The sequence below is a fragment of the Pseudopipra pipra genome, chromosome 4 (assembly GCF_036250125.1).
Source record: "Pseudopipra pipra isolate bDixPip1 chromosome 4, bDixPip1.hap1, whole genome shotgun sequence".
NCBI lineage: Eukaryota > Metazoa > Chordata > Aves > Passeriformes > Pipridae > Pseudopipra > Pseudopipra pipra.
This window is the reverse complement of record NC_087552.1, coordinates 45,320,252-45,563,969: the sequence shown is the minus strand read 5'-3', so window position 1 is coordinate 45,563,969 and position 243,718 is coordinate 45,320,252. Positions and strand designations below refer to the sequence as shown.

At 39.0% G+C, this 243,718-nt stretch overlaps 5 protein-coding genes and 1 long non-coding RNA gene across 45 annotated transcripts; 3 read left to right on the top strand and 3 right to left on the bottom strand.

Annotated features, from left to right (window-relative positions):
• Positions 1 to 1,231: 1,231 nt before the first annotated feature.
• On the top strand, positions 1,232 to 21,897 carry PDGFRL (platelet derived growth factor receptor like). The gene is made up of 6 exons (XM_064652771.1): positions 1,232 to 1,363; positions 7,201 to 7,489; positions 14,836 to 14,987; positions 16,292 to 16,585; positions 16,869 to 17,008; positions 21,234 to 21,897. The coding sequence occupies exons 1-6, from the start codon at positions 1,294 to 1,296 to the stop codon at positions 21,420 to 21,422; spliced, it is 1,134 nt and encodes a 377-aa protein (XP_064508841.1). The 5' UTR covers positions 1,232 to 1,293; the 3' UTR covers positions 21,423 to 21,897.
• On the bottom strand, positions 7,270 to 8,195 carry LOC135413278 (uncharacterized). The gene is made up of 2 exons (XR_010430160.1): positions 7,981 to 8,195; positions 7,270 to 7,391 (listed from the first exon to the last, which is right to left on the bottom strand). It is a non-coding gene; the product is annotated as an uncharacterized LOC135413278 (long non-coding RNA).
• A 4,964-nt stretch (positions 21,898 to 26,861) lies between the features above and the next one.
• MTUS1 (microtubule associated scaffold protein 1) lies at positions 26,862 to 158,020 on the bottom strand. 12 transcript variants are annotated; one of them, XM_064652751.1, is made up of 17 exons: positions 157,066 to 157,178; positions 155,762 to 155,827; positions 121,175 to 123,337; positions 118,734 to 118,929; positions 99,656 to 99,823; positions 95,848 to 95,979; positions 93,732 to 93,821; positions 92,595 to 92,642; positions 55,716 to 55,933; positions 42,753 to 42,819; positions 34,118 to 34,332; positions 33,493 to 33,598; positions 32,442 to 32,515; positions 32,242 to 32,337; positions 29,663 to 29,779; positions 28,352 to 28,449; positions 26,862 to 27,542 (listed from the first exon to the last, which is right to left on the bottom strand). In XM_064652751.1, exons 3-17 carry the CDS (start codon positions 123,146 to 123,148, stop codon positions 27,326 to 27,328), a joined length of 3,816 nt encoding a protein of 1,271 aa, XP_064508821.1. In that variant the 5' UTR covers positions 123,149 to 123,337; positions 155,762 to 155,827; positions 157,066 to 157,178; the 3' UTR covers positions 26,862 to 27,325. The 12 variants fall into 12 exon arrangements, with proteins under 12 accessions (XP_064508821.1, XP_064508826.1, XP_064508822.1 ...); XM_064652756.1 differs by lacking the exons at positions 155,762 to 155,827; positions 157,066 to 157,178 and adding an exon at positions 158,002 to 158,020; XM_064652752.1 differs by lacking the exons at positions 155,762 to 155,827; positions 157,066 to 157,178 and adding an exon at positions 157,388 to 157,677.
• Positions 114,932 to 120,588, top strand: LOC135413277 (zinc finger protein 660-like). Its single transcript, XM_064652772.1, has 2 exons — positions 114,932 to 115,183; positions 115,666 to 120,588. The coding sequence occupies exon 2, from the start codon at positions 115,693 to 115,695 to the stop codon at positions 116,884 to 116,886; it is 1,194 nt and encodes a 397-aa protein (XP_064508842.1). The 5' UTR covers positions 114,932 to 115,183; positions 115,666 to 115,692; the 3' UTR covers positions 116,887 to 120,588.
• A 3,284-nt stretch (positions 158,021 to 161,304) lies between the features above and the next one.
• FGL1 (fibrinogen like 1) lies at positions 161,305 to 202,448 on the bottom strand. 5 transcript variants are annotated; one of them, XM_064652749.1, is made up of 11 exons: positions 202,011 to 202,448; positions 201,038 to 201,089; positions 192,857 to 192,996; positions 188,751 to 188,824; positions 184,148 to 184,328; positions 181,561 to 181,720; positions 180,039 to 180,136; positions 179,048 to 179,136; positions 178,300 to 178,487; positions 174,392 to 174,515; positions 161,305 to 167,143 (listed from the first exon to the last, which is right to left on the bottom strand). In XM_064652749.1, the coding sequence occupies exons 4-11, from the start codon at positions 188,814 to 188,816 to the stop codon at positions 167,123 to 167,125; spliced, it is 927 nt and encodes a 308-aa protein (XP_064508819.1). In that variant the 5' UTR covers positions 188,817 to 188,824; positions 192,857 to 192,996; positions 201,038 to 201,089; positions 202,011 to 202,448; the 3' UTR covers positions 161,305 to 167,122. The 5 variants fall into 5 exon arrangements, with proteins under 5 accessions (XP_064508819.1, XP_064508818.1, XP_064508815.1 ...); XM_064652748.1 differs by lacking the exon at positions 161,305 to 167,143 and adding an exon at positions 191,173 to 191,314 and having other exon boundaries at positions 171,663 to 174,515; XM_064652745.1 differs by lacking the exon at positions 161,305 to 167,143 and having other exon boundaries at positions 171,663 to 174,515.
• Positions 202,378 to 243,365, top strand: PCM1 (pericentriolar material 1). Of its 25 annotated transcripts, none has more exons than XM_064652724.1 (43): positions 202,711 to 202,848; positions 204,383 to 204,492; positions 205,354 to 205,461; positions 206,354 to 206,486; positions 207,048 to 207,293; positions 208,325 to 208,597; positions 209,143 to 209,313; positions 209,489 to 209,605; positions 210,857 to 211,045; positions 212,960 to 213,137; positions 215,419 to 215,528; positions 215,958 to 216,174; positions 217,395 to 217,593; positions 217,877 to 218,053; positions 218,775 to 218,932; positions 219,146 to 219,360; positions 220,920 to 221,071; positions 221,153 to 221,282; positions 221,965 to 222,093; positions 222,531 to 222,721; positions 223,265 to 223,462; positions 224,380 to 224,602; positions 224,729 to 224,874; positions 225,839 to 226,029; positions 227,156 to 227,339; positions 227,677 to 228,035; positions 228,575 to 228,733; positions 229,549 to 229,605; positions 230,786 to 230,958; positions 231,043 to 231,171; positions 231,759 to 231,879; positions 232,192 to 232,329; positions 232,581 to 232,714; positions 233,780 to 233,914; positions 234,454 to 234,651; positions 236,927 to 236,986; positions 238,162 to 238,300; positions 238,964 to 239,112; positions 240,034 to 240,109; positions 241,109 to 241,359; positions 241,538 to 241,630; positions 241,748 to 241,871; positions 243,037 to 243,365. In XM_064652724.1, the coding sequence occupies exons 4-43, from the start codon at positions 206,391 to 206,393 to the stop codon at positions 243,060 to 243,062; spliced, it is 6,411 nt and encodes a 2,136-aa protein (XP_064508794.1). In that variant the 5' UTR covers positions 202,711 to 202,848; positions 204,383 to 204,492; positions 205,354 to 205,461; positions 206,354 to 206,390; the 3' UTR covers positions 243,063 to 243,365. The 25 variants fall into 25 exon arrangements, with proteins under 25 accessions (XP_064508793.1, XP_064508791.1, XP_064508792.1 ...); XM_064652725.1 differs by having other exon boundaries at positions 217,877 to 218,056; positions 227,680 to 228,035; XM_064652726.1 differs by having other exon boundaries at positions 217,877 to 218,056; positions 232,587 to 232,714.
• The last annotated feature ends 353 nt before the right edge of the window (positions 243,366 to 243,718 follow it).

Genomic DNA, 243,718 nt, shown 5'->3' with positions numbered 1-243,718 from the left:
GGGAAAGACTTTTAAAATATCCTGTAGCAAAAAAACCCAAGTATGTTTCTTAATTTGCTACAGATAATGGACAACAAGTCTAGGATATACCGATAATAAAATGAAAAAGAAATAATGAAATTTCATCATCTTACTCCACACCTGGGCCCTACTGGATTTTTCACACTAACCAACTACCCCAGGTGAAGTCTTGGAGCAGGCTCAGGCAAGCAGGTATCCAAACTCTGCGTGTCTGTGTATTTATGAGAGTAGGGCAGCATATCCTTTCTAATTTGTGCGTGTGTGTGTGGATGTAGATGAATCCTCTGCTTCCTTCAAGGTCTGTAGCTGTTCTACTCTCACATCTGCTATGGCCATGGAGCTGTGGCCAGGGACACGATTCCCTGTTTAGTTTTATTCACACTGAACTGTGGTCTTGTCTACTACAGTTCAGACTTGTGATCTCTGACAGCCATTGTTTTCCCCCCCTTCCAGTCCAGTGTCTTCACCTTGCTTTGTATCTACCTTTGTGGCCCCTCCAGTCATATTTTCTGCTCCCTTCTCCTCCAAGGAAACCCTCAAATTTCAAAAAACGGTTTTTGACAGCCCGGCGTGAGCATAAACATACACGCTGCAAATGTCAAGCTTATCACGTTCATCTCTAAGCAGTGAAGAGATGCGTACACCTTCTCAGTGTGCTTCACACAGGCGTCCATGAAAATTGTCACGGACTATGGAGCCCCAAATGGGAACATAGATACTTCCTCTGTTTTCCACTGTGAGGCAGCTTTTCCTGAGCTACTGGGAGTCTCTTTGCTGTGGCTGGTATGAGTGCAATCGTTTGACTTTAAAACGTACTCTTGCTGTCTTAGCCAGCGCTGTTCTGTGCCCGACGTGCACCTGCAGGGTCACCTGTGGCACCACCTGCACAGCCCTCGCTGCCCCGCTCCCCTCTGCCGAGCCAGCTGCGGGCCCGAAGGCAGCCAAGAGCTTTGCACCCGTGCAGAGCCACGCGTGGCGAAGCGCGGCTGTCACCGCCGAGCCGCTGCGAGCGGTGACGCTCTACAGGTGCCCCCGAGGTCGAGCGTGTCTAGGGTGCAGCTCTGCTCAGAACACGGGGTTCTCAGCGAAAAAGACCGGGTGCTCGCGGCATCGGGCCCCCGGGCAGCACAGCGCCGACGGCCCTTCCAGCAGCGGGACCCGCGGGAGCGCCGGCCCCTCCCGGCCCCTCCCGGCTCCTCCCCGCCGAGACGCCCGGGGCCCGGCCCCGCGGCCGCGCCCGCCCCTCAGCGCAGCGCCCCGGCCGCTCCCGCCATGCGGGTCTGGGTGCTCCTCAGCCTGCCGCTGCTGCTGCTGCTGCTGCTGCAGGAAGCGCTGCCACACGGTGAGCCCCCGCCCCGCCGCGTCCCCACACCTTGCGAGTCGCCTCGGACTCTCCTTTTTCCTGTCGTCCCCCCGCGCCGACAGTCCCCGGGACAAGACCGGGAGCCATCTCAGGGGCGGTGGCGGACAGTGTTCCGCCCGGGCTTTCTGCCCAAAGTGTGGGTTTGGAGAGAGGCGTTTGCGGCAGCCCCGGCTGTCCCCGCCGCCCGCTCCCTCCGGGTCCGCGTTTAAATCGCGCTTCGGTCCCGTGCGGCGCCGGGGAGGGACACCCTGGGCGAGGGACGGTGCTGGACGTCCCTCCAGCACTGATTTGAAAAACAAACACAAAAGGTTTCGTGCGCGGTTGTTCGTTTGTAGAGAGCACCGAACTTTTCTCATAATCCCGTTTCAGGTTGTGATGAAGTCTTGATGGGGAGAGGCAAGTGCTTGACTGGGAAGGGACATTCACAACGAGTGCTTGACTTAGGTAGACGTTAACTAGACAAAAGAGATGCTGTTTCTTTCTCGAAAAATGTGAATAAACTTCTTAATACTTATCCAGAAGAAACAATAGCAGAAAAATTCCATTGTTTTCTACCGCGGAAGGGCTTGGGATCACGGGCTGCCGTAGCCCGTGGAAGGGTTTGTAGAGAAATGGGAGGCAGGCTCTGAGGTGCGCGGGGAAAGACAGAGAAGCAGTTACCACAAGTTGTTCAGGAGGTCATATGGAAAAAAAGAACATAAGAACATAAAAAATCCTCCACCCTGGGAGCTGTTAAGCACTGAAAGGGGAGATGTAAAGTCTCCAGCATTTGGGAAAGTTGCAGCTCAACTGGACAAGGCTCGGAGCAGCTGAACAGAGATGGGAGGGGACCTGCAGAGAGCCCTTTCCACCCCAGTTTTTCTCATGACTACGTGCTAAGGAATTGCACTCTGGACCAGAGTGCTGTGGGAGTGAATTTCTGCTGAAAGATCTGGTCTAGGGGTGTGCACCACCGCATCAAAAAAAGTGTTTTCTGTTTGAGAAATAGACAATAAAAATGCAGAATAAGAACGGACTTGAACCTGGGTAAAAGATTTCCCAAGTCTATGTTTTCCTCAGTTTATACTGAGGTTTGACTGGGTGCTTCACTCAGTCAGAAAGCACATGTAATCACAGTTTTTTGTCTAAAGGTAGAGGTAGAAATACTAATCTAGACATTGTAACTTCAGAATAACTGTTCTGTTACATTAGTTGTGATCACAAATACACTTTCTTCCCTCTTATCTTAGTCTTGGTGTTTAGGAATTAGACTTTATGGTAACTTTATACTTGATTTTGGAAGAATTCATCAGTCTTAATGAGAGGTTTTTTGATTTCTGATGGTGCCAAGGCGTAGCACGGGACCTGCCTTGTGGAATAGGTATGTCTAGTGGACAATGAACACAATCTCTTTGTACTTGTGGGAGACCTTGCTCACTCTCTGTCTCTGAAGTTCTCTAGGTGGACACTTGAAGATCAGGGGCCAGTGCAATGTGCGTGTGGATATAGGTGATGTCTCAAATGAAAAATGGATGTTCTTTAGGATTATATAACTAACACCCATTTTGGAATTGTTATGTGTAACATTTGTGAGAACAAGGGGCAGACAAACATTAAAGGATAGAATGGGACAATGCTGTGAACCAGGAGCAAAAGTGCCGCATGGTGTATTTCTGTGAGTTACCAGTGCTTAGTCTCCTGCTCTGGCGTGATGAGTTAGTAGGGACCCTGAATGTACTGTTGCAGAGGAAATTAGTACAGTGCCTCTTAGAACTGACAGGAGCCAATCAGAGGTAGAAACGAGGCATTTTCTCAATATTTTTCTAAGTCTTAATTTCATTATATTTTTTAGTAAGAAATGTTGTTGCTGGATTAAAATGGTGAGGGCTCTGTGCATCAATCTAGTGAAATGGTAAAACATCCCAAAATGGCATGTTCATGTACTTGCATAAATGGGATAGTTGAGTTTGTTCCCTTTCTTGGGAAAATCTTGCAGATTGGGCAAGAAAATGGAGGAATCTTGGTAGTGGTTTCTGCGTTCTTGGAGGGATTTGATTGTGTGTCCTCGCTATCTTAGGTGATACTATAGCAGTTAATTCAGTTACTTGGCATACAGATACTTAATTGAGTGATGACAGAAGGCAGGATTGTGAGGTGCAGAAGTGGTGGTGTCAGTAGATATCTGGGCAGGCTTATAAGGGAGTTTTGTGGAGGAGCCTTGCCACAGTTTGCTTGGAAACTTACCTCTGTGGGAGGTGCAGCAGAGAATTAGGTTTTCCGTGTAGAAAGATAAAAGCTCCTCTGATGGTGTTTCCTGAAACGCCCCTGCAGGGCATTTCTTGCAGGGAAATACAAGGTCAGACAGACAAGGATCTCACTGTGCAGCTGGGAGTGTGGTATGGGAGGAAAGTATTCAGACTCGCTGGTAACTACAGAAGCACGGAACAGAGGAAGCTTGTGTGGAGAGAAAAAACTTCATCAAAACAAATCAAAACCAGGCTTCTGGCACTTAAAATTGAAAAGCTTTTGTAGGGGAGTCTTTAGCAGTTTCTTAAAGGCGGAGTATCAGATGTGGCACAGCACACAGTGTGGGATGAAGCATTTCCTTGGGGTGAGATTGCAAGATCCATGTGCCTTTGAAATAGTGTCAGGACTGAGGTTGGCAGAAAGTAGTGGAAATGGCAAAGAGTAGTTTGAACAAATAGTCCTATATCAATAGGGTTTGATGGGGAAAACAAAAGGAAAAAAGATGGCTGAACCAGAGCTTGTGTTCTTCTACAGACAAAACTGGAAAGTTCAACAAGGAGCTGGAATGTCCAGTTTGAAATGGGAATGCTCATCCAAAAGGTTTATCAGGCCTGTTGGTGGGACCTTCCAGTACTAGGGCACAATGCTGTCACAGAATTCCACTAAGATGGAATAACTCAACCCAAAGGAGAAGTGTTGAAGAAATATTTAGTGTTAAGTCTGATTTCTGGAGGGTTTTGTGAGTAAAAGTCATCTGGACTGAAATACTGTTCTGTGGAGAACAAACAACCTGATAACAGAGCACCCAATGTGTAATGATGCCTCTGCTAAGGAAAATCAGAGGGTCAGCAAGGACTGGATAGAAAAGCAAAAGGAAGAATTACTTTTCCTAATGTAGTTTGGATCACACACGTCGGGGTGTGATGCACAGTGCAATTGTTTAGATGCCACAAATGATGATGACTTAGAGCTGCTACTTGAAGAGGCCCTGAGAAAAGCAGCAATTCTTGAGTTGATCCGGAGTAGTATTCAGGCAATTGGATTCAGATGTTACTGTAGAGCAGCCAGACTGTAGTTTTAATATTCTTGCAGGAATAATAAAAGCCAAAGAAATGACTGATGCATTTAATTTTGGAAGGGGGAATTACATAAGACAAGAAGGCTCCTGAACTCACATATGGGTTAGATATAAAACCCAGAATAAAGCAGACAAAAAGAGTTTGAGAAACAGCTTACAAAAGGGATAAACCCAGCCATAAATCCTTTTCTTCTTCTGAGGTACTGGGGTGGGGTATAGAGAGGTGGCCACAGAATTTGTAGGGCTGGTAGGAATGGGGAATAAGAAAGAACACCTGTAGAAAGTAAAACTTAATTATTTGTGTGCACCGATTTTCACTATGGAGGTGCTTAGGAAGGTTTCAATGGAAAATGGTGACATGATAAGCATAGCAGAAACTTTCAGTGCAGTATCCTACCAAGCACTGTAATTGCAGACTCTGAGACAGAATCCTTCTCTATGGTGAGAATCATTAGAGATGTCTCATTAATATGCCAAAAGAATCAGCTTTAGAGAAAATCAGCAACATAAACAGTGTTTGCTATGATTTTATGATATACTCAATTTTGAAAGACTGGGCAGTGAAAATTGTACTTGAAATTTTGTGTTGATAGATGCTAAGTAACACAAATGATTCTAACGTCATATACACATTGATGGGTTCCTACTTAGGTATTTCTAACAAATAATTCCTACTTAGGACAGTGTAACTGAAGTTACACTTGATTATTCTAGAGAAAGTCAGCTCCTAGTATTGCTCATCTTGAAAATTAATGAGCTGTTTATACAGTAAGGAAGACACCATTAGTATGTACAACTGTGGTTTGACTGTGTCTTGAACCTGATGTACTGTCTGCTTTTGTGTTCTTTCTGTTATGCAAACGTGGTGTAACTGAACTGTTGTGAGATGCATATCCTTTACAAGGAATAGTTAAATAGAGTAGGACATATAAGTCTGGAAAGGATATGTTTCAAAAACACTCAAGTTTTGTAAAAGTGCAAGTGCCTCAGAGAATGTTGTTGGAGAAACAATGGATATTTATTCATTTAATACGAAAACTAGGAGGCATCTAATATTTATGTTTAGTTCGTGATTTTGAAAATTGACCAGACAAATCAATGAAGGAAAACATCCAAGGACAATAAAATACAAAAATACAAAATAATAATAACAGCCAAGGGCAATAAAATGATGACTACCGTGTTTCACAGACCCCTTGACCTAAAGGGTTCTTGGAAGCTTGGGAGACTAGTATCGAAGGAGCAGAGATCTGACACTAGGTGGTGTCAGTGCAAATAATTTTGGCCTGACCCACTGCAGCCTTTCTCATGTAATGCAGGAAAGAAGTGCAGGAATGTCCTGGACTTTAAATTTGTGCTCGCAAGGCTCCGTGCCATTTGAAAGAGACATGTTGTATATCAGCCTGGATTTAGAAGGCTGAAGCAGTGCAAGGTGTCCAACTGGGGTTTGAGGAATGTCACGGGAGCCAACAGTGGCAGGAGTCTGGAAGTCCTGCTGCTCATACTGGCAGCCAGTACCATTTTTAATTTGTGCTGAGTATATACTGCAGGGCTGTTTTTAATTCCAGAGGGAGCTTGTTAATTGATTTGTACAATAAAATACCTGAGCATTTCCATGTGGAAAACAAGAATTAGCTGTCAGGTGCAGTTAGTGGAGTTTCTGGTGTCTGGGGACACCAGAGTTTTAGGCTCGTCTCGCCAAAGGGCTGTGCTTTCTGATGTCACTTAAAGTGGGGATAACTTGGTTTTTATTGAATTATTTATTTATTTTTAAATTTGAGACACCTCACTTTTTCTTTGTTTCCTTTGTTTCTAAAGGCAGCTGGGCATCCCTGTTGTATCTTGGAGGTAATGAAATCTCTTACTGTTTGTACCTAAGTTCTATTTTCAGCTGCACTGTCAAAATAAATGGCTGTTACGGAGAAGTGATGACTTAAATACTACCTTCAAGTGACTCTAGTGTCATTTGCATTTCACAGTACTTACTGTAAAAGAAAAAAACTGCATCACTAACAGTATTTTATAAATTGTCACAAAGTTCCATCCTTGCCAGTTTTTCTTCATGTGTCCCTATGGTAGCATGGTGTGTCAAAAGGGAATGCAGAATTGACGGGTGTGTGACATGAAAGACAGAGAGCTTGTGTAGCCTTGGGTACAGCATGGCAGTGCCATGGGGTAGAAATGACAAAAGTAAATGGAGATAGAAATGCTATATTTCTTTCCCTTACCACTTGTGAAGTTTTCATACCTTACATATTTGTCTGTTTATGTAACTATAGGTATAGACTTTCCACATGTTGTTGAAAGCTCTTTTTTTTCCCCAGGAAAATGGGTCATGGCAGAGACTTCAAAAACTTATGGAAATAAACTCTTACTGAGTTTTATGAATCTTTTCTAGGAAGAACAAAACTTCAGTTATTCTCTGTGATAATGAGGAAGATCTTTTTTTGCAAAAAGACTATATAACTTTTTTCTAATCGGTAACATTGTCTTCTTTTCTTTATTTTACAAGTTATTGGACAGCCTGGGAAGAGTAAGCGTCCAAAAGAACACGGGGAAAACAAGGTTTTTAACAAAAAAGTAAAACCCAAAACTCCCAAAATGAAGGAGAGAGAATCTGCTGACTCCTCTTTGAAGTCCCAGTCCATACTGACACAGGTGATGGATAAAGGTCGTATCCAGAAACTGGCTGCCACTTTAAGCCTGTCTGCAGGACAAAGCATGGAACTGCGATGTAAGGGGAGTAATGTTACTTGGAACTACCCTTCATATTTAGACACCTTTAAAGACTCCAGACTCAGGTAAGCTGTTTTCCTTTTTTAGGATGAAAAAAAAAACATCCAGAACTTTTCTTTTCCCTACGAGTTTCAGCACCATCGGGGGTTTTGTTTGTTTACATTTTTACAATTAAGATGTTCTGTCTAATGGTTTTTAATGTCAACGAAAAAGGATGAGCAACTTTTAGTTGTCACTAATTACTGCCCTGTGATTTGCACTGTGGAGTAGTCTTGCAGCACATTAACTGTATTTCCTTCAGATGAGTCTAAAATAAAGACGGTGTTCAGCAGGACACGGGGACAGCAGGGAACCAAGTTAGGGTTGATCTGAAGTAAAACTCTCAAAATGTGTGAGTGTGAATATCAGGTGCTCACTACCAGCCTACTCTGTTGCTCTGCAGAGACTTGCTCCTGGTAGGCTGTAATGGTTGCTAGTGTGGATACCACCTGAGGCACTAAGATTAATTTCCTAAAGAGACTCAAACCCACCCTCCCTTAACTAGCAAAAAATACACCAGCTTCCATGCTAAGAAGAAAGCGAGAAGTAGTCGTTACTTCTTAAGTCAAAATTGCCTTTGTGTGGAAAAGGAAATTGCAGGGTTTGTGGTGTGAAGTTTAATGCTGAATATAGTCACCTTGAGTTTAGTAAAGCTTTGTATTTCATCTAGTGACATCATAATGAAAACCACATAAGTAGTTGTTACCACAGGAAGAGGAACTTAGGACTCTTCCTTTCTCTGCCCCGCCAGCTGAGTGTCCTGTTGCTCTAAACATCTTTTCTAAAACCCCATATATTTGTGTGCCTTCCCAGTTTTTGAGGATAGTACTCATAGCTAAATGTAGATTAAATGTAATAATTTTGTTCTGTATTTGAGAGAAGAGGAGCATATAAGGAGCTTAAGGATGTCTTCCACAGGCATTTTTTTGCCTTGAGTTCTGTTTGTTTTCACTGGCTGTTTTATGGAGATTTACATGAGGAGACAGTGAAGCACTGTGAATGATACCCTAAGAAAGAGCTGCAAGGAGCTTTTTTTGGATTATTCGGTGAGAGACACAGTTATGAGCAAAGGTATCAGCTGCTATTGTCCTTTTATTCCTTAATTAAGTACAAGTGTGTATGTTCTCTGTAAATAACTCAGGTTATCTAAATCTCAGTGATGCATTTCTTATTTACTGATGTGATGCTACCTTTAAATCATTCCCAGTTAATTAATTTTTCAGATATATTCTTCTCCTTTCCACTTCTCTTTTTGAAGTGAAGTGCTGAAGAGTTATACGCTGTGGTCTCTAGGATATCCTCCTGAAATTCATGAAGCAGTTCTTCTCTGTGCATTTATTTGCTTGTCCCTTGCTGTAGAGCTCAAGAACTACCCTGGCTGAGTGCAAGGCTTCTGTCACAGCAGCAAGCCTGTTCTTGCTGCGAGGTTATCACAGCAATACCTCTCAAAGGATCTTGTGGCCAATTTAAACTACTACTGCTTATTCTTTGGCAAGAAATGCTGTTCTGTCTGGATTTATTTCAGTAGGTGGTGTTTATCAGCTGCAGTACAGACCTGGCCTCCCAGCAAGCCAGAGCTGTATGTGCAAATCAACAGGGAGCGTGTGTGTACTTGGTGGCTGTTGTTCCCAAGTGTATCTCACGTTTTGTGCACTTGCAAATAAGTTGGGGGCATGGTTTGGTTCTGTAGACCTCCAGGTCATGTTATCTGGGTATCAGCATCTGGCATTGAAGAAGGCAGGGCACATATTCAGATTATTTGGAGAGGAATCTGAATGCTTCTTCATTATTTATTTGACTGTCTGTTCCTCTCCTGCAAAATTAAGTGTTTCAATTGATGCACATGGAAGAAAGTGCAAGAATTTAAGATAACTTAGGGAAAAACAAAGATACATATTTCCTGATTGTGCAATTTTCTGTTTTTCAATTTGAAGTAGTTTGTGATTCTGTTGCCTCAGCAATTTATCTTTCTGCTCTCACTCAGGTTTACAGTATTTGTAAGATTTTAGCCATACAACAAAAGTTAATAACGTCACACAAAATAAATGCTATAAAATATTTTGGCTGGATGGATATGACTTGGTTAAGTATTTCTTTTCTTTTAGGGTTATTTAAGGCATATATTTAAGGATCTGTATTGAAAAATGATGATCACTGCTTTAAAAATTATTTTGAATTTCAAGTTGTTGAAGCAGGAAGGCTGTGTTAGACTGAATCAACAATTTTGAACGCAAGTGGAAGATCCTAAAATTAACTAGAGAAATTGAAAACATGGATTAGTAGCAGATTTAAGAGTCACAGAATAGTAATAATTTATGGAGACATTGACTACATAATGCTATGCAGTTATATTTGCCATCACAATTTTATCAGGACTTTGGTAATTGTCTCAAGTTCTTTGTTGTGGTGCTCATAGATGCATATGAAACAAAGTCTGCTTTGTAGAATGTGAAATTTGAAATTTATGTTCTGTGGTTTTAGAAAGCATTGATTTAACTGGAAATACCATAGGGGTACCTGTTATTTAGTTAGCTCAGTTGGCAGTGTTTTTAAGTTAGCTGGCAGTAGAAAAGCTTAACAATTACTATCATCTTTGAAAGGGAGTTTAGATCTTCCTCATGGCATATGCAAGACCACGCACTAACCACCAACTGCAATAGGTAAATTTTAAAATGTTATTAATATATTACCTCCATTATTTTAAAACAAAATTATGAATGTAGGACAAAGGGGGGAAATCAGAAAAATAATTATCAAATAACCTACAGCAAAAATTGGTTAATCATCTAGATAGGTATATGTCCAGTATCTTCTAACATTTTTTGAGTACTTAAATACTAAGTATAAGGTAATCCCTTTGTTACCAGTTAGTGAGTGAGGTGTGGGATGAAGCCCAAGCTAATTAACTGGGCTGGGCTTTTTTACCTTGGATTACCATGCAGATCTTGCTAGAGATGGGGCACCGGTGCAAACCAGAATTGATGGTGGCAGCAAGGCAAAGTGATAGGGTTATGAGGAGGTAATGGAAAATGAAGAAAGAGCAGCTTGGCATGCCGGATGAAAAATGAGGAAGAGTGACAATGGTGATGAGATCCATGCAATTGCTGGGGACTAATGACTACAATTCTTTCATTCATTTGTACATCCCTATAGCAACAGATACTCTGGCACCCAGTTCCTGTTTTCTCTTTAAATAGTAGGACAGATGTACAAATTCAACTGATCTGGTATTTTGGTTTGCAACTAGTTAAATTTACCATCCATGTAATATATTTCCTATAGGTGGTTGCAGAAATAAGTAGATATAAAAGCCAAATGTTTTGCCTCCATCCCATGCTTACCACATTTTTAACTCACCCATATAGTAAGGAGAATACAGCAACCTGGAAGGCAATATACCTTTTCTAAGAAGGAAGATTATAATGAAAGAAGCCATTTCTGTAGTATTAGTGGCTATGCTTTCTTTGAATTTGTCTTTGCAGCTATACTTTACAAGTAAAATATTTTTGCTTACTAGAGTGTCTCAGTTTTTAATAGGTCTAGAGCTGTTAACAGATGCTAAAATTACCATATCCAAGGGAGGGAAAGATGCAGAGTGAAAGGAGGAGGAGGACTCTTTGGCTGTTTCTTGTTGAGATAGAGTAGAAATTCTGCCTTTCCACTATTCTAATTGGAGTAAATAACAGTACACACTGAAATGATTTACTTAGCTTTAGAGACTGTAGCACGCAATACTTTCTCTGGGGAGAAAGCTAGAATCGTGCAAACATGGTGCTTAGGTTAAGGATACACACTAGCTTGCTTCACGACCACCTTACATTATCTGTAATGCTCTCTTGCTTTATATAGCATCAATACACTTTTTGTCTGAAAATCTTGTGTACTGGCTGAACTGGCCAAAAATATTGGTGGTGTTAATGGTCAAAGGTAGCTCATACACCTCCAGAATGGAAGGGCTGGAATGCTGTTTTGTAAGACTGTACATAACAAATTAATGACTGTAGGCTCACCCAGAAACCGGATCTACAATGCATGAAAATGATGAAAGAAAAAATAAGGGCAAGCACATTTTCCTTTTCCTATGCTTTATAGCAAAAAGGCAGTCTAACTTTACATAATCTCTGCTCTGCCTGACCTGGAGCATGGGTCTCTCACTTGGTGAAGACCAGCTGTATTTATCAGAGAACTTAATCTGATAAGTAAAGTCCCACGAAATGGAACTGCTCTAATGGGGGAAGCTGGGGCAAAGAGCTGGACATACATCACATGTACATTTGTGTAAGCAGAGTGTGTCTGGACAGGAGAGCTCTCAAAAATACTGAGGAGACTGAATGTTGTAGAGGACAAAGTTACACTGCTTTCAGTGAATGCAGGCTCCTGCTGGCCTAGTGGGACGTCGGCTGTGCTCGTGTGTATAACTGAATTTCATTTTGCCGCTTGTGCTTTGAAGTCTGAAAGCTAGGGTTGGGGTTTTTGTGTAAAACAGTAAGATGTTATGTTCTTCTCCTAGTGAGCGTGTGTTTGAGATAAGCTCTCTTTTGTCAGTATGAATGCAGCTGCTTTAGAGGAGTTTGTTAGATGTTGTTTGAGTGATGCTGTGTATACTGTCTTTTTATATCTTTTTTTTAGCTTCTAAACGTGGCATAGTTTTCTGGCAAAGATGTTCTGAGCTTCAGATAACTAAAGCTAATAAGATGAATTTATAGAATAAGATTTTGGACTAGTTTTCTGCTTTCTTTAAGCAATATTGGAATGTTTGTATATACAACATTTTTACTTTGTGATATCTACAGCACAGCAAAGTTTTGGCTTTTGAGTCAGATTTCCTTGCATCTAAAATACTAATGAAATAAAAGTTATTCTGGAAATATTGGTCAGCTGCAGGATTTACCATTTGTAATTTACTTTATATGGCCTGTTTTGTCTGCTTAATATGGTCGTGTCACAAGTTTCAACACTTCCACTCTCAGTTGCCAGGTTTCGTTAGTGCATGTTTGTGGATGACTACCTTGCTAGGCTATTTCCATTGATTACTGGATAGCTCGTTTTCACCTAAGTAGAACACAGTGTACAATAATTAATTAACTCTGACCTTATTTTTCTGTCTGTTGGGATTTTGAGCTATAGTTCAGGATCTGCATTAACAAAAGGAGGCAAAAATGTTCTGGCATAAAGGTTTCTCTGTAATGTTGACATTTAGTACTCCACACTTGCAAAACATTTTATGCTGATGTAGTCATATAGCCTATGAAATGTGAACTGTGAAACTAAATAATAATAACACAGACTAGGACATGTTTTGGATTTCTCTCTTCTTCCTGTTGGGTATGATATACAGCAGGATCTCTTGCAGAAATAGGAATCTCTCAAAACTTATCCATAAACTCCAGATAATTTATAATGTAAGTAGTGTATGTATTAAAAATGAAAATGCTACTGCACCATAATTACATGATTACATAATTACATGATTCCAAGCAGTGAAATCAGGCAAGGCCATGTAGGACAAGCACATGACCCTGTAGGAAACATGATTTGTCTGGTTCTTTAGGCAGGCTTCAAAAATGCCCTGTGGTGGATCTGTGTAGTAATAGGGTCTGAAGCCTTTAATGGAAAAGATAATTCTCAGCTCTGTTTGGGATGTGTATTTAGTCTGCTTTTAATTTCTAAGCTTCTGGCCTGACTGGAGGCTGAATGTTGGGTTGCATGAACCATTGCCTATGATTGCTGATAGTTGTGCAAACTGCTAGCAGAACACCTGAGGAGTCAGAAATTTCAGGAAGCACACATAGCTGGAAGTGGTAGCCTCCCTGTTTAAGCAGTTATTCTGCCTGCAGTGGAGAGTTAACCAAAACAGAGCATTTAGAGAAAACAGTACAGTCAGGCAAGTCTACAGTGCTGCTGTTACTCAGTGATGAGGGGTTTTAGAGGATAAGAATTTCTTCAAAGCATGCTTATCCCAAAAAGAAATGATTCTGTCTTACAGAATAACTGTCACATTAATAAGAAGAAATAAGAGGATAATAAATATTAACAGAATCCACAGTTGAATGAATATGAGAGCTGTTCAGATTTCATGCAAGCTGTGTATTTGTCTAAATCCAATTTGAAACAATAAAAAGAAGTTATGAAATGCCTAAAATTGGAAAAATCACTCCTGACTTGCTTAGAAAAGAAATGACCTTGTGACTTGATGTCTTGCAAAGGAAATAGGGAGCCTTTCATGTTCTGGATGTACTACCTTGAAAGGCAGGTGACTGAAGAGAATGTTTTTTAAGGGTCAGAGCAGCAGTGGAATGCATCAGTACTGCCACATGGCTATGCTGACAGGGTTTCTTGAGGACTGGTTCTGTTGGGACATTGCTTTTGCTATCCATCAAAAGTCAACACAGCAGACTGCCAACTATAACACCATCTGTCTGCAAGAAAGAGCCAGGAAAGCAAACCTTGAAATATAAAAAAAGAACAAGATGAGGCTGTAGCTGCTGTATTTCATAGATAGGACCTTTAACCCTTAGAAACATTGGCAGTATCTTCATATATATCTACTACATATTTATAAATAGTTGTACATTTAAAAATGCCAGTCTATTGAGAGATATACCTGGAAAATTCAAGAGAAAGAGAAAAAAGCAAATGAAGTCTGAAATAATCAGACAGACTGAATTTTGTGGGCACTGCCAGAACCCATCCAGCACTTCTCAGGGTTGTGCTCTGAAATAGCTGAGGGGTGATGATGAAACTCCAGTGAGAGGATGCCAGTGAGGTGGCTTAGGGAAGAGGAGTAGGTGGTGCAAAATGACTTACTTGCAGTACAGTCCAAGGTGAGATAGAAGCTCTTAAATGATGATGTTTGTAAGTGGAAACTTGGACCAGTATGTTAAAGATTGGTAAAGCATTCAGCCTGAAAGCAGGCATAAATCATTAAACAAACTCTTATTAAAGTACTTGCTGTTTATTTCTCATGAATTATCTTTGTTAGATGTATTGAAGCAGTGCTACCATTAATGGTATTAAAAAAGCACTGAGATGCATGCAGGTTGACTTTTAGCATGAAAAAAAGGGCTATATGTGGACAAACAGACATAAAACATACAGTCACAGCCCATTTAAAAAATGGGGACTGAAAAGAATCCAAAAGTTAACTTACAAGACAAAAACATTTGCGAGCTCTCGTGTGTAGTTAAAATCATTAAAACTACTCATGTAAACAGGTCTTGGCTGGAGCAAAAGGGGAAGCTGCAACAGAGCTTTGAAAGGTAGGTCAGTTGCAGAGTAGGAATATAAAATCAAAAGTAGAACTGAGCTGACAGAAATGTATAAGGAGATATATCTGTGCTTGTCTGTGCCTTTTGTTTTTATTTCTCTGCAGTATAAAGCAGCTTGAAAGGTATGGTCAGCTGATCCTTGCAAACTCCACTGCAGCAGACACAGGTGAATACAGCTGCTGGCTTCAGCTGTGCAATGGTAACAAATGTAGGAAGGATGAGACTAAAACAGGCTCAACGTACATCTTTTTCACAGGTAATTAACTCCTGGGGGATTATTAGTGAAAGTATATTTGCTAGTAAGACAGAAATAAAGCTACATCAGCGATTTCACTGTCAAGATTTTTCTTCCGCTATTTTCATCTTTTTTTAGTGGATGTTAAGGAAGACAGCAAGAATATACTTGCTTAGTATGATTTATTGGGTCCATTTTCCCTGTGGATTATGCAAAACATATACCCAAAGTAATGCATAATGCAATGCAAAGCAAACACCTTTGAAAATAGTAACAGACTTTCAGAGGAGCTTCTATCAAATGAATATAAAAATGTTTAACTTTTGAAAATGGGTCTCAATAAAGAAAATAAATCTGTGCAGAAGATTCATTTTGTCATGGCATTCAGATGACTCCTGCCTCACCACTTTTTTCCAGTTACCTGCACTGGCTTTAAAGTCTTGATCTCACTGACCTTGGTAAGGCCACAACTTCTCCCAGGAGTCTATATAGCACATTGAGAGACAAAACACTAAGTATGTGTGTTGTCCCACAGAGCTTGTGCACAGTTTACTGCTACTTGATACAACAGAGCTGAAATCAAATTGTGAATTTGATCTTCTTATGGAAATCATTTGGGATGTAAAACAACCTTCAATCCCAAGTAGAACCAAAGTATTGTTGGCTAGAAAACATTTTAGTTCAAAATGTTAAGATAGGATTGTTTGCCATACATTTTGGAGCTAAATTAGACCATGAGACTGTGCAGAATTATCAGAACTGCTTAATGTTTTTGGGATACATTCCTTTAGAAATTTTGGAATAAACTTTTCAGTCAAGTTATTATATAAATGCTCATGCTAGAAAGAAATGTCATCTTTATATTTCTAAGAAGCATGCAAATTATGGAAATACTCCTTAACTGTCATTCTAAAAGCACTGAATATTTCATCTACTTAGAGCAATAAATCAAACAGTTTGCCTAAAAGCATACATATAAAAAGTCTGTAGCTCCAAAGAGTATCTTTTCCTAGTAGTCCTTATCTTGCCAGGGGTGATGGGATCCAGATAAGTATTTGCAAACTTATTAAAAGGAATTCCAAAGCTTTTCTTAAGATTAAAAAAGTCTGAAGATATAGTAAAGAATACCTTGTTTTTCTTTTTGGTTTAATGTTTTTAATGCAAGCTGTGATTTTTCCTTTTGTGGGTGCATATTAAAAATTAAACCAAAAAGATTTGCTTTAAATGTTGCTCATAGCTATTTTCTCTTGTTGCGTGTACTTTGTTTTCTTTCTGTTAAACCAAGAGGTAAATATTTTTTTAACTATATCAACTCTTCTGCACAGACAAAGAGGAACTTTTTGTACCTACTCCCAGTTATTTTGAGATTGTCTACTTGAACCCAGATAAACCTGCAGTCATCCCATGCCGTGTTACTACTCCTTCAGCAAAAGTAACTCTACACAGGGAATTTCCAGCAGAAGAAATTGAAACAGATGGAACTGATCTTATTTATGATGCAAAAAAGGGTTTTGTCTACCAGCACCCTACTTCTGATCATAAGGGCGTTGTCTACTGCAAAGCAGAGTCACAGGGAGCACCTCAGATTTCCATCAAATATCACCTGCTGTATGTGGAAGGTAAAGTGCAGTTTTCTATATGCTTAAACTAACTCTTTTGCTGACATGGCTAAGAAAACAATAAAAAAGGTAAAATAAGTAATGGTATCAGATTTTTAACATCTTGAACAAAAGTGTATATGTGATAAAACATTGTAGGTTTAAATTCCAGCAATTTCCCAGTGTAGTTGCAGGTATAAAACACCTGTTGCATTAAGCAGAGTCAAAAATTGACTCTCAGTTTTGCCAGTGTATTTAACTTTAGAAGCCAATTTTCTTTTTCCAAGCACTGTCTTTCTCTCAGTTCCCAAGGGCCCACCCTCAGCCACACTTGCGGTGTCATCCGATAGAGCTGAACTCGGTGACAGTGTTCAGGTGATCTGCACAGTCCTCGGGGAGCCAGATGTAGATGTGAACTTCAGGTGGCAGTACCCAGGGCGAGAGGTAAGAGATGTATGCCCCGCTTGAAATGGTTTGTTCGTCATAAAGGCAAGACTTTGCATGCAGTCAGCATCTAGGTTTGGAGTAAAAATTCTTTCAGGTTGTGGTGTCTGCCTCTTGCATAAAAGCTGAGGTGTGCTTGGCAGGAGGAGGCAGCATATCCCTTTTGAACTTCAGCCCGTCTTTCCCTGCGAATCTAGGAGCAGCACCGGGATGAAGCTGGAGAGCGTGTTAGCAAAAATCGAGCTCAGCAAAGCTCACTCCTCCCTCAGGTTTCCATTCCAGAGACACATGGCCTCTGGCAGCATTTCCAAAGAAAGCCTCAGACAGGGTCGAAGGCAGCTAGCATCAGGAGGCTGTTCTAGGGCAAGCCACAAAGCCTCACTGATGCCTCTGCATTTGATATCCCTTCCTTCTCTGTGGCTGGGGCACATGAATCATTCCAGCACAGAATTTTTAAGCTTAATTGTTGCCCGCATCCAGAAGCAGAATCTGCTTCTGCCCAGCCTCATCTGAAAGAATCCACTGGAAACACAGAGTGAATCTGACGTCTCTTTTCTTGCAATAAGATGTATCTGACTAGCAACACTGATGGTCCACTTTCTTCTCCCTCTAACCACCCCAGCCAGTAGGGGCTTGATTCTTAATCGGCCTCATCCCTCCTGCTGTTTATCCTAAGCAGGCTAGGAGCAAAGAAAGGACTGCTGGAAGATGGAACCCTTCGCCATGGGAAAGGGATCCTCTATGACCGAAGGGTTGGCATTGTGTTCCATTTGCCAGCCCTCTTGGTTCTGGGTTGTTAGAGGACAATGCAGAGCTTGATAATAAGGTACTTTGTCTCTCGATGCAGCATAGAAGTAAGTATTTTAACAGCAAAGGCAATGGTTTAAGTGACTGATTGGAGTTCAGTGTTTACTAGGCTTGAGGAAATTCAAATCTAAGACTCCAGAAGTTTGCAGTAGCCATTAAGATAGAGGCTGTAGTGCTCTACTGTCATGGTAAGGTGTGTGCCTCTGCAGGGGGAAAACCAGAGAGCAAGTGAGCACGAAAGGGATTTGAACTGCTGGTGAGGGCACTGGGCATGTAGAACCAGGTCCTTGCTTAGATGTTAATTTGTTCTTTCACTTTCCCTGCTCCCCCTCCACCCATCTTTCCCCCCCCAACCCCAACCCCATGATGTTTGTCCTACATTTTCCTGCCAAGACTGTTGAAGTCTGAGAGTTTGTGAGCAATTATCAACTTCTCCTTCCTGCCCTGTCCAAGCTGTAGGTGATCTAAAGAGTAAATACTGGATAGAGCATTGGAAGAGTTTGGCAGAATTCCTGTTTCTGGTGTCCATTTGAATTTGGGAAGGAAAGGAGCAGATGTCAAAATGAGCAGAGAAACTTGCAGCTGTCTGTGAAGTAAAAAGCAAAATGTTAAGGAAAACAGAAGTGCTTCAAAGTTTGGGGAACTGCAGAGCAATGGTGTTTTTTTAGTTAAAGGCCCGATGTCTTTGGTTAAAGGCCCAATGCATTACTTTGAGGGGGATGCACCAACAAATGGCAGTGTTCTCTATCCTTCAAGGTGGTGCTTTAACTCTGACAGTTGTGTAATGATTGACTCTGTTGGGTGGGGAAGAGAAGAAGTGCCTGTGCTTGGTCACATTATCTTTGTTGATTGATATGGTTTTCCATTTTTTTTGTCTTGTGGGGTCTTTTTTGTTTTTTTGTATTCAGCTTCCCTTGATATCTGTTTAATGAACTGTAGTAACTGTCTATACAAATCCCATCATTTTTGTCTTTTGTAACTAACTGTAATTACAAAGAACAATTGAAAGAATTAGAATCCTAGACTCAGCCTGGCCTTCCAAAACTCCTTATCTCCTTAGTGTCCACCCCTTGCTACTTCTGCATCTTTTACAGCCCGATTGCTGCCCCAAGTGTGGTTGCTGGCTGTTCTTGGCCCAGGTGCTTCCAGTGGTCTTACAGCTCCTGATGCACACTGGCATGTGCACTACACCTTTATGCCTCTGTAGCGCTGATGGAATATAAACAGCTAAACACATGCAGATAAACTCCCTTGTTTGCTGTGGATACTGCAGCTGCACTGCAGGGCACATGCACTATCAGCAGAGGACTACACCCTCTCACTGCACCTACCTACTGGGGTGAGAGAGAGACTTTGGCCTGTATCTGCCCTGGAAAGGGCTGATATGCTTATTATCCACTGGAGTAAACAGTCTCAGCTCCAGCTGTGCCTGGGGACAGGGAGGGAAGAGTTGTGTTGGATGTCTGCCCCAGCAAAGTGATCAAGTAAATGTCAGAGTAGAAGCACTGTATGCTTGTTTGGAGAGAAAGTATTCACATTCTGCAAAGAAAAAAGGTGAGGGTGGAGGGAGAAGATAGAGGATCATCAGTGATGCTGGCCAGATAGACCTTCTTTTATGCAAGAAAAAGGACTGACAAGGTTATAAGATTAACTGGATGATTTTTCATTCATGCTGCTGCTCTCAGCGCAGGAAGTTCAGTGATAGTTTTGTTCACCACCACTACCCCACTCAGCAGCTGGGCTGTCACCTACTGCTTGATTCCTGAGCAGAAGCAGCACTTTAATCCATGCTTGTTCCTAGGTACATTGGATTAGGGAGACCATCATTTCATCTCCGTATTCACTAACCTCTCCCTCTCTTTTTCCCCCCACTCAGTTATTTTTTGTTCTTATTTTTCCCTTAGGTTTTCCACCCTCTGACAATTGCATTTGCTCATTCACCTGCTGTAAATGCATACAGATCCACTCCTTAATCTGATTCCATGAAACAGGCTTCAAAGCAGAAGGCAATTAGTATGAGAAAAACTGGGCTAGCAGGAGCCCAACCAGGCAAACAGCATCCACTTTACATGGCCTTTACCTTCACTTTCAGTAGGGTCAAGGAAGTTCTACTTAGTATATTTAGAAGAACTAATTTAGGCTTGAATTAAGTGTGCAGTAGTACGGGATTGTAGGTAGCACTTGATTTTCAGGCTGGGAACTGGAAGCAGTGCTCTGCTAAGTGGCTTGATTACTTTTAAAGGGTTAAGAATTTCTATGTGAGATTTACAGCTACCAAGATTTTTTTTTTTTTAAAGCTGGCACTTCTAGGCATTGCCTGACTCCACTGTGACTCATCCCTAAGCTTCAAAAAGACTGGCAGCTGCCTTTGTATGGTCATTTTGCAAGCATGAGATTGTAGCTTTGGCTCTAGATACATGGATAACTTACCTTTTTGCTACTATTAGCTTGAGCCTTGTAGCATTCATATTGGCAAATGGTTAATCCCTCTATTTTACGAAGCAAGAGGAGATGGTTTCCAAGCAGAAACCTCTCTCTTAGTTTATCCCAGTTACTGATATAGCAGAAGCCAGTGTACTTAAAGCTGTTGACGAGCAGCTGATGGACTTTGGAAGGAAAGAGACTGCTATAGTCTATCTTTGGGCCAGTTTCTCTTATCCAGTCCTTTGTGACCTTCTGAGGTGCCACGGAGTGTGACCTCATAAAGAGTCCATCAGAGAATTGTCTTATAAAAGGGAGGGGAAAAAACCTGTTATAACAAAAAAGTAAAAAAGCATCTTTCTATCCAAACATTGATTTTTGTGTTTTGGCTTTGAAGTTACATACACATTTGGAAACCAGAATGTAAGGATTAATTTAGAAGTATTTGGGAATGTTACTATTTTTATTGTATGTTATCTAATACAGGGTTTCTAAAACTAGAGGAGGAATTAGTTTCCAACATGTGCCTGGTCAACTAACTTATGCCACTGCTGCCTTCTTTTTGAGACATTGAAAGTGTGAAAATGAGCTCACACATCCATCCTGACACATCCCCCAAGCTACCTGATCAGGTACCCAAATGCAGCCTTAGTAAATGGCCTAAAACTGAGCTTACTCAGAGGCTCCAGGAAGAGCTTTGTCAGCCCATCACTGATCTAAAGATAAACAGTACTTGTGCTTAGAGTGGAAGAGCCATTGTATTACCTTTATTTGGCATAACTTATTGGTACATCAGTATTTAATGCAGGAGTGTTGCTGCAACTGCCAGACCTTCAGTTTCCTCACTTAGGGCTGACTTAGTAATAGGCTTTTACTATCCAACCTCTTGCGTCAGGGTTTGATGGGGTGGTGTTGCTAAGTACACTTTGGAGAATCACATGTTTTGTGTGGGTGGGTTGTTGTTTTTTTTTTTTTCTTTTTTTTCTCTTTTAAACAGTCTGAGAGTCCTGTGATTATCCAAAACTTCTGGAGACTGATAAACAGAGGAGCTGGACATACTACAAGAATCTCAAAGAGTGTTCTTCTTGTTGAGAATTTTGAAGCCAAAGATGCTGGAAACTACATCTGTATAGCTCAGAACCTACAAGGAGAAACAACAGTAGCTACTAAAGTTGAACTAAATTGATAGGAAAGACTTCTGGACCTGGACTGAACTGTATATTATTTGACACTATAGCCATTAATTTTCTTTATGAATGTTTAAATGAAGCTTCTCTCTCACTGTTTCTTTTTATATGTCAATGCATTCCATATTCACTAGCTTGACAGGCCACAACAGAGTTCACTATGCCCAGCAGTAGTTAGTTGTGAGTTAATGAAACTACTATGAAGCATTGAAGTTTAAGCCTGAACACGCATAGGGCGTGTTGTATTTAGGAATGGGTGCTCTTGGGCTTTCCTTTATATATGGGCTTTTCCCTCAGACTCTTGCATAAGGTCAGCCTGCTGTGTGGTGCGTGCAATTTTAATAATGAGAGTACTGTACATGTTTAAAACAACAACAAAAAACAAGCAAAAAAACCCTTTGATACAAAATTAACCAATAGCAGATGTTTATTTTGCAAGAAAAATTAAATTTCTGAACATTATAAAAACATAAATATGTGTGTGTGTGCTCATTTCATATATGTGTAAAGACATAAACGCACAAAAATTTCACTCCTGTTAAATATCCTCTAGCACCTAGATCAGTATCTCAAGAGACCTGTAAGCAGTCAGGTGTGCTGTATTTTCCTTATGTTTTTGCATTCTTACAACCTTAAAATACGTAGCTTACTTAGTAGTTCACTCCTGAACAGATGTACAGCATTATGCTTAGTAACTTATGTAGCAAATTATGGTTGCTAAAGGTAAAACTTGCATTTATACATATATATTATCATTTGCAGAAGAAAAAAAAGCAAATGTAACATTAGAATAATATTCAATTATACAGCAGAATTTCTTCTTAGGTTCATAAGTTCAACTTGATTGCATTGATTTACTTAGGAGAAAAGGAAAGATGTTTCATTTACACAGAATTATCCCTGGATAAATAAGCCACTGGATTTAGTAACTAATGCAAGGAAAGAGACATGCCAGAGGAAGAGTTATGATCTTGGTAACAACATTTTTGGATATTTTGGCAATGCTTTTTCTTCCTAGCCTCGAGCACCAAATTCATGTAAGCTAGAACTTCCAATACAAATCTACTTCTCAGTAGTGGAATTGAATGACAAGAAAAATTTGATGCATTTTACTTATAAGGCATGTGACAAACAGGTTATTCTGAGCATATGAGGAACCAAACCAGGAACTGGCCCCTTGCTCACACACTTCAGTCTGTCTCAGCATGCATTTGACTGGAATTCCTAAAGCTTTCTTCTGTGAAGGCCTGAGGTGACACTGTGCTCCAGCTAATTCAGACCCTTGAGCAAATGCATACAGCACTGTTTTGAGCAGTGACAGATGTAAGAGCTAATGTAAAAATGGCAGCTTCCCAGTAAAGTCAGAAGCTTGAATAGTGTAGCTAATGAAAACGTTAAACAAGCTTGCTGAACGCTTTTCCTCAGCATGCAGGAACCTAAATCAATGTAACTGATAAATACCCGCAGTAAAGACTGAAGTGGTTCTGTGCAGGTCTCATGTTAACAGGCTTCATGGACAACACTCCCCAGGTGCTTATAGTATCTTTGGCCTCTGGAATCAAGGTATCTACAAAAAAAATCTTAAACATGGTATGCTGCAGGACCAACCTTGAAGGTGTAAGAGGCAGATTCTTGTTAATCTGTTAAAATGTATCAAGAATATTACAGTGTTACCCAAATGACTAAACAAGTTATACAATGTCATACCTGAAAAAGGTCCTTGTACCATTTTTTAGGGGAAAAATTGGTTTTGTATCTTTTTTTTTTTTTAATCTGACCAAATTAAGAATCCCTTATCTTCTGGAGGAGTCTGTGCAGTGTATTAATTCCTTTTTAGCACTTCCATTTATAAGAACAATGCATTTCCCTTTGAAATTTAGGAAGCTGGCACAACTCCTAAATTGAACTACAACTGTAGTTCAAAGTGCATTTGAGCCTTTAATTCGACAATTGATTTGCTTCAGAATATGTAGCAAGTGGGAGATCGTGCCACCTGCCCAGACTTGTTCATAGCACAGCGGTTCATGTGGTGGCATCACTTCATTGAACACATTGTGGCAGGAGAGGAAGAGATGGCTTAAATCACATTGCTTGAGTAGTCCCCTCAGGTGCAGTTCTCGTGACTGAGAACAACTACAGAAGCAGTGCCTTTAAGGAAGAATAGTCACAAGTGTCATGTCCTGTCCATCATCCCCTGTCCTTCCCCCCAAGCACTGAAATAATTCTTATTTAAAACTATGAGAATTATTTTACTATATATTTTACTAAAAACCTCCTGGGCAGGGCTGATGCAGTTACACATTTCCACCTAAATGAACAGTGACCCAGGGTAAGAGAATGAAGCTTAGGAAATGAAATGTAAATGACTTGTCAAGGTTACATGCCTAAAGCTGCCAGTACTGTTCTTTCCATGTCCATACCTGTGTCCCTGCTCTTCTGAGGCATGGCAGCAGCAATGGACAGAGGGTATTTGTTTCTTAAACATTCAGTGATTATCCTGACTTTCTAATGACCTTTTTAACTCCAGCTCAGCCCTAAATGATTTCCTGGCTGTTGGGCAACTACAGTTTTAAATATAGTGGTTACTTACTATCTAGAAGGAATTTCCTGCATGAATTGCATGATACCAGTTTACATGCAAGTGTCTTCGGTGTTTGTAATGAGAAACATCTTCATTTAGCTTAAGGAGATGATTCACCTCAAATTTTACAGCAAATACAGTGCAACTCATACAACGACCTTTAGAGAAAAGTATTGAAGGGTGAATTGAAGGTGAACCATATTATGAACAGTTTGAATAGCAAGAAACTACTTGGTACAGATACAAATGTCACTGTAACTTCCTTTGAAGCTTATCATTAGAGTTAGAACTACTAGTTAAAGTTCAGTATCTGAAGAAAATCACTTGTTTAATTGCTTGACCTTTGGTCTATGACTGTGGTGAGCAGGCTTCTAACTTTATGCTAAAGAAAAAAACCCCAAAAATATGTAAAAGTTACTGCACTGAACAAAGCTTTTGCTAACACATGGTACCCAAGGTAAAGCTTGAAATACTGATACTCAAACAGAAAAACATTAAAACAGTATTTACAGATTAATAGAATTATTTAATTCTTTGAGACCAAAAGGACAAACACTGAACAGGTGTTATTTGTAGTCTGATTTCTATATACAAGCAGTCTTGATTTCTTCATAAAAGCATTAAAGATTTTACTTGCAAGCAATTTAGAGATGAGGAGTCTCCTGTGTACTGTGGGAAATTATCAACAAATGAACAGTCTTTGTATTATTTACTATACCATACTTACTTTTCTGTACCAGTAGCCTGGAAGAGCTTTCCCTGCTCTGTTACATGAAGGGCTATGCTATATCTGACCTTCAAACACTTGTATGCAATCTTCCTGCATGTTTTATTTGAGGCATTACTTTGCAACTAATGTAATAAAGTTCTTACCAGTGGCTGGACAACTGTTCTTGTGACATGACCTCTTAGACTGCTAAACTGTAACTGTGGCTTTTCTCACACACAAAACTTCCTGAATAAGGTGAGCATTTTAATGAGTTCTGTAGGATGCCTTTACCAGACATATGCACTTTGAGTACCTAATCTACATTTTTTTTTTGTTAATGGCCAACTCAAACTGAATTGCTAATAATCACAAGCAAGCTCTGTGTAACTTCTACTTACATTAGAGTAGCAAGGGTAACATTTTCAAAGGGCTAGCTGAACATTAATTTGTGCAGTGAAGCTTCACTATTGCTGGTCTGCTGTGCTGAGCAGGCACTAAGAGTTTTTAGTAGCTAGAGGAATGTTCCTCCTTAGATTAAAGATTATTTGACTAATACAAGCAGAAGAAAAATCCTTAAATTGGTACAAAAATTTATTGTAAAGCATTCAGCTCAAATACATGCAATCAAATCTCTGACCATAGAAAATAAGAATGTTCCAAGAGATACTTTAAGCCAAGTTGTAGCCAACACAGGATCTTCGTAGTTAAATTTGAAAAACATATTAAGTACTGAAACCACCAGTAAGTGGTATGTACAGTGCCCTAAAAAGGATTCAAAGAAAGCATAATATTCTATAGAAATGGCACCCTTAACTTGTATGTTATGAAAGATTAAGTAAATTTAATGATGAAACAGTCAATCACAAGTTTATTACAAATTTACTTACTGTATGAGCACTGTTAAGAGTCTTGTTTCTATGTCTGTATTCCTCAGTACTAGCCAAGGTTTTGCAAGTCAGGTAAAATGAAGTGGTTCTCCAGTTGAGTTCCCTGAATGTTCTCCTTCCCCCCTGACTCCTGTCCTCAAACTACTAAAAAACACAGAGAAACTCAGCAGATACTGGTAACTGTCATGGCAAATTGTATGTCCGGCTAACAGCATTTGCTAACAAGTACTGTAACAGTGGTCCTGGCCCTACTGTAAAACCCAAGCTACTGTAAACATCGATAGGGTTTTGTAATACCAATTTGAAGTTGAATCTGTGTTTAGCAGGTAAAAAGCAGATATCTTAAACAGGTCTGATCAAGGGTGGAGCAAGGCTAAATGAATACCTTGTTGAAGCTAAAGCTCATCATGTGACATTTCCAGAAACACTGACACCCTTGTCCTCCAGTTCCAGCAGCCAGGACAATTTTTCCCCCATACTCTACAGAATCTCTAGTACAGGATCTTTCACCAAATACTAGCAAAAGACCAATATCCTGCAGTCTAAAAGGGAAGGTATGGCAGAATTAGCAAGACGAAATACACAGATACCACCTTTTCCCTCCTCCTCAGGTGAATTTAGCCAACCCTGAGGAATGTTCATACAAATCCTAATGCTTAAAAAGGCAAAGTAAGTGTGTCACCAGCTACATTGAAATTCACCAATTTCTTAAGATTCATCTCGAGAACTGAGTTAAGAATGCACCTAGTGACAATTATTGCATTTTTTGCTTTGGCTTTCCAATCTACATCTAGTGTATCCTCAGAAATGGACTTGATGCTTTGGGAAATTAGCAATTCCTTTTCAACTGGTAAGATGCTAAAGTCTAGACTTCTAAACCTGCAGCTCAAATAAGAACTTCTGACCTCGAGGGCTACTGTGGTTCTGACTACAACCCTGTTGACTTGAAAGCCAAAATCCACTGTATCCTGCAAAAAATGTCTCCTCATAAATGGCAGAGAAAAAAACCAAGAACCCATGCAAAATATGGCTGCAATTCAGTTTGTTTTTAAAATTAATTCAAAGTTGCATACTTAGGTTGGCCAAGACACTAATGAGTCAGTTGACAAAGCTTTTCATGCCATTTTTTTACCAAACTGAAGCCAGAGAGCTGAAGGAAACTAACCTACAGTACGAGTGGCTGTTTCTCCTCATTGCTGGGCAAGGCTACTCTGCTAAAAGCATGCATACTGTCAACAGTATCAAGGAAGTAAATGAAGTATAGTCTTCAGCTTTTATCCTTTATTACGTACACAGCAAAGAAGGCAGCATTAGACACACGCACAGTGTGTTACATCCATTCCATCCACAGCACACACGCGCGCACACACACAGCCTTAAAAAAGTGTCGGTGATAAGGAACATATTATAAAGGTTGTGATCTTTATCTCTAAGCCCCTGAGCTTCTTCTTAGAGTTAGGTGAAAAGGCAACAAACAAGTCTTTCCTTGCTCTTTAAGTGCTTTGTGCAACAATGTCCATAGAGGTCATAAACAAGTCTTTTTGGGAGGAGTGAATGTCTTACTCCCATATTCACAGTCTCTTCTCGCCATTTTTGCACTGAATAGTTTCCAGTTATGTTTAGATGTCATAGTCGGCTAATATAGCTCTTGCTCCTGTGATTAAAATTAAGATTGGTTCTGCAGATCAGAAACGAAATGCAATCTCCTCTTTCTCTCAAGAGATGTCATCTTGGTGACACAGCAGGACTAGAGAAGTTACCAGAATTTCGTGGGGACTGAAGAGGCACAGATGAAGAACTCGGAGACAGTTTTCTTGGGCTGCATAGGTCACCATTGTGCAACTTCCACAGAAGTTCTTCATTTTCCATTGACAGGCGTTTGTTTACTTTTGATTCTTTCTCTAGTGACTCCTGTAAAACAGCTTGTTCTGTAGAAAGTTGCCTGCAAACAGAAGATTTACATAAGAACACATAACCCAAGCTGAAAGCTACAGTATTGAACTTAATTGTAAAGAAAGGTTTGAAAGTGCATAAACCCCTGCTTGGCTCACAACTAAATTCCATTCTTAAAGGGAGGATAGCATGTTCTCATCCTTGCTGGATTTAAACTGGTAGCTTGTAAAAAGCAGAAGAAACTCTCAATAAGAAACATCCCTAAAGGGTGGAAAAAATTTCTGAAGAGTTAAGACTTGTCCTACTTAAAATAATAGATGTTTTTAAATGGCTGTGCTGGAACCTTTGGATCTTGTAGCAGGCTCAGCTCTACATAGAAGATGCGAACTGGAAGAGTCTGACCATCGATTTAAGCAAAAGCTGAAGTTAGGAGAAACTCAGACCTGCTTTGTTCATGTTAAATAATACTGTTATTGCTAAATAAAACACATTTTGGATAAATGTAACACATATTTGTTAAATATAACACACTGATCTAAACTGGGGACAAATCACTCACTGAAGTGGTTAAAACACAAGTTTAGCTCACTTAAGAGAGACAATCTTTGCAGAAGGGTATTTCCAAGTTGCTTTTTCTTCCCTGAAATGTTTGTTTTGAGCACTGAAGAACATACTGGGCCTTTACCCCCTTACAGTCTGTTCCTGCTTGTTCTTCTACAAAGGAATGCACATTTGTAGAGAGACAAGTGAGGAAGAAAGGGATGTGTTCTTTTACACAGTACTACAAAACTGTATTCACTAATATTTATACAGAAATTTATTTCTCATCACATCTAAAAGTCCACAGATATTTTTCACCTTGAAAGCTCCATGTGTTTGTCCATCCGAGCTTTTAATTCTTCGTTTTCTTGCTGAACCTTCTTTAATTTATCCATTAAAATTGTGTTGTTCTCCACCTTAGAAAGAAGGTCACAGTTTAAAATAAAACCTATACATTCGCTCATCAAAATACTGAGCTATCACAGACGTTCGTAATCTGGAGTTTGTAGACCTTGTTAACAGTAGATATAAAAACCTGAAGTAACGTCAGACTGACCTGCTGCCATGGTTTAATGTTCTGTAACGTCAAATAGATCCTACTTACCTTATCCTTGTGTAATACTGGCACTTGGCCACTTGTGCTGGTTAGATGCCAGCAAAGAGGACTGCATAAGGGATCTAACCAGCACATTCTAGTAACTTCTGCCAGTGACAGCCAGCAGTTTTAGAAGCTGTTGCAGACAGAAGACTGTCTAGAAATAACACAGTAACATGCCAAATTTAGGAGCTCCCCTGTGTAAACAGCTTTCTCTGTTGCTCTCCTGATTCCACTGCATTTTAAGGAAAAACTGAATAAATGATTGGATAATCCAAGGGCTTCTACACTATGACCAACATCTCTCAGGAAAGATGAAGGTTTGCTAGTAATTTACTAGTAACTGTAGACCAGGGTAACATATGCTGCTGTACAACACTGAGCAACTGACTTGAATGTATTCCTTTGTATCCAAACCTCTTTCTATACTTCCTCATTAAAGTCTTGCTTAAGCAAGTATTACAACAGTGTTCGAAGGCCCCACCCAGAAGAAGGACCCCATCCTGACACAAATAACAGCATGCTGAGTAATTACAAGTTCTGCCCCCAAAATTGTCTTTTCATGTGGAATTACACACCGGTCAGGAGCAAGTCCACACAGCTAAAGTAGCACCTTAAAGATAACAGCTAAAATGAATGACCTAAGCTAATCAACATTTATTCCATTTCATATTTGATCCCTTCTTATTAAATTAGGATAATTTCCTTGTTAATGTTTTCCTGGCAGTGCAATCTATCTTCCATACCACTCAAGCAAATGTAGCAGGTAAGGATTTTTTTCTCCAGGGACGAGGGAGAAGAGAGGGAAGTAAAAAAGAGAACATGGTCATTTACAGCATCGAGGCATTCTTTCCCCCTCTTTACATTACAGCCCTGAGTGCTGTACCTACAACGTGAGCATGTCCCATCATGATTTCATGTTTCCTGTTAAACAAAAAATATTAATTCTTGTTGAGTCTGACCAGTCCGAGGTCATTATCAGAACACAACTCAGAGACATGACCCCAATCTGCCAGACTCCTAGAAACACTCACCAGTTTTTCCATCTTCATTAGCTTTATATCCTGCTGATGGAGTTTCTCATTCTTGATCTCCAGCACTGCTTTCAAACTTTCCAGCTCCTGTTCCAGGTACATAATCTGTGGGTTTTTCTGAAAGATTTCCAGAGAGTTTGCTTAGTGCCCTGAATTTCAGGAACAATTTAGTTGTTTCTCTGCTATTCAGAAAAAGCAAGAAAATAATTATGGTAACAACTGTTTCTTGTTCTAAGTGAAATCAAGTCAAACAGTTTAGAATAAATAACAAGATCTGATACGACCTTCTTCTCTGACTTTGTTTGTCCTTTGGTGTAGGTGGACAGTTGCAGTTTTCCTCAGAAACTGTTCAGAAAACACTTCATCATACACAAACATGAAAAACCCTTGTGACTCAAGGCACTAACGCTGTCACAGCAAAACTTGTTTCACAGGAGTGCCCAAAGGCTCCCTTTAAGGTTAGGAGTTCCAAAATTTATTTCATATTACTCATAACCCATCCCAAGAGATAATTAAAGTAAACATTTGAAGAGTCTTCAGACACTAGAATAGTTCAAAAAAGCACCTGAAGTTTAACCTCAGAACCTGACTGATCTTCCCTGGTTTGAGTCCGAAGGTTTATAAGCAGAAATTCAAAGTTTTCAGTTTTACATTATTGCTAAAGCCTGGCAATGCAATTGCACACACAAATCTTGCACTGCTGTACATCCATGACTTATCTACAATACAGCAAGTTAGGACTTCCTTTTTTATTCTTCCTTTTGTTGTTTTCTGAGAGGTGGAGGGGAGAGGAGGGAGACAGGGCAAGGTCATATGTGGTTTCCTGAAGGACCTATATTCCAGAGTAAGGAACCATTCAAACACTGCAGAATAAAACACATTGTCTACTTTTCAACGGCAAAGTCACAGGCAAAAATAAGGAGAAGTAAAGCAAATCTCAGTCCATTTCCAGGTAGTCCAAGTGGAACACAAGCCAAATCAATGTTTAAGTGCATTGTGTATCTAAGCAAAACTTGTTTTAGTGTATTTGGGTAAGAACACAGGTGCAGTGCACTGAGTAATAGCTTCACTGCTGCGCCAGAAACCTCATACTGGAGGGCAATGCCTGCAGTTTTATGGGGCACAGTCCCACAAGGACAGGGACAGTACATATTGCAGGTAACAGGGGCTCCATCACCTATGCAGTTCATTCTCCTGCCTGTTTTTAAGGACTATTGCACCAGTGATTCTTGTTTAACCCCTTTTGAACAGAAGTCCATGTGAGGGGTGGAGCATGCTGTGCTGCCTCAGTGAAGGCAGCAGACAATTCCTTCCTCCCTCTTGTGACTTTACATGGAAGCCAGGAGCTAGGGAGAAAAGCAATCCTGAGAAGTTTAAATGCAGCTTACAGTATGTTCGATATTCAATTCATTGTCTTTCCCTCCTCTAGCCCAGTGGTCTTAAAATGTCTTTTTGAAGTTTAATCTGAGCACCCACATGAGTTACTCATAGCAGAACACACAGCCAAATAAAAAGACTGAAAGGTCTACATAAGTTTTTAGAAAAAAGCTGGGAATATCAAGTGATGCTATCTAAAGGATACCAGAGAGTTGTAAACACATCTCTGTCTTCAAAGGGTTATTGGAAATTCTGATAGTGCAGAATTTTTGCTTAGTACAGAAGAGTATGCTGAGTCAAACTGGTACTTCTCCACAGAGAAGTCTCAAGCTTATGATGCATCAGGACGCAAAGTGCATTTGCAGCTATGTAAAGGCACTTGACTATTGCTCCTTTAACATAAACAAGATCTGAGCATGCCTGTGGAATACAGTTCAAAATCCCACCATCACAGCAACATACTGTGGTTGCATATTCTTCTTGCAGCAGCTCTGTCCTGCCACTAGAATAAGCAGTAAGAAGAAAAAACCCAAACAAATTAAATTCCAGTGAAAACTAGGGCAACTTCTACTGGAGGCATCCTAGGTGAGTTTTTAGGCATGGAATTTCTCTTTATGGAATAACAATACTACTGGTATTCCAGCTATTTCTGGGTAACCAGAAAGATAAGCATGTTTGTATCTAACCCTCCCAGTGCGCGAAAAACCTAAGAGCACATTTCTATCCCAGGAGCATCAATGATAACAGCAGTCTTGAGAGGAAAGGCAGGAAAAAAGTTTATCTGAAGGATAAATCAGCAACAACTACAAATCAATGTCTGAATAAATGTGTTAAAGACTCAAGTACAAGAAGAGAGTTTTGTAGTAGTGATGCAAGCCCACACTGATCATAGCACTGTTAGAACAGTTATCAACTGTCCAGAAAAAAGCTGTGGTACAACTTCTGCATACACATAGGTCTTCAATTTAGCTTAGGGTATTATTTACACCCCTGACTTAGATACTCAACAGCTTTGTAGATTTATAGTGGTAAAGTTCATAGACAGCATCACAGTGCTTGCAAAAAACTGGCAGATGAGCCACTTACATAAAATATTACTAAGTATGGGAGTCCTATCAGGCTTGATTGCAAACCTTTCATATTATGGAATAACCCCAGGCAAGATCTGCTCATCCACATTACTTTTGAAGATCAAGACTTACAACATTGGTTTTTTCTTTGGCTATTTGTTTTTGTTCTTCTAATTTCAGCTTCTCACTCAGAGAGTCGTTTTCACTTTTTAGTTCATCGATTTTTTTCTGAAATGAAAATACACGGTACAGTTAGGCCAAGAATTGACTGCAAATCTCCAAACTGCCTTTCAAGTTTTAGACTGTTGCAATGACCCCAGCCTTTAACAAACCTCCAGCAATTCCTGCTTCTCTTTAAAAGAATCTTCAAGTGACTTCCTTTCAGATTCATGGGTGCTCTTGAGCTCTGAAACAAATTATTTTTGCAGATTTTTAATATAAGAAGTGAAAATTCTTTTGGAAAGAAACAGCCTGTAAAGCCAGCCTATACACATATGCACAGATGCAGACTCAATGACAATACAGAAAGAACATTTATCATTAAATGATGCAAAGCATGTATGAAGTATCAGATTTACTGCCACTTCAGATTTGTGGATTGTCCCCTTGTATATCCATTTCATTAGCTGAGAGCACGTCAGTTTTTTGAAAGCATTCATCTGTGTGCAGCAAATGGATTTAGCCACATCTGAAAAAAGCTGAGTTTCTAGAAGGAAACACAGCAAAAACTGAAATTGTGTTCCTCTACAAGATTCTAGAAAAAATTTTCTTGCCTCCTTCAGAGATGCTATGCAGAGGAGTTTGCTCTTTGACAGCAGTGGAAGCATCACCAGTTTTGAAGACACAGAAGTGTCACTGGAAATTTGGCTGTCAAGTGGAGTTGGAAGGAGGATGGAAATCATCATCACTTAAATTAATGAGATACAATGTCATTTAAACCTAAGCACACTCACCACCCCCTCCCTGAAGAACCACTTTTGCCCCAGTGGTACTGTACCCAGTGTATAATGTCCATGTCATTCTGGAAAGCATACAACCTACTTATCCTCAGTTTCAATTCTGAGGTGCTCCTTATTGAACTAGGGAGTAGGAGGAATTACCAGTCACTGGAGACATTGAGGGCAATTCAGACATTTTCTACTGAAAGAAAAAGTCACTTCCTTTCAAATGGTTTTAAAAGTTTCATTCAACTACAATGGGATCATGGTTATTGCTGTATGTAAAATGAGGCTTGTTAGTTCCAAAGGAAGGAATTCAGCCAATGTTTTTAAAGACAGCTGGTCACTAAGAACAATGAAGTGGATATATTGATCAGAAAGCCTAAATATTTTTGTTTGTGACTAGCAATACTATAGCATGTGTATTTGAATACAAAATACTTGCCTGAAAAAGAGGATTCATACTCCTTTTTCAGCTCCTCTACTTTTTCTGAGTGTCTGTTTTCGAGTTCCAGCTTAAAGCTTTCATGTGTGGTATTTAAGTTGTCCACCTGCAATATGACAACATGATTTTTCTCCCCTTACGTGTAGCAACCCTTGTTTAAAGCATTGTTTCGATGTCTTTATGTAGTACATTGAGTACATTTTAAATGGTTTAGTAGGATTTAACAGGAGAAGCTAAGCCATGTGCAACACTCAGTAAATGAAAATGATGCGTTACAATTTACCACTACCAACAGGATGATGTGTGCATCTGTCACACACATGGAGTTGTTGCAAAGCAAGGTCAGAGGGCAGGTGTGTTTCTATAAATCTTAAAACTCAAGTTGCCTCAAATATCCAGTGGAGCTCTAGAAGTTACTGAAGCTGGCAGAACACAAGGAATCTCTACCACGTTTAAACATAAGCTTAAGATCTGTACAGCTTAATGCAGTAGTATTTTTATAGCTGCAGTGGAGTTTCACATTAAATAAAGAAGCTCTGTTATTAGAAAACCCAAGATTCTCTGAAGACTCATTTGTAGCAGAAATCAATTGCTAGAGAACTTTTCTACTTTGAATATTACAAACCTGCTCCTGGAGTTGTGCTTTGTACTTCTCAGCTTCCTCAATGCAGATACTTTGGAGTTTCTCACATTCTGCAGTGTAAAACTGTTTAAGCCTCTCCTCCAGCTCAGCTAAGTCATCATGATGTTGCTGGTTTAACTTTTGCAAAAACCCTTCATAAGCAACTTGCAGTTCATTCCTGTCTCTCTCCAATTTCTCACAAGCTGCAGAAGTGGTTACTGAAGATGTCAAAAGAAAAAAAGAGAAAAAAAAAAGTAACTGGATCAAGTTCAATACTAATGTCACATCTTCATTTAGAGGTATTAAAGACAGTGAACACACTGCACAACAACATGGATATACAAAGACAAATATGATTTATCCATGAGATGTGTGCCACCTCCAAGGACACATGAAAAGATCTTTGCAAAAATATTAAATTCAGTATTTCTTATGCTGCGAATTAATTCAATCTAGTTAAGCCACAAACCCACACAGAAAGCACAAGTGTGACAGTTTGTCATGTCATAGAAGAATGAATGTCTCAAGAGACAGACTGAAGTGCTCCAATAAAAAAATTAATTGCATTTGCTACTTCACCTAATTTGATCCCATTTCAGTAGCTTATTTGTCAGAGTACTTTATGTTTTTATATATAAACCACTTAGCTAAATTTGAAAGTCTTAATATCCTGAAAACTACACATTCAATGTTACTCACACTCAGATATACAGCAGAGAAGCAATTCTGGCCTGACATGCACAGCCCGATACAGAACTGCCAATCTGAAAGGTACTGCTAATGTTTGTATGTCTGAGATATTTAAATATGCAAGATACAGAACAGTTTTAGCCAAAAAGTATAGAGTATTAAGCAAAGAGAAATGCTGTGTAATTCTCTTTACATCTGTATTAACACAGGTTATGCTATGAAGACTGCCTAGGCTTGTCTCCCCATATTTGCAGCTGGTTAAAAGGCGAACCAGAAGTTAGTAACTTCTATTTTTTGAGTTTGAAATTTAGCATTCCCATCTCCAGCCAGACAGGCCCGAATAGGAGGAGTCACTTTCCTACTGTTAATGTGACTGCAGCAAACGCCTTTCGCAGTTCCAGCTGCACCCAAAGCCTGGAAGCAAGGTGAAACAGGATCTCTAACACAAGAGTGTAGTCACTGACCTTGAGCAAAACTGCTTCTATATGGACTCCAGTACTTTGGTTTAAAATAAATTAGTCAGATGAGTGACTGCTCAAGAGAAAAATCAACTAAAATCTTAATGTGATCCTCAAAGACAGGAGACGTCATGCATGCATGCACTTCTCAGCAGTTTGGCACACTGCCCAAACAATGTAAACATAAACGCTGTAAAAGCACAGGAAGATTTAAGGATTTTTGTACAGGCAGTACAGGGCATTTTCATCACAGCTGTGTTTGAGTCTTAAATAAATCAATTACAGCATCTACAAGGACTGATTCCCAAAGCAGTAGTGGGCTCAGCTCGAGGGAAACCAGCCTGCCCCAGCAGAGCGCCTTCAGTTACACATCTGATTCCTTCTTTGCTACAGCTCATTAAAAGCACGTGAGTAACTCAGTAAATGACACCTGCACTCTCTTTTAAGGAAACTGTAAAGAGTCTTGGCCCTGCTACCATCACTTGGAACCTGCAGTTGAACTAGAAAGCATTAAGAGAGTGAGCTGTATTGCGTGGAAACTGATGTGCACGTGATTTAGGCTTGAAAGCAGGCTTAACAGTGCTGGGTCTGTGTGAAAGATCTGCTGATCTGGACAGATTTAAGCCAAGCTCTTCATTCTGGCAATAATGCAACAGAGGCTGAGCTGAAACCTACCACAACATTCCCTGCAACCCAAGCAGATTTCACAGTTTTTGATACTTTCTATACCACCACCAAGAAAAATTTTTACTTTCCTATCTTTATTCCTTCCACAAACTTCTCTTACAACTGCTCCCTTTGGGAAAAAAAAAAAAAAAAAGGAAAAATTAGCATTTACACTTCTATAACATTGCCTTGGCATAAAGTTATTGAATATATATGCACTGCATCGTCATGTTTTTGGGGAAGAGAAAACATTACTGTTAGGGGACATCACTTTATAATGCAAAGAACCAGGCAGCAAGCCAAACTGAGACACTATAGAGCCAACCACATGCACGTGGATCTGACCTTCTAAAGCAAGAGTAAGGGCATAGCTGAGAGGCAAGCAACTTGCATGCCTCAGTTAAGGTAACTGTAGCAAAATGCTTCACATGATCCACTTCATTTAAAAGCAACAGAGGAAAGAGCAAGCATTAAATTCTTTATTTGCAAGGTCAGAGCTATTAATTTGCCTCCATTTAGCTAAAAGAATGTGCTGCCTCTTGTTGCCTTATCTTTAAATGTCAGCACATGGAGCTTCAGATGATGCAAAGCACTTCAGGAAAAAAGCAAATAGCAAACCACACCTTTGTCAAAGAAAATAGATGCATCAGTTCCCCTTCAGGCAGTTTGCAATTCAGATTTATGAGAAGACTAATGTTACAAAGGCAAACAAAAACTTTTAAAACTTACATTGGCAGTTAAATGTTGTTACCTTAAAGGTAATGTCTGGCCTCCACAAAGCTGGAGGCTGCAATGCTTCCTTGCGGATAGCAAGCCTGATGTGAATCTCTGCCAACCAAATAAGGAGCAGAACTACTAAACAACCAGTGAGCTCCCAGTATCATGGTGGTGGCAAGAAACGGAGCATGTGAAGCATGAAGTTTCAGCAAGAGCACCAACTAGCAAATTGTTAATTTGAAATTATGAGAAGTCCCATAAACCAAATTTGTCTCAATACTTGAGACTGAAATGTCTGCAGCAAATATTTTGCACAGCCCTATCCATCTCCAGAATGAATCATGTATTTTATGACTGTGTTCTGCCTTCTTTTACGAAAGTTACCTTTTTCATGATTTGTCCCTAATTGCTTAGTTTGGCCATCTATCCACTGGAAGGAGATATTGCACAAGTCCTGACTAATCAAACTCGACGGCTACTCAACTTAAGAATCTTCTCATTGAACTGATGCTTAATTTTAAACAAAAATTTGTAACTGGAACCATGTGCTTTTCCAGTAGCGCACACACACACAAATCTCCATTTCAACTTCTCAGCCACTTCAGAGACACCTGAAGGGCATACTTCAGCACTTTTGTATACTACTACTGTGCTTCCTTTCCCTTCTTAAAAGTGCTTTCCTCTGCAATTCCACATCTTCATTATGCCACACATCAGACCACCAACCTTGAGCAAAAAAAGTCAACAGGGAACAAGTGGTTCAACAGCATTTCAGATAAAAATCGAGCCACAGAGATGAAAAGATGCACTATCCATTTGTTCATGGTCTGTTCAATCTTACCTGTAACACTAAACCATTTTAAGCTTTAAGGATAGAGCATATGGAATGCTGTACTTGGCAGCCAGAAGCAATATTTACTTCTTTATTCAAATAGCGGAGCCATAAATATCCCCCCCCCCCTACCCCCCCCCCCGGTTGTTTCAGCCTCTCCTCCCAACTATACAACAGTCTCTCTCTGTATTATTACAACATGGAGCAAGATTATTCTGGTTTTTTTAGGCTTCTTAAAACTGTTTGTTAGAAATTAAGAGCCTGGTTCTTTTGGGCAGAACCACGACTTTGGGAATCACAGGAAGTTTCTGAGATTTGGTAAGAGCATATCTTCAGAGCAGAAATGCTGGTTTTGACACACTCATCTGTAGTAGTTAACAGTGGCCACTTGCATCTTGGGTATTTCATTGTGAAGCTTTTTACATGCCAAAATCATAAAACAAATGCCTGCAAGAGAGAACCATGGAGAACCAGGCACATGGCAACACCCTGCAATAGTGCAAACGGCAGCAGATCCAAACCACATCAACACTAGCTCCAGCTAAAGGAGAGGACTACAAAAGTTGCCTTCATATCCCCAAAAAATGTATTTCATGTTTCCACTAGAAGTAGCCAGGAGGTAAAACCTTACAATTCTGCAGTATCTCCTGTCAATTTTTTTCTCTAATTATAAACCATTCATCATGCAATTCAGTCCTTATGGCTAAACTGCTTAGATAAAAAGTTTTTCACCTTACAATCCCCCTAAAAGTCACCAAACCTATTGCTAAGAGGATAAAATATACTGGATTTTTTTTGAACCCTGTATTAAATTGTTTGTAACAAATAGTTATCTTCATAAAATTGTCCAAGTCACTCACTGGCCTAGTTATGATTTATGAAAAGGCAGTAGACTGACTGCAATTTTGAAACTGAGTTCACTAGGACAGTAAGCTGGCAGCATTTTAATAGATGAGAGGATGTGAAAAGGGGGGCAATTACCACAAAAAAACCCAAGTATTTAGCATTACGTGACATTACCCTGCACTAACACTTCATTGCTCGAATGTTGTATTTCAGACTGCAAGATTATGTTCACTTGACCATAAAGTCTACTGTAGTCACAGAGGCTCATTTTCTTCTCCATACAATATATATTTTTAAATATATCTAATAACTAATTTGTGCTTTTGGCAGATTCTCAATATTGAAAATTCTACCCAAACAAGCTTTCAAGTTTCTGACCAAGTTTCTCTTGGTGTTACTTCTATAATGAGGCTAACAATACAGGACGTTAAGCCACATTTTGTATTTTTATTCTTGGACAACTTGAGATGAGGCAAGTAGACCAAAAAAGCCTGCTGTAAGCTACATTTAAGTAGGTATGATTGAATAAATATGTGAAGCATTCACTTATCAGGAAGTAAGTTCCCACCCCCAATGCTGCAAACGCTACAAGTGTCAGCAAGCAAGTGTATGACGTGTGGCAAGTTAGGCCCAGCCTCAAATAATTGAAAGAATTATTTATTAAGTATTTTTAAGAATCACCTTACCCTGAAAAACAAATCACATTCACTCCACCTGTCTGTAAAACACAATAGTCTCTTCTATCTGAACCTCCAAAGCATTCTGAAGATAATTTATTATTAACAAAAAGAGAGTATGAAGGTATTTTGAAAAAAATAGTTTATCAATTTCAATGCAGCAACTGGAAGGGAGAGAGAGGGGATCAGCATCTGTCTGGCTGTACAGGGTACACTCGGGCTGCTCCAGGCCACAGAGAAAGGCTCACGAATGGCGATTTTCAAAGGGCCAAGACGGGCACAGGCTGAGTCAGCTTTGCACCTGCTGTTTTGTAGCAGGACTGAGCTGGATCACATCCAGCATGGTTGCAAAGAGGCTCTGAAACAATTTGGAGAGCAATTAATTTAGAGGAGTAGTTTCGTACCTCTCAAGAAATATGCGGCTCTTGCAATTTCTACTTACGTAATTAAACAAGGAACTAGAAATAATTTATACACTTAGCTTGCTTCTTCAGAAGGGAAACAGGTGACAAGCAGTACATCCCTATCTGCTCCAGGCTCCCAGAACTAAGGCATTTACATTCAAATCATGAAGTTTAGTCTTTGTAGCTGGAGATTTTAAGGAAACCCAAGTTCAGAACCCAATTGTTAATGAATTTGAACTGCCTTTGGAAAAGCCCATCCCAAATACTTATCATTGCTAATCCTTGCATGCATTTCCAGCCAGTGAGAGCAGAGAGCAGTGTCTGGTAACTATCTGCCCTACGGTCAGCATAGCCACATTGTCACTGCCAAAGGCCCATTCTGGGATGGTAATGCATATTCAAGTCATTAAACAAAGGTATTTTGGTAGAAAGGGTCGTATGGAATAACCCAGCAAAACAGACCATCTGACAGCAAGCCAAATTGGTTTTACAAGGTAAATCCAGGAGCTTGGGAGTGCGCACAATTAAACTTCAAAGCAAGAAACTGATGAATCCAAACTGTGCAGGGTACAAGCTGCAGGGGCCTTCATGTTCCTCTTACACTTGGCAACATGCAGGGCATAGAGTACACTGAGCTGGGCACACCAGGTTCCTCTTCTGAGACTGTCCCCCAGGTGCAAACCAACGAGCATTAAAACCATGGAGCTGGGACTCCAGGGAACATGTCCACATCGCCAAATAAGATTAAAACTGCACTGTCTGAGACGACCTATGCCTAGATCCTACTGTGAATCAAAATTCACAGTACTTAGGTCAAAACAGCCTATGGAAATGTTAAGTTCAGCTATAGCCATTTAACGGTGTCAATAGAAAGCTGATTAGCAGGTGTGTATTTAAGCTGATTATTTTCAGCTAAAGCTACTGTTACAAGAATACCTTTCTCACACCTTGTCAACAAATGAATAATTTAACTTAAAAAAATCCACAAACTCCAAACTTAGTTATTTTTAAAGCTACATAAAATTGAAGACCTATGTAGTTTTTCATTTCTGTAATTAAATCCACTCCCTTTACATGCTGAGGAGAGCAGTACAGACAGGCTAGACGTGTGACATGGTTAAGACAAAGAAGCCGCATGAAGATAAATGCTTCACTGAAACCATGGTCTGGAAACCTTACAAAGGGAAGCGAGCCCGAGGCTGCCATTCAGATGTTCCTGCAGAACTGATCCAGGAAATTCAGCTCTCCGTGAGGGGACCAGCTGACGATTTCATCCAGCAGCATCCCCGTCTGAGACCTCTGTGCACTTGGGTGTCACAGATCCATCAGGCACAGTTATATTTGAAGTTCTTTTCTAGTTATCAACCTACTGAATGGCATATTCATTCTTGCAAAGGGAGTCCCATGAATGAGTTCAGCAGGCTGTTAATCAAAGCAGAAAGGTACCTCAACTTCCCCCAAAGCCCCCCAAAATGGTAATGGGTAAAAGCAGCTTTTGGTCCATCCATTTAAGCTAAATTTTCCCTTTCCAGGTAAGTGATAAACATAGTACCTAGATTGATAAAGGAAAAATAATATTGAAGATGCAAGCCTATGGAAGAGATTTTCTTGCTCCAATAGCAATCCTTCTGAAGTCATTTTCACAATGAGGTAAAGAAATGGGTTTTCTCAGAAAGTCATGCTAAGTACATTAAAAAAACCCACCTGGTTTATAATGTTTATAACACAACTTTGTAGTGATGTAAGAAGCCCATTTCCACACTAAAACTCTAGTTCTGTTGTCAGTTTAGGGTAGCAGAAGTGCTGGCTGCAGCTGATGGGGGACACCACCCTTCACCCTCCTGCTCCTTCCCCTTTCTCTGCTCCAGCATCTGTGCTCCTTCAGGCACATGCTGAGCCAGGCCAGGCAGCTTTGGCAAAATAGCACTTCAAGCCACTGATCTCAGCTGGCTTAGGTCCCCAGGCAGCTAGCTCATTGCATGGCTGGGCACACAGCTGCCCAGGGAGAGAGATGCAAAGGCAGAGGAAGGCCAGGCTCTTTCAAAGCCAGCCCCTACAGAGACCTGCCGGAACAACAGCAAAACTGCAGTCCAGGTGCTTCATATCAGCAGGAAGGTTAAAAAAAGCTGCAGCTTGACAGATGCCAGACAGCACCAAGCTCTAGAAAAGCCTCAGCTTTTTAGTACTAAGGTTCTGAGAAAGGAAACACTACATATTTCTGCAGTGTCTTTGGTACTCTCACCTACCTACTTAGACTACAAATCTTTCTCTGCTTGTGATACTGCCTCAGTTCACACACTTGTAGCTTTATGCAACAACAAATAAAGCTCTTAGAAAACTGCATTTTAAATAACCCTCTAAACTGGATGACAGGAACAGTGGCAAGTGGAGAAGCTGTGCTCTGTTGCTTCAGCTGGGGAGACAGGGCAACCCCTCCCTCCCCACTGCACTTCCAACTCTGAGCACTTGCCAGGGAACCTCTGCCTTACCAATCAGTGCTAAAAATTAAATCTGAACATTAAACGCACCACCCGCATCTAACGAGACCTACACTCACACTTGTTTGGCTGAGACAATGCTCGACTTTCAACGCATGTGAAAAGAAGTGTTTCCAACTTCTCCATCAATGTCGTATCTGAAACTGCTCCACATGTATTACTTCTGGTTTCAAAGCTTTTTTTTTTATTATTTTTTAAAGAGGCTTCATGATAAGAGAAGTGTGTTTTTACAGAACACTCTTTTTACTTTCAAGTGCTATCATTTTCAATCCAATTACTTTTTACACTTCACAAAATGATCTGGTTTTGAGTTAAATGCAGTTAAATCAAGCTTCAAAGTTGGCTAAACCAGCCCCTGCACATTATAGCTCAATTTCATATTACAGCTGTCCACCAGGATGAGTTCAAAGACTTAATCTCATCAGCCTGAAAGCATTTCCTTAATTTTACACTCATCCACCTACAAGTCACTACAGCAAAAATGCAGATTTTGCACAGTATATTTTACAGGTTTATGAATGTTTTCCCAGCAAATCTCTAGAAGACAGCACACAAACAAGTTAGGGATCAAACAGAAGTATACATGCTGTCAGCCATCCTCCCATTTTTAAAAAGCGAGTGCTTGGGTCATCAGATGCATGTTTTGCAAGGAGGCCCCGCTAGGCGCAGTCAGATCAGTGCCAGGAATTCAGTGAACCTGGGGTCACGCTGTCAGGGCTCCACAGCGCTTAAAGCTTCTGAGTGGAATTCAGTCAGGGAATTAAATGACTGTCATTACAATACCAGGGCATCTGTCTTTCTGTTTTGCTTCATTTTTGTTCTAATGAAGAATACAAAAATAAATTCTTACCTAGTTCTCCTCGAAGGTTAACTAGTTCTTGAGATAACTCTTTACGCTGTTTCAGTGCTTCCTCCCTCTGCAGAGAAAAATAAACAAACAAGTGCAAACATTTGGTTACCAGTAATCTGAGTGGGGCACCTTCCAACAATTAACTTACATGTGTTCTGCAGGAAAACAAGAGGCAGGAACAAGAAGCCAAGATATGAATCACGATAACAGTTCATCTGTTACAATATATACAGATGTTCTTCTGTTGTTAAGGAAGTTATACTTTAAAACAAAGAAAAGCTTTTTCCAGGATAACATTGCAATTAAAATCCTACTTTGCAGCAACTAATTACATATTTTATGGTGGGTGTAGCAACACAAGCCTCCAGAACAAATCAACTGATAGCTGTCAAGGGCACAGAAGTATAGTGTATATGTGAAAGAGGCATGCATTAAATATTTATCTTAAGCTTACTCAAACACAAAACCAAAAACTTTGCTAAACACTCAGTCTTCCATGAAGGAAAGGCACAGCCCTGTTCAAAGTTGAATACAGCCCACCCTTCTGCTCACAGTTCTTAATGTTAAGATAGATAGTGTTTTTTACACAGAGAGAATCATAAGGAATCTGTGAACAGATCATAACAAAGCAGAAGCAGCCATCTCCCTGCTTTTCCCGGGAGCTGTGCCTTGGCCAGGGAAGGTGGCCGGTCAGGCCCCTGTGCCCCTCGACCTGCAGCCCAGGGAGCGGCACAGGCACAGCCACGGCAGGGCTGCTCCAAGGCTCGGCACCGCCACCCCACACCCATGGCCACGGCGTGGGGGTGACAAGGTCCACGCGTCCTCCTGGCAGGATGCTTCACCTTGCTCCCTGCCGTCGGCAAAGCTGTGAAACAAACACTCATTACCCTTGCTGCAGCACACTGAGAATAGAGGCACAGCCTGCTGCTAGAGCAGCCCATCTTCCCGCGCCGGCAGCCCCCCGCTCGGCCCCCCGGCCCTCATCGGCGACGGCGGGCGGCGGCACCGCCGAGCCGGGCAGGTCTGGCCGAGCCGCAGGCTGGACCTTGCCTCCGCAGGTTATCCTGCTGCCGCGCCGGGCGCTCCCGACAGCGGCAGATACTGCAGCTTCTGCAATTGGCACAGGCAGCCAGCGATTACTTAAAGCCACAGCCCTTCTTTTATGAAAGGCGAGCCCCAGACATTATTAGACCGATCGATCTCCGCTTGCTCCAGCGGCAGCCGCGATCACAGAGAGAAAGAACACTGTCCTTCTCCGCAGGCGTTTCGAGCTTGCTATACGCTGCATTCACACCTAATTTGCTGATGCACAAATAAGCCACAGGAGGCCTGAGCTGAACGGGAGACCCACAGATACAGTGACTTTGCTGCTGTCAATGCCCACGCTTATGTTCATAGGCCCTGTGCGTGCAAAGAGCTTGAAACTCATTTTATATGCTTTTCTTTTAGCTAGGATACATTAGGGGAAAGAAAAAAAGGAAAAAAAAAAGGCAAAAAAAGAGGGGGGGGCAACACCCCCCCCCAAAACACTGGTCCAAAAATCACACAGACTTGTCCACAATTGACCACACCAGAGGAGCTCACAGACTGGTAGGGCCACACCTGCACCCGGTTTTCCCCAGGGAAAACCTCATCTTTACAACAGATTCCCTGTTTCCTCTTGGTCACTCTTGCTGCAGCCTGACCACAGGCTACTGTCTTAAGAGCACCCTGTTCTGGAGGCAGGGAATACTCACTGCATGCCTGCAGAACAAATAAAGCAGCAGAATACACCATTCTTAAGAAAAACTACAAAGAATGAGCACCCAGAAACCAGTTATGTATTAAGGTCTGACACAAGACTAATCGAAATGAGTAATTTTTATGCTACACACTCTCATTTGCTGCAAGTTTTATTATTAATTATATTATTATTCTGCAGCTGTAAAGGCTGGTTAGAACAACCAGCCAGCCCTTTACTAGAAATATTTATATTTTTGATCTTGAATGGGAAAGATTCCCTTTCAATTACTCAGTTTAAGCAGTCTTAACAGTTATTTGGACACTGACACATTAGTAGGGCTATTAAGTAGCTGTGCTGTAATTTCATATTAAGCACTTAGAGGCTTTTTACAGTGGCAGTGGGCTACAATTGAAAACCACGCCTAGCTCTCGATGGTAAATCTCAGGATACCAGAGAGCTCAGTTATTGAAAGGACTCACCCTGGTCTTCCCTGCTTCTCTGCTCAAAAAGGAGAGATGAGTCATCTCACTCCAGCTTAACACCTGTGTTCCCACTACGGACACAGCATCTGATGATGAAAACGTGAATGCTGCATCCTTACATGCTGGGACACCACCATGTAGTGGATCTATAATCAAGTTAACTACCAAAGCACTTATTTTCATGCTGATGGGATTTTCCAAAGCTTTTGCAGTAACTCAGTCCATTACTGAAGTATGTACAAACACACATAGGCGGTTTTTTTTTCCTATAGTGCCCCCTTGGTTTACATATTCATTCTTTCTTCTAATTCTCAGTCATCGTCCTTGAACCTGCTTTCTTCCTGCCCACACTGTTAGTAAAACATATCACATCTTCCCTAATGACTGGACCATGCTGCAGACCCTTTGGAAATGCTAACATTCTTGTTTAGTGTTTCCAAAGGGTCTTCTTCATGGTCCACACATTTTGAATTTGCTTTTAGTTAAAGAAATTTGATGAGAAAAGGGCATGTGAGATCAGAATATACTAAGGACTAACAAGAGGTTGAGACTAAAAACTCAATGTAAAATACACTAACATTGCTTTAGTAGATTTTTTTTTAATGTTTCTTGCTGCTCTTAAGCAAGCCTGTGTTGCTTTTTACTGGTAGTGTTTAACCTGTTGCCTCAATCTTTAGCTTTCCCATTCATAGTTTTGTAAATCCAAGAAATCCAGAGAGACTTGTATCATCACCTCCTGTTAAAGAATACATTCAGAAAAAGCTAGCCATAGAACTGCCAGCCTAAAATAAGAAGAATAAGTTGCTAAGGGGTTAAGCAGCCCCATGAAGTAGTCAGACTGACTAGCAGTTAATCTAGCACACTTTTATCTAAGTTCTGAGAGAACTGAAGCTCCAGGTATGAGGGGGTTTCCCTAAGAAAACATGAAAGTTTCCCAAACCTGAAATCTTAGTGCAGTAAAATACCAAAAGCACTTGAATAGTCCAGTAAGGGCCTGTCTTCAGAATTTAATTTAAAGAAAAGCGTGCATGTGCTTTGAGCTGGAATATCCAGTAACCTTCTAGTTTATGTTCAGTAAGATTCTAGTTGAAAAATCAATACTGGAAATCAAAAGAGCAGAACCAAGTGGAAGCATACGGGATCAAGCAATTTTGGCATTGTTATCCAGATAAATCTGGCAATAGGGATCATTCTCAATTAGTTGTCCGAGACTCAAGAAGGGTCTTCATACTCATTTACAATTGTTTCCAGTACAATTTATGAATTTATGCCAAGATCAGGTAGATTACTGGGTACCTATTTTTCTTATTTAAAAAGAATCTGTTATAGGTTGAGCTCTAACCAAAATGTTCTCCCTGCTATAACATGGAAGCTATAGGAAGGAACAAGACCAGAGCTTGGGTTTGCCACAGGCAATATCAGGCAATGCATCTCTGCTATTGGACGCTACAAAAGAGCTCTCAGTATATAAAGAAGACTTGGACATTTCTTGTTACATGAAAGATTAGCCAGTTAAAAATCCTTCACATGTTTTGAAAATTTGACAAGCAATGTGTGCCCCATAGCAAGGACACTTGTGAGGGTGTGATATGCTCTGTTACAACATTTTTGAAAAAGATGAGGTCCAAGGTAGGATGTTAAAGAACATGGCAGTTTCAAGATGACAAAAATTACCAATTCAGGAACGGAATAAATTACGAAATTTGTCATTCATGTTTGTTTTGTTGGCAGTTATGCAGCCCAATTACAGGCTTAAGAGCATTTTTCCTGGCAACCAGCTGTTTTTGCTACAGCTTGAGATTCAAACAGACCAGCCTAGGGTCATTTTAGATACAAACAAGGGTGAGGACACATCATTGTCTGAACAGTTTCCATCATTCTGCTTTAAAAGCAGGAAGCTCTACAAAAGCTCATATTCCAGAATGAACAAAAGAGATATTTGTACCAAGCACCCAGCTTTCCTGGTTATGAACCTATAAAAAAATCTTCACAGAAGACAGAGAAAACATACCTCCAAGATGTCACGTTCTGAGCAGTTCTCAAGCTGGAAAAAGTGGGCATTCCTCAACCATCCCACAGTTCCATGGCAGAGGAGCACACAGTTTTACAGCAAACAGGCAACTTTATTTCCTTGAGAGGATGTGCAACTAGTCAGACTACTGATTTCAGGTTTCCCTGCACACTCCTACTGTTGGGCAGGTGGAGTGGCACTGGTGTGGAAGCCCCATGCTCTGCCTGCAAATCAAGGCTTTGAGAGCCACAGATAGGCTGTGCCTGGCCAGAAAGTCCTAATTACCTTTTGCAAGTTTTTCCTCCATGTTAAGAACTGCAAGTCCTCCAACAGTTACTCAATATAAAAGAGTAAACCATGGCAGAAAATGGATTTTGAGTATGTGTGTCCAAATAAGCTAACACCGCCCATCTGGTAGTAATTATCCACACATCACAGTTCCCATTTTAAACAAGCACACTCCTTTGGGAAATGAAATATGTACTGTTTTGGAGCTGTAGTAAAGAAGGAAAAATTCAAAAAACCAACACTGAAAAGTTCACATTTGTATACCAAAATATAAGGAGTTGTTTTCTTTTTAAATTTCAAGCAGCTATGTCACACTGGTATCTATGTGATAAACTACCTGCCACAGTTGCCTAGTCCACCCCATTAACAGATTCAGAAGCAGCATTGTGGACTGCTGCAACCAAAAACTGCAGCGCACTAGTACATTGCAGAGGAAGAGACACAACTCACTTCTAGCCTGTGAAACATCTCAGGGAATCAGATCGTGTTGTGGACTTTTCCCATGACACAAACATATAGTAACTACACTGAAATGCGCATTTCTTAATGCTGGGATGCAACGTGATGCCTGCCCAGAGAAGGCAGAGAAAGGCTCTGGTCCCAAGCAGTCTGCAGCACACGGACAGGTAGCCACAAGGCCCAGGCAAAGGGCCGCAACTGTACCTGTCACTGGCATAACTGGCAGGTGGAAACATCTCTGACTGCGAAAGCTGTAGATCAGCCTTCTAATTTTCATCAGCAATACAAAACTTTGCAAACAAGTAATTTCAAGACTCAAAACTTACAGGAGTAGAAAATTAAGTGTTAAATATAAAAGCACTGTGATTTTTTTTAAAGGTATTTTATTAGAACAGACTAAATAAAATTTGTTCGGAGCGTATAGAACAAATCAGTGCAAAGAATGGAAGCACTTATGTGTGTTTTATTATCATATATAGGGCCAAATTAATTTTATTTTGGGAAAAGAAAGCCTGGTTTTTGCAAGCCATTTGCTGTCAAACTAAACCACAAGCACTTACTCTTAAACTTAAGAGAGAAATGCTGAGCATCTTAAAAACATAATAAATTAGTTTTAATGAATTATAAAATTGCAGGCACTTTTGTAACATGTATGTTTAGACCTTACAAGAGATGAGCTTAGGTTGAAAAAGAGATCATAATTTATATATTATTAATACTGGTACAGTCTCAGCTGTCAACAGGATGTCTTCCTCATCCAAGAAGATACTCCTCTTGGGGACAAAGCATTAGATATTAGAATCTACTCCATCTTTGTGCAGCACCAGTCATGAAAAGATGGTGATCATCATTGGCCATAGTGCAGAAATTGAGTCATACCTTTGCATAAACTCCAGTCACTCATGTGTCATCAGCTACAGCCTGGAGGTAATTGTCAAGGGGTAACAAAAGGGCCATTCATATCCGCTTTGCAGTATGACATTTGCCTTGATGATTTTGGTCCTTATACCACAGAATTTCTACCAGTCCCTGTTCCTTCTTTCCTGGCAAAACCCAATCCTCTAAATAAATCTTCTGATTAGAAATCAGCAATTTTAGAAATTAGTTTCTTTTAAACTCACCTCCTCCCTACCTCACCTAAATCCCCCTTGAGAAGTCATTTCTCCTGCATCACTCGGTGCAAAAGCAAGCTAAAGAAATGAGCCAAGAAAGTAGCACAATAAACAGGATTTACACTCTGCTCCATGTGTATTTTTGAAGGCAGCAGCAGACTATTACTGTGATAAAATGAAAACGTCATTAACCATCTCCAGTCAATAAATATACAGTGAAAGGACTACTTCTAATTTACTCTTGGCTTTGTTTGTGTTATGCACCGCCTTCTTACTAAGTGAAATAAGCGATCAGTTTTCACCTTGACTTACTACTTCAAACAGAATTAAGACTCAGAAACAACACTTATGTGATTAGCTGATAGAGACTCACTGTAATTTCTAATATTTTACGTCTTTTATTTGCTAGGTACCTTTATGGAGAATCAGATGTTTTTTTCCCCGATGTTTAGTGTGTGAAACACTAAAGCACAGAACCAGTCAAACAGGATTCCTATGAGTCACTATGTATTTAAAATGGATTTACTTGTGGGCTCTTCATGCTTTTACAGGCATTACGTGGAATTATTAGGCTCATAGGGATCTTTGTTTTCCCATTTAGAAGTGATGTCCACCTTCACAGAATAGCCTTGCAGAGTTAGGTCCTGATGTACTAATACAGGCTATTTAACGTCTCTGTAACTGCCTGGTTTCTACTTTACAGGGCTTCTGAACTCTAATATTAGTTCTCACTTGTCACATAGAATGACTCCTTCCTTCCCTGTAAAACTCATGATCTCGTAAAAATTAAGTTTACCTTATCTAAGCAACTACTTACTTCTTAGTATTTTCTAAAGTTTTCTGTCTCAGTCCAGCTCATCTGAGTTGGACAGTCTCCATCAGATACCATGCAACTTTGGCAAGTTATACTGTCACAGCTGAAGTTCTCATGTCTATAAAACTGTAATTACCACTATAAAGTTATTAGAAATGTTATGAGAACCAATGCTTGAACATAATATTACACTATTTTCTTCATGTCATTCCATTTTTAAGGCTGTTTATAATTTCACTTGAAACGGTAGTACAGATCAAAAGAGGGAAACAAGATGGAAAGATGTTATTTTCTTTCTTCCAGTAACTGCTCCCTTATATTTTGTAATAGCACCTCTAGTTTGCTACTGTCATTAATTCTGCATCTTCTTGAACAAAATATCATTAGAAAAAATAACAAGGTAGTCATGAAAATCAGCTGCTTTGTTGAAAGCAACACTGATGGCAACGCCAAGTTTGTTTCGGTCAAAGGTGCCTTTTCCCAAGACACCTTTTGCTATGAGTAACTATAGGACAGGACTCCCAATTCTCTCCAGCAGTAGTCCATTCTGAACACCCAGGTGTACCAAATAAATTGCTTAACTGAGGCGTCCTCTAAAAAGTTGTCTCCATCAAAGCCTAGTTTCACAGTAATTAATGGATTAAAATGTTTTTCTGGATGTTAGAGCACACAAATCTTCAGTCTGTTGCCAAAAATATTCTTGTTCATTCACACCACCTTATAGGAGCCTTGAGAATCATCTCAAGCTTCCTTGCTTTCCAACAGCTACCTGTCAGATGCAAGCTGCCAGAGCCTAGGTTTGCTCTACAGGGGGAAGCTACTGTATTATTACTCAAATACTCTCCGTCACTGAACAGAAAATACTTGCATTCCTCAAATTCAAGATATTATATTTTGACTTCTATGTGATTTTTCTTTTTCAATATAAAGAAACATAAAAATTATCTGAATTAAATATCCTTATTATCTCTTGGAAAAAGTTATGTCCATATTTTGGGAAGCCAAATTTAAAGAGCAGAAATACACTTGGGATGAAAATTCTAATGAAAACTGGTCAAGTTTGATGTTAGGTTCTAGAAAATCAAAAGTATAGACTGAACTTAAAGACAGCAAATCTAAACAACAGGTCTCCCAATATATTTTGCACTTACAGGTCAAAAGATACAATTGTTCAAAAACTCTTCCTTTTACTATAAATGGTTTGGGGTTTAGTGATGCAATGTGTACTTCTGCTCCTTAAGCAGGATATGCATTTTTCATTTGATAAATATAAACATTTTCTGCTGAACAACCACAAAGGCCAGAACAAGTATTTCTGATACATGTGTTCATGTATTCCAAAATGGAAATAAAACTCTTTTAAAGTGCTAAGAAGTTCCCAAGGAAACTAGTATCTCGACTCTTACAGTCATGCACTTGTCAGGAAATGCCAGTTACAACAGGTCATATACTAATAATTAATTTCTATTTCCTGCTAGAAATACAGAAGCCTGTTTCAGCCACACAATTTCTAGCACATGCTCATGTTGTTTCCTGTGTCACACTCACAATTAGTGTTATCCACATATTGTAGTCAAGGCTTTATAGCCTCTCAAAATGCCTTTTCCTTTATGAAGGAAACTTCTTGAAGATGACATCACAGACATTCCCAAGTTTCAACTGTAAATACCAGTCTTCCCATAACCATACCAAGAGAAGCTGAACAGTGAAACTAGTTTTCTGTTCATCTCTGTAGTATCCTGTGGCACAAACACAAATTTGAAGCTCATTTCTATAGCAGAATCTGAAATGCTTAGAATCGTTTATTAAACTAGAAGAATAAAAATGGGTGTTTATAATAAACATTTTACCATCTAAAATTTTTAAACAGCTTGAGTAGCTCTGAATGTGGCAGTTTAGACACTAAAATGAGAGGATAAAAGGGAAGTATCTGTCAATTCATGCTTTTAACAGTTACAAAGCCATTCAAGTAATTCTAATTGTACATTACCTTTTCACTTGAAGGCTGAATCTCTCAAACAGACAAATTTAAAACCATATTTAAAACCAAGCTACTACCACGCTGCTAAAACAAACACCCTCCACCCCCAAAGATGTAAGAGTCTATACACAGCAGTGAGTTGGAAGTTCAAACACCCCTGCTGCAGGACTCACACAGCCTTGTGGGGGGCAGCCCTGAGGCAGGGAGAGGGGCTGAGCACCCCTCAGGAGGCAAGAAGTAGAGGCTCAGGTAGGAGCTGCCACAGCCTCAGCCTCATTAGCTGGTGATCTTTTTTTTTAACTTCCCAAGGGAGCATTTGGCTCCTAGCCACAGCTGCAGACCTCTCAGGTACACGTTCCCATCCCACCCCAGCACTGGTGGGTCTTCACTCCCACTCCTTCCTGCAGTGAACCACATACGGGACATACCCATAACACTTTGGACATGGACAGACCTATAAAACTAGACCCATAATAATTTCTTTTCCCCCTTCCCAAACTAGATGCCTGAACTGGCTTCCCAAAGAAGGCTGTGCATACACAAGGATAAGGGAAGAGATGGCAGAGCTGCAGGCATCCCCAGCCTGACTTACCACAGACATGCTAACCATATATTTAAAGCCTCGGGGAACGCATCTGTTACTGAAGGGACAAGAAATAAATTCAAAATTATTAAGCAAAATAAATACTTGGGGAAGTTAAAAGATCAACTCAAATGCAGTGGTGCAAATTTCAGAGCTCAGTGCAGTTAAATGTTAACAGAAAACAGCTTTCTTGGCACTTCATGGACTTATTGTAAATGGCCAATTTCACCATTTCCTCTGTACTGCCACTTTTCCTTTCTCGTTTGAATTTAAAAAACAGGAAGATAGTCATGAAGTCACAGGAATTGCCAGTGGACCAGGGGAAGAGCAGTAGTCTAGAAAGACTAAACTCGCTTTTTTTATGATTAGCCCACAGTTTGACACGTGTTTCTGTCACTGCCAGCACACACAGAGCTGTCCAACAATGGAAAAACTCGGTGTTCTCATCAGCCACACTGTTCATTGCCATCAAGCATTCTGGATGCCAAGAGAGTTTCCATCTAGCATTAACCCAGTGCAACAACAGCTCCTCTGAGGCAGAAATCAGCTTTTTATGATTTTTTTTCAGAAGAGTCTTGGTGAAGGTACTTAAGCAGAGAAACCCACCCCCTCCCCAAAGAAACACTTGACAGCTCAGGTGTGAAGGTTTTATCAGAGGCAGCTGTTACTATTGACAGCTACAAGGTAACCCTTGCAACAAACAGGTTTGAGCTCAGGCAGTGTTTTGCCAGAGATTCCTGCTTAGCTAGAAACACCACAGCAGCATTGCTCAATCCCATTTAACCATTTGATAGTACCCTCTCAACTTCACTCCAGACGGGCTGGCTGCATTTCTGAGAGAAGTCATTGAAAGCAAGTCTTGATTTCATTCACAGCTATATTCCACTTCAAATGAGCTCATAAGAAGCAACTTGAAACTTTTGTGCAGAAATGGCATTAGGAACTCTTGAAAAAAAACCAAAAAAACAAACACAAAAGTAAACCAAACACATCTAGCAGCTGAATCAACTTCCAGGAACTTCAGCCTTGGAGGGAAAGCAGGGGAGGCCAGAGCAGATTTTGCCAAGAGGCTTGGGCTGGGCTGCTCAGCCTCAAAGTACTCCAATTGCTCACTCCAGCTCTTTCTCTGTTTGGCCAGTCCAGTCCTTGACCCCATCTCACCCTTGCACCAGCTCTGACCACACATTAGGACAGTCCACATCACAACCTGGCAAAGAAATGCTTTCTTTGGCTGGTTTAGCTTTCTGCAAACTGAACTGGTCTTTTGTAGGGACTGACCAGCACCATAGAAGTCAAGAGCAAGTCCTTCCTCTGGTTCCAGAGCTGTTTCTTAGGTTTACACTGCATTATGTCACTTCACTTCTTCCCACTTGCTGTAGTGGGAAGAAAGGAAGCACAGCTTTGTTCCTCATGTAATCAGCTAAGCATGATTTTTATTTTTTTTGAAAACCAGAAAAGCTGAAGCTTTTTTTAGGTTGGCTCTGCAGTAGTTAACCTATGAGACCCTGCCTCATGAACTCAAACCTAACTTCAGGTTTCTCCCTGAGTTTATCCAAAGAGTTTGAAAGCTACATCAAAGGGGTCCTTCAAGAGATAGGACCTTCAGAAGAATAATCATATGGCCAACTGAGATTAAGTTAGCTGTACCAGACTCCACATCTCACTCTAAAGGAAAAAATCCAAACCAACAAACAAAACCAAAACAACTCTTCACAGTGTTCCCTAAAACCTAGAAATCTTTCAGCTAACTAACAGATTCTGAGTATTCCTTATACCACCACGGCAGAAGTGTCCTTCTCATCCCTATATTATGTACACAAGAATAAAACAGTGACTCTTCAGCAAGTATTGTCTTATCCCGGGAAAGGAGAGAGCAATCTCAATACCAATTACTGGTATATGTCAGATTAATTTCATGTGCTCAGACTTAACTGTCCAAGATACTTAATTTTATACAATTTGACAGAAATAATTTTTCTTTCCATCTGCAAAAGACTAACAAAGAGGAATAAGGAGCAAATTTACTAGTCTCCTCCATGCAGTTCTCTCTTCCCTCCATCTTCAACACCACATTTTCTTTAATTAAAAACCCCATTATTCTTTAAAAAAAAAAAAAAAAAACCTAAAAAAAAAAATCACATTTAGGCTAAGCAACCTGTAAAATAGCCTGGAAGAAACAGATTTGTATGACAGGCTTCTTCTCACTAAACATAACATGTATAAAGTATTGGTGAACTTTAAAATGTTGCAATACAAAATATTTGAGAGAAGAAACTAGGCCAAGACATTTAATTATAAAAGTTACCAAAAAAATCAGTGTGCTTATTATTCAGTAATTAGAAGATTGCACAGAAGTTTAGCAGTGACAATTTCACATATAAATTTCACAATATTGTGTTAGATGACAGGCATCCAAAAATCATGTACCAAATTGCTTTGAAGATCTTAAACTAGTTCCTTAGCAGAGAAAGGTCTTCCAATCAAGAGTTTTAAAAAACCAGCCAAACCAATCCCAGAAAACTGGCTAAGAGCCACTGCTTTTAGAGCTGAACCAGACTTGGAGTTAAATGCAGCACTTTTAGATTAAGTGAAAGCAAGCAGCTATTATCCCACAAGAAGAGAATGTTACGTTTCTGGCAGCATCCTAAGACAACCTAGTGCTCTTTTGCATCCCAGACTGGAAAATCACTTCATATTGGAACAGCTGAAATGAAACTGACACCAATCTTGGAACATTAGTTATAAATACAGGAGAAACTGCTATTAAAGCCTGCATTAGCTGTGCAGTGTAAATTCATAATGTTATCATTTCCTTAACTTCAGATTTTTCTTTTCTCAAAAGTTTTCAAACCAGACCAACAGCTTCTCTTGTAGTATCAAAGTGATTACGTTATTAAGTATTTCAAACAGACTAGAACAAATAAAAATTAAACCACATCAGATTATTCCACTCTGTAATTCTAGGTGCATTTCTGTATTTTTTTAATGAAGTACTGAAAATTTTAAGACACCACTAACAATGCAGGATTAATTTTAAGACACCACCAACAATGCAGGATAATTTTAAGATACCACCAACAATAAACAAAACCATAACAACTCAGACTTCATTCTGAGTAGCTCAAAAACGTATCTACCCCTTATATACTCTTCCATCCAATGTCAGATAATAAAGCAAGGTCATGCAGATAACATGTTGAAACTAATCTTTCCTACAAGGGCAGAACTTGAAGTACATATTTGGAAAGCTACTCAATCCTGAAGGACTCTTTGACTACAAACTTCTCTTCTAAAAAGCATGTGAAGCTGCAGAGAGGCCATAAAGCCCAGTGTCAGGATTTTCATTTTTTTCTATCCAACTGATGCCAGGAGCATCACCTCCAGAAGAAAACAGAAACCACTGGAATGGAAGCACAGATTTTAGGTATTGGTATATTAATATTTTCTGAAGCCCTTGTTGAGAAGAGTTCAAAAAATTAAAGCCAAAATTGATGAGTTGTGAGTTTTTACCTCAGACTGCAGGTGCTGGATGACAACAGTTAATGCTTCAAACTTCTGGTTACTGGATGCCAGGAATTTTTTCAGCTGCAGGATGATTCCACTTTGGGTTTCACATTTTGTTTTGTACTGTGTCAACTCTGCTGCTTTTGTGCCAGGTGAACGTGCATCTGTGGAGCCTTGAGTCTGTATGCACGAGCTCTTGGGACTCCGCTGCTTGCCCTTGTCAACTAAAACAACAACAACAACTAATTAATATGCATTTTATGTTGAAATCTCACCAAAACTTAAAAAGGACAGGTGCAAAAGGAAGTAGTTATAAATTCTTACAAACACTTTCTGAAATACTAACTAGGAGAAAGGGTTATTTCAGTAGCACTGCAGAGCAGGCACTATCATCTGCCAGGTTAATTTCTAGCACCATAACCTTGGATACACTGTTTTGCACTTTTTCTTCACCTTCATGTACTCTGTGGTATACTTTTCAACATGCTCTTTTCACTGTGCTTTGAACAAATATTTTTAGAAAATGCAAGATCTCTGTCATCCTACCTATCCAGTAACTTACTTCTAACATAAGAATTGTCCACTTTCATTTGCAACACAGATTTCATATTTCCTGCACTTTAAAATACTGCTGAATACAAAATCATTTTTTCTACATTTGTTATTTTTTTTCTTTTAAAATTTTATTTGTAAAAACTCCCCTCTCTGCAGTTCAGATCTGAGCTTATTAACTAGAGGTCTTGCAGCATTTCTTAGTGCCAGCAATTTCAGTCACAAGGATAAGACTTTAAAAAGGCTCTAAAATGTAATATATTTCAATATATATTCACAGTCCAGAAATTACATTGTTGATTTAATATTCGTAGTTATGTGGCAACCTCAATCCTTTCACAGTACACAATCATCTCATGTCAGAGGAAGCCACATTACATAATCCAGCACTTGACTCGTAAACGCTGTGTAGGTTATAGGTTTCTCTGCTGCCTTCAGACTGGAAAGGGAGTACAGTACTGCTGTGCAGATAGGGCCAGTCTTCCCCGTTTGATCACAAAGGGAATGAACAAACACTTTTGAAATAAAAGGGTGATGCAATAGATAAATATCCCTTGGCAATTTAATGAAGACATCTAAGCAGATTACTTTGTATAGTTTCAACTTAACAAGATTTCTTCACGATAAAGTGAAAAAACCTGAGAGGTGAGATCTGGAGAAAAAAAAAGTAGGAACATGCAGAAAAATGGGACAAACAACCAACTAGAGGCAGTCCTTTCTACAGCCCAATCACCTGGTTTGAAGGTTGTCAAGTGACTTTAGAATAGTCCCAGCAGTGTAAGGTTCAATTTCACAACTGGAGACAGTGTTAATGACAAAAGCTTTGATTCTCAGTTAATGTGAGCCTGACTGCCACATCAACTATTGCATTAATACATCAATCTCCCACAGCCTCCATTTCTTTTCAAAGCCTTTGAAAACAAGATTCCTGTTCAAAATACTAATGTTCTCTGTGTCTTTCTTACTGAGATGGGTATAAAGTGCCTCCCAAGTCTGTTAATTCTCCAAATAAATCCTCTCTGGGCAAGATTTTCTGCTAGTCAGAGAATTGACAGCATATTGCTTTATCATATTCAAATGCCCTTGGTATTCTTGGAGACTTCCCTACACTTCTGCTCAGAGATGCAGACTGTTGAAGGGTATATTTTCAATTAGAAACATATCATCTTGCAGTTTAATAGTAGAGCTGTTAAAAGGTGCATCAACATAACCTAAATCAAAATACAAATTTGTACAACAAATGCTAAAGCTTGGCTGCCAGTTCTAGTTATCTTCTTTTTACCACCATTTTAACTAATGTGACCACTTCTTTTCTCACAGTTCAGATATAACAATGCCCTTTGAGTAGATACCTTTACATGAATGACAGTTCACATTTGAGAGCAACCATATCAGATTTCCAGCAATCTTATGGACAGTACTGCATGTAGGAAAATACTGGTTACCTTCTGAAGCTCCTTGAAAAATCACGAGACAATAATCAAGGAGAGAGGGGAAAAAATTAAAAGGAGCAGGGACTAGACAATAAACACATACAGTCAGCTCTTCCCTTCCCTACCAGCTTACATACTCCTACTCTCTCATATATTCCAGCTCCCCTCCTGAATGCTCCACTTATGATAGAGAACCAGAGCATTCATCTTGATTTAAGAGTATTGGGTAAATTCACTGATACACTGAATTTAGTGAATGTCAAAATTTAATTAAATATTTTAAATGAGTTTTACATCAATTTTTAGGACCCTGACAGAGCTGCATTAAACCTGAACAAATGTTTGCAGATAATTTTTACTCTGAGAAAAAATTACATCACACAGTTACCTAATGAAGATATTTCATTTAAATACAGTGATACACCAGCTAACCACAAATGACAAAAGACTCCAGATATGCCCTGGATCCAGAGTTCAGCCACCCTTTATCACTGTGCCAGTTTCATACCACTGCTTTTATCGTGCTGCCCAGACCAACAAGTATTTTCCTAGAAGCTCATTCAAGCATCCAAGCAAGCCAGTCCTTGATACTATTCTAAAAAAAAGCTGAACAAAAAAACATGCATGAAATGAAATTCAGTGACATTCCTGCTGGCAATTTTATCATAGATGTGTGCTACACACAGCCACTTCAAATGCTGAAAAGCATAACCCCCCTTTAGCATGAACTGCCTTTACAGATTAACACTACCGACACTCCAATGCTTATTTATGGCCTACATACCTCTGGGCAATGACAGATCGTTTCCAGATTTGTATAGAAAGCATGCCGTGGTGTCAAAACAAAAGCCATGCTTTCATCAAAACAAAAGCATCTGATTATTGATACCACCACATCAACGACAGTACTGATTACCAGCCCAAGTCCTTCTCACTTTGGCCTCTTTACCTGCCACCTTTATACAGTCAGACTTGTAAAACAGAACAAATTCCATCCATAAATTAGGTTCTGGACACCTCTCCAACAATCTCAAAACCACTGTATCCAATCTAGTTGAAAAGCTCTATTTCTGAAGACTAGAAATCAGATTCGCAAGTACTGCATATAGCGCAGTAATCGAACAGAATTGCCATCTAAGGTCCTACCCTTCTTCATACCAGGAAAGAAGAAAAAATTTAAAAGTGATTTTGCAAAGACTAGGCCGTTTGATCACTGAACCATTCACAGAAGATTTGATCTAGACCTTGGAAAAGGTCCACAAATCCTCTCACTCCCTCTACAGTCACTACATGGATGGCACAGCAGCCAAGTCTAACTCACTGGGGAGTTAAATTAAACCCATTCCAAGCTTTTCCATAAAGTAAACTGTTTCCCATACACAGCTTCTGTGGTTAATAGCCATATATAATGGCAAGAAATACTCAACTGTCAGTACACAGGGTATGTTCCATAAAGTTACATTTAAGTGCTGGGGCTCTGTCCTGTACTTGACATAGTATTTGTCTGGCTGGCTACCTCAGGTACCGCTGGTTTCCTGAGCCTCCCTATCTTGTGCACTCTTGCTGGATTACCAGATGAAAAATCTACCACGTGCTTTTTTGGTTTGCAGAACCAAATCAAAGCCTTCCTTTGCTTATCATGTACTAGGAAGGTCTAGGTACTAAATGTCTACACTAACTAGAAATCATTTTAAGCAAGACATTCAATTTCTAAAAAAATTACATTTCTTAAAAGCATTCCAAATAGCCTAAACAAGCTTCTGGACAAGCACTAGTGGAAACAACCTCACTTCTCTTTCCACACTTGCGGTCATAATTGTCTTACCCCCAAGCACCTTCTTTTCACATTCCTCATCCAAACTGTTAGCTTCCACAGGATTTTCAAAACCAATGTGCCTCTGGTGTAAGCATTTTTCAAAGAAAAATCCTTGCTCAACATTTTCTCTTGTGGGAAGGTGCAGGCTGGTAAAAACTTTCTGCCTCTCCTCCATTTTCTGGAAAGCCTTGTCTACACACGTTAAATTGGTGCTCACTTCTTTGATCAGTAAGACCAGATCAGCCTGAGTATTTAACCGAGCTTCCATTTCTTCTCTTACTCGCTGAATTTCCTCAAGCACAGTTCTTATATCCAAGTGACTGGACTTCATCTCTGCTTTGAGATCTTCCTTCACCTGTTGCTGGCTCCTTTGCAATGCTAACACTGTTCTGATTTCCTTCTGAGATGTTTCCACATCGTGCTTTAATTCCTTCTGCCCAGCCTGCATCGCTTCCTGGCTAGCTTTCACTTCTGCCAACAGAGCAGCAATGCATTCCATCTCGATCCCCAGGAGTCGCAGGACCTCTTCCACTGTCACAGCTTCCAAGTGGTCAGGGACATTTGTGAGCTGGTAGCTGATTTCCCCTGATAGCAAGAGAGCTAGCACATAGCCTTGGTACAGTATCCTACTGCAATCTACAGCGTGCTGCAGTGAAGGTACTAGGTAAAAAGTCTCATACAAGTGAGCCAAAGGCACTAAATAAAAGCCTTCAGCAAGCACGGCTGTAGTCAGAGCTCCTTCTCAGGACTCAGCCAGAGCACTAATCAGTTTAATTGGCAGATTATGCCACACCTGAATTTTTTAAAATCTTTTGCTGACATCATTGTATGTGGGACGTCACCCCAAAAGCCACTCCCAAAAGTCATTTCATCTCTGCATCAATCAAAGTACGCCTGGGCATCAGTAACCAGGTTTGTTGCAATGCAGCCAAACACTCTGCAAGAACACACTGGCCCTTCCTTTCCGACACAAAGGCTCAAAGAGAGCCCGAATTGCCTGCAGGAGCTGAAAGCCAAGCAGTTCAACAGTACATACTTATTTCAATTATACATTCAACAAGGTGATTATGCACCTGTCCTTCTGCTAATGTTTGCAGCGAGTGTTCAGAGTACATCTGTGGACACGTTTGACATTGCTGCACTTCCACTGAGTGCCCTCCTTATTCACACAGCTAGCAATACTCTCTTAGCAATCTCTGGAAGAACTCAGATCCTGAGGAAGTTCAAAAACAATAAAGAGCTACCAGAGCAATATGGGAAAACTGACTAACAAGATATTTTTGGCAGGTTAAGGAGGCCAAGCCTTTTAGCTACCAGGTCTGAGTGTTAACTCTTCTCTGTAAAAGCTAAGAGTTGTTACTTTTAAGCACAGAACTCTTAATAGGTCTAGGCTCCATGTAAAAACAGGCAGATTAATACACCAGGGTGTTAGCTGTTTTGTTACACAGCAATTTAATTACCCAGTTACTGGACTGAGTTCAGAAAAAATGACCACGTAGGTCTTGGTCTACAGAAGGCATCAGTCTTTGCTTTCAAAGAGGTGAGCAAGTATTCGGCACAACACCCAGCAGAACGGGAGTCAGAGCAGCACACAACCTGGAACTCAGGAGAACTTCTACACCACTCTTTGGCCCTGTCATGATTCCAGAATGCTTTCAGAGACAGTGATGATCCCACAGATGCCCCAGAGCAGAGACCTATCCATCAAAAACTGCAATAACCCCAACAGCATTGTTTTGGGTTGGGAAGCATCACTAAGAATGCCAATAGCCCATGCGTGTACAGATGCAGGATTTCCAAATCACCACAGTGCTGCCGGCCACAAAGCCAATCTGGGGAGTCTTGCCTTCAGTGAAAGTTTACCTGCTCACTTGCCAGTTTGCCTCCCATGCTAGTCCAGGCATACTCATGGGACCAGAGATGCACCCTCCACATAGAGCACCTCACAGCTTACAGGTATTCACTGAGTGTTTTGCTATCACAGTGGTTATCACAGCCCCTGGTGGACACAATGTTGATGATGGAGCTTTTTTCTGACTCTCTGTATCATGTGCCAGAAAGCCAGACATGGGCTTTCTGATGGGATTTCCCAGTACAGCTACAGATCACAGGTGTAGTTTCTTCCCCTCTCCGCTCCCTTCCACCATTCCTTGCTGGATTGCTATCCTGAGAGCTCCCAAGAATTATTATTCACACGGTCACCGCTAAAGACTAGTACACAAGCTGCAGAAGCCCAATCTGAAGTCTGAATCCAGATATCATCTTTGACCTACTTTAGGCAAGTAACATGGATCCTGTGCTAATACGAAGAGAAATAGCTCCAAGGGCCATCCTGCCTAAGGTTTGATCTTCTGGTGATTTTAAAGGTATAATTCCATGAAGAGCACACACAGTGATTTCAGCAAAGTTTAAAAAAAACCACAAAAAAACCCAAAAAACCAACCAACCAACCAAAAAAATCTTTTGGGAAGAGAGTCTACAACTGATACCCCTGGTCCCTTTGTAGAGGAACAGGCTCCTCCAGACAACAACCCGGAGCAGAATCCTAACTGGGACAACAATGAGTGCTTGAGGGAAGCCTTTGTCCATAAGCTACATTGAAAGCCTGCCTGACGAAGCTTAGGTGACTAATTAGGTGCTGCAATTGTCATTCCTGTCCAGCATCACCAGATCCAAAAGCTGCACCCTTCTTTCTACATGTGTGTGCACCCACTCCAATTGCAAAGTGTTCTCTGCTAGAATGCAATATACTGAAGAAAAGGTGTCCTTGGAAACTGGTCTCTTACTTTATATGAATACATTAATTCTACCCAGAATGTAATCTATGTGTTTAGTATGTTCCTCACTTAAACTAAGAGGTCTGATTGATCCTAAGGAATCAGGCGATTTGAGCAAAACAAAAAAGGTATTATTTAAATAAAATCTGGGATATGTTTGGGGTTTTTTGGGGGGGCTATTTTGTTTTTAAGGTATTTCTTTCACATTACAGAAATCTTTTACACTATTACCTAGCAGCAAATATCCCTATTTTTATAGCTCTAGTATTATAGGAATAAAATCCATGAATTTAAAACATCTGAAAAAAGCATGACACATAGTTTTGATGTCAGGACAAAAATTCACTAAATCACAGTAAACAGTTACACCTTACAGTGTTAAGTAACACAGCACATTTGAAATATTAAACAAAAGAATTTACACAAATCTTACAGTGAATCATAGAAAAAAATCCATTATTTTGACCTTCAAAGTGGTTTCATGTTCTGTGAGGCTGACCAGTTAGTATAACTAGGACTGAGGTCAGACTTAAAACAGCAACCAGGATAGTTTCATTTCCCAAACATGAAAGAGGAAGCATCTAGTTGCATCTATATATTGACTTGTCCCTTTTTCAAAAATTCTGGTTTACAACCAATTATAATTGGTAACTGAACATATTCCCCCAATGAAAGAAAAAAAATGGAACAAAACAAAAACCAAACCAAAATAAACACCCTCCACCCCCCAAAAAAACCCCCAAACAACCACCCCACAAACAAAAACATCCCACCCTTGGATTTCTTGTCACTCAGCTTTCCAAGAGTTTGAGAACTAAGGAGAAAGACCAAATTAACAATGAAAACAGAGAATAAAAACTAGAGAGGGCTACAGAACAGAATACCTGTTACATATAGTAGGAGAGAACACTTGGACAAGATTATATCCCTGCAAAGTATATATATATATATATATATATATATATATATATATATATACACACACTTAAATTTTGAAATCAGCCAACTTACAACTAAAATATTGCAATAAAGGTAAGGAAATGCTGCTAATACATCCCACATCACATACTGAACTAAGTTATGGAAAGCATTACAAAACATCTATCCTGTATGGTATTAACAGTCATGAGACATTTATAGCTAATTATGTTCAGCGGAGTTTTGTTGGATCAAATTTCTCCAAATACACCAATAAGCACTAAAGTAAACTTGAAGGTCCACCTGCTTATTAAAGCCTGAAGAACACAGACCTACACTGCTGACCTCTGATCTAGATGCTTTATTGTTTCCTCCTCTTCTAATTGAGCTAGTCCTATTGATGCAGTACTGCATGACCTGTGGGTATGATTCTGAAGTTTCTCCTTCAGGAGTCACCAAATCTCAGTCTCACATCTGAACCAGCCCATAAGCGAGTGCGTAACTTCACTTTGTATGTTAATCTTTACACAGCTAGTTCTGAACCCACAAAAAACCTCTACAACTCTCCTGCCATCCTCCCCCGCTGCCTTCCCCCCTGCTGCAATGCATGTGAGATATTCAAGCAATGCAACAGAAAGACTGATCAACCATTTGATCTCACGGCTGTCATTTTAAAGTTTGCCTTTGTGACAAATTGCCAAAGTTATGGCAATTAGGAGAGGGCAACTTAAGAATCCATACAAATAAGGAAGCTGTTGGGTTTAATCTGCAATGGTACATAAATTATCATTGAGAGGACCTGGAAATTCAGCTAGCTGTAAATTACCATCCTAAATTCTTTCAAAACTCCTGCTCTGGGCTATAAATGCAGGTCAGGCAAATACAGAGGGAAAGCAGTCACAAAACTAAATTAACGGTGTCTGCAGAGAGCCTGACAAGGTTGGACTTGGATGGAAGTCTTCCAACCCTCCAGCAGCTCCACAGCTTGGTCAACTGTAATTTTTGCCTGCATCCATCTTCGCACGTGGCAAATACACACCTTCCTGCTGTGCCACTCAGAGTCCAGGCTGGTGACTGTACAAACACAGACTCCTGAAGAAGTGATGTTTTGTTTCTAAGCTCTGCCTCAGGCCTCCCTACGTAAGCTGGTGCAGACAGCCCCAGTTTGCTCTGCTCACAGTTCAAGCATGCGAGTCACAAGTCAGTTCTAGTTCACAGCAGAGACTTCATTTTTCAGAGTTGCACCTGGATAATCTGCCCAACTGAAATACTTAAGATGTTGCACATCAGGAGCTTTTCCAGCAACCTATTTAGTTGGTCTTGTCTCAAAGCAGCTGGGTGAAGAGAAACAGCACTTCTCATCTTGCATCCCCCCCCACATCAACATGATCTGAAGCCCAAGATGACAATTGAAGGCTTCCTAAAGAAGTACAGCAGCTATCTCTTTCCTTTACTTTTACTATCACCCATTGAGCTTCCCTTCTTTAAGGTCTGGCACTAGCCTTTGTCCTTGAACAGCAGGTTATTTCAGCTGTCATCAAATCCTTTTCAAGTTGTTCTGAACAAACCAACCAAACACCACCGAGGCTTTTAAGAAGGTTGCAAGAACTGAATAAAATTTAACTGCAGGCAGGTGAAACCTGACCTAGATGCTTAAACTGACTCAGCAGGACTAAGACACACAGCAGAAATCCCTCTGCCTTTTTCTGCAGGGGTAAAAAGGTTTTTCAGCACATATTTTTTAAATGCTGTACATTCTGGAGGGGGAGTGCAGAGTCATCACACATTATTCCAGGCATTCAGTTTAAAGTACTGTTTCTGAGGTCTGTGTCTATCCTCTCATGTCAACTCATCCACTGACTTAAGGTTATTACAGCACTGACTTCTAGCCTCAGTGCAGCATTTTAAATCCATCTCTTTTCACTCTCCACTTCTAGCCACAGAACAGGATATTCTCTTTATACACACAATAATGAAAAGGAAAGGGAAATCTCAGAAGTATTTACATACTTCAAAGAGCTCTACGCCTGTTTAATGTTTTAATCACATGCTTAACACACACATATCTTGCAGCACTGGCCACGCAGGGTTCCATGCTGGTAGGAGCAAGTCTCTCCTGAAACAAAACCTATTAGCATGTCAAATGCTTCTTCATCTGTTACAATGCTATTAGGTAAGAAACCAAATGTTTATGGACCACAATAGTCCTACAGTCTAAAACTGTTACCTAGTAGTTCCTGTCTTTTGCTGGAACTCAGGGGAAAAAGAAGAGTTTATGACCTCTGGAAGAAGGGGTAGGCAACCCAGGAAGAGTACAAGGATATCGTTAGGTCACGTAGAGAGAAAGTTAGAAAGGTAAAATCTCAGCTAGAACTCAATCTGACCACAGCTGTTAAAGATAATAAAAAGTGGTTTTATAAATACATTGACAAGAAAAGGAGGAACAAGGAAAATCTTCATCTTTTATTGGATGCAGGGGGGACCATTGTTACCAAGGATGAGGAAAAGGCTGAGATACTTAATGCCTTCTTTGCCTCAGTCTTTAATAGAAAGACTGGATATCCTCAGGGCAACTCGCCCTCCGAGCTAGCAGACAGGGACAGGGAGCAGAACAGACCCCCTGCAATACAGGGAGAAGTAGTTAGTGTCTTGCTGTGCCACTTAGACACAAGTCTACCACATTGGATGGGATCCACCCAAGGGTACTGAGGGAGCTGGCAGAAGAGTTTCCTAAGCCACTCTCCAACATTTATCATCAGTCCTGGTTAACCAGGGAGGTCCCAGATGACTGGAGATTGGACAATGTGATGCCCATGTACAAGAAGGGCTGTAAGGAGGATCCAGAGAACTACAGGCCTGTCAGCCTGACCTCGGTGCCAGGAAAGGTTATGGAACAGATCATCTCGAGTGCAATCACACAGCACATGCAGGAAAACCAAGGGATCAGGCCCAGATAGCATGGGTTTAGGAAAGGCAGGTCCTGCTTGATCAACCTCATCTCCTTTTGTGACCAGGTGACCTGCCTAGTGGATGAGGGAAAGGCTGTGGATGATGTCTACCTGGACATCAGTAAATCCTTGGATACTGTCTCCAACAGCATTCTCCTGAAGAAGCTGGCAGCACACGGCTTGGACAGGTGTACTCACCACTAGGTTAAAAACTGGCTGGACAGCTGAGCCCAGAGAGTGGTGGTGAATGGTGCCACATCCGGTTGGCCTTCTGGCATTCCCAAAGGGATCTGGACAGGCAACAGTATGAGATTCAACAACCCCAAGCAGTGCTACGCGGTGGAGGAAGAGTGGTTGGTAAGCTGCCCACTAGAAAAAGACCCGGGGGTGCTGGTTGACAGTTGGCTGAACATGAGCCAGCGGTGTGCCCAGGTGGCCAAGAAGACCAATGGCATCCTGGCTTGCATAAAAAAATAGTGTGGCCAGCGGGACTAGGGAAGGGACTGTGTCCCTTTGTACTTGACACTGGTGAGACTGCACCTCATGTACTGTGTCCCCTTCTGGGCCTCTCACTTCAAGAAAGACATTGAGGTACTGGAGCAAGTCCAGAGAAGGACAACGAAGCTGGTGAAGGGTCTAGGGCGTAAGTCATATGAGGAGCAGCTGAGGAAGATGGGGCTGTTCAGTGTGGAGAAAAGGAGGCTCAGGGGAAACCTTATTGCTCTCTACAGCTACCTGAAAGGAGATTATAGCAAGGTGGGGGCTGGCCTTTTCTCCCAGGCAACTAGCAACAGGACAAGAAGAAAGGGTTTCAAGCTGTGCAGGTGGGGGGTTCAGGTTGGACATCAGGAAGAATTTCTTCCCTGAAAGGGTGGCTAAGCATTGGAATGGGCTGCCCAGGGAAGTGGTGGAGTCATTATCCCTGGAAGTGTTCAAGTATGGGATCTGGCACTTAGTGCTATGGTTTAGTTGACATGGTGGTGTTCTGTCATAGGTTGGACTTGATCTTGGAGGTCTTTTCTAACTTTAATGATTCTATGATTCTACCTAGAAACTGTAACGCAATAATAAAAGGCATGTAGCTCTATTAGCTTCTCACTTGTTGACACAACAAATGAAGCATGAACCAAGAACACCATTTCATTATGGCATCCTTTATACAGAAACATGGGTGGAAGAGGAAACCCGCAAATGCAGAAACCAAGAGATAGCAAGCAAGGGCAGTTTTCCAACTGCATACCTTTCTAAACAAGTTTTTGCACAATTTCCACAACAGGCTCAGCAACCGCAAGGAGTCCTTTACTCCTGTAAGAGGTTCTGAAGAGAGATGCCAGCCTACTCCTTGCCAGTTAATCTAACACGTACTTCATACTGTTTTGGACTTTGAAATCGATAACCCATGGTGTGTAGCAAACCCTCTGCCCAACAGTGTAATGGTCTGGACTTTTTCTGTTGGTTATAAGCATGCCGCCGCCATCTTTTCATATGGAAGAGAACACTCTCACTCTCCCTGCAGTTGGGAGACACCGGGGGCAGCCAGGAATGCAAGGCACGTACAAATGTGACACTGCACTGAGGCTCCTAGGTAAGCCTCAGTACATCTTTCCAGTCCGTACCCCAACAGACTTACCCCCATGACAGCCTTTGAACTGGGTTCCTTGAGGGTGCATGCTTATTAAAAGTAACAATCCATTAAAGCCTCAATACTTCTCAACCAAACCCATGCCTTCACCATGGCATTAACTATGATGTGTCTCTGTTCCCCTACAATATCACCTGTCCTACTGAAAACAGCGCTGGGCTTGTACAACTGTTTTAGGACATTGTCCAAGGCATGCCTTATCACCTGGAACACTGCTTTTTTCCCTACAGGAAGCATGTTAATGACACACATTTTCATTTGTCAGTAGTCTGGTAAAATCCGCTACTATGCTGAATCTTCATGCTGATTTAGCCTTGCTCACATTTCTGAAGATTATGTGTGTTAAAACCTCCCTTAACCTTATACTGAAGTTTCACAAGGAGCTAGATGATGATGTTCGTAAAGATACCAAACTACATCTGAGAAAATGCATTACTTTCCAAATTGCTAGTGACTTCCAAAATAAAAGCAAAGAGACGAGAAAAGCAAAATCACTGCTGCAATTGCCTGATCAGCCAGCCTGTGCATTCTTTAAAGGGCAAGTTTTGAAGGAAAGACCAGTGATCAAGACACTATTGAACTGCGTCCTATGCTGTTTTAATGTTACATATTTCTTTATCATTTCACCAGGAGCTGTTTCTTTTTCAGTTCTTGACAAAGCTATAGTATTGGGTGAGACAAATGGCCACACATTTTGTCAAGCTGAGTAGCGGTGGATTGGTAAAGTCAGTGATGATGGCAGGAAGGAATGTAAAAAAAACACCTAAAAGCAGCAATGTCCAAATTTTCTAGTAGATTAGAAGATTAAAAGGGATAATCTTTACAAATCACGTTTCACAAAGGACTTAATATTTAAGTCTGGGACTCCTTTAAGTGTGCAATTAATATATGAGACAGATGTCTGCCTGTTAAGTGCACAGTACACACGCAAGCCTAATACCCTGCAATGTCAGCATGGTGCCCATAACACTTCTTATGTACTACAGGTCTATCTTACAGAAACACTGGTTGAGTTTTGAACACCTAATATACAAAGGGATTTTGTCCTACTATTGCATTCATAATACACTTCGTCAGTAAGTTTTTATCTAGCTAGTACATATCAAGCATGAATATGAGTCACACATCATCTGCAAGGATAAAAATATCAATAAGCCTACCATGCACCCAGAGATGACCGCAAACTAAACAAACAAATTTGGATGACCGCAAACTAAACAAACAAATTTGAAACGTAATGCAATTTACAGAAAACAACTCTAACATGCATCAGCTAGACTGCCAGTGCATCAGAGTTGTCCAGGTTATTTTCTAAATAATCAAGGGCAATACTGATTCTTGACTTTTTTTGGGATTTTAGCTTATTCTGAATTAGGACAAAGCCTAACACGTTAGTTACGCATACAGTGCTATACACCACTGACTGAGGAAAAACAAAACAAATTGGAAGACGGTAGAACTAGTTTACTGTAATACAAAGCCAAAAGCATGGGTGTTTTGATATGAGAGGGATTGGCTATATACATTAAGGAAACAACTTCATCCATCTTAAAAAACCCCACCGTCATCCATTTTTAATGACAAAGATAACAACACAATGGACAATGTTTGCATGAGGATTTGTTACAGTGTGCTGATGCTTTGGTCAATGAGGACTGAACTAAAGACTGTGAACTATACCTCAGTCTATTATCCTCATGTTAGGTATTTGAATTTTGCTACATAAGTTCATCATATATACCACAGGCAACCTTAAATCTTCAAATTCTCTACCTTTACAAGGGAAAAAAAGCCATATTGGAAGCTAGCAATTATTTTACGTAAGGGCTTTAACTAAGTTTCTAGTTCAGGTGTATCTCTGAGTAGGCAAAGAAACACCTGAAGCAGTTCTGTTTTTTCTTATAGTTGCAGCTGTGCCTTGTCATCCACGAAACACACAACTTCCCAAAAAAACAAGCACAGAGTGATGTTGAAGACTGGTGTCCCTCACTCCTCTCTGTTCCTATTTCCTCTGCCTGTTCTCTCCATTACTAACTCCTGTACAAGAAGTTGCTCCTTAATGTCTGGTGCCCTCTACTGCTTCATTGCAAGTACAGGAAGGACATGGCCTGTTTTTGCCCTTCTGCAGCCTCTGTCTACACAATCAGGACCCAGAGTCAACTGGGACAGCGAATCGCACCATGATTAGTTCATACTATCTCCAAACCCTTCCCAGATGCAATTAACTGCCTCCTCAGTGCAAATCCTGATCCCTTGGTAACTCCACATTCTTCTTGGATACACTTTGGGCGTGTGTGTGTAGTGTTACAGGAAGAAGCCCATTACATCTCCACACTTGTATAGAAAACCTTCACACAAGACCAGAATGATACAGCCTTTTTCCTTTTTCAGCCTTTCTGAAGATCCCAGAAGATCTCACATATGATCAGGGGTGAAATGTCTGAAACAGCCAGAAAGGAAGAACCATTTGAGCTGCAACACTTGAACATGTTCCTTCCTACATACCATAGTCCACCCTACCATGATCAACATCAGGAACATCAACATCAGGAAGAAGCCTCCAGAAACCATTTACATCACTCCTTGTTGAGGCAAGGTAAACACTACCTAGACACAAAAGGCATTTCACCAGACTGCTCAACTGTTTTAAGTCTTACCACAAAACACTCTGCTACATTTTTTCATGGTACATTTTCTTCCAGCTCAAACCTGATCGGATTTCATGTAGATTAAATCATTGACAATAACCTCTCTACACGCCACATTTCACACAGATACTAACAGGCTAGCTGAGAAGTTTTCTCTTCTGCTCTCATGCATGCACAGCAGTCTCCTACGTTCTGGAAAATCAGATACAAGGTCATCTTCAACATGCTTCCTTCCAAAAGATCTGGCCAGAATTATAAGCACGCTAGGGATAAACATCAAGCAACTGGAAGAGACACTGTTACTTACAAATACGAGTAAGAGAAGTTCAAAAACTTAATTTTTTTGCATCATAAATTAGTTCTATATCTACGTATAAAACTTGGCTCCAATGAGCATAGAAAGGATTCTTGAAAGAAGAACTTCAAACAAATTCAAACAGGACTCTTACAGCATATAGAAGTAAGCTTTTAAGTTTGCAAGCCACTTTCTGCTCATATACTAACAGAGGTCCTCTCTGTTGGAGGAAAGGCAAAAAAACCCAAACCAAACCAACCCAGAACTAATTTGGAACTTTTAACTGAATCACTGAATTTCACTTCATCAATTGTGCTGCCCCTAATTCAATGTAGTAATTCTTTCTTCACTAGTTCATTAGTGAACTGTCAGTACATACATTAGCTCAGACTGTTAGATTCAAGAATTTGATATTTCTATTTTTTTCTCAACTACTCAAAGTCCTTCAGAGTAAGAGTGCAGGGAAGACTTAGTAATTTGCAAGGAACCACAATCTTTCATTGGAAACAACTGTACAAAAGAGACTTGGAAAATATATTTTTGACCACAAGACTAGCACATTAATATGCAACATTTTTTCTCGTGCAGTGTCTGCAGCTATCTTGGATAGAGAGGACAGAATGGCTTTTAGTTTGAACTCAGAAGCTATTTATTTAATCACACTAGTATGAGCTGATGTTACATGACTGTAACAAATGTCACTGACTTTACCACGGCACTGAAATGCTGCCTAAAGGATATTATGGAAGAAAAAGTAGGGCAGACAGTGGGAATTTTAAGAGCCTCCAGAGCCTTGACTATATTTTCTATTATTGCCTTTGTGCCAAAACTGTTTCTGAAGCTGAAACACAGCTTCCTGTTTATGAAATTCTACATCTATTTAAAGACAAATCCAGATTATACTCAAATTTACTGATGATGTTCTTTAAAAAGCAAAGTGATAGCACTTCCAAGCATGTCGGAAGCACTATAATCAGTGCTAAGTTATCCATAATAATCATACTTTATCTACCAAAAGATCACTAGAAAGTTAAATTCTAACGCTTTTCCTCATAAAATTGATGATGGCAGTTTGCAATTTCAAGTTACAAAACAAATAGCTAACATCCAAACTCACTTTTTGTTATAAACAGACTCACTTTCTAGAGAAGTCACAAATTTCTGAATATAAATAAGAGCATAAAACAATTCAGAGACCAAGCTTTTTTTCCCCATGGACTAAAAAAAAAAAATCAAAATCAGTGATGATATAGGCATGATTAACCTTATAGGCTCGAACTGAGAAAAGTGAAGTTTACAATAACGGTTCAACTTGCCAAATCCCTTCAAGAATTCTAGAATTCTACAGTTCTAGAGCTCTTAGGAGCTATGCAGAACATGCTAATGCAGTTGTATCAACACCATGACCTTGCTCCAATCAGTATCGATTGGTTTCAATCACAGCCCCAAATGGCAACCCAGGAGGCTGCTGCTCCCCAGCTACATTGACTTAATTTGATGAGTTCACATTCAGTCCCAGATCTGGTGTTTTCCCATGACTAAAGAATAACCAAGGAGTTACTGTACAAAAGTATTAATCTGTACTGTCATTTCCACACAAGAGAGCAGAGCCTTACCTTCATCCTACTGGCAGATGACTACCCTGACATGTCTAGAAGACAACGTAAGAGAAATTGCATTACATTTTTCCCATATCTAGGTGGAGGATTATCTATTTCTACAACTGTTTCATAGCTCTGTTAAGACACTGAGTTACTCTAGATCAGTACTGATATTGTAAAGCACTAGAAATGGTTTTTGCACATATCCACCTTCACTGGGCTGGTTCACACAGTGGAAGCTGTTTTTCCAATTTACAGTTGTGCTATTCATCCTTTTTGATCACATATATCAACACCATTAACATAAAGTCTCAGCAGAATGAGGAAAATTTAAGCAGCTATCAAAATTAGAGATAAGCTCACAACTTTAGGAAGATGTATTTTAGGGGACAACAGCATGTTTTAAAGAATACCAGCATAGTTGAATATGTGTTTAAAATTAACCTTGAAACAGTACTTTAAAGCTACCCTAGCAGTGAAACACAATTTGCTGGTCAACAGCATATAACAGCATCTTAATATAACCACTTCAGTTGCTGCTGGTTAAAATCATCCATGTGAACTCAGTCTTTTCCATGCTTCACTGCAAGTTCAAGACAGAAAACAGCACATCTCAAGTGCCTCATACCAGCTCTAAGTGCTGCCTGGAACATCCCCTTTTCAAAAGACACACAAAATGCTCTTTTATAAATCTTGGCAGTCACCACATCACAGTTAAGGACCTATTTGTGTATTTCCTGTCAGGTTGAACAGTTTTCCTGCTATTAAGCAGCAAAGATATTTCCCCAGGGACCTGCCTAGGGAAATTGCATGCCATTGTTTTGGGAACAGCCTACACACAACCTAACAGCCTATGTGACAACATCTTGCCAAGCTGAAAACAGAGAACAGGGCACCACCCAGGACTTTAATTAGTCACAAGATGTGTCTCCACCCTTTGAGAAGCGCAGAGTCCTTCTACTGCCCGCTGACCACATATGGAAGATAAGGGACGTCTCTTCCCAATGACTCCTAACCAAACTGTGCAATGTAAGACTGCTTTGGCAAAAGCTGCCCGACTAGTGCTAGGTATTAGGTACTAGTGCTGCCCTTAGGGAGTGACTGCTTGCCATGCCTGCTGTGGAGACCAAGCAGTTTCTGTGGAGGAAATTTAAAACATTCAGCACATCACTCTTTGCACTTAATGTTCCCTTGAGTCTCTTCTGTTCAAGCTAACAAACAACTACATTGATGGCAGACAGAGTTTTGCTTAGCTGGGTGGTGGGTAGGGAGAGAGAGAGGGGAAAGTAGGCTACAGAAATTTTCTTGAGGAGCTGGTACCTCAGGCAACTGTGGTGTTCACCAGGGTAACCCACAACTTCCCACAAGGACCAAAACCTATACGTAAGGTTAATTCCTGTGAAAGATCGCCAGCTACAAACACCTCTCTACTTGTGCCACTAACAAAGGCAGCAAGAAAAATATTCACTGCACATTACCCATGCATCTTGCCTTCCTTGACCTTAAATCCAAGCTAAGAAGTCCCTCCAGAGATAAAGAAACACAGCTTTAACAAGGTTAGGCTACTCATTTCATATGGGGATCATTTTTCTTTTAAATTGGCAAAATGTCTTCACTTGATAAACAAATTAAGCAGTTAGCAGATTGTACAGTAACATTTGTAGAAATAAGCAAGCCATGATTTTATAATGGTTATACAAGTGGCCCATGCTCATGGCTAAGAAAAGCAAAGTTTTATAGCCTTCTGTTTTATATGGAATGGAATAATTTGTGAGAGGCTTTTAAGAAAGTTCAGTTATTCTTATTTCCAATAATCCTGTTTTACCACTTCAAGTATTTGAAAAGACTTAGCACAAAGTCTATTCTTGTAATAAATACAAACATAATATTTTTAATAATTTAGGTGCTTCTAATGTAAGCAATATCACAGAGTCTTAAATTGTTATTACAAAAGTGAAGTAGTTAATGAGTATTATTTGTAACACTTGATTTTTCTACTGAAGGACTCCTCATTCTCTTTAAGAAAAAGATGAGCTTTTACTAAAAGAATTTCACCACAGATGTTCCTAGCAGTCCTATTTCCTGCCTAACTAGAAGTATTTCCATAACGTCATATACAGACTGTTTACACAAGTGTCCTGAGGAAGATCTTCTACTTGCTATAAATGCACAAGCATCGCACTATCGTGACAAGAAGTAGCAAAACTACATTTAAACAGTAGTTGAACACAGGCACCAAGGTTATTATTACTCTTGCTACAACTACTAGACATCAGTAAAGATGATACCAATAAAAGGTTAATAAATAGCAACTGTAAAGAAATATCACATCCGGATACAACCCAGGTTATTTACGGGGGTTAGTTCTTCTTACTTCTACATTTGAGTATCTGGACAACTAAATTGAATGGGATTTTTTTTTTTTTTACACTATTTAAGATGTAAGTTACACTGCCAATGCATTCATTTTTCAGAAGACCAAATGCTATTTTCTTCTCCCTGTAGGACAGAGAACAGAAACAATACTCCATAACCCACAAAAGTAATGGGAAAGAGCACTGCTGGTGGACATGGTTAGAAAAGTGCTGGTGATACTGCTAATAAATAATTAATTAATAATTCTGCAGCAGTAGTTGACCATATGATCATGTTAAAATTCATTACTTAAACCTCCCCTTAAAAATAAACCTTTCTGATAACAACACTATTCCATTGGACCTCAAGAAGAGAAGACAAGTCCGGAGAGATGGGAGTCTGCTTGAAAGTAATTTTCCAAATAAGTTAGGTTTTGGCATGATATTTGGTGAAACAGTCAAAAGCTGTTTGAAACACCAGTACTTTCCTAAAGGCATTGAATCCATCAACTTTGGACTTAGGTTATTCCTATGTATTGCAACACTCAGAGATTATAATTTTTTGAAATAATAAAAACAGTGGAGATGCTGCTTCATTACACAACACCAAATTAACAGCCAATCTCTATAAACAGAAATTGTCACCTCCTGCCATTCATGGCAGTGAGAGTGGTAAGTGTGGTCCCAATCTATTCAAGATTGCCTCCACATTACTTAACATATGATGAAATCAACTGGAGATGCAAAAAATTTCTTTCATCTTCACACAACACAGTTCTCTGCGCCAACAAAGAAAGTAGGGTAACACAAAACAGCAGCGAGGCAATTGGCTGCAAATACTTGAAACACTGCATTCTAGCAATGAAATTTCATGGTATCATGTTCCTCAAAAAAAGCTATTGCTTTATGTTTTAGAAAGCTCAAATTAGAAGGACTGAATAGGTAGTAATACTTTGTTTATCTGAATCCTGCAAGCCCTTTCTACTATGGTAACAGATACATTTGCACAAACTGCAAAACTGGTGGAGGCAGCTTTTAAAAGTTTAAGCCTGGTTTTACCACACTGGAAATCCCCCAAAGAAATTTAGAAGCTGTTCAGGTTTTTAAGTGTAATTGTAGCTACCTGTCATTTTCAAACTCTAACTACTTCACAGCAATAGAACTTGCAGCCAGACCTTTTCCACCTATTAGACATATCAAGTGGGAACAAATGTACTCATATAATATGCAATGGTATTAGCACAGATCATTTGTTATGTCTTTTTTATTTACTCTCCAATTAACTTCTCTTCTATGAAGCTGAGCTGGAAGCAACAATTCTATTTATTTCATATTGACAAATACTTGAGGCATCCTTCACATATAATTAATCCCTTTAAGTGAAGGAATAACAAAAACCAACATCACTTCCTACAGTGAAGACAGAATGCAAGTTACCATGCATCTGCTTTCCACAGCACACCAGTTGTTCTTTCTCCAAAGATTTTTGGAGGCAAAGGTCCCCATTTACATTCACTTTCATACCTTATTAAATATATGCACAGTTTAAATGTTAACATCACATGTAAGTTATTGTTTTGACTTTGGCACATTTTTTGTTGGGTTGGGTTGTGGGGTTTCTTTTGGGGTTTTTTTGGTCGGGTTTGGCAGTTCCTTCCTGCTATCCAGGCTTCCTTTGAAAATACTAGTTATCCTCATTTTACACTTATTGTAAATGCATCCATTGGATGAGACTTGTACAGAGCACAAACTGTACTTACAAACCCCAAAACACAGAGCCCTGACACCTGAAAATAAGAATCTCCATTTAGCTATCACCTACTTGCCTACAGAAACTATGACCTATTAAGATTGAAATCAGGCACATCAGGCGGGTCATTTAGTACCCAGTCTTGAAGAGATTAAGTCAAGAGCAGAATTTCATTGACTTAAACAGGAACATGATTAAATTCAAAATCCCCCATTACGAATGGTTTCCAGCTATTCAACTTCTTTTGCTTAGAACAGATAAGCTGGCTTTAGTTCTGAACTATTTTTTCCCTTGGTTGGTGACACAAATATTTAACATACTTGTCCTGTATAAAATTTCTCCATCAGACTTTCAGATTCAGAATACTTAATAGGGTTGAGTGTGTTGGGTATCTTTCTATGGTTCTATATTAAACTGTAGTATCAGACATTAACCAGTTCTTCACTTATTCTTCAGGGGGAAAAAAAAAGCACCATATGAACAGCAACACCCGGGGCTTTCAAAGTCCTTTAAGAGCACTGCTTTGCAATGCACAGAAGTAATTTTATAGTTCCCAATGTGATCTGAAGGAGGACTTAGGAAAGAAATAGTACTGAAAGAGGATGTCAACTGCTCAAATAAACACATTTGTGATGTCTCCTTGTTATTAGCAAAGAAATTCTTAAAACTTGTATTGCTGAACTGATAAGTTTAGTAAGCAGCGGAAGTCACCAGTGAGATAAGAGCATCAAGTACGGTTTGCTTAGGGGAAGGAAAGAGAGGAAAAGCAGCAAGAAGGGCTGGATGAAAACATTTTGAGACAAAACAGAATATAATCCTTGAAAAACTCTGAACAAAAGGCACAAACTTGCAAAACTAGTTTCTTGTTTGGAATTTTATCTTTATGCAAAAGTAAACAACTCCAAATTACTATTCTGAATTATTCATAAAAGAATGTGTTTCTCTCATGGTTTATACAGAATTACACAGAGATAATTTGCTTGGTCACACCACTGATGCATGAAGAACATAACAGCACTTTAGTCATCCTTTGGTAAGAATCCTAAATGGTTCTATAAAGGAAGTAAATATAATATTTCATCACTGAAAGACTGGTTCCCACTTAACTCATATCTGCCATGTTTATGCCATTCTGAAGTGTTTAGATTTTTGCAGTTACTTGCGACAAGTAAGCTTTAGAAGCCAAAGGATGGGTAAAGTATTTCCTGAAGGTTACAGGATTTTGTTTTGCTGAAGAGGTCACTCATTATATACAGCTAACAATGCAAGTGTACTGTATTTCCAGTCGCTGAGAAAAATGACACTTTGATGTCTGCCTGCATTTAAAGAGAAAAGAAACTTCTGGATAGCATGACCTTGAAGCAATGTAGTCATGAAAGTTAGACACAAGATAACAAGCTGAAAGATCTTAAGAAACACTTTAAATTTTACAGTAAATTTCATCTGGATTTATTCCATTCCTAGGGAAAAAAAATTATCTAATTTTATTTGGCTTCCCTTGAATTGCTTACTACATGCTTACACTGCAACATATCTGAATTACTCTAGTTACATCTCATCCATGTGGAGGTGTCTAAATGCAAACATATCCAGCCCAAGGACCCATTTAAGTGCAATGACTAACCTAGACTAACTTAACCCCAGTGTGAACAACCGTATGCCCAGCCATGCTCCATACTGTGAAGAAACTGCATCAGGCTGCTGCAAAATATCCTGAAGTCAGAATGAAAACCCAAAAGCAAGCTCCATCCTCTTCCTCCCAACAGTGCTTACGTTCTAACTTCACTGAGTTTTTAGTGCACCAAAAACTGTCAGCCAGGATGTGGCAACAGAAGAATTCAACTTGATCTGTGCTCAAGATTACTTTAAAACTCTACATTTCTACAATTGCCTTAAGTATCCCAAGGATGCTCTACAGTCATACAAGACAGTAGGTCTATGCTGTGATCAAAGGGAGCAAAGAATGAAATCCATGATAATGCTTATTAAAAGTGCAATCTATGTCAAAACCATTACATAACACTCATACATATGCATGTTCCTACATGGACCTTGACGTTCCTTTTTGCAGTTACTCCTTCCCTTATTTACCGACACAGTCCCTAGTGCTCATTGTGCACATTTCTTATGTGACCTTGGAAAGAAGCCACATTTTAATCCAATTAAACCACTACAAAAAAAGACACTCCTACTGGTGCTGCAAAACCAAATATGGCTCCTCCCGGCATTTAACAAAAAAAAAGAAATTAACCTTTTACACTTGTGATATACACTATCACTGCCTGATGTGCTGCTGCTGAGTTTTATGAACCTGAAATAATCACTAACAAGCTTCAATGCATTCCGCTGTTTCAAAACCCACAGTATTATCTATACATACTTGCATTCTCCATTACAGAATATGACCTGGTTTTCAGATGCCCTACTTTTTTGGTATATTCAGCTCTAGCTAACCAAAGCTCTGTATGTCAGCTTTTTGCTAACACACTGACTTCCTACAAGACACGGGGACGACAAAGGAGAATGGGGAAAGTAGGCAAAAACCTGTCTAAGCTTTCAATCTGGCACCATTAGCCTGTACATACCACACACAGAGAAAACACACAGAAGGTCTATTCAGCACTTATTTAATGAAGTGCTGCTTAACTAGAACACAGGGCTTGCAATCTATTTTACATATCGTATTCCACAGAGGCATCCTGCAGACAGGTTTTGCTTTCACATCCACTCAAATGAAATAAAACAACAAATTGATTCTTATACTTGTTAATTCCTTTGATATGTGCAGTGAAATCTATTTTTACTTTTCAAAATTACGCAAAGTTCAGTAGCACTTAACGAACATTTGGAAGACTGAACATCATCTCCCCTTGCCTTCTCTCTTAGGAACTTTGTCCCTGGATTATGTATTTTATGGACATTTCACATTGTTAGCAACATAGGCATGTGCACAAAGACATCCTTTACGTTAGAATTTTTTGCATCAAGGTATTTAAATCCTAGTTTAAAGCCACGCAAGCAACCTGCAAATAGAAGCCTGTATTATGTTTGGACAGTTGTCCTGTATTATGTTCATAAATGAATTTATCATCCAGGAGGAACTCAGAATCTGGATTTACTTTGGCAAGGATAAGTAATGACAAGGCAAATGGTTTAAGCTGTTATGTGAAAAGCCAGGACAGTAAGGAAAGCTGACTGGTAGCACTGAACTCCAAAAAAATAAGAGCAGAGAGGGTGGTATTCAAGTGAGAAAGGAAATCCCCAAGAGGAAGAGCTTCTGCAAAACTAGTTTATATAGCTGCTTGCTCACCTCTAAGTAAAATGCAAGAAAATTACAAACAGTGCAGTGGAGAAAATATTATGTAACATGTAACTGCCATCAGTTTCTCTAGATGTCATATCCCAGTTCGAAGAAACAAACAACTGCCACCCTCCCCCAAGACAACACATGTATATCCTGGAACAAAGTTCAGCTTCCATAATCTCGCTTTATTTGCTTTGCCTGCCACTGAAGATGAAAATCAGGTCAGACGCAGCTGAGAATTTTGTAATTTGTTTGTTTGTTTGTTGTGTTTTGTGTCTGCATGGGTGTGAAGTAAACACCCCCACACTTGTCTTGAATGTCTCAAAACCTTTTAGGTTTGAATCGACACAAGTGGGCACAAAAGTTTGCTTGTTCCACAACATGTATGATAACATATCTACAGGTAAGTATTCATATATTTCACACAGACAGAAAGCTACATTGTGACAGCCCGTATTCATTCTGCTTCCCTCCCTGTTTCCCCCTTGCATCCCATCACGATATAGAAAAGACAGTGCTCCCAGAAGATAACCATTAAAATGATGAAATAAATATTTAATAGCACAGACTTCCTGATGCTATTTTTGGAACTGTGCAAAGAAAGAGCAAATTCCAATTTGCATTTCATAAACAGAATAACCATTTTCCAAACAAGCAGCTAAGCACAGGTGCACACACACACAGAGTTAGAATATGAAACCACTTCGCTCAAAAGTCAGACTTCTGTATGAAATTTAAAAACTTTCATGCCAACTACAGTTCTTATTTGCTAAAAATAAGTTGCTGTTAAAGTAAACAAGATATTCCCTCAGTGCATGCTCTGATCATCATATTAAAAATGCACAAACCTGTATGAAATATAACAGTGCTTTTCTTGTAGCCAGAAGGTAGACGAATGTTTCGGAGTAACCCCTTTGCTGTCAGCCTTATGCGCATGTTGGATAAGGAAAATTTCGGGGACCATAACATGTCTTCAGTGCAATTGGAAGATAAACAAGCAAGAAATAGCCTCCATGTACTGTCACATACTATGTTTTTTAATTGCTACTGGCAGAAGTGAGCAATTCTTGTTAAAGAAAGTAGGCTTGAAGAAATAATCAAGTCTCCATTCCTTTGCTCTTATTCCTTACGCACAGACAAGCAAAACATCAGTAAAAGCAGATACCCATAGCATAAATGCTGCTGGCAGCTTCTTCTCACCAGATGTTGTGAAAACAAAGCTTGTCCTCAGAATAAAATCGACTTAGTGACTTGGAAAACCAACAGCCTCTGAACTGCATCACAGTGTTGATGCTCAATCTGCTATGGGACTCCGTGGGCTGGGAGCTAGAAAAGGAGAAATGGGAGGAGGAGGAAGTGGGTGGTCTCAGCAGCTGAATATATCATCCAGCAATGTCACAGTCCATGTAATTTTTCTTTGGAGACTGTAAGGGACATTATTTGAATATTCCTGGAGGCATATTTTAGCTTTGCACCCAGAAAGGATTTTTGGAGAGCATTTTTTAAAATAGTTTCTTTCAGTCAAATATTATGTCAACATTTAAAGTCTTAACAAATCCACAAACACATCTATTCTCTAAGAACAATTCAGTGTTTGAGAGCTCCTTAAGGGAAATTCTGTTTAGCTTGGCAGCTCAACACTGCAGATGCTTCCATTTATCAGCAGAGGCGCAAGGAATCAGGCATTAATTCATATTAAAACAGTTCTCTGCCAGCTGGGTTTTGAAGGCACTCAAACAGAGGCAAACAAGCAGTGCTGCAAGAATTCCTACAACATAAATGCTGTTTCCATATTTAATTAGCTCTCATATAAAAATTTCTTCTATTTAATGAGCTCACAAGTTTTGTATATACTTTGGTGAAGTTCACTGCCACTGGCAAAAATAAAATTAAAATAAATTTAGAAACTAGAAAACAGAGGAGTAACTGTTTTACCGATTAGAAAATGTCACATTTTTTACAAACAACCGTGACTATAAATACATGCACTGGCCACCTTCCTGTGCAAAAAGAAACATTTCACTACTTTGCCTGAGGTCAGTAGCTGCCTTACTAGGCAGCCACTGAGCAGGGACCACCCAAGTATCTTTCAGCAAATGCAGAAGACAAGACAGTGACATCGCTTACTTCTTTAGCGTTGCTCAAAGAGCTGTTCTCCACAGACTTTGTATCTTTTTAGACAACAAAATTAGGTACTTTTCTGTTGATTCTGCACTTCTATCATTTCACCAAACCACAGCTAATGGTCTCCAGCATCCATCCCTTCGACAGTTTTTCCAGTTCCAGAAACAAGTAACGCAACTTGGTCTGAAGGAGGTATAAACCAAATCAAATATAATCACACTGACAGGTCTCATCCCAGTGGTGCCTGACCTGTCTTCTCTTTACCGCATATCTAATTTTTATATTTTAATAGCACGTCTTACTTGCTCAAGATTCATAGCACTTTAAATTCACTAGTTCTTATTTACCAGCCAGCCAGAACTAAAAATAGCATGTTGTTGCTGTATCTGGGTATCTCTAACGTCACACAGAGGGCCAGTGCAGCGGCAATGAAGCAGCTCATTGTATGCACAGCACAGGAGCTGCAGCCCAGCACCGAGACAGACCCATTTGGCCAACCTTCCACAGCACGCTGCCTGATGACACCGCTGAATGTTTTTGAATCATGTACCAAAGTATTTGTTTCCCAGCAGAGTGATGTACCACCAACTCTGAAGTACTATAATACGTCTTCAGTCCACACAAACCCATTCAATATAAGTACAAAGACAGTAAATTAGGGGTTTTTGTTTGGTTCCCAGGGCAGCCTCTGCACACAGCTGGGCATGCATGTCATTACCTCATCTATTCCTTCTGGTCTGAAGAGCTTTGGCACTAGCAATGTGCGTTCAGCTATCTTTCCAAAAGCCTGCAGTTCCAGACTCTTTCCTAATCCAACAGTACTATCAAAGACATCGCCTTCTTTCTGGGATGCAAGATGATTATGCTTGGAAACCACACTGAGCAGTAAACCAGAAGGCTTGTTACAGCACACTACAGTAAGCCTTGTGTATTCAGGATAGTTCATTAGCCCATCTTGTCAAATATTAGATCACTGTTGTCAAATCCTTTCTTAATTACGGCATTTTGAGAACTTGACCAGGCCTACAGCCAGTCTTCAAACACCACTGAACACCCAGCCACACTAAGTTTTACCATTTTGCCAGGGCACTCACAAGAATTCCTTTTTATTTCCTTCCTGGCCCCACATCTCTCCAAGAGAAGAACTGCTCCATGTAGTAAATATTCTCCCATCATCCCAGTTTGATGCTCTCACAAAGGTGGAGACAGACCAACTGGGTTAAAACAAATCCCAAAACACCATAAACTAACAACAAAATGCCCACACCCAAAAAACCAACCTGCCACCTCTCCCCATCCTTGCAATAGTGCTCAAGAGAAATCAAAAGAACTTCTCATTAGCCTGTAAAACCATAGAAGTTAAAACACCCCACTGAAACCTAACTTCCTTCCTAGGAAAAGGAGCTAGAACAAAGACTCTCTAGAAGGTAAACATCATCTAATGAACCAGTTTGGAAATTGAGGAAGGAATGAATCACCAGGCAAAATATGTGCAGATAAAAGCTCTATATGGACATCAAAATGTTTGTAGCACAGACCAAAACTACTCTTACAGAGATACACAAGTAATATTTTTAACGCCTCTTCTTTCCATTCTTTGTTTGGATGGAAATAGGCCATGAAGAAACAGATACACCATCATATTATTTGTAACAGATACACTATCATACTATTTGTAAAAAATCTTCTGATTTGACAAAAATGCCTTTCTAGCCTCTAGAGCTGGAATTCTGTTAAATCCCAGAAACCTGAAACAGGTCTGCCTTATGCGGAAGTAGACCTGACAGCACTAATCAAAAGCAATAGCTGCATGTCAGTCTCGTCTAGTACCCAATCCCAGTGAGCTCTGACAGCAGCCAGCAAGAGGACTGCCCATCCCCATCAAAAGAGAGACTTAACTCGCAGAGAGGTTCCCCTAGTGTAGCCTTTCCAGAGCTCAGTGTCACACCATGGTACACTCTGCTCCACTGTGGCTGTGCATCTGCTAGTGTTGTTTCCTTGGCTCAGGAAAACAGAACCTTCCACTGTGTCTGTATTCCCACGACAGGCACCTAGTGCCTGGTGCTGGCAGGGTACAAAGCCAGGGCTAATCCTTGGGAGCTTAACACAGTATGCCAGGAATATCCACTGTCTACATTTCACGCCTAACATGAAGATCACAGAGAGGTCTTTTTCTATCTTGACACTGGATAAGGACGACAGAAAATAGCACCAGAAAACAGCAGAATAAATTAGGAAATTATATACGAAGGACGAAAGGACTGACAGATTTTTATTTACTAGCACCTTTCTGCTGGCTTCCCTCAGACTCCAAGGGCAGAACTGGTGATGAACATGAGCAAAGGGGCTCTATCCTGTTACCACCACATAATTCGGTCTGGGTTGCTAAACGTATCAGTACCTGATGACACCATCAGATTGATGGAGGGGCTATACCTATTTTAACCCTGTCAGATTTAGCATATCTGCACTCCCTGGGAATATGAGTAATGTGACAAAAATGGAGCAAAGCGCATTGGCATTTGTAGGCTCTTCAATTCAGCCTCATGAGGCCAAGTCCACAGTGTCTGTATTTGTTTCTGTTGTCCCTGTCACTCTTTCCACATCCAACAATCACTAAGAATGCCACCAGAACACAATAAGTATCTCACATATAAAAGTCTAAATCAGAGGCTAAATCTTTAGATCTGAAAAGCCCATGTAAAGGACATCTGGCTCCACGTCACAAGACAGCAAGAGCAGTGAGGAGCAGATGGATTTTACTGGCATGTTTTCCTTCTGGAAGAACTGAAAGGTGATTGCTTATGCAAGGAGACACAAGAAGCAGGGACCTGCTAAGAGCCAAAGGGTCATCTGTGTCCTCATTTTTATTTCTGGAAAATGACTGCCCCCACTCCACTTTCCTGTGACCACCTTGCTCTATGTGCTCCAGTCTGAAAAACTAACCTTCCTGTAGGCAACAGTACCTGCTGCCACAACAAATGCAAACTGAAGCCTTGAGACTAATTTTAAGCTCAAATCCTCCCCTGAAGAAAAAAGCAAACCTCTTTCTTCCTCAGAGCAGAAACTAAAATCCTAAATAATTGAGGGGTTTTTTTCTAGTACACAGAAGCTTTTAATCATTATAAATTCAGCAGCCTGTCAAACTGAAGGTAATGCTGCAGTGGATTCCCAGGCAAACAGATACAGGAATCAGCCTGATCTGTGTCTCCCTCATGCAACAGTGGTATTTATATTGTCTGCACTCTTTCAGAATTGAAAACAGTCACTAAACACTGCAAGAGTCATTTAATTTTTAACTTCTGACTTAAGGGAAGAGCATGTGCAGGATGTTCCTTTCAAAATGGCATTTTTGTTAAGACTGACTCAGTGAAAATCCTACAGAGCTGCTACTCTACAACAGTGTAAAATGTCACCAATGCTAGGATAACATGCTCTAAAATATGAAGCTTCAATCATCCAGCAAGATGTGACAAAAACTCACAACCTCTTTGCTAGGGACTTCTGCTGTTCAGAAATAGGGTAGGTGTATGCTTAGGTTCTTGTGAGCTCAAGACTCAAGTAGCAGAGGAAAAATAAACATTTAAATTAGGGCCACAGCTTATGGATCTGTTAATTATTTATTCACACAATACGGATTTATATTCACAGTGCAACTGTATTTCATCCATGGCCTCACAACACCACCACTCAGACAGCCTCTACTGAAGAGCAACTTTGCATATAAGGTCAATTTAGGCAAGTATATGTCCTAAGGCATGTTAATGTTTTATCTGGAGAACACAAAGCACATTAAAGATAACTCACTGTCTTTTGCTTACCTCTTTGGGCTTTGTATGTTCTCCATTACCCCAGACATGCAGACGTATAAGTTGTTTAACCATCTTTGACACAAGATCCATGAGTTGCATGTCCGAGGCAATTTAATGGTCTTTCAAGTATTGTGTCAGCTTTCCCCCTAACAGGATCCAATGACAACAATATGGGCAGCTACTTTATCTGCTGAGAAGTATCTTAAAGTATATGAGGAAAGCTTGAAGAAAGCTAGAAGAATCCAGTCAGAGGACTTAAAAATAACTTTAAAAAATTAAATATTGTAAGAGGACATTAGGAGTCAGCTTTAGAATACCTCATATATCTCACCTCAAAACTAAGAAAAACTCAGTAGAATTGACAACTGAATTACTCACTGTTTACTGAAAATGCATTAAACAACATGCACAATCTGAGGAACTCCAGAGAGATAAAGAAAAAAAAAACAAGTCTGATAACATCAGAAGAGATCTACATCTAGATTTAACTGGATAAAGAAGGGATAAGAAGACAGAGAGAACCAAGTAGTAGGATGGCATATTCAATATAATTTGGCATTGCATACTGCAACTCCCTTGGGAATAACAAAATGAAAAGAGTTTGTTACTGGTATGTGATCCTGATGGTCTGTCAAAGCTCTAAAGTCTCTTAACAAAATAAAAATGTATTGTTCTCTTAATTACTGAAAAAAAAGGGAAAGAATTTAGATAACTTTAAAATTCATTGAGACAGAACAGTATAAAAACATCAACTGTGGTGAATCCTAACAATGCAATCCTAACAAATGAAAGCCATTAGGACACACTTCCACACTAGATAAGCCTTGAACTCAGCTTCCAACAAAGGGGAAATTTTCCTTTGGACTGAGCCGATGCAATCTGTGAATATCCATTTCACCTGACACCTCCAGTCACACAGAGGCTGGCCTATCCGATATTTAGGCAAGTGTGAGGAAACCAAAGCTCTGTGTTCTTCTCCTGTGTGGCTTGTTATTGTGAAACACCAAAATAAGTACCATGGAAAAGAGCTACGGACATTCCTTCCCACAACAGAAAAAGCACCATGGAAATAAACTACAGATTTCCCTCCATAGGAAGCCTGCATACTTCTGTGTCACCAGGAGTTTGCAGTATGGCTGTGCAGGGCTGGAGACCAAGTTTCTCACAGAAGTCTGAAACTAAATAATAATAAATATCTCTGAAGTTTCTAACTTGCACTCCAGAAAACAGATTTTTACTTAAAAGCATTAACAGAAGAAACAGACCTTGTAGTGTGAGAACCATTTGGACTGGGTTACACAAGGCCTTAATAAATGATTGTCTGTTACTACAGGAAAACTGGCAGGGCTCACATCAAGTCTTCATTGTTGAGATTTTAAAAATAATCCCAACATTTTCAGTCCACCAATTTGAGAAACTATCAGCAGAATACCACCACCACTTGAATGAGCTGGCCCATGTGTTACTCCATAGCAAGGCTTGAGGTTTTAGAATTCATTGGTTTTTGTAAAGATACCTGTTGAAGGCCGAGGGAACATGTGTTGATTTTCAGCATGGAACAACAGACAACCTTCTCAAATTTTTAATTTTCAGAACATCAAGTTTGGGAAGAACACTAGGAAGATAAATGCAAATACAGTGATAGACTTCCTTGACAGCTGAAGGGACCAACTGGGAATACATTAAGACCCCTCCCCTCATCGTGTACCTCTGCTTTTGCATCCTGTCCTCAATTGTAACAAACATACTACCTCGGGAAAAAAACCACATTTGTTTAAAAATAAAAACAAACAAACAAACACCACAACCCAAAAACCCCACTCAAAACAGATGAGTTCAGAATTCAGAGTGGCTTTCTCTGAACATCAGCACCAGTCATTTTCCTTGAAGACTTCTGGAGCACAGTGGTTGTCACCCAAGTCATTAAATCCTTAGATCCAGCTGTTGTACTTACTTTATTTGTTAACAGTGGAAAAAATCTGGCCCAGAAAGTAACAGCTATTGTCTTTCAAAGACTATTTCAGGTTTACAGATATTCCCTTAACTCTTCAAAATAAAAATCATTATATGTCCCCAATGAATACATTTATTAAGTAACTGAAATTCACATGCATTTAGATTAATTCTCCATTTATTTATATAGAAATGGCAAAATGAATACCTGCTTTTATAGCTGGTTCACATGCAATAGCTACACTACTTGTAGCTTTGCTGTCTGTTTATAAGAGAATGTTTAAGGCTAGATCACGAGACAATTAAGTCATTCAGACAGTCCTCCTATTTCATATGGATGAAAAAAAAAATCTAAAAAACAGACTATAGCTGCCTTTTTACTGCAGCTAGAAAGGCAACAAAATAATCCAACGCACAGTACAATATCTGCAAAAAGAGGTTTAAGCCTGATCTCACTGTTGCCTTTCAAGGGATAAAGGAAAAATACTAAATTTGCATTGTTCAACTCTGGAAATTCCCATGTGTAAAATATTAACTACATTAAATGAATACAGAATCTAATCTTGTTCCTGCATCACCCCAAAGAGTTTACAAAACTGTTCCAAGTTTTTCTGCAGGACTTCCTGACTTTTCTTTTGGAGACAGGGGCAGAGACAGAAAAACTGACAAACCCAACTTATTCAGAAATGCTGAAGCTCTTAACAGGAGAGACTGAGAATCCAGTCTCAACACAACTATATTGAAATTCCCAATTAAAGCTAGTCAGAAATGTTTCTTCTGCAATATGGAAGATCTGGACCTCCTGACTGCCAGGGCACATACGTTCACATACACATCAAGATCTTTTCAGGTTTCCAAGCAACAAGAACACTGCTTGGACAGTGTCTTCTACAACTTGCAAAAACTTTTAGAAGCAATACACACCACCCCCCACTCAAACCCAAAAAGACCTTCTGATCAGATACAAAAGGAGAAACAGAGCCCTAATAAGTCACTTGACCAGATATCCCTCATCAGTAGGGTAACTGCCACCATGCTGAAGACTACAGATGATCAGCTAGATGAAAGAATTCACTGAAGACCTAAGTATTTGGCATTCCTAATGATGCTCATCAGCTCTCAGAACAGTCTTCCCAATTTTTAAAGAAAGTTTACAGATTTTGTCATAGTATCATGTATAATTTTAAAATATGAAGTCTTTTTTGTTGTTGTTAAAGCACAAGCAGAGTGTGATGGACATTAATCCTGTGTCTTCCAGACACAGAAAGTGCAAGAATTTTGAAGGTAACCTATTCTATCCAAGAATGTACAATATAAGAAAACTCTTTCCTCTGAGTTTTAGCAGGGATGACTGAGGGCATGAAAGAAAGGAGTATAAAACGAACCTTAAACTATGCCTCCAACTTCTGTTTGAACCAGAGTACTTTGTTAGTAAAAGCATCCTATCCCAGTATAAGAGTTTGAGTGAGGAGCCAGCACGCACCTTTAACAACCTGTTCTAAGAGACAGTTTCATGGTCTGTTACATTTATATCTTATTTTTTCATTTAACCTTGACTGGCACAACTACTCATTTTTGCAATAAGCCTCCTGACTGAATTTATTCCCTCTCCCAGTGTTATATTTTCTCACAAATTACTGAACTAAAACAGCCTTTCTTTATGAGAGTGAGGAAACAGAATACCATGACAGAGCATATACCATTTCTTCATAAAGCTTCTTTGGTTTTCATGGCTTCTATAGCCTTTAGTAACTGATTCCACTCTGCATAATCCGTCACAGTATGAGAAGATGCAACATATTTAATAACACCTTACACGTGTATCCAGCAGTTGTCCTACCTGTCCTGATAACAGTCTTGTGTCGCACACATAAGTGGAACCTGTTATCCATAACAGACCATAGATCCCTTTCAGGGTCATGGAACAACAGGACAAGTCCTCCAATAAATATTTACATGCTTTATTCCCAAAATGATTGCTTTACCTTTGGAATTGCCAAACAGGATATTTGCTTTCGCTTGGCTTACGTAGTTTGAGAGATTACTGTATTGTAACTTATCCTTAACACTCAGTCAACAACAGAGACATGAGACGTGAATACCCACTGCATTCACCCACACTACACTGTAATATACTGCACAGGTATTAGACATAGACCTCTTTTTCTACAGGGAGGGTTGCAGAGACAAAGGAAACAGCACTAACTTCTACTCATTTTTAGAAGCAGTTTTGCATCAGTTCAAAATTCCATCTCACAAGAGGTAACATTTTTATTCATATTTACATTAAGACATTATGGTAAGTGCACATGAACAGTCTTACTTGAAGTTAGCAAGTTAAAAAGTATAACATATTATTCCCAAGAAGTTAAATTTGCCTTAGCTTTAAAGCCAGCGCTGAAGAAATACACCACAGAACTTGTAAAACTTATTTGATTTACTGAACACCATCCATGAAGGATACACCTTGTGAATGTTTTAACACTAACAAGAAATGAACAGCTGCAAATATACACGTCTCTCCAATTTTACAGGCACACTAACAGTGTGTTGTGGCTTGCTTTGTCAAGCAGATTCTGGCTTTGCACCACTGCTGTAAATGAATGGAAAATGGAGAAAGAGCACCAGTAGTCAGAGAACAGACACCAAATCTAGAAAAGCCTGCTATTTTTCCATCCTTAAAGTGTGAAAAGCAACGTGAACAACTGAGCTAGACACTTAATTAATGCCTTAATGCAATCAACTACCAGAGTCCTGCTGCAAGAAATTAATCCTGGACACAGGGGCAAGAAATAGAACTGAGGTTGGAACTCTTCACCGAGTAAGGCTAAAATCCATAGACTTAACTATGGCACTGAAATGAAAGAACAAAAGCTTTATACTAGCTGCAATCACTAGAACAAAGCTCCACTATAATATCAAAGCCACAAAGAAAATAGAAAAAAAAAAAGAAGATAGTGGGCCTCATTCTACATGGTACTGGTTGACATTATTTCAGTTCATTTCAAAAAAGCTCATTTGTCCTTTCTTCAAATGTAAGACATTGTACTGCAGAACATCCAAACAGTCACACAATATTTTTATTTTGTAAGAACTATCTGCAATTGTGAAGATGGGGGGGGAGGGGAAATCTTTCTTAAAAACACAAAATACTCCATCAGAAAACTCTGCATTCATAAATGGTAAATTATATTAATGTTTTGTTTAAGTTAGAAATTTGGTAACTTCAAAGTCTAACATATCCAGTTTTTGGAAGCTGACTCAGTACAGGAAACAGTTCAGGTTTATTAAGACAAACACTGAAATACAGCCATTCTACTGGCAAAAGTATGATGCTAAAGAGCATTTACTAAAGAATCGCTAACTATTACTGCCGACTTGGAGTTTATGGCTGTGTTTTTAAGGCATCATATCCAGCACTTCAAAGCTATGTAGCTACATGCTTTATTAGGTTGGAAAAGATTAATCACAGAATTATGTTAAACTAGTAAAAAGGGGAGGGAGCACTACTTTTCTGCATGGAAAATAGAGAGAATGTGTCACAACCAAATTTAGGGGGAAATAAAGCTATATTTTGAGACGATTGTAAGGAATTTACTTTTTTAATTCATAGTCCAGAAACGGATTTTGTTGCCTATTGTGAGTTTCCTCAATTGAGCTGATCAAGACATTTTGTTGCTAGCTGAATCATCCTCTACATCCTTATACAGCAGACTACATTTGAGCTCTTGAAACGTAGTGTCAGACTTTACCTAAACTAACATTAGTTCAGCCAAATATCAATAAAAGCAACAAACAGAACAAGCACTTTGTTCAAAGTCTTACTTTATGTATGTATGTATGTATACATACATCAGAAGCCCTGATCCTTAACAGAAGATATCAAAGTACTCAACCACAATTGATATGTACACATTTGACACCCAAGAGAGTAAAAAGACAAAAGCATTGAACTCATGTTATGACTACAGGAAATTAAAAACATACTGCCACAGTACCAGAGTTGCAGGTCAGAACTGATTTGCCTAGTAATTCCAGACTCAAATTTACAACATCTGCTTGGCTGCAGCATCTCTTTCAGAAAGACATCTGCTATTCACTCAGGGGACAAAGGGCTTTCCAGTGATCTTCAGTATCTTTCAAAAAGGGCTTTTCAATGAGTAATTAATTACAAGCAGCATTTAATTCAGTAAATACATGCTGATTCTCGGGAAACTAAATTAGACTGCCAACTCTCTTGAAAAGACCTGGAAATCATTTCAAGTAGAAACATCATCTGAAGACTTTTCTGTCTCCTGGCAGATAGAAATTGGCACCAGGTGTCCTGACTGGCACAAGCACCAAAAACAAACCCAACACAAAGTCCTTAAAACTCTGCCAGATTTTGAAACACCATCTGCCATTTAATCAGCTGTGATTCCCTCCCCCTGCCATATGAGCAGACACACATATCAACATCCTTGGACAATTTCAACTTCCTATACAAGTGTAGTCTGCAGTGATACACAGAGACAGCTCACACCAAAAGGTTATCTACAATGAACCTTCCAGAAAAGAAAGATTCTGCATGATTCTTCTATTTGTTTTTTTTTTAAAGCCACAACACATGAATTCATTCATTACTTAGCTCACTGTGGCTAAACAGCAAAAACTACATCCAGTTTCATTTCCATGCCTTTTTTTTTTTTATACCATTTAAACCTCATTAAGTTTCACCAGAAACAGATTAACAGATACCACAGATTGCAAATTATAAGACATGGGTAGCCTGAAAACAGTAAACAGACAAAACTCAAGACACCTTCTTCCACCTCCTTTAAAACTGGAGTCAGTGATAGTTTCAGAACTATCCCCTGCAAATCTGTTCTCCCAAGAAAAGAACCAATATACTAATATAACGTATAAACCTAATTTGAGTTGCACCACAGAAAATATAAAAACGCATTCAGAAAACTCACCAGGACCCAAACAAGATAGGCTTTGGTGTATACTTCTTCCAGGAGAACCTATGGTGTTCAGGAAGGAGAAAAAAAAATTACACTTCAAGAGAGTAAAGAAAATACAGGATGCATTCTCATTAAGCCAAACATGTATTTTCCATTACAATTATCATATTTAATTTAAGTCAGGTAGCACTGTTTTACTTTACTTATTCATAGAGGACTACAGATAATAAGGAACTATCATCTATACTGGCATCATAGCAACTTTTTTTCCACCTATATGCTTATAAAGCAGTAATAAATTAACAGCATTCTCATATGTGCTGCCAATCAAGTTAGATACAAATGAAAACACTGAAAAAGTTAATCCACCCTAGCTGTATTGGAGTTATGTGAAAATTGACCTAAGAACCTCATTATTTTTAAGGATACTAAATGAAAGCAATCTTTCAGACTGCTAGGTATAAGTGCAAAAGTCATGTGCAGAGTTCATAAAAGGTCTTTTAACACCATCTTTCTTCAGAATTTACAAATAGTGTGTGATCCTACAACAAGTGTTTCAACAGGAAAAAGCTACTTTGTACTGCTACCATACTTGTTTCCCTCACCTCAGCTTTGCAAATGGAACTTCGCTCCCAAGGCGAAAATTTTGTCTTACAAAGCCTTCCTGAAGATTCTTATCTATTCTTTTGATTCACTCTGGCAGAAATTACTAATTGCAATTCAAAGTTAAAGATAAAACAAATGGCTGATACAGAAACATACAAGTAGAGTAAATATCCTCAATAGAGCTGACCACCATGCTCTCACAAGAATCTTGCTTAATTTAAACCCAAACTTAGACTAGATTTTTCTATCTTGTGTCTTTCGAGCGTACAATCTTACAAGCAGACGACAGAACATCACTTAACAGTCACTATCCTGTATTTTTGGTCATTATGGGATGCAAGTTTCAAGCAGACAGTAGACAATGAATGTCCCTTAAACAAATACATAAGGAACATTTTGCAGACTCAGTCTCCAATACTATGAACTGAAAGGAAAATGAGGAGACTATCTCAATTACTCTGAAGTCAGAGCATAGCTGCTCTTTCTGAATACAGAGGGATTCAAGAAAAAGTGAGAAACTGACTTCACCCAACAGCTGATTACCTCTAATCTCACTGACTTTCCTTCCTGGGTGCAGTGGCCCAGCTGATTTTGGTGTGCACTGGTTCAGTGAAGCAGATTTGGTCTTGGCTCCTAGAAGTAAAAGTTGAGATGAACTTTAAAGTAGAACTATGTCACCAATTAAAGACATATCTAATATTACACATTTACAGTTAAGTACAAGATGCACAAATCTACTCAAACACACAAAGATAAACCTTCTAGAACATTTAACCTATATTTAAACTTAGCTCTACTATACCAGAACTCATATTGAAATAAAAAGATGGTTTTAATAAAGCTTCTAAGCAGGAGAAAACGTTAGTAAAAATTTCACTTCAGCACTAAGATTGAATCACTTAAGTCTCAAAACAGCAGCCAATACAACACAGCTAAGGAAATACTGGCTGAAAGAGACCTCCAGAGGCCAGCTATCCAGACTCCCACTCAGAGCAGGCTCACCACCAAGACAAGAATCTGCTGACCACGCTTTTGTCCAGATGAGCTGTACAGACCTCCAGGAAGGGAGGCTTTATGGCATGACTGAGCAAGGATGCATCTCCCGCTCTAAAATTTGTGAGCATTTTCCACTGCCACATCATCTGGTGCTACTGAGAGGAGTTTGGCACCATGACCCTTACAGCTGTCCTTTTCAAGCCATTGACTACACAAGCTCAACTCCCTCAACCTCTCCTCAGCAGACAGAGACCCCAACCATCTTCCTAAGTCTCCAGTTGACCTTTCCAGTTTCAAAACAACCCTTCTGAACTGGGAAGGCCCCAAAACTCAGTACAGTGGTCCAGATAACACTGAACTGAAGGGGGAATAGCAGCTTCTTTTGGCCACACTGCTCCTGCAGGTGCTGAAGGCAGGCTTCCAGCACCCAGGTTGCTGATGATGTTAAGTTATGCATAGCTGTGCTGCATAACACATGTTATGCATGTTTTGTACCCCCACAGAAAGCATCGGCTTGTCAGAGAGACATATGATTTGTGTTTGTTTCAAAGTGATTTATGATTTGTGGCAAATTCTGTTTTTTCTCACTCTTTACTATTTTAAAGCATATCACTACAGTATGATATTTGGTAGGCATCTCTTACTTATTCCCAATTATGTCAGATACCAGCTTAAGTCTAAAGCAGGAGTACAGTATTTAATTAGGTTTATCCAATTACAATAACCAGTTCATCACAAAGATGGTCAGAAGCAAGCTGATTATAGCTAGGATTTAGGAAAGAGACACAGCAAGCTTGTTTATCTGCTCCCATTATGTCTTTAATTTTGTCTAGAGAATGAGTTGTCAACTGGTGTTTGTGGCTTTAGTGGAAGAAGCACTGTTGGCTGATCAAGAGGTCCTGGCTTGAACAGGAATTGGAACCAGAACAATGTTTAATACAAAGCCAAGGAGTACATTTAATGTTTTCTTTAGCACAAGATGATAAAGCACAGTCATCTTATCTCCATCAAAAATTAAAGCTTCCAATTCAGCCAATAAGAGGAATATTAAGAAAAAGCAGCATAAAAAGCTGAGCGGCTTCTGAGACTCTTCCCCTAGAAAGATGTGATAATGCCACTGATCTACAAAAGAAGATACTTCATCTAATAATACCTTATTCAAAAAAATATCCCCATCCCCCAAGGCCCTTTCTATGCCGAATGGGGTGAAGATAATGCAAAGTCTGCATGAGGACAAGAACAATTTCAGGACAAATTCAGGGTAGGTCTACCCTGTAGATTACCAGCAGCCACAGAATCTGAGTCTGAACTTTTTGAAAGAAAAGAACTCTTATTAAAATAATGTAAACCCCATGTGATGACACCTGCCACGCAGCAAGGTGCATCTAGTCCCTGTACCATGCAAACCTCTGCTGTACCACAGTGCAGACCTCCTCTTAATTTCCCTGAAATACCTCCATCAATTATGACAATTTAAAGAACATTTTAACCTTCCCATGAAGTCTTACAACACTTGAAGCATCACTGATGTGATTTTACTTCCTCGCACTGTTTTCCGAGACCACCGTCACTAAACACCGCTTCAGGAGGCAGACGCCTGCGAGTAACGTACTGTAACGGCAGGAACTGTGCTTTCACTCCGTCTACGAACAAACCCACGTACCTTTCGGAGTTGACTTCAACAAGTGCAATCTAGGTCTTGACAGTGCTTTCAAAGGGACAGGTCCTGAAGTGCCATTCTGGCAGGCTGGTTTTGAAGGCCATTCTCCATTCTTGATGACTGTGGCACTTGCAGCTGCAATACAGAATGACAAAGAATTTGCTCTAAGCATAAATAGTTTGATGAAGTCAAGCCTGTCTTACCAGAGGCTGAAGGACCTTGAAAGAAATTTGAGTTTGTTACCACAATGGAAATTTTTCTTTGAAAAACAAAACCCTGAAATTTCAGGAAAGCATTGTTTCACTTTTCTAGAAAAAAACTGAAAGTACTTCTAAAGTAAGTACACATTGTTTTGGGTACTAAAAAAATTATGTATACTGGCAAAGAGAATAAGAAGTTGACATGGCATTTACCAAAGACAAGCAAAAACTAAGTCACTCTGGAATAGTTGGTCATACTGTTGCTCTTTTCTCTAGTCATTAAGAAAAAAAAAAAAGAGGGGCAAAGCTTCTGGCATGTATTATCAGGTTTGCATCAGATTAGTATTTTAATGAGGCTGGCTATTTTTAAAGGCTTGCCTAATACTGTTCATCAAAAGATGGAACATATAGTCTTGAGATTATTTTAGTCTCTTTAAATGCACTAGCATAAATCATATAAGTTAACTGCTTCAAAAAGATGGGTTTTGGCCACTGAATACATTTTCAACCACAGAAAGAGGGGCAGAACTTCTTTCCCCTATAGAAACACATGCAACTGAAGCCATCTTCTTTTTAAAAGACAAAGAAAGTTGGAGCTCCTTGAAAGGTACAAAAGCTAAATATTGCAAAAGGATCTGTACATGAGGAACAATTTGCATAACACATCAGTAACACAGTTATTCTGTGGGAATCTGACCCTGACCAACATCAGATTAAAACCAACTTGTTTTGGTAAAACATGAGGCCTGACAGTCCTTAACTTTTTCTGTAAATCACTAAATTAAGGATTTTTGCTCAGAGTTCACTGCAAGAAGGTAACAACTGCCTACAAACTGGTGTGCTACTTGTAAATCAGAAGCACACCATGGAAGTAACGCTTTGGGTAAGCAAGCAGCCTTCTGGAGCAGGACTAGTTAGGGCACTGTTTTGCCCCATTAAAAGCTCCGGAGTCAGCTAATCAGGCTGCATGTAGGCAGGAAAACAAAAGGCAGAGTTGCAAAGTTTGATCACTATATGATTCAAAGCTGTTTATTCACAGATTAGGAGCAGCTACTGCAATCCTGATTAAAGATGGACATGTATGAAATGGTCTCACCCCAGTTAAGATATAAAGAGTTTAAAAACTCAAGTTATTAAAAGAATTTTAGTGAAGTATTGACTGTTCAGAAATGCAAGCTCAACTGCTAGGATCAGCTTTTTAACTTCTGAAACACAATTTCCTTTATTTGTAATTATTCTAATGCAATTAAAATTTGGATTCTTGTTCTTAACCTCAGAGTTTAACCATTTCAGTACATTCAAATTATAGTATTTTCAGCTCTCCACTAAAACTGAGATTTCTCTACTGTTAAAAAAAATTCTATTTTTCAATGCTCAAACTGACAGCCTGCATGAAAAATATGCTTTTATTAACAACAGCATTTCACATCTCATGATTTCTAAACTCCTCAAATAGGAAGTCATTTTAGAGAAAAAAATCATAAAGTTCAAGTGCTCATTAGACAAAAAACCCCCTAATGCTGCCACAGGGAATTACCAATCTAAAGACATCCTATAACAAAGGGCTGAGCTGACACAGCAAGAGAAACACTTCTGTCATTTTTTTCTCTGTTAATACAAGGCAAACTCCTTAAGCAAAACAAACCAGGTGACTTTGTTGAATTAATATTGTTGACAGGACCACAAGTTTGTCATAAATTTCATGACATTCACAGTGTAAGCCTCCCATTTTGATCTTTGTGTCCCCCACCAAGCTAATAAAAACATTTTAGGTTTACAAATACAATTTTTTTCCTGACATTAATGCATAGTAGATTAAATGAAAGAATGAAAAATAAGAACAGCACTGTACTTAGTATTAGAGTACTAAGTAAATTCCATAATTTTTTCCAATTTGATTTAAGGTCATAAAAATTTCACTAACATATGAATTCTATTTAATCTAAAGTCCTTACACTCACAAAACCTTACTATCAGACATAAATCCCAACTAAAGAAAAATCTCACAGCAAATCAGCAAATCAAAATATTGCATATATTTACCAACCTCCACAAAACAAAATGCATGCTTTAAAATAGAAATAAAAAGGAATACAACCTACTTCTTTTCCCAGTAAACGTGGCTAACAAAGGAACAATACAAAAGCTGTAAGACCCCACTACCAGCAGTGTCAGTAAGGTAATATCATAGTGGCTTCCTGAGTCAGTCGGTGGTGTTAGTGTAGAATTGATAAAAATAATAGGAGAAAAATTAGTTTCTGTGCAACTGCGGAGTCCTCCTGGTATAGTCATTTAAAAAGATCAAAGCAAGCTTAAAGTCTAGGAAGCTGCAGCCATGTTCAACCTCTCATATTGCTCTTGCTTGGTCTTCGTGAATCGGAGTGGAAAAAATTGTAAGCTTGAAGGCAGTGGACAAAACAGATTACAGCAGCTAGCAAATCAGGCTAAATAAGGAGTCATCTGTTTGGACGCTTAATCTGAATACACTCCTTTGTTATAAAGCGATGACCCCATCCTTTGTTACATGAGGGAGCAAAACGAAGAGAGGACAAAGCTGCTTAGCAATTCCAGCTACAGTCCTAAACCTGAACAGCAAAAGTCAACATGGCTGTCACAGCATCAGAACCGATCTGACTACAGAGCGATATGCACATGCATATTTTATCACACATACTCTTATTCCTTTAAGGAATATGTTTGCTCTCAGTTTTTTAATGAAGGCACTATGGGGGGGGGAAACCAAGGAGAAAATTTATTAAAGTATGTATGCATATGCGCATACATAAACTACAGACATGTGATAAATCACAGTTCTCTTTTTCAGTCCATTGAAGACTGATTTAGCAGACATCTGGCACAAAGAAAGGCCTTTGCTCAGTCTTCAAGATATAAGAGATGACATGATAGTAACAGAATATTTGAATGTACTCATTTGAATACATATAGCTGGAAATACTAATACTACTGACATATTTTTGCCACCAATTCCTACAACTGCTGTATAGCTTCAAATCACAGCTAGTTCTATTATTCTTCTCCCTATTTTTAATCAAGATGTATTTGGTTAGGTCATACACCAATGGCTGCAGTTACCTTAGAGATTACAGAAGTCTACCTATGCAAAGTTTTACCTTCTAAAACGAATTTCACTTACCAGGCTTTGATTTCATCTACACATTTTGTATTAAAACTCCAAAAGCATATATAAACCAGTTCAAAACAACATTTAGTATCAAAAAACCTGCGATGTTTTTCCAAATATTATGACAGGTAAACCATTCTGTTCAGAATTACCTCTTATTACACTACATGTAAACACTAGGAAACTCTTGCTCAAGAAGACACACTGGTTTTGTAATCTTTCAGGACAAAAGAGGAGCTGTACCAAAACCTCTACTCATCAAATCACAACCCAAGGCTCCAAGCTCCTTCAGACAGCATGTCTCAAAAAGGAAAGCTCTCAGTTAATAGGCAAAAACGTAAGTCCTAGAACTAATTCTAGGAATTAACACAGGCCTTTGTCAGACAGGACTCCCTTCCAAGGCGATTTTTTCCAACAAGCAGCTGATATTGGCTATCAGTTAAAATCCACAACCCTCACAGATACTTACTGCTGAAAAGACTTCGCTCACTCTGAGTGCTGCTGACTGATGAGAGGCTAGGTGTTCTCTCAAGCACTGATCTTTTGACAGGCACTTTGAATTTGGCGAGGGATTTACCAGAGGAGGTTGGGGAATTTTTCACTGAGGCATACTTCTCTCCTGGCAAAGATCCTATACCTGTCAGTTAGGGGGGAAGGAGGAGGGAGAAAGAAGAACAAAAGGAGTTGGAAAGAAGCTTAAACAATTGCTTCTTTTACACATATGCCTACAAATAAAAATATTTACACAGTAAAAATCCATATAAAAAGGCTTAATCTACCTCATATTGACATGGTAAAAAATGCTGTAAATGCAGAAAAACAGTTCCAAGGATTTAAAGCATCATATTTTCCTAAGAACCAAGTCAAGAGCTTTACAGACTGACCTTCCAAACAGACATCTGCACACAAAAGAAAGTCTTTCTTACATTGTCTTACCTCTGTGTTATGGTTTGCTGTACAGGCGATCCCATAAAAATACAAATAACCTCCACTTCACAGACAATCCAAGAAAGGATTCTTTTGTTTGTTCTTGCCCCCAAAACAAAGATTCCCATCCCCATTCCACTCTAAAAGATCATATCCTTTCAAGAACACAGACAGCATGAGAGTACTCACATAATACACTCAAAACTGACTAGTTCTGCAGAACTAATTAAACAGCACTCCCACAACCAAGTTCTTAATGGCCAGCTGGTGCAGACACATTCTTATACTAATTCTGGTTTTCACTTGAGCTTGTTGAATACAAACACCCAACAGCTAAGTTAATCAAACAGGAAAAGTATTTATACAGGAGACAGGTGTGCCATCTTCAGGACAGGAGCTTATTCTTGCACCACTAACAAAGCAAATACACTTTCCACAAGAAAATTTGAGTTTAGTCAAATTAAGCTTTTAGTTTATTTCTGAAAAGTGCACACCCAGATTAAAACTTCAATGGCCCAAAGGAAGTTATGTACACACAGACTTGTCTTGGCAGCTCTGAGTTGACACTTGTCAGCTCTGACAACAAAATCTTTATAGAGGCCTCTGAATATGGAGAAGAGGTTTTCATTTTTGTATAAAAACACAGACATGGAAGACAGGTTTATATATTTTTTAAATATTTTGTTATCTATTATGATGAAATACATCTAAAATAGCTTAATTTCTGATGTCATCGCCATTTTCAAGTCTGACAGACAGTTTATCTTACTTGAAAAGAGACAATTACAGTGTTTCAGATTTCACTTTCAACAATCACATTTCTACGCAAAGGGAATACCAATACCCTTCCCTTTATTCTTGTCACTATAAACCACATTCCAATTTTGCTTAAGATAAAATACTGCTGAACTACGACAGAATTAGCTAGTAATTCCACTTTATTCAACATCAGTTTTACTACAGGAACTCCACCCTTTAATACTAATGACCAAGAAACCTTCAATTTGCACCAAGACCACGAACACATGACACTAAGGGGACTGCATTACATTTTAGGCAAGAACACACCCGATGTCTGCCTTTCAACAGTAGGTGGTGTGACAGGATTAGATAACCTGTCTCAAAACATCCTGCATCAAGTATGCAACAACAGGAACAGCACTGGTAAAGAAAGGTATGTCCAAGCTATTTTCTTCAGTTCAGATCAATTCAGTAACAAAAGAGAAACCCCACATACAAGGTATACTAAACCTTCATTGGCATATTATGTAATACTGGTTACAGAGTATAACACACAAGCTTCAGCGAGTCACTAAACATGCTTTGTGTCAGATCTCTCTTTGGAGATCTTTTACTACTTGTGTAACTTTACTATACAGAACTGTGATTCTGTGTATGGCTTTACTGTAGCCTGCTATTAAACCTCTGAGACAAAATTATCAGCTGTATTTCAGAACTTTTTGTAAGTTACTGCAAGGGATGCTTGAATATACACAACTCACTAAAGAGCATACAAGCTTTGCTGTGCTACAAGAACACCACAAACCACAAGCTCACACTTACTGAAAACACCCTTAAAACACAGTACTTCAGAAAACACATCTGAAATAATTTGTGTTTGACAAAAAAAATATAAAATATTTGTGACATCTGAACTTCATACAACAGATTAATAACTTTATAAAACTTTCCACATTGTTTTTTAAAACCTTGTTTCATTATTCTGGTATGTTGATTGATTAATAAGTAATTCAGACCAGTCAGAAGTTCCTTTTCTAAACAGCTTCTCAGCAAAACAAGGTGCAAACCCCAAAAAAACCCAAACCAAACAAAAAAAAAAAAAAAAAATCCCCCCCAAAACCAAACAAAAACCACAAAACCCCTCAAACAAACCAAAACCAAAAAGCAAACAGGAAAAAAAAGGCTGCTGTACAAACACTGCCTGTTAATGTTGTATGACTTATTGAGTTAAAGTTCTACATTTCAAAAGGTAGCTAGAGGAACAAATGCAGTTTATCAGGTGCATCTTATTAAAGATGAAGGCAGCATGTTTGATTACTACTGTGTTGGACTTGTTCATCCAGTTCTAAACATACAGGAACAAAATCCCGTTTCCTTCACACAGATTTTCACTCAAGAAGGGTCAAAGCACATATGTAAAAATGCTCAGTCTTGTCTCGTACTGCATGTTCCCTACACATGATCTGCAGCCAGCCAAACTTCTCTGCAGAAGCTGGAGTATGACAGTGCTCTGAACCAGCTGTGAGCCCAAACCCATTCAGTGAGCACAGCAAGCCCTGGGACGTTGTTTCAGAAGCAGGTCAAACAGATGACATTTGCTCTTTCCTTAGTTCTTCTGTTGCTTGGTATTTTCCTGTAAGGCTTCTATTAAAGTAATTACTCAAACACTCAAATACATTTTTCAAAAGCCCTGCTCAAGGGACAATTTCTTTCAGGTCATGACACAAGATCATTAAGCAACTACTCTAGATGTTACTTCAACTAATAGTTTTACAAAGCACTTTTATAAAATAAATACTTTTCTTCCCTAAGAAAGGAGTTACACAGAACTAAATGCAAAGGTTTTAAAGACAGAAGCAGGAAGATACGGCATATAAACAAAAGTGCTGGAAACAAGCACAGAAGCAGGATATTTAGTGAACCATTATTACAAAGACAACAAGCAATAGCAAAGTAACAGGCTTTCATCAGTTATTTAATCTAGTCACTGAAGCGGGATACTAGAAATACCACATTCCTCTACAATGCACTAACGAGTTGGCAATTCTTCAGAAAAAAGTCTCCATGCAACGACCATGTTACTTGAAGTGTGTTAAAGTATCTCCTGTATTGGAATGGAAGTAAGTAAAGAACAAAGCTCATTCTTCAAGAAGCTCTGCAGATAGTTTTCATATCCTTAGTAAAATAATAATCCTCTCATATGAATCCCTCATAGGTCGTTAGAAAAAGTTAAAGCTAAGGCTTCCTTTAAATAGCACTGGAGTCTAAAATACTCATATTGAGAGAATGTTGACACCAGGTAGATTGTAAAGTCAAAAACACATGCACAAATTCTGAAATTTCATGTCCACCATTTCAAACCACATCAACACATTTCATATCTAGAACTGAGCACTGAGCAACTGGCATTCATAGAGCCACATGACACCTAGAAATGAACGGTTGGAAGCCTTTCCCAAACATAAACTTTGGGCAGACAAAGTGCAAAAGGAGTTTTTTGAAAGATGCTTTTTGTTGTTGCTGTTTTTGTTTAACCCTAAAGCTAACACTAACAGTTGGTTTGGCCTTACATTGCCTTATGTCTTGAAAATGCTGAATTTTGGATTTTTGCCTTATGCTTTTCAGATTTTTTCTGAGAATGTAAAATACAAAGGGCTCCGTCTTAAAAGTGCTAAACTTCTTAGCTTACAAAAAATAATTTTAAGCATGATGAAAAAGCCCAGTTTAAGCCTATGGTAAAGTCTTTAAAAACCATAGGGAGTAAACCTTCAAGAAAACATGCTGGTTTTTGGCATTTATTGAAAAGAGCAAGTAAATAATGGAAAGACAAACTGGACTTTGATATTGTTTCCAGCAGACTGATTCTAACATAGTTGTAAGAGTGCTTATGGTTGCCATTTTAAACACTGTAAAGCAGGAGCAATACTAACAGTTTTCTGATGGCTGCAAGCTTCCGAGTTTGCCTGATTAGCCATCCAGCAATATCAACTATACTATATATTATGCTATACACATATTGGTGTTCCTTCAGGGAACAAAGAGCGGTTACAGCATATTTCATAATTCTAAAGGTAACGTCTTTCTAATTATCTCTCCCTTTTAAAGTCTCAAATTACTACCAAAATGGCAGGACACAGTTAGGTTATGTTGCCAGTAATGGTCAACTGTTCAACCTAAACGTGGACAAAACAGGGAATGTCAAGTTACTGCTGGGTCTTCAAATATTTACAAGAGAGATTTACTTGTTTAGAGGATAACAGCTGGTCAGAAAACAGGCAAGACTCCATTCTCCATCTGATGGAGACTTCCACAGCATTCTCTCCATTCCTCTATAATCTTAGACAGGTATCAAGAACCAGCAGCAAGCTAGTGCCAAAACCTTAACTGGGGTGCCAGCAGCCATGCAGGTAGGTATTCCTGTGTTCTTCCTCTTGCAGCTCAATATTCTTGGACTAAAACTGGAAACCTGATCATCAGTACTACAAAGCATTATATTAGCAGTTACCAACAACCAAAACAATCCTTTTTGTTCCCTAAAATGCTCCTATCATCAGAAGAGTGATTGGGTCATTTTCAATTAAGGGAAGAGAGAGAAGACTAGTTACTTATGTATGTCTACCATTCAACTTCACTTTTCCCCCCTTCCTATCTGCTCCAGTTTTGAAATGGGGCAGACTTCCTCACAGTTAAACCCTCCCACAATCAGAGAGACTCCTCCCTTTCCCATCTTCCCGCAGGCTCAACCCGTTGCATGTGACCTCTCTAGCACCTAGAAACATCTCTTCCCTGGCCTCAGGTATGAGCTCACACCTATCTCTCACCTCCAGGGCCATCTGCCCATAATGCTGCCTGCTGGATTTAGTCAGGTTAAGGTTTTTCCTTTTGTAGACTGAACTAGAGCAAGCCCCATGAGAGATCATGTCTGCACAGTCATGCTGCCCCCTCCTATGACCCCAGGCAGAGGCAGTCTCTGGACAGCAGGTAGCTTTACACCACCTTCCCAGGCCAGCTGCACAGTGGTGGCAAAGCTTGCTTGCTCTAGCTTTGCCAGGAGACTGTTGTAAGCTGTTCACATCCTGACTTAAACAAACCAACCCCAACCGCTAGCTTTAACACAGCTATTGGAAAGTTCTGTCTGTTTAGGAATACTGGGCATAAGAAGTTGAATCAACATACTACAAGGGAAGCTGAGGCAAAAGAAGACTACCAACTCCATCCAATTATGCTTTTCATTATTGTCCAGCTCTTCAAGCCACAAACCCCTTCATGTGAGGCTCTGAAATTTGTTTGATAAATTGCAGCTTTTATACTCATGTCCATGGGCAGGATGAGTCCGCTAGCCTTCTCCAGTCATCCTAGGAGAAGGACAACTCTAACCCCAAACCTGGGCAGATGGAGCTCGCTTAGCCCTGTAAGGCCATCCATCTAAGAGAAGGACACTCTAAACAAACCTACGTCCTAAGGATCTCGCTGTCAGCGTCCAAGCTCACTTGGCCCTGACAGATGAACCTTAGGATTAAAGGGTGGGTCCAGTTCCACGCATACTGCGTCTCACCTAAAAAATCCATTGCGCAGGCTCAAAGGCCTTACCCACATTTGCAAAGCCCTGTAGTGACGGGCGAGGGTCGAAACGGCAGGTGAAAGGTGCGCTGGAAGCTGCAGACCCAACCCTGCATGCAGGCGGTTCAGGATATTGGTCATCAGAGACTGACTGGAGATGACAGTCTCTTTCGGCAGCATCCTGAATGACCAAGCAGCCTTTTCAAGGACAGCACTGCTTGCTCCACTCAGAGCAAGGGGCCTAGAAAAGGTGGCCTAAACAAAGCTCATCTCCCCTTTCACCCGGTTGGTTAACCGTGGCCAACGGGCATCTTCTCCTAATGTGGTCACACAAAGATCAAAAGACAAAGGCATATACACCTGCCTCCAAAGGTGTACCCAAATTGACACTTGCATGTTGGAACATCAGAACCATGCTTGATTCTGCAGATAGTGGATGTCCTGAGCATCGGTCTGCCCTAATCGCTCACGAACTATCACGTCTCAACATCAACATCGCTGATCTCAGTGAAGTTCATCTCCACGAAGAAGGCAGCCTCTGAGAACATGGTGACGGTTACACACTCTTTTGGTCAGGTAAACCCAGAACTGAAAAGCATCTCTCAGGACTTGGCTTCATGGTTAAAAACTCTATTGTTCCCAAACTCGAAAATCTGCCGACTGGTCGCATTATCTCCCTACACCTTCCACTACACAACAAGCAACATGTTGTCCTCTTTAGTATATATGCCCCGACTCTCCAAGCTGACCCTGCCGAAAAAGATAAATTCTACACTGACCTGCGCCGCCTTACCCAAAAGGTTCCTGCAGATGACAAGATCATTATCCTTGGTGATTTCAACGCCAGAGTAGGAAAGAACTTTGAAGCCTGGAAAGGAGTATTAGGCAAGCATGGTGTTGGAAACTGCAACGATAATGGTCGACTTCTGCTAGAATTCTGGGCAGAGCAACAGCTCACCATCACTAACACTATCTGTCAGCAGAAAAATAGTTTGAAGACAACCTGGATGCATCCCAGATCTAAGTATTGGCACCTCATCGATTATGTCTTGGTGCGACAGAGATGTCCGTGATGTCCACCACACCCACGTGATGCCTAGTGCAGAATGCCAAACAGACCATCAACTTGTATGCTGTAAACTTAACTTCAACCTTAAGTTCAAGCCTAAAAGGGGCAGTATCCCAAGGAGGAGACACCAAGTTAACAATCTCCAATCAGCCACAGTGAAAGACAGATTCCAGGCAAATCTTCAAACTAGGCTCAAAAACCATTCCATAGATTCTATAGATGCCCCCCCCCCCCCCCGAAACACTCTGGCACCATATTAAAAACAGCATCCTGCAGTCCTCTGAAGAATCCTGAGGGTTCTCCTTCAAGAAGAACAAGGACTGGTTTGATGAAAACAATCAAAAGATCCAGGAATTGTTGAGGAAGAAGAGATCCGCTCACCAAGCACACCTTGCACTGCCATCCTGTCACGTAAGAAAAGCTGCCTTTCGTCTTGCAGCAAGCTCCAACAGAAACTCCGTGACATCCAGAACAAGTGGTGGATCAATCTAGCAGAAAAAACTCAATTATACGCAGATACAGGTGATCACAGAGGATTCTATGAGGCCCTGAAAACAGCATATAGGCCTACATACCAGGTCCAAAGCCCTCTACTCAGCGCAGATGGTCAAACGCTTCTGACAAATAAAACCTCCATTCTGAATCGATGGTCTGAACACTTTCAGACTCTTTTCAGTACCAGCTGTGTAGTGCAAGACACAGCAATTCAGTCCATCACACAGCAATCAGTGAAGTACAAGCTGATTACTGCCCCCACTCAAGGGGGGCAGAAACCCTTTAAGGGTTTCTCCCTTAACCTAAACCTGCTGTTTCATACAGCAGGTGAAAATTGGCAAGGCAGCCAGGGTTGATGGAATTCCACCTGAAGTCTGGAAACATGGGGGCCTTGCACTCCATGCTAAATTTCACAAATTTGTGGTGCACTGTTGGGAACCAGGTGAGCTACCATCAGACCTTCATGATGCAGTCATCACCACCTTGTATAAGAAGAAAGGTATTAAATCAGACTGCTCAAATTACCGTGGTATTACTCTGCTCTCCATTGCTGGCAAAATCCTGGCAAGAATACTCTCAAACAGACTAATACCCACTATAGCAGAAGGAATTCTACCTGAAAGCCAATGTGGTTTCAGAGCCAACAGGAGTACCACAGACATGGTATTTGTTCTCAGACAGCTGCAAGAGAAGTGTAGGGAACAGAACAAAGGTCTCTATGTAACCTCTGTTGATCTCATCAAGGCTTTTGATACTGTGAGCAGAAAAGGTCTATGGCAGATTTAGGAACACTTAGGTTGTCCCCCCAAGTTCCTTAAAATGATCATCTCACTCCATGAGGATCAGCACGGCCAAGTCAGATATGGCAATGCACTTTCTGAGCCCTTTCTGATAACCAGTGGTGTGAAACAAGGCTGTGTTCTCGCACCAACCCTATTCACAATCTGTTTCAGCATGATGCTCCAAAGGGCCACTGCAGACCTCGATGATCAGGACGGTATCTACATTTGATACCGTACTGATGGAAGCTTTTTCAACCTAAGGTGACTGAAGGCCCACACTAAGACCTTAAATCATCTTGTCTGGGAGCTGCTTTATGTTGATGACACAGCCCCTGTTGCCCACACAGAGGCAGCTCTGCAGTGTTTAACATCCTGCTTTGCAGATGCTGCTGAGCTCTTCAGGCTGGAAGTCAGCTTAAAGAAGACTGAAGTTCTCTTCAACCTGCACCTCAGGAAGTCTTCCATCATCCCCATATCACCATTGGCAAATTAGAGCTCAAATCAGTCCAGCAGTTTAATTACCTAGGTAGCCTCATCTCCTCAGATGGTAAGATTGACGGAGAGATAGACAACAGGTTAGCCAAGGCACATAGTGCTTTTGGAAAACTCCACAGAAGAGTGTGGTAAAATAAACACTTGAAGAAAAGTACAGAGATCAGTGTTTACAGAGCCATAGTGCTGTCTACTCTCTTATATGGATCCGAATCATGGGTCATTTACCGCCATCACCTGCGTCTTCTAGAACGCTTTCATCAACGCTGCTTCCATACAATCCTAAACATCCACTGGTCAGATTATGTGACCAATACGTCTGTTCTAGAACAAGCAGCAATCACAAGGATTGAGGCCATGTTGCTGAGAACACAGCTGCATTGGGCAGGACACATTTCAAGGATGAAGGACCACCACCTCCCTAAGATCTTGCTTTATGGTGAACTTGGTATCGGCTGCCGCAAGAGAGGAGCCCCGAACAGGAGATACAAGGACTCCCTGAAACAACATCTCAGCCTTGGCCATATTGATCTACATAACTGGTCTACTGTGGCCTCCAATCGGGACGCCTGGAGACACACTATCTATAACACTGCTGATGCTTTTCAAAAAGCACACAGGATCATTCTTGAGGAGAAAAGGCAATGCAGAAAGAATAGTATCTTGCAGAATATACCACCTAAGGAGTCTTTCTGCTGTGCCTTTTGCAACCGTCTATCGCGTATTGGCCTTTTTAGCCACCAGCGCGCTTGTAACAAACGTGGGTAGAGCCCTTCCCAGATCTTCATTCGCAAAGCCTAGCCACGATGATGATGTTATCTACAAATCTTTGAAGTTTTCTGTCACAGGAGTTCCTTGGATGAAAGAGGAACCTCACTGTACCAAACCAAATACAAGTTTCTTCTGGAAGATAATTATTCCTATTTCTCTCCTCCTTTACCTCTACCCTGAGAGAATTCAGAACTAAACAGTACAGGTGAAGAGCTACTTAAGACACATCAGCATGTCCTTGCAAGTAAATGACTAGGTACCAAGAAATTCCCCTGCAGGGAAATTACTGCACACCTCCCTCCTAAAGGAGAATATTCTTATAGATACATCCACATTTCTGATAGCGTCGATATGTTGACTGTTAGTCTCTGCAAGTACAATCATGCTTCTTGCTACAGGTACAACAAATTGAAACTTCAATGGGGCTAGTCACAGAATTGCCTGTAAAAAGTCTGGGAACATGGGTGAAAACTTTAATTCCCTAAGTATGATCAGTGATGGTACCATAAACAAAGCTGACAGGATGAAATGCTACCTTCTGGAAGCTGGAAGCCAGTAGAATATATTAAATGCCATGAACTTTGGAATATAAATAATTTAAGTTAATCCTCAAACGTTTCCAACTGCCCCTCTTCTTCTTCACCTCACTAAAACTCAGAGAACCACATCCAAATTATCCAGAGGTAAATCAACCAATTTGCTTTGAAATCATTCATTGCAACAGATTCCATATTGTCAGATACATTATTTCACTTTTACTCATTTCTCACAGTCAATTTGACTTACAAAGCTAAATAGGAAGTATTTTATTCCAAAGGGGCATTTTTATGATGAACCCTATGTATGGCTTACAAAAACACAAGCAGCATCTATCTCCTTGTTAATGAAAAGTAATAAAAGAAACTAGGTGCCAAAGTTATATTGAGTTTTTCTGCTAGTGCATGTAGTCAAATTGACAAGCTGAATTCAGATGACATCATTTTATGTTTTCTTTCAGGCTTCAAATTATGAATTGACCATTCTGTAGCTGAATGACCAACATCTGGGGCAGGGGCTTAGAGGTCAGTATTTGGCACAAGGATAAATTGCTCCAGGCAGCTTCCAGCAAACCATTCCTGTTGAGGACAGCCAGGAAGTGAAGGCAAAATGGACTGGAAACGTTACCAGCAAGTCTGACTCAAGCAATCAGAAAAATGCTTCTAGGCCCTCACAACTAATGCTGTTTTCTGAATTCTCACAAACTCATCAACTGGACAAAAGTCCTTTTAGATACACTGTGTAAGTTTTCCCCCAGTTTATACTACGAATTAAAAGAGAACTGGTTATGAGATACAGCTATACAGTGGAGCCGCTTGGGTGAACACGACAGAAGAGGGATGTACTATTAACTATAGACCTTATGCTCCACGGAGACCTATGTATCAGTTTTCTCCTTCCCACACCTCTGAATGGGAATATGTGAGTTTTAAGTTCACTTTTAACACAGGCTTTAATTAGTGTAATGAATTAAAGAAAGAGAATGCATTAAAGAAAGAGAAACAGGGATGAAGTAATTTGGACTAAGAAGGACAAATAATGATCTTGGATAAGTTAGTGTATGAGGAACCTGCTTTTAGGATCCATAAAAGAAGCTGGCTGCCCTGCAAAAGAAAAGCATAAAAAGACTGGCTGAAACTAAATTTTACACCTTATTTGCAGACCCTGGTGCATTCCAGATTTCTTTATGAGAAAGTATATGGAGACCCTTACTGTCTGCTCCAGGATTTTGAGGCAAGTCCTGACTGTTTCAGTCCAGAGAACCTGGAAATTATGTTTGCCTTTTAAAATATTTTGTTTCCTCTTGGCAGCATGTCAATCCAACTTCAAAGAGTCACATGGTAGATAGCAGGAATGATACAAGCTGAAAAATTATTTGCAGTAACTATATTTGGGTTAGCTCCTTGTTCAATATCAGAACAAAGACTCAAGGATTGTGGGAACGCTTCCTGGAACTACATTGTTATGGTTCTGCTTCACAAGTGTTGTGAAAGACTATACCAGAAAGTCCTGAATTACCAACTTTATACATGTTTCCAGCTGTATGAAAACTGATTGAAACCATTTGGTTTCAATTTTCCATGTGAAAAGCTTTTCTTCGTGCAATAAACAGCAATAACAGTCATTAACAACTGAGTCTTAATCTGTCACTGCTTGTTCTGGTTTTAACTTTGGAAGTTTCTCTCAATTACACATTTAAGTGTAAAATCAAGCCAAAAGTCAACTGCAAGAATTTAGCAATTATGAACAACAAAATCATTTCAGAGTATCACTAAACCTACTGTGGTCTAATGCAATGTAAAAATATGTTCTATAGCATAGGGTAAATTATTTTTCCCACTCTTCAAGCAGTTGTGGATCACAGGAAAAGTCCTTCAGTATGATCAACTTTTTATATGGAGAATATCTCACTTGTCCAGAATCTTCTTTAAGGAAACACAGAATTCATACTCTCAAGCTTCTCTCTACCCAAGCTTTCATTACTCTGGTTAAATGCTATGAAAATACTAGCAAGAGAAAGAGGTAGTACCACTGGATTAAATTAATGAAAATTATAAGTAAAGCACAGGGCCATAACTCTGCTAAAGGGATATCGGTGACTTAAATCAGAGACAAAAGAGTATCCAAAATGCAAAAAACTCTGCCAGATGGCAAAAGACATTTTTGTTACAAAGATGATTTACATGGTTTCCATTGATTTCTGGAAGTCTTTAACATCAAGTAAGGAATATTATTGATGCTTTCACATTCCCAAAGAGTTTAAATTACAAATAAGGCTTGACAGAGCTGTCGTAGCTAAGACATCAAAAGCAACGTGAAATTTCTTGGAGTGAAAAAAAATTTAAAGTAATGGCAGTAAATTTTAAGGCAGAAGTTTTTAAGGATGGAGTTATAGCATATCAAAAATCTTACTTGCAGGTAAAATTCCTTCCTTTTACATACATATAGGTAGGTGTTGTCAGCAATAGGAGGAAAAAAGGCAGTGGTGAGCATATACGCTTTTAGATGTACAGAAAAAAATTTATATTTCTATTTTATGCTGCTCAAACACAAATCAAACAATTTGCTCAAACAGTGGCTCAAACAGTCACAGTGCTTCTGTTCAACTGCATGGATGGTAACATACGTTTGCTGGGGCAGGCTGACAGTAGAAGATCTTGGAGTGATGTTCCATGGGACCACCAAAGCTCCTTCGCTTCTCAAGTCCCCTTCCACTCCTCCCTTCAAGTGAGGCAAAGACATGACTTCCCAAACGATAATACCTCAACTATTATCAGGCCACTACTCCTCCACAGTGGTTGTGGCTACATGCAACTAGGTGGCTTTCTGGGAACAAAAGCAATAGTTGCTTTCATTTCAAGACTGGTTCAAAGTCCTCAATCAGAGCTCCAGAATTACACACACAATCCAGTAAAAACCAGGTAACTCAAAATGTGTTACTCTGCATCTTGAAATCTAATGAGCATTTTCACTGACAGAAAACAAACATAAACAAAAAACATACTGCCTGCCATCCAGTACTACAAAAATCCACTTGCACTACCATGGAAAAGTTAGCTTTAGAGAATTAAATTTTTGTTTTAGAATGACTATGTCATCCTCTCTTATGGAGTAACAGAGACAAATAGTTCCAGAAATCATTTTAATAGCTTGCAACTATGACCTGATTTCCAGATTTGCCACAGAAATGAAGCTCTGCCATTTCACAAATCACTTCGGTACATCAAATCAAGATGGGCTTGCCTTTCAGACAACCAATTTCTAATTCATCAAAAACTCCAAGTCCTGGGTAAGATACACCAATATCGGTGAACAGTCCTCAGCAGCCATTTTGAAATAAACTGGTTATTTCTAGCTTAACATGTTCTGCAAATAACCACGCAAAAATAAAACGTTTGAGTTATGAGTTCTGCTCTCCTTCTGCTGTCTCCTGTTCAAGAGAAAAATCAGGAAATTTCCTTAGAATTCATGCTTTCTATTGGCTAGCTACCACTCAAAACTTAAGTTTTACAAGGAGGAAAAAAAAATTACCAAAATTTCAACTCCTGACAAGCTTCAAGGATCTTATAAATGGTGTTTTATACATGGCACTTCTTTTCTTTCTTGGTTGTAGGGGAGTTCCCTGCTTCCCACTCAAAACAGCTATGTGTGGCACAATCCGCTGCTCAAAAGCTCTTGATTATTCTGAGAATAATACATACACTAGTACATTTTGGACAGATGCACTGCTTCTCTCCCTCTGTCACTCTGTACACACATGATGACAGAGCTATACTATCATTTCTCTTGTTCAGAGTATTTAATGGACTCACTACACCAACTTCTACTGCTGCCCAACAATCTAAATACAGATAGTAACTGGATAAGAATTAGCTCCATATATGTTAGTATCTCAGGAAGAAACAAATCTGTTAAGATTTGTACATTTTTAAGACTCAACATGACAAATGCCTGAACAACCTAGTCTGAACGCAGTGCTGACCCAATTACAGGCAGGTGGGCTGGACTAGGTGACCTTCATAAATCTTTTCCATTCTGGACTTAGCTAGTCTGTCTTTAGCCTGATGAAATCCCAACAGCAAACAACTGTGCAGCTACTGAATGATTTATCTGGATGGGCTAAAGTTTAGCACCAGAATGTTCAAATGACTCAAATGGAAACAAAATAGTTATTCCTGCCAGGAATGCTTTAGCTTAAACAGACAATTGGGTTTGGTTTACAAACCGCCACTTGGTCACAGTAAGTGTATGTACAGTTTTACTTCAAAACCATTATAAGCAGACAGGGTAAGCAGCAGTAGATATGGTTTTACTTGAAAGGTGTGGTCATATAATACTGCAGGGCTTTTTTTGTAGCAGGACACTCCCAGAATCCCACCATGTGCCTGAGAACATTGTCCAAACACTTCTTGAACTCAGACAGGCTTGGTGCTGTGACCACTTCCCTGGGGAGTATGTTCCAGTGCTCAACCACCCTCCAGAGGAAGAAACTTTTCCCGATATCCAACCTAAACCTCCCCAAGTCAGCTCCAGTTATTTCCTCGAATCCTATCACTGGTTATGAGAGTGAAGAGATCAGTACCTGCCCCTCCGCTGCCCCTTCAGAGGATGTTAAAGACCTCAAGGAGGCCTCCCCTCAGTCTTCTCCAGGCTGAACAAACCTAATGGCATCAGCCCCTCCTCATAAGGCTTTCCCTCCAGACCCTTCCTCATCCTCGTGGTCTTCTCTGAACGCCGTCTAATGGCTTAATGTCTATTTTATACTGTGGTGCCCAGGATGCGAGGTGAGGCCACCCCAGTGCAGAGAAGAGCGGGACAATCCCCTCCCTCGACCGGCTGGTGATGCTTTGCCTGATGCCCCCCCAGGACACGGTTGGCCCTCCTGGCTGCCAGGGCGCTGCTGACTCATATTCAACTTGCCATCGATTGGGACCCCCAGGTCACTTCCCGCAGCTGCTCTCCAACCTCTCGTACCCCAGTCTATACACAGGAGCAGGGTTGCCTGGAAGAGGAGGAGGGATGAAGTAGTAGCGGTGCAGCAGGAGGAGGAGCAGCAGGAGGAAGAGGGGTAGAAGAGGAGGACCAGGAAGAGGAGGAGAAGGAAAAAGAGGAAGTTCGCTACTCCACCGCTCGCTGTATGCGCAAGCCCCCGCGAGCATCGCCCTCCAGCATCCCACAGATGACCGGGGAAGGGGAGCTTGCCACAAATATCTTTGGGGGGGGGGGTGTCCCAGGATTTTTCTGGGGGTAGGGTATCTTTGGATCTTGCAGTACTCCAAAGCTGAGGCTCGAATGCCCCTTCAGAAGATAGTGGAGAGTCCTCGGGAGGTGGTTTTTTCGGGTGGGCTGCCGGCGGCGGCTGCCGGCATAGCCCCGGCGGTGGGCGGAGGGATGCAGGTTCCGTCACCGCGGTGAGGGTTGGTCTTCCTGGGTCAGGCACCGCCGCCTCCATTGTCAGCCCGCTACCGGCGGCAGGTGGGGGACACACACACCCACACGCACTCACACATCGGGGTTTGGGACCCACAAGGAGAGCCGGGTTGGGCAGGAACCCCGGGACCCCCAGAGTGGGGAGAGCGGAGAAGGGCGCTACCGGAGCTGGGAGACCCCCGACAGCCTGGAGGTGGGGGGAGCACGGAGAAGGGGGAGCCCGGAGAGAGGTGACCCCCGAGATTTCCGGGACTCCCAGCAGCCTGCAGGGGGGAGGGACTCCAGAGACGGGGCCCCCCAGGGAGCCCAGCATACCGAAGCAGAGAGTCAAGGGAGAAGGGAGCCCTGAAGCCCCCAGAATCCCTAAGTGGGACCCCACAGAGGAGAGACCCCCGATATTCAAGAGACCACCAGCAGCCTAGACAGGGCAGGGACCCCGAAGCGCCGGCACCCCCAATACACAGGGAACCCCCAGCAGCCCAGACAAAGGGAACCCCCAGAACTCCAAAGTTGAGACCAGAGAGGGGGAACACCTAGGAGGGCTTTTCGGGGCTGAATCCTGGCATTTTGGAGGTCTTTAGGGACACTAGATAGCTGTTGACTTCTAGATATGAACTTGGGCAAGAGGACCCCCCAATTCAATGCACTCACACATTGTCTTCTCCCCCAAAACAGGATTTCTCATTCCCAAACCTTGACCAGATGGAGGAGGAAGCTGGGAGGAAAAGGAAGATGCTACAGGACACCCAGATAGGTGAGGAGGAAGTCATTCCACCTTTCCCCCTCTGTTCTCCTTCATCTTCCAGCCAAGCATCACCCCCAGCTGCAGGACAACCCTGCTGCTGTTTGGGGGGCAATCTCCTTCCCTCTGGCACCAAGGGAAATCCCCTTCCTCTTCTTTCTTCCTTCCTCTCCTTGTTCCATTTCTTTCCTTCTTCCTTTTTCTCGTTTCCTTCCTCTCCAGGCAACGAATTGAGGGCAGAGACCATGGAGGACAAATCTGCCTGGCAGAACCTTGGGGAAGAGGCTGTTTTGAATGGCTCCACTGTGCAGGAAGCCAATGGGGAGGAAAAGCCACAAACATTCCCCACAGGAAGCAGCTCCAAACCTAGCACACAGGGCTCTGAGGAGGAAAGACCCACCTTTTGCCAGGAAGGCGGACGGAGCTTCAGCCAGAGCTCTGACCTGGTGGTCCACCAGCGGCTTCATGAAGTGGAGAAGCCCTACAAGTGCTTGGAATGCGGGAAGAGCTTCAGGCAGAGCTTCCACCTCATTCGCCACCAGAGCATTCACACCGGGGAAGGGCCCTATAAGTGTCGTGAATGTGGGAAGAGCTTCAGTGATGGCTTCACCTTTGCCGCCCACCACCGGGTGCACACAGGGGAACGGCCTTACAAGTGCTTTGAATGTGCGAAGAGCTTCAGCCAGAGCTCCAACCTCATCACCCACCAGCGCCTGCACACTGGGGAACGACCCTACAAGTGTCCCGACTGTGGGAAGAGCTTCGTCCGCAGCGCTGACCTTGTAATCCATCATCGTATCCACACTGGGGAGAAGCCCTACGAGTGTCCCAAGTGTGGGAAGAGGTTTCGGAGCAGCTCAATTGCCAATAGGCATGAGAGGACGCACACAGAGGAGAGGCCCTATGAGTGTCCTGAGTGTGGGAAGAGGTTTCGGAACAGTTCTCATCTCATCAGGCATCAATGGACACACACGGGGAAGAGGCCCTACAAGTGTCCCCAGTGTGGGAAGAGCTTCAACCAGAGCTTTACCTTGATCAGACACCAACAGACTCATCGAAAAGGGAAGCCCTATAAGTGTCCCAACTTCAGGACTTTGTCCACTGCTCCAACTTCATCACCCATCAGAGAACCGACCTTGGATTATCCACAGTGACCCAGGTTGGGTAGAGATCTGGTGACCCCCAATCCAGGTTATCCATGTTGGGCAGTGTATTGGGTTTGCGTGGACAGATCTTGGGCTCAGGGGGCTACAGGGGTGACTTCTGTGAGAAGCTGCCAGAAGCTTCCCCCATGTCTGTCTGATTTGCATCTGTACAATGTTTATAAAGAAGCAATGAACCATGTTTAAAAATTCCCTTGGCAAGGGATGGAGAAGTTAACCTGTTATAGTTTAACACATCAAATTCTACTTTGTAGCACAAAAACACTGCATAAGCAAAATAAAGGGCAAGATGTGCTAGGAATAGTGGGCTAGAACAGGGGGCTGTGGAAAGGGCATGGAGAAAAAAACCATTTCTTCTCATGTGCAGCATTAAAGTTCCAGTCTCATCAGATTATAGCGCAAGTTTGAAATGTTAGGGTGATGCTTTATGCTTGTAATTTAAGTAGCCTTTTTCCAATAGGAAAAACCTGGAAAATATTCTACGGACTACTGTAATTTCAACATACAATAAATGAGTTATGGAGGGACATATTTAGCTTAGAAAAACCCAGGGGAGTAAAGGTTTTCATTTTCAACAGCAAATGACTTTGCTTCTTCTGAAAGTGCATCTGATTTTGGTTTTTTTTTTTCATAAAGTGAAGAAGTTAGTCCTATAACCCAGCTATACTTTTATTTCTAGTCACATTTATTTCTAGTGACCATGTCATAAATCTAATCTGGATTAATAACCTAAAGGAAAAATATACATCTAGATCTATATCCATCTCAGTTCTTCTAAGGCCATAATTACAGACAGGAAAGCTCTATGTTGGTATTTAGAGAGGTGATGAGTTTTCCAAGAAACGGGTAGCTTTACAGTTTTGTACCTAGTTCACTGAGCAAGTGCCTCACATTAGCAAGGCTCAAATCAGAGAATGGACTATATCCACTTTTTTTGGGGGACTCATCCCATAAAGGACTACAAATACAGATTTTATCACACTTCACCACCTGTATATAATTAAGAAGGGTATTTTGGACTGGTTTAAAATCTTAGATTGAGTGGGTTAAAAAAAAAAAGAACAGGTTTTACTGGGTATAAATGGGTGTGTACACTTTCCACATTACAGTGCATTGTAGTGTAGCCATTTATAGCCAGGCTACCTTTGCAGCGAGTTACACTGCCACACTTGCTTAAAAAAAACCCCAACCAAACAAGCACATAACCTACAAGAGGACTTCTGAATCTCTACAGTTACAGAACATAGTTCCCAGTCATGAAATTTGAGCAAAAACCTACAGACTAGATGTGAGATTCCTCCCTGCCCTTGGTATTAATCAGTTTGAGATTAATTAGCAGCTCAAGCAGTAGTCTCTCCTTCAATTACGCTCTCTCTTTTCTAGAAACTATAGAGTTGTATTAAAATTAGGTTGAACAAAGTATATTATGACCTGAAATAAGGGCTCATTCCCGCTGGAACAGAATACAGTTGCTTATTGTACGAGCTTTGTACCTGAGTTCTGTATTTTCTCCTCTTCTCTTTAAAATAACTTTAGTTGTAATTTAGCAAAGTACTATTATATAACCAAACTATAAATATTTAAGTATCGATTCTTCTTGTAGCACCACACCCTCCTAAACTCATTCCTTACAAGATGAGATTTTACAGTTATGAGGTGTAACCTGCCTTTTTTTTTGACCCTGTACCCTGCAATTTACAATTTAAACAGAACTGTATTTAGCACCAAAAATACAACTCTGTACCATCCTAAAAGTTCTGTCAGAAAGTACATTAAATATGATACCACTTAACCACTTTCTTAAATGAAGGTAATATTCCAGTGAAAAATTCTCTTACCGGAGCTTGCTGACAAAAGAGCTTCCTTGTGAGAAGGTGTTTTAACAGTGCTGGTAGTTTTATTTTTACATCCTCTATTCAAGGTCAACACAGATGGCACCATTTTAGCCTTGGGAGTGGATACACTTTGTAGTGCGATTGGGTCTTTCTTTGGTATGTTTTTCCCTTGAGTTGTCCCATCTTTCACAGAAGGCATCTGTTTTAAGAAAAAAAAGAAAAACCAAAAAACCAGTAACAATACATCCCACTCACCACCACTGCGAGAAACTGAAGATCTCCCTTTGCAGCATCTGTAATGAAATACTGACCACCCAGGCATGGGATATGCTTCGTTAGTCTCCATCACACTGTGCACATCAGCAGTTCAGAACCTCAAGGATCATCTCCTAAATGGCCTTCAGCAACACAAACCTATTAGTTTGAAGCTAATCACTCGTAATGACAAACACACTAAAAAGAGGTTACAGAGGTGATTTTACATCAGAATTTCTTCCTCTTCCTCCCCAAACTCTAATTAAGCAATTCCATTACATGACTACACCTAATCTCAAGATCTTTACCAACAAGCTATACATATTTAACACCCTGAGAAGTTAGTTGTCCTGTACTACCTGAAACATCACAACCATTACAGCAGCCTCTTGATCTAGGTCATATGTCACAACACAGAAACAGGTTAAAATTTTTCAGGTTGAGGTTCAATAGATAAAAATAAATTCAGGAGTGGACATGGGACAGGTTTAAAATAACCAGTTTATATGTATGAAACATCTACATTTCATACAGAATTCTTGCTACAGCTTATACACTCACTAATTCATGACCACTCTTGATGTACAGTCAAACCTATAAAGGCAAACTCATAAGACTGTACAGCTCTTTATATGCTTTTCTGTGACTCAAGTCAATATGCAGCAATTTGGTCCTCCTGCTGCACTTTCAACTTTTGATTCCAATCCTCATCTTCATTTTCAGATGCTAATCTATAGTTTTCAGAAGAACACTTACTAAGTTTAGTCCAGCTGATTTGTCTACTGTATATCATTTATAGAAATTGCTCTATTGTTTTTCCAGGCACAAGCAGAACAATTAATATCACAAAGGTTTCCATATTGACAATGGGGTAAATGAAAAGCATTCTCTTCAATCCTCAGCACCAAAAATAAGGACTGAAGCAGAATCCAAGCTCTTAAAGACTTTAGAACTAAAACAGACCATTCTTGCTTTCATGCTTATTTAGGTTTTCAAGTTAGATTATTTACTCTAATAAATAGTATTATTTATTAATTTCTGGTGTAATGTTTCAAAAATGGATAGCTGCTTCTGTTTTACCTAAGAGCTTCCTCCACATACTGAGCTTTACTGGAATTTTTCTGGCAAATCACTAAAACCTGTCAAAAATTCAGACTACACCAGTTTTACCATTAATAGCTGCTGCCTCCATTTCACCGATTTAACAAAAGCTGTTGAACCCACAAATCAGCAACAGGAGAAACTCTGTGTCCCTACCATACATCCTGAGATCCTGGGCAACCCAACCCCAACGCTCTGCCCCTTCTTTCCCACTGTTCCTTTTCTTTTATCCTTCTTTCAAGAGTATTTGCAAGCAGCACATTTCTCCTGACAGGCAGCTGACTCATCCAGAAGTATTTCCCAGCCAACCAGCACATGCATACCTCCCGGCCAGGAAGTTTACACCTTCCAGCTGGCTGACTGCCCAAAACCAGGTATATGCCCTCTGCATGAGAAATATTTCCTGGCTACTCTTAACTATTCTAATGAGTCCTGGTTCTACTTCAAACAAACAAACTCCCAAATTATTCAAAGGAGACGGTGAAATAAAATGTTTCACCAACTCATTGGTCTTTGGGTTTTGTATGACTTAATGTTACTGTTAATATATGCACAACATTTACATAAGTAATTTTAAAAAGTGTAATTTAGTTCTAAAGCACATTTGGAAGGAAAAGAAAATACTGAAAACAGCAATTTATCTCTAATGTCTATTTAAAGTTACAGCACCACTAGAATTATCTTGAAAAATGTGTATATTAAAAGCTGTATTTAGAAAACCTCACCAAATTAAGCTGTGAAATTTTACAAGTTTGACTAAATTAGGACTTGTTTGCTTTTATTAGGCATCGTGCACCAACTGCATTGTCTGTAAAAGACTTCACTAAAAAAAATTTTACATCACGGAATAAGATGAAGATGGAAGGACACTAAATTACAATTGAGGCCAAGTGCAACCAGTTGAAAGTAAAACAGTATTTCTTAATTTCCTTTATTAAGGAGAGACTTCACCTGGGAAATCAACATTACAGTTACATTTGTAGAAACAAAGCCCATTTCCACAGTTTCCATTCAGCACTGTGCAATGCCAAAATTCCTTTTTCCAAATGTACCAAACATACAATAAAGTATGAAAGATAAAAACTTACCAAAGGAACAGAGTGCATGTCAAACGTTTCATTTGCCACATCTTTTACCAAGGTCGCTTCCAGAAGCATTCCCATATTGGTGCTTTGCTCTTTTTCACCTCCAGCTGGGTCAATATCTTGAGCACAAGGCTGCATTAAGGAGTCTGAACTTTCCATTTTATCATTTAGCATCTCTTCCGAGCTCTCTACGCATGTTGGAAACACAGCAGAAACCAAGGAGCACGTTGAATGGGTAGCGCTTGCTTTGTCAGTGTCTTCAGGACTTTGCTTTAATGCTGGTGTCTTTGAAGTCTTGTGGGAAGCATTTCTGGGAGGTGTTGTGGCATGTACAACTTGGTTAGTGAAGAGGCGTTTGTTAAGATGTAGCTTATGGGGCTTATTTACAGGCAATTCCACTTTTGAAACTTTAGCTAGATCTACTGTCTTTTTCAACACTTTTATAGAGGACAATTGCCTTGGGGAAGCAACCCGTGAAGGCGAGGAGACAGCTGACAACTGGGAGGACTGGGGAGACTGTTTTAATGCTGCGCTGTCTCTTGACTGTAGCACAGGTCTAGACACAACCTTTGGCTTCACATTTTTGAAATCAGGTTTGGGAAAACTAACAATCTCCGATTTCTTTGCTTTGGTTATTGTTGACACAATAGAAGACCTGCCCACTGGTTTTCTTACAGTTTGATCTGAACTAGCTCTAAGCACAGACCTTTTATTATGTCCTCCTACAAATGTCTCATTTGGTCTTAGTTTAGGAGACTTGTCTCCGAGTTCTTCCAAAGCTGAAACAGAAAAAGTTCTATTTTTTGATTGCTCTTTAGGGGTTGAACAACATAGAGCAGAAGCACTTTCATCAGCCATAGGACTGAAGACCACAAAAGTTTCTTCACATTTCAGGTCAGGTATAGCAGTCCTCTTCAATTTTGGTACACTGCAAGATACAGAAGGGGTGTTGTGCATATCCTGAAGAGCAGCATTTCCAGAGATACTCTGTTCTTTGGTTAAAGGTTCACTGGTTTTCTTTGATACTTGTTCTCCATCCATTTTATCTACTGGAAGAAGGTGCACATTATTTACAAGACTATCTATGCACGTTTCAACATTGGAATTCCCAGTTTCATCATGGTCAGAGGTATCCCGCAAGGATTTCACTTGGTCATCTTCATTAATATTAATGCATGATGACAATGCATCTCGTCTATAAGGACCTATACATTCAGCAGCTAGTTCTACAGACTGTGCTTCTGTTTCCTGTGATTCTTTATCAGTCTTGATAGCATTTTTCAGACAGTGTTCGACACCTGCAGAGATGAAATTAGGTGTTCTTTCTGAGCTGGTTCTATCAAATTTCTCTCTTGTACATATTTCAGAAAAGAGTAGTGTTTCTCTCAGATGTATATCATCATTTTGATCAGTTCCCAGAGTTTCACCTGTAACATTAGTAACATCCAATGTGCTCAGGTGGCAGCATGCCCTGTCATTTATCAGGGACTGCTCTGAAGCAGGAAGTGCTACTCCACACTTAGAGTCTGTCTGACTGTAAGGCACAGTGTGTCTGATACTCTGATTTTGCATTTTTGCCATAACAACGTCACCTTTCAAGAAGTTTGTTGTTGCTTTCAAGTCACAGTTCAAAGGACACATGCAAGTCTGTTCAGTGACAGAAGACTTGCAAGCAGCATCTGCATCTCCCAACAGAGCTCCTGTGCAGCTGTATCTGCCAGGTGTCTTCTGCAGATCAAGTACCTCAATACACTGCTGTTTTAAAAGAATACTTCTGAAGTCACTCGTATTTTCAAAATCATCATCATGCTCAGCCACTATATTCTGGTCAGTTGAATTGCTGTGTATCTTGGTGGCACAATTCTTTGAGGAAGGTGTAGCTCTGTCACGTGCGTAGTTATTTCCATTTTCATCCCTTATAAGTAAGGAAGACTTCAAGCCATTCTTTGCTTTGTCATCTGACTTCCCAACATTCATTTTGAAGGCTAAACTTCAAACCGTTTTCATTTTATACTTATTTAAAATCTCAGAGAATGCAGATTCTTCTGAACTTTGCAAAAAAAGCCCCAAACACAACAGCTTTTTCCCTGGAATGTGTCAATTGTTCTGAACGATATTTGAAAAGCAGTTCTTTGTTTTCATATTTCCCAAGAGGATTCAAATGTTCTGGAATGAAAAAGAAATTAAAAATAATTAGTCAACTAGGATTTTAAGACAGTAAACATTTTTAAGCTCCTAGTCATTGAATCAAGTGCAGATATTTTGACCAATTTTCTTAAGCAAATAATGATTTTACAAAGATGTCATCCATGCACACTTACCTTCCCAAGCTGTTTCCACTTCTGTGACTGCCAAGCAACTTTGAAGTCTTTGGTCAGTTGCAGTCAAGTGCAACTTTAGGGTTACATTCTCAGATATTTGGCTTACTTGGCTTTCATACAAGAAAAAAACCAACCCAAAAGATTTGGCTCCTCAACAGGGAAAAGGTATCTGAAGGACTACATGACAGAATGAACCATCATTTTCCCCTCTTTCAATAGCAGATAGCCAACAATAGGGCATGGTTCCCCATATAGTGGGTAGTCAAGCTGTGAAGCGTTTTACTGCAAACTGCTTGGAAGCCAAGAGCTTACATGGGCTCAAACATAAGCAGTCAAGAGTAACGTTAAAAAACCAACCAACCAAGCCAACAAACAAAACAACAAACCTGTCCAAAACTGAACACCAAACTGACTCGAGATGCTCTCAGTCCTGAGCTGCAAGCAGCCAGGGAAGAATTACTGCACGCTCATCCTGATCTTACACTCTTCCCTCAGCATTCAGCCCTGGTTACTGCTGCAGATGGTTCACAGCGTTAGGCGGATCTTTGGTCTGACCATGTCTGGTTGCATTCATGTTCTTGTACACAAGTTCGCGTGAAGACAGGAAATAGAGATCTATATTGTAATGATGATGAAATGCTGCTGTATAAGCTCAGGTCTACAGCACAAATAAGAGCAGCAACATAGGACCAACAATAAGAATTGCAGTGAAGAAAAAGTTCAGTGCTTATCCCTCGATGCAGAGTCGTAACAACCCCAGAGAGCAGTTCTTGTCTGAACTAAAGGTTTTCTTCCTGCCATTTGAGGAAGCAATGCATAGCAGAGGCAGCTCAAGGTCTTCTATCTTTTTATCTTCAGATAAAAAAAAGAGAGGATAGGGAGGTTCATGATCTGGGGTACACCAGTACACTTCCCACATGCTGCTGCAGTAACCAAGCAGTAGATGCACATGACACCCCTGGAGACTCAACTTGGAGAGCAATTTCATACCTAGTAGCAGCCTCCATCTTCTATAAAGATGATTAGCCAAGTGAGGAAACAGTTCCAGTGTCCTCTCCAGCAGAGCAGAGCCACATTACCTCATCCAAAACCCTACAGGAAGGTGGGGGTGGCAGGCTGGACATGGACAGACAATGCAGGACAGTGGACCACTGGGATGGAGATGCACAAACAAAAAAACCAGTAAAGAAGAGGCCTTGCAACATGTTCCTAGCAAGCATTAAGACTGTACAGAAATACCAAAACCACAAGGACATAAATGAGAGATCAAACTGTCCAAAGCAGCTGGATGACCTCCATAGCACAATTCCATATGAAAGGCTCCAAGTACCAAAAATGAGACTAGAGATATGGAGAACTTCAGACTTAAAAGATATGGTTGCAGTGGGGTGCAGGATCTGCCAGAAAGAGGGCTCACTTACAAAGCAATAAAGCCTAAATAGGCAGAACGAAGTTCACTGGATCCAGCAAGGGAATCTGGCTGAGGATGTATTCATTGGCAAAGGTCAGCTTCCCAACTGAAGAAGGACAACTGGACAAGTGTTGAACACTATCACACATCTGGAATGAGACTCCACTCTCCAATCAAAGAGCAGGAAGAAGGATATTTGCCATCAAAACCAATGAATAAATAGGTCAATGGTGCTTAGCTAAAAATGCAGCCATCAGAGTGTGGCATCCTCAACCAAGGATACTGATGTAACGACATATTTGAAATTTGGTGTGAATAAAGCAGCAGGACATGAACATCACGATTCAATATATAGAGTGGGCAGAATAATTCATAATTCACATAAGAGTTAAAGTCTGAAGTTATTTGACTGTTTGAACTATGGTGACAATAGTGGATGCAATACAACAAGGTCAAGGAGGTTACAAGATCAGAAAAGATGATAATAATAAATAGATTTCTGCTAGAGCAATGCTGATTAGGCACATAATAGAATAATTCCATGATCATATTTTTGTATAATGGAATCAATGACTGCTTTGGAAAACAAGTTGGCATGAGAAGAGAAGCAACTCTTGATTTGTTCTTTAACAAATAAGTTTAAAGCCTCGCAAACCATATAAGCCATTTTTAGGAAACCATAGCAGGGGAAAGAAAACAAACTCTTATCGACAAGTACTTTGGAAAGCATAAAATGAAGCCAGCATGCTAAGTAGTGAAAGGTAAGTTACTAAAAGCAATAATGCATTATTCAAAATCTGTTCTTGCATTATTCAAAATTCACTTTTTTCCTTAAACTTTATTTTCTTCAGCTGAAAACACAGCTTGAATAACTACATTCAAAATAAATCCTTTTTCAAACCAATGAAAAGTATAAAGCTTTTCATACTGGCTGCATGGCCCATGAAGTTTTGAGTACAAAAGCAGCACCCAAAGTAAGACTGTTCTAGAACTGCAGGAATGTGCCTGCTCACTATGAACCAAACAGAGTGGCTTCTGGCCCACAACCTTGTCTTTACATGGTACTTTGAATATCTGATTCCAACTGAGGGTAAAAAGACCACAGAACAAGGAAAACAACAAGCTACCCAGATCACACAGCACACCCTCCTCTGCCACTGCTCCTTCCCCCCCCCCCAGATGAAATGGCTTATATAGCTAAAAATCTCCTGCTAACTCAAGGCTGATCTAGATCTTTTGCTTACCCACTATTATTCAATTCCTATAAAGGCATAAACCACTGTAGTAGCCTCGTTTTCACCTTCAATTAGGAAACCTAAGGCAGATTGAAGAGTTCTTCCAAAAGTCTTCCCTGAAGGCAGGGCAAGAACCTGTTCTGAATAATTTTCCATTGAGTCAATCACAGAATCAACTGCTGAAAAATATCTGTGAACTTTACTTTCACTGTTGTTTTGACACATTAAAACTTGTTTGTACTTGCCTGGAGACTAGCCCTTAACACAGCTTGCTCGCCTTGTCATGCAACAAAAAGTTAAGATTCCATTTTGATTCAGCATTTGCTCAGATTTAAACAGCAGTCCTACCTCTTTCAAGAGCTTTCTCTCTATGAAAACAGGCAACTTCAATATACCAAGACTTAGTAAGACCGAAATCCCAAGAACTTAAAGAATGGCACATTACCTTACAATATGCATAGCTAACAATGTCAAAACATGAGCAGCTAAGAAAACCTTGATCCAACTGATGCTGAAGGAGCTCCAAGAAAAATAAAAGCAGTTTTGAGACTAAAGAGAGAAATGAGGAAGTGTGTTCAAGTTGCACATGCTAAGGTGTACGTGTATGTATAGAAGTCTGCTCACTCACTGCTGTGGACTTTCACATAACCAGAGAACGTACAGCAATAAACTACTGATTCAACTATTTCTAAAGCAAATTTTCACTCTAGTAATCAATACTTTAATGAGCAAATAAACCAACTTCAAATACAGCTTCATATCCACAGAGTCCTGAAGGCATCCTGCATAGAAAGTGAGGTGTTCCTAAAGATAACTATGGTGTATAAAAAGCTGTAGTCTAGATAAACATTATTCCTCAACAACAGACATTCTGTAACTCTGCATATACCAATATGTTCATTAAGCTTATGAAAACACTTACTGCTGATGATAAATTCTTTAATTTCAACTTTTGCCATAGGAGGGGGTCAGTAGCAGATGCATAGACACAACAGTTGCCCTTGCTGAGAACACACTGTTCCTGGCAACTAGTGACTTGAGGAATACTACTACTAAAACTTGCTTTGACTTTGTCTTACATCAAGTATTATGAATGCCTGGCCTCTACGACACCCTACAGGTGCAGTGCAAAACAGTTCAGCTGTTTCATGCCTTCACTAAAGCTCAGCTTGCCAAATTTCAGTTGTGTACTTCTAGTACACTGCAGAAAAAGTCTTCGCTATCAGAGCTCTTAAGCTTTCCCCCTCCCCAGTAGATAGAAGAGTGTGAGGTAACTGTAGTATCACTTGGGAAAAAAAAGGGAATAGAGCTTGGCAAGTAGATTCTCCTAAAAAGAGGAGGAATTCACTGCCAGCAGCCTCAGATCCAGGACAAGTACAGTACAACATACAGAACTGGGCTCAGAGCAAGATCTTGCCACTTCTGCTAACCAACGAGGGATGTTTAGGGATGTGCTGTAAAAGAGCAGAGAGACAGTGACTCGTTCAGTGCTAGGTAAACAGGAATCAAAACCAGAGCAATTACAACAGATAATTCAATCGACAAGTTGACAAATTACTACAAGAATTCCAGTCAGTTTGTGTTAGTGTCACAATGCAGACAGTAATAATTTACACTTTTCCTAGTACTCCATCTGGAACTTGATTGTTTTAAGCAAACCATCACACAACATTTACTCACACCCATCAGCTACGTTTGTGCAGCCTGTAGGAAGGGGGACATAGGGTGGGGAATAAATCTGAAAGGAGAGAGTCTGCCCAGACATGCAGGAAGGCAGTCTACAAGTGCTCCAATTAACTGAATATGCTTTGATACCAGAAAAAAATGCAGCATCAGTATTCCAGCAGAAAACCATGTTATGTGGTCATGATTACCACAGTCACTGAAATCAAAATCCATATAAGGCATTTGATATGTCAATGCATTACGCTACAACCAGTCTACTTGACCACGTTCTGGAACACAACACAGTTGCAGAAGTCTGACTTTTTCAGCATATACACCTGAAGAGATGGCATCATCCAGGAGGGAGTCTGCATGCCACAACAGGCATCCCTCCCAACATGCAGTTCAGGGTCACTCATACATGCTTCATAAGAAAGCACTAGGAAAATATGCAATTTCAGGTAATGCTGTATTTACATAGAATTGTAAATTTTGGAGCTCTCTGTGTAGATTCAGTAATGTCACATCCTGATGCGAACTAGCCTATTACCAAGCTAATTCAAACTATTAAAGAGAGGGTGAGATAAGCTCCTAGAACAACTTCATCCAAACGTTAATAACATTAAAAGTACAACATACTCCTGGAAGTGAATTACATGAAGTACTCATATGCTAACAGCATTGCTTGCTTAAGAACACACAGTATCAACTGTGCTGGCACTGGGAAGGTGCTCTGTTTATGAAAAAAAAAATAAAGAAACAACAAAAAACAAACCACCCCACAGGGTAGCTAAGCAAAATCTCTATGCTTTGCTGAAAGCCATTTTAGAAGCCAAAGCTATGGTAAACAGAAATAACGCACAAGTTATGTTTGCAATCAATCACACAGGCACGTTTGACTGAGGGAGTAGTATCACTTTCACAGCACGAACCATCAGTTTTTACCTTCTCCACTTGGCCGTTTGCCAAACTGCTTCAAGACTTAAGCACCAGTGTAACATACAAGTTACAGTAAGAAAGTAACCAAGGAGCACCAATTTTAAGCAGTTAAGTCTTGGCTCTAAGGTACAGAAGTAGAACGGCAATTGAGCATACAGCTTTAGAAACTAGACTTTGTAAAGTTGTGCGACAGGTATTGACTTCCCATAAGATGTTCAAATCATGACACTACCATCAGACTACCACAAAACTTGACTGCTGATGCTTACAGGCACATTGCCCCTGGCAGCTTGTCCTACTAATGAATAAATGGATGTCTGAGATGGCAATGCTAGCACTTTCCCCAAACTCACAGCCTCCAATGACTCAGTCCTCAGAGTGTCGGTTCAACTGAAAGCTTCAATGGCTTTTGGACCCTTCTTTTCCTCACTCGTAGTTGTTGCTTTCCTAAGATGAACAGTCCTTATCTATTGAATTGCTAATGAACTCTGGCTGTCCTTGTGGGCCTATCTCTAAGATGTTAGGCTGTTCTGTCCATCCTCAATTTCAGACTATTTATAAGCACATAACACACACAAGGCATTCCAATGGATTTATACAGTGTCTTGATAAGACAGTTCTTCTTCCTTTAATAACTGCCAGCTTTGGAATTTCATTGTAAGGTACGTTTCGGGAGAACTCTGTACTCAGAAGTGGAAGACTGGCCCAGCGATTTTTAAGAAGTAAATAAAGCCCATCTTCTACTTAGATAACCGAGATACTTAAGAACATTGTCTAAAACCAGCGTCCAGTATTTTTGGGATTTGGAGGACCATGCAACCCCCTAGACCAGGAAGTTCTGCAAATGCACGTGCCTTTCACTGCTCTGTTTTACAGCAACCGCCAAGATGAAACTGGCTCAAGTAACAGAGATAAGCACACACAAGCCAGTGACAAATGCTAGCTGTTAACACAGCGCAAGTAAGCAAGTGTACTTTATTGTTCGAGATTAAGTGCATGAGCAAACAAAACCAAAGCTACCTATTTGAATGTGCAGAGGAGAACTGCAACAAGCCCCTCACTTGGTTATTCCAGCACGCTCTTATGACTTAATCAGGCTCCCATTTGTATGTTCCTTAAGACAGCATTCATTGGTAAAAGCGGCACAGACTAGTCACAGGGTTTTCACAGCATAGTGCAGTACACAATGGCACACATGGTCAGTTATATACTTAGTTATAATTTATTTATCCATTGCCGTCACAAACAAAGCCATGGTTTTGCATTAGATCAACACTCAGCCTGTTCGTCTGTACAAACTTGGAAGAATCCCATTAAGTTCTTACTTCCTAGTAAATTAGTCATCAACTTTTTAGGAAGGTGCTTTGGGGTTATTTATTTGCTGCTTTATCACAACTAAATTTTTTAGCAAAAGCGCACGTTCTTGTACAAGGAAAGATAAACTTTCAGGTCAAAAGGAATGTAAGGAGTTGGAACTTGAAAAAACAAACAGTACATCTATTATGGCACTTTCATGGAAGGTCAAGGTTCAAGTCCTTCTTTTTGAAAGACTTGATTGAACAGATAAGCACAAACAAGACCGAGTCTATCATGTCCAACAATCCTTATCAGTGTTCAAGTTACTTGACTGGATAGGGCTTACAAGTATAGCTCACCTGCTCTGTTTCCTGGAATTATGCTAAACTGATTTTTTCCACTGATACCATTTAAAAGGTACATTCATACATTTTGTTATCTTCAAGTTATGAAACAGGGGGCCAGGATTATTCACAGGAACTTTCCCTCTAAGATTGAAATATTACCAGTGTAGGAAGAAAGGTGGTAATGTAGCATGAAGAACAAAAATACTTCAAGAATTCCTGCTAGGTCTGCCCAGCCACTCACATACAGTAAACAAGTAAAACTTTAAAGCTGAGCAAATAACATTTGTGCTCCTCAAGAATGTCCTCAATTTTCAAGATAGTTTTCAAATATCTAGCACTATTCCTGAAGTCTCTCATTATACATTCTTGATCATAATTTATCATTATTTAAGGAAATTCCAGCCATCAGCACCCCTGTTGCCCATCTTCCTTTAAACAAACTTCAAACATTCAAAGTAGAAGCTGGGCTGACCTATTCCAAACTAACAGGTCTCAGCAAACTTTCTACTGTCCATTACATGTTTCTCCTCTTTTACAGAGCTGTCAACTCTTTTAACTTGTCCCATACTCTTCTCTTGCTTCTCATCCTAGCTGAGTCAAGTCTAGTAGAGAAGCAAGTACACAGAGAAGCAATGCAGAATAGCCATTACACTTTGATACTCAAGACAAATGGCAGAGTGCTGTTGCTGGTGGTTTTATGGAGGTTTTCTGTTTTGGCTTTTTGTTTGCATTTTTTAAATTTTGTTTCAAAATATCCCCTCTGAGTATTTAATAAATAACATTTAAGTGAAATATTTAAGTGAAGACTTTGTTGTTAATATCTTGACAGACAAGTACAAGGCTTTCACAAAACAATAAGTTCAAAAAAAGGCAGAAATACTCTGCAGAAACAGCACCACACTGCAAAGGTGGTGGCTAAAATGCCAGTTGTAACCCTGGAAAAAAAATAAAAAATAAACAAAAACAGTTTGTTTCCTAACAATGAGCCAACAGCTAGGCAAGTCAGAGCAGAAATGGCTTTAACCATTACCACTGAAATAAATCCTGCATGAAATCTTTGCCTTTACAATCAAGTTTTAATGCCAAGCTACTATACCACAATGTGCCAGGCAGCATACACTGAAGGTTACGTGCTAACTTGAAACTTCTCGTGTTCCTGAACTGTTTTATGAAGCATCTGTGCCCGCAGCCCTAGTATGAGTGCTACACAACTTATAGCTGACATAAGCATTATTCTGGCTAGTACAGTGACTGTGTCAATGGAATCAGATAGTTAAGGCCACAGAAAGACTCATCTGCTCCTGTGCATTGCATGTCCTTCAGATCTTCACCTAAAACTGAGCTCAGCAACTGGCTATATTTAACACCGACATATGATATGACCTAGTTTACAGAGCATTTGGAGTACTCTCAACATAACCCGTAGTGAAGCAAGATACAGTAAGTACAGCAGTACTATTTAGCTCTAGTTCTCTTTAGAGAATGTTGATCTGCTTTTTCATACAACAACTGAAAAAGCAGCATCTTTGCCGTGATATTATTTTGCAGTAGAAACTGAAGAATTAATCAATATGTTTAGGATTTCTCACATTAACCAAGTCAGAAATTTAATCAGCTTGCAATTTTTACAGACCCAAAAGTTGCTTGCTGGGCAGAAGTGATCCTTCATTCAGAAAAGACTACAGCCAGCCAAGAACTGGCAGTTTTCCATGACTCTACAAGAAATTTTACCACTGAGTTAGGACTGCACTTCTGCACAGCAACAGCATCACAACAGAATTTAATTCTGAAGATGCTGCATTTGCCAATTAAAGACAGCTGGTTTTAGGTTTTAAAAAATATTTAAGGCTACTGATTATATATAGTGAGGGAAAAAAGAATCTGACAAACTGGTTACAGGAAATAATACTTTGGTAGCCAAATAGGAAAGCACCAACCAAATTATTAGAAGTCCTAAAGGTGCAGCGGTTTTTGAGGATTTTCACCAAGTATTTTTGAATAGTAATTTAAATCCTAACAGTCCTAACAGTTTCACCAATATTTCACCTGCAGTGTTGCACAACCAGAATTGGCATCTAGAGTAACAGGGCAATTCACAACCATTGTTCCAAACGTTACAGTCTCAGGCGACCACAACCCAAATAAAACACTGAGTTTAAGAATAAGAAACATGAAAGAATGTGAAAACCTTGCTCTTTTTCCTACAAAGGAAACTGTTTCTCACTGTGAGATCAGTCCTGCTACAAGTGTTTTATTCTTCATACATTTTTTGGTTGTTTGCCTTGAGGCCCCAAAGACACAAGCCTCAGAATCCAAGAGGGATAAGCTCTGTAAAGCTAAACACAGCACCGCACCTCTGCAACAGATAAATGGCAAGAAATGTGCTGTGGCAGTTCTGCAGTGCTGCTCAAAAACAAAAGAAAAAAAAAAGGAAAAAAAAAAGAAAAAAGAAAAAATAAAAAAGAATAAAAGAAAAAAGAAAAAGGAAAAAAGAAAAAAGTAAAAAGAAAAAAGAAAAAAGAAAAAAAAAAGAAAAAGAAAAAAAGAAAAAAGAAAAAGAAAAAAGAAAAAAGAAAAAAGAAAAAAGAAAAAGAAAAAAGAAAAAAAAGAAAAAAGAAAAAAGAAAAAAGAAAAAAGAAAAAAAGAAAAAAGAAAAAAAGAAAAAAAGGAAAAAAAAAAAGGAAAAAAAGAAAGCTTGATTTACGCAACACTATTGGGTAGCAGGCTGCAGTCAGTGCTCTCTGGAAAGCACCAGCTCCCCGTGCCACTTGACATGGCTGACGACATGCTGCTTGCAGCCCCAGGAGGGCTGAAATTCCACCAGGTCCTGATGGGAGAAAGATTGGAGAGAAGGGCAACTCGGGCACTTGAAAGGCTGCCAGGGCAAGTTTATTAGTCTCACTCAAGGGATCCCTTGAGAGAGATCCAGACCTGCAGACTGCCAGCCACTCCCTGCAGTTTCCCCTCGGCTCTGGGGAAGGGGTTCCACTTGAGCCCTGAGCAGCAGCACTCCTGGAGAGGAGGGTCCTGTACCTGCAGGGCAACAGCAGAACTCAGAGCTCCGGTACAGAAGTCATCCCGTCAGTCCCTCTGGTATCCCACAACAATGCTGTAGTCTAGCACAGAATTGTAAATATCTTCCTTAAGACTCAAGTGGTACAAATTCATTATTTTAGTATTTTTCCTTGAATCAAGTTGCTTAATTTCAGGCATCAAATCCAAATGGTGTTTATTATAGACCACATTTTATTTTACAGTATAGTTAAAGCTCTACAGCAAAGCTTTAATCAGAGAGCTGAGGGGTGTTTTAATTTCAAATGCAAACCTCTCAAACAGTTCTCTCCATCTGACTATATAGCTGACTTGACAGCTTCCCACAAGAGCAAAGCTTATATACACCACATCATTGCAGACACTGGAACTACAGTTCTATGTTATATGGGAACATTAGCTTTGATTTCAACTCAGGAATGATCAAAATAAATGCCACAGGTAGTGACACAAGTTACACACCCAGTGCCACATCCATACTTGCTGTTCCCTGGTGAGCTTCAGCTTCTGCTGCAGCCTTTCCTTGAGATGAGAGAGACACACAGCTACAGGACATTACACACACTGGCACAGTACTGTCTCTGTGCTACCAAGTGAAAAAGCAGACCTCTGGTTTTCTAATAAATTAAATCATAACACTTGACTAACAACCTAACAGGGCCTCATGATTAACAGGCAAAAGATGCCTTTTTCTTCCTCTAGCTGTTTTTTTTGAGCGGGTCACCTTTGCCTTTTTTGCAAGGACTGATCACACATTAACTTCTGCCATACAATACCCTCAGTCAGGTGATTCACTTGTACTCATAGATTGCTTCTCTGCAGGCTCTAGGACTTGCTGCCATGTATAACTACCCAGTCTGCAATACAGCTCACTTCACATTTAACCCTTTTGGCTTTGATTTCACTGATGGAGGGAGATTGCATACATGGAGTGACAGCATCATGATCATTTAAAGGTCAGCACTCTGATCAGGTACTTCAAGTAGTCATTTTTCAACCAGACACCCAGTCTTGTTAGCAGCAACCTACAAAATAGTATTTATTGGGCTAAAGCATGTTTAAGGGATGCAAATATGCAGCAGAAAATAATTGGGAAAACACAGAGATAAAGGGGCTTTTCATTAGTAATATCTTAAAAAGTCAGAGAAAAGTTTGACTGCAACTTCTACAGATTCTGCGCCGAGACAGGAAATACAAAGATTCAAGTTAAATGATGCCTTTATACTCTTAGAATCAAAACTCAAAGCTTCCCTGGCTCAAAACTGTAGAGAGCACCAGGATGTAAAGCATCCCTATGCACAAGCTTCTCCAAAGCTGTGCTTTCAAGGCTGTCCCTCCAAAGACATAATATGTATACATTATTAAGAGGGCAATGGAGACAGAATATTATTTCTGAATTTATGTTGGTCACACACCTTCATCATTCAGTTCTGCTAAATACCAACACCAAATGGCAGCCATTTGACTGCTGGGTCGAACAGTCACTCAACAGCATAGACACAGAACTATCTGTATCAGAGGCAAGTCTGAACCACTGTCATACCTCAAGTATTTCACCACTCTGCAATGTGGGTGGAAAGCTCCTACACAAATAAGCATACTTAAGAAACTTCATACCATTGATGTTAATTTGGGACACGGATAAGAAACTTCTGCATTTAAGCTTAAAGAAGCAGGAAAACAATTCTCACAGTAGGCCATGTATGTGGACTGCACATTGCATAAGTGAGGGGGTGTTCGGGAACAAGGAAGAAACGTTGTCGGAAAAAAAAAACCAACAAACAAAAAACATTGGTCAGGTACCTCATAAAAGTTAACTGAACTTCCTGGAGGATGAGTCTGTTTCTATCTTGATGCTTTCCCTTCAAATCCACCACTGGGTTTCTCCTTTCTCTGCACCAAGTTAAACATACCAGAGGCATTTTCACAAGTCACTTGAGGGTAGTATACTGCTCCCAAACGTCAACTGCAAGCAATTAATGCTGCATTAGGAACTTTCTCCAAAGGAAATTGCCTCACAAGAAGCAAGGTGGAAGGGACTGGCACCTGGAAACCATTTGGTTCAGTCCTCTGGAAAGTCCAGCTACAGCAAAGCCTTCAGGGTTGCAAAGCAGTATTTGGTGGTTAGATTTAAAATTGTTCAAATGTTCAGAATACTTAAATTCTGACCACTGATAAGGGTTTTTAAGAAAAATTAGAGACCACCGCCGAAGTTTTTTTTAAAAGCAGAAAGGAGAAAAATGTGTATTCTCAAATGATCCCAGGAAGGTAAACAACCTCTACTGAGGCATACATATCAGTCTAAAAATCAAGTTGTGTGTCAGATAAACAAGCCTTCCACATCAATAGAAGGTGCTGGACTGAGGCCTTTGACTCCTATTTTCTTCACAAATCACTGTAATATGGAGAATGGCAGGTGTGAAAGGTAGCAGAAGCAACTGTTTTTGTAATATTAAACTGTACTGAAGTCTCCTGAATTGTTGCACACCATCTTCCTCTCCCTACCCATGGCAGAAGCAAGAGCAACCGTCTGCTTAAGCTCCCAGTTTCCACAGGTCAAGTCCTACCACTTTACCACCTGCCTCTGTTTTAGTTGCACCAAAACCAGTACATGTTTCTCCTGATCATGTCCCTGAATTCCAAGTTTGCATATCAGAATTGAGAATTTGGGGTTTTCAATTATTCCCATCCACCATTCAAATGTAAAGTTGGCAACTAACAAATTTAAGTACTATGGACAAGCTACATTCATTCCTAAGAATTATTTAGGTATACAAACCTGTAATTCCAGGTACTCTAGAGAAACTGCCATTTCACATACTGGGGATAATACAAAGCAAACCCAAGCCAAGCATGTGCTATAGCAGAGAAGCAGCATTTGGGATACTGTATGACAATGCTTTCTATCTCCAATATACTTGAGAAATTCCCCAGAGACTCCACTGAAAAAGCCTTACACATTGAGAATAAACTGGCATTCACATACTAACAAGCTGGAGAGCACATTTCAGTATAAGCAGACTAATCTTTATTAGCACAGGAACCACTGCTGCCATCAGTGCCTTTGGTTCAACTCCAGTCTCAGTGCACCAGCTTAGTAGCCAATTTTTACATTTTCATCCTATCCCATGGATCAGTTATTTTGCATGGAATGGACTGGACACAAGATACAGCACTATCCCACCGTGCTTACTTCAACAAGCCTGCTCAGCATTAGATTCCACATGCAGATATAAAACGCAATAAACCTCAGTATTCAGGTTTATTTTTATGTCAGGTACCTGTTTGTTTCCTCATATGATCACACAACAGAAAAAAAAATTATAAAAAACACAAAGAAATCACAAGTCTTATCACAGCCACAGATTCAGTGCAATAACACATTGGAGCTACTATTAGGTTAACTTGATGATCAGATGCCTATCTCTGTTACTCTTTGATATAAAGTGTAATTCATTTATAGTCTACAAGGAGAAAATACCATTCTAATATTTAACCATAAAATACTCACTCTTTAAATAACACAAAATATATTTACTAAGATCCCTGTTGAGCTTTCAACATCAAATACATATGCACATCAACAAATAATTTGGATCCCAAACCAACCACAGGTAAATTGATTTTATTCTGAATTAAACGATGCAATAACACAGCCTAAGTCAGGCTGTGCTGAATGAAAGCAACATGAGTGCACATTTGCACAGCCTCACCCCATGGCCTGGACAGATTCATCTTTCATGTGCCCAGAAGGTCAATACATTCAAAATACTAAGCGTGGAAGAGAAAACCAAATAGCAACTTAGAGAACATTCTTGTGGTCTCACCACCAGACCTCCGTCAAATTGAAGCTGCCAAGTTTCATGTATCTCATATTACATGAGCCACAAGATTTTGACAGCCCTGGAATGACATCCTACCTCTTTGCCAAGATGCACAGAGCCAGCTGAGGTCCAGGAAAGCTGACAGCTTCTCCAGCACAAGAGGAACCACCTAAGCAGATTCAACAACTAAGGAGATGCAGCTGCAGCAATCACAACTGCACATTCACTTGAACAGATACAACCACAAGGACTATATCATCATCAGGACAGAGGGACACCCCAATACCAGACCCTCCTGACTGCAGGCTGCCACATTTTCTGCTCAAGTTCACACAGTCCTAGATGCCTGGGAAAAACCACAAGTTTTAGTCAACATGGGAAGAAAAATACAGACCCCTCCTGAAAAAGAGTATCTGAATAAGAGTCCCCACTCAGAGCAGAACAGCAAAGATGGCTTTTAGATTACTGACTTGGGGGAGGTGGGAATATTAAGAGATGCATGAGAGTCACAAGATCACTTTCTGCTTAATACCCTACCATATTCAGAAAGAAACAAGATGCCAGTACTGTCACGCTTATTTAGAAAGAATATATACAGAGAAATACCAGTCACTAGTTTCTTCCTCTGATATTGGTTAAGTGTTTGAGTGGCAACAGCAGCTTCTTACACAGAACAAAACTCACTCACTGTACTGATGCAAACACAAATCACCTGTTTTCACTAACTAAACTCTCACAGGTAAATCAGAGAGTCAAGTTGAAAGCTGAAAGTTAGGAAGCCTCACTTGCAAGACACAGGTGGGCACATCTGCTTTTGAAGCACATGAATGTGTTGTCACAGTCTCATCCCCCCACGGATCAAAGCCCATTCCTGGCCAGCAACTGGTACTATGCAATCATTTCAGATCCGATGCTCCCTCAGATCATAGAATGGGAAAGACAGTTAGCGGACCCCACTGCTGTCTCCATAGCCTGCACTCCACTCCATCTGCTGCGGAAAGGATCAGTTTAGGAGAATAATGAAATGCGGCCCATTAGTCAGCTGTGAGAATGGTTTCCCCTTTTCAGTTTGAAAAATGTATCTGTGCTCACTCAAAGACAGGGGTGTAGGTCCGATCCCACAGCAATTTTGTTCAACATTTAGGCAGATTCATCTTAATGAACTTTTCCAGACCTGCCTGGAGATGTTAGCCCACTATGCTATGGGCGAAACCTGCCTGGCTGGGCAGGACACCTGACATCGACCATCAGCCTCCACTCTTACTGTTTATTAGACACTATTCCTCACTTGCACATGCTTCCTTCCACGCACTCCTCACCTTTCAGTGTCAATAAGATAAAGATATTTTATTTAAAAAAAAATCTTAAGCTTTTTGGGAAAGCATTGTTATCAGTCCTGTTCTGTGATAACAGAAAGCCACAGGTGAAGATGTGAGGTTTAGAAATACAGGCCTAAAACTAATTCTTCTTCTACCATTTCAGGGTTAGAATGTGGGATGTTGAAAATAGATACTATTCTTAAACGGTTGTTAGATTATCTAAGAAACAGTATAAAAAATTTATTATAACTGCACTCCAATCCTTCAAAAGCTGCTTCTGGATTTCTTTAGAAATAATTACTACTTTTATCTAACAGAGACCCATATGCAGGTCTGACTGCTGCATCCAGACTTTCCTTCTGCATACTATTTTCTCTTTTTACTTTTCTCCCTGTAATGATCACAGTAGAGCTGAAAGTAAGGTGAAGCTGTGGCTACTTGTTTGCTTGCCCCAAGTCCCTGAATCACCAAGGGAGAATGGTAGCAAGAGGCAGCCACACTATCACTTGAACTATGTTGTTTTTACAATCACTGATTTACTTGCCCCTGATGTTGAACCCTATCCTTGAGCACTGGATGCTTGTTTGAAGGTTAAATTAATCCTGCTTACAGATGAAGTACTTATAATAATTTAATAATGCATTCGAGTCAGTAACTGTATTTGCTTAAATATAATTTGCAATATTAATTTCCTCTTTTTTTTCCTATTCTAGGTATAGGTTTCCCCCCTTCCATAAAGAGAAGAAAATTACATTTCCTTTATCACCTCTAAAACTTTGATTGAGCTTTCCTTTTAATTTAGAAATCAAATACTGGCAGCTCCCAGTTTTAGTATTTTAGTTTAGCCAAAGATAGCAACAGACAGAAAAGCAATGCCTTAGCATGCAAAGGCATGCAAAAGATCACTTCAAATATTGAGAATACCAAAAAACCCACTAAGCAGAGACCCATTATCATCCCCAACTCTCCATTTCAAGAACTGGAACTTGATTATTCTTAACTTTTAATAGCAAGTGGCATATTATACTAGTTTTGCCAACACATCAACCAGCCTCCCAGAAAATAATGTGTCAGCAACATATGGAAACTACTTGAAGGGGGTTTTTTTGTCATTTGTCTCCCAGCCTGGCATGTTGTTAGCATTAACTGTGAAAGCCACTAATGCTTCTGTTTTAGCTGTAAAACTTAAAACACCAAGGAACACCAAGTCAATGACAGTACATGCTTATCATTTGATACAAGTCACCAAACATCCCTCACAAACATTAGCACCTTCTATGTAATTTTTGCAACTAGAAGTTTTACTTTGAACCACATTTAAGCAAACAGCTTCAGAAAATACAAATAGTCTTATCCTCTAAGTAGCCAAGAATAAACCGTAAGCACCACATATAACAGTATGCTTCTGCATTTATGGTATCAACAACTTGGAGTAATAAACTGGGATAGTTATGTGGAGTTCAACGGCAGCTTACACTAGGACATGGTGGAAAGACACACACCACAAACTACTTACTACAATCAAAGCACAAGCCTTTTAAAAGAAACAAGTCGAAGCTGAGTCAGACTAGTCAGCAAAAGCTCTCCTCGGTGGCATACATCAGAGCACAAGCAATCAGTGAGATATTAAGGGAAAAAATAAAACAAAACAAAAACATAGAAGCCAGACTATAGAGAGTTGTCTCACGAGATTTCAACTTTCAAAGATCAGTTCAGCCACACAGCAATAACAGGCTCAGGCTGAGGAATTTTCCTTAGAGTCTCTGCCAGCACTGCATCAAAAGCTCCCTGCATGCTAGCAACACGTCCAGAGAGCAGGTTTGACACGGACTCCACAGATTTGACAAATGATATTTGCAAAGAGGTATTTTCTGTAACGCTCCAGACCTTTTTCACAGTGAGGGACAAAGCCTCTGTTCAACAACAGAAGCAACAGGTTTGCCAGGCCAGGTCTGAAGTAAGAGAAGGATGGACTTAACCAACTACCCCTTCTGTAACTAAGGAACTCATAAGACTTTAAAAACACAAACTGCTATTTTCTTAAAGCTGTGGGCTACCACAGCTCAAATACGGAGTCAGGTAACAAACTTACTCCACAGCAGTTGCTGTGCCCACAAGTTACTGCAGCCCAGTGCCACCTATGCTGCCTGCACAGGGCTCCACAAAGAGCTGGATGTTCAGAGAGCACAGGCACTGGGATGGCAAAACATTGCCCCTGTGTTCCAGGTCACTGAGAATGGTTTCCCCCACCATCACTGTCCCTCACTTGTGCATCACAAATTACCACAAACAGCTATCCTAGAAGACAGTTTTATATTGAAAAGTCTGCAGAGTAGCTTGGCCAAATTTAATCTTAGCCTACATTCAGACAACCTGAGGAAATAATTGTTTGGAAAAGTCATATTGCAACACATCATGCCCTATGGAACTAACAGTTCTCCCTCACCTTTTCTAAGTGACATAAACCGCAGTCTCTTAACTCCTGTCTGCTACAGGCAAGAAAAGATGAATATTGTGCCTCCAAAAAATTGAACCAGAAACTTTCCTTTATTCATTTAATTTAACCACATCATAGAATTAACCTAGAAGAGTATAATTTGCTGCTACACCTATTTACTGTAGGCTTCTAAATTAATTCAGCATTACGGGAAAAGTGGGAAGAAAAAAAAGGGAAAGCTAGAATACGCTAGTTATGTGAAACAGTGTTAACATTCCTTTAACCCTCTGAAAATATTTTTTCCTCAGGCTATAAAAGAATTGCAATAAATATAAACAAATACATTTTAACAAAGTCAATTTAAATGTGAAATTATCATAGCTATATTAAACTTCACTGAAACATGTTCATCATTTAAATTAAGCCATTTGAATGATATCTGCTCACTGACACTGTTTTAAACACGGAGAAACCACTACCTTTGGGTACACAAACTTAGATTTGAACAGTTAAACATCTCAGAATAATTTCTTTTTTTGAACAAGAAAGAGAACTTTCTCTGCATTCATTTAATTTACTTAATTCAATGACTGGGTATTCAAGCTATAAGAAATGAAACCAACTTTAATTTTTGATCTTTTTAAGAGATTTCAAGATTTTTTTTTTAAAAAACAACTCTCTAATATTTCAGGAAAAAAAGAAGTTGTGAATCTAAGGTATTCAATGCATAATGTGCGTCCAGTTGGGATACAGAAGCATTACAAGAAATTATGCAGTTATCTCTAATTATAAATGAGAATTCATAATGCATCATCCTTAAAAGAAGGCATAGAGTATCAACTCATTCTTTTTTCCGACAGAAATATGTGACAACTTTTACACTACCAAGACATCATTTACTGACAGATGGTACATGAATAACATGATTCCTCTCGGAAGAGGAAACAACCCTTTCAGCTATCTCATGCTCCTAGATGACAACCTCTACATATGAGCTTTGTAGCAATAAAGTTCTTTTAAGGTATCAAACAAACTATTTTGGCAAATCCAAGTTTCTTTCTGCTCTGCAAAATTTAAGTGGATGGCAATAGGCTTCAAACTCCATCTGACTCACAGCATACAACAACTCCATAGAGTTATCAGTGGAAGAGTACGATACTGGAAGAGCCAAGACTTTGGCACTGCGCGGTTTGTCACTGAAATCCTATCTCAAGGCCTTAAATACTGGCTCCTGGTTCACTGTGCTTACCATTAGAAAAACACTGCACCAGAAACTTAAGAGAAAAGCAGAGAGCTGAGCACCTGCAGAATAGGAACTGCTATCTGCAGGCCATAATCATCAAGCCATCATAGCTATCTGCAGGCTATAATCATCAAGGCTAAGAGAACTGTGATTATTCAGCCTGGAAAAGAAAAGGCTTCAGGGTGACTGAATTGCAGCCCTTCATTACCTGAAGGGAGCCTACCAGAAAGATGGAGACTATTTACAAGAGCATGTACAGGACAAGGGGGAATGATTACAGATTGAGAGTAGGTTTAGATTAAATATTAGGAAGAAATTCTTTACTGTGAGGGTGGTGAGGCACTGGAACAGGTTGCCCAGAGAAGCCATGGATGCCCCATCCTTGGAATTTTTCAAGACCAGGTTGGATGGGGCTTTGAGCAACCTGGTCTAACGGAAGGTATCCCCGCCTGTGGTAGGGGAGTTGGAACTAGATGACCTTTAAGATCCCTCCCAACCCAGGCCATTCCATGATTCTATGATCTCTCAGAAAAAAAAAAAAAAAAACCAAACCAAAACAAACCCCAAAACAAACAAAAAACAGCAACCCCCCCCAAACCTACAAACAAACACACAAACACACAGAAATCAGAAGGAACTAAAGCAATAAGTATATATCCATTGACTAGGAGGATACTCAGTTTGAAGAAATTCACCCTCAGGATGACAGGCATTCTGCATTCAGAATCACTGGGTGATAAACCCTGCTGTTGCTCAGCTGGTGCATAGGACAAGGCAAGATACATTAACCACAGAGCCATCTAACAAACATGTGCTACCAGCACCCTCAAAATAAAAACACCAGCAGCTGAAGTTTGCATGCACCGGCCATTCCTGCCCTGCTGTGCCAAGCCTGCCATCACCTCATCGTTACCTGACCCTCCTGGGTCATTGGTCATGACCTTAGGGATGTCTGAAAAGCTGCTCTTTAACGTTAGTCAGTACTAACTGTGAACTAATGTCTCTACTTCACTACTCCCCATTTTGCTCATAATCTCCCTCATGGAGATTAAGAGGCTTTCATTCCATTTAAATACAGCCCCAAATACCTCTCTGTAAAATATGTGATTACCAACCACCTTCCCTCCTTCTCCTCTCCCCTTTAGAACAGAACAGATGCAAATTTATCTTCTGTTTGAAGATATTCAGATTTCATAAACTGATTAAATCTGCATGCTTCCCTGAACAGATTGTTCAAAGTGCTTGCCTACCACTTTGACTGCTAGAGTATTTTCCCTGGACTAAGGATGCTAAAGAGTGCTGTGGGAGCAAGCTGACTGCACATGGCAGCACCAGGCACAGATCACTGTAAGCTCCTGAGAGTTGAGCTGACAGTCTGAACACATTGTTCTCCTGCATGTAATTTAACACGCAAGGAGTAGAAAAGAGCCTTATTCTTCATAAGAAAGATTTTAAACTTTCATCTTAAAAGTTCCTTCTAGCCAAGGTATTTAATGTCTTATTTCTCAGATGAAACACAGATTATCCTTTTATTATCCACGTATGAAGCACTGAAAAGTAAACTTTTCTTTGGTTTTATCTTCCCTTTACCTCTGAACCACCAGCAGGAAGAGGCTGGTCAAGCAAAAGCAGTCTGTCTGTCCTCCCTTCATGAAATGACCCTATTTAAGTAGAAGATTTTTTTCATTTATAAGTAGATCACTAAATACATTAAATTACCATAAAATTTTGAATCCAACTACTGACACAGATGATATAAAAGAGTAAGTATTTCATCCCAGCTTTAGAGCTGTAGCAGTCATGTTGCCGACAGGAGGCAACTGTACAGATTTTGTAACCATTTATTTGAGTACCACCCATTTGGGCCACATAAATTGCATCACAGTATGTGATGCATTAATTCTGTGCTGGCTATTTGCAGTATCATTCTTTTCTTTAGGATATGCAAACATGAGCTCAAGCAAATAAATAACTAACACTGTGCCAGAGAATTTCACTTCTGCGCTGTAATACAAATACCACACAATCAGAGTTAAGCAAAGTACTAGTTTGTCTGGGAAGCTGTTGCAACCTGAAATACTTCTTTCATAGACTTGGAGTTATGGGATTTACAATTATTTTCATTAAGAGTTCTAAAGCAGGACATTTCACATCTACACATGTTGAAAAATTCACATACTTTTTTAACTTGAACATGAGGTTCATGTAACAAAGCAAGATGACAAAAGAAAATTGTCTCCCCTGTCCAGCCAGGGTTACTTCAGCGTGCCTTGTACACTGCTTCATTCTCTCAACTTCAGAGAGCATGCAGTTACCAATGTAGCACGTGAAGAAAATCAAAAAATCCTTAGGATACTTGGCAGAAAACCTGGGTTTGCACCATCTGGCACAAGAGGCAGAAGTACTCCACTGACCAGGATGCTTTTAGCAAAGGTTCTTGGTAAACTGAGGGTCAGAATCAGACTGGATTAGAGACACAGTCCCAGGGTGCTCCTTGGAGCTCCCACCTCTATTCCAGACACTGCCAACCCAATCCTCTGGATTAAGGTATAAAGTACTGGAGATGTGAAGAACATCAAGTGCAATTGCTCTTGGCTTTTTTCTTTAACTTTTTCCATTTCAAGTTGTTAGTACTGAGACTCCCAAATTAAACTTGAGCTTTACACGCATCAAACCTTTGCCTAATCCTTGCGTTCCAACCCAAACAAAGAGAACTAAAAATAAAGTCATCTGCATTTAGAAAGTTACCCAGTTTTCAACAAGTTTAAAATTCCTTCATGCTGATCAGTATCTTTTAGGACTATATTTTACTAGAGTCTACACCAGCTTGTTTATACTGGACTTTAACCCACAGATGAGTGCTACTATTCAGCCTAAAAAGTTCTGTAAAAAGATCCAATACCACCCATAAAAATTCCCCTCAACTAAATAGAAAACATCAGATAGATAGTCCTGCTTTCGGATACCCCTGTTCAGAATTAGCCTTAAATTATAATCTTTAAAGTTACCAGATCACTGTACTATTGATTAACTTTTTTTTGGGCTACCCAGGGAGCAGTTTGAGTTTCAGGGTTAAGCACATTCTGTTCTACTTCAATGGCAACATGCCAAATCCATTTAAATATTTAAACATTAACCTTAAAGTCACTGTTTTGTAGAAAGGCAGCCGTTAGTCCACACAGATTAAATTTTTCTCCAGGAAGTATCGCTGAGTACAAAGGCCACTTTGCCTCTTTTTGAGAGTGATTTCTGGAAGAGCTGAAGAGCATGGAAAAGATAGTACAGTACTCAAAATTATTTCAATGACAGACTTCGCAAGTGTGGACAGACGCACATTATTTGACATTTTCCCCTTCTGACACTACAGATTCATCTTGTGTTTAAAAATGCAACTGTTTTGATTTAGTAAAGTCAAAAAGTTTGTAAGACTTCATAGGCAAGTTTTGCTTTGGTTCTATGTCAAGACCCAACTACCAAACAGTAGTAACCAGTTTTCTACACTGACAGCTAGAAGTCAAAATAAGGCAAGCTTTACAAATTTCTGTGACAATGAAAAAAAATATAGTGCACGGGCTTAAAAAAAGAAAAAAACCAAAACAACCAAACCCACAAAAAAAGCCCAAAACCACAACACTGAGCTCACATTTAAAAAACAAACAGGAGTCAACTAAAAGCTGAATTAAATCACAGGGTTGCTGTACTTACTCTTGAGAGGTTGTATGATTAACCAGTTATTCAATGTTATTCTGAGGCAGAAAATAAGATTAATTTCTCATTTTAGATTTCCTAAAATAAAAGCAGAAAACAAATCACATACACTGACAGGATACTAACATTTAAGAGATCCAAGGACCTGCCCCTTTGCACACTGTTGCAATTGTTCACTCACAAGTAAATATGAAATGGGATAGACAGGAATACTGTATTTGTGATTTTTTTTTTTTTTTTGGGTGGGGGAGAAAGTTCATCCAAATAGGTGCAGAGAAGGAGCCAGCCCACCACTTTTTAACTGTTTTGTTACCCACCTTCTGCTACCTGCAGAACATGAATAGTCCTGGAGACTGAGAAACTTACTTCTCTACCACATCTAGCTGTACTTACATTTAACAACCACAAACCTACTTTTATATGAAGCCATTGCTTGGCAAAACAAAACAGGCATCAAGAACACATTGCAACCAATTTTTTTTTCCTAGAAACCTTTTTCCCTACATTTTTTTTTAAGAACAAAATTCTAGGCTGCTCCTCTACAGGAAACTGGCATTCTCTACGCGTTTATAAATAAGCGAGCAGTTTGTAACACTAGCTTTACTCTGACACCAATCAGACAGAAACAAGCACTAAATATAACCTGTGTAGATACTATGGAATGACCTCTACTGAATCAGACTTCTTTTATCACTTATATGCATCCCATTACAGATTAGAGAACAGAAATACTACCCCAAAGTCCATCACCCAGCTTCTATGCAGGCTTCAGTAAGAAAGCTAAACAACTTGAAATACCTGAAAACCTGTGATGGAGTGACCTTGTAGAAGACAAAGCTTTCCATCTTACTTTGCACTGAAAATAGCCCATTGCAGAGGAAAAAACATCCCGCTGCACAGGCTTACTATATTTAGGTGACACCTTACCAACAGGGTACCCCACAGGAGGGTAAAGCTGGAGGCGTGCCCACATGCCAAGCTATACCACTGAAATGTCAAGTGTTCTGCTAGAAGGGTTGCTCTAACCACTGCAATTCCTCACCTTCAGCTCTTCTCAGTTTTGGACACGTTACAGTCACTCCTCTCAAGGCCCCACAGTACTTCTTTGTCTAAAAAGTGCATTTTTTACAAATGTGTGTTTGTGACTACACATCGGTGTACAGTGCGGCTTACACACTGGCACAACAGTGCTGTGACCTATGGGACACCAACAATTTAGCTTACAGGAGACACTGCAATGAAGATAGCCAGGCACAGAGGGGAAGAACTACAGCAGTGTTCTCCAGTAGGCTAGGACAGCAGGAAAGAGCCACACACTGAGAAACATCCAGAGACCCCAGCTAATACGCCATGCATCACTGCCTTGTGCTTGAAGCACTTGGCCAATAGTCTACTGGGCAAGCAGGGAAGCTACTAGTCCAATACAACCACCACAAAAAAGCATGTTCAATACCTTTCTTGTTAAAGTAATAGCTAAAGCTGCAATACATCTTTCAGGAGAGGCAGCTTTTAGCAAGACTTCAGAATGTCTAATGATACAGCCTCCTCATCTAGGAAGCTGACAGCTGCTATTCAATTATCACCTTGCAATTAAGCTATTAAATGAACTACCAGCTCAAGCTGGGTGAAATTTGGAACCAGACTTATTAAGTGTTGAGATGCAGCATTATTAAAGCAGAGATGCACAAACAAAGAGTTATGCCCAATGCAACTATTATGACACCTATGAGAAATTTGGGACACAGAGGACTGGCTTTATGGTATTTGACTTTGCAGCCCATTTGCTGAGCTGCAGAACATTTTACTACATGAAATCCACAGCACACAAATGCAAACAGGTTCAGGGCGAGGAAAGAAAGGCAATGGTGAGTCCTAACCACATACAGAAACTACTCAGGTATCTTGATCTGTGTGTTTGTGCAACAAGGTAGTAGCAAAGTTTTACCACGAGCAGTATACATAACGAAGTGGACGACCAAAAGCCTTTATAATCTCCTGAGAAAACTGCCAAGCTCACAAGGTTTATACTACTTACTATTAGAATATCAAGGAACTACAAAGAACAAAGAATCCTTGGGTGAAGCAGTCCTCTCCACAACTCCAAATAAGTATCAGAAGAAGCTATTCATTAGATGAGTTGGTGCAGGGCAAGAACATTCATACTGCTACTACAGATTCAAGCAGGCTCAAGTAAGTGAGCCTCCTAACTGCTTGGCAAGCCTCTGCCATCCTTCTAGGCAGATACTGAGAGTGCAAACACCTAAAGGCATCCAGCAGCCCAAGGCCACCAACCTATGCTGACTGCAGAACCATTATAATCTCCTGGCATCGAGGCTCTGGCTGATTATAATACTACAGCAGGAGACAACACCCAGACATTTCAGTTTCATAATACTCAAGTGTAACCATTCCTGAAGAGGTCCTATGAACTGTTTACGAGAACGAAACCAAGCAGAAGAAACACAGATGCACTACAGGGAACACCTGTTGTTTTGAGACACTTTCATACTGAGAGACAGGTAAAGACACAAACAGACCAAAATACCTGTGAGAAATTCCTTTCATTTAGGGAAAGCTTGCAAAGGAACGACTCTAGCAATCCACCTGTAGATACAAACTTGAAAAAAATTTGATTACCTGAAACTCAGCATCAAATAAAATTACCCTCACTGCATCAAAAAAAGTGCATGATAAATAACCTACTATGGGGGATAAGAAGACTTTTCAGACAGACAATTCTGGCAACAAATTCATTAAACTGAGCCACATGTTATGTGATAACACATGAACTATGAATCATACCAACAGATTTTCTTTCAGTACCTTCATGCTGCTGATGGCAGATACTGGTAATAGAGACCTGAAAAGGATGAGATTTCACAGACAATAAAAACAGTTCATATTCCACACTGCTTGAAAGATAAAAGAATAAGAGTAAAGTTCTGTAAGTTTGGCTTGTATCACTAAATGAGGAGCAAATCAAGTATACAAAATAAAATTCTCCTTAATGGAAATCTGCAGCAGAGTTTAGTTCCTGCAAACTTACATCTGAAGTATAACTGAGACAATACAGCACCATATAGGTTGCCCAGTTACAAATATCTGATAGAGAGCATACCTGAAGCAGGGAGTTGTTTAGATAGTACCAGCACCAAGAAACACCAAATTTCTGCGAATTCTGTAGATATCTCCTAGGTGTCCACAATGCAATAAAACAGTCAAGTCAGCACAGAGGGCGTCTTGCAGAGAGGAAACCGGCAGACAAGCCATGCAATTAGGTACCATTGCAACAGTGGAACAACAACCAATAGGCTTTCCAAGATTAGATAACAGTCAGCCACAGAGTAATCGTTTTAAGATCCTTGACTACTGATGGTAGAAAAGCAATAACCGGTGCACACATGAGATGAGAGTGCGCTGCAACAGACAGAGCCTGCTTATGGTGCCAGGAACTGTGAGGCAAGTACATCCAGAAATGGCACCACAGAGCCATCAACCAGCAGTATCAAAGGTAAGCTGCCATTCAACTCGAGATGGACACAGTGGAGACAGCATCAATGTAAAAATTTTCACCTGGTCAGACAGTCAGTGTCAACAAATAAGCCATAAAACCATTAAAAGCCTCACCCAAGAATCAGTAATAGTAATAATAATCAGTAATAGTAATAATCATGTACACACAGGACTGAATGACTGATGTCAGAAAGGTGGAAAAGAGCAGTTCAATGCAAGCATCTCTTTTCTTCTTTTTCTTCTTCCCAAAGCAATAACCAGAAAGGAGGGTGGAGCAAAAAAGAGACATACAGTAATTCAGTACTGGTCTGAACACCAGCACTTTTACAAAACCAAAAGCTGTCAAGCCTCTCAGAGGGAATCACAAAGTCCGCATACAGTGATGGACAAAGGACCACCTAGTTTCAACAGGTGTTTTTACAAAACAAGCAAACAAACAAACAAAAACCATCAAAAAAACCCAGGACAGAATCGCTTGTAGCAAATTGCACTGAGCCATACATGGAGAACCGTGCATGGCATTAAACACAGACGAGGTTTTCACAAGCACTCCGAGCACAGCTGTCCAATCTCTGCAGAAAATTGTCTAACGAGCCAGACTAGATCTCTGAGATAAAAAACAGTAAGAGAGGATAATTTCAGTGCAAATTTCTTAGACCAGCCGACCAAGTTCACTATTTCAGTCCAATGCTGTGCATAATGCATACTCCTAGGCATTAAGATAGAAGATCATTAACAGAAGTTTGTTTTCACATTCCACAGAGTGAAAACCCTAATACTGCATACACCTTGCTGCAAGAATTAGTTGTTCAAACAACTGGTCCTTCCCCCCCTTACGGGGTTTTGGGTTTATTTGAGCTTAAGTGTGTTTAATTGTCAGCTCCTACACCAACACAAGTCAGCTTTCAGACAAATCTGGGCAACAAATCCAGATGCAACAGTTCATATTTTATCACATTTAATTCTCCAGTTTCTGAAAAAGTTACACACTGATTTAAATGATAGAAGAGGACTCATTAAAAGCTGTGTTTTCTGAAAACTGTGACTTTTGGGGTTGCTAATCCCAAAGAGCACAATATAAGTATGAACAGAACCGGTGCAAATCAGCAGGTTTAACAAGTATTTAAAGCCTAGTAATGAAGGTGTCAGGAAAGTTCATGCTTTGCGACAGGTAAAACTCCATCAAAAGAATGGTTTTATCTCCAAGGGACATCATTGCAGATGACATGACAGTCCAAACAGCACTACCTGTGGCAGAGAGGAGTATTAGAAGCCTTTCAAATCAAATTTCAAGTTATTCTTCAGTTTTTCCCAGAAAAACATCACAAAGATTCAAGAGGACAGCATCCTGATACTACTACAGAAAGTTTTATGTTGATTCATAATTTCCATGGTGAATTAATGTTGATATAAATAATCCTAACATTGGGATACATACTGCATATTGGGTTTGTTTATTGATCAGCATCTCCCAAAATGAACACCTACCCCACTTACTTCCAAATGTTCATGGTGAATGAGTTTGCCAAAAGCTGTCTTTTTAATCGAGCCACTTAAGGGCCAAGACAAACATGAGAAAACCACCAGTATGTAATACTGCTGCTACAGAAAAGCGACACTAAATAACACAGAAATACAACAAAACCAATAAAATAAGCAGGAGAGGAAAATAACCAACAAACCAATCCAAAGTAGAAAATATATTTTGACAACTTCCCATCAAATGATCCTTTACACTTCTCTAAAACTGGCCACCCAGTTTACAAGTAACAACCACCTTTTGCTTCACAGACTGAAAGCCATATTGACCACTGCATCATACAGGTTACCACAACTCTAGAAACTCTAGATAAAGTTTGCAAAGACACAGACAGATTGCCAGTTTTACACACTGTACATATGCCACTTTTCTGCAGGATAATTATTTATCAAACTATTTGTACTTATATCCACAAAGCAGTCTTCTAATTTTTCACCGTTTACCAACACGCCACTAAAACCATCAAGTTTCCTGCTAATTTCTCCCAGAAAACTTGGATATTATTTCTTTCCCCCCAAGCTGAAAGCAATTCTAAGGACATTTGGCATAGCAAAACTTCAACTGGATGAAATGACAGTCTCAAAGGGAAGCGCGTGAGAATTTCTTACAGAGGAGCCAACATCCAAAGAACTGCCCAGCACCTACAGGCAGAACTACAGTCTTGAAACTCAGAGCTGCAATAAAGAGTTAGGGCCCTGCAGAGTGACAGAATGAACCATCTGATTGGTGTAATTTCAGAAGTAAGGCCACTAACAGCTTACTTTAGACCAATTTCCTTGAAGGTCTCTGTTTAATCTGAAGGAGTTCAGTACCAAAACCAGGTACAACTGCCACCTGACTTCTGTAACATCCCTTGCCTATAATTCTGAAAACAGCTCATCAGCCATCCCAGTTCAAGTTATTTCTTTGAACAAAGTTATTCGCATCCAAAGCAAGTTACAGAACCTTCATCCACAGAGATGTGCGAGACTCAGTTGGACCCTGTCATGACTGACCTGATCTAGCAAAGGCATTAGTCCTATTTCCATTTGGAAGTTGGAAAGAGTGACCTCCAAAGGTACCTCCCAGCCAAATTAAAAAAATGCTTGAATTTACAGAATTACAAAGAAAAATACCAACTTGAGGAAAGTATTATGCAAGCACTTCCTGACTTTCCTTTTAAAGTCAACTAGTATTTCAAATATCTCTAGTAATCACAGACAAAGAAATATTTCACTACCACTAAAACACTTAAATCAGATACTAAGAGCAAGTAACTCAGACTTTTTCCAAGAACTGATGACTCTTGAAGACTAGGCATTAACAAGATGTGTACTATGCATAAGCCAGCACAGCAGCACCTTCTATTTATACCTCCAGTTTAAAAATGGTCTCACACCATGGTCTTGAAATACTCCAACTATCTTGCCTTTAGTTTCCTTAAGAAAGAGTAATCACACTTGACTCACTAGGAGCACATAGGTAAAACACCAAGTATAATAAGAGAGGTACATCATGTTAATTAGGAGAAGGGACACACAAAACATAGCTGATGGACAAGTTCATAGTCTTTCTTGTTTGAGGGCAGTTTTCCACCAGGCCATACTCTTTACCACAATGTGCTCATACTGCCCCATGGCATACAGATCCTTAGTTCCCAAACCCTCCTGGAATGATGGTGCAACAAAATCTTCCTATTCTTAAAATTCTTCGGTCAAGATTATTCAGTCTGCTGCAATGCAACACTAGAGAGATGGTAAGTCAGCACCTCTCTCCAGCAGCCTCAGCTACAACTCCAAAAGATGAATGGATACAAGCAGCAGTCTGTAACACTCACAGCACTGAACACTCACACTCATCCAAAAGTACAATCACACTCATTCAGGAGCACACTGATGAAAATTTCTTTTCTGGCCAGTTGCATAGGTTTAGAGCTGATCTCACAAAGAAAAAATGAGTACCATTTCACAGATCACTCCATCTAGACCTCACTGCTGTCAGCTAATGCCATCAAACTAAACCAACAAGTCCAGAACATACCATAGGGACCTCATACATTGACAGGAGATCAGGGGAAAAAACAGTTACCTAACATAGCTACAATCATATTTTTCATAGTAATGACAATTCCTCCTTCAATGGCTCTGTTTTTGCTTGAAAAAGACTTGTCTACCTTCTTCCCTGACACGAATAGAGCAAACACAGCAGGGAAACTGACTCTGGAAGGCAGGTTTTCTTATTTCTTCCTGTTAGACATGGTATAGAGTATCCCGGAAAAAGTATTAGAAATACTAGGAATACCAGCCTTAGGATAAAGTGCTACACCACACACACTCTGATTGTTTCACCCACGTCTGGGAGTTCGCTGTACAGTGGATGACCACTGTCACTCTGAGCAGACAGACGACCACTGCACGCACATTCAGCGGGGTCTGCAGTAGGACCAGTTCATCAAAACCCAAAGTAAGTTACATCTCGACTCCCAGTGCCTTGAGTACACTAGTTTCATTTTCCCTGCATTTTTCTAATTTCCATATTGCACCCCATAAATCCACATTTATATTAAATGCAAATATTATCTAGTTTCTATTTTTTAAATATTACTTAAGATTGCAAAAAGAAAAATAGTTGTGAAATCTTTAAATATTTGAAGACTGCTAAGAGCACACTGGCAACTTAGCAAAGTCGGAAGAGCTAAAATAAATTCTAAGATAAAGGCAAACAAAATGACAGACATAAGGGAACCACCTAAAGAGGAATGAGAACAGAGACTGAGGAGTCAATACAAGCGGGTGATGCACAGATCACATCACAGTAATCCACAAACAGCAGATGCAGTTTTTCCTGACGCAAAAACTGAACAGAGTACTAATCAAAGCACTTTGAGGTTAACTTAAGCAGAAAAGGGCCAGAGTCATTACGGATTAATGCAATTCAGCCAAAGGAAGGAAAAGTCAATGAAATAAAACTGAAGTTAATATAGGTATTAGGAATGGGAAAAAGGAAACTTTCCACTGAAGACTCCTGACATAAATTTTTGGTGCTAAAAAAAAGCCCATGTAGTAGAATACTAAGACTCATAATTAATACTATTTTGTCACTTGGAGAACAAATAAAATTACCAACTAGCACTGATTTTTTTCTTCAACTAATAAAGCATACCTACATATAGCAAATGTACTCCATGGAATAATCTCTGCAACAACAAAAAATAGGAATGCAGAAAACAACTCTTCGCATGCCTCTATTAGACCAACTGCTGAGTCTAAAAACATCTTCATACATGAATTAAGGAATAAACTTCACAGTGCAAGTACTCCCTTAAACAGAAGTAGGCTGTTATCATTGTCACTGTAATGTTTGCTTAAAACAAACTGCAACAGCCAATTCCACACCACAAACACTGAAGAAGCACTAACTCTTGTTTCCCTTCCCACATGAAATCAAGTAAAACAGAATAAAGAGCATTAACTTGTCCAGCTTTAACTCCAAACTACTGCACAGACTGAGCATTCCACAAACTTGCAGGTAATCCTCTGAATTCATGGGATAAAGGCAACTTTAAAAAGGCTTGATTTTCCCAATTAAACAAGAAATCAGCATACATCACAAAATCAAACTATTAGAACAAAATTACTTAAACATATAGGGACTTGGGACAGGTAATCACTTCAGCAGCTTCTGTTGGATCACACCACACATGCTACTTCTGCTCACATAATTATCTCTCAACATCAATCAAAATATGGCAGTGGCACACTTTAGCATCATATACAAATATGTAATATACCACAATTTATATATAATATATATGTTTATACATGTATAAAAAGTGTGTATGTTTTTATTTTTTAGATACAAAAAAATCAGTCCCACACTATCAGCTGGCTAATCTGCATTCCACAGTTTCTATTATACTAGTCTAAGTAATTATTTTGCTAGATTGTTGACATCATTAGCTATCTGACATATTAGATCTCAGCCCAATACTAGGTCCTACAAGATTATAAAAAAGTCTACTTATAGTTGGCATTTTTGGCTTTTTCTAAAAAAGAAATCCACTTCTTCTGTACGTGGTTGCAGACAAATTTTGCAGCCACAAAATGCAAGAGTTAGAAACAGGAGCCCCAAATGCATTTACTGTGTCATTACTCTGTCAAATCTTGACTTTGTCAAGGCCTTGACATTGCATTTTTGCAGTTAGCCAATTCTTAGATACTGATTTCAGCTGTAAGACTGAGCAAACCACACGAGAATCAGGGGTAGTTATGAATCCAACAGTAAGGCTTCCTATTTACTGAATCATAATTTCTCAAAAAGATCATGAAACCCATTTTAACGGGCCAGCTACTAAAAGTTTAACATTTGTTTGAATATTTTCACGTTACAGAATCTTGACACACAGAATCATGTTTATCCTGGATGGAAAATTATATTAGGTAAAGTTTTAGCTTAAAGCTATCAGATTATTATAATTGTTTTAGCCACAATTCTGAAGCAGACTGATCTCAGCCAGAAATCTGCAATATTTTAAAAGTGACTATATGAATTTTAAATACAGTCTTCTTACCACACATACAGTTACAGTCCATAAAAACAGAGCTCAAATGCAACCTATTGCTCACTCACGATAATGAGCACTAGGAGAACTAAGTTAACCCCAGTGGCTGATCTGGAGTCACTTAAGCCAGCCGCTACAATGCCGTGCTGCAGTTCCACCAGAGCACAGTGCATGTCACAAGAAATAAACAACTTTTAATACCTGCCTTATGCAGCAATCCAGCTAGGGAGATCCATCACATTAGACACCACCATCCACTCTGAAAATCTTAGTGAGATAAATAATGAAGGTTAAAGCTTTTGTATTTCCAAAATAAAATAAGTTTCATTAAATGAACACCTTATCCCTCCTCACTTCAGAGAGAGAAGTACTGTGTACTGAGTTCATTTAGAAAAAGAAAGAAGAAAATTATTAGCCGTCAATATGTATTCAACAGTGTAGGTATCACTCAATTAATTAGACTTAGTGTTAACAATATTTTACATATAGCTACTCTTAGACCTATTAGCAATGACCAATAACAATTTATTTTACCTGCCTAAGTGAAAGTCATGCATCTGTCGCAGTGTGAGACTTCATCTTTCAGATAACCCCCTGGTGTGGGGTTTAACCAGCTGTACTGCCCATCACATCACAAGCATAACTCAAACAAAACATAAAGCCAAAGCAGAGGCTCAGACCCCATGTCAGACTGTCAGAGCCATATCTGAAGCAAAAACCTACGTACCCCTCACGAGAAGGGGATGCTCAGTTCTCTGCTTTGATCATACAGTAGAAAAAGAAGTGTAAGGTGTTTTCACAGAGTTGTTTGCTGGATTTTTTTTGTTCTATTTTAAATATTTGCAGTCTCGCCTTGGCCTTGGAACAATGGTATCAAGTTTAAGCTCCATGTCGTTTTAAACTCTGGCTCTCCCCTCCTTGCCAACCTTGCGTGGTATAAATAGCAAGTGAGCGGAGGAGCAAGCAGTAAAGATATTCCTAAAAAAAAGTCTCAGGAGTGTTTGTACTCCTAGTGCAGGACCAAAGCACTTGGGGTGCAAGACAGCAAGCTGTAGCAGCTTTTCAACCACGGTGTCAGCGTTCATCTAGATAAAAAAGCTACGCCAGCAACATACGATTTCCATACCGCTCAATATCGAAAACTCTTAACACACAGCTTGGGCCCCTGGAAGTTCGGACCCCCCAGCCCGGGGCAGAGGCCCCTCGGGGCGGGCCCCGCTGCAGCCTCACCTGCGCTGCGCCCGAGGCCGCGGCTCCGCCGCACCTCGCCAGGCACACGGGAGCGCGGCGGGCGGGGAACCGCCGAAGAGCAAAGAAGGAAAGTAAGCTGGAGCAGGACGGAGCGGCGGCAGTGACCCACTTCCTCCGCCGGCACCTCGGCGCTCGGGCAGCCTCAGCTCAGCTCAGCTCCGCTCCGCTCCGCTCCCGCGCCCCGTTATCCGACCGCCCCGGGAAGCCCTCACTGAGAGAGCGAGGGGGAATGAGGGGGGCGGGACGACACTCACATTTTTGCAGGACAAGAAGCCCGCACTTACACCGACGCACACGCGCTGCCCGTCACTTGTAGCTCGGCTCCACTGGAGAAAACTGCGCCGCGGCCGCTCTCGCCGCCGGCACCGCCCCCCCTCCGCCCCCGCGGAGGCCCCGGCAGCGCCACGCCCGCACCCGCCCGCCCGCTCCTCGCCAGCGCCGTCGGGCCGGCGTGCGCGGCTCCTCCGCCCAGGTTGCTCCCCTGCGGCGGCCCCGCGTCCCCTCGGGCCGTCCCGTCCCGCCCCGCGCGCCCCGGCCGCACCTGCCCCGCGGGTCCCCGCACCCCGCTCCGCTCACCTGGCGCGGGCCGGGCTGTCCCTGGGCGGTGCGTCTGTGGGCGGGGGGGGGCGGCAGGCGCGGGAGGCGCAGGTAGAGCCGAGCAGGGGAACTGGGTCAGCGGCTAAAAATACCGCGCGGGGTGGAGGAGGATCCGGCCGCGGCGCCCGGGACGGCGGCCGCCCCTCCTGGGGGCTGTCGGCGGTGCCGGGGGGCGCAGGGCCCTCCCCGCGGCCGGGTCGGGGCAGGCCGTGACCTTGCTCCAGCCGGTCAAGGTGCGCCGGTTCAAACTCGCAGCCGACGGCGACAAAACCTGCCCACCCTCGTTTTAATTCCTAAACCGTGTGTGGCTTCACGGGCGGCGTGCGGGGGCCATGGGATGCCCCGGTGCTGCACAGCCGGGGCTCAGTCACCCGCCCGGGGCAGCGGCCGGGCCGGCCGGGCAGCATTCCCCTGGCAGGGCCCTGGCCAGCCGGGCCGGGATGTGCTCCCTCCCGCCCCGGGCTGCTGTGCGAGGCGGCTGCCTGTCGTGTGTGTCCACTGCCGCTGTGCCGAACGAGGGAGCATGGAAAATTCGCTTGTTCCTGCGAAGTTCCTGCATTCTGTTACAACGCGCAGGGCGGTGGTGTACTCACCATCCCTGGAGGTGTTTGAGAGTTGTCTGGATCCGGTGCTGGGTGTTATTGCTTAGTAGTTTAGGGGTTGCAGTGGCAGTGCTGGGTTGATGGTTGATCTTAAAGGTCTCTTCCAACCTCTGTGATTCTGTGAAGTCAGCTGAGAGCTGCCGTGGGTCTGAGGTTACTGAAGCGGCACGCAGCAGTGCTAAGGCAATGTCCACGTTACTACAAAAGTCCCAGGAGACTCTAGCTTAGTTTTCCTGATGGCCTAAGCAGTTCAATGCCAGACTTGTGCTAATCTTTGTGTTCATGTGAATTATTTACAAATGCAAACCACATAAAAAATGTGTGAGTTTAGTCGTGACTGGCCGCAACTTTAACTCTGCCTTTTAGCACCCTGTCCATGGTATTATTTGCAGCCACTTCTTTATGCTCAACATCCTGGTTTTTAGTGGTAGTAGAGTCAATGCTTCCCTCCAAGATTTGTCCACTCAGATTTCGATGGAGAAAGTAGTCTCCCTGACCCCATGGAGTAGCTGCTGGGGCTTTGGCACTAAAGTGGTGGCACTGCCTGTAACACAAGGCAGAGAGGAAGGATCTTTTACTAATCATTACAAAGCCCAACAAAGTAAGTTATGCCTATGTGATGTCTGAGGAGGAGAAACTTCCAAATGCCAGTAAAGTTGGAGATGCTCACCTGGCATGTCTGGTACACAAGGACACAGCAGGCTTCAGGCTCCCTGTGAGCCAATGTAAGAGTCTGTATCCAGGACAGATTTGGTGACTCCACAGGAAATGCTTTCTTGACATCAAGCTAATTCCCTGACCTTCCTGTCCACCCTTCTGTACTATATACAGTTGCTGGCTATTTATATATGTGATGAATATGATTCAAAATTAAACATACCAGGAAGACAGTGATTCTTTCAACCTAATAATTAAAAAAGGAATACAGCATGATTACTTTGTTCCATCACCACATGAAAGAGAACTATTTATTGTGGTTAGCTTAATAGTAACAAACAAAATATTTTATTCCCATCTATGAAAAGCAATCTTGCGTGTCTCTATGGGCTTCATCCAAAGCGTGCTGGAGTCAGTAGTATTATGCATGGGTTTTCAGTTAGCACATGACTGCAAATCTAGTAAGCTGGATTAGAGCAAGAGTGCTTTTGGGCTACAAGACTGAACATTGTACAGAACTTGGGCACCTTAAGAGGGAATAATGACAGTTTTTAGTGAGGATCTGTATGGTGCTCCAGATCTTGGGAGGCAAATCCTTCAGAAGCACAGCTGAAGCACCCTGGCATGAGTCCACTGCTGTGCCTGGACGTGTGTAGCAAGGGATATGGTGAGATTTCTGTGGTGTCATTAGATTACTGCTCATGTGAAACTGAGTGATAGATGGTTTACATAGCCAGCCTTTTAGCAAAGTTCACAGGCATAGCTCCAACTGTATGTATCAAGGCTAATCTCAATTACAACTTAAAAATGCCTCTGTCTTTGTGACCGTGGGGATGGTCTGGAAAGTATCGACTGATTGCTACAGCTGAAAGCATTTCGTGTTGATCTTTATGCCACCAAAGATCACAGTTCATTCAGCGTTCGCTGAAACCATTCCACTCCAATGGCTCTTTCATTTTTCCTGGGTTTGTTGTTTGTCTAGGCCTTTCATACAGCAGTAATCAAGGGAAAAAAAAATTTAAAAAACACAGACTTAGATTCTTTTAAAATGAGGTAATAATGAGGGAATGATGTTTGCTCCTATACCTTTTTTACCTCCTAAGCTTTTATGGTCCATGCATTTTGAGTTTCAGAAATGTAGGAGGAAAACTGCAGGATCAGGTCACTGAATGTTGAAAATGAAGGGAAGGAAGCAAGAAAGAAGAGGGAAGAAAGGCAAAACCACATAAATGAGGAAGAGAAATGAAAGAAAAAGGATGATGAGGGGGAGGATAACAAAGAAGAATAAAGCACAGGAAAGAATTGGAGAGACCAGAGAAAGGGGTGAATATCACAATAGGCGTGAAAGGAGTAACAGAGGTTTTTTATATTCTTTTGTTCTTTCTTGTCAATTGGGATTAGTCAGGAGTAGACACCACAAATACCTCTAAAGGGATTGGAAGGAAAAACTACCCCAAGATGGATGTATGTCTGTCTTTAATAATAGATATGATTGCAGCAGGTATAAATAATTTGAAATAGTACCAGGTAACTTGAGTATCCATAGCAGTAAAAATGCAGCCACACAGGATGGCTGAGTCTGTGTCCTGCTGGTATCCAAGGTAATGGATGGGTTTGAATAGGTTATTAAGGAACTCAGTTTCTGTTCCTGGCTCTTCATGGTTGCTCATGTACTTTATTATTATATGCAATCATCTAGAAAAGCAGTGTTGTAACAGGGATTGAAATTCAAATGTCCCTGCTCCCAGCTAGGTACCTTAATTGTTGCATTGCAAAGTGATGCCTTGCTTCCCTGGCCCAGTGAATGTGGATTAGTTTGTACAGAATAACAGACTTTCAGTAGGGGCAATGAAAGGCATTCCTCCCAGCTAGCCTCTGGCCTGGTGACGAAGGGAATTTCCTGGGAAGTGTCAGATAGGACTTCACTGTTGTCCTTATGACTCTCCAGGTCTAACCTCTGCCTGTTTAGCTGATGAGAGAACCTCTCCTTCCTCCTGCCATGCTTTCAAAAAACACCAAAGTCTAACTCCAGCCCTAACTCAAGAATGAAGTGCTTTAGATGCTAAGAAGATTCTAGTTGCAATGTCAGTAATTGGCAACTGAGGTTCTTCTCACACTGGTTGTTGGAGATTCTGGTCCAAGGTACTGCTACTTCTGGTGTGGTGGGGAGTGGGAACACATGGCCTGAGCTGTGGGCTTCAGGGCACCAAACTGGTGCCAGAACATGGGGGCTTCAGCTCTTAACACTGCAACAGCTTGGCCTGTGGTGGATTTATAGTTTGTGATAAGTCTTATCCTGGCTGTGTTTGGGAAAACACCATGTTGTGGATTTGTTCATGGTACACAGCGGTGTGTTCATGGGTAATTCTCAGGCATCAGGAGGCTGACTTCCGTCAGATGAAATTTCTGCAGGCTGAAGGTTAATGTCTGCTGGTGTAATGGTTTTTTGTTTGTTTGGGGGTTTTTTTTGCGGTAGAGATATGTAATAACTGTTGATAACTGCATTTAATTTTTTTGGCAAGTGTTTGTTTATGCAAACTACATTTAAAGTACTGCATTAATACAAAGCAAACGTCTCTGCAGGCCAGTGCCAGTTTTGGTTGAAGAAAAGTATGGCACCACAGTTGAGAGTCTTCATTATCTTCTAAGTCTCAATTACTAATGAATATTCTTTAATTTTTTGTTACCACAAACTTCACATGCATATGACTTATTTGAATTAAATTGTATACTTCCTGCTTTGACAACATCCTGATGAAGTATGCTAGAGAAAATCATTAGAAGTAGTCCTGCGGAAAATGTTGAAAATGTCTTTGGATCGTAATTTGGGTTCAATCGTGTAATTTTGCTGGTGTTTTACCTGTAATGTGTACAAGTAACATCATTTGAAGAATCCTTGGTATATTTCCTCCACAGTTTAGAAAACAATCAGACTGTGGATATCCTCACAAAAAGTACTGGTACAGATCTCTGGGCTAAATTAGTCACATATGTAATTTTTCTTTCATATGCTTTTCAGTAAAGCAAGGTTCAGACCTCTACTTACAAACAGCACTGGTGGAGAACAGAAAATACTCTGAACACTTTAACCATTAAGCTGATTGTAGTTTACTTGAATCCTTAATGTAATACACTCTTCCCTTCATGGGCCATTATCTCTAACCTCTACAATAAACCTCTACATTGTATGTCTTATTAATTATTTATTCCTTCCATTATTTTTAAATGGACATTAAAGAATTGGCTAATGGTTTCTAGCACAATTCATAGAAACAAATCTGTTCAATAATTTTTGGAAGCATTTTCTTATGGCAAGTAACATAATAAGGAAAGCATTAGGCTTCATCTTGTGTGGAGTTAAAATACCGCGTTAACTGCTTTATTCCTATTAATATGTCAAGAAATTGAGATAGGTTTTTTCCCTCCTGATATTAGTGATTGAGAATGTGTGTTATTTTTCTAGATTATTTTAATTACTTTTCTATTTTTTCTACTTAAATAAAAAATTGACTAATTTTCCCCCCTTCTTTAGTGCAATTTCAATGAGCTCAGATAACCACATGCAGAATGACAACTGTACTCTTCTGTACCAATTGTTATACCTTGGTATTTTCCACATACACTCTTTCCTAAGCAAACACACTTTCACATAAGCAGATTTATGCAAAAACCCACAAATATGGCTATTTGTTTATTCTGAAAGGGGGGAAAAAAAGATTGTATGGTGAACACGATGGCCCAGCAGAGTTATTGTTAAAGCAGTATCTTCAATCCATGTGAGTGCAATTCGGAATTTAATTGCCTTTGTCAAGGCAAGGGGGAAGGGATATTACAGCAAGGAAGATGGTTAAACCTTGCAAAAGTATGGGAGGGAGGGATGGCTACTGGAAGAGGTTAAGTCACAGATCATGTGAAGATGTTTGAGAGATTGATATGTTGCCACAATGTGAATATTTCCAGTCAAACCTGCCTACTTCCTAAGAGAGTAGTGGTGTTATTTGTAGATGTCCTGAAATGACTGAACAGAAAGAACATTGGGAATGCTGGTTTTCAGTCATGTTGAACTGGAGCTGATGCTTAAATAACTAAAAGAGCACTAATTTGATTAATGACTTGGTCAAAGGAGAGAGAGAGAGAGAGAGAGAGACCTGTGAAAAAAGTGCCTAGAGATGCTAACTGGTGGGACTATTTGATGTGATAACGAGACGATGGTTGACAATAAATTCCCGTGGCACCCCATAGCAAATTTGAGGAGACAGGGCAGGAGCTCTCCAAAGAAGATGCTGGCAGATGAGTCAGAAACCTGAAGTGGGAGATATTCTAGCTATTAGAGACAGCACCACACATTTCTTAGTTTTGGTCCTTTGTTTTTGTTTCCTTTTTGTCTTGTTGTTGTTTAGGGTTTTTGTTTAGTCGGTTTTTGGTGTTTTGTTTTGTTTATTTAAAGGAAAACAACTTTTTTCTAAAAGTCCTCCATAAGATCTTTCTGTTAAAGGAACTGTCTGTGGCAGAGAAATGAAGAGACCTATTTTGCACAGACCTATTTGAAAACATTTCTTGCCAGGAAACAAGTGCTTCTGAGCCTTTAAGGCTATGCCTCTACAACAGTTCTAAGATATGCTTGCCTTCAACTATATAACAGTGGTTAACAGGGGTCTACAGAAGAGTTATAAGCGCTAAGACTTATTTAAGGGAAATTATTAGAAGGAAAAGATTATACGGCCAGTTTCTTTCTCTACTGTTCAATGTTTTCATTGCTAGCTTACTATAGACTTAATGTCTTGACAAAATAAAATTTTGCTCAATTAAAACTGATCTCATTCTTATCTGCAGCAAGTCAGCTGCTTAAATGGTACTGAAGATTGTTTGCTTCTGTCACTTTTCTATAATTAAGGAACACACAAATTATATTGCTGTTGCAGCATCTCCCCAGTGTAGGTTTGGATGTGAGATTAAGTTAGCAGGGTTTACCAAGTATCATTTATACCATGGTAAATGTGGATGTGGGGATGAATAGGCTCTTAGCCAGCAGCAAATATGTGGTGATGTGACATGTTCTGACAGGAGAGAAGACTAAGCTAACTTGCACACGGTTTGCCAGTAGTAAATGCAAAGTAATACATGCTGACAGTTCCTGCAGGCCAGCTGATGCATAGTGAGTTGTTAATAGGTGCTAAGTTGATGGTGCTTCTGAGCTCACAAGACAGTGTAATGTAGTGTACCACATTGCTTTTGCTTAGATCCTGTTCTGTCAGTAATGTCTTCTCTGGGTTTCAGATCTGTATGTGTATGAATGTGTATTTCATTAGACCCATAACACCTTAATATTGCAAATTGTGTCATTGTTCACACTGGTTGGAATAGTCCTATTTAGAAGTAAGCATGGTATATGTAACAGGACAGAAAAAACCAGAAAAGTGGGAGTAATTGTGATAAAGGTACTGTGTACTAAACAGAAGCTTGCACCAACAAAATAGAGAGGAAAAGCTGGAAACCAGTTCTGTGTGGCAACAAGATGTCCCCTTCTGAGCCTTACTGAGACTGGATGGAACAAAATGCTGTGGGGAAGCTGTGCTGCAGCAGCCTATGGCAGGATTTAGCACAGACTGCTCAAAGTCAGATAACTGGACAATGAAACCCTTTCCACTTGCCCATCCTCTCTAATATGGACAAATGAATTCCAACATGAATGAAGGGATAGCATATGCTTTTTGATTTGGGGGTTGAAATTGAATGCTATTCACTGTGCTTGAAAGATTACTGAACAATAAGAGATCGGGGGAAAAACAAGTAAATAAAACACAAAACAAGCCTTTTCTACCTGTCATTTTAAAGAAATGGTATTCATTCAATGGGAGCAAGAAAATGAAAGTAAATTTAGGATTTTTTCCCTCCTGTCTGGGAACACAAGCCAAAAGGAAGAAGATGAGAAAACACATATGGAATTTAGAGTGAAAATAATCTAGTGTGTATGGGAGTGTTGGGGTGGTAAGTTTCTTATTTGCACCTAATGTGTTTTAGCCCGTGTTTCCCGTAGCAGCATAGATTACTTAGAGGTCTTACATGAACTCATTTCTGAACCAGTCCTTATTTTCCTTAGAACAGGTCTGATGTATTAATTTTCTTTCCCCCAATACTCACTGTAACTGATGAAAGAAACTTCTCTAGGGAAAAAACCCTGAGACTGTTGTTCTTGGCTTAGTATTAATGGCTGGACAGACCTTACATAAGAAAATTAAGAAAATTTAGCCCTGTCTAGGGTTCAAGCCACTCACCTTTACAAACTGGACTAGATTACTGGTGAATCAGGTGCATCTGAAATAAGAACAACACTATTTTATTTGAAAATTGCAGGTAAGTGAGACAGGTTGTACATGTATTATGTGTCTACAGCACTTTTCACCTGGAATGCAGTACGATTTATCTGTGAAATTATGTGTTGTTGATATTTCATACTGTAAAGACAGCGTGAATAAACAAAGTTATTAATAAACCAGATAAATGTTGAATTAATATTTTAGATGTGTTATTTTGGCTATTTTGCAGTCTTAAGGGTTGACTGGAAGTATAATGAACTGTAAGAAAAAAGGAAAAGCCACGCATACAAAGTTACAAAATCATTAGGAGTGTCTGAGCAATGTATTTCTTTTGTTGATTTAACTTCAGTTCCTTTTTCTGATGGGTCAGTAGTCTTGGATAGTAGGAAGAAAAGTTAAATTGGAATAGAAACAAACATTTTTAGTTAGAAGAAACAAAGCTAGTTTCTTCATTACTAGCTACTTGCTTTCTTGTAGCTGAACGTAAGGCTAGCACATAGATAAGCCACCAAGATCCAATGTTGGAATGTTTTGAAGGCAGAAGTCAGTTAATTTGCACAGGGAATTATAAAAATATGTATGTTTTCTATTGTGACGAGCTTCTGAATCAGAGATGGAATGTGCAGCGGAAGAATACTCATCCCTGCTGCCTCACGTGGCGCCCTCCTTAACCACAGTCTCTTGCTCAGCCTCCTATTAGTGGGCATTTGTCAGTTTTTATAATTTTCCATAGTCTGAAATGGAAACTGTAGTAGCATATAGCATTTTCTAAGCCTAAAATGACTAGAATTCTCCAAGGAATCCCTCTATGCCTGACTTTTCCTACTTTGTATGTATCACAGAAAACTGAAATATCATACTCTGCACACTGACCTGTACTCTGGATTTCATTTGCCATTTACGATGAGCAGCTTGCAGTGTGTTTAAAATGGGTATAACAGGCAATGCTGTTATTAAGGGTTACTGATCCTGTCTCTGTGAATATTGGTATAATGGATGGTGGTGCCAACTAGAGCTGATTATTTCCTGCTCTTCAGCACTGCTGTCTCCATGGAAGTTGAAGCTGCAGACTTCCTTAATTATTCATGGCCAGTCCAGAAACTGAAAACAGTAGGGCTAAGTATAGTGGAGCCTTCTGCCATAGTCAGCCCTTCTTTCTTTTAAATACATGGCTTGAAGGTAAGCTAGCAAGGTAATCTTTCAGGGAGAACTGTGGGCATTTTAAATATACCCTGGAATACTTGTGCAGTACACTTCTCCCAGAGACTGAATGAATCATTGTGTAAAAAGCTTCTGAAAAGGAGCCATTCTCCTGCCTTAAACCTATATGCAGTCAGTATATAAAAGTCAACCTCTCTGCATATGCTGGATATAGTTCAGGAAGTGCTGCTAATAAGGTTTTATCCTAGTGAAAAACCTGAAGATTCCTGATTATAGACAAGGATCAGACAGAACTATTAGCCTAGGCTAGTAATGGAATAAAACATAATCCTTGAATTGCATGTTTCCTGAGAAGGTTTCAAAGTACTCTGTAAAGTGGTTAAAACATATTTCCCACATATATGAGAACAGTATCAAAGAGTTCAATGACATGATACATGATACAGAGAACATGAGAGGTGGGGGGGGAAACATTAATTCTCACTTCTACAAATTCTGTGTTTCATTTCTTAGTCTGAAAATACCTGTATTCAGGTTTCATTCTTCTTCATATTAAGAAAATGAGATCCGTGAGTCAGAAGGGTTCCAGATTTTGCTGGCCCATCAAAATCTGTATGACCCAAAGAAAGGATTTTTATTTTGGTCACTTGTTCTCTTCCTACAATGGTAAAATAGGCAGTGAAATAAACACTACTGCACTACATTTTTCTTTTGGAGAATAATATAGGCCTTGCTTAAAATAATGTGAGAAACCCATTTGTAGCTGAAGATGTATGTCACAGCATTTCCAAGAAGCAGTCTGCTGAAACTTATTTGTTTTTAATGAGTAAGCATGAATACTCCCAAATGAAGGCTTTCTCTGGTATCACATCAGACTTACTTGCATTTAAATTAGTGGGTCAGCAAGAAAGGACAGTGGAACCTTTTATTAGCAGCTGACTTCTCCTGAATCTCATTTTACATTCTTGGTTCTAGCACTATCCAACTGAAAGGAGATCCTGTAAAAAAAGATGGAGGTGAATAACAGACAACAGAGAAAAGGCAGGTGCCAGACATCAGTTTCCACTGTGTTCTTCAAAAATATCTGTATCCTCAATAATATTATAAAGAACCATAATGCAGCATGTGTTCTTGTGAAACAGGCAGTCTTTTGTATTCTCTGGTAAGAGCTTTTCATGAGGGAAGTCTAGGATGCACAGTTGAGTATTTTTTTTAAAGCTGTCTTAGATGAAGAGGCTACCTATCAAGTAAGAAACAAAGGTAAATAATTTAAATTATATTTCACCTGGTGAAATCTTTATGACGGTGCTGTTCTCTAAGGAAGTTTATATTTTCCCTACAGTCACTATGTGATGTACCAGGAGATCTCAAGAGTGAATTTGATACCACTTTTATTTCTAACAGGAACTCCTCCTATGCTGGACAGCCTGTTGCTCATTCCTCATCTTTAATGATGGTCTTCTTCGAAAAGCTGCAGGATATCTTAATTTCTCTTGAATTTTGGTTTTGAGGGTTAATTAGTATACAAATGGCAAAGACACCATGTGACCTCTGCAGAGAATATATAGCTTGTTATCACATACATCAGCAAGTACATCTGAGATGTCATGGGCCATCTCTCCCTTGCTTTCTTAGCTGTAGCTCTTTCCAGCTCTAGCTGGACATACACGCAGATACTTTTGTTGTTCTGGTAACACCAGAGAAGGTGGTTGATCATTAGTATGTGATGAATTACAGAGCACATATAGACTAACAGGGCTACACTCCCTATGGAATGCTAAGTAATGAATGTGGCTGATACCTTTTTAATGAGAAAGTTGAATAATAGAAAGGATCTGTTGTTAAAGCTGTGTTTTCTTTGGGATACAATATAAATGAGCTGCTTGAGGAGCAGATGACATGACTAATTAATCCCCAGTGTAACTTTACTGGACTCAGTTGATTTGCATGAGAATAATTTTGTTAATTCTTTCGGAGAGAGGAAAAAAAAGTTAAGAATTACATAGCAGGGAAGGTGTGCAGTTATTATCTTATATGTGAAACTTTTACATCAGATTTAGTGGCTCACTAAGTGCTTTAGTTTAATATTGGGGAGTTAAAGGAAAACAGAATTTATTGTCATGAATTGCAAATATTAATGACCTTTTTCCCAAAGTTGTATTATTAATAATGTATTCCTATTGTGTAAAATAAGAAGGAAAGCCTTCCCTTCCTTCAGTTTCAAGAGCTTTTTGCTTAGAAATTTTAGGTTGAGTGGCTAATGTTCTTCCAGATGGGTATGATTTTTCTGTTTTCTTCTGTACAGAGTCAGAGGGTTAGTGGAACCAACTCAGAAGCTGTTTAACCCCTTGTTAGGAAAAGTCCCTGAGAGAAATAGATGAGAACTGTGCTGAGATCTTTAATTAAGCATGCTGTGTAAGAGAGGTAGGATTCAGTGAGAAAGGACTGGCACAATCTGAATTAGTCTTATTTCAAAAACTTCCATGGGATATTTAAAATGAGACATTTAAAGTTATTAGAAAATAAGAAAAAAGAGATACATTGCAATCATTAAAATCTCCTTCATCACAAGGCAAAGTGCACATCTTGTAAGCATTAATAGTTCAAACTTAGGTACTAGCCTTTTGACTGAGGTTTGCAAGACTTTCTAGCAATGACATACATCATGAATTTTATATTTGCTGAGTACCACATGAATAACCCACTGATTTCCGTGAGGCAGCTTTTCCCAGATGGGTTTATGGCATCTTGGCAGGAGATTTATTTCGTGTTCTCCCTGCGGTGAATTCACTATAGCCCAAGCACTTACTTCCTCCTGCTGGTGCCACAAGTATTCATTAAATCTCAGTTTCTTTATCACAAGAAACATTCAAATGCTGTATTATTTGTTATGATATAAACTTCACTACAGTGAAGTTCCATTGAATTTCTGGGCAGTTGAGATGTAAAAAATAGACATCCAAGCAGGGAAGAGCAGTAGAGGAATCATAGCAGGAATGCTGTAGTGCAGATATGTTAGTTCAAGTAGAGTTTGGAACTTGCACAGGTTTTTTTTCTGTTTGCTAATCATCAGAAAATACAAACTGCTATTGCAATAGGAGACTTTTAAAAATAAAGAAACCACAATTTAACTACCTAAATGAGCCATACCTCAAGATAATTAGATGCTGAGAATATCACCAGAGTTTAGGTAACCTTAGGAACTCATGTATGATTTAAAAAATAAGTTCAGGACTAAGTTCACTTAAACATTTTTTACTTGTTTTCTATCATTTTATAATTAACCTTATTAGGAGAAATGGTTGTACTAGTTTACAGATGTAGTATTGCCTAAGAAAATCCATGTACAGAGCACCATCTAGTGCGGGATATCACTAACATAAAGGCCTTTCAGCTCATATGTCACTTGTCTGGGTTTAGCTAATTTAATATGAACTATCGTGTTGCATAAAGTACTGGCCCAGGAGCTCCCATGGCAATATAATTTTGGAATTACATGACAGACCATCAATTGAAAATTATTTGTGATCTTTTGCAAGGAAAACAAAACTGGATGTACTGAAATTCATGTAATCATTTATGAGAGCCATTTACCTTTAGGAGGAATCTGCTTATCTTCCTGCCCATACTGTTGGTGATATATTCATTAAATAATTCAATCCGTTTTTAATCTGGACACTGATTCTCACAATAGATTTAGTGACCCAATAGCCATTTTAGGTGCCTTAAGACCACAGTTTAGCTGCTTGGAGCCTTTGTTCAGCCTCTGCAGAACTCCAGAGCTACCGAGGTTCCCTAAGCCAGGCAGTCACAGGTATGCAAGGCACAACTAATAGGTCGTTAATCAGACTGCCATTAAGACAGGAAGAAAAAAAGAAAGAAGCTTGGATTCTGTAGGAGAGACAGGTAAAAGGAACTTGTACACAGATATTTATGACCTGTTGAGGAAGGACAGAAAAAAGTGAGCTACTTTGTTTCAAAGACCATATTTTGGTTCTTCTGCAAGCCAACATATGAATTTGGCCCCAAGATTGTTTATTCAGTGTTTGTATATCAACATTTTGTTTCTGATGCAATCTATTTACCACTAGGATAGGATTAAGAGGAACTGTTTTAATTAACTGAAGATGTAGCAATGGCAAGCTGGATTTTGTCCTGCACTAAACAAACATTGAGATGGCCCTCAGATTCCCAGAAAAGAAGATTTTTGGATGAACACTGTGTATTCAACAAAAAAACCAAGTAAGCATCAAAAAGCCACTATCACTAAAGTTTCATTCTTTTTGAAGAAGCACTTTACCTAACAAAATTTATAACTTCTCTCTCTGCACGTACCTTGCATATGGATTTTAGCTGAATACTTGAAACCTTCCTGATTTCCCAATTCTCAGACCCTCTCTGAGCAAAGAGCAAGCATATGCTCATATCAATTTAAAAGTACTTCCTGGTTTTGAATAGCTCCATTTTTGCTTTGTAAGTTGACCACTTAATATACAAATAATTAAAAAAAAAAGACAAATAAGTGGAAATTTTTCAAAATTTAGATACAAAATACTTCCGTGGATACTCTTTCTGCTCTTTCTACCTCTGTTACAACTGCCAAAGAGAACCTACTACTGAAGGAAAAGCTGCATTTTCATTCTTTTGAGCTAATGAGGAGTGAACTATAGGAACGTGACAGTAATGTTCACAGACCTGGCAAGCTGTGGTTCAAATCCCCTTTCTGGGTAACCATTTCACTAAGAGCAAGGAGAAGTAGCTTTGACAGAACAAAATGTTATACCTACAAAAGGAGTTCAAGAATTGGTGTCATGAATAACAGTTTTAGGAATGGTAGGGAGGGTAGACTCTAGCTAAACAGTGGAGCTGAAGAGAAAACAGTAGGAAAACAGTAGGCCAAACTGCAGTATCTCAGCTCTGCCAATGCGTTCTAGATATTCTAGGGAAAAAAAAATGCTGTAGCTTATAAGGCTCTTTTATTGCTTATTTAATTCACCTAGGATTGTGGTTTCCCTTCTTTTAATCTCCAATATGTTTAGCAAATGCAAGAAAACAGAAATAGAAATACAATACAAGAGTATTTCGTTTGAACAAATATTACAAAAAAATGTTTCTGATTACATGGTGCTGGTAGCTATCATTATGTTCTTTATTAAATCATGACTGATAAAACATTTTCCTTGTTATCTTATTCTTCTTCTGTTGGGTTATATGATTTGTATCAAATAGTATGTATAAATTTTCAGCTATTTGGGAGTTATGTTGTTCTGTCTAACACCTGAACAAATAAACTGGCCTTTGTTATGCTGTCTTGTAAGAATAAAGACTACTTTAGAACATGTTTGTGCCTGTTGAGGAAATAAATTAATATGAACAGGCAAGCCTGGCAGAGAAAGGAATTCTCTTCCAAGCTTGTGTCTTGTCTGGTAGCTATTAAAACTTCCCTTTTGAAAATCAAGGGTTTGTTTATTTAAGAGCAATTGTATGACCATTTTGAATTACAACACTTTCGCATGCTTTTCATGTGGCCAGAAAGATTTATTGCACAAAGAAAGGCCATAGAAAGATGGTGGAAATTAACTACAATATTTGTATGTTGCTAACAGTATGCTAGATGCTTCCTTGTTCTGAAGAACATTCAGTCCAAATAAACGTATAAATGCATTATAAGATGTTCAAAGAAAGATTTGATTCTCCTTCATTTTACGATTTCCAGTATAGAAAGGTAGTGAAATTTTACATCATCAGAATATGTCAAAAGCACCCTAACTCAGCTGAAAGATTTCATTAGTGTTCTAATAAATAAAGAGGATGGATTTATTCTGGAGTACATAAAAAAAAATTACTGTAGATTTTATGAGAACAATTTGTACATGTTGAGGGGCTTCTTTGTGTGTGCAACTTTGCTGTACGTAAATCCTCCATGTCATTTATTTAGGTGGAATATGATCTGGCTTGATGCTCTCCAGATTCATGAGTTAATATTTCCATTTTCTTGTGAAAAACTAAATGGATTTTTATACATCTTCTATATAATGGCATTCTGTTTTTTTCCAAATAATTAAAGGTTTCTCCTCTTAGAGTAGCAAAAGAATGTGAAAATCACTATGGGAGATTCTATACTTACAACATCTTTTTTAGCTACTCCAAAACTTCCATTACCTTATTAATAACTCATACCTACAGACATACTCATAGTTACATAGGAATCAATTTTAAGTGCTATAATAAAATTGGATAAAAATACTTTACCAGATTTTCTGTTTTAATGTTGAATCTCTCTCTCCCTCTCTCTCACCATGCACACACCCACATAGGGAGGCATGCCTTCCTGTCAGATACAGGATTTAATTTGGTGTAACTAACGAAACAAAGTTCAAAATGAGCAGTTGTAGAGCTGTTCACTGGTCCTCTCATGCAGGGATAGAGGCTAGAAGTCTCTAGCACATTATCTATTGATACATAAAGAAAAAGACTGGATTATCTAGAATACCTGCTACTAACAGAAAAGGCAGAGACCTCAAAAACTCTATACTGCCAAATTTTATCAGCACAATTTTTACAGTATAGCATGCTTTTTAGGTGCCTGAATGCTCTTTTTTTGCTATTTAATTCCTTTTTTTTTGTTTAGATGTAATCTGATTTATCTTATTAAGTCAGATTTTTTCATACGAACCTCTCTTTTTTCTCTCCAGTTGTTCTGAACATCCTCCTTCCCTTATTCCATGCAAATCTTTCAAAGTTTCTTTACAAACTTTTGTTTTGGGAGGATGAATATGGAAGGAAAAATGGCTATGCAGAGAGTTACCATTCAGCTGACCTGTATTCTGATGAATGTAGTTATAAACTGACTGACATATTGCCAAAAGTTAGTTTCAATTATGTTAAGCATGACTGAAAGTGGCTGCCACATTCAAAAACTGTATTTGGACAGAGGGGGAGAGAGTGGCACTACAACCACAAAAGCAAAATTATTTTAAGAAAGCAAGCTTAGATCCTTTTTGTTTTTTGGAAATCGTCACTTGCATCTGCCCAGCAGAATTGGATTACATTTCATCAGAGAGCTTTCCTATTTTCCTATCTTCTCCATGGCAGCAAGCACTAATCAGCAACTCTTGTTATTGCTGGCTGTTGGAGTCTATTGTAGTACTACGCACAAAAGCCAGGGTTAGGCAGAGTCTCTCATTTTTCTTGTAAAAGAAAAATGTGGATCTGCAGCTTTGAGAAGGAGGAAATCCCAGAGAGCCTAGACAAGTACATAGGAAAAGGAGAAGCAGAACCACTTTGATGTGACTGAACAGGACATTCAAATTTAGAGAGTTGTGGAGTCTAACAGATAAAAAAAAGAAAGTAGATATTTATAGTGTCAAGCACTAAGAACCTCTAAAATGACACCTCTCTACATGTGCATTGTGTTCAAAGCTTAGCTCACATTAACATTAGTTGCAGCTTTTGTTAAACTCCACATGTCAATATATTAAAGTCCTTTATTTTTTTTATTAAAAAAAAGGCATAATGGTTACCAAGAAGACGAAAAGCATCATTACTGACCATCTAGAAATGTTAGATTGAAATGATGTGACCAGCCCTAGGAATGCTTCAGCAACAACAGACAATCCACTTCTCTATGCTGGATTCAATTGATTCTAGCCTGGTAGCATCCCTTCTCTTTCTTCAGTTTCCTGCCTCATTCCTTATACCTTTTTGTGTGTGCTATGTACACAACACATGCAACAAATACACTAGAGGAATTTGCAGGAAATTCACTTCTAAAGTCTTGAACCATTCCAAAGCAAGTACGTTTCATCCACTGAGCAAACCTTATGCTTCTATTTGAATAGGTTTTTTACTGCAGTAAGTACAATTAATTTTCATTTTTGGGTCAACACCGTAACAATAATGTTGGTTTTTAAAGGTGAAAGGATTTGTAGTTACTGTAAAGCAAAAAATTCTCCATCTTGATGAAGATGTCCTTATTCCTAGATGAATGCTTGCCATTTTTAAAAAAACCCTGTACACATATTAGCATTAGTATTGTATCTAAAGATTCATAGGCCAGACTGTCTTCTCACATCTCATAAAACTACTAGTTGCAGAGGAATTATTGCAAATTTATATATGCGTAGATGAGAAGCAAAAATCGGCCTATCTGTTTTAATTTGGAATAATTTCCTAAAAGATTAACTAGGTGAATCGTCTTAATAAAATACTTAAACAATATTTAGTTCAAAATCTGCTGGTCTGACCTTCATGACAACAGATTTTAGGGAGTACCACCACCCATGCCAGGAGTACCAAACAATCCCGTTGTCTGTCTTGGCAGTGTAGGGACCTCTGTAGTACAAACCGTTCAGGTTGGCAGAGTGACACCTGGTGGGAAAGTAAGGGGAAAAAACAATGAGGCTTCTGCCAAAAAGTTTCAGGAATGTGTCATTTTCTGTGCGAGTCAAAAATGTTGCCATGTTTGTCAAACAGCTTAGTTTGACAGTTGCACGAATTTGCATTTGTGGACTTCTGTGAGCCTAAACAACAGTGGTTTAATTAGGGCACAACTGCAAGTGTTCTTCACTTCCTTAAAACAAAAGTTCTGCTTGTTCCTTTCACACGTTTTCTGACATTACTAGCTCTTGGAGTTTTTCCTGTGAATCTGCTTCAGTGGAGAATTATTCCAGAGGTGTTCAGGCCATGGAGGACAGCAGAGCATACACCAAGAAAAACTCTGGGAAATAAATCCTATTCTGGTTTTTGTTGTTCCAGAGTAGCTCCCCTCAAGTTTTCCAGTTACACCACAAGGTGTTTCATATGCCAAAACCTGAATACCACTATCAGTTTGTCTATTCACCTGTGGACTTCTATTCACAAATAGATGAAATCTGAACGCTAATTAAAAATATGTATACCAACTCACTGCATCATTGGAATTGGCACTTTATTTGACTATACAAAATACATTTTTTTGGTTCTTTAACAGGCTGAGGCAGCAATGCTGTTCCAGTTTATTAAATACAGTGTTTGAAACAAACAAAGAAAAAATCCTAGCAAACCCTCAAAGGCTTGAATAAGAACCGGCACAAGCTTGATACTGATTTGGTTTCTACAAGAAAGAAATTTAGATCTCTATGGAGAGCAAACTGACTGTTCCTTCTGCAGCACGTTGTGATGGATCAGCTTGGTTTATCTGCCAATTCAGTATTTCATTATTAGTGCTGTTAATATTTAGCTGTCAAACACCATGATGGATTCCAAAAGCAGACTTCAGATAATACACAAACAGAAAACATTCCAAATTAACCTTATGAATATTATTACTGGCAAATCTTAGTCTTTTTGGCATTGCTTACACTTCATTAACAAAGTTTTTGAGAAATAAAAACTGTCATAAAAGCCCTATGGGAAAATTCTCATCTATATATGCTTTTTTATTGCTTAAAATTTTGAAGCTCAATTTTGATAATGTGTTAGTTGAAAGCTTATAATTTGTGGACATCAAAAGTGGCTTTGTTTTTGAGAATGACAAACTTGTATTAGAGGTGACATAATCTTTCTAACCATACAAATTCTGCAATGAGCAGGCATTCTGTCTACTTTGAATCAAAACACAGAATTCATTAGAAGAATCATAAGCAAGCAAACCGTAATTTGTCAACAGCAACATGAGCCAGTGAAAAGCCTTAATTAGTGCTAGGAAGCTCTAATGGCCAAAATATACAGTATTCACTAACCAACTGGATGCTGCCTGAAGTAACTGGACATACTAAATTAACAATTGCCATGTGATTATTGATATGACATTGTGAAGCAACATTCATTATTCACAAGTCAATAGATACCTTAAAGTTAGCCTATGTTTCTCCTTTCTTTCCCATAGGTTAATTTTAAAGTAAGAAACTACCATAGTTTTAAAAGTACAGTCAACTCTGAACTACCCATGGACATTTTATCTGAATTATATATTAATCATATGACAGATGCAGAGAAATGGAGTTTGTTCCCTGAAGAACTTTTTGAATTCTGTCTGGGTTTACTGACTCCTCTAAGGCCCCACATGAATGTAGCTATGCTGTCTCTGGGATGATTGGTGAGCCAGGCAGCTTGAGTTAGTGAGATCTATGGCCCCAAGTTATTGCCTGACAGATCCACTGTTATCATCCATGCATGGTGTAACTAAAACTGTGAGTGCTGGGGGGAGATAAGATCATGCCCAACTAGAACTGTTAGCTCTCCTTTCACTAGTTATGAACCTACTGACCTTTGCAACACCCTGGATGCAGGAAATCTTATGACCGGGGTGTAGTACCGGCTCTGTGGATTTGCATTCAAGATGAAAATCTCTCCTAGAGCTTTGCTTACAAAAGGATGCAGAGGGGCCATTTTTCTGCAGAAGTTCAGGATAACAAATTCTGAGCTGGAGCAAAACTGGTAACTTTAGATCTGAGCTACTTTCGTGAAGCCTCACTTGTGTCCTGTCCCTTGGTTTTCATATTATCTGGGCTTTTCTGTATTTCATTAGTCCAGATAGCATAGACTTGGCTATAAACAATTCCTTCATAGCTGGGAGCTCCTATATAAACCAGCCAAGAGCACTAATTCCTTCTATGTTTGCTAATCTGTGCATGACAAATACGTGTTTCTGAGTGCTTTCCTTTCTCTGCCAGTACTGTTCTTTTGAATAGGATTTCATGATACTTCTTCTAGTATTTTGCAGTTTTCAGTTTTATGTTAGGCTTAACATAAAAAAGTTAATAGCAAGACAGTGAAATAAAACTATTAGTAACTCATATTCATTATCCAGATAGACTGTCACTTTAAGAGCATTAACTACACAGCCATAATAGGAACTAGCCTAGTAGGAGTCAGCTATCTTTAGTAGTTGTGTAGTACCAGCTACAAGGTATAAATAACTGTCAAGTTCTGCTGTACAGCTTCTTTTGCAAAGGGGTCATTCTTTTGTCCAAATCAATATTAAAAAAAAAGTTTTTAAAAAATAAAAGATTGTATGCAGTGGTCTGATATCAGTTTAATGCTACTTGAGGTCTAAATATTCCTTTAAATCGTCAAAAGTTCTGATTTCATGTGAAAAGAATCTCCAGCATAGTTGTCTTTCCCTTTTATATCTTAGCTTTCCTGAGAAATCAAAAAAACCCCTTGTCTACATGTGGCTTTTTGCCATGGGTCTCAAACACTCTGCTGGCACACTATCCATGCAAATATATTAAACTGTATTAAAATAAGTAGTCAATTGTGAAACATTTAGTTAACAGCTACATCATATCAGCTAAGGTGGTCACAGAGACTACTTATGGAATCAGAATTTGGAAAATGAGGAGTTAACAGAAACAAATGATGACACAACAGAAACAATGGAGTTGATCCAGCTTGGCAGTTCTTGCCAAGTGAACTGAGATCACAGTGAGAGAGTAGTATGCTTCCCTGAGCTGTATTTTAAACCTATTACACAGTGAGATTGCATAGTTTCTCTTCATGGCTATATTTATCCAATTAATTACGGGAAAGAACATAGCTGGTCTGTACAGACTGTGCTAAGGCTACCCATTTTTAATTTTTGAATTGGTATTCTGCATGTAAGTAGAGTTTTAAAATTCTTTCACTGAACCCTATTTAAAAAAATCTTTGTCTCAGTCCATCCATACTTACTGACAGAAATTGAATGGACACATTACCATCTTCGTATAGAAGGAATAACAAGAGTGAGATGCTGTGAACTGAGGTGAAAAAAATGAGTCTTGATAACCTGGCGTTAGTTTATCTCATCAGATATTTTTCAGCACTGCCACATCTGGTCTAATGCAGTGCAGGAAAAATGCAAGAATGGAGCACAACAGGGATACATCTGCAAACTCTACATGACCTACTTGTGTAAAAACTAGTTACCTTAAAGAGGCAGAATTATCTCCTCCTTACTGCCTGATAACAAAGATGACCTACTGCAAATACCATTATCACAGAGACCTGTGCAGTAGGTGCTGTCCCTTCTACAGTGAGTCTGTCTTACCAGCACTGAGATCTCTGGTAGGAGACAGGGGCACATTGCAAATAAATAAACAATGTCAATCCTATCTTCTACCATATGTTATTATTGTCTGAGTATGCATGAAGCAGAATAGCTGACAGTAACTGTATAAAATCAAAGTACCTGTTAAACCACCAGCCAGCCTTTTCCTCTTCAGCACAGTTACCTTCATAGTTGTCATTATCCCTGTCTCTAGTACTGAATTTCATTCCTCGATGATCAGCCCACCATTTTACTTCAGGATGAAATCCACCAGTAAGGGAATCACCAGCTGTACCAGAGTATTCACCACAGCTCATCTCATAAGAATGCTAATGAAAAATGTGAAGAAAGGAAAAAAAATTAAATTCCAATATGTTTTTGGCCCTTAGCATATCAGAGAATGAAACCACAAAGAGGAAAATAATCTGATCAATTTGCTACTATTTTTATGCTAAGAAATATCATGGCACTTAAATACTGTGTACTAGATAATGAAGTGCTGTAAAGATGCTTACCAGGGGTAAAATTTGTCATTAACTTTATGTATAAATGACATAATAAAAAACAATATTAAGGTGAGTTTGCAATATACATTACAAATCAAAATGTTATGTGCCATTACTATTGGTAGTGTCAACAAAAGTAGAAAACTGCTTTTATCCATGGCTGCTAAATCAAATGATACATGTATTTTACAGAAAGTGTAAAATTAATGTATCAGGGTAAACTACTGTTATTGCATCCTTGAAAATTATAAGCATGTGTAAGAAAGAAAATATAATAAGGTTCTACACAAACCCTCATGAAAATTAGGGAACGTGTATGTTTATTGTTGATCTACAGAATCCACATTTTTATTAAAATCTCCAGTAATTTAATATTTTATTACCTCCTCTCCTGCAACTCTGAATCTTGCATATTGTGCAAAACGCCGTTCTCCTTCAAAATCAGTTAGATCAATTCTTAAAGTATAATTCCCTTGAAAAATAACAACAAAAATTATTTTAGTTAAACTAGCTTCTCTCACTACTTTTCAGAGCTATTATAGTAGAAAATTAAAATATGTTTTTATCATGAACCTCTATCACCACAGCATATTTCATGGGTTTTTGTCTTCTTTCTTTATTCATTGTTTTTATTCACCTGAGTCAGCTTAGAAAAATTTTAGAATTATTCCAATACAGATTTTCAAATGTAGAAAATTAAAAATCTAATGAAAAAGGCCTTACGGACTTTATATTTCAGGAAGGTATTTGAGGTGGAAATAAAAAGATAGTGAGAAACAATCAATAAACATTCTCCTAAGAAAATTAGATTTTTATACTCTGAAAATAAGAGTTATACTACGTGAATCACATCATGGTGGCACTGATTCCCATATGATTTAGCTGACTAAGCCAATGGGTAAGTTTTGTATATGCATCATTCTACAACAAAGCCAAAGTTAGCTTAGATTGAGTGACTTTTAGAAAGATGGGAATAGCTTTCCACACCTGGTCTGATCAACAGGACTGGCCTAGAATTACCTTCATGTAATAGCCCACACAGCCACATAAAGCCCTGACTAAATGAACAGGTACAGCATACTACCTGACTGGACTGGTAGTGATGCTGACTGCAAAACAGATAGAGAGAATTCTTTCCTGTCTGGTGTGTCCTGTTTCATGGAAGCTCTCTGCATGCCATTGGCCCAATGACAGTTTTGAACCTTTTGTTAGAAAACATATATTCAGGTGTGTTTTGTTCTGAAACTTGGAGAAGTCCATGCAGACTAACAAGAGAACTCAGGATTTATGCTAAAAAAGGGTAACAAAAAATGGCTCAGAAAGAGCAAAGAAACAGAAACTATAAGAAGACTATTGTTATAATACAAATCTTACCTTGATTAGTCAAATAATGAAGATTTTTATTTCCAAGCCAATATTCACCATTTTTCAAAACAAAATTTCCAAAGCCTTCTTCATAGTCAGCCCAGACTCTGAAAAGAGTATAAATCATTAATTTATCAAAAAAGCAAGTTTGTTTGGATGTTTATTATACAGTTATAGATCACAGAATAATGCAAACTGGAAGGAACCTTGAGAGGCAATCTAGTCCAATGTCACGCTCCAGGCAGGGTCAGCCATGAGATCAGACCGGGTTGCTCAGAGTTTGTCCAGAAACTTCCAGAGATGGAGACTGCACATTCTCTTTGGATAACCTGCTGACTGTTCTCACAGTGAAACAGTTTCTCCTTACATCCAATCTGAACCTCTCTTGTTTCAGTTTAACAGCTCAGTCCAATCTCTGGTATAGCACAATTTATCTGATGTGAAGACATTTTTCCTGGTTAAATCTAAGGGATCGTGTAGGTGTCTCACAGGCATTGTTTCTTTGTTATCTGTGATTTGATTAAGGTGTGAAACTCCTGCAGCTGGATATATAAATTCGTAACTTGAGGTATTAGATAGCCATTTCTAGCTTTGAGTTATTAACAGATTCTAAAAATTTTTGAACTCAATACTGGTGCATAGTTGCAAGAATTAATGTGTATACATTTCCCTGCCTACAGTGGCTCTGAAACTCTTAGTGGTTTTGGTTTCATGACATGTTCTAATGGGAACAGAAATATCATATGTTTCCTGTATCAGAAGCAACCTACTTCAGCAACGGATGAAAGGCTGTGGACAGGCAGCCATAAGGAAGAGAAGCCCCTGCGACTTTAGCAGCTGGTAGTCTCTGGCAAGGGAAAAGAATAGGTGGTGTGTAGTTGTAATAGTTGCAAAATGCTACAGATTGCTTCTGTAGCTTGTCTGACCATATTTTGTAAAATAGAAGTTTTCTTGGCTCACAAATGGCTTGTTTTTGTGGTTCACAAGGCCAGAGTTTTCACTTCTGGACATTTCCCAAAAAATGTGTGAGTCTTGGCAAAGGCAAGGAGGTTAGTTGTCCATAAATCAAGTTCTCAACCATTTTATTTTTCCTGGAGGCATTTTGTCATGAGCTACAAATTACTTTTGTGGTGTGTTTCTCTCATACTTCTTGCCGATGGCATTTTGGTTCAAGCAGATTGCTTGCATTTTTACATTTTTAGATGTTTACTGTTTGCAAAAGACAAGGTAGTCCTTTACTCGTCATTAAGAGTCCTTGCTCCAACAATTGTTAATGCATTTGACATTGAAGTGTCCTCATGTAAAATGGACAAGTTGTCAGAAAAAGGCTAGCAGAGATGTCTCATAGAAAACAGCCAGAGCCAGAAGGGGTATCTCATCTGGAGGCTGTCCCACAGAATAACCATTCCTCCCTTTTATCTGGGATAACAACCTATTAATATACTTCTAGAGTTCTGATTTAACTTTCCTCCATCTGGTTTAATGATTCTCCACTTAGTTTCCAATTTTAATGACCAAGTCTAGTACCTACCTATCAAAATTCTGGCTGCCATCAGATCGTCTCTGAAAAACAGTCCAACCACCTCCTTCAGACATGTCACAGAAGGCAAGGAACTCAGTAGGACTCTGGATAGGTTTCATCTTATAAAATCCACTTTGCTTATGGCCATCATTGTAGATTTCTGCGCAATCTGTTCACAAAACATTGATTGGACACAACTTTTTTAGTTTTGTACTTAATGGCAAAATCAGAAGTCAATAGAGATAATCAAGTCATGTCATGTAGAAGTCACATATGAACGAGACTAATAAAAAAATATATTTGCAAACACATTTCATTGACTTTTGGGCATTTTCTTGCATTTGTGTTGCTTTATGAGCATAAAGGAATATTTATTGTTGTAATTATTTTGACATTTCATTAAAGGAATATTTTTTCCACCATAAAATATTACAATTTTTGTTTTCATTTGCCTAGTGAAATAATTCCTCCATTTTAAGTGGTGTCACTTCTAATTTACAGTGTATGATCCACATTAGAATCCTGCTTCCAGCATAAAATTATGTATCAGACACATGGTAACCTTCGAAAATAAACATGTACATCAATGTCCAGAAAGTTCACGGCAGAACTGCCAAAAACAAGAGTATGAGTCTCCAGTGTTAGAAAACAGAAACAATTGCTGGGCCTGATTCTCTTGTCCTTTCAACCAAATAGATGCAAAAATATATAGAATACCACTCCCAAAAAGTGCAGTGTATGGTTAAAATGATAGCACTGCAACTTGATACCAGTTACAGTCTGGCCTGCATTGCTGTTGATGAATATCATTTACAACAATCACAAAATCCAGAGCTCATGGAAATATTGCAGCAATGTAATTGTATAATTTTATATTTTTTCCTCTAGGAATTAAGAAATGAAAGGAGTTCTTTGTTTATATGTAATCTACCATTAAACAGTCATACAGGAAAGATGTATGATTTTCAGCATTTCTGCTTTTCCTGGCTAAGGTAGAGCTGATTAACTTTATGGCATTCTCTGAAACATTTATGAATATGTTGGCTGAACTTCCAGGCCTTGTTGGAATTTTCTGAACTATTATATTTCTTGTCAGTGAAAGTGTCAGCAAAGATTAGACATAGAAAATAAACACTTTATACTGAAAACAAATAGCTATACCAGGATTTGCATAAATTCTAATAGAAAACATGATTTAAATAACAGCTAAGTTGTCTTTCTAGCAAATGTTTGATTGGCTTACATGAAAATAGCTTTTCTTATCCATTAATTTCTTGTGCAAAACACAAGCATATTTTAATGTTTGGCAGTTGTATATAGTGTGGAATTTCTCCCTCACTATCTAACGCAAATTATCCAGCTCTCTTGATATTAAAATGCTACAGCAGTTTAAGTGAAATAATGCAGTATGAACAGGAAAAAGCATTTCCCAAGCTATAAGGAAAGTGAAGAACTAATGGGGAAAAAAATCATCAGAAATGGGAACAAGTTACATCTGTTATTTAGAGTAACGTTTTCAGAAAATAAACTGAGGCATGTGCTAAGAAAATGCAAATGCCTTTCAGAGAAATGTAGGTTTAATAATCTTTTCCAGTAACAAATGAGTCAGCCATGATAATATTTTTAAAAAATATTCCAGGATGCTGAGTACATAAATAAATACATAGCTAAAATTTAAAATCAGACTTACAACTGCTTTTAATTTAATTTTAATGGTGCTTGGTTATATTTGATGCCTTGTTATATGTTGTGATTTCTTCCAGCAGCACAAACACTAGAAGTATATTCAAACAAGGCTTTTAAAAATAATAGCAGTTTAGGCTTTCTAGAACTGGAAGATAAGAAATGAACACCATCCAGGAATCAATTGTAATTTCAATCCAACTGTTGTTTTGGATAGTGTTTTATTATTTTAAGAGTTTGGCCTCACTGCAGCTGTTACAAGACAACACTTAGCTTTGTAGAGGGAGCAGATCACCACCACAATGCTGGTGAGAATATAAAAACAACTTTAAACCAGTATTTTAGAAGCTGTGATGTCATGAGCTGAATCTAACTCAGTCAAAATGGGGCCACATACAGAATATTATTAAAGTGAGATGCAGGTGTCATTATGCCAGGCTTATGTGTGTAAATATGTATGTCTCAGGAACTTTACAGATTGGAAGAGCCAGTGTGTGCTTGTAACCCAGGAATGTGTGAATGTGAACTGACCGTGTGGGTTAGAACTTTTTGAGATTAGTCAAAGAACAGTGTTTAGCAATCCTGTAACTTCTGATTAACATTTTGTAAATGTCTATTATTGACTTTTTCCCCGTTTTATGGCTGATATTTATGCTTAATTTATTGTTCACTGATTGTTTTTTAATTATGCACTATTAATAAATCAATAAACTATTTCAATCCTGATTTGACTTATACCATCTGGCATTAACAATCTTTCCCTGCCTAGAAGGTCTAGGTAAAAGCTGAACACTGTGCTTTAAACAATTATTCTGTGATGAGCTTTTAAAACAATAAGTCAATGGGCCCAATTGTGCTAAAGCTTCTCTGTATCAGTACTCATGGAAATGAAAAGAATAGCTTCATTTCTAACCTGAATACTGCCTTTTTCCTCCCAAGTCAATGACACTGTTTTCATCTCCTCTGTCACTGTACTGAATCTCTTTCTTCTCTAAAAGCTGCATAATTTTTAACTGCTGCTGTTTCACACGATGCTCCAGAAGCCTCACCTGGCCCTGAAGTTGTATCTGCTCTTGAAAACATTTCTGTAAATCCTAGAGAGGAAAACATATCTTATTGTAAAATCAGCAAATTTTTGTGAAATTTAACATGTGACACAAAAAGCCAACCAAAAAACCCCCACAAATAAAATTTAACTTGAATAAAACATTTTGGTCACAATTTCCTACAGACACTATGTTGACTTCCACCTCATGTGTTACCTCTGTTTAAAATTATTTCATATATTACAGAGTGTAATATATGAAATATATATTAAGAACACAGACCTGTTTTGCAAAGAGACCTTCTCTTTAGTGCTTATAACTACCAGCTCTCACTGCAAACATGCAGAGGGGACTTTAGGGAAAAACACTATATTACAGACTCTATCATAAGGATGGCTTATTCTCTATCACCTGCCATCCACAGAGATTTGCTATCCAGTGAAACCTGCTACTGACATCGTGATGGTTCTAGAATCTTAAAGAAATGCAACCCATACTGCTTATGATAAAAACCTTAACATTGCAAACATAAATATTGTAAAGTTTTAAGATAATTTTTGGCATGCTAAAATAAATAGTCCCTAAGAAGCTGTGAATATGCATGAAAAATTAAGGTTAAAACTTAAAGTCAATATTGCGAGAAATGTGGCAATTCTGATAAGGTGATACCTTGCACTCATTTCACCCTTGTGCAAATGCAGATAAATGACAAGAGAGCTGGAATAGCTGTTCCAAATTGTAACATGCTGACTCTGTGCAGAGCAATAAATAATTGGTTTTAGATTAAAGACTATGGCAAAATTGCCAAAGTGAGCCGAACCTGATCTGGGGAGCTTAAATTAAAACAATCGCTAGACTTTTAAATAGATATTAAATAAATTTTATTTCAAGGGGAGGGGGAAAGTCTTTGGAAATGCAACCTAAGTAACACTGTCTGCAATTTTATATGAGCAGAGTTTAGTAGCTATGGTGCTTGCACAGGAGCACAACTAGCCCTGTAAAAGCAAAATCAAAGGACAAACTTTTGGAAATCGCGGAATCACAGAATCGACCAGGTTGGAAAAGATCTCCAAGATCAAGTCCAATTCTTGATCAAACACCGCTGTGCTTACTAGACCATGGCAGTAAGTGCCACATCTAGTCTCATCTTAAAAACCTCCAGCGACAGTGAATCCACCACCTCCCTGGGCAGCCCATTCCAATGCTTGATTGCTTCCTCTGTAAAATTTTTTTCCTAATATCCAACCTAAACTTTCCCTGGCAGAGCTTAAGATCGTGCTCTCTTGTCCTACTGCTGGTTGCCTGGGAGAAGAGACTGACACCTTCCTGGCTACAACCTCCTTTCAGGTAGTTGTAGAATGTGATGAAGTCTCCCCTGAGCCTCCTCTTCTCCAGGCTAAACAACCCCAGCTCCCTCAGCCTCTCCTCACAGGAGGACATGGAAGATCAAATCTGACATATAAGACCAAATCTGCAGTAGTTCTAAATTGGTATAACCTCATTCATAGGGAACACTATTTACATGAAGACCTGTAACATTTGGCATGCATGTGGAAGAACTGGTATCTTAGAACATTGCCTTATCACATTGAACTATAGAGAGGTCTGAACTAGCACACTGATGCACCTCCAGTGGCATCTGCATACTTTCACTTGCATCAGGCTCAGGCTTCACCTATTGTCCATAAACACTCCCAACAAAATGTTCTGTTTGTTTGCAATATCTAGTTACACTGAAAAATTCGATCATCAGACTTTGCAGAAAAATCATAAATATTGGCCTCAAATTTAAGTATTATTGAAGTGTATCAGATTCTTGTTTTGATTAATTCTTAACTGCAAGCTAATACACATGGGGAATGGGGAATATATATATATGTGTGGCATAACTAGGCAGTTTGTCAAAGGTTCAGCTGCCTCTCTGTGTTTGGGCTGCCCACGTCGGGCTTCCTGGACAGCAGGTGTGTCTGCAGAGCTGAGCCCTTCTGGTTGGGGTCGGCTGAGGAATCACAACAGTGCTTGACCGCAAGGGGACACTGTAAGGCCAGTGGCATGTTTACCGAACACCTTTTAAAGGAATAAACAAAGCAGCCAATGACCTGATATCCTGAGAGTCCTATCTGGTTTAAGAATACTCCCTTGAAAATCTTTCTCAGTGGTTAATAGCTATACGAGATGCCTAGCATATCCTCCTTTTCTGCTAGCAGGAAATGCGAGAAGGAGATAAAATATAGGGACATACAGAGACAAACTTGCCACAGTGGCTTGGAGGGATATTATTTGACCATATGCACTGGTTAATGTGGGACATTCTTAAATGTGCATTTTAAATGGATCTTTTTTATTGTTTACCTAAAAAATTGTGAATTAATATATCTACATTACACATAGGAATTTCCCAATTAAAAAGGATTTAAGCTCACAGTGCCTAGGAAGTGGCAACCCAGAAATGACTAGCCATACTGAATAACTACACCATAAGAACAAAATGATTATGCAGAAATCAAGTTTTGAAAGTAACCTTCATGTGAAAAGTACTGGTATCTGACACTTTTCTTTCTCTCCCTGACTTCAGCCTCCTCATTGGTGTCTCTCTCTGTCAACTCCAGACAAATCCCATTACACTTTGCTGCTGGACAGGGTAGCTGTGTAACCTCAAGGTGGATCAATGTGGCTTTTAGATCTGCAGGTTATCAAACTGTTCTTTTAATGTTCTATTACACTTTTTTTTCACAGGATAACTCTTTTAAAATCACTGGAGTTAAACTAGTGCACAGCCAGAGTAACACAAAAGCACAATGTAACTTAGGGTTATAAGTCAACAGCTATAACACATTGCTATTCCTTTGGTTAGATATGGACCAAAGTTAAACTATTACAATATTGAAATACTCAACAAAATGTGAATTTCTTTGTGACTGTCTCCAGTGGACAGTGTTGCCCACTGATAGAAACCAGACTGAACACAATCTGTTCTGCCTGTTTCAGTGAAGCAACTGTTTGCACTACACATTGAGAAGCAATTATCTAACAACTGCTGACAGTTCTTGGGCACATGGTCCCATGTTTAACCAGCTGCTGTAATTAATGTGCCTTCATTTCCATTATTGTGTGCATTATTTAGCAGCTAGTGACCTTCCATTAAAATTAATGCTACAAATTAGACTCAGAATACTTTATGAAAGCTATAAAAATACAAAGGTTTTACTTGGGGTGTTATTTCCTATATTTTTAGAATATAAACTAGCTCTAAAATATCTCTCTATTGAGATTAGTGTTTTAATGAGATTAAAATGTGAAAACAGAGATAAATTTCAGAATGTTCCCGGTTTTTACTCACAAGATCAGCTAAAACCCACAACATTCCAAATGAAAAATAATTAAAAAATGAAGTGAATGCATTTAACTGGAAAACCTTTTTTTCTCAGTAGGGTTCTGTAAAAATTATATTTTTCTCCACTGAGCAGAAGTGATTACAGAGGAGTTGCTTTTTATTCTGTCTTTATTTATTTATTCTGTCTCTATAAAGCTACTTGTCTGAACAAAAGTTTTCCGTAAGGTAATGTAAGCTACAAACAATGATGCTTATCTAGTTGTACATTCAGCAACCACTTCCACCTAGGCAATTATGAATCAACAGTATAATCTCTTTAGGTCTCTTTAGGACCTGAATAGCAAACTAGGAAGGACAGCCAAGACAGGCAGTGCAGAGTTGGTGAGGTTGGAGGGATTTTAAACAGCAGAGTAAGTGTGATTTTGTTAGGCTTTTTGTTGGAGAGGCAGAATACATAGCAGAAGGGTTTGGGAGCTAGAAGTGAGTTTTGATCATTGATTCTGAGTGTGAATTATAATCTAATTACATGGGAACAAGTAAGAATACGAAGCTATGGATCTTGTTTGAGAAAAAATTGTGTGGCAAGTGGACAAGGTAGAAAAGGACAGAAACATTTTTCCTCCCAAGTGTCAATGACCAGAAACACTACTGCTGCAGCCGCTGCTTTAGGAGTTCCTGGGTTTTGCCTTTCTGTAAGTATGCTGCTCAAAACTAAAGGTGTTATTCTGAGTTAGCATTACCCCTGAATGGTAGCGTAACCACTTTGTGTGCCTTCTGTACAACGTGCCTCAATGCACCATGTGATACCTTTTTTAGCAAAGGTACATCACCTCCTGTTTCACATCAGATCCAGTCACAAACTGACTCGATTTCTTTCTTCACTGGCCATCGCCCAGTGCTTTATCTTCCGTTGTATATTTACGTGTTTGTTTCCTCTTTCCTTACTGGAAACTTGTCTCCACTGAACATCATTTGAGGTTATTTCCCCATTCTTTCATTTTTGCTATGAATTGTAATATGTTCCATCAAAGGTTCTGCCATCCCATGTAGATGAGATGCACTGTGAGTGCTGTGGAGGACAAGGTATGCAATATTTAGAAGAAACTCCGTAGACAAATTTAATTACTGGAACTTACAGAGCTGCCAATGGCATCCATCAAGCTAGCTGCAAGGACAAAATCAATCATTATCAAAATCTTCATTTTGGAAGCTGTGAAGTAGAGGAACAAATGAAATAGTAGTTAACTTAAACATTGAAATTAATATTTACACTTGACATCTTAAATTTTATTCAGAAAAGTCTATTTAACCTATAATTCCTTTCTTTCAAATCATAAATATAATGTATATGTAGGCTTCATTACAAATGTCTAAAATAATCTGATAAAATATGACTCCAAAATCCAGTAAAACTAGAATTTATCCTTTTAGGCCACTTTGTATCAGAGCTCTCCATGTATTTTAGAACAGCTATTCAAGATTCATACTCACATACTTTATTTTCCAGACAAAAGCAAAAAATGTTTTAAAATGAGCTGAAAAGCAGGTCAATATTCTTTGTTGGTCCTTTAAATTTGTGAGAAAGCTCTCTGTTATAAACTATTAATTAAAATCTGAATTCAGCTAGTTGTACTTGAACTAAAGATTTGTGCAACTTTTGTGTGCCAGGAGAAGATCAAGATAATTCTACTGCTGTAGAGTAATTTGGGGGGAAAATGCATAATAGTTATCAACTTTTATTCTAATGGTTGCAAGGATGATATCTTTCAACTGATAGGTATGAATATTTTGTACTGTATGACCCACAGCATTTTAAACCCCCTTGTTTCATATGAAAATTATTTTAAATGCTAAAACAACCACCATTGTATCTCACTGCCTTGCAAACATTAGCTCATAGAACTTCACAATTTTTTTGTAAGGTAGATGTGTGCTTTTCACCTCACAGATGAGAAACCAAGGCCTCCAATTACTATAATATTTACATGGATATTCTGAATTAATTACTTATACTGATGAAAGCTATCAACCGAGGAATGTTTCTTTTTGCTTTTAACTACAAATATTTTATTTTAGTATAGTCTAACACCTATTTAAATCAGAATATGTGCCCGCTCTGCTTTTTCTACTTATCAAACTGAATCAGCTAATTACATAGAATCATAGAGTCTTTAAGGAAAAGACCTCCAAGATCATTGAGTTCAAGCATTAACTTAACACTGACAGGTCCCCCTCTAAGCCACATCCCTAAGCACCACATCTACATGTTTTTTGAATGCTTCCAGGGACAGTAACACATTAAAACATTTGTGGTTAGACAATGTGTAAGTCCTGTAATAGAGAGCAATGATTCAATGTCAGCATGTGCTTATTGAAACACCAACTTTATGAAAATTTTCACTCATGTTTCTACAGGAATTAATATAAACATGAGTGGAACTTTGGCAGATTGTGCTTTTTAATGTACAAAGATAAGCAGAAGTATGTTTCTAAGTCTGTATAAAATTGGACAAGTCCAAATTTTATTTTCACCAATCTCTGAAAACCTCATGCAAGACTACAAATTACAGCCAAATTTCAGATTTCAACATGTACCTATAAAATACTTAGGATGCTTTTTAAAATTAGAGTTATTTAAGTAAGCAGCATCGGTTTGTTTTGTTTTAGTTTTTTTACATCTGAGATTTGCTGGTTTGAAAGCATCATATTTGAAAAAATAGAGTTGTGAGGCCCAAGTGTATCTGTTTGAAACTCTTTATACCATGTCTTGCACAGAACTGGTGAAGACACAAAGTGTTTAGGGTACTGTTTAACCATTGACCCATGTTGCAAACAGCTCAGAAGTCCTTTTAAGCATTTTGGACATATACAACATCAACCATTAAGCTGCAAAGCTCTATACTAAGCTGATTTTTTTAGATTTCAAAGAAATCCATTAAAAATTACCTATAAAGTGTTTCTTGAGTAAAAAGTGTGAATTGAAAATCTTAGGCTGCTATTTCTATTCCATAAAATTTCTGAATTTAAAGCTGTAAATTGTTCTTCATGTTAACCAAATAAATGTTATATCATTTGAATTAGAAACTTTACCAGAATTCAGTGCAACAAGTTCTGATACTTTTTGAAGTGGTAAAGCCTATGAATTACAGGATTAAAAATGGGGGCCACTATCTGTGCGTGTGAGGAATCTGCAAGAATTGCCTGTCAATGAATTCTGTTATTTAAATTAGAGACGTTTCTGCCATGAGTATTGATCCTGTAGCCATTCACAATATGAGCTCACTATGATCATAAGACAATTAAGAGTCTTTTAAAGCGGGAACAGATGAGAGCTCCATTTGGCAGATGTTTCAGTCAGAAACAGGGAAGATTGAAAGAGAAAGGACACAGGGTAAAAATACCAGAGTGGGTCTATAATAGGGTTGGGGAGACCAAAATCTGTGTGCCGTTCTCCTCCAAAAACGGGAGAAGGTCAAAAAGACTAGGAAGAGACCTGAAATCTCAGGCTCTGAGAGGAAAAGGGTAACCTAACAGTGTTTCTCTGCTTCTGTCACTGACCATCAGGGAGACCCAGACAAGGCAGAGGACAGTCAGCAGTGCTGATCCTGGACCTTTGAGCCAGTTTTTCAGCAGGTATAAACTCCTGTAGTATGTCTGATCTCCCAGTTGCAGTGACATGAGATTTGCTGAGTGGTCAATCCTACAGTGACAAGAAGGTGGTAAATAGAGTCAAGCCCGATACATTTTCAAAGCGCTTTGCATACACTACCCAAATCAAGAGGTTCAGTCATGGAATTAATGTGGGTAACAGTTTACTTAGTTTTCCACACTTCTAAAAAATGTTTCAGTAAAGGTTGTATTAGTAACAAATCTCTGAAAGTGCATGTCCATGCTCTTTGGTAATATGTAAGGCTACAGTTCTGTTCGATGGAAGCTTAACATCTTCCTCTAGGAAGAGTCCTCTGAAAGTCGGTTTCTTAAACTAATTTCTTCATTTAATTAAATATTTGCCCTGGTTTACAGGTATTTGCTGACAAACATTAACACATAATGCAATAAAAAGCATTCACTGAAAAAACCTTCAAAAAAATTACAGATCTTAATCCAAGTCACAGATGAACTGAAAGAGTTAATAAGTGTTGAGACACTTTCAAGACTTTTGTTATAACACCTGTGTTGATTTAACAAAAAGAAAAAAAAAATTGTGCAGGGGATATCCCTTTCCACTAAAATCTTAATCTCAGACAGTAGATGTGTGGATTATTTATCATACATCATGATAGAATGAGAAAAATCTGGTGTAATATTTTCAAGTTGAAAATATAAGCCCTTAGTGGTTAGCTGAAAAAAAAAAAATCACCGTCTGTTTTAATAAAATGAAGCTGAAGGGCAACTCTTCTGAAACTTTGAAATATTTTCCATGAGGTTACTCATTTACTATGCAGAGATTACACTTGGAATGTGCATTTGCACAGCTGTGCAGAAATTTTTATTCAAAGCTATGGAATAAAAATTCTAGAAAGATATCTTTTTACTTGTCCATGCCTGGGCTTTCTTTACAGGCTATGCAGATAATCAATTCTATGTTCAAATTTCCCCTAAATTTGATGTTTTTTTCCAAGTCTTTCAATAACAATCTATTAAATAGATTTGATGATGATAAAGAAGTTCTGTGCTATAAAAATTCTGAACCGTCAGCATGTTGTTTTGTTTTTGAACTGTGGAGACGTCAAACTAGATGGAATACAGATGCCTGTTTCTGTTAGCACAGTGTCAATAAGAATCATATTACTAATAAATACAATAAGAGACAATCTGCCAAAAGGATAGATAATGACTGGAAAGATTTTTGTTTTGCTTTTTTAAAATTCATACTGGTTTTAATGATTAAACTCCTGCACAAATTTGGGTTTTTTAAATTAAGTGGTGTTACAAAAGTTACCATGCTTTCCTCATCTGAAAAATGGACAATAATTCATGATTTGATTTACTTTTAGGTTTTAAAAGCAGCCTTGTCCATACAGCCATATACTAATATAAATTTAGAAACTACAGATTTGAATATTGGTTTTATTAACTATCTAGAAATGCAGGAAAATAGCTAGATCCCCGTAAAATATTCATACATCATTAACGACATTGCACCAGTTATATGGCCTTCAAAAACATTATTTTTAAACCATAACTATAGAAATAAGCCAAAATTCCTCCTTCTTCCCTCACAGGTACCTTATATGTTTACCTTTAACTTCTGGACAGAACTCAAAGTTGTTAAATCTTCTTCGGCTGATGCAAAGAATTCCAGACCCCTTCCCAATCTGCGATTGTTTTTGCTATTAAATTCTGTAGAGTTGAGGCTTACATCTGCTATGAGTCACTGGGCTGGAATGTTACAGAGAAGCAGCAGTTATCAAGACTAAATTGCAACACAAGAAGGATATGATGGTAATTCTGAGCCTAACACAACACTTCCAAAATAAAACTAGACCAAAAATAACAAAGGATCATACATTCCCTTTCACTGCTCTGATCCAGGAAATTGCTTTCTGCATCATATTCAGCCATATACTCCAGTACTTTCCACAATCAGAGCCTAAATCTCTTGGGCTTAAGATGTACATGGAGAGCATAACTGAATCAACTGATTTAGAAAAAAAACATAATCACTCAGACTAGAAATGACACATTAGAGGTGTAACATAAAAAGAAATCTGCTAAAAAAATCCAACCCAAAGTAACAAACATAATACAGACAAAGCCAAGGGCAACAAAAAGGACAAAGAATCTTGTTTGCTGTCAGTATTTTTTAGCTAAGGGACTCAGAAGCACATGATCTCAGTGACTTTGTTAAACAAAATCACTTTCTATATAAGCATTTCAGAGTCAGACAAATACATCCAAGAATGTTTTAAAATGCAGTTTGAGTTTTTGCCCTTCTTCTGTGTTGGCTCTTCCCAAAAAGTTCAGTAAATGAGTATGCTTAAAGGAATGCTCTGAAAGAAAAAAACTCTTAAGGAAATACTGAACAAAAGCAATAAAAGGAGCTTTACATTCCACAATACAAATATCATAGAATCATAGAACAGCTGGGGTTGGAAGGGATCTTAAAGATCATCTAGTTCTAACCCCTTTGCCATGGGCAGGGACACCTTCCACTAGACCACGCTGCTCAAAGCCCTATCCAACCTGGCCTCAAACACATCCAAGGATGGGGCATCCACAACTTCCCTAGGCAATCTATTCCAGTGCCTCATCACCCTCACAATAATCACTAATCTAAAAACCTAAGTAACCCTCTTCCTAATACCTGATCTAAACCTCCTCTCTTCCAGTTTGAAGCCATTCCCCTTTGTCCTGTCACTACATGCCCTTGTAATTAGTCTCTCTCCATTTTCTTGTAGGCTCCCTTCAGATACTTCCTTTTGAAGACTAATATTTGTTGCAAACTTCCTCAGAATAATTTCTGGTGCATTATTTGGAATCTGGTTACCTAGCAGTATTTATCTTTCCTCATTACTTTATATCAATTAATTAAATTCATATTCTGAATTTCAAATATTTATTAATTGCAATAAATTACTCCTGAGTAGCCTACACTAAGAATTATTCAAAAATTCAAAATCATTCAGCAAGTCATTTTTGCTGAGAATCTTACCATCACTAATGACTTCTTCAAGGAGGAAGATACCTGTTCATAGCATGACTCTTAACCTGTGGTTGCTCAGTGGGTGGGCTCTGAATTTAGAAAGTAGCAAAAAGGCATGGCATTTTAAACTTGGATTTATTAACCAATAAATCAATAAAATAAGTTAAACAATTTATTGAGGGTTACAAATAGATTGTCCATCACTTGAAGTCTTTAAACAAAGACTAGATGGCTAAAACATTTGTCTGTGGTTCAATTAAACAAGAACTAAGAACTATATAGAGTGTCAAGTCAGAGATTATTCACAAGGTCTATAGGCTACCCATTATCAGAATGATTTTGTAAGAATAAACCTACTTAGTAGAAGACTTTCAAAGAATACACAAATGGAAGTCATATAAGCACAAAAGGAAGTAAGAAAGGCCTCTCTGAGACCTCTTGGATACATCCAACACTGAACACTGGCAAATGTCATAGACCTTATTATGGCCAGTTAAGACCTGGATGTTCACATAGATCTTATTCAGATTTGCTCCTCCTGGGACAGTTTGCACAGAAGTGCAAGGAAAATATGGCAAGGGTCGTTAATTACTCTTCTAAAATTTTTTTCACAGAATTATGTATAAAGGATAAAATGCTGTTTCTCACTTCTAAACTAAATCAAGATGCAAGGTAAAAATATTCAGTTGTATTAGATCCTTTTGTAGATATTTAAAAGAAATATCTAGCACAAGAAATCAGTGGTCTTTGTTCCCATTATATTAGCACTTTCAGGTGAGTATCTCCCTAGGTATTTTATTCTGACAGAAGTTTAACATTTTTGGATAATCCCAGACATGGCTATTGGCTGATGATGAGTAGGTTGAGCAGAGACCTGAAGAGATAGACTTAGTGGATGAAAAACTAAATATGAGCCAGCAATGTGTCCTTGCAGCCCAGAAAACTAACTGTATCCTCAGCTGCTTCAAGAGACACATGGCCAGAACGTCAAAAGAGGTGATTCTGCCCCTCTGCTCCACTCTAACAGTACCCCATCTGGAGTGCTGCATCCAGCTCATGGGCCCCCAGCACATGGATATGTTGAAGCAAGCCCAGAGGAGGCCACCAAGATGATCAGAGGGCTGAAGCACCTCTCCTACAAAGTCAGGATGAGAGAGCTGGGGTTGTGCAGCCTGGAGAAGGCTCCAGGGAGATTTCATTGCAGGCTTCCAGTACCTAAAAAGAGCTTATGAGAAGGCTGGAGAGGGACTTTTCCCAAGGACATGTACTAATAGGACAAGAGGTAATGGCTTTAAACTGCATAGTGATCATGTTTAGATTAGGTATTAGGAAGAAATTCTTTACTGTCAGGGTGGCCAGATATTGGAACAAGCTCCCCAGAGAAGTTGTGGGTGCCGTGTCCCTGGAAGTTCAAGGCCAGGTTTAATGGGGCTCTAAGCAACCTGGTCTAGTGGAAGGTGTCCCTGCCTATGGCAGGGAGGTTGGAACTGGATGATCTTTAAGGTCCTTCCCTTCCAACCCAAACCATTCTATGATTGTAAAATCAGCAAACACAAGATAATGCATTCATAATATTATTCTTTTACCATTCAGGCTCAAAAGAAGTTGTAAGCACATAAGAAGCTTTCATAGTACAAGGAACCACCAATTTTTCCCTGCTAAGTTGTAAGACAGGTTTTAAATATAATCTATAAAATATAAAGCTTTACTTTTTTGTCAGGTGTATGATTTTTATTCAGGAAAGTTTTACATCACCTTCAGCTGTCATGTGAAAATATGGAAGTGTCAAAGATTGTACAACCACAACATGGTAATTGTGTTTGTCAAAATGTACTTTCATTCCATCTGCTACAAATTAATTTGTTTGTGCTTTTCTCTTCATTGTTTTCAGTTGTGTAATACTAAGAATAAAAGAGAAAACATGTAATAGACTTCACTGTAGGACTGGCTGAAATGACATATTTGAAAATGTGCATTCAGCACTGTACATCCAACATGATAACTGAATGGACTTTCACATATGCTAAAGTGTAACAATAATAAATTGAAAATACTTTGAAATAGAATATGATGCTTGGTCTTGTAACTTAGATGCTAGGCTTTTTTTTTCCCTGAGGGAAAAAAGCAAACAAGCAAACAAACCCCCAAACCCATCCTGACCAACTCCATCAAAATCATGATGTCTGAGTAAATTTAACCTTGAGTTTTTTAAATTTTTTAACATATGAAGTAATAATAATGTGTCACTTCCATAATAATATTTTGTTACTGAAACAGAACAAAGCTGAAATCAAAGATAATCCAAAATCACCTTTATGATAAAAAAATTCTGCATGTAAATTTTTTAAAGGCAGCCTCCTTTCCAAAAGTAAGTGTATATTTTTTATAGACTGACTTAAGAATTGTGTGGTGTGTTTACAAGAAAATCTGGTTAAGTAGTTATCATAATTTAGCAGAATGCTATTATATCTTCCCCTTTTAATTGTATTCCACAAATAAAAACATTGTATATGAGCTTCACACACATAATGCTGTGGGTGTTTGCAGAGCTGACTGACATGTTAAATGCCTTCCAACAGCAGACTACTGATGAAAGTGCGTACAACTCTATCTGCTTAAGTGGAGTTACTTTAGATTGTTCAACAGTTCACTTTAACTATTTTTACAGAAGAGGTGATCCACATATTCAAGAGAAGAAAATTATCAAAAAGCTATGCTGGATTTAATCAACAGTTTGGAATGCTGTAAAAAAATGTTATCCACTAAGCTTTTAAAATTTAAATATAGTTATCAGCTGTTAATATTTTATGCTTTTTTGGAGGCAGCTAACAAAAAGTAGTCTCTTGTACTTACTTCTGCATTAGAAGATTCTCAAGGCTTCTTCTTACTAAAGCAATTTGGCATTTCAGTATTCCTTTGGAATAATCTATTTAGTTTAACATGTGTCCTACTTAGTCAAATGACAGCAACTCTTTTGCATACTGTCTCATTTATACAAGAATCTTACATCAGAGTATTAAAGTAGCTACAAAACAAGTTCAAATTTAAAGTTACATGCTCTTGACAGTACAACTTCCTAAAGTTCATAAGATGTCGATGATGGACCTCCTTGATGCAATTCTGCTTATTCACAGGGAAGCATATGAAAAAGTTCTGCTGTATTGAACACGAGGAATCAACAAAAGGAAGTAGCATCATTGTTCACGATTCCAATTCTCCACTTACTCAGTACTACCATCTTCTAAGGGTTATTGATTTTTTTGTCTCTAGGACATTGGTGCCTCCTTCCCGTGTCTCAGCTTTCTTCTTTCATTGTACTGACATGCATAGTTCCATGAGGTTATATCCAGTGTCACTGCCATAGTCTTCTGGCTTCGGGCAAGCTACCTCAGTGTATGTGATTTACCACAGGCTCCAGTGTTTGAAGCAGACAGTGGCCATTAATGTTGCACTTCACTTAAAGTGCACTTTATTGTGCACTTGCTTATGTGTGACAGCTAGCCATCTCTCCCATATAATTTCTTAGTAATATTTTATTTTTTCAATGTTGGATGAGTTAGAGGACTACAATCCGATACTTTGCTTAATTTTGGACAAATAAGAAGATTCAGAATATTTTAAATCTCTTGATTCTTTTAACGTGCTCTCTTCAAAATGCTTGCCATAATCCTAATGAAAGCAGTGGTAGAAATAAATTAGACCAAAAATACAGCAGTCCAGCTATAACCTTATGAAGATTTAACCATATTCATATATTCACCAAACATACTGCACATAGTGACCAGGGCCTATTTCTGCAACCTTGTCCCATGTGAATAACAGATCTTTACAACTTGCATAACTGCACAATCAACTTGAAATGTTATGGCAATAAGTGTAACTCCCTGATGAGACCAAGAGATAAGCAAAAAAGAACTTCTTACATATTCTGAAATTACAGAATGAAGGCACTTTATTTTTTGGTGCATGGATAAAATATTCAAAAATAAATCCCAGTTTTTAAATAATTTACCTCATTTTTATGTAGTGTTGTAAGAAACAGGTGCATAATTTAGTAATTTCACTCATTTCATAATCAGTCATTTCAGACATACAATAAAGAAATCAGCAACACACTTTCAATATCATAGATAATAAGATCAGTAAGTTCAATGTATTTAGACATTATTTTATCCCACAACAAATATGGAAGAAAAACCCAACAACTCTAATTAGAAATATAAAAGAAGCAGGCCTTTATGTAAGTTTCAATAAGCAGAAGTAAGGACAGTATTACTGCATAGATGGAACACATAACAGAAGTAAAGACACATCCAGATCTGTACACATGTCTTTGAAGGATATAGAAAGTGGATTTGGAGAAGGCCCAGAGTAATTTTTAAAAAAAAATCATAATAAACACCATTGCTTGTGTTTGTCCTCTATTCATTAACCCCAAGATCATAACAAACATAGATTAAGCTATGTTGTGAGGAAATGTACATAGCAAAGTGACCTGCTCAAGATCTCAGTGTGAGCACCAAGAAAAGGACATGGTCCATAATCTTTTGCGTTACTCAGAGGAGCAGCTCACATATCCTGTCTTCTCCTTCCTGCTTTCCTTACACATGAAGCTTCCTGCTGGCCCCAGTTTTCCTTTTATTCTCTTCAAAGACATCCTTCTCCTATATTCTACTTTGTGAAAAGTATGGACTGCCTTTGGAAAGGTGCATCAACTAATCTGTCTTCCTTGGTATTTATCAATTTAGTGTTGTTATCCATCTGTACCAACCCTAATCAATATTTTACTAGAATGTAATACCTCAAGTGCATAATACAGCAAATATTATGGATTGGTGAGATAATAGCAGTATCAAGATGATTACTTTCTCCACCCCTATGGATGTGGGGAAGGTTTACAACAGGGATCCTGTCCCTTCTTCAGCTGAGATTTAGGTGCTCTTCTGGGGTCTGACCAGGTTAGATAATACCTATCTTCCAATTATTTTTCTTTTCTTTATTGCTTCTGATGACTGTTATGCTTGGGTGGATCATCAAAAATGGTTTCCTTCTTGTCCTGGTTTCTTCACTGGTACTGAATTGGCGAATCCTTCACCAACATAAAGCTTGGCTTTGGGGTCTTAAATGCCTGTGCCTCTGCCTCTACACCTGCTTAACTCATTATAAGACCCTAGAGGGGTAAGTGGACACTTCATCTTCCTGTATAAATCAACTCAAAACTGTTAATCTAATGTTACACAAAGAAAGGAAAAATACCTTTAGTATAGTAGCCTGATAGTCACTGTGTAGCCATATTATGATAGACTAATCATTTTTGGCCAGTTTCACTTTTGCAACCAAAACCTCTTTGTCATAAAATCAGGAAAAAATTGGACAATTATTTGAAACAAATGCTATATTAATGACTGTCTTTGTTTCAGGGCCTTTAAAAATCGCTCTTTCCAGATACTTCTTACATCTCCTCTGTCTCGGTAAAAGGTTAATCTTTCACTTCTTCTTGTCTCCAGTCCTTACAGGCCTGTATTTTGTTTGCTTTCTTTCCTTTCACTTTGGAATGATAAAGTAAAATTAACAAGATACAACCAACAGATGTGCAAGGAAAAAAATCATCACATCTCTGACATGGCTTTCAATCCTAATTAAATTGGGCTATCTCAATCCATTCAGTTTCTGTGAGGATGCAATCATTAGCATGTCTGCTGATGGAAGCACTTATAACAGAGATCTTTGTAGGAAGATTTAGTTGCTGTCGGTCTAGAGGCTCATTAGTGTTGATATAGGACTTCCCCCAAAAGATTTTTCTTTATTTAATTAACATGACATTCTTTAAGCCATACAAGTTTTGGCTCATAGTCATTCTCAAATCCCACATTATTTTACAACAGTAGTGGAGAACCACCTACTGGAAATAATGCTTCCTGCAGTGCAATCCTTTATTCCTTCATGCCTTTTGTTTCTTTTCGAAGTCTCTGTCTCCACTGAAAAATGGCTCTGAGGAGCTGATACTGTTTCATTTCTTTGGAGCACCTTTTCTTTTTCCTAAGGAAAAAAACCCCTAAAAAATCCAACCAACCAAACAAGTTTGCAGCCAGTTCCAGAACAGGGACAGAAAATAAGAAGAGAAAAATCATTCTGTAAATGTCAAGCAGGAATTGGTGTCATGATGCTGTAAGCTCCCATGAGAGACAAATTACTATGACATACTGTGATAAGATACAGTTATGAGATATAAGGAACTACAGTAAAAGGCATTGATACTGAAACACACTACAGTCATTGAATTTCATTTTTTTCCTCAACAGAGTATTATATTTTTTATGTAAGATTTTTTTTTGCATGCAGGAAACAGTATGAATGAGGGATCTATACCTTAAGAATAAGCAACAGCAACAAAAATAATGAGTCACTGAATTAAGGTAGTATCTTCTCTTAAATTCTGCCTCCACCTGCTGGGCCGTGGGAGGAATGCCACTGTAATAAGACAAAGCATCTTCCAAAAGCAACATTGACAACATTGTGCTGGATATCCAGACACAGTACCTGAGGTCAGGATAATAGGACATTAGTTAGAAGAATTTAAAAAATGCTGATAAATTAAATTCTTTATTAGCTTCAGAATTGCAATATTGCAATTATTATTAAATGAATAATATATATTCATCACACAGAGAGCTTCTATCAAGTTGTATATTGTTTCCAAAGTGATTTCAGTTGTGGATATACAGTCATGTGGGTCATGGGAGAAATGGGAGAAAGATGCTGCTATGACAGGCTCACCTTTTTCACATACTCTGTGTTGTCCAGATCTATTCCTTTGATATGGGGGCATCTGGTGGAGAGAACAATAGTACTTTTATTGAAACATCTTTATTTCACAGGTTTTCCAATCATTTAGTTCCTTTTCTAAACTATAGATAGATTAATGTGTCATTGGAAAGGAATCGTCTTTTTTTTGAGCAAAACACATTAGTCTAAATCCTAATATGGGACAGATGGGGGTCTAACTACATTTCCATGTGGTACCATTACAATGTTTGTCTAGCAGGATGAATTGTGAGGCCAATGTAAATATTTAATGTTTCTGCTTTAGAAACTCAGTGTAATAGAAATGCTGAAAATTATGTTTTTTTCCATTCTGACAAGTGACAATCCCCTAAAATGAAAGAAATACAGATGATACCAGCTTTACTGAAACAGAAGTCCTGAGTGTGTTATGCAAGTTGCAGCCCCCTGAGGGACCAGCAGCTTCCTCCTGAGGTGAAGTGAAGGATCAGGCACTGATCTCTGGGGACCAGTGACAGGACCTGAGGGAATTGCCTGAAGCTGAGTCAGGGGAGATTTAGGTTGGATATCAGAAAAAGATTCTTCACCCAGTGGGTGGTTGGGCACTGGAACAGGCTCCCCAGGGAAGTGGTCATAGCACCAAACCTGCCAGAGCTCAAGGCACACAGGGTGACTCTTGGGGATGGTCCTGTGCAGGGCTAGGAGTTGGACTTGATGATCCTTGTGGGATCCCTTTAAACTCAGGATATCCTACGGTTCCATGATTCTAACAACCTCTTCCAAATACCAAGCGCAGCACAGCTTCTACACACAACCTTTTTTTTAAGTGCCGAACCCTCTATCTATTTTTTTCCCTAAAAGAAAGTTTAAAGAACCTAGGTCTGTGAACTCAGTGCCCTAAAACAAGGCACAAAACACGCAAAATGGAACAGCAGAAAAAGAAGGAAAATAATCAGAACAAGACTACCACGACTTCCACCTCCTCACTGCCGTGTTTCTTGAAGGAGGCCAAAGATGGACAGGAACAGATTAGTCGATACTCCTCCGAACGAGGGCAGGATCTGATCCTCGTCCACGCTCAGGGTTCGACGTGATCTCACTAGTCTTCCAGACAGGCAAAGGCACTTATAGAGTTCATTGTCGTTCTCTTATTTTATTTTATGAGCAAAACGCGCCCAGCCCTCCCCATCCGACTGCAAGACAGCGGCAGCCGTCCCGCATCCCTGCCAATGGCGGGCCGTTGCCCTGACGGGAAAACTACCACTCCCAGGAGGCATCGCCGTCGGCCGGGCGGCCGCGCCTCGCGCAGTGCCCTCTGGGAGTTGAAGTTTCGGCCGCCCCTCGCCGGCAGCCCCGGCGGTTGCGCGGGGGATCCTCGGCCGGCGCGCGGGAAGGGCCGTCTCGCCGTCCGGGCCGGGCGGCGCCTGCGCAGCGTGGACGGGCCTCGGCGGGCGGAGGTTACCAGGTAACAGTGCGTGTGTCTCTGTGTGTGTGTGTGTTTCTCTGTGTCTGTGTGTCTCTCTGTGTCTGTGTGTCTGCGTGTGTGTCTGCCTGTGTATCCCTGTATCCCTGCGCCAGGCACCACCCCCCGCGTCCTGGCGGAGCGGCGGCCAAGATGGCGGTGGTAGCTGAGGCAGGGGCGCTGTGAGCTGCTCCGCCAGCGGTGTCCTGTCGCGCCGGGCGAGGCGAGGCCGCGCCGCTCCTCCGCTGCCCGCAGGCGGAACGCCCGTCCGGGCAGCCCAGACCACGCGAGTGGCGACCGGCGGTGGAGGAGAAGCCAGGCCGGGTGACCCGCTCGGCGCGGGGTGAGCCACCCTCTCCTGTCCCCCGAGCTGCCCCTTCCCCGTCCCTTCCCCGTGTGGCAGCGGGGGCCGCGCCGGGGCGGCGGGGCAGAGCGGCCCGGCCCGGCCCGGCCCGCGGGTGTGGGCGGTGGGGAGCGGGCATTGGGGTCGGGGACAGGTCCAGGGGAAGGGGGAGCTGTGCGGTGCCGGCGCGATGTGCGGGCCGCGCCCCCCGCCAGGGCAGGGCGCGTTACCCGCTCTCCAAGGAGACGCCGCCGCGTCCGGGCCAGCGGAGGCGCCTTGGGCAGAGCCCGCCCACACACCCGCCCCGCGGCGCCGGCTTTGGCGCCGCGAGGGAGCGGGATCTGCGCTCGCCGCCCCCGGGCCGGGAGCGCCGCGGCCGCCTCAGGCAGCGGCTCGGCCGGCACAACCGCCGGGGCAGCGCTCGCTCCGCCGGCCCCGCTGGCGGCGACAGGACCCGTCGGGCGTGGGCTCGGGGCCCGCCGGGAGATCGGAGCAGGTCGGGACGACAGAGCCTGCTGGAAGGCTCCGGCGCTGGAAGTCCCGGGCACGCCCCCCCGGTCCGGGTGTGTGAGTGTGCGGCTTGTGAGAGGTGCGACAGGAGGGGACTTATTCTGTTGACTGCACCTGTGCGATGGTACTGTGTGGTTGGCATTTAATGAGTTAATGCCCAATGAGGAGCGCACGTCTTAAAAAACTAAAATTAAAAAGAAATGTTTAGTCCCACTTTTAGCCTTTATGGCGCTGTCATGGCTTTTTGTGACTTTTTGTTTTCCGGTTAATTTCTTTATTTTCAGAAGTTTTCTCTGTGCAGGATTTGGTGCTTTAAAGAGCTCTTGCAGTTCACATGAGTGCTGTAGGAAAAAAAATCTCAAGAACAACTCTGCTGTAGAATAAAAAGCATTTTAAAATACATACCTTTGTTTTGCTAGCATGTTTAGTAGTAGTTCTTCTGAGCAATTTGCATATGTACAAAATATGTTTTGCCTATAATCCTACATGTTATCTTATTTTTTCTGTAGAAAATCTACTTTAAAGTCCTTTTTATTTTTCCACAAGTCTGTGTAAATGCTGTAAGGCAGTACTGACATGCTCAAATAGAGCTTTTATACAGATTCTGTGATATGCAAGAAGCTGAAATTGGCAATGGTTGCTGGATGCAGAAATAGATAATGGTAAGGTACCAAAGCTTTTAGAAGAGGATTTCTTGTGGAAATAGCTGGTAAAATGGAAACTAAGCAAAGATGCAAATTGATGAAATGTATGTGTGGAGGAAGAAAATGCAGCTTCAGATGAGAGAGTTTCATTTCTAAGAAAAAAGCTGGCTGAACCTCTTTGTGTTTTTTAACTGAGTTAAAGGGATAAAATACTAGCAGACCTCTCGGATCTTAAATTCACTTTATCTGGAAATATCAAAGCCCGTACTATGAAATTTAAAATTTGCTCTTTGGAAGGGCCACAGTTCTGCTAGAAGACTTTAAAATCTACTGTCTGGAAATAATCAGGTTATTGTTATTTTTGACCTGTATTTATCAAGGTGTACTGGTATATGCCTAGACTCCTTGTTTGAGAGTATTATTCAGAATATTCCATGTGGGGCAGTGAACTTACTTCAGAGGTAATGAGAGACTTCTACAGCAAAAATAGGTGAGGACAGCTTTTGTGAAAGTTTTAAAAGAAATAAATGTGAGTAGTTACTTGTGTTATGTGAACATGAGTACTGCCACTTCTTTTTACAGTGGAAGGTAGGGAAAAACTACTTCTGTGATGGTTTTAGTGAATTATATAACATGATGATGAGGAAACAGCTTACTGAATTGGACTGTAAACCCAGATGGCCTCTAATCTTCCTCATTATGCTTAGTGACATAGGTCAGGATACAGTGTCTGTTGAGATGTTGGGTCTCACACATTTACAAAGCTGAACAGTTTATCTGTAGCTGAGGAAAGTTCTTTAAAAGCATAGCTCATTTTAAACTGGTAACTATGCATTTGTTTATGGGACGAAGAAGGGAGTATGAATTAATGTGCAGGGACAGTAGGGCAAAGTTCCCAAAGTAGCAGGCACTGGGCTGTACCTGTGTGATGATTCTGCTTGTGAGATACAGAAGCTGAGTTACTCCTAAGTGTTCATGTGAGTGGAGATGTGGTTATGATATAATGAGCACACCTGGTAGATCCCATTTCCTTTATTGTTTAGTAATAGGCTGTGTTTGCGCAGAAATACTGCCTCGTGCAGGTGTGCCTGCTGAGAGGGCTGTGCTGTGTGATTTTGATTGAATCCTATACCTAAGCAAGATAGGTGTATTAGTCCAGCTTTTAGACTTAGTTCAGGATTAATCTGTTTTCCTTTCTAGAACTGATATTAAAAAAACCCAACGAACTTCTTAGATACTTCTTAATCTTGAGTTTCAGATGATTTCGTCACCCGCACTCTGAAAATTAATAGTAGATAGGCTGCAGCAAAATTTTGAGAAATAAGTTGTCCTTTTCGATTTTTTTTTTCAGTTAGAAATAAAGCTTGGCTCATGCCCTAACACAGCAGTGAAAACTAGCTGGAAAAATTAAATCTCTGCAAGACTGTTTTTCTTCTGCATCTGTAACAGTACTTCATAGGTAAAGTTTGTAGCTTTGTGCAGTGGAATTGTACTAGCAGCACTTAGTGTATATAGTTGTGTATTCTTCACCTTTTTGAACAGGCTAATCTAATTTTATTACCATAAAGGAATACTTTTTCCTGATCTTTCAACTTTAACGACTTTTTTTATTTCTAATGTCAAAACTAGAAGCGAAAATGAAAACTTTACATTTAGGTTGCTTCATACTGCACAGAATGACACTGTTAAAGAGCAGCAAAGCTCTAGGAAATCCACATTATTTTGTTTGATTTTGGTAGAAAGCATAATGTGTCACAGCATTGACTGCTTAAAGAGCTTAATGGGTGGTAAAGAAAGTAAAAATCCTTTTACCAATGTCTGTTTTCCTCATATTTTATTGAATGTGCCATTCAGTACTCTCTTGTCACAGAGTACTGTCACACACTGTTAAAATGTCACACATTTTAACACATCAGTGTTAAAATGAATGTGAAAGTTTGACGTACCAGGTCTCCAGAGTCACTCATTGTATCAGATAGACATCACCCTGGACTTGAAAGTGTAGGCCTTATGAATTACAAAGCAGTCTTTCTGAGCACTGTATCGTTTGTTTTAAAGTGAGGACAATTGAGAGCCTCCCAAAGAAAAAGTTTCTTTTGTAGAAGAGAGATTAAAAAAACAAAGGTAAAAAAACTCCAAACTCACAACTATTTCTTGTTTATTTTTTCATGCCAGTTTATGTGTTCTTCTCATTGATACATTTCTAGTAACACAGTTTAGTAAATGGAGAGTTTAGTTTCCTAAAACAGCCTTGTGTTTGCATTTTATAATTAATATGTAGTTGTCATCTCAGGTTATGAATCTTTAAAATATTGTATGTAAACTGATTTTAATACAGCACATTTTTTTAGATTGTTTCTTTTAGATTGTTTTTATTGATCGCTTGCCATGGCAACAGGAGGTGGTCCCTTTGAAGAAGGCATGAATGATCAGGACTTGCCCAGCTGGAGCAATGAGAGCCTCGATGACCGGCTGAACAACACGGTATCATTATTCTTGTCTTGCTCTTGCCGTTTGATGCTGTACATTAGAATTAGCAGGTAGATTCTGTTACTGGCAGGTAACAACGCAACCCCCTAAGCCTTGTCAGTACAGCTCTAAGGTAAATATCTGCAAAAACAGAGGTAGATGTAAGCAGACGATGAGTGTAATTTATGGCAAGTGTTTTGGATAAATAAAGTAGCTAGGCACAAAAGTGTTGTAGGTGTCATGAAAGCGAAAACTGCAACTTAGAAAGTTCTAAGCTCCTGAAGTGAAAGTCCTCAGCAAAGAAGAAAAATACGATTTTAGCTTCATTTGAAATTAATTTCATGCATTTTAGGATAAAATTAATTTCAGATTTCCCGAGAAGCTATTTTTAATTATGCAGTGGAGAAAATTTTATTTGTAAAGTGACATTTGCTCTAGAAAACGTATTTTGATATTGGTTACTATTTTTACTTCTAAAATGGAAGTAAACTCTACATCACTGAATGAAATAATTTACTTTTTGTCTGTGTGTATAACAAATATGACTTTTTTTTCTTCTCTGTCCTTCCCCTTAAGGACTGGGGAAGTCAACAGAAGAAAGCAAACAGATCTTCAGAAAAAAACAAGAAAAAGCTTAGTGGGGAAGCTGAAACAAGGCTTACTAATGATATATCTCCAGAATCCTCACCTGGAATGGGACGACGGAAGGCCAGAACTCCTCATAGTTTTCCTCATGCTCGGTACATGACCCAGATGTCTGTTCCAGAGCAGGCTGAACTAGAAAGGCTTAAACAAAGAATAAACTTCAGTGATCTGGATCAGGTTTGTGTGAATACTAGCTCTCACCCAAAATGTGACTACAGAATTTATTCAGTTATCTCTTAATAATGTGACATTTGAGGAAAACCTTTCATAAGTGATTAAGGTAAAAAAAAGGTCTTATAGGCACTGTGAGAGCCAAATCAAAATTCTGGTTTTGAACTTGAAAAAATTAGGGAAAGTCTGGGACCAGGGCTTTCCTATGTTTAAGAGTATGCTAGCTGTCTTCACTCTCTTAGTCTCAGCCATTAACTAATTCCTGTGTCCTCAGATTAGTAGTTCTTACTCATGGTACTTGTCTGCCACTTGAAAATATCTGTTACCTTATTTTGAAAGTCTGTTCTTGAAAGTGCCGGTTTGTGATTCTGAACATTGTTAGCCTTGTGGATTAAACAGAGAAGTATAATTAAAAACTACTCCTCAGTACAGTGTTGAGAATTTTGTGGCACAAATTCTTGAGCCATAACTTCTTTTTTTGGGAATATGGCACATTCATCCTTCTCTTGTCCAAAACAATGAAAAGTACAAGGGATTAATTCTTTAGTAACAAGGCATAAATTTGTGCAAACAGTTTCAGAACAGAGGCTGGTTCATCTTTCCCAAAGGTTGTTGCTGACTTCTTTGGATAGTGAAGAGTCTTTCAAGTGTGATTCATTGTGTTGACTTAGAATATAAAGGCTGGGTATAACTTCCTCCTCAGCTGTACGTTATGGCAGCATGTTGCTATTCAGAAGGTTCTAAAGAAAGCTGAAGTTATGAGGTATCATATCCTGCAGGGGAATATGTTGATATGCAGAACCTTTTTGCTTCTCATCTATTCTTGGAGGATGGGCTTGCTTTCTGAAAACTATATGGCAAAAATCACCAGCACTGTCTTTCTCTAACTTTTGACTGGTTGGTTACTAATTAGGTAACTTTAAAATGAGTCTAATAATACTGCAGAAATATTAATTTAACCAGTGAAATTAATCAGTGTTGAGAACATATTGGATGAAAATAATAAAGCAATTGTTCTTTCTTTTGTTTTTATATAGAGAAGCATTGGAAGTGACTCTCAAGGCAGGGCAACGGCTGCTAACAACAAACGTCAACTTAATGAAAGCAAAAAACCATTCAACTTCCTGTCAATGCAGATTAACACTAACAAAAGCAAAGATCCTGCCTCAGGTTCCCAGAAAAAGGAAAGTGGGGTTTCAGCGCAGTGTAAAGAGTTGTTTGGAGCTGCTCTGAGCAAGGATTTCTTGCAAAATTGTCAAGTCTCTACTCAAGAAGATGGAAGGGGAGAACAAATGATGGATAGTAGCCAGGTATTTACATGGTCTATAGAGTCTACAGGATATTGGTATATATATGTCTCTCTTAATTTTCAGTGCATCTTTCTAAATTTCTTAAAACTATAAATCTTTATTGGAAATACTTAACTTCCTACTGTTCTGAAAGGCAGCTTGAAGAAAATGTGAAACCAAACTTAATCATCTATTGTTCTTTAGAAATCCACTTATTAGTAACAGTAGTAGTATTAATTTTAATCTTAGAGGTTGGCTCCCTTTAATAAGGTTCCAGAAAATACTCTCCCAGTTCAATATTTTCCTGTGCTGATGAGCTCGTTTCTGTTTTGGCCTATGTTGACTAGAAGCCCTGTGCTTCAGCCTTGCAGCTTCTCGCCTGTGTAAATCTATCCTTACAAAAGCTGTTGACTTTTAACTGCTTTTGGAAGTGTGCTTGTAGGATTGCAAGTATTAGTGTGTCTCCCCCTTTAATTACTCCTTTGCTATTGCTATCACCATGTCTTGTGTGTTAAATACGTTGAAGCTGTAGCTGAATGCATTCAGTAACTTCAGTGTCTTTACAGATTGTGAGCAGACTAGTTCAAATTCGCGACTATATTGCTAAGGCCAGCTCCATGCGGGATGATCTTGTAGAGAAAAATGAAAGATCGGCCAATGTTGAGCGTTTATCACACCTTATAGATGACCTTAAAGAGCAGGAGAAATCCTATCTGAAATTTTTGCAAAAGATACTTGTAAGTTTGAGAACATGATATATCTGTTTCTGCACTGTAAGCTTTTTTTCGGAGTTGACCATTGATGTTTTGATGGTGGCACTGGGGCTGTTGGTTTTGGTATGCCGTACCTTCCATAACTCATTTTTACTGCCCCCTTATATAGCTTTTGATTTATGCTAATGAAATGTTTCAGGCTAGAGAAAATGAGGAGGATGATGTTCGGACTGTAGATTCAGCTGTGGGATCTGGTTCTGTAGGTGAGAGCACATCGCTAAACATTGATGTGCAGTCTGAGGCTTCAGATACCACGGTAAGCTGCCTTTTAGTAATTAAGGTGCTAGAAATGAAGGCTTTATTTTGGTTTTGTCATGGATATGATAGTGTCATAATCTGCAGTTCGGTTAAAAAATGGTAAATCCCAAGCACTCTGTTCAGGAGGTGTTTGTGCATGTGTTGATTTAATTTTTTTTTTAATATGGGAAAAAAAAGTAATGATTCTGTCACAGCAAAATTATAAAGATTTTTTTTTCTTTTTAATCAAGAAATGAAGGTTTTTTAAAAATCTTTATTCTTCAAAGTACAACGAAGGGTTAAACGTGTACTTTGGCAGAGCATTCACTGGCTTGATGTAGGAAAGAATATTTTTCTATGCAATTTTTCATCTATAAGTTTGTTTCTGTTACTAGGGAAAATTATCTGGTTTTGGATCAGGAGAGGGTTAGAAATGAGTCATTAGTGGGCCATTGTCCAAGTATCTTTCTAGTGATATGATAGAAGTATTGACCTAGCACAGAAGTTTCTCTCATTTTTTGGCAAGATGGGCACTTTTTAAAAAATCTGTTGTGAATTTAGTGTTGAGATAAACAGTCAGTCTTCCTTTCTATTTTTAAAAGTATTTTTTTTAACGTGGTAAACATTTCTTGTAGTAGATACAAAAGCATTTTAATAACTTAAGTTTTGCTTCTTCCTTTACTATTATACTGAGAAAAAGTACTATAGAGCAGGTGCTCTCTTTGGCCAGTTAGTTCAGAGAATGTTCTGCGGATGAGGAGAATTTATGTGCTTGGAAGTAAAACTGTTAAAACATTAAGAAGCTTTTGTAATTATTTTTTGCTTTATAAGAACTCTTTCTGTCCCTTTAAAGAAATAAAATTATACACGTGGAAGATGCACTTTTAACTTAAAAAAAAATAATTGGAAAATGCAGAAAAAGACCAGTACGTTTTCTGAGAAGAAATCACGTAAACCTGTGTTTTTCTTCATATTTGCAAAATGCGATTTGGTTTTTGTTTGGCTCTTCGTTTTGCATCTAAATTCTCTTTATATGCAGCTTGAGTATGTTACATGTAGAGTGCATACTTCTGGTCATAGAACATTGATTGCTATATGGAGCCTTATGCAAATTCTAAGAATGACTAAAAATGTCTTCACCCTTTAGTAGATCTTATTTGATATTAGTTTTCATTATTTGACAAGATAAAGCAGTAGGTTTGTAACTAAAAAATGCATGCTGAGTTGGAGCATATTTTCAAAATCTAACATACTAAACGATTTAATGAAGGAGGTATCTTTTAGCTTGAGCATTCGGCCCCGCATTGAGGACAAACTAGGGAATTCAGCTTCACAGGAACAGGTTACAGACATTGATGTTACAACAAGCCCTAAAGGGAAAAGTGACAGAGCTGCTCTGAATGACAGGGAAATCTGGCCCTGTGGGATTAATAGCCAGGAACATGGATTGCTTTCAAAGGTATACTTCACAATGTTATTTTAACCTCAAATAGGGTTTATACAGGCTAGTTTTCCCTCTCCCCTTATCTCCTTTATTAGTTGCTTTAAATGTATTTGTTACTTACAGTAAATGTTACCACTGGACTGCTTATGTGTATCCAGCTGTCTTTTCATTGCCTTGAGTTTTTTTATTCTAAATAGAGATGTTTGACCACTTTTTCTTCCTAAATGTAAGCATCGACAGAAAATTGTTAACACTGACAGTTAGCATTGATGTAACTCTGTACAGCAGGTGCTATATTTTATGTAGATGATCCTTCCGGTTTTGTTGTTCCTTTTTTGGGGAAAACATATTAAAAATGTGACTTTCAGACACTTTTCATGGTTATGCCAATAGTCTGCCGATGCAAATTTAAGCTAATACCATGTAGAGAAAATAAATTAGAGAGTAGTAGCCTTAACTTGTTCCACAAATGTTTTTGTATAGCTGTTTATATAAATATTTGGTTGGAAGAGGGAAGACTTAAGGAGCATGGAGTCTAAAACTTGTTTTGTTACTTGTTACCAACTTTTCTATGGCTTTTCCTTTGCTCTGATTTAATTAAAAAAAGTCTTAAGTTTATTTTTTTCCCCTAAAATAAAAGGCTTAAAAGTTTTATCAAGCTTACTAGTCCAAGGTTAGAACTAAGTTTGAAAAATTTGTTACTCGATTTTAATGAACTTAAGCAAATCTGGTACTTTAGATAAAACTTGGATTATTTAGTAGGGGAGTGAGACTGAGACACATACCCTTTTTCCCTTTCTTCCTCTTGTTCCTTCCTGCTGATTTCATTGTGTGATCTATTTTGTCTCTACTTTCTGTATAAAAGATAGAAGTTTAACAGAAATGATCAGTGCCAGTTGCTGTGCATCTTTTAGTGATACTTGCAGAAGTTTAGAGTTCTGGGATTTTTCTATTTCCTCTGATGGAAAATTGAGCATTCCTTGATACCCAAAACTAGTTAATAAAATGCCTGCTCTTATTCTGCAGGAATATTCTATTTGATGCAGAATATTTGAACTGAATTTTCTACTTCAGGAATTAGCACTGTGTGGGTAGAAGATTATGCTTTTAAGTTAGTAGTGTTCTTCTTAGATACTTGTTGGCTGCTAATAAAAAGGAGGCAATTTTTTCCATGATTTCATCTGCATAGTGCAATAATCCAGCTTCAAACAGGATCAGGATCTTAACTGGATGCCTCATTATTAAAATAGTTAATTAAAATACTTCAGCTCTTAATTAGGATAGGATGAGGAAAATAACTTGAGTTCTAGTATATTTTAAGTGCTCAGCATGCTTCCATTGTTTCAGATCTGTTTTCCGTGTGTTTGAAAACATAACACAGAGGGGATTCTGTGCAAGTTTTTGTTTTGCAATTGGTTTACATAAATCTGATCTGTTCTAGCATCAGTGCTTATAAATACAGTATACAAAGCTAAACACAGAGGTGAGAGAAGAGTAACTGCCTAAAACATTCTGCTGAAAATTTAGAGATTTTAGGCCAGTGAATCAATTGAGATCCTTTATGTAGTTCCATGGTACAATGTCTTATCTTGCTTACCTTTACCAGTCTTACAGGTTAACACCCTCTTATATGATTTAAAAGTCAGAGGGATGTCTTTGGGACATTAGGTCAGCTGACTGGATTTCTAAAGAAAACTTAAACCCTCGGGAGTGATAAGCATGTCTTGGTGGTACAGGCTTCTCCCTATTGGATGTCTAAAATTTTTTAAAGATAAGGGACTACTGGAAGGGTGAAGCTGTTTAATTTTCACCTTTTTACACAAACTGGCTGTTTATTCCTATGCAAGTCGTGCTCGTTTTGACACTTCTATTACTCTTACTCAACAAATAAATTGTCGTGGTTATGGTAATGTTCCTCTCTATTTGCAGGCCAGAGATCCTCAACAGGAAGCTAAAGAGGAGTTGGAGAACTTGAAAAAGCAGCATGATTTATTGAAAAGGATGCTACAACAGCAGGAGCAGTTGAAGGCTCTTCAAGGGAGACAGGCAGCTCTTCTTGCTTTGCAGCATAAAGCAGAGCAAGCCATTGCTGTCCTGGATGATTCTGGTATGTGGAATTGTGTTGTCTTTAATATCATGTTATCATGACTAAATGATTAAAGCTGGAGTTGTGGAATAAACACTAAAAAAGTCTTTTTGTAATACACTTCTTAAAAATTTTACTGGGAGGCTTCTATTTCTGAAAAGAATTGACAATGTAACATTGTAAAATGATGTGTCATTTAAAAAACACACAGCTGATTACTTTGGTTTACTGTAAAATCCTAAAACTGTGAGATTTTTCTCCCAAGAATTGACTGCTGCCAATACCAGTCAGGTTAGAAGCCTGCCACTTGTCTCCATCGTTGTACTAGGGCTTTGAAGAAAAGAATCGGAGTGGGGGGTAAAATGTGTCTCTCTACATCCTTCTGTCTATAGGCAGTTAGTAGTTTAAGGTTTAATTTGCTTTTTGTAGAATTTTGGGGGTTTTTTTGCTGACTGGTTGCTAGACAGTTTAATAGCCATTAGTAGACTAATGGTTTATTTGATAAAAGAAAGGAGAGAGTTGCTAAAGTAGTCACATAAGTAGATGTGAAACCAGAACTCTGAAATTCTATGGCATGTACAGTGAGAGCACGATTCTGATAATAAAGCACCATCATTGTTATAACCTTTAGTTTAAAAGCATTCTACTAATTTGTTTTCATATATTCCCAGCTTTTCAAAGTTATCTTTGGGACAGAGGCGACTTCTTGATATCTGTTTAGAGGTTGTCAGCAGAGTTGTTTTTTAAAAGGCTCAGTCTTAAAAGGAAGACAGTTGTTCTTGTTTTGTGCACTGTTGATACGTGAATTTTCATTAGTTGGAAACTTGTCCTGCCCCCCCCAACCCCTCCCAAAATCCTGTTTGTTTTTCTTTTGAAATTGGCTACAGTTATGTGTGCTGTTATAAGGAATGACAATTTTGCACTAAGCAAGTTCAGATTCAGTCTGCGTTAGTGTTCTGATTCTGATTCTTCCCTATAAGATTAGGCTTGATTAGAGGGTATATAGGATAGTAGTTCTTGCTGCAGTTAATTTTTGTATTTAAAATATCTTCATTTGTACAAATAAGGCATTGGTTTCTACACTTTTTTGTAAAAGTCTCCTTTTGAGGTTCCTTGTTCTAATGAGCTCCTTTTCCTGTTTTGCTGTTCTTGATTTGATAGATTATAGGAAATAAGGTGTAACTAGGGTGGAGAGATTTTAGAAAGCTGCCACAAGAGCAAGAGAAGCAAGTGTCTTTGAAAGACGTTTCCTTGTTTCCTAAATGGTTTTTGGAAGTTACTGTTCTCCTGTCTGCAGTAGTAGACCTGTAATGGAATCCGCTTTCTGTGCTTTCCTGCAATATACAAAGCTCCATCTTGAGGAGTGGGTAGTAATTTATCACATTGCTTGTGATAAATTAGAACAACTTTTTTTTTTTTTTTTTAAATTTTATGGTGAAGGTGGTTTTTTTTGTTAGTTCGTTTCACATTTCTATTATATCACTCTTAATAACAGTTTCTTACCGCTGTTTGTGTCAACTGACTTAAAAATGCAGTATGTGCCAGAACTATAGGGTAGGAAATGTTAATATTCAAATTCAACTTTGGGCAAAGTAAACGTTTTAGCTTTGAAAACAGTGAAACTATTATGCATGTAATGAAGTCATGATCTGGGGGGAAAATAAATAATATTTGTGCTTTATTTTTCTTACAATCTGTTGGTTCATATTTGGGGAAAAAGCAAGAGTTATTTTGGTCTGTCAACTGCCACTTCGATAAGTAGTATTTGAATATGAACTTTCACGCAGGGGAAAAAAAGACTATCTTTTAAATGTATTCCTCTCATAAAGCTTTTTGAAGGACAAGCCCCAAGACTCTGCGGCTGTAAAGATTACAGCTTATACCAATGTGAAAGCTTGGTGTCTATTAGTTTCATTTCCTTAAAATAATAAATTTCATGTACTCTTCTTAGTTAAGCTATACTAAATAATTTCTAAATTTTATTACTAAAAAATGTTTCTGTCAGCCCTAGAAGCTTGGTTGATTTCATTTTGCTCTGACCTTTTTAGCAAAACATGGAACAAGCTTAACAAGTCCTTTTGTACGGTCCTTCAGAAAGCAGCTCTGAGTTGTCGTGTTAGTATTTCCGTAATGGAGGTAATCTTCCAACAGTAAAGCTGCTGGAAAGAACACAGCATTAAAGATATGTGCTGTATTTTTAGACTTCAGTATATTAATGTTAAACCACAGATTTTCATCAAAAAGCCTTTATTTCATTGCTGTGGAAAAGTATTTATATTTCCCCCTCTTTTTGGATGCCCAGTTGTAACAGAGACTACAGGCAGTGTTTCAGGAGTAAGCCTTACATCAGAACTGAATGAAGAATTGAATGACTTAATTCAGCGCTTTCACAACCAACTTCATGATTCTCAGGTCAGTCCTTAGACTGCACTGTATCAGTTTTGCCATTATCAGTTTTTCTTAACCTTTTTAATAGTGCAGTTAAATGTGTCTTGCTTGTTTCTCTGCATTTGCTAGTGAAGCAATCAGAGTTCCCCCAAACTTGAAAAATCAGCATCTTTGTATTCTTAAGGGTTATTAGCTGACTGAGCTATGCTTTGTCTCACAGGTTTCTGTGAAAGTCCAGAGCAGTATTTTCTATAGTGCAGTAAAATTATTAACTCAGTATATAACTGATAATATCATTAAAGTGTTTTCAATATATTTCCCTTTATGATGTTCTTTGTTTTGGTGTTGATTCTGGTGTTGAGTCCAGCAAGCCCATAAGAGGGCTTTTTGTTTCTTAGAATTTATTTACCTTTTTTCATAGTACTCTGAATAAAATGAAGTTACTCTTTTTAGACACAATCTGTGCCAGATAACAGAAGGCAAGCAGAAAGTCTTTCACTTACCAGAGAGATTTCACAAAGCAGAAACTCTTCAATGTCTGAACACCAGTCAGATGAGAAGGCACAGCTTTTTAACAAGATGCGAATGTTGCAGGGTAAAAAGCAAAAAATGGACAAACTATTGGGAGAACTTCATACTCTTCGTGACCAACATCTAAATAACTCCTCCTGTAAGTAAATATAGGCAGAATTGTATTTTTTCAAGAATACAACCTTTTTAATGTGCGTATTTGTAACATGGTCTTTCAGCTTGCAATTGGTTAATGAAGTGCAGGTGATAAAGTTGTGCTGGGGCAATATTAATGTAAATGTTTTTTAATGCTGTATAAGTTTCTGTCTTAATGAAGAACTCTACAACTATTGATGAGTGTCTTCTCTACTGGCACTTTGGTTTATAACATCAAAGCTGACTAATGTGAGGATGTGATGATAGGGTTTTTTTTCTTCAAGACTTTTCTGTAACACGTCTGGCTTGTGGAGACTACCATATGAACTTGAACTTTCTTTATTTTTGTCACAGTACATCTGCATTTATTTACTCAGCATTTCATATGTTAGTACTTCTACAGCATTATGGGGTTTGCTTGTCCACTGTCAAAAGGTTTTCTCCTGTACTAGTCGCAAAGACTTCAATCACAGGCCATTCCAGAGGACCTTAACTGTCTGAATGGACAAGGGTTTGGACCTGTTCTTTAGATGGCTTTGTCCTCTCCTTAGTGTCTTGATGTGGGGCTACTTGCTGCTCTCACTTTCTATTTCTGGAAATGCATCTGTACTGGTGAGGTTTATCCTGTAGCTGGAAACTTCTTAGGGGTGACCACAGTGTGCTGTGGTTAACATTAAGAAATGAGGCACTGGAAGCCTGCACCTGGAGGACTACGTGCTGATTTAATAGTTACGCTACTATAACCCCGTTTTTCTGCACATACTTAATGCATATAATGTACTCGGGTATGATCTTGTATAGCTGGGAGAAGCAAACATCATGTTTATTTTCCACAGCATAGGACAAAAGAGCTTAGTAGAGGTGAAAAAATTGCTAGGGTTTTTGTTTTTATCAACTTTGAAATGTTAATTAGAAAAAAAAAAAGGGCAATTCAGCTTTAAATAAACCCTTAAAAGAATGCCTTGGGCAGATTCACAGCATGAGAGCTTTCACTTATGACATTTGATAAAGCTAAAAGGGACTAACTGAAATCTTGTTTGCAACAGATATCTTATTACTCCCTGCCAATTGACATTGCATGCCATGCAACTTAAGAAAAAAGCTTTAATCTTTCTAATAAAAGTTATTAACTGCTGTTTTGTATGTTGGTAATATTTTCTGTAGTTATTTTAATATAATTCAGGTAAGCAAATTGTTCACGTGAACTGTATTTCTTTCCTGTAGTTTTTCCTGCTTCAGGTTCTCCTCAAAGGAGTATTGATCAAAGAAGTACAACTTCAGCTGCTTCTGGTCCTGTAGGCATAGTAACTGTTGTCAATGGAGAACCAAATAGCCTGGCATCTGCTCCCTATCCTCCTGATTCCCTGGTTTCTCAAAATGAGAGTGAAGAGGATGACAATCTAAATCCAACAGAAAAGCTTCAGTAAAAGTTCTTTAATTTCTTTTCATAATGTGCATTAGTGATTTTGAGTAATTTGTTACTTTACCATTTCCATATTTTAATCTACTTAATTTAGTACTACAAAACTCTTTAGTAAGTGGTCTAAGACAATCAAGTGAGTTCAGAGCTTCAAACAGAAGGGTATTACAGCTAGGAAATTGGCAGCAAACTTTAAGAACTTTAAATTGTATGTGCACTTTTTAACTCTGCATAGATTCAATTAATACGACAAAGCATATAAAATATTCTCTTTTTTTCCCCTCAGGAAGCTAAATGAGGTTCGTAAGAGGCTGAACGAGTTACGTGAGTTAGTTCACTACTATGAGCAAACATCTGATATGATGACAGATGCTGTAAATGAAAACACTAAGGAGGAGGAAGAAACAGAAGAATCAGAAAGTGATTCAGAACATGAGGATCCACAGCCTGTTACAAATATTAGGTCGTTTTATTTTTTGTCATCCTAAATCTTCGTAGCTGAGTTGTTGCTTCAGGAAACCTGCAGTACATTATTTCAGTCAACCAGAAATAACTTAAATCTGTGCTTACATTAAATTGCCAATTTTTAAAATGAAGTAGCTGTGTTACACAGATGTTTAATAATCATCTTATCCTGGGTAGCTTATTTTTGTAGATTAGAGTTAACATTTAGAAAATCACTTCAATAAGAGACTTCAAAAATACGTAATTCCTTTGGATTTAAGCATGGAATTATTTGTATGGAATTCCACTAGAAGGTTACAGTCCTAGACTAGGGAATTGGAGTAAAAACAAACTTCAGTTTAGAGAGATATTTACAGCTATGGTCTAACAAGGCAACTGTGTGCATCAAGGATCTTCACTGTGCAGCAATGAATACTCATTTAGCTATGAATCATATAAAGCTTTTATAATACAGACATGGACTTGAAGGTCTCTTGTGTTGTTGTAGTTCTAGCAGGGAATAATAAATAGCTGCTTCTAATTATTTAAAAAAAATAATCTGTTGGAGAGATGAATATTGAAAAATTCCAAATGTCTGGATTGATTTTATATGGGGTTGTGTTTTTTTATTTTAATGGTCGGGACACATTCCTATAAAAGCTAGGTAAAAAAAGGCTGAAGTAAAATTGTATCCATATCAGTTCTTAAAAAGTTAACATGAGTAATTTATTTTACCCTAGAAACCCTCAAGGAATCAGTAGTTGGAGTGAAATAAATAGCAACTCAAATGTACAGTGTGGAACTAATAACAGAGATGGAAGACATCTTAATACAGACTGTGAAATAAACAACCGATCTGCTGCTAATATAAGGACTCTAAAGATGTCTTCTGCTCTAGGTATGTTCTAAAATCTTCTGTTAATTTTACATCTTAATGCAAATAAAGTCGATGGCTGCACAGAATCTGGGAGAACCTTGTTTGATGAGCAAAATGTTCAAGAGTCTAATCATTAAGCTGATAGTTTTCTAACATCCAGTAGTTTCAGTGGGCTTCAGGGGTTCAATAATGTGTCTTTGGTACTGTTTTGTTTCCTCCTCTCCCTGCTTCTAGACTGTCATAATAGGGAGAATGACAAAGAGCTTGATCTACCCCAAGGTGAAGATGATGAAGTGGAAGAAGACAGAGCTAGTGAAGATTCTGTGTCTAGTCACAGAAGCAGCCTGGGTGATGCTGCTGGAGATGCTGAGTTTGAGCAGAAGATCAGTAGGCTTATAGCTGCAAAACAGAAACTTAGACGGTTACAAAACCTTGCTGCTATGGTGCAGGTATTTTATAAATATAAACTTGTATACAAAAATGTAGCATTCATTATTTCATGTAATGTGTAACTTCTAACAGGGAAAAATACTCTGCTTAATGTAACATTTAACATGCTTATTTTTAGGATGGGGAAAAGAGATACTGTTTAATTCTTCTGAATTTAAGCATGGTACTTCTGAAGTTCAAATCTGGAATTTTCTTGAGGGATGCTAACCTAAGTATGGCTTTAATATTTAACCTTAGCACTGGATTACAAAATATGAAACAAGAAGTCTAAGATTTTAAAAAATAATTTTGGTCTACATTTTTAAGATGATAGTGAATATTCAGCAGGTTTAGGTTTTTGAACTGTAGGTTTTATGGCATTGTTCAGTCAGTGAAGAAAAATGTTTTTCATTAAAATCTTTGGATGTTGCAAGATGTTTCCGTTGGGGTGTTTTGGCTGGGGGCAGTGGTTTTTGTTTATTTTAGAGTTTTGAGGGCCAATTATGAATTGTAAGTGTTTTTAATTTAGAATATCTCATGCTAATTTTTAAAAAATAGAAGTACAGTTTCACAGATATAATATCTCTACAGAATGCTCATATTTGAGCACCATCTAGTGTAACGTCTGCATACTGAGTACACGTAGGTGTATCAGAAATGTAAAAGCTTTATGTGAGAATTTTAAAATCAATCTCAGTTAGAACGCACGTTTTACAATAGCAACAGTATAAACCCCATTTTGTTATTTCAAGATTTTACTCCTATCAAAAATTTCTCAGTATCTGAGAAATTATATCATCACCATAGAGATGTTAACTGTACAGTGGTATAACTGGAATTAGAGATGATACAACAGGTTCCTTAATAACTTAATTAATGGCACGTGTTCAGTCTTTCCTTCATATTTATAAGATTTTTTATTTGTATGTGCTCAGCGAAGGTACTGTAGGTCTGTGAGCTGTGGCATACTTGGTCACTGATAGTGATCTCTCCTGTTCAACAGAGTCTGTATTAAGAATTATCATGTTGGAAAACAAAAGCAGCAGTGGCTACAGCTTTCATATTTTCAATTTGAGGACTGAAAGTAGAGAAATAACTAAAAAAAAAACAGAGTAGAGAACCATCTAGAAGACTTTCTCTAAAATATTTTAGATTTAATTTTCAGGAGTAGTTTTGTTATTTTAAGTTGTTAATAGTAGTATTTAATTTATGACTGCAGTAATTAAGCAGATTTGTTCACCTTAGTCTCCTGCTCCTCTTTGCCTCTCTCTTTTTTTCTTGATGTGCTTATGTGTTTCTGTCCACTGAGTCACAAGCAAATGGTTTATGCATCCAGAATGAGACAAATTATCTTGCATTTATGGTAGAAATTTTAGTAGTGTGAGCTTTATAGCTTTAAATTTTCTCATTAATTTAGCATAAAGTCATGATGCCATGGTGATAACTTCTCAGTTCATGATTTAAACTAAAAGTAATGCTATTCAGACTACTTGGTTTTGAAAAACTCAGTTTGACAAATTAAACTAGTTACATTTTGTAACTTGAAAATAGTCCAACTGCCTTTCTGACATTATTTCAGGATGATGATTCAGAAGCTCAAGGAACAATTGCAAATGCATCTAATATTGGTGACTTGTTGGGTGAGATGGAAGAGACAAAGCAACAACCAAACAATGTCCGACCTAGTACCAACAAGTTAAAAAAAGATGTACGACTAAATGAAAAAGCAAGGTAAACCTTTTTGTCAAAGGATGGTAGTCATGCTTTAGGCAATTTTTTGCTGAGTAACATGTGGGTAACTTATTTATACAGAGAGAAGTTTTATGAAGCTAAACTTCAGCAGCAGCAACGGGAGCTTAAGCAGTTACAAGAAGAAAGAAGAAAACTAATTGAAATTCAAGAAAAAATTCAAGTGTTACAGAAAGCTTGTCCTGACCTTCAAGTAGGTAGAATGTATTTCTTTGCTTTCTTAAGGTGTTGAGCAACGAAAAATAAAATATCTTACAGGTCATTTTTCTCTATAAAAATTTGAAAAAACTTAAAATTGGTAATACTTGTATACTGTAAGCAGGTGGACTTTTAAACCCAGAGAAGAGTTCTGCTTAAGTCATTCACTGTTCTTGCTCAGTGATTGCTATATCAAGCTCTTAGTTTCAGTGTAGTTTGTCCTCAAAAGCCTTGATGTAGTCTTCAAAGATAGAGAACCTATTTTATTTTTAGCCTGAAATTTGTCTGTCCATACCTGCCAGTCACTGCTGCTTCACTTCTCTTAGTAATCATTTGCTGTGATTTCAGAACAGTAAGCATGATCAACACTTTCTTGCATTTAAATTTAACTGTACAGTGCTGTACTGTTTTTCATGCTCCTTGAAGATTAATTTCTTTCTCTGAAGTGAGCAGTAAATTATCAATACCTGTGCAACTAGAGCATTATATAATATTATGTAAATTAGGTTGTTTTGATTCCTAGCTACGTTCTGAAATAAGTATTTAGACTTGATTCAAAAATCCCTCCCTTTTCCCGGAATACTGATTTTTCTTACCTCAACTGTGTTTTATTTTAGCCACAGGTAAGTTTTAGAAAGCTATTATGCTCTATTTTGCCATTTTGCTTTCTCTTCTAGTTGTCAGCTGGCCTGGGTAAGTGCCCAGCAAATAGACAGACTTCACAAGCAACACTGACTCCAGCCATGAATGAGTTTAACACAGCTGGCAAGCCTTTATGTGATCAGTCTGTAACAGTAGGCAATGAGGTATTTCATACTTGATATTCTGTGACTTAAAAAAGTTCCAGGTGACTTGGACATGTTTTTAAGTACTTGGTGTGGGGAGTGGAGTAGTAGCCATTTTAACAAAACTTTTATAACTTCTTTGTTTTGTTTGTGGAAAGAGAGAAATCCTGACCTGAACTGGCAAGACATTTTTCCCTAAATAGAGTGGTTATTGCCAGCTATTAATGTGTAAGCTGAATGAATTTTGAAGTTTTACTGTGAACATTTGATAGTGTATACCATAGACAAGTCATCCATAAAGAAAATGATGGAAGTATTTGAAACCTAGTTTATCTTCAATGCATCTTGCTTCCCTTTTTCCTCCAAAATTGTCTTAAATAATGATCTGGATATTACATACTCTTTCTGAAAATTATGGTACCATTATACTCTTAATTCTTCCATTTTACTTCAAAAAGTTATGGTCTGAGATGAGAAGACATGAGATTTTAAGAGAAGAACTGCGACAGAGAAGAAAGCAACTTGAAGCTTTAATGGCTGAAGATCAGAGGAGGAGAGAGCTCGCAGAAACAGTATCTACTGTAGCTGCATCTGTTAAAAGTGAAGGATCAGAAGCTCAGTGTACTCCACAGCAGAATAAGACAGAAAAGTAAGAGCAAAAGTCACTCTGTGTTAAGCAGTGAGTGCTTCTGTTTAGTGAGATGTCAATGTTGGGGCTGTTTCCTGTGTTTGTCTGAGCACTGAATATGATGATATAGCAGAGCACTAAATTAATTTCTTGACTTCTGAAAGTGACTGTTAGTTGGCAACTTGCCATTTTTGGGGGGTTTTCCAGCATATTTAATCTCTCCTGTTCTATAAGTGGGTAAAAGTTACCTAAGAAGAAGAAAATGAATGGAAAATGTGAAATGATCAGAATAATTGTTCTTCATCTCTGTCCCATTTACAATAAAGTAGTATTTTTCCAAGACAGTAAGTAATTTCATTTAACTGTCCCAGTATTAGAAGAATACAAGTTTAATTTTGCATTGGTGAGATAATGTTTTAATGCATTTTGGTGCAGCTTGATTAATTGCAGATAGACAGATGTGTAATTGTCAACAGATTGTTTTAATAATGTGTCATAAACTTAAAAAAAAATACTCCTTTCCAAACATCCCTGTTCTCCCCTTGCCCCTGCAATGTTCACTAGGACAATGGCTACCTGGGGAGGTTCTACCCAGTGTGCACTAGAGGAAGAGAATGGAGATGAAGACGGTTATGTCTCTGATGGAGTTGGTCAGGCAGAAGAAGAGGAAGAAGATGCATCGAGTTTGAATGACAGCTTCTCTATTTATCCCAATAACAACATACCAGAAAATGCCTATTTTGTTAAAGAAAACAAGGATAGGTTTGTAGCAATACTTGTTGATCTAATGTTTGTCAGAGTATATTTGGAAGGGGGTAGAAGAAGCATTAACTACAAGGCATCCTTACACAGGAAGGGGAAACTTCTTTCTGCATGCTAGGGAGGTGTGAGTGGCATTTTCTTGTCTGAGTCTTTGTAGCTGCAATGCATATGACTAACTTGGTTATTTCTTCTCTTTTCAGTCTTATTAAATGTCTGCCATTGAGCTCTCCAGTTGTCTGGCAGAGGCTTCTGATGTTCCTGTGTATTTTTAATCAGCTTAAAAGATAATTGATCTGACATTTTTGCTGTCATATAGATCAGTCTCTTTGTAAATAGTAGTTCAGAGAATTAAACTAACTCTGAAATTTTTCCTTTTAAATTGTTGGCTTTTGTAGCTTTGGAAACTGTTTTTCAAGTCTTGTGAATATTTTTAACTCTGGCTTACCTGATTGACTTCCTTAATAAGTTTTGTGTGGCTAAGTGAAAATGCTATGTTAAAAGTAATCTAAATATCTTCAGATATTCTCTCTGGTTTTGATACCAAAATAATTTCAGTAGATAGTGGCCTTCTAGTCAGGGGCTGGACTTGTTAATGTGCTATGTTAGTGACTTCTGTTCTTACCTGAATTCATATTATATAGCAGTAAGGGACAATACTAAAAAAAAAATCCAGAAACATCCTAGGTGCTTTTTGTTTTTGACAGCAATAGTCAGTTGGGGAGATCTTATTTTCTATTTGTTTAGGGTAATGTGGGATTGACAAAATGGCAGGGGTGATTAGCTGTCACACTCAAATGGCTTGTACCAAGTGACTTGTTGATGTACAACTGAAACGTAATTTGAATAATGGACGTATCATTAGAAGTTGTTTGAAATGTTGGATTTTTCTCCTCATTCTTCATTTTTTTCCAACCCAGGTGGAAAAACTGCCGTCCTCTTTCAGCAGATGGGAATTACCGTCCAGTGTCTAAGGCCAGGCAACACCAAAACATAAGTATGCGGCGTCAGGAGAACCTTCGGTGGATATCTGAACTTTCTTATGTGGAAGAAAAGGAACAATGGCAAGAGCAGATCAATCAGTTGAAGAAACAGCATGAATTTAGTGTCAGCATTTGTCAAACTTTGATGCAGGATCAGCAGGTAGATATGAAGAGCAGTTGATTTGCTGTTCTTACTTTGTCTTTTTTTTTTTTTTCCCTAAATCTTTCCTAGCAGTGACTTCTGGTTTTGGTACTTTGGTCACTGTTATGTATTTTCTTTCCACAGACCCTCTCTTGCCTTCTACAGACATTGCTTACAGGCCCATACAGTATGATGCCACATAATGTTGCATCTTCACAAGTACATCTTATTATGCATCAATTAAACCAGTGTTACACTCAACTGACTTGGCAGCAGAATAATGTCCAAAGGTTTGTTGACTGTATTAGTGCTTAACTATGGATTTTGAAATGCTTCAGTAACAGGGAACATGGTTATGTGAATAAAAGATTACAAATAATGATTAAATATGAGACTTTTGAACTTTTAAGTTGATTTCAAGCTTTTGAAATTGTGTGCAACATTTCTGGTTTTTTTTTTTTTTTTTCAAAACTGCTTTAACACCTTTGAGCAGGTTCTTTTTGAGTAATCCTCCTTCAAGAGAACCAAAAGTTGGCAGTTCTTCTAAAAATCTTTTATGATAGCTTTATTTGGCTTTTTTGATTTAGGCTTGCTTTCCTTGAATACACTTTGTGTCTGTAGTTTTTGCTGGACTACCTGGCAAGATTCTGGATTCTAATGGTAATAGACAGCAAAACAGCTTTTTGTCCTTTCTTGGTGTTGTCAGTTAGAATTTATGCTTCTTACGTTTCATTTGGATGTCCTGTTTTTGCCTTCTGAACAAATGATCTTTTTTGAAAAAAGTTGTAATAGTCATTTTAATCGTTGCGTGGAAGTTCAAGCTCTATATCTCTGCTTTGTATTTGGTAAGTGGTATAAAACTGTCCTCTCATACAGTTTTTTAAAGTAATATTAACTTCAGTTCTGCAAATATTTTGTGTATTTGGTTGTTTCTATTGAAATTTCCTTTTCAGCATGCTTATTTCTTTAGAATGTAGTCAGTTTTTTGTTGTTCTTGTAACGATGTTTAACCTGTAAACATGGCCACTCCTACAGAGCGGTTGGTTTTAATCCTGTGCCTGTCTGTCACTTGGGCTTAAAGATAAGTTACTTTTTCTTGAAGTTTTTTTAATTAGCTGAATGGAGCAGTTCTGTACATACATTACATGGTGCAGGTGAAATTATAGGAAGCTCAAATTACTTTACTGTAAATTGACAGTGTTTCCTTAGCATTCTTCTTGTTTTCCCAAGTCGTCGTTTTTTCTTGTTTTCAAGGCTGAAACAAATGTTAAACGATCTTATGCGCCAGCAAGAACAACAGTGTCAAGAGAAGCCATCAAGAAAGGAGAGAGGCAGTAGTGCACCACCACCTCCATCTCCTGTTTTCTGTCCATTCAGCTTTCCTCCCCAACCTGTGAACCTCATCAATGTTCCAGGATTTACTAATTTTTCTTCCTTTGCTCCAGGTGGGTATTACTATAGGGTTGAAAAGTAATATGAATTTCAAAAACTTCCATTCCCTCATTTAATTGAAATCTTAGTGTGAACTTGCTGAAACTCGGTAAATTTTCCTTTATATTGAGATGATCTTAAGCAGAAATTTAACATTTATTCCTGAAGAATTGTATGTTTTTAATTCAGTATGAAAAGCAAGACCTTCTCAATATGAATTTGTTTACAATTGAAAATACCAACTCCATAAAGTTAAGGTTTCAAATGTTTGAAGCATTTACATACCTTCAGCAGCCATGTAATAGTGTTCTGACTAAGTGAACCCTCTGATTTCAAAGTGGCACCTGGTAATTATTTCTGTTTTTCTTAGAACTTCCAACACTCATTTTTGTTCTATATACCTGTAAATGGAATGTGTGAACTAATTTTTGTTCCCATCAGAGCTGCAAAGTAACTGTTGACTTGGATACAGTATTCCTAATCTCATTATCAAATCTACTTTTGGTGTTGAATTTGAAATGGAAAAAAAGTAGGTATTTTACTGTATAATCCAAAGTTGCCAAAACTGTCTTAATATATTTCAGTCTTTTCAAGAAGCTGGGAAATAGGTATAGAGCTAGACTGTAGATTGCAGATTCTAAAGTCTGTTTTCTGCTTTGAGAACATATGTTAAATTATATGGAACTTGCATAGAAGAATAGCTATGTTCAGTTTGCCAATACCATAAGGATTTCGAGGTTAAAATTTAAGTATTTTGAATCTGTGACATTTTTGGCCCTATAAATACTTGAACCATTGGACTTTTCTTGTAAATTTGACAGTGTTTGAAGTATTCAGGCAGACAGAACTTTGACTTTTTTTGGAACTGTTATTTTACTTTCACTTGCAGGAGCTCATTACTCGGGTTTCTTGAAGGACCTTTATCTCCACTGATGGGATTGTAGTATTCAGTAGTGTTCGAAACCTGCATTTAAGATAAATTCTGATTCTTATGGAGCTTTCATTATGAAAACAGTTCTTGCTTGCTTCCCCACTGTGTTTTTTGCTTCATAATTTTGTTTCCACACAGTATGTCTCGAATTGGACTTTTATAACAAATAAATGAGGTAGGATCTTCTGACTCTCTTGTTTACTTTGTAGGTATTAACTATAATCCAGTGTTCCCTTCTGGTTTTGGAGATTTTGCACACAATATTTCCCCACACAGCAGTGATCAGCAGGAGCAACAACATCCTCTAGATAATACTGCTTCTGGTAAAACTGAGTATATGGCATTCCCCAAACCTTTTGAAAGCAGTTCTTCTAATGGAGCAGAAAACCAAAGGTATTTAATGTCAAAGTGCAGTTCTCCTTTAATAATTTCTCCTCCCTTTCTTCTCCCTCTTCTGGGGCTTGTGGGAATTCATCATTTGTTGAGGGAATTTATTGTAATAGGATTATAATAGATTGAAATAAGTGATAGTTGTGAATTTCTGTAATTTTCCACTTCAAAGGGTTCTCTAGATTTTTTTTTTTCCAATGTTCAGTTGGTGCCTAATTAACAAGGACAGATAACTTGCATTATGGATAAACTATTGGCCTGGTAATACATGCTGTTTCTATCTGAGAGACTAAGTTATGATATATTGAGCTCTGTCTGTCCTTCTTTTTCTTTCTGACAGAAGGAGTCATAGACAACCTGAAGAGGAAATGGAAAAAAGATCAACTTGGTTTAATGATAGCCAGGAAATGAAAAAAGATGATCAGTTTCAGCTGAGAGCAGGTTTTGCAGTTTCAGTACAAAATGTTGCTTCTGGTCACAAAAATCAGTCTGATATGAGCCAGAGAAGAGAGTTTGATGAAGAGTCTTTGGAGAGTTTTAGTAGCATGCCTGATCCAGTAGACCCAACGACTGTGACAAAAACATTTAGGTCTAGAAAAGCATCAGCACAAGCAAGCTTGGCATCAAAAGATAAAACACCCAAATCAAAGAATAAGAGGAAGAGTTCTTCTCAGCTAAAAGGCAGAATTAAAAATACTGGTAGGTTGTAAAGTAATCTTAAATACTGTTGCAAACTCAGCTTGGATTGTAATCATTACATCCCAGAAAGTGTGCTCTCCATAAATAGTACCTATAATAATGAAAATAAGTTACTGAAATATGAGTTCATTTTACATAATGTAACTACACAAGGTTTTTTAGTATTTCAGTAAATAGAAAGCATACCTGATTAGAATATCACGATCGTGAAAGGATCATGGATGCAGATACATGAAGATCTGGAGTAACCAGGAACTGGTTACATCTTCATTGTCTTCATGTTGAAACTGAATGATTTGCTGAAAGATATGCTTCAGTAAAATACTGAATGAGAACAGGAGGACAGTACAAGATGTATAGTTGTATTGTTGCAGTCACTAAGCATTTAGTACTACTGTATGGCTTCAGTGTACAGAGGAAAATTTTTGGCTAGGAAACATCATTGGTGTTTTGCATTTTTAAGAATGCCCATGAACAAATTTTTAAGAGTAACAAAACATTTTTTTTTTTTTTTTATTCTTTCATTTTCCTCCCATTAGGTTATGAAAGTGCAAGTGCTTCTAGTGTGTGTGAACCCTGTAAGAGCACTAAAAGCAGGCAGTCTGATGAGGTGGTTCATGCAAAGGTGTTTAGCAAAAGGAATCGGGAACAGCTGGAAAAAATAATTAAATACAGTAGATCTACAGAAATGTCTTCAGGTACTCTTTTCTAAATGTCTAATTGTTTTCTGAACTCTGAGTAAAGGCCTTCCATACTTAGTTGCTAGTGTTATTAATACCTCCATACTTAGTTGCTAGTGTTATTTAATAAGTGGTGTATTTTGACAAGAAAACAGGACTGTATATTTAGCATGTGGATTTTCCATTTCAATTTCTAAGGATGCTTCAAACACAGAAGTGAGTAAAAAGTTTGATACTGATTGCTTTTGTGTGTTTTCTGTAGATTAGGTACTTGATAAAAGTAATTTAGAAACAAACCTGTTACTGTAAGACAAGCAAAAATGTAGCCAATCTTGCCCAGTTGTTGGTGATCTTATGGAAGGGTAAGGGCACAACTGATGAAACTTTGCTGAGTGTTTAAGCTACATCCTGTACTGCATACATGTCTTTTTTCTACTCATGCTTAAATGAGCTCCATCAAATATAATTGAAATTCAACCATGTAACATCACATAAACCCTTACATTTTTGCCATCTGCTTTTCTTATATCTAGATCATAAAAATACTCTCCTGTGTCTTTTTAGGTTCTGCCAGTGTGTTTGTTTTGTTTGAACAATGTAGAAATTTTAGTCGTCACAGAACAATATCCAGCTTTGCCAGCGTAGCTGTGTCCACACTAAGAGCTGTTTATTAGTATGTGTAATAGCTTTTACTGGTCAAGTGCTCACAATAAGCAGCTCTGATGTGGTTTGGATAACTAAGCAGTCTGCCTTCTGCTGTTTTGTATAGACCCTGTCTTTATTTCTGGTGCGCATTTTTGTGTTTATCACTGTCTATCCCCACTTTCCTACAGCGCATGCTAGGAGAATTCTGCAGCAGTCTAACAGAAATGCATGCATTGAAGTGCCAGGTAATGCATTCACTGCTTAGCTTCAACAATATCCTATTACTTTTTTTTTTCTTCTCTTTGCTTTGGTCCTATAACTCACTGTTTAGCAGATGTTCAAGATTAGTGCTATTGCGGCACCTTCCCTATAAACGAGATGAGAAGTTACTTGTAATTTGCATGAAATGCACTGTTACAAACTACTTCGAATTACATTGTGGACAATGTGTTTACTGCTTTGTTGATAGTAACAATTACAAATAGAAAATATGCAGGTAGATAGTTCAACAAAAAACTAATTTTAGTAGGCATTTTTAGTATGTTTAAAAGCTGCTATTATGTTTTATTAGTGGGGGAGGGAACCAATTTATAGTGACTTCTATCAAAGGTGGAAAATCTTGTCTTTGCTTAAAAATACTGGTAAACTATTTGCAGATAATCATACTGCACAGTAATGTTTGCTGTGTTGCTAATAACTTCATTAATTTGAATACTAACAAATACACATCTGTTAAACTAAGCTGAGTTTTCCAAATTTAACTTTGCTTCCATTCAGCACTTTCCAAATTATGTATGTAATAATTGTTGTGATGCAAGGATAATCCTTAATTTTCAAAGGAATGGGAGAGATAAGGAATACATTGTCTTCTGATACCTATGTAATAGGGCTTAAGGGTAGGAGGTTTTATGTGAACTCAGGAGTGATACTAGATATGTATGAGAATGTAGCATTTATGCTTGTGTGGCAAGGAGTGGCTTTCTTGAATTCAGTCTTGAGCTTTCTCAATACTGTGTCGCAAAAGTGTGGACTACTTGTATAAACTTGAGACTTTTGGTTATCTTATGTGAAATATCTTAAAACTCGATTTTCAGTGTTGAATACCTATTCTGAAAGCAACATTGTGGTGTGTACAATATTCTCTTTTATAAAGAGTACTTTCTAAAGGTATTGTTGAGAAGTATAAAGAAAATTTTTCCTATGAATGCCTTGTATTATATTTTGTACATAAAAGATTGCATAATTTCAGAATGTTTAAATATTTGCTCTTCAGGACATGAGTAAGCTTTACGAAAGCAGCTATATAATGGAATCTACAATGATTGAGATATAATTTGTGTACCTGTAACTTGCATACCTGATAGGCAGTTGTCTTTCAAATGGATGCCTGTCACAGGCTTAACAAGTTCCTTTCTTTTTCTGCAGAAACTGGTAGTGATCTTTCTATGTTTGAAGCTTTGCGAGACACAATTTATTCTGAAGTGGCAACTCTTATTTCACAAAATGAGTCTCGTCCCCACTTTCTTATTGAACTTTTCCATGAGCTTCAGCTGCTAAATACAGATTATCTGAGGCAAAGGGCTCTGTATGCTTTACAGGTATGCACAAAATAGTTGATCTTGTGTATGAATCAAACAAACCTTAGATCCCTTTTTACAGCATAGATTTATTACCTTTTCCAGGATATAGTAACCAGACATTTATCAGAGAACAATGAAAAAGGGAAGTGCGCAAAATCACTGAATTCTGCAACATGGATGGCATCAAATTCTGAACTCACTCCCAGTGAAAGCCTTGCCTCTACAGATGATGTAAGTTTTCAAATTCAGAAGCTGGTTTACTGGCAGCTTTTTCTGTATTTCAGTTTACGCGCGTGCTTGTCTACTGAAATACTCATACTGGTGATTGAATTTGCTGAAATTAGTATGGACTTTTCTAAACAAATAGTTGCAAGAGAATCTTTATGCAAAAGTGATAAAATATGGTAGGATTCTTGATGCTGCAAATGAATGATGTGTCAGGAATGAATGGAACACGGAGGGGGATGTAAATAGTAAACTGATATTCGGAAAGAGCCCAAATCCTTTTCTGCGTAGGATCGGGGCAAGTACTTATCACAAGATTCTCCAAAAATTTTTGCTTTTTTTAATTTAAGAAATCACTGATGCCTTCTTACAGTTTCTTATGAGTTTTATAGTTAAGTCTTTGAAAGAGATATGGTAGAATCACCTGATAGATATATATCCTGAAAGCAAGGTTCTTCTCCTTCTTCACCAGACCACCTGGTGACACGTCTTGATACCACAGCATGTGGTTGAAAAGAATTGCTGGCTTGTTGACACATCTCTGAGAGTATGGTGCATTCTTTCTTTGTATTCAGTTGTTTGGTGTTTTTTAGGAAACTTTCGGCAAGAACTTTCCTACAGAAGCATGTCAAGATTGTGAACAAAATGATGCAGACAATGGGAGTACTATGTCTACATCTTCAAATTTTGAACCCTTTGCCACTGATGACCTTGGTAAGAATGATGTGATTTAGTGTTGTGTTGCTCCTGCCCTCCCAAAATGCCTGCAATTCTCTATGCTTTAGTAGTACACTGTTATTTGATTTTTAGTGTGTAATCATATTTTCTAAAACAAAATATAGATAAATTAGCTTCTTGTGAAACACTTTGAGTTGATCACAGTGTGTAATAAGATATTATAACTCAACTACAGTTATACGTAGATTTCAAAACTTGTGGCGTTGAATTAATTTTTATAATTGTTTACTTGTCTATCAATTGAAAACTTTTTATATAGATTAAAAAATGTTTTTATTCTAAATATAGGGAACACAGTGATTCACTTAGATAAAGCTTTGTCTTGGATGAGGGAATATGAGCGTATGAAAATTGAAGCTGAAAGTACCCTTGACTCTGAGGGCTGCTCTAGTAATTTTCAGGGTGCTTCTACTGCTAAATTAGAAGGTATGCACATATACACATATTTTGCTTAAGTTTTTAGAAAATAATTATTCTGACTATGAAGAATCATTTAATTGGCTGAATTGCTTTCCTCTGTAGTTATATTGAAAACCTAGCTAAGTTTCAAAGGATATTTGCCTACTTAAGGAAATACAATTTATTTTTTAAAAAGGAAAATATGTTTTTGAAATTGATATTTCTTTAATAGTAATATTGAATGTCTTAACTGTGCCTATTTTTTAAATTAAAACGAGGTCCAGGTACCAGTGAATGTCAGCCTCTGCCACAGTCAAGTGAAGTTTCTGCTGTTCCGTGTCCTCGTATAGATACTCAGCAGCTTGACCGGCAGATTAAAGCAATTATGAAAGAGGTTATTCCTTTTCTGAAGGTAAGAACTCTTTGTAATATAGTGTGCATTAGAAGAATAGGAAAAAGATTTGCATAACTGGACAGAAGAATGTAATTTAAAATTGATCACTTGCATCTTAGAAACAGCTATCAATAAGTATGTGTTAAGTTGCAGACCTTGCTGATGATGAAGTAAAAACTGAATTCTTCTGCAGAAAGGTTTTGTGGAGCTTCTAGTAGGAGAAAGAAATGGTGAGGTTTCTAGATTTCACGGGGCTGGTGGACTTGACATCAAAAAGAATAAAGTTTGCTTGCTTTGGAGCTGACCAAGTCAAATAGGAATGTTTGAGAATGTAGTTCTGAAATATTTGCTGCCTTTCAGCAAAGAGAACTGAGATAACTGATTAAAACTGTTACATATAAGGTAACAAGATATTTTTAAAGAATAGCTCTGAGTTGTTGATTTTTAGCATTATTTTCTTAAGTTAACAAATGTCTTTAAAGTTGTTGAGAGCTTGTCAACTTCTGTGAATACAGAGCAGAAATGTACTGCTTTAAAGAGGGAGAAATAGTCACAGTTCCTTCTTTGCGAGGTGAAGAGCAGAGAAGATTGAGTTTTAAGATGCTTAAGTTGCCTCCCTGTTCCCTTTTATAGTAGGCACAGTATATAAGCTTAGGTTTGTGTAATAAGGTTCTCGGCTGATACTAGGTTTAAAAACTGAATACTGTTGCCATGCCAGAGTTGCACTGCCTGAAGACTTCTGTTTTGCTTGCAATTTTAAAGCTGCATGTAATAGTAGATATCTTAGCATACACTTTAATACACAGCCACAGTATATGAAGATTCTTAGTTTGTCTAAACATTATAAAATGGCATGTACTCGTATTGGAAAAATATATAATATTGGAAAAATAAAGCTTTGTGTCATGACCAGTCAGTCATTAGAGAAGTATGGTCTTTGTGAGATGGATTAGGACCTGTTTGTGGAGTGCTGTTCCTTCACTGGACAGGTGATTTTTTTTATAAATTAGTGTCAGTATTTGAGTTGATGGCTAACTTTTCTTTTGAAATGATAACTAAGCTCATTCTGTGATACTTGTTTAGGAACACATGGATGAAGTATGTTCTTCTCAATTACTGACATCAGTAAGACGTATGGTCTTGACTCTTACACAACAAAACGATGAAAGTAAAGAATTTGTGAAGTTCTTTCATAAGCAGCTTGGCAGTATACTTCAGGTTAGTAGTTTTTCAGTGCTGTTTTGCAACTCTTCCAAGTTGGCTAATGAGCAACAGATGAACCAGCTTCCCTGAAGTTGTATTTTACAGCTTCAATAGCATAGCTGCAGTTCTCCTTCACCTTTGATACAGTGATGAGGTGTTATCTTCTTTCCCAAAATTTAAGATTTGCCATGCACAGAGCTGCTTTTTCGTCACTGCCATATAATGAGAGGTGTTTCCCTGGCCTGTGGCTGTCTTCAAGGAGAGCTCTGGTGATGCTTTTCATGGATATTTTATGTAAATTCCTGAAAATCAGTAGTTTGCTCCTTTTTTTTTTTTTTTTCTACAAGCATGCAGTTTAAAACATGAGCTTACTAAACCCAGTGTTATGTGACTAGAGATTCCACTTAAAATCTGTTTAAGACACTAAAACATTTGAAAAAAATACAAGCTATTATATACATAACTAATTTTGAGTTACTGGGAATATGAACAATACTTAGTCTTTGAAGTTTGAAAGCCTGTTTCAAAAACTGAAGAATTATTTCTTTTCACAGGATTCACTGGCAAAATTTGCTGGTAGAAAATTAAAAGACTGTGGGGAGGATCTTCTTGTGGAGATCTCTGAAGTGTTATTTAATGAATTAGCCTTTTTTAAACTTATGCAAGACTTGGACAACAACAGTATTTCTGTAAAGCAGAGATGTAAACGAAAAATAGAAACTACTGAAGCGATACAGTCTTATGCTAAAGAGGTTTGTTTTATTATATTTTTGAAAAATGTAGCTTTTCTGAGATTGTTATATATGTGTGTTTCCTAAACTAGTTTGATTACCTTATTTCATATGTTGTATTTATTTATTTATTTACTTATTTTACTAATTAGTACTGTGTAATCACAGTATTGCATGAACTGGTTTTCATCAATAAGGACAAGTCCTGCATTATAGATGATGTCTGTTACAGATAACTAATTGTGTAGACTTGGTACATAATTCAGAGGAAATATTTTAATAGTTAAATGTGCACATAGGAAGGAGTAGACAAGTGTTGAAATAGTATTAACATCTGGGGCCATTGGGTAACTGGTTTAACCCCAGTAGGTAGCTCAGCCCCACACAGCCTCTTAATCACTGCCCTCTGGTGGGATGGGGAGAGAATGAGAATGGTAAATGGAGAAAGCTCATGGGTTGAGATAAAGATAGTTTATTAAGCAAAGCAAAAGCCATGGACCACAAGCAGAGCAAAACAAGGAACTCATTCACCACTTCCCATGAGCAGGCAGGTGTTCAGCCACTTCTGGGAGAGCAGGGCTCCATCATGTGTAATGGTGACTTGGGAAGGGAAATGCCATCACTTTTAACGTCCCCCCCTTTGCTCGCTCCTTCCTCAGCTTTACATACTAAGCATGATGCAAAATGGTGTGGAATATCCCTTGGCTCAGTTGTGATCAGCTGTCCTGGCTGTGTCCCCTTCCAGCTTCCTGTTCACCTTCAGCCCCCTTGCTGGTGGGGTGGAGTGAGGAGCAGAAAAGGCCTTGACTCTGTGCAAGTGCTGTTTGGCAGTAAGAAAACATATCAACTGTTTTCAGCACAAATTCCAAATGTAGCCTTGTACTACCTACTCTGAAGAAGTTTGACTGTCCCAGCTAAATATTTTGACACATTCGGTGTTCTAGTTCATCATCTCTTCAGTTATGCCTGCAGGTTTCCTTGCAGTAGCTTAGTTTGGCACCATCTTTACCAAATTCGAGTAAGTTCTATGAAGTCGTCATGTAGTTGGTTTGTTGGCATATGCAGAATCACTTTCTAGACTTGCAGTGTAAAATATACATAAACTTTCCAGAAATATTCAGGACTTTGGACATATTCTTGCTCTAAAAAAGCAAGTTTGGATTGGTTTTCACACCATTTACATTTTTAATTTTAGTATTGCTTTTATTAGGAGCATAGCTGCTTTTTTTTAAAGTTGTATAAACTGTTTACAGAACAAACAATAAACTAGATTATGGTCATGTATTTATGATTTCAGTGTTCTTTCAGGTTTCTTCTAGAAACACTAATAGCAAAGCAAACCCTTAACTCATTCTTATTTTAAAATGTCAACAGAAGATACTTTTTGAACCTGTCATAAAGTCCTACAAGTATTTTTAGGAGTGCCATCAACTATATTTCAAGATAATTTAACTTAGATGTACCAATAGCATGGCTAGTAGGAGGGAGACTGTGGAGTGCCCTGGAAAGAGGCCAGAAGAACACTCTGAATCAAAAAAGATTTGGACATGACTTCTTGTTTTATCTGAAGTTACTCATTGGGCCTGTGTTACATAAAGATTTGGTTTATACACTGCTTTGAGAAAACATGGAACCAGCTTAGGTTCAAGGTTTCCTCTCTTCTCCTGGAAGACAGGGAATCGGGTTTAAGGTCAATGTTTACTTTGTTGCTGCGGCAGCACTTCAGACAGAGCCAGAGATGAGCCCGAAGTGGTAGGTTCTGGTTACTTTGTACAGACCTGCACAATTATCTCTGTATGGTCTTCTCACAGCCCTCAACTCTGAAATCCCGATGCAGGCACATTTTATCTTGTGTGATTTTTGTGGCTCTCTTGATTCCAGCAAAGTAACCAGTATTAGATTGCTTGCTGAAAAGCACAGCGCTTTGTCTTGATCAGAATTAGAATCATAGAATGGTTTGGTTGGAAAGGACCTTAAAGATCATCTAGTTCCAACCCCCTGCCATGATGTATCTAATTGTGTATGTTAAATATGATTCAACCACAGACTGTAGAATTAGCCCAATATAAACATAATTCTTTAAATAAAAAGGGCTAGCACAGTTTTTTAATGCTTTGCAACTGTGTAATTTTGAAGACATCTGTGTATACAGAAGTCCCTGTGGCTTACTGCCATTTTAAGATAGCAGTTCTTGGTAAGATTGGCATTTCAGCCTGGCTTTCATGAAGCCCTGGTTTGGTTCACTATTTCCAAGTTATTTCAGTTTGGAATTGAAGATAATTTGTGTTTCTTCTAGGCAAAAAAAGGTCTCCAGGTGGATGTTTGTTCATCTGCTGAAGATGTCGATGAGGACAAAGTATGTGTATGCTCTCAACTGTCTTTATTCTTCAGATAGTTTCACAGATCATTAAGTCTTACTGTTCTCTGTTATAGGAATCAAATATTTGTAAGGATCCCATTTCCCAGTATTTAGAAATTTATTAATCTGTTATTTTCAGTGATTTATTTTATCAAACTGACAGAGAAACTTGCAGATTCCCTTCTTAAGGAGAGCTTAAATATTTTTAGCAATTATCATTTTATTTTTTAATGGTATGGAATAAGTTTTTTTTACTTTCCATGTAAGGGAGAAGGTAGATGTTCTGAGTTGGGACACATGGTATTTGAGGTTTCAGAGCCCAAGTCTGCCTGTACTCTGAGTATTAAATATAGTGCTCAGAATTTCCCCTTTTTCTTTTTAAGTTTGCTTTGAAAACCAGTAATATAATTGTTTGGGGAGATGAGTTGTGTATGAAGTTTTGTATTTTCTGCTGGAATGTTCAGCTTTCTCCAGTCAAGGGAATGATAGAGGTAAAGTACTAAATAGAATGTTGATTGCATTCCTAAATGGGCATAGGTGTGTGAATAGGCATGTATGCTCATGGAGTCAGTGCTTTCTCTTAGGGCTTAGAGCTTCTGTCACACTGGAAGTAGAAGGGGAAGCTGTATATCACTTGTCATGGTTGCTGTAGAAGAGTCCTTTCAAGATCTGGAGCCAAACTCAGGGCTTTGTTCATATAGGAGGAGCAGAATTTTCTCACTCAGTGTATTTAGCAAATCATTCAGCGGGGAGACTGCTGAGTAGCTATTGCTAAAGAAGTGAGAAGCTGCTGTTAGGAATATTTTTACTTCTCATTTAGAAGGAGCAGGAAAGTTGCTAGAAGGTAATAATGCAGGTGTGTCCTTCTTCTTGCTAACGACAAATCTAAAGAACCTTTTTTCAACCTTTTCAGATAATGAAATAGTAGTTACGAAGTCCTTGATAGCTATGTCTGAACAGTGCATGATCTCTCATAGGAAGTTCTGATGGTCTGTTTTAAGGAGTAGCTCTGCAGTATTCATTTCAAGGCCTTAAGGACTACTTAAACAGATTTTTAGTCTGTAGATACTTCTTTATTTTTGAGAATTAAAGGTGACTCCTTGATGCAGAAACCATAGTTTAGTCTTCAGATAAACAAACATGAAATTGCACACTATTCCTTGTTTCCCTAGGACAAGGATGAGACTGAAATGGTTAAACAAGTACAGGACTCAGAAATGTGTGCTGGTAATGGAGTTCCTGAAAGCAATAGGTCTGATGCATCTGATCAAGAGGAAGATGAGGAAAGTGATAGTGGTCCAGTGGCAATAAGTAAGTCATGTTTCTACAGCTCATTATTCTGTGCTTTCACTGTAGTTTTGAGCAACTTAATTTTAAAATGAGATTTGCATGAAGTACTACTGTGTAACACCTTCTCTCACAGATTTTCTAGTCAGTCTTTATTCAGTGAAAACTTTGCAGTACTGTATTTACTAGTGTCATGTGAAGGGTTAAACATTCCAATCAGAGGAGCTTTTGTTCTTTGTAATTAGTAGATCTGTAAAAATACATTAGAATCAGATTCATTGTTATGTATCTTGTCTCAGCTAAACCTTTAACCTGAATGATGTGAAAGCTGCTGAAATTTTATGCAGCTTTTAATTTAAATAATGTGGGTTTTTAAATATGCTTCTACTTAAGCTTGCCTGTTTTTATTAATTTTTTATCCTGTTTTTCATCTAACACCAACTACTCCTGGCTTGTATTCCTTTACCATTTACATTCTTTACACCAACTTGTTTAATAACTTAGATCACACCAACACAGTGGTGTTTGTTCATAATATAACTGATGTAAAGCATATGGATATTTGCAAGTTAAGTCATTACTGTATCTTAATTTTAAAGAATGTTTTGGAACAAAACTGATCATTGCAGTAAATTCCCCAGTGGGATTTGGCAATATGAAGGTGGTTTTACATTGATTTGCCTTTAGGTTTATCAAAAGCAGAAACCCAAGCTCTGACTAACTATGGCAGTGGAGAAGATGAGAACGAAGATGAAGAAATTGAATTTGAGGAAGGACCTGTTGATGTGCAGACATCACTACAAGCCAGCAGTGAAACAACAACTGAAAATGAACAGGTATCGCCAAAACTGTAAATGCAGACCAAAGCTATGCTGGTACACAGCTTTTCAGTACATATTCGTATGTAACTCAGTTTTTCTTGTTGCACTGTTTTCTTACTATAGAAAGTAGAAGAATGATACAAGAAATTGCATGATACCAATAGCTGCTACATAAAAAATGTAGCATTCCTCACCTGAATTTATTATTGGTATAGCTGATGCCAAAATGGTTGGGTGGACACAGACAAAATTAATGTTATCATCTGCTGTCAGAGAGAAAAAAGGTTAAACAGCAAATGAAAAGTTAAACTTCCAAAAAAGGATCATGTTTTAAACCTTTAACTGGTTCTTTCTCTGTTTGCAGACATCAAGTTCTAGTTGTGAGCCACTGACTCCTGTATTCTAGCATGTCTTTGATTTGTCTTTCCTCTTTATCATGTGATGATTTTTTGTAGAACAATGGTGAAATGTTATTGTCATTTCAGTGTTAGTTGTCTTTAAAATATTTGGATGTGTGTGACCTGGTTTTGGAGACTTGTCATGTCTTTATATTTCAGTAAATAAGATTGACTTCTGAATCTCTTGAAACTTTGGTTTACTCAACAGATGTTAACATTAGAAAAGGACATAACTGGAACATTTTACTTTAAAGGCTAAAACAATAGATCTTTTCTGTGGAACCAAAGAGTTTACCTGGCAGCTACTACAGCGAAAAGAAAATGTTCAAATAATACACGTGTGTCAGTGTTAATGGTTTTGTAAACTATTGTTGACCAGCTGATGAATAGGGAGAGTGAGACTTGCTTTGTTTCAAACTAGTGAAAAGACGAAATCATGGAGCAGGTGTGCAGTGTGTTTCTAGTTATTAAATTAGCCAATAAGATACAAAGCTGATCAGTAGAATTTGTTGTAACTCGTTTTTACCTTCCCCAATAGAATTCAAACCAAGAATTGAGTAAGGCAAAAAGTGGTGAGATTTTGTCGTCAGAACAAGAATCTGTTAATATTAAAGGTAAGCCCTGTATGCTTACTGAGGGACTAACACTTCCATAAAAATTTGCATACTGTGAGAATTATCTTGGACATTGCCTGTGATACGTGTAATTAAGAGAAAGATGATCAAATTTGCAAGAGCTTACTGGACTTTTTCATGGAACTGTATCAGTTGCCTAGATATGTCTGTGTTGATACTGACACAGCAAATCTTTTAAAGAGAAAACCTGGAATAATCTGAGGTAGGTAGATGTGTTTTGATGCTTGATGTGAGCATGAATTTTAGTTGATTGTTGCAGCCCTTGACATACAAGTGTAGCAGAGTAAATTTGTTACAGTATTTTGATGTTTAGATTTGTCTAGTATTTGCTTTTTCTGCTACTACCCTTTTACTAGTAGTTGAAATCACTTTGTATTTTAAAGATTTAAAGATCTGGGTTTTTTCTGTGAGTAATGCTGTGTTGTAACTGATTAAGAACTGAGAAATCATTTTCTGTCAAAAGATGGAAGCCCACCGGGTGGTATGCACGTTACTTCTGATGTAACTGTTTTTACCATCACCCTTCCTGTGTTTTTCTGTTGCAAATACTGGGTTTGTTCTTGGCCTGTTTTTGTAGACTAAAAGCAATATTTGAGTAGATCCTGTGTGGCAGAGTGTAGAGGAATTTATTGTTCTGTATTACATCTCCTGATACTTAGAATGGATATTTTATAGCAGGTCATTTAGTTCTGGGAATTGTTTTTTCTGGGTTTTGTTTGGGGTTTTTTTAACTGTTTTGAGTCAGAAATCATGTCATGTACTCTCATGTGATAATTGCTTATACTTAATTGTATGAGAATACAAATAACTCATGTTTTATTTCGGTCAGCTTTGTGTTGATCTGAGAGACTAATTCACTTTCATTGGTCATTTATGGATTTGGATCATAATTTGTAAGAAAATAATAATCTAGCATTTTTGTACACTCAGAATCTTTTACTATCTTTGCCAAGATAAAACGTAATTTTGTGTTTTTAGGTGAACAAGATGTGGCTACAATTGTGCCTCATTACCTCAATGTCAAGGAGAATACACCACCTTTAACAATCAATACCCCAGAATCCTTTATAGCAGCCACTGTGAAAACAGAAGAATCAAGCTCATCTTTACCAGTAAATGAAACACAAACATTAGATACCACATGTGCAGGAAACAAATCCGGTGCAAGTTCTGAAAGCTCCATGGCTGGCAGCCCTGATACGGAGTCCCCTGTGCTAGTGAACGAATATGTGCGTATATTTTGGTTAAGATACATCCAAGAGACATGAGAAACTTTTTTCTATTTCAGTGTTATTTCTAGTTTGCAGTCTTGTTGGGCGTTGTTTTTTTGATATACTTTAATAGGCAAAAAGTGAAAATAGAACAAAATAGCACTATTCTCTTACATATCACTATTTTTATTAACAGGAAGCTGGTTCTGGAAATGTAAGTCAAAAATCTGATGAAGATGACTTTGTGAAGGTTGAAGACTTGCCCCTCAAACTTGCTGTATATTCAGAGGTATTTGGCTACTATTTGTGGGGTGTTGTTTAGGAGTGCACACCCTAAATGTCTTTATTATCTGGACAGCACAAAAAATTATCCAGAATTTTGAGATTTGCTTTCTCTGTTATGAAGGCAGATTTAATGAAGAAAATGGAAACAGAGGCACAAACCAACAGTTTGTCTGATGAATTACTGGATGGAGGTGGAGCTCAAGATCAAGAATTAGTAGGAGATGCCCAAACTTTGAAAGAACCTGGTAAAGATTATTTTCTAAACCTTACATGCAAATTGGGAATACACTCTGGAACGCTAGAATTCAAATATCACTGAAGTAAGGAATTATTGTGGTGCTGAAAGAATATCAGTTTTTGTTACCGTGCATTTGAAAATACTTTATTGATATGAAGGGATTTTGCCTTCCATGTCTCTTTGATATACTTCAGTTAGATTCTGTCACTGATAAAGTCATAAAAATTAACATATGTAAAGTGCATGTCACAATGTAATGGTTTTGAAACTTAGTCAAGTGGAGTAGTATTTTTGTTTCATGTTATGCAAGCTTGGGTTTAATTGTTATTATCTGATTTAATAATGCTCAATATAATTTTCTGACAGACTGCTCAGTGTTTTTGTGATAGAAAAGTTCAAGAGACTTTTCAGAATAGTAAAATATCTCTTCCAGAAAAGGAAATTATTTTTCGTATGAAGCATCACATGAGGTAGAAAAAAGTTACAGTGTGTATGATAGCAATAAAAATTTGTCACTTTCAATAAACAGTATTTATGCAGCTACAAAAACTTAATGGTAATGCAGGTCAGAGAAATTATTTTTTTTTAATATAATGTTGATATTGTGACAAAATTGCAGTATTAGAGACTTCTATTCTGTTGTTAGACTTGTAATTCTCCAGTGGAGAATACGGTAAGGGTGTATATAAAGACATGAAATGGGTATTCTCATAGTAGCAGTTTTCTGCTAGTGTAGCTAGTTCCAGTTCCTCAAATATGCATTTTTTTAATGCATTTGCAGTCACAGCATAGATTTTTCCTGTACAAAGTGTGAAGAAAGGTGCATCTTTCCTTCCATTTCATTCACTGCCTGTCAGCATTCTGCTTGTCACAGCCATGCCAGCATAAGTCATGCATGCCCATTTGATGGATACTGATGCATATGCCTGCTGTGGGAGCAGTCTGGCTGGGAATGCCATGCCACACCAGATTTGTAGGTAGCACTAAGCCATTCTGATCTGTGTATGTGGGGATGGCTGTAGCTGTTCAAGTAATCCACGGCTCAAAATGCTTGTGAGGATGAAATATTACATCAAGGTACTTCAAAGGATCTAGAAGTTGAAATGTGGTCATGAGCTGTTTTTGATGCCTTGTAGCTATTAGATAATGATGAGTGTACTCTTACTTTACAGAAACTTTTGGAACTCAAAATGCATGAGAATAACCTGAAGATATCTGCATTTATAAACTCCATGTATACAAATGCATACAGAAGATCAGCACTAATTTCCCATAATTCTGGAAGTGTATAAAAATGTAAAATTTTTGACACACTGCCTCTTAGGATAGGTATGTGAACTTCTGCCTGTGGCAGTTTAAACAGCTGGAACTGAATTCACTTCAGTTTTGCTGCACTGTTCTTTTTCTGTCTTTAATTTTTTATTTTTTATTGTGACTTGTTTAGTAATTTTAAAATTGTTCAAAATAGTAGTTTTAAATAAAGTTTGGACTTGTCTGTAAATTTTGTCTTTTGAAAAATTTTCCTTTGGCTTGCAAACTGTTTTTCTGAGTTTGTTGCTAGAAGTTAACTGACTAAGTGTTGGCATACTTGTAGCAGTTTGTTACTTCTCTTACAAGAAACACTACTCATTTTCCTGGGACAAGAAATTCTTGTCTGACTAAGTTTCTCCATCTTCTGCAAATACGAGGTATAGACACAGTACATACCTACATGTTGCCTTTATAGCCTAGAGTACAGCTGGTTTGTAACAAAAAAGTTCCTGTTCATGGCCTGTGGAATTCCTTTGTATCGCCACATTTATCTGAGGTGAACTTAAAATACCCCAGGTGTGTAGTTAATTGCAGAAACGAGTG

Excerpts from the sequence above, each read along its gene's own strand:
- PDGFRL (XM_064652771.1), top strand. The coding sequence starts at position 1,294 with ATGCGGGTCTGGGTGCTCCTCAGCCTGCCGCTGCTGCTGCTGCTGCTG. Across the intron at positions 1,364-7,200 it reads GCAGGAAGCGCTGCCACACG|TTATTGGACAGCCTGGGAAG; the intron begins GTGAGCCCCCGC and ends TTATTTTACAAG. Across the intron at positions 17,009-21,233 it reads GGCAGTACCCAGGGCGAGAG|TCTGAGAGTCCTGTGATTAT; the intron begins GTAAGAGATGTA and ends TCTTTTAAACAG.
- LOC135413277 (XM_064652772.1), top strand. The coding sequence starts at position 115,693 with ATGGAGGAGGAAGCTGGGAGGAAAAGGAAGATGCTACAGGACACCCAG.
- MTUS1 (XM_064652756.1), bottom strand. The coding sequence starts at position 123,148 with ATGAATGTTGGGAAGTCAGATGACAAAGCAAAGAATGGCTTGAAGTCT. Across the intron at positions 33,599-34,117 it reads AAGCACAACTCCAGGAGCAG|GTGGACAACTTAAATACCAC; the intron begins GTTTGTAATATT and ends GTCATATTGCAG. Across the intron at positions 32,338-32,441 it reads AGAAGCAGGAATTGCTGGAG|AAAAAAATCGATGAACTAAA; the intron begins GTTTGTTAAAGG and ends TTTTCATTTCAG.
- FGL1 (XM_064652748.1), bottom strand. The coding sequence starts at position 188,816 with ATGAAGATTTTGATAATGATTGATTTTGTCCTTGCAGCTAGCTTGATG. Across the intron at positions 184,329-188,750 it reads TGGATGCCATTGGCAGCTCT|GATTTACAGAAATGTTTTCA; the intron begins GTAAGTTCCAGT and ends TTTCCTCTCTAG. Across the intron at positions 180,137-181,560 it reads GGCAGCCAGAATTTTGATAG|AGTCTGGGCTGACTATGAAG; the intron begins GTAGGTACTAGA and ends TACTCTTTTCAG.
- PCM1 (XM_064652723.1), top strand. The coding sequence starts at position 206,391 with ATGGCAACAGGAGGTGGTCCCTTTGAAGAAGGCATGAATGATCAGGAC. Across the intron at positions 232,715-233,779 it reads AGGTTATTCCTTTTCTGAAG|GAACACATGGATGAAGTATG; the intron begins GTAAGAACTCTT and ends ATACTTGTTTAG. Across the intron at positions 234,652-236,926 it reads TACAGTCTTATGCTAAAGAG|GCAAAAAAAGGTCTCCAGGT; the intron begins GTTTGTTTTATT and ends TGTTTCTTCTAG.